This window comes from Oncorhynchus keta, chromosome 21, assembly GCF_023373465.1.
Source record: "Oncorhynchus keta strain PuntledgeMale-10-30-2019 chromosome 21, Oket_V2, whole genome shotgun sequence".
Classification (NCBI taxonomy): Eukaryota; Metazoa; Chordata; class Actinopteri; order Salmoniformes; family Salmonidae; genus Oncorhynchus; species Oncorhynchus keta.
In genome coordinates this window covers 36,802,618-37,055,478 of record NC_068441.1, presented here as the reverse complement: position 1 = coordinate 37,055,478, position 252,861 = coordinate 36,802,618, and the positions used below count along the sequence as shown (strand labels likewise).

Here is a 252,861-nt window from a genome sequence, read left to right as displayed (position 1 = left end):
CTCTTTCCTCGACATCATGGGAAAATCTAAAGAAGTCATCCAAGACCTCATAAAAAAAACTGTAGACCTCCACGTGTCCTGTTCATCCTTGGGAGAAATTTCCAAATGCCTGAAAGTACCACGTTCATCTGTACAAACAACAGTACGCAAGTATAAACACCATGGGACCACGCAGCTGTCATATCGCTCAGGAAGGAGATGAGTTCTGTCTCCTAGAGATGAACGTACCTTGGTGCGAAAAGTGCAAATCAATCCCAGAACAACAGCATGGGACCTTGTGAAGATGCTGGAGGAAACAGGTACAAAATTATCTATATCCACAGTACTATGTCAACATAACCTGAAAGGCCGCTCAGCACGGAAGAAACCACTGCTCCAAAACCGCCATAAAAAAGCCAGACTACGGTTTACAACTGCACATAGGGACAAAGATCATACTTTTTGGAGAAATGTCCTCTGGTCTGATGAAACACAAATAGAACTGTTTGGCCATAATGACCATCGTTATGTTTGGAGGAAAAAGGGGGAGGCTTGCAAGCCGAAGAACACCATCCCAACCGTGAAGAACGAGGGTGGCAGCATCATGTTGTGGGGGTGCTTTGCTGCAGGAGGGACCGGTGCACTTCACAAAATAGATGGCATCATGAGGTAGGAAAATTCTGTGGATATATTTAAGCAACATCTCAAGACATCAGTCAGGAAGTTAAAGCTTGGTCGCAAGTGGGTCTTCCAAATGGACAATGACCCAACCATATTTCCAAAGTTGTGGCAAAATGGCTTAAGGACAACAAAGTCAAGGTATTGGAGTGGCCATCACAAAACCCTGACCTCAATCCTATAGAAATGTTGTGGGCAGAACTGAAAAAGCATGTGCGAGCAAGGAGGCCTACAAAACTGACCCAGTTGCACCAGCTCTGTCAGGAGGAATGGGCTAAAATTCACCCAACATATTGTGGGAAGTTTGTGGAAGGCTACCTGAAACGTTTGACCCAAGTTAATAAATGTCAGGAATTGTGAAAAACTGAGTTCAAATGTATTTGGCTAAGGTGTATGAAAACTTCCGACTTCAACTGTATGAACAGGTGCATTATGAGTGTCTGATTAGAATGTCATGACCTGTAACATGTAACACCTGAGTAAATTATTATGCTTGTATTTGACCAAACTCTCCGACGTGAGTTATTCACATATACATAATTACATGGTGTCAGAGAAATGAACCCAAAGCCAAGCACTACAGAAAAGAGGACAAGGTATGTGGACAATATAATCGCTGTGGGATAAATGCGAACAAGTGAAACAAATAAGCAAGGACGATGAGCCTCCAATGTTTCTCAGACAAATTCCGGAGCATAGTGTCATGGACATGAAAGGCCATTTGTATCAAAAACTGATGGTTTTTTAGTGATCCGTGGGAGAGTTATGAAATCGCTACGATCTTAGATAAAAGTTGCCTGCAGTGGCAACACTGCTTAGTTTCTTTGGAAGAGAGTACCATATGCTTCCTATATCTGGGTAGTGTTGCCAACTCCTCAGTAAGGAAAGTAGCTATTGGCTGTCCTAAAAGTGGCTAGAAGTCACTAAACGACGTCATCGCCTAATTTGCATAATTGGCCATGTGCATGTAATTGTGATGGACACTGTAGGAGAGAACACCCTAAAAAATGTTTAGAACTACAAATGATCTTTCTTCTGTCGATTCTTGTTTTTTTAATGTCACAATTCCAACCCTCCTCCTTTATCCGGGCTTGGGACCGGTAAGTGAGAGTTACTTGTTTTTTGTTTTTTTTTTGTTTATTTTTCTTAATTTGGTTTGGTTTTTAACCTTATGGTCCACTTAGGAGCCTACAACAAGTCACAGTAAAACACAAACATTTTATAACCATAACATTATTTACATTTTTTGTATACAATCTACATTAACAATCTAAATGGACCAAAAAGAGACAATAGAAAAAACTGTCAATGGCAATGTGAGAAAATTATGGTAACTAGTCTGGCCCTAAATCAGGTTAATAGTTGTTTTTTTCCAGACCCCCCTCCACACAAACACAGGCTGTGCTGGCTCACAGAAAGAGTGGGTCATCGTCATTTTTGGTCAAGGCTCTCTATGGCAGGTTCAGCAACTGGGGGAGCTGACTTACATGAATAAGCAGCTGATGTGCCAAAAAGCTGCAAAACATTGTCGAATGTACAGGATGGATTTAAGGGTCTGCAAGGACATCTGATTTCGAAGTTTGCTTTTTACCACACTCATCTGTCTGAATACTCTCTCAACTTCAGCATTCGGGTGTGGCAAGAACAACACAGACACAGCAAACATGGCAAGTTCTTGAAACGGGTTGATATCAGCTGCATCCCTGAAGTTCCAAATCTCACTCCAGAAGCCCAGTGTGTTTTTTGTCTCATTCCATTTACTAAGATGGATGGCACACCATTGCTGGACCATCTTGTCTATCTCTGCAGGGGAGTAGCCAAGGAGCTTGGCTATTTTTTCTATTTCTCCAGGGCTCTTATTGTGCTTTAGACTTTCCTCCACATTGAAAACTGACATGTACTGCAATGCTTCGATGTTGTCCGGCAGTCTCACCCTCAACTCATTAGTGAGGGAGATGGTGAAGACTACACACCACTTTCGGACATTGTTTTCATCCTCAGGCGCAAGGTGGAGCTCAGCTGCCTTTGACCCAAAAAGGTAACCAAGGTACAGTTTGGAACTGATCTATCCATCTATTGGCACTTCGAGTACATCAACATTTGCCAGTGGATTCAGCACCCTGCTGCTCACAGACTTGATCAGGCTAACCAAGCTGTCAAGTAGCTTAAGAGGATCTACTTGCTCTCCCTCAAAAGCCTTGATGGCCAACTGTACTTCACCCAGCACTGACTTCAAAAGAGTCAGATACAATATGTTTTGAGGATCACTGTACATGGAGTATAAAACCTCAGCCATGTAGCAGTGTTCACTGGACTTGGTGACTGCGAAATGCAGCCTAAGCTCCTCCCACTGGTCCAAAATGCATGAAACCGCAGGTTCAATGGAGAGCCAACGTGTGGCACACACCTTGGTTATCTGTAAAGGTTTCTCCCCACTGTCACGAACCGGCTCAAAGCCCGTAACAAAAGGGAGACAACGTGGAGATAAGGAGTAACAAAACATATATTTATTAAATAAAGTAAACTAAGTACAATATACAATGGTGTGTGTAATCAGTAATCAGGAGTGTAAGTGAGTGTTTTGCATGCATGCATGTGATAATGCAGAGTGTTGAAAGGTGCCAAAGCAAACAACCAAAAACCACCAAGATACACAACAAAAACTATAAAGGTGTCTGCATGGAGAGAGTCTCTTCCATGAATGTGGAAGAGGTCTATTTATCCTGGGACACACCGGGCCCAGGTGTTTCCCATGTAGCTGACGACCCTCCCAACTCCGCCCACCGACATCCTAATAAGGAAACAAGAACAAAGAGAGAATACGGCAGACAGAGTGGGAGGGTCGTCACACCACAGTTGATGGTGTCATATATGGCCTTGTAGGCCTCCCTGCACTTTGGAGACACTGAAAACCAGTTATAAGTCTCTCATACCAGGTACTCCACACCATGGGGGATGGTGTCATTGGAAGCATGACTTACAGCAAGCTGCAGAGAGTGGCACACACAGCGAATAAGAACCAGATATTTGAGGCCATACTCCTCCAGCACTTTATGGACCCCATTTGTTAATCCCCATCATAACAGAGGCATTGTCAGTCCCTATCCCCAGGAGTTTTTATTTTTTAAGACAACACTTCTCGAGGAAAGCCACAACAGCATGGGCTATAGATTTGGCATCTCCTCCCTCCAACTCAACAAGCCCCAGAAATGTTGATACAATTGTCTGCTTGGTGTAACTAAAGTACCTTATCACAACCCCCAGGTACTCAGAAACACTTACATCCGTGGACTCATCGAGGAGGAGGCTGAAACGCTGGTCACTCACATCTGCGACCAACTTTTTCAGAAAGTATGGTGCTTGAACACCATTAATTATTTCTGTGCACTTTGTCCTGTGCATGTTGAAGTGGGTAGCAGCAGTGGAGTCTGAGAAAGCAGCAGCTCTACATGCTTCTCCAATGTGATCACATGGCAGCATAGAACAGTGTTCAACATTAGCTAATGCCATGGTGGCCTCAGCATGTTTTGCAGAGTCCATTTTTTTTACCTTAAATGGCAGCTTGTTTTGGGTGGAACTGTTATAAGGCTTTGCCGTTTGAGTATGTTTTTGAGTTGTCATGTGTTTTTTTACATCACTAAGTTTGCCGTAGGAATCAGCCTTACAGTACAGGCTGGATGCCTGTGTATCATCTCCAATAAACAGCTTCAACCAGCCTCTGAATTCAGGGTTTGATTCCCACTCTTTACTGTATTTTTGAGTGTACAGTTCAGACTGAGACATGATGAGCTAGCCAGCTAGATGTTCAGCTTATGTCACAGAGAGTCACACACACAGTGGACAAGGTAAGTGACTTACAAGGTAAGTGACTGTCGATTTTTTGAAAATGTGTTGCTAGAAGGGTCTGAATACTTACTAATTATAGCGACAAAGTCGCTAAGTTGGCAACACTGTATCTGGGGGAAGAGGATAGGAACAATTCAAAGAAAATCCTTGACGTTTTACAAAGACATTTTGATCCCAATCGTAATGTGATTTATGAAAGATTCATTTTTAACACGTGAACAAACTCAAGCAGAGACGTCTGATCAATATGTTGTGAGGCTGCGTCAATTGTCTGATTCATGTGATTTCGGGGTCAATGAGAAACGAAATGGTCAGACAGACTTGTGATTGTCTGTAAAGATAACAGAGTAAGAGCAAGTATGCTGCGCAAACCGCAATTTACCCTGACTAAGAGCCATAGATATATGCAGAGCAAGCGAACAGACGAAGATCCAATTTAAAAAGATGAACACTGTCCCTGAACAGGCAAAATCTGTCAATTATGCCACTCAGAACAAATACTGAGACCATGTCGCTAAAAATGGAAACATTCATCGGACAGTGATGCAAGGTGGAAAAATACTAAAGATGGGTGCATGCACTGAGGATCAACACACGCAAGAGCCAAATGCCCAGCATATGGGGTGGGGCAAAAAAGTATGTAGTCAGCCACCAATTGTGCAAGTTCTCCCACTTAAAAAGATGAGAGAGTCCTGTAATTTTCATCATAGGCACACTTACTTCAACTATGACAGACAAAATTAGGAAAAAAATCCAGAAAATCACATTGTAGGATTTTTAATGAATTTATTTGCAAATGATGGTGGAAAATAAGTATTTGGTCAATAACAAAAGTTTATCTCAATACTTTGTTATATACCCTTTGTTGGCAATGACAGAGGTCAAACGTTTTATGTAAATCTTCACAAGGTTTTCACACACTGTTGCTGGTATTTTGGCCCATTCCTCCATGCACATCTCCTCTAGAGCAGTGATGTTTTGGGGCTGTTGCTGGGCAACACAGACTTTCAACTCCCTCCAAAGATTTTCTATAGGGTTGAGATCTGGAGACGGGCTAGGCCACTCCAGGACCTTGAAATGCTTCTTACGAAGCAATTCCTTCATTGCCCGGGCGGTGTGTTTGGGATCATTGTCATGCTGAAAGACCCAGCCACGTTTCATCTTCAATGCCCTTGCTGATGGTAGGCTTTGTTACTTTGGTCCCAGCTCTCTGCAGGTCATTCACTAGGTCCCCCCGTGTGGTTCTGGGATTTTTGCTCACCGTTCTTTTGATCATTTTGACCCCACGGGGTGAGATCTTGCGTGGAGCCCCAGATCGAGGGAGATTATCAGTGGTCTTGTATGTCTTCCATTTCCTAATAATTGCTCCCACAGTTGATTTCTTCAAACCAAGCTGCTTACCTATTGCAGATTCAGTCTTCCCAGTCTGGCGCAGGTCTACAATTTTGTTTCTGGTGTCCTTTGACAGCTCTTTGGTCTTGGCCATAGTGGAGTTTGGAGTGTGACTGTTTGAGGTTGTGGACAGGTGTCTTTTATACTGATAACAAGTTCAAACAGGTGCCATTAATACAGGTAATGAGTGGAGGACAGAGGAGCCTCTTAAAGAAGAAGTTACAGGTCTGTGAGAGCCAGAAATCTTGCTTGTTTGTAGGTGACCAAATGCTTATTTTCCACCATAATTTGCAAATAAATTCATTAAAAATCGTACAATGTGATTTTCTGGATTTTTCTTCTCATTTTGTCTGTCATAGTTGAAGTGTACCTATGATGAAAATTACAGGCATCTCTCATCAAGTGGGAGAACTTGCACAATTGGTGGCTGACTACATACTTTTTTGCCCCACTGTATATGCAAATTATGTGGAAAAAAATAAAAAAAAATTGCTAAAGCTTGCCTAGTTAAATAAATCAAATTTTATTTGTCACATACACATGGTTAGCAGATGTTAATGCGAGTGTAGCGAAATGCTTGTGCTTCTAGTTCCGACAATGCAGTAATAACCAACAAGTAATCTAGCTAAGAATTCCAAAACTACTACCTTATAGACACAAGTGTAAGGGGATAAAGAATATGTACATAAAGATATATGAATGAGTGATGGTACAGAGCGGCATAGGCAAGATACAGTAGATGGTATTGAGTACAGTATATACATATGAGATGAGTATGTAAACAAAGTGGCATAGTTAAAGTGGCTAGTGATACATGTATTACATAAAGATGCAGTAGATGATATAGAGTACAGTATATACGTATACATATGAGATGAATAATATAGGGTATGTAAACATTATATTAGGTAGCATTGTTTAAAGTGGCTAGTGATATATTTTACATAATTTCCCATCAATTCCCATTATTAAAGTGGCTGGAGTTGAGTCAGTGTGTTGGCAGCAGCCACTCAATGTTAGTGGTGGCTGTTTAACAGTCTGATGGCCTTGAGATAGAAGCTGTTTTTCAGTCTCTCGGTCCCAGCTTTGATGCACCTGTACTGACCTCGCCTTCTGGATGATAGCAGGGTGAACAGGCAGTGGCTCAGGTGGTTGTTGTCCTTGATGATCTTTATGGCCTTCCTGTGACATCGGGTGGTGTAGGTGTCCTGGAGGGCAGGTAGTTTGCCCCCGGTGATGCGTTGTGCAGACCTCACTACCCTCTCGAGAGCCTTACGGTTGTGGGCGGAGCAGTTGCCGTACCAGGCGGTGATACAGCCCGACAGGATGCTCTCGATTGTGCATCTGTAGAAATGTGTGAGTGCTTTTGGTGAGAAGCCGAATTTCTTCAGCCTCCTGAGGTTGAAGAGGCGCTGCTGCGCCTTCTTCACAATGCTGTCTTTGTGGGTGGACCAATTCAGTTTGTCTGTGATGTGTACGCCGAGGAACTTAAAACTTACTACCCTCTCCACTATTGTTCCATCGATGTGGATAGGGGGGTGTTCCCTCTGCTGTTTCCTGAAGTCCACAATCATCTCCTTAGTTTTGTTGACATTGAGTGTTAGGTTATTTTCCTGACACCACACTCCGAGGACCCTCACCTCCTCCCTGTAGGCCGTCTCGTCGTTGTTGGTAATCAAGCCTACCGCTGTTGTGTCATCTGCAAACTTGATGATTGAGTTGGAGATGGGTTAGGGCAGTATGCAGATGGGTTAGGGCAGTGTGCAGTGTGGTTGAGATTGCATCGTCTGTGGACCTATTTGGGCGGTAAGCAAATTGGACTGGGTCTATGGTGTCAGGTAGGGTGGAGGTGATATGGTCCTTGACTAGTCTCTCAAAGCACTTCATGATGACGGAAGTGAGTGCTACGGGGCGGTAGTCGTTTAGCTCAGTTACCTTAGCTTTCTTGGGAACAGGAACAATGGTGGCCCTCTTGAAGCATGTGGGAACAACAGACTGGGATAAGGATTGATTGAATATGTCCGTAAACACACCAGCCAGCTGTGTCAGCTGACCAATGAAGATGTGCTGTGGGAATGGCTTCCTCAGGGGGAGGCTGCATTGGAGCTAATCAATAAATTGGTAAGCAACCAACCAATACTGAGGTAGTGTGACCCTACAATGTGATGCAAGTGACAAAGACCTAGGGGCAGCGCTCGTGCAGAAGGGGAAGCCCATTGCAATTTGCTTCAAGGACATTGACAGCCACAGAGCAAGGATATGCCCAAATTGAAAAGGAGTGCCTAGCCATAGTGTTTGCCTGTGACCGTTCTGATCAGTACCTTCATGGTAGGGACATTATCACGGTGCACACTGACCACAAGTTGCTTGAGGTTATCTTTAAAAACCTCTTCTGTCTGCCCCGAAGCGACTTCAACTACAGGTAGAATACAGGCTAAGTTTGAAGATGTGAACCATGCTACTGATCAAAACATCTCCCCGCAGACACGGGATGCTATCAAAGCTCATTCAGCAGAGGACAAGACTTCTTGAATGCTTCAGTCTTTTATCCTAAGAGGCTGGCCGGACACAAGAAAGAGTACGCCCATCCTGGTGAGTGACTACTGGACATACAGAGAAATACTCCCACAGAGGGCTTCGGCAGCAGTCCTGTACAGCGCTTAATGTCTAGATGCACCCGCTCTCTGTTGCCAACAGCTCCCAAGCTCCTTGCACCATAGGTCATTGGGGATGTTCAGGCTCACAAACGTGCACGTCAGGACAAGTCAAAACATTACTATGACCAGCATGCAAAAAAATCAAGGCCAAGCTGTCAGAGTGCTCCTGTCACCTCACGCCAGGGATGCCACATGGAGTCTTGGCACATGCATAGGGCACATCAGCGCAAGGTCATATGAAGTGGAAATAAAGGGCCGAAAGTATGGAAGGAACCGGAAGGACATACCCCCAGTTCAGGAAAGCATGTGGAACAGGAGGGACACATGGGAAGACTGGGAATATCCTCTGGGTGGTGCAGGCAGGACACTTAATGAGGAGACGGCAAGAACCCACCGGGGCAGTTCTCTGCTGGCTGTGTCACGTTCTAGTAGAAAGACGTACCAAGGCGCAACGTGATTTGAGTTCCACATATTTATTTAAAGTGAAACTTCGAAACAAAACAATAAACAAACACAGACCGTGAACAAACGTAGTGCTACATGCACTCACTCAAAACAATTTCCCACAAAGCAGCTGGGAGAAAGGGCTTCCTAAATATGATACCCAATTAGAGGCAACAATTACCAGCTGCCTCTAATTGGGAACCATACAAACCAGCCACATAGAAAATAAATTACTAGAACACCCCCCCTAGAACACCCCCCTAGTCACGCTCTGACCTAAACACTCTGACCTAAACAGAACCGAGGGCTCTCTATGGTCAGGGCGTGACAGTCTGTGCCTCCACAATTTGAGGCTCCCAAGCTGCACAGCAGTCTAAGGCACTGCATCTAGAGGTGTCACTACACTCTGGTTCGATTCCAGGCTGTCTCATAACCGGCCATGATTGGTAGTCCCATAGGGCGGCGCGCAATTGGCCCAGCGTTGTCCAGGTTTGGTCGGGATAGGCCGTCATTGTAAATAAGAATTTGTTCTTAACTGATTTGCCTAGCTAAATAAAGGTAAAATAAAAATAAAATAAAGAAACATTTCAGGAGGCTGTGGAAGAGGAAGGAGAGGCCCTGAGGATCCTAGAGGTTCCCAACGTCCCAGAGGTGCCCAACGTCCCAGAGGTACCCAACGTCCCAGAGGTACCCAACGTCCCAGAGGGACCCAACGTCCCAGAGGTACCCAACGTCCTAGAGGTGCCCAACGTCCCAGAGGTACCCAACGTCCTTAGGTACCCAACGTCCCAGAGGTACCCAACGTCCCAGAGGTACCCAACGTCCCAGAGGTACCCAACGTCCTAGAGGTGCCCAACGTCCCAGAGGTACCCAACGTCCTAGAGGTGCCCAACGTCCCAGAGGTACCCAACGTCCCAGAGGTACCCAACGTCCCAGAGGTACCCAACGTCCCAGAGGTACCCAACGTCCTAGAGGTGCCCAACGTCCCAGAGGTACCCAACGTCCCAGAGGTACCCAACGTCCTAGAGGTGCCCAACGTCCCAGAGGTACCCAACGTCCCAGAGGTACCCAACGTCCTAGAGGAGGTGCCCAACGTCCCAGAGATGCCCAATATGCTACCAGTGTGACACACTAGGACAAGGGCTAACATAATTCTGCCCCTGTGTTATGGGGACTATGTCCCTTATGAGGTGGATAATGACATTTTTTATTTTATAAAAATTCAAAATATTTTTACAAAATCATAATGTACTGGTATTAAAATGGTATGAAGTGATCGAGCTAATTATATATGAAAAGGAAGATGTTAAGATAATGGGTATAATGCCAATCCAACACCTTTCTAGGATGTATGAACAGGTGCATTACGAGTGTCTGATTAGAATGTGGTAACCTGTAACATGTAACACCTGAGTTAAGGATTATGCTTCTATTTTACCAAACTCTCCGACGGAAGTTATTCACATACATATTATAACAGTTGGGTCTAATAGTGTTGCTGTCCTGGTATGTGTTTGTGAACAGAGCCCCAGGACCAGCTTGCTTTGGGGCTCTTCTCCAGGTTAATTTCTCTGTAGGTGATGGCTTTGTAATGGAAGGTTTGGGAATCGCTTCCTTTTACATGGTTGTAGAATCTCTCTCTCTCTCTCTCTCTCTCTCTCTCTCTCTCTCTCTCTCTCTCTCTCTCTCTGCCCTCTGGTGGTGAGCGGTTTGTGCCCATATTCATAGGTCAACGCTCTCTTTCAGCACGCGGGTCCCTTCAGGAGTGACAACTGGATGCGGGACTGGCGCAGGGGGGGAAACTGATAAATATGTGCCGGTAACAGGGGCTGCCGCTTTTCGCGCTGAGTGCGTTTTCGGGACTAGAGAGGTACTAGCCATTGTGCCAGGATCCGTGGTCGGGAATGCTCGTGAAGATGCTGTGGAATTGGAAGATCCTCGTTTCGCACGTGTACTGCGCCAGCTTCCTCCTGTTCTGGATTATACTGGGCACGGCAGTAGCGGAAGTGAAAGGGTCCCCGCAAGGGATTCCTCTCTCAGTGTGAGTGGAGGATGTCATATCTTAACATTTTAGGTACTCAATAGTTACACCACATGTTGTTGAGTTTTTCAGTTATATTTCCTGAAGTGTGTAAGCAGTAGATTTGTAATAGTAAAAATGATAAACAAGCCGAAAACATCATCATGTAATAACAACTGCACCACAACTGCACAATACTAATACTACATCGTTTTTGTTATTTACTTATTTATTAGTGTTGGTGTCTAATAAATAATGACCAACTATAGACTTCTCTACCCTAACCCCAAGTCTATTGCTGCTATAGATAGATCATATCTGGCATAAGAACAACAAATGAATCATATATCATCATATATGAAATGTACACACTATTTAAATGTACAGATGTCTTTATTTTAAACTGATTGTATACAAAACCATGTTCATTTGTCGATGTTAACCCAGAGTGCTGTACTTTGGTCTGCATAGAGACACCACAGTCTACAATGTACAGTTTAAGGAAGGCTTTAGACAAAAGTTTGCATCAACTTTAGCTTCATAAACTATCAATGTATAACACATCATAAACACCAAACAAACATGAATAAACCGCTACATTGAATTATATCACTTATCTACAATGTAGGTCTAGTGTATTTGGCATATTGTTGATGGAGGCAAATTCAACACACCTCAAAACAATGTATTTCTTATATGAGAGTCTTGTGTTTTTTAAGAACAGGAGTATCTTCAAGAAAATAGTTTATACTCAAACCAGCCATATAACACACAAACAACTTCTAGATATCCATGGATCTATGATTTAATTTTTAGAAATTTGTTTAGAAATTTCTGGTGCAGTTTGTGTTTTCTTGTTATCTCAGCTGTACGTTATTAAAATGTTTGTGTAATGTCACAGAATGTCCGGTGTTCACCTGAACTGGTATAATAACAATATAGAAATGTTCTGTTGGTTTCCAGGGTGAAGTTATGGGCCTCAGCGTTTGGTGGAGAAATTAAATCAATTTCTGCAAAATACTCTGGATCCCAGCTGCTGCAGAAGGTATCTCTTTCTTTCCTCAATCTTAATCTCATTCCTATACACGCACACAGACACACACACAGTGTATGGTGTAATGCTGCATTTCCATTTAATGTCTGCTGACACATTTCTGTGTCCCAGCTGAATACTGATGTGTTGTGTATGAAAGGACTCAGGTGTGTGGATCAGAGCCCCATCTCTCCATCTGTGTGTGTGTGGGGGGGAGTGTACTGGATACAGCCCATTAACCACAGCACGGTTTCTTCTCTCATCTCATCTCCAGTTCACTCTCTGGAGTAAAGAGTTTCAACCCCGGGATATCAATATGACAAGGAGACAAATTGAATAAGAGTGTGTTGAGTGTGATGGGCTGTGATGGGTTGGGATGGGGTGGGATGGGCTGGAGGCAATGGGTGGGGTAGAGAGAGAGTGGGGAGAAGAGAGAGAGAAAGAGAGATGGGTTTGCAGAGAAAAGCCCCTAAGTGGAAGTAAATGACCACTTGGCAGCAGCCATGTGCTCCCCAGTGTGTACAGAGGTTATGGTTTGAACACTACAGCACCTGTCATCCAAGTGGAGACAATGTACTATACTGTATGTTGGAAGATTCGCAGAATCAGAAGGGAATAAGCAGAAAATTGTGAATCCTCCAACCAGGATTTCTGGAATCTTGCACACCGAATATGCTGGACCCAGAGCACTGGCTGCAGTACTGTAAAAGTACAGAGTTTGTGTTATCTTGGCAATGTGGGCATTTTGAAGTTTAAGCACTATTTGTACTGTAATGAACTCACAGCATCAGAACTGAGCACTAATGTGCATACGTTATGGGAAAGTCTGAGTTAAGCAGATGGATTGATTTAAAACTTGGCCATATGGCCCTATGTTCTTACACCTGAATGTTGACAGTCATTTTATTCCAACAGATTTTATGCTCCTTTTCCTTCAATTGAGCTTTAATTAAACGCTGCATTTAAATAGAAACATGATTGCAGACTTGCAGCATTTTTTAAATAAGTTTGATGGAAAACATGGGTCATAATCATTAGTGCACACTGTAATAAACTGTAGCAAAACATTTTGCAACAAAAAATATTTGGCTAGGAAAATAGAGTTTCTTATTTGGACAAGTTCAGGTAGTCCCTCCCTGTTTCAGTCCGTTTGGTTCCTAGTGAATACGACCCGGATATGTTACATTCACACAGTACATACTGTACTGTATGTAAGTGGTCGGTTGTGTAATGTGATTGAGTGTGAAGTCAGTGGTGATGAGGAGATACATATCCCCATTTAGCTCTGTTCATCAGTCTCTCATTTTCTGATAATGTGGAGCTTAGCTCAGCACCAGGCTGCTGCTGCAATACTCTAACATCCAACACTGTAGCAGTATACAGGTAGTGTGTGTGCTTGTGTTTATGTGTTGGATGGGAGTGTCTGCCTACCTTTTGACTGTATTAACATCCCCAGCTGATCTTGTGTGAGAACAGAACACTCAGAGGTAAAATGTCCCCAGCAGTTGTTTTTCTTTCTGTGTATGTAAGCACTTTCCTCATGTTCCCGTTCACAGATGCATGACTGGTGTAGGACACCTTTCATCCAATCAGCAGGCCTCTAGACCTGCAGGGGCCAGTGAGGCGAGGTGTAGAGAGAGAGGCACGGCTGGATGGTTTTAGGGCTGATCATTAGGTGCTTTATTATGGGGAATTAGTAGATTTCCACACAGAGCTGAGCTGCTGTATGGACAACAGAACAGGAATACGGATACAGACAGGAGGCTGTGTGTGTGTGTCTGTGTGACTGCTCCTCAGGCTTGGGTTCGGTCAGGCCTCATCTACACATCAGTCATTACCTTAATCAATAAATATAATCAGTTCTGTTGATGGATGGGGTTTAACCTCTCCCTGATGACTGGGGTGGGAGCAGGGGGAGGAAGGGAGGACAGGCGTGAAATGAACTGTTCCGAGCCACTGCCGGCCCACACTCTTCCCTTCCCTGGGTCAATTTCACCCCATGTACTGGGATTTGTGTATGTATGTGTGTGTTCTGCTCATACATTCTCATTTCGACGCTAAACCCACCAATGGTGTGCGTGGCCAAAGAGCTCTATTTTCATGTAAACTGACCAAGGCACCGGTTCCAATCCAAGTGCAAATGCCATTTCGCAAAGACATTTATATCTGTTGGATGACATGAAAATAGAGGTCTTTGGCCACGCACACCAGTGGTGGGTTTGGTGTCGAAATGAGAATGAATGAGCAGAAAAGAACCCCAAACCTACTGTAAAATATGGTCGTGGATCTTTGATGTTATGGGGCTATTTTGCTTCCACTGGTCCTGGGGACCTTGTTAAGGTCAACAGCATCATGAACTTTACCCAGTGGCCAAAACGCTGGTTGCCTCTGTCAGGAGGTTGAAACTTGGCTGCAAATGGATCTTCCACCAAGACAATAACCCCAAGCATACATCAGAATCCACAAATCAACTCTCCGAGTAGTCTCGTCAGGTATCCCACACGTCGGCTTCTATAGCGCCGTCTGCTCCTCCTTCAGAGATTTGGGCCTGGTCCAGGATAATCAATATGTCTTTCGCCTCTGACTTATTGAAGTATAAGTCCTTGTCCAAATCAAGGTTAGTGATAGATGTTCTGATTTCAAGAAGCTATTTTTGTCATAGGAAACGATGGCGGAAAAATGATGTACGAAACAAGTTAGGATCAGCACAAATAAATACACAAAATAGCACCATCCCTCCAGCCCCATTCTCTCACACAGGATGGTGCCAACTGCCAGTGACCATAGCAACAAAATACACAAAAATTATTGACATGCAAAAAAATGATCACTTTCACACCATATGCATGCATAAAAATGTATTTAAATGCAACATAAATTATTTATAAAAAAATCTATTAGAAAATATTTATTTTTAATCGTTAGACGACTCTGTAAACTGCCAGCTAGCTAGCTGGAGTGGGCAAATTGGACATTCTTTCTGAAGTACCACCACGCAGGCCACATTTTCAACTGTGATTGGTCAACAACTACAGCGCTGCTTGAATAATAGAGCAGAATGATATTTTCTATGGCTCGGTTTAACAGCTTCCACAGGCACGAACACCGCCGAAGGGAACAAGTAGTAGAGGTTAATGGTTCACTGTCTCAGGCAAAACCAATGAGTTGTGGCGTTCCGCAGGGGAGCGTGCTTGGGCCTCTGCTGTTTTTATTGTATATTAACGTTATGAAAGGTGCTTGTTCTTGCCATCTTTTATGCGGATGACTCTACACTTCTGGTGTCTCACAAAGTAAAACTATGTTGGAGAGCATAGCTTAGCACAGAGCTTACTAACATTAGAAAATGGTTTGGAGATAATAAGCTATATCTGCACTTAGGGAAAACTGAAGCAATTATTTCTAGATCCAGACCTAAGATCGAAGATGGCGCCAGAGGAGATGGGCGCCGTTTTAAGGTCTCCTAACCAATTGTGCTATTATGTGTTTTTTTCCGCGATATTTATAAATTATTTTGTACGTAATGTTTCTGCAACCGTATCTTACGTCAGAAAAGAGCTTCTAGATATCAGGACAGCGATCACTCACCTCGGATTAGACAAAGATTTCTTCAACAACAACAACAGCAGCAAGCAGGACTCACATGATATTCTCCAAACAACCCACAGGGCAGACACAATTATTTGCGAGAGGGAGCGATGCAGAGGAAGTAGAGCTGGATGCCTCAACTGGACCCGCAGAAGACAACTAGGAAAGCTGCCGTTACCTTCAATATTACTCGCCAACGTGCAATCATTGGACAATAAACTAGACGAGGTAAGATCACGAATATCCTACCAACGGGACATCAAAAACTGTAACATCCTATGTTTCACGGAATCATGGCTGAATGGCGACATGGATATTCAGCTAGCGGGATACACGCTGCACCGGCAGGATAGAACAGCACACTCCGGTAAGACGAGGAGGGGGGGAGCAGTCTGTGCATATTTGTAAACAACAGCTGGTGCACGAAATCTAAGGAAGTCTCTAGATTTTACTCGCCTGAAGTTGAGTATATTGTGATAAACTGCAGGCCACACTACTTGCCTAGAGAGTTCTCAACTATACTTTTCGTGGCTGTTTATTTACCACCACAGACAGATGCTGGCACTAAGACCGCACTCAGTCAACTGTATAAGGAAATAAGCAAACAGGAAACCACTTAACCCAGAGGCAGCGCTCCTAGTGGTCGGAGACTTTAATGCAGGGAGACTTAAATCAGTTCTACCAAATCTCTATCGACATGTTAAATGTTCAACCAGAGGGAAAAAAATTCTAGATCACCTGTACTCCACACACTGAGACGCGTACAAAGCTCTCCCTCGCCCTCCATTTGGTAAATCCGACCACAACTCTATCCTCCTGATTCCTGCTTACAAGCAAAAATTAAAGCAGGAAGCACCAGTGACTCGGTCTATAAAAAAATGGTCAGATGAAGCAGATGCTAAACTACAGGACTGCTTTGCTATCACAGACTGGAACATGTTCCGGTATTCTTCCGATGACATTAAGGAATACATCACATCAGTCACTGGCTTTATCAATAAGTGCATTGAGGACGTCGTCCCCACAGTGACTGTACGTACATAACCCAACCAGAAGCCGTGGATTACAGGCAACATTCGCACTGAGCTAAAGGGTAGAGCTGCCGCTTTCAATGTGCGGGTCTCTAACCCGGAAGCTTACAAGAAATCCCGCTATGCCCTGAGACGAACCATCAAACAGGCAAAGCGTCAATACAGGGCCAAGATTGAATCACACTACACCGGCTCCGATGCTCGTCGGATGTGGCAGGGCTTGCAAACTATTACAGACAACAAAGGGAAGCACAGCCGCGAGCTGCCCAGTGACACGGGCCTACCAGACGAGCTAAATCACTTCTATGCTCGCTTCAAGGCAAGCAACACTGAGGCATGCATGAGGGCATCAGCTGTTCTGGACAACTGTGTGATCACGCTCTCCGTAGCCGACGTGAGTAAGACCTTTAAACAGGTCAACATACAGAAGGATGGTAATGGCTCACATCAACACCATTATCCCAGAAACCCTAGACCCACTCCAATTTGCATACCGTCCAAACAGATCCACAGATGACGCAATCTCTATTGCACTTCACACTGCCCTTTCCCACCTGGACAAAAGGAACACCTATGTGAGAATGCTGTTCATTGACTACAGCTCAGCGTTCAACACCACCCTCAAAGCTCATCACCAAGCTAAGGATCCTGGGACTAAACACCTCCCTCTGCAACTGGATCCTGGACTTCCTGACAGGCCGCTCCCAGGTGGTGAGGGTAGGTAGCAACACATCTGCCACGCTGATCCTCAACACTGGAGCTCCACAGGGGTGTGTGCTCAGTCCCCTCCTGTACTCCCTGTTCACCCACGACTGCATGGCCAGGCATGACTCCAACACCATCATTAAGTTTGCTGACGACACAACAGTGGTAGGCCTGATCACCGACAACGACGAGACAGCCTATAGGGAGGAGGTCAGAGACCTGGCCGGGTGGTGCCAGAATAACAACCTATCCCTCAATGTAACCAAGACTAAGGAGATGATTGTGGACTACAGGAAAAGGAACACCGAGCACGTCCCCATTCTCATCGACGGGGCTGTATTGGAGCAGGTTGAGAGCTTCAAATTCCTTGGTGTCCACATCAACAACAAACTAGATTGGTCCAAACACACCAAGACAGTCGTGAAGAGGGCACGACAAAGCCTATTCCCCCTCAGGAAACTAAAAAGATTTAGCATGGGTCCTGAGATCCTCAAAAGGTTCTACAGCTGCAATATCGAGAGCATCCTGACCGGTTGCATCACTGCCTGGTAAGGCAATTGCTCGGCCTCCGACCACAAGGCACTTCAGAGGGTTGTCCTTACAGCCCAGTACATCACTGGGGCAAAGATGCCAGGATCCAGGACCTCTACACCAGGAAGGCCCTAAAAATTGTCAAAGACCCCAGCCACCCCAGTTATAGACTGTTCTCTCTACTACCGCATGGCAAGCGGTACCGGAGTGCCAAGTCTAGGACAAAAAGGCTTCTCAACAGTTTTTACCCCCAAGCCATAAGACTCCTGAACAGGTAACCAATGATTACCCGGATTATTTGCATTGTGTGCCCCCCAACCCCTCTATTACGCTGCTGCTACTCTCTGTTTATCTTATATGCATAGTCACTTTAACTATACATTCATGCACATACTACCTCAATTGGCCCGACCAACCAGTGCTCCCGCACATTGGCTAACCGGGCTATCTGCATTGTGTCCCACCACCCACCAACCCCTCTTTTTACGCTTCTGCTACTCTCTGTTCACGATATATGCACAGTCACTTTAACGATACCTACATGTACATACTACCTCAATAGACCTGACTAACGGATGTCATAAGGTGAATGCACCAATTTGTAAGTCGCTCTGGATAAGAGCGTCTGCTAAATGACTTAAATGTAAATGTAACAGAATATAGCCTTGCTACTCTTTTTTCAAATGTATTTCTACTGTTGTTTTATTTCTTTACTTACCTACACACACACACATGCACGCACGCACACACACACACACACGCACGCACACACGCACGCACGCACACACACACACACACCCACACACATACCTTTTTTGGCACCATTGGTTAAGTAAGCATTTCACTGTAAGGTTTACACCTGTTGTATTAAGCGCATGTGACAAATAAACTTTGATTTGATTTGAAATTGTGTAGGGGAAGCTCCAGATAGGCCAGAATAAGCTGATCAGGGTAGAATTGAAGGTGAGTCCACATACTCACATAGGCAGGAGCTGCTTTCAGGAACTAAACTGGCTGCCTGTTGAGACTAGGGTGTCCCAGATTAGACTAGGTTTGGTTTACAGGAGTATTTTTGGTCCTGCACCCAGATATCTAAGTGATTTACTTTCCTTGTGTTAGGGATACACACAGTCACAGCACCAGATCAGGTGTTGCTGATGTGTGCTTATACAGGTTCAGGAGTAATGCTGGGAAAGGTACTTCCTTGTATACTGGAGCCTCAGAATGGAATGAGTTGCCTCTGCCTATAAAAACAACGTCCTCTCTGGGCAGCTTTAAACATAAAGTAAAAATATGTTTGATGTCCTCTGTGCCCATATGAATAACCCCTATGATGTAACTGGAATGATGAGATAGATGTTCTTCTTCTATGTTTTTGTTTTAATATTTCACTGCCATACTGTGTTCCATCTTGTCTAGCCATCTTGTGTCAAGAGGACCACAATGGAAATAAGTCCCAGACTTTATTGTGTGTTATCCTAGATTATTTTATTCATGATGATTTTATTCATATTCATGTATGGCTTTTACGTTTTATGTGTGCTTGTTTTTTTAAATGGTCGAATGAATAAACTAAACTAAAGACCCCTCCATCTGAATAGAATTTCACCCCCGCCTAGGCTTCATCGAAACTTAATCGGTCGCCCCATGCAGTCTGTTGGTGCCTTTATCCTCAAGGTGAGGTTTTGAAAAGTATTTAAAACAGGGCTGTCAATACTTTTTCACCAATACCTTTTTGAGAAAAACAATTGTTATTTGTTAACCAAAACTCTCTCTGAGCAATTGTATTAGTATGAAATAATATATTTGCCCTATTTTTTAGCATACATTTATTTAGCATACATTGCTCAGTATTTGAATTATTTATTTTATATAGTCATTTTTGCTCATCTTTATCAAGGGGAACCCCAGTGCGTGTGTGTGTGTGTGTGTGTGTGTGTGTGTGTGTGTGTGTGTGTGTGTGTGTGTGTGTGTGTGTGTGTGTGTGTGTGTGTGTGTGTGTGTGTGTGTGTGTGTGTGTGTGTGTGTGTGTGTGTGTGTGTGTGTGTGTGTGTGTGTGTGTGTGTGACGTGAGAGACATGCAGGTTATATTCAGATTATTATTTTGTGTGACTCTGTGTGTTTTTTGCTGTTGTGTATGTTATGTTCTATTCTCTTTGTGTGTTCTGTTGGGCTTTGTTCTGTCAGTGCAGGTGCAGTGTATCCTGCAGGCTCAGCATTATGTGAAGTGTAGTTCATTATCCAGAAGCGCCCAAGCCTGACACATTATTATCTTTCTCCCATGCTTTGACTGCATTTCAATTACCCTCTAACCATGCGTGGCCTTCACTTCCAGGCCCGCCCACAGCCCACCCAGCAGCCAACCAGAGCCAGAGCCACATCTTGTCAGCCAAGATAAAGCCTATCAATCATATAATAAAACAGGATACGTTTTATCATCCAATCATCTGAGGGTTGCCAGCCCTCCTCAGATACACGGGAGGGAGTGTTACACTCTGCTGGTTCCAGAGGTGCAGGGCTATGAAAGCTAAGGGATTTTTCTGTGTGTGTGTGGAATTAACAGATAGAACAAAGGTTCACCTTCTCTGTTACTAAAACACAGTTCTCATTGACTTAACCCACCCAATAAAACCCATTGACATGAGATGTGTATTCGAAGTATTCGTGTGGATCCTTTGTGACACACACTCACTCTGAATTTCTCAAACACCAGCTGATGATTAATTCAGTATCAAAGTATCAGAGAGTTAAAACGTATTTTCTCTTTCATTTACAGAAATATAAAGAATTGGAAAAGTCTGTCCGAGTGGAAGAAATTGATGGCATGAAAGTGGTCAAAAATCTATCGAAGAAGATGGAGGAGATGTTCCGGAAGAAAAAGGAGGCCATTCGGGTACAAATATCGTCGTATCTTTCCTTTTGTCTCCCCTTCATTAGGCTGTGATTTCTGGAAGTAGGCCTAATTTAGACTACTGACAAGAGGAGACTTTAAATATCTAAAAAAATATCAACAAAATATCTATATGTAGTATTATAATTAGTATTATCACATTTAGGAGCATATTTTGCATTTCCTTAGGCCTATCCATGACCATGAATGAAACTGTTATAACCAATTGTAAGCTGGTGGCCATATATATCATCGGTCAGAAATGTATATTTCGTTTATATTCCTCAAGCTTTCTGCTTGGTGTGCATTTCTATTCATAGCACAGGTTTACATTTAAATGTTGTTATGGATGACAATTACACTGTCGCATTTTATCCAGCAGCGGTATGCTATTTACTACGATCCCTCTCCTGCGATAGCATTCTCAAGAGACAAATATAGCCGTTGGACATTTGTATTTGGCCCGAGAGGAGAGGTGCAAGTAGCCTATTTTAATAGTTAAGCTGGTGTGAGATGATAGCGTTTATCTCGCACGGCCAGATCTCACTGCGCCGTACGGTATTACCTGCATGGTTGTAATTCTACCGTGTGGGCCCATTTGCTTGTATCATTCTCTATTTATTAGGCAGTATTTCAATGTATATTATTACAGTGCTGTAAATTGGAAAAAATGGTTTCGGTGTGAACAAATTAAAATGATTTGAAAGCACTGCATTTCCTAGGCTTATTTCGTCAGATGCAAATGATAAAAATCCCATTCGTTGACTTATTTTGTTATTGCTTAGCCTAAAGAAAATAACTGATGTCACTCAATTGGCAACAATCAAATTGTCATATCCAATTAACGAAATTCCGATGGTCACCAATTGACAATAGGCTATAGGCTACCATTGCCGTGGCGAAAGCCTATTGGAAATGAAAATGAATATAAAACAATTACAATGTAGCCCAATTCGTGTTTATGATATTGATCTAGTCCTTCTGAGCCTGGCATATTTTTAGAGTGGTATGGCTACCTGTTTTGAAATTCACTTTCGTTAATAATACTTGATATGGTTTGAAATACCTTCCCATCAAAAATAGCCCTAGAGAAAAATCTGTTTACATTTAGCACCTTAGAGGTTTTATCATCATTACAATTGCCTATGTCTATTGTTAACGACAGCATCTAGGTATGAGAAATAAATTAAGTTTAACTGTCACACAAGCGTTTGCTTCATGCCATAGCCTACAGCTGTTTACTGTTTGAGTTGACATGCTCGACAGTTATTAATGACCTGTTCCAGAACGGCGATGACGACTGTAGAAGCCTAAGGCAGCATTTCTTCCAAAACACGTAGGCAAGCACCTTTGAAAGAGGGGAATGTTGTATAGGTTATTGCGTGTGGTGGGTTACAGTTCTACACTGGGCCATGCTAATCAATAAGTTCACTCACTGCACTGCATATTTCTGTGAGTGGCCTTGCTAGGCAGAAACATAGGCCTACAGTAACCTAGGTGATGAGACATTTTACCACATCATTGTTGTATGCCTATTGGTATGATTTTCATGTTGTTTTCAGAGGCAAGAGCATCCTTTGTTGGAGGCAGGTAATTGATAGGCTGAGCACAGTGCTTAGGGCTATCATTTGAAGTGGATTAGAAGAATGACCTGAACATCACTAAATAACATCAAATCCTTTAACAGTTGATGTATAACTCTATCATTATTCGTTTTGTGAAATATCATTGAAGTGTGGAAACATTGATTGAATACTGTAAGATGTCAAGATGACATTCTGTCCATCCCAGCTACCATTTACATTATAATAATAATTGGCTTGGGCTGTTCCGTGGCCAGAGCACCAGGAGTAGAGCAAACTCATGTCTCTGTGCTCCAAACAGATATGCAGGTAGGCAGGCAGGGCCATTCCTCAGCCCTCATTTCTCTGGCCCTCTGTTACTGCAGATCCACTGCCTCGCTGCAGCAGGCTAGCTAGAACTATAGGAGCCACTGAGATGCTCTGACATTGTGTCTGGTCTTAAAAAACTCTTGATCATGGGGGATGGGTTGGAGTTGAGCTGGTGTGTTGATGCTTCCCCTCTGTCATTCTCCCTCCCTATCTCATCCCCTCTCCATATCTCTCTCTTCCCCCCCTTATGCCCCCCTCCTTCAGAGGCTGGTGGAGGCAGCAGAAGAGGCACATCTACAGCACGAGGAAAACCCAGAGCTGCAGGTGAGAGGGGCAGGGGGGATAAGATGGCGCGTAGAAGACAGAGACAGTAAGAAGCATGATGTCCAGAAGAGAAAGTGAGAGATATAAAATAAGGGGTAGTCTATGACAAGGTGATAGAAGGGATAGTCTATGACAAGGTGATAGAAGGTATAGTCTATGACAAGGTGATAGAAGGGGTAGTCTATGACAAGGTGATAGAAGGGCTAGTCTATGACAAGGTGATAGACGGGATAGTCTATGACAAGGTGATAGAAGGGCTAGTCTATGACAAGGTGATAGAAGGGCTAGTCTATGACAAGGTGATAGAAAGGGTAGTCTATGACAAGGTGATAGAAGGGCTAGTCTATGACAAGGTGATAGACGGGATAGTCTATGACAAGGTGATAGAAGGGCTAGTCTATGACAAGGTGATAGAAGGGGTAGTCTATGACAAGGTGATAGAAGGGCTAGTCTATGACAAGGTGATAGAAGGGGTAGTCTATGACAAGGTGATAGAAGGGCTAGTCTATGACAAGGTGATAGAAGGGGTAGTCTATGACAAGGTGATAGAAGGGCTAGTCTATGACAAGGTGATAGAAGGGATAGTCTATGACAAGATGATAGAAGGGCTAGTCTATGACAAGGTGATAGAAGGGGTAGTCTATGACAAGGTGATAGAAGGGCTAGTCTATGACAAGGTGATAGAAGGGGTAGTCTATGACAAGGTGATAGAAGGGCTAGTCTATGACAAGGTGATAGAAGGGCTAGTCTATGACAAGGTGATAGAAGGGATAGTCTATGACAAGGTGATAGAAGGGCTAGTCTATGACAAGGTGATAGAAGGGGTAGTCTATGACAAGGTGATAGAAGGGCTAGTCTATGACAAGGTGATAGAAGGGATAGTCTATGACAAGGTGATAGAAGGGCTAGTCTATGACAAGGTGATAGAAGGGATAGTCTATGACAAGGTGATAGAAGGGGTAGTCTATGACAAGGTGATAGAAGGGCTAGTCTATGACAAGGTGATAGAAGGGGTAGTCTATGACAAGGTGATAGAAGGGCTAGTCTATGACAAGGTGATAGAAGGGATAGTCTATGACAAGGTGATAGAAGGGCTAGTCTATGACAAGGTGATAGAAGGGGTAGTCTATGACAAGGTGATAGAAGGGCTAGTCTATGACAAGGTGATAGAAGGGATAGTCTATGACAAGGTGATAGAAGGGCTAGTCTATGACAAGGTGATAGAAGGGCTAGTCTATGACAAGGTGATAGAAGGGCTAGTCTATGACAAGGTGATAGAAGGGCTAGTCTATGACAAGGTGATAGAAGGGCTAGTCTATGACAAAGTGATAGAAGGGCTAGTCTATGACAAGGTGATAGAAGGGCTAGTCTATGACAAGGTGATAGAAGGGCTAGTCTATGACAAGGTGATAGAAGGGCTAGTCTATGACAAAGTGATAGAAGGGCTAGTCTATGACAAGGTGATAGAAGGGCTAGTCTATGACAAGGTGATAGAAGGGCTAGTCTATGACAAGGTGATAGAAGGGCTAGTCTATGACAAGGTGATAGAAGGGCTAGTCTATGACAAGGTGATAGAAGGGCTAGTCTATGACAAAGTGATAGAAGGGCTAGTCTATGACAAGGTGATAGAAGGGCTAGTCTATGACAAGGTGATAGAAGGGCTAGTCTATGACAAGGTGATAGAAGGGCTAGTCTATGACAAGGTGATAGAAGGGGTTACGGACAGTATAGTGGCTGTTGGCATTGACAGTGTCCTTCATGTTAATAGCCTGTCACAGTGATGATACATAATTCCTCTTTAATAAGCAACGCTGCATAGAACGCCATATCATGCTGCGGCTGGTAACTCACACTGATTGTTTTTTTTTTTTAAGCGTAAGCATCATTCACAAGTAGCCTGTGAACCTGACACTGTTGAAGAGGGAGTGGCTTCAATTTCAGTAAACTGACATTGGAAAGAACAAGATCCAAGTGTAAATTCAGCACCATAGTCAGCGCCCACTGACAACCACACTGGAATCAGATTATATTACAATGCATTTATACCATTACATATCTGCACCATTAACAATAATGAGGTACCTTTTCTTTTTCTGAATGCAATCTCGCACCCAAGGAATGCTGATGTTGTCTTCTAACACATCACGAAGCATAGTGCTATAAATAGTACGCTGATATGAAGAGTAATGCAACACAGCAGAATTATTGGATGTCATGCAACAACAATCAGCTGTGTCTTTGGTTTATTTCAACATCATACATTAAATATTCATAAATTCATCCATCCTCATACTTTATAAAATATAAGAGAATATAATATTCCCATTGTGTGTGCTGCGGTATGTGTTCAGGTGTGGTTCTCATGCCCGTGTGTGTTACAACCCAGCCCAGTGCACAGCCATTGTGCTCAGTAAAGGACATTATACAGCTGTTATTGCTGGATTCTTTTTCATTTTCTTTGGTGCAGTAAGCCTTCTCTTCCTATGCAGTGGAATTGCAGTAATTCTGTCACACAGAATATACAGGACCCTCTCCCCTCCCTCCTTCCTTCTTTCATTCCTTCTCTCCCTTTTTCCCTCTTTCTCTTCCTTCTTTCCTCCCTCCCTCACTCATTGCTCTCTCATTGCTCTCTCTCTCTCTCTCTCTCTCTCTCTCTCTCTCTCTCTCTCTCTCTCTCTCTCTCTCTCTCTCTTGGGCAACAAATCACTTGTCGCCACCCAGTTAATAGCTGCACTTACATCATATGAATACATTGTGATCACCCCATAGTTTGCAGGTTTCTCTGGTGATTATATTAACACATTGGAAGAATTTGGATAAGGTCATTATTACCTTTATAGAACAGAATTTTGGTAGTTTATAGTTTGAGGATAACAATCAACTACAGATTCAATGTGACCAGATGATTATGTATGTTCATTGCTGTGGTGATATTCATCTTCTTTATAACAATGCAGTTATGTAGCCCACAACACATTATTCTATTGTTTTATGATTTAAGAGCATATTGTCATTGAGCAAAAGGTTTCCTGTTTTTTGGGAGTGTTATATTTAGATCTACTGTAAGCTACACATTTACAGTATAGGCCTACACGTTTACACTATATGCTAAACATGCATAATAAGCTTTATAACTCATTTTCACAGTTTTGAAGGCTATTACTGTGATTGTTAGATATTTTAGTGCATACATAACAGGGTTAGTATTTTAGATAATAATGATTTACTATTATTTAAAATGGTAACCAAATTCACCCATTTTGAATCGCTATACAGTAGCTTAAGCCGAATAATGTGCATCGATTTTTTTTACATGGTAATGTAAAACATATTTCGTTCCTTCCTTTAGGCTCTATACAGACTAGTTATTTTACAGTGAACTTGCTCAAACTTAATGCCCGCATTTTCATTGTAAAATCCTAACGCCTATTCTTTATTGTAAAAATGTAGGGTAGGCCTACTCCGCCGCCCCCCGTCTCTCTAGAAAACTGTTAAAATATTTTCAGAATTGCTCATCTTTAATACAACAATTCTACAGTATACCAGATTTTTTTATTCGATGCTCAATGTTGTCACTATGACTTGCAAAAATGGACTCTCATATAGGCTGTGCTTATCAGCAAATGTAGCCAGACTTTTAAATAGTAAACTATTCTGCTGCTTACAAAACACGGTTCTCCTCTTTAACAATAAAACGTCAATTGCGGAAACCCATCGAATATACAATAAACTACAATACAACAGTGAAAATGCATTATTATTTGAACATATTTTGCGGGATCTGTTATCGATAGCATATGAGTGGATATAGAGAGAGTTCACCTTGCGGTATACCATGCTGTCACACACATCACCTGCACGCCCTTGAACCCTGGTTGTATAGCCTAACACTGGTTAATGTAAAACACAGCACCGTCTTAAAATGAGACAGAGAGTAGATAAGAGAGAACCCACCGTATCACGTCTTGGTGCGTGAAAAATGCATGGTGTCAAAACGGCAAGCTGTTATTAAATGATGCGTCAGAGTTTGATGTTAAAAAATGATCTGATATCCTCAGGTAGAACTCTAAAGTAGCCGAATTGTTTTAATTTTTAATTTCCACTCGATACCGTGTATATAGTTTTATGTGTATATAGTTTTATGTTGGTTTCAACATAAAAAAATACCTAAAGAGAATCTAATTAAAGTCAAATGACGTACAACTGGAAAATAATATTATAACATGTGCCTGTATAAGTAGTGTAAATACTTGTATTAATCTACAGTAGCTCTCAACAGCTTTCTGTACTTTCTTTTTTAGCACCAGTATTTGTTCAACATTTGTGTTAAGTACGTTACTATGCAGAGTAGTCTCAGTGATGTCTACAATGAGTCGGCAGGGTAGGGGCGGCAGGGTAGCCTCATGGTTAGAGCGTTGGACTAGTAACCGGAAGGTTGCAAGTTCAAATCCCCGAGCTGACAAGGTACAAATCTGTCGTTCTGCCCCTGAACAGGCAGTTAACCCAGGCCGTCATTGGAAATAAGAATTTGTTCTTAACTGACTTGCCTAGTAAAATAAAGGTAAAATAAAAAATAAAAAAATGCTGGCTACCTGAAGGTCAGTCTGAGGATCAAATGGAGAAATTGGGCTGGACTACTCTGTCATATGTGGTACATTGACCTCCAAAGAGGTCCAGTAAGACCCACTGCAGTTCCAATTTCAGCTATCTTTGTTACAGGTGCATGGAAACAGTTGAATAAGATGAGAAAAAAGAAGAAACTCGCACACTGCCCTTTAATTAGCTTTAAGCTAAGTCAGCCCGTGTTTAAAGCTCAGTCAGCCCGTGTTTAAACCAGTTATACCCATTTCACACTACTGAAACAAATGCCAAACTGCCTTGTCTTGCTATGCATCCATCCCATAGTTGCTGCATGGAACCGTGCTTGCAAGGACATTGTGAAAAATTCAGGGTATTAGACCCACAAGCAACTACCTATACAGCCAGCCCTGGTACGGTAGGCAGCGTCTCGCTGCAGCAGTGGTGTACAGTAACCTACAGTAAGAGCCAATGGAGCGTCACGGCCGTGGAGCCGCAGTGTCCCCTGTCTGGCCTGGCCTGCTCTACACTACAGTAATAACCCTGCTGATGGTTAACGGGCCTCTCTCTCTACAGTCCTATCACTTCTGCTGAGCATGCACGTTCCTCTCCTCCCCCCTTCCTCCCCTCCTACCTTGCTCGGCCCGTCAGAGGGGCGCCCAGGCGTGGTATGAGCTGTCAGGCCCTGCTTTATGGTGATGCCCCTGTGGCCTCCCCCAAGTACGCCACAGAGTCCATCACACCCCCCTACTCCTCTCCCTCCCTCCCTGCCTCTCCCCAAGACCTTCACTGGCAAACAGCGCCAGTCAGTTCAGAGCTAGGCTGCTTAGACAGAATGAAAGAGTCTCTCCTCTAATAAGCTGGTCCAGGGGTTCAGCACTGTGAAGAACAGGCCAATCCCAAAGCAGAGTTACACTTCAGAGAAGTCTGATTGTTCTCTTAATTAACCCCATCATCCAAACAGAGAGCTGAGCAGCACAGCTCACCTCCACTGCTAGAATGCTGCGCTGTAACCTCCACTTCATTTTAAAAATGTTTAGCTTGACTCTAGTTCCCGAGTGGCGCAGCGGTCTAAGGCACCTCATCGCCATGCAAGAAGTGTCACTACAGACACCCTGGTTCAGCGGTCTAAGGCACTGCATCTCAGTGCAAGAGGTGTCACTACAGTCCCTGGTTCAAATCCAGGCTGTATCACATCTGGCCGTAATTGGGAGTCCCATAGGGCGAAGCACAATTGGTCCAGGTTTGGCTGGAGTAGGCCGTCATTGTAAATAAGAATTTGTTCTCAACTGACTTGCCTAATTAAGTAAATAAAAAATAGTTACTGTATAAATATAGTGTCAAAGTGCAGTTGTAATGTATTTTGACCTCATTACTAAGGATATCCCTTTATGTAACACTTTGTGTTTTTCTCAACAGGGTCTGGGTTGTCAAGACAAATACAGTACCACTCCATAGCCACGAGGCTATTGAAACTGATGGTGGAGATGGACGTTAAACTCTCTGTTGTTTTCCTCCCCAGTATGAGTACTTCAACGCAGTGCTGATCTGATTGTTGAGTTGGATTGTAACTCTATATACAGTATCTGCACTGTGTCTATTCCTCCTAAGTATGAGAACTTCACCGCGGTGCTGATTAACAATGTGGATGTTAACTCTGTTAACTCTATGTGTACCATGTCTGTTCCCCAGTATGAGTACTTTAACGCGGTGCTGATCAACGAGGTGGATGAGGAGGGCAACAACGTGGAGCTGGGAGGAGAGTTTGTTCTGGAACCCAACGACCACTTCAACAACCTGTCAGTCAACCTCAGCCTCAGTGTGGTGCAGGTGCCCACCAACATGTATAACAAAGGTAGGGACACTCAGAAATCACTGCCAATATAGTGCATAATAGTTGAAGTGTGCAGATATGGATATGGAAAAGTAGGAAATCTCCCACGTGAGGTGTCATAAGAGTTCATGGTGGCAAATAAATTGTCCTTTTGGGACAATAAAAATCTATTGAATTGTGTGAAAAGCAGGTTTGGGGTACATTTCATGTCAATTCAAGAAAATAATTGAATTTCCAATTTTAGAAAGTGAAACGCAGTGGTGGAAAAAGTATCCAATTGTCATACTTGAGTTTAGATACCTGAATAGAAAATGACTCAAGTAAAAGTGAAAGTCACCCAGTAAAATACTACTTGAGTAAAAGTAGTAGAGGGCGGGGGTAGAGGGAGGTGGGTAGAGGGCGGGGGTAGAGGGCGGGGGTAGAGGGCGGAGGTAGAGGGCGGAGGTAGAGGGCGGAGGTAGAGGGAGATTGGTAGAGGGTGGGGGTAGAGGACGGGGGTAGAGGGAGGTGGGTAGAGAGCGGGGGTAGAGAGCGGGGGTAGAGGGCGGAGGTAGAGGGCGGGGTAGAGGGCGGGGGTAGAGGGAGGTGGGTAGAGGGCGGGGGTAGAGGGCGGGGGTAGAGGGCGGAGGTAGAGGGCGGGGGTAGAGGGCGGGGGTAGAGGGAGGTGGGTAGAGGGCGGGGGTAGAGGGCGGAGGTAGAGGGCGGGGGTAGAGGGGCGGGGGTAGAGGGGCGGGGGTAGAGGGCGGGGGTAGAGGGCGGGGGTAGAGGGAGGGGGTAGAGGGCGGGGGTAGAGGGCGGAGGTAGAGGGGCGGGGGTAGAGGGCGGGGGTAGAGGGAGGTGGGTAGAGGGCGGGGGTAGAGGGGCGGAGGTAGAGGGCGGGGGTAGAGGGGCGGGGGTAGAGGGAGGTGGGTAGAGGGCGGGGGTAGAGGGCGGAGGTAGAGAGCAGGGGTAGAGGGAGGTGGGTAGAGGGCGGGGTAGAGGGCGGAGGTAGAGGGCGGGGGTAGAGGGCGGGGGTAGAGGGAGGGGGGTAGAGGGCGGAGGTAGAGGGCGGGGGTAGAGGGAGGTGGGTAGAGAGCGGGGGTAGAGGGCGGGGGTAGAGGGCGGGGGTAGAGGGCGGGGGTAGAGGGAGGTGGGTAGAGAGCGGGGTAGAGGGAGGTGGGTAGAGGGAGGTGGGTAGTGGGAGGTGGGTAGAGGGCGGGGGTAGAGGGCGGAGGTAGAGGGCGGGGGTAGAGGGAGGTGGGTAGAGAGTGGGGGTAGAGAGCGGGGGTAGAGGGAGGTGGGTAGAGGGAGGTGGGTAGAGGGCGGGGGTAGAGGGCGGAGGTAGAGGGCGGGGGTAGAGGGTGGTGGGTAGAGATCGGGGGTAGAGGGAGGTGGGTAGAGGGCGGGGGTAGAGGGCGGAGGTAGAGGGCGGGGTTAGAGGGAGGTGGGTAGAGGGCGGAGGTAGAGGGCGGGGGTAGAGGGAGGTGGGTAGAGGGCGGAGGTAGAGGGCGGGGGTAGAGGGAGGTGGGTAGAGAGCGGGGGTAGAGGGCAGAGGGCGGGGGTAGAGGGCGGGGGTGGAGGGCGGGGGTAGAGGGAGGTGGATAGAGAGCGGGGGTAGAGAGCAGGGGTAGAGGGAGGTGGGTAGAGGGAGGTGGGTAGAGGGCGGAGGTAGAGGGTGGGGGTAGAGAGAGGTGGGTAGAGGGCGGGGGTAGAGGGCTGGAGTAGAGGGAGGTGGGTAGAGAGTGGGGGTAGAGAGCGGGGGTAGAGGGAGGTGGGTAGAGAGCAGGGGTAGAGGGCAGAGGTAGAGGGCGGTGGGTAGAGAGCGGGGGTCGAGGGCGGAGGTAGAGGGCGGGAGTAGAAGGAGGTGGGTAGAATTAGAGAACGCACACTTAGATTCACACAGGACACCGAATAGGACAGGAGCAGTACTCCAGATATAACAAACTGACCCTAGCCCCCCGATACATAAACTACTGCAGCATAAATACTGGAGGCTGAGACAGGAGGGGTCAGGAGACACTGTGGCCCCATCTGAGGACACCCCCGGACAGGGCCAAACAGGAAGGATATAACCCCACCGACTTTGCCAGGTAGAGGGCGGAGGTAGAGGGAGGGGTTAGAGGGAGGGGGTAGAGAGCGGGGGTAGAGGGCGGAGGTAGAGGGCGGGGGTAGAGGGCGGGGGTAGAGGGCGGAGGTAGAGGGCGGAGGTAGAGGGCGGGGGTGGAGGGCGGAGGTACAGGGCGGAGGTAGAGGGTGGGGGTAGAGGGCGGGGGTAGAGGGCGGAGGTAGAGGGAGGGGTAGAGGGTGGAAGGGGGTGGAGATAGGAGTAGAAAATGGACAAAGGATCCATAATGGCCCAAAGATAGAGAGAGCAGTCACACTTCAGGCCTTTCAAAGACAATGGAGTGAGTGAGGAGAAGAGGGAAGGGTGAGGAGAGGAGAAAAGAAGGGATGGGGTTGTGTCTCTTGCAGTGACTTAATGTTCAGCTGTTATTTGTTTTATAGCTCATCGTGTCACCTGTCTCTGTGTAGCCCTGGGTCTCTTTTGTCTGTCTATAATGGCCTCCTCAGTGCACCCCACCCCTCTCTGTTCTCTGCACAATGGAAGGCTATCTGAGAGCCTCAGTGTGTGTGTGTGCGTGTACGCGTGTGTGTGGAGACCATGCAGCAGAAGGATGGGAGGGCATTATTTAGTCACACTGTTTGTCCCTCCACCAGAGGGGTCAATAAAGGCCAAAGGTCAACGGTCCAGCACTCCTGTGTTCAGTGTTAATGGAGATTATGACCATTATTACCTTTGTTATTACACTCTTAGAAAAATGGTGTTATCTAGAACCTTAAAGGGTTCTTCTGCTGTCCCCATATGGGAATCCTTTGAAGAACCCTTTTTAATTGCAGGTAGAACACTTTTGGGTTCTATGTAGAACCCTCTGTAGAAAGGGTTCTATCTAGAACCAAAAAGGGTTTTCCTATGGGGACAGCCCGAAGAACCCTTTTGGAATCTCAATTTCAATTTCAATTTAAGGGGCTTTATTGTGAAATAAACAAAACAATTAACAATAAACATTACACTCACAAAAGATCCAAAACAAAAAATACATTTCAAATGTCCTATTATGTCTATATACAGTGTTGTAACGATGTACAAATGGTTAAAGTACATAAGGGAAAATGAACAAATATACTTTGTATTTACAATGGTGTTTGTTCTTCACTGGTTGCTCTTTTCTTGTGGCAACAGGTCACAAATCATGCTGTGATGGCACACTGTGGTATTCAATAGATATGGGAGTTGTTTTCAAATTCTTTATGGGTCTATGTAATCTGAGAGAAATATGTGTCTCTAATTTGGCAGGAGGTTAGGAAGAGCAGCTCAGTTTCCACTTCCATTTTGTGGGGAGTGGGCACATAGCCTGTCTTCTCTTTAGAGCCATGTCTGCCTTTGGCGGCCTTTGTCAATAGCAAGGCTTTGCTCACTGAGTCTGTAAATAGTCAAATATTTCATTTTTTTTGGTTCAGTCACAGTGGTCAGGTATTCTGCTGTTTTTTTTGTTGTGTCAATTCTTTCCAACGGTTCAAGTAATGATCTTTTTGTTTTCTCATGATTTGGTTGGGTCTAATTGTGTTGCTGTCCTGGGGCACTGTGGGGGTGTGTTTGTGTTTGTGAACAGAGCCCGAGGACCAGCTTGCTTAGGGGACTCTTCTCCAGGTTCATTTCTCTGTACATGATGTCTTTGTTATGGAAGGTTTGGGAATCGCTTCCTTTTAGGTGGTTGTAGAATTTAGAGGATCTTTTCTGGATTTTGATATTTTCTGGATTTTGATAATTACCAGGTATCTGCCTAAAAGCTCTGCGTGCATTATTTGGTGTTTTACGTTGTACACAGAGGATATTTTTTGCAGAATTCTGCTGCAGAGTCTAAATTTGGTGTTCTCTCTCTCACATGGTCCCTCTCTCTGTCTCTCTCCCCTCCCTCCTCCCCCTCTATTCAATTCAATTCAGTGGGCTTTATTGGCATGGGAAACATGTGTTAACATTGCCAAAACAATGTCCTCTCTATTTCTCTGTCTGTCTGTCTCTATCTCTCTCTCTCTCTCAATTCAATTCAATTTAAGGGGATTTATTGGCATGGGAAACATATGTTTACATTGCCAAAGCAAGTGAAATAAACAATAAAAAATGAACAGTCTCTCTCTCTCTCTCTCTCTCTCTCTCTCTCTCTCTCAGATCCTGCCATAGTGAATGGGGTGTATTGGTCAGAGGCCTTGAATAAAGTGTTTGTGGATAACTTTGAAAAAGATCCGTCCCTGATATGGCAGTACTTTGGCAGTGCCAAGGGCTTCTTTAGGCAGTATCCCGGTGAGTTGTGTGTGTGTGTGTGTGTGTGTGTGTGTGTGTGTGTGTGTGTGTGTGTGTGTGTGTGTGTGTGTGTGTGTGTGTGTGTGTGTGTGTGTGTGTGTGTGTGTGTGTGTGTGTGTGTGTGTGTGTGTGTGTGTGTGTGCATGCTTGTGTGGGGAGAGTGGGGGAGGGGCAAAACGCAGGAAGCAGTCACTGTAAGAAATGGGAGAAAATGAAATGGAATCACTCAAAGGGTGATTTAGCTAATGTTGTAATTTTACAGACCATCAGAGAGGATGCCAGCAGCCCACTGCAACACAGTCCAGAGCTAAGGCAGAGCTAAGGGTTCATTAGAGCACCGACAGTGATCGTCAGACAGTGACCGTGCTGACTACAGTGCTATAACACCACAGATACATATATGGGAAATTAGAGGTGATACAGAAAGTGTTATTTCATATATAATGCCCTTCATCGAATTCCCTTCACATTGCAGTCATATCATTTAAAGTCACCCACCACCAATGTGCCCTGCCTGACTGTGTGTGGTTAATGTTATGCATTAGTTCCAATGAGACTAGTGTATTGTTAGTGTGTAGGACATGTAACGTAGCACTGTGCCCTTCACGATGTGGCATCATTAGACTCCACTCTCCTCTCAATTTATATTGAGACACATATAGCAAGGAAAGACAGACCTGCGTATTGAACTCCCATTTCTAAAGACATTTTGTAGTCTGTAGTTGGCTTCGGAATGTCTTTACACTCTGTATGACTCTGTAACGTAATGCGCTGTGTATCTAGCTAAGTGTCTTTCTCCTCATGGTTCCAGGGGTCAAATGGCATCCAGACGAACACGGAGTCATCGCCTTTGACTGCAGGAACAGGAAATGGTATGCTTTTTCACAGTAGGTCAGCGTTAGCCAATGAGGAAACTATTTTTCCTCTTGCTGTGTAGCCTACAATATCATGCTTTACTTGTTTGTGCAGCGTACATTATGGCAAAATCTTGATCCCTGTCGTGAATTTTGTTCATGTGTTGTGTGTTGCTTTAGCGCTGCATTGATTCCAGTCAGTGTTTGCTGCATTGCAGTCCAAGGTTGGGCAGCATGTTTTGTGTTGTTATGCCACACTATATACCCCCAGTAAATAGATAGATAGATAGATAGATAGATAGATAGATAGATAGATAGATAGATAGATAGATAGATAGATAGATAGATAGATAGATAGATAGATAGAACTGACATTCTGATTAGTGTGTGTATACTTGTGTCATCCTTTCATGGTCAGGTACATCCAGGCAGCGACATCTCCTAAAGACGTGGTGATTCTAGTAGATGTGAGTGGCAGTATGAAGGGCCTGAGACTGACCATCGCCAGACAGACAGTCTCCTCTATACTGGACACACTGGGAGACGACGACTTCTTCAACATCATCGCTGTCAGTCTGATTGAACTGACCTCTGTGTGTGTGTATGTGTGTGTGTGTGTGCTGGAGTGGGTTGTGTGTGTTGAGGGGGGGTCTGCTTAATATATCACCCTTAGCATTTTAGCTTCTCTGTTTACATGGGGTTTCTGCTGCTAGTTTTTCTATACCGTGTTTATGATTATCCTACCTCATATCTAAAAACATATCTAGAAAATGAATAGGTATGTCTAGAATGTGTGTGTGTGTCCACTCTTATCGTGATATTCCACTCAGAGCTAACCCTCTCCATATGTCTGTTCACAGTACAATCAAGAGATTCACTATGTGGAGCCTTGTCTGAATGGTACACTGGTACGAGCAGACAGAAACAATAAAGCTGTAAGTTCCTCACTAACACACACATAATTGTATGTAGATCATATCAGAGGGAATGTGTTTGATTATCACTCAAATCACTCAAATCAATGAATGTTTACCTCTTTCCTGTTAGCATTTTAGAGAACATCTGGACAAGCTGTTTGCCAAAGGGATTGGTCTGCTGGGTGATGCTCTTACCGAAGCATTCACCATTCTAAGTGATGTAAGTTCAGCCTCTGGCTTTAAACCCCCTGAATTCATCCATTCATCCGTTCAACACAGATATTGCACAGACTAATATACAGTAATTACATGTACTGCGCCTGTGTATCCATATCACATACTAGAGCAGAGACCAAATGAAACACACAACTTTAAACAAAAATTGGTTCTCATATGTGTCTCAGACTTTGGTTTAATTCCAGAATTACTTTTTACATGATTGAACAACAAATACGTAAACAACACTTGGATCCATGCCAGAGAAGTTAGAGTAGAAAGGCAATTAGTTCAGGCACAGTAGTTTTCACTTCCCAACCTAATTGAGTGATTTAAACGGAGCAGCATCAGTAAGGTGTACATCCTTATTCTCAAGCTCTGAATATAGCACTTCTCTTCCCTGTCTACCGTTCGAAACTCTTCTCCGCAATCCCTGCTGTCCCCCATTCCGCCCTGCAAGCACAGGCACATCTATTCTGAAGGATGATTAATGGTTGTAATTAACAGTACTGATTAATAAGGAGGATGATCGGAACACAACGCCGGTGGAGATAAAAGGTAGAGGCTCCTGGTCTTATCTCTCTGTTTTCAGGCTAGCGGTCTGTCGCACCGCTCTGCACCGGGCCCTGGGAGCACGGCTTCAACGTCTGCATTTGTCTGATTAATTCAATCTAGTGCAATGAATATGGTAATCAGGCGGCCAATAGGCTGAGTGTGAAATACATTGCTACTCTAGGCTAGGCTACCACCTTGGTGAATGGACGGGATGGATTCTAACTGGGCTATGGCCATTTTATTTTCTATACTATCCCTTAGCAGAGCAGATCGAAGGTAGAAAGCAATTGACTAGTGGTTTATCAAGACTAGGGTTGCCTGGAGGTGTTTGTGTTTCTCTGCTAGAAGCAGCACTGTGGTCTGATCAAAAACACACCTTGACCATAATACTGATCACCACATGTTCCCATCATCTCCACATTTGTCAAAACTCAAATGCTACCATGGTATCATGTATTCTACCCTGAATCTGTTTTAAACATTATTTCATTTTCTGTGTAGTTCACTGTGGTGGACAGGCTTTCAATGCTGTTAGTTTGATCCAATGCTGCCTTATTTACAGTTCTCTGCCTCCGACAAACCTGCCTAGCTCTAAACCTGCTCTTAGCATTGACCATATTGTTGACAAAATACATTTAAATAATTTGCTCCATATGCTGTGTTTATATTGGTCTCTTTGACATATCTACAGTAACTCTTTAGCTTTAAGGGATGCTCTGAGCAAGGTCAACTTGTGGTAATCTGCAGTGTGTGTGGAGACCACTGTGCATGCATGTGTGAGGGATGAGTGTGTGTCAAGAGAGACAGTCCGTGCGGTATTGTAATCCTGTGTGTGTATGTATGTCTGTCTCCACACACATTCTTACAAAACGCTGCTGTTTTGGGAGCAGAGCCATGCTCAGCTCAGCGGCTTTTAGACGGCAATAATGGTGCTCACTCCACAAAGCTCCATTTCTCCACATTCCCTCTGTCACGGGTCAATAAGCTATTTAATTACCACCATACATCTTCTGCCATCAGATTAATGTGGGCTGCACTTCCCAGTTTATTTACAAAGAGATTATCTGTGTTTTAGTCCCTGATGGGACGCCAGTATCGGACATCATCAGACATCAGAAACGAAAACAGACATTACAGGCATGGCCAAGGGCAGAGGTGACAGGCAGCTGAGTTTCAAAGCAGACCTGGGTTCAAATACTATTTGAAATCTTTAGCATTTGCTTTAGCCTGCCTGGAGTGCCAAATGGGCAGGGTTTTTATTTCGTATGACTATTATATTGCTTCCATTGTCTCATGCAAACTCAAGCCCAGGATTTGAAATTATTTCAAATTGTATATGAACCCAGGTCTGTCTCAGAGTTAGCCCAGGCCTCAAAGACAGAGATGGGATAGGATTAGAGGACAGATGAACATGCCCCGTGGATAAATGGTGCTCGTTTTTGAAGACAGTCAGCTGGCTGTCGTGAAGACCATGTGGTCCAAGGCCATCCACAAAAAAAAAGGCTTCTGAAAAGGCATTCCGTGACCCAGTAAACAAAACTGCAAAATTTAACATCTTAATAGATGATTTTATGAATATAAACACTGTGTCATTCAAAACTCAAGCTGCACATGAGTTAAATATTATAAATCAAAGGTACGATTTGAAATCATAGCACATTTTTGATCATTTCTCCTCTCAACATTATGAGGTTGCCATGTTACATCTCGGTTACAATTTTTACACAAGTTCCGTTGTACATCCTTGCAGAAACATGCAAAATATATTTTTCTCAGATGGCAGAACAGCGCTTTATTTAGGTGTCGGGACCATTCTTGTTTTGAGAGCTGTGTTAGCTAGCAAACGTTATGCTGTCTTTAGTTTCGCTAGTAGGCAAGAGCAACAATGGCCCCTCTAAGCTTAATAGAGCTCGCCAGCTTGTAGTCCTAAAACCCTTGTAGTCCTAAATTAGTTAAGTCTGGTTCGTACAGTCATCCCCAGGGGGGATATAAAATGGGGAAAGAATAGGGATTATGGATAAACGGCAAAAATAAGGTCCGATGTTAATACACACTTAGGAGATCTGATACGTTTTGTTCTATGGAGGTAATACCAGTCAGTTAAAATGACCTTCATGAATTATGAAGCCTTAGTGTTTTTTTATGACAAATGCTTCAAAATTCACAAAAATGCACGTTAGCTGATAATCTTTATCTCATAGAACATAACGTATACGATCTCCTAAACCTGTGTTTACCGCAGACCTTGTTTTCAGCATTTATCCAAAAACACCATTCATTTCCCCATCATTTGGCCAATGAACCATGGTGGTGTAACGATGTACGCTGAGAGTCGGGAAGCAAGTTCAGGGAGTGAATACATTTAATGAATAAATGACCAAAACAGGAAAACACAAACAGCGCACCGACCTGAAACAATGACAACTGGAGAAGAAACCAAAGGGACTGACATAAAGGACAGGAAATCAAGGAGGTGATGGAGTCCAGGCAAATGCGTGTATCGCTGGTGACAGGTGTGCGCCATATCCGAGCAGCCTGGTGACCTAGAGGCCGAGACGGAGCACACATGACAGGTGATGTCAGTGCCTACAAAAAGACGACATTACTATTGCTCTCTATACAGCTGCCAAAAAATGTCTTCACACTGTACTGTACCTGGTTAAAACATTCTCATTTCAGGGTTCATCTGGATCAATGACAGTAACATGTGTTGCTTGAGCTGATGCATGGACGAACACACAAATAGTTCTGTGCGCCAGTGTGCAAAAAAAGTAACAAAGGTGAAACAACGTCGGAACGTTGCTAGGGAAATTTCCAAGATGCTCTGTGATTTCAAAGATAAATAATGTGCCACTTCAAGTTTTTAATCACACCGTATTCATGTTCATAACATTATCTACAAACTATTGCTGAAATTTTACACTGCTGTTTTTGGGTCACGGAACAAGACATTTTTGGTGGGTGGCCCTCTGAATAATGGTGCAAAAGTGGTCATCATTTTCTCCTGATGATGGAGATCTTGTTCAATTCAATGAGTTTCCTTATTAGAAATGTTTTAAATAATCTAGTCGATAATTGTCTGTATATTTATATAAATTAATCATCTGAACTTCAATTAACCAAAATATGCCTATAACTATAGTCAAGTCACGAGCCTGTATTTTTGCAACGGAAGTGCAACACAGTCCCAGACAAATCTCAACTGTTTTCCTGAATGTGTGTGTATCTGTAGTTTAACCAGACTGGGCATGGCAGTGTGTGTAGCCAGGCCATCATGCTTGTGACTGACGGGGCCACACAGATGTACGACGATGTTTTCGCCAAGTTCAACTGGCCAGACAGAAAGGTGAGAAATTGATCTCTCTCTCTCTCTCGTAAACATTCCAAAAGAATAAAGACAGTTCAAATATTATATATACAGTGTTGTAATGATGTGCAAATAGTTAAAGTACAAAAGGGAAAATAAATATATGTTGTATTTACAATGGTGTTTGTTCTTCACTGGTTGCCCTTTTCTTGTGGCAACAGGTCACAAATCTTGCTGGTGGGGTGGCACACTGTGGTATTTCACCCAGTAGATATGGGAGTTTATCCAAATTGGATCTGGGGAAATAGGTCTCTCTAATATGCTCATATATTTGGCAAGAGGTTATGAACTGCAGCTCAGTTGTCACCATTTTATAGGCAGTGTGCAAATCAAACTTTATTTGTCACATGTGCTGAATACAACAGGTTTAGACATTTCTGCAAAATGTTTACTTACAAGTCCTTAACCAACAATGTAGTTCAAGAAAGAGTTAATAAAATATTTACCAAATAAACTTAAGTAAACATAATAATAAAAGTAACACAAAATAATAACGAGGCTATATACAGGAGGAACCGGTACCGAGTCAATGTGAGGGGGGTATTTGTTCATGTAGGTAGGGGTAAAGTGACTATGCATTGATAATAAACAGCAAGTAGCAGTGTACAATACAAATGGAGGGGAGGGGGTGTCAATGTAAATAGTCCGTGTGGCCATTTTATTAATTGTTCAGCATTCTTATGGCTTGGGGGTAGAAGCTGTTAAGGAGCCTTTTGGTCCGAGACTTGGTGCTCCGGTACCGCTTACCTTGCGGTAGCAGAGAGAACAGTCTGTGACTTGGGTGACTGGAGTCTGACAATTTTATGAGTTTCCTTTGACAGCGCCTATTATATTGGTCCTGAATGGCAAGAAGCTTGGCCCCAGTGATGTACTGGGCCGTACACACTACCCACTGTAGCGCCTTACGGTCAGATGAGCAGTTGCCATATCAGGCGATGTAGGATGCTCTCGATGGTGCAGCTGTAGAACTTTGAGGAATTGGGGACCCATGGCAAAGCTTTTCAGTCTCCTGGGGGGAAAAAGGTGTTGTCGTGCCCTCTTCACGGCTGTGTTGGTTTGATGGGGCCATGATAGTTTGTTGGTGATGTGGACACCAAGGAACTTGAAACTCTCAACCCGCTCCACTACAGCCCAGTCAATGTTATTGGGAGCCTGTTCCCGCCTTTTTCTGTAGTCCACGATCAGCTCCTTTGTCTTACTCACATTGAGGGAGAGGTTGTTGTCCTGGCACAACCCTGCCAGGTCTCTGACCTCCTCCCTATAGGCAGTCTCATCATTGTCGGTAATCAGGCCTACCACTGTTGGGTCATCAGCAAACTTGATGGTGTTGGAGTCATGTTTGGCCATGCAGTCGTGGGTGAACAGGGAGTACAGGAGGGGACTAAGCATAGACCCCTGAGGAGCCCCTATGTTGAGGATTAGTGTGGCAAATGTTGTTACCTACCCTGGGGGTGGCCCGTCAGGAAGTCCAGGATCCAGTTGAAGGGGAGGTGTTTAGTCCCAGGGTCCTTAGCTTAGTTATGAGCTTTGTGGACTATGCAGAGCTGTAGTCAATGAACAGCATTCTCACATAGGTGTTCCTTTTGTTCAGGTGGGAAAGGGCAGTGTGGAATGTGATTGAGATTGAGTCATCTGTGGATCTGTTGGGGCGGTATGCGAATTGGAGTGGATCTAGGATATCCAGGATGATGTTGTTGTTGTGAGCCATGACCACTCTTTCCAAGCACTTCATGGCTACCAACGTGAATGCTACAGGCGGTAATCATTTTAGGCAGGTTATCTTCACTTCCTTGGGCACTATGGTGTTCTGCTTAAAACATGTAGGTATTACAGACTCGGTCAGGGAGAGGTTGAAAATGTCAGTGAAGACACTTGCCGGACATTTTCCACCATAATTTGCAAATAAATTCATTAAAAATCCTACAATGTGATTTTCTGGATTTTTTTTCTAATTTTGTCTGTCATTGTTGAAGTGTACCTATGATGAAAATTACAGGCCTCTCTCATCTTTTTAAGTGGGAGAACTTGCACAATTGGTGGCTGACTAAATACCTTTTTGCCCCACTGTATGTCTTTGCTAGGTAAAGCCCCACCTTATTTCAGCTCACTGGTCACAATAACAACACCCACCCGTAGCATGCGCTCCAGCAGGTATATCTCACTGGTCATCCCCAAAGACAACAACTCCTTTGGCCATCTTTCCTTCCAGTTCTCTGCTGTCAATGACTGGAATGAATTGCGGAGAAAAAAAACATTTATTTAAAAAAAAATAATAATAATAATTAATGTTATTTTTTATAGCAGACGTTGGAGACTTATACCTCCCTCACTAACTTTAAGAATCAGCCATCTGAGCAGCTAACCGATCGCTGCAGCTGTACATAGTCCATCTGTAAATAGCCCACCAAATCTACCTACCTCATCCCCATATTGTTTTTATTTACTTTTCTGCTCTTTTGCACACCAGTATTTCTACTTGCACATCACCATCTGCTCATCTATCACTCCAGTGTTCATTTGCTAAATTGTAATTACTTCGCTACTATGGCCTATTCATTGCCTTACCTCCTCACGCCATTTACACTCACTGTATATAGACTGTTTTTTTCCTATTGTGTTATTGACCGCGTGTTTATTCCATGTGTAAATCTGTGTTGTTGTTTGTGTCTCACTGCTTTGCTTTATCTTGGCCAGGTCACAGTTGTAAATGAGAACTTGTTCTCAACTAGCTTACCTGGTTAAATAAAGGTGAAAAAAATCAAAAATATAAAATCGTTCTCCATTCATTTTGTAGTTATCGTTGTGTGAACGCTCCTGTTCACTTGAATATAAAAATAATATTTTTATCATTATTGTCCTTCGTATGGACGGCCCTTTGGAGCTAAAATTATCTCCTAACCTGCTATGAAAAGGCACTTCCGGTCGTAGCTGCACTTCCTCTCGTCACAACCATGTGATTTGTTGAGTCACCTCAACTGACATTACAAAAAATGTATTTCATTGTATAAGCCACATTAGTTAGTATCATTTGAATGAATATTCTACATTACCATGGCAGTCCACCATCAGTTGAAAGAACTTTCCAAAATACCATGAAAATGATTGCATCACAATACCAGGCAGTCATTGCAAGTGTACCATTTTAAAATCATGGATATTATATGGCTGTTTGATTTTCCTTTTTGATGTTTGGAGAAAGATGTAGTTGTTATTATTCAGTTACAGCTTTTAGCACAGTAAATCTACAATTAACTGCAACATACAGATTTCATAAAGCCTACATTGATGACGTAAACTGTCATAATGGAGGGACTTTCCAGCTTCCTTTAGAGGAAAGTGAGGAGAGGAATCTCATCAGGTGTTCAGTGGCATCTGTCTGTCTGACCTCCATCCACCTTAACAGATTGGTCTGGCTCAATCAGCCACTCATGCAGACAGTGAACTCTGCTCCTGCATGTGCTTTGCTAGAGGAAGAGGACTGGATGTACTCTAGAGCCTCTCTCCTCCTGTCTTCTCTGCTTATACTGCCCCAGGCTGGTTATTTGTGCTCTAGAGCCCCCTCCCTCCTTCCGTATCCACAGCCTTCTCCCTGCCTCTACTACAATCAAAATGGTTAAATGTTTTTTTTTAAACAATTCTAATAAACGCAACAGTTGAATTTTTGTAATCCATCAGATATTGACTGAATTGTAGCACATAAAACATTTTACTGGCACGGCCAAATAATGAATGGAGTTCAGGGCTTTTGATGGGAATTCAGGTATTACATTTATTGTAAAAAAATATATATATATTCTTAAAATCCACTCATATTCTTATTGTCACAGGTATTTTTAAAATATTTTGTTAAAATGAAGAAACGTATGTGCCTCATTTGCATGATTACACCTGCACTGCCTAGACGGCTTTATTATTTACTGTTGTCACGTTCTCTTGCATAATTCAACAAGTGTCAATAGCAGAATACCCTCGGATTTAAAAAATCAACACCTTTGGTTCTAGATTACACCTACCTACACATACTTTACATTGTTTGTGAGATCAAAGTTTCACTATAATCAGTGTTCATTTTCGGAAGTTGCTTTCATTTCAGCGCATCTAATGTGTAAACATTTGAACTTTATTAAATGATGACTTTTCTCAATTCCACAAAAACACCCATCAAAATAAAGTTGTCTTTCTTCTCTTACATGTGTCGAGGCGGTGCGTTAAATCCCCAACAAAGCTTTAGCGTTCATAGATTCAATGGAAAGATATTAGCTGTGTTTGAATACTCATACTAACCTCACTGTTTTTGACATAAATTGTGTATAGAGTATGCTTATTGGTCATTGTATGGATAGAGTTAGTATGCCAAAAGTTCCCAGATGTTGTACTACATTCGCCAAAATACGAAGTATACACAGTGGACATCATTTCCGTACTTATAGAGCCCATAATGCAATTCTTCAGGAAATGGGCGTGGCTTCACAACGTTTTCAGATTTGAAGAAAATGGCGGAAAATATGCAATGAGAGCGGATACAAATTCATTGCTTTAACTAATTATGACAAATGTTAAGAAAATGTTGACCAATGTAATAAAGTAAACTTCGGCAAAAATGCATAATTAAATTGATGCAAGCAGCACATATACAATCACCACTGCTCTGGATAAAATTAAAACTTTTTAACCAGCTCTGCTAGGGCGAGTAAAATGGTCAGAGTGAGGTGTTCTCTCATTTGTGTCTGGAAGTAGCTAGCCAGTTACCTTGGGTGCTTGACTGCTGTTGTACGGTCAGAATGCTCAAGTCACCCTACTCCTTGGCCAGAGCATCCAGTGTGCACTCTGAACACTCCCAGAGCGAAATGCTCTGAGTTTACAAACGGACAATCTGACAATGATCTGAATTTACAAATGCCCAGAGTGCACTTTCACTTGGCTTCCCTGGCTAAAGCAACAGACTCCCCACATGCAAAAATACTACAGTTTACAATAGAAGACTAATGTACTTCTAGAATTCTGTACTATACTCCACACTGTAGTATCCCTTGATCATGTGTAGTGCTTACTATATCATTTCATAGTGTACTGTAGAATACTACAGTATTATCTGCAAAAATCTATACTAAATACTACACTAGTCAGCAAAAACACTACAGTGTCCACTGTCTGCAAAAACACTATAGTTTAACTATAGTAATACTACAGTATTTAAGTTATATACCCCATCCATTCCCCTCCCCATATCCCCATTTGTGTGCCACCCATGATCAACTTACATATCAAGTACATACCTGTGTTCCTCACAGGCCTACAGGTTATAGAACATCTATCCGTTTAGACTCCAGTTCCTACCTACAGGTTATGAAAAATGTTATATTTTTGTAATTGTCCCGTAGGTTTTGTCAAGGAGAAAGCTCCCACTTCTAAAGATAAAACAAAAACACTGCAGTAATGTCCACAAAACACTACAGTAAATACTATAATATAGTACTATAATATAGTATTTATATATATGGTTTAGCTATAGTAATACTACAGTATTTATACTAAACAGTTCATTTATATTTTCCATACATTTGGGTGAGGTTTCCCTTGCCTGGTTAGCCTCGTTTCACTGCCAAAAATACAATTAAACCAGCTAGTGTTCAGTGAAATAACTATGTCAAATACAGGTAGTGTCACGACTCCCACCGAAGGTGTCTCCTCTCCCTGTTCGGGCGGTGCTCGGCGGTCGTTATCACCGGTCTACTAGCTGCCACCGATCCCTTTTCCCTTTTCTGTTGGTTTTGTCTTATTGGTTACACCTGTTTCTTGTTTAGGTTTTAGTTGGGCTATTTAAGCCGGTAAGGCCCGCCTGCTCTTTGTGCGGGCTTATTTTTCCTCTGTTCATGTTTGTGGTTGTGCGATTTCCTTTGTTTTTCTCCGGACTGGTTGGGTCCTGGTTTTGGGCCGGTCTTGTTCTTTCGCCTGGTGTTTGGCGTGACCATTTTCCTTGCGTCGGAATAAAACATTGTTTTTTACCCTCTGCTTCCTGCGCCTGACTCCGCACCCACTACGCATAGAGTGCATTACAGGTAGCCTAGTAAAATAATTAACATCCAATCACATTAACCGTTACTCTCGTGGGAATTCCACTAACGGTCCATATGTAGCCAAACGTAGCTGCTGCTCATGTTGGTAGCTGTACTGATGGCGCAAAAGCCATGACAGGGAGACATAGCGGCGTGGTAACGCGTGTGCAAGAAGTTGCTCCCAACGCCATTTGGGTACACTGCAGCATTCACTGTGAGGCTCTTGCTGCCAAGGGAATGCCTGACAGCTTAAAAGACGTTTTGGACACCACAGTGAAAATGGTTAACTTTGTTAAAGCAAGGACCCTGAACTCTTGTGTATTTTCTGCGCTATGCAATGATATGGGCAGCGACCACGTAACGCATTTACAACATACAGAAAGAAGTGCGCTGGTTATCAAGAGACAAAGTATTGACATGTTTTTTTTTTAATTGAGAGACAAGCTTAAAGTTGTCTTTACTGACCATAATTTTCACTTGTCTGACCGCTTGCATGATGACGAGTTTCTCACACGACTGGCCTATCTGGGTGTTGTTTTTCCTCACCAAAATCTAGTCTAGGACCAAAAGGCTCTACAACAGCTTCTACCCCCAAGCCATAAGACTGCTGAACAATTACATTGTTTTGTACACTGCTGCTACTCACTGTTTGTTATCAATGCATAGTCACTTCCCCCCTACCTACATGTACAAATTACCTCAACTAACCTGTACCCCCGCACACTGACTCGGCACCGGTACCCCCTGTATATAGCCTCGTTATTGTTATTTTATTGTGTTACTTTTTATAATTTTTTACTTTCGTTTTTCTGGTAAATATTTTCTTAACTCTTCTTGAACTGCACTGTTGGTTAAGGGCATGTAAGTACGCATTTCACGGTAAGGTCTACACATGTTGTATTCGGCGCATGTGACAAATACAGTTTGATTTGATTTGATTTCCGCGGTCGAAAAAGGACAGGCACAAGAGTTTGAAACAGTTGCATTAGTAAAATGAAAGCAATCAATCCAATGAGATTTAAGTGACAGGTGGATTTGGCACTATTCAGACACAGAAAGTAGATGGCTGAAAAAGACAGATCCAAGGTGGGGCATGCGCGTTGCTAATCTATACTGCCCGATGCCGTCTCTCCATATGGTAGATCTCCTCTCTCCTCATGTAACTATCCTCAGCCTTTCCTCTGCCTCTGCCCCAGACTGACTACATACGGACGAGAGTCCCTCTCCTCCTCATAGCACCAACATACTCTTCTCCCTGCTTCTGCCTCTCAGTCTCTGCCTCTGTCGCCCCAGGCTGGCTCTCTATTGGAGGGTCCTTCTGGCAGGATGCCACACTGTGACAAACGACTTGGTGAAAACGTTAAACAAATGCAATTGAAATTAAATGGGCTGCTGTACTATTCACAGTGCAATAAAAACAACACCTTGGGGCCCTTTTGTCCAGTCCTATCAAGCATGTGTGTGTCGGTAGACTCGGCACAAAGGAGCAGTATCTGGCAGTGTAACCTCCATCCCCCCACATACCCGGAGGGGCAGTATTTGGCAGCCGTTCACTCTGAGCCGTGGCTGGCGGATGCCACAGAGAAAATTCTAACTGTCTCTTGTTTCTCCGTGCTGTCAACCTTGGTTTATACACACAGATCTAATTAAGCGCAGACATGCAGATCATGTGGATGAGCAAGAAAGAGAGCAAGAGGAAGGAAACATAATGAAAATGGGAAGAGGATGCAGGAGAGGAGAGAGAAGAGCAGAGATGAAGGGAAGGGAAAGGAAAAGCAAGGAAAAGAAGAAAGACAGAGAGCTATACTGAGTGCTGGGTCTTTCATTGTGAGGCACAAACAGTACTGTAGTAGTCCATACATCCACCCTCTCCTCTCCTCTCTTCAGTGGTAGACTATACATCCCCCTTCTCTCCTCTACTTTCCTCTCCTCTACCTTCCTTTTTCCTCATCTCCACCTCTCCTCTCTTTGGTGGTAGACGATACATCATCCCCTCCTCTCCACTCCTCTAATTTCCGTTCAGTAGTAGATTATACATCCACCCTCCTCTCATCTCCTCTCCTCTCCTCTCTTCGGTAGTAGATTATACATCCACCCCCCTCTCCTCTCATCTCCTCTCCTCTCCTCTCTTCGGTAGTAGATTATACATCCACCCCCCTCTCATCTCCTCTCATCTCCTCTCCTCTCTTCGGTAGTAGATTATACATCCACCCACCTCTCCTCTCATCTCATCTCCTCTCCTCTATTCGGTAGTAGATTATACATCCACCCTCCTCTCCTCTCATCTCCCCTCCTCTCTTCGGTAGTAGATTATACATCCACCCTCCTCTCCTCTCATCTCCTCTCCTCTCTTCGGTAGTAGATTATACATCCACCCTCCTCTCCTCTCATCTCCTCTCATCTCCTCTCCTCTCTTCGGTAGTAGATTATACATCCACCCTCCTCTCCTCTCCGCTCCTCTAATTTCCGTTCAGTAGTAGATTATACATCCACCCTCCTCTCCTCTCATCTCCTCTCCTCTCTTCGGTAGTAGATTATACATCCACCCTCCTCTCCTCTCCTCTCCTCTGCTCTCTTCAGTAGTAGACTATACAGTCGTGGCCAAAAGTTTTGAGAATGAGACAAATATTAATTTGCTGCTTCAGTGTCTTTAGATATTTTTGTCAGATGTTACTATGGAATACTGAAGTATAATTGCAAGCATTTCATAAGTGTCTAATGCTTTTATTGACAATTACATGAAGTTGATGCAAAGAGTCAATATTTGCAGTGTTGACCCTTGTTTTTCAAGACCTTTGCCGTCTGCCCTGGCATGCAGTCAATGAACTTCTGGGCCACATCCTGACTGATGGCAGCCCATTCTTGCATAATCAATGCTGGGAGTTTATCAGAATGTGTGGGTTTTTGTTTGTCCACCAGCTTCTTGAGGATTGAACACAAGTTCTCAATGGGATTAAGGTCTGGGGAGTTGGCCATGGACCCAAAATATCGATGTTTTAGTTATCACTTTTGCCTTATGGCAAGGTGCTCCATCATGCTGGAAAAGGCATTGTTCATCACCAAACTGTTCCTGGATGGTTGGGAGAAGTTGCTCCCGGAGGATATGTTGGTACCATTCTTTATTCATGGCTGTGTTCTTAGGCAAAATTGTGAGTGAGTCCACTCACTTGGCTGAGAAGCAACCCCACACATGAATGGTCTCAGGATGCTTTACTGTTGGCATGACACAAGACTGATGGTAGTGCTCACCTTGTCTTCTCCGGACAAGCTTTTTTCCAGATGCCCCAAACAATCGGAAAGGGGATTCATCAGAGAAAATGACTTTACCCCAGTCCTCAGCAGTCCAATCCCTGCACCTTTTGCAGAATATCAGTTTGTCCCTGATGTTTTTCCTGGAGAGAAGTGGCTTCTTTGCTGCCATTCTTGACACCAGGCCATCCTCCAAAAGTCTTCCCCTCACTGTGCGTGCAGATGCACTCACACCTGCCTGCTGCCATTCCTGAGCGAGCTCTGTACTGGTGGTGCCCCAATCACAACGCTGAATCAACTTTAAGAGATGGTCCTGGTGATTGCTGGACTTTCTTGGGCACCCTGAAGCCTTCTTCACAACAATTGAACCGCTTTCCTTGAAGTTCTTGATGATCCGATAGATGATTGATTTAGGTGCAATCTTACTGGCAGCAATTTCCTTGCCTGTGAAGCCCTTTTTGTGCAAAGCAATGATGACGGCACATGTTTCCTTGCAGGTAACCATGGTTGACAGAGGAAGAACAATGATTCCAAGCACCACCCTCCTTTTGAAGCTTCCAGTCTGTTATTCAAACTCAATCAGCATGACTGAGTGATCTCCAGCCTTGTCCTCGTCAACACTCACACCTGTGTTAACGAGAGAATCACTGACATGATGGCAGCTGGTCCTTTTGTTGCAAGGCTGAAATGCAGTGGCTCACTTTTGGGGATTCAGTTAATTTGCATGGTAAAGAGGGACTTTGCAATTAATTGCGATTCATCTGATCACGCTTCATAACATTCTGCACTATACGCAAATTGCCATCATACAAACTGAGGTAGCTGACTACGTGAACATTTATATTTGTGTCATTCTCAAAACTTTTGGCCACGACAGAGGAAGTAGACTATACATCCATCCTCTCCTCTCATATCCACTCCTCTCCTCTTTGGTAGTAGTCTATACATCTATCCACCCCCCTCTTATCTCATCTCATCTCCACTCCTCTCCTCTCTTCAGTAGTAGACTATACATCTATCCACCCTCCTGTCATCTCCACTCCTCTCCTCTCTTCGGTAGTAGACTATACTTTCATCCTCCTCTCATCTCATCTCCACTCCTCTCCTGTCAGGAAAATGGAGCACCATGTGATTCCATCACTGCACATGTTTATGTATTCTCTATTTAAATCACCACACTGTAAATGGCTGATGTCCCTTTCTTCTTCAAATAGGTGCGCATATTCCCTTACCTGATTGGCCGAGAGTCTGCCTTTGCTGATAACATGAAATGGATGGCCTGTGCTAATAAAGGTTTGTCTTTTCTTAAAAATGGTATAATAACCACATACACTATGTACCAAACACACTACACAGCACATGTATACTATTACTGTGATGGTATGTTGAATGTGCGGGTATGAGTGTGTGTTGGGTAGATTGTCTGTGTGTGAATGTGTGGGCGTGGTTGGTAGATTGGCTGTGTGTGAATGTGTGAGTGTGTGTTGGGTAGATTGGCTGTGTGTGAATATCAAATCAAATTTATTTATATAGCCCTTCGTACATCAGCTGATATCTCAAAGTGCTGTACAGAAACCCAACCTAAAACCCCAAACAGCAAGCAGTGCAGGTGTAGAAGCACGGTGGCTAGGAAAGACTCCCTAGAAAGGCCAAAACCTAGGAAGAAACCTAGAGAGGAACCAGTCTATGTGGGGCGGCCAGTCCTCTTCTGGCTGTGCCGGGTGGAGATTGTAACAGAACATGGCCAAGATGTTCAAATGTTCATAAATGACCAGCATGGTCAAATAATAATAATCACAGGCAGAACAGTTGAAACTGGAGCAGCAGCACGGCCGGGACTGGGGACAGCAAGGAGTCATCATGTCAGGTAGTCCTGGGGCATGGTCCTAGGGCTCAGGTCCTCCAAGAGAGAGAAAGAAAGAGAGAAAGAGAGAATTAGAGAGAGCATACTTAAATTCACACAGGACACCGGATAGGACAGGAGAAGTACTCCAGATATAACAAACTAACCCTAGCCCCGCGACACATTAACTACTGCAGCATAAATACTGGAGGCTGAGACAGGAGGGGTCAGGAGACACTGTGGCTCCATCCGAGGACACCCCCGGACAGGGCCAAACAGGAAGGATATAATATGTGGGCGTGAGTGTGTGTTGGGTAGATTGGCTGTGCTGATGTGTGCAGAATGGAGTGTTAGTGGAGACACAGGACTCAGGAGCCATACCTGCCTAATCCCTCTTTCTGTCAGAGACTTTCCCCCTGGCCACCTGCCGCTTATGGCTACAAAGTCACAGTCAGGAAAAGTGATCACTGTGGGATTACACAGCCCAGCTACTCTAACTTTATTCTGACACTCACAGTAACACACACTTACTGGGAAATACCCCTAGTGTGATACATTGTGTGTGCATTTGCACGTGCGTGCGTGTGTGTTTGTGTGTGTGTCTGTGTGTGCGTGCGTGCGTGCTTGTGTGTGTTGCCACAGGGTATTTCAGTCAGATCTCCACACTGGCTGATGTACAGGAAAATGTGATGAGGTATCTTCATGTTATGAGTCGTCCTAAAGTCATCGATCATGAACATGACACGGTCTGGACAGAGGCCTACATGGACAGCACTGGGAGTATCATAGTGAGTAGAAAAGGGCATGAGTGTACATGTGTGTACATAATGTACTGAATGTGTGCGCATATGTGTATGTGCGTGTGTGTGTGTGTGTGTGTGTGTGTGTGTGTGTGTGTGTGTGTGTGTGTGTGTGTGTGTGTGTGTGTGTGTGTCCTCTCTGATCAGTCCTCTTCATGCTACACGAGGGATTCCTCATTATGAGCTTCATTCATTTGACTGGATTTTCCAGTTTGACTTGTTCTGCTCTTCTGTGTGCAGAATGATGATATGCTGTCTGTCTGGATGACTGTCTGTTGAGTGTCTGTCTGTCTGTCTGTCTGTCTGTCTGTCTGTCTGTCTGTCTGTCTGTCTGTCTGTCTGTCTGTCTGTCTGTCTGTCTGTCTTTGTCTATCTGACTTACTGACTGTCTGTCTGACTGAGTGTCTGTCTGTCAATCCTCATATGTAATTTTTCTGTCTCCTGCAGCTCTCCCAGGCACACAAGGTAAAGCCTTTCTCTCTCTCAGTTAAATTTCAATGTAAAGGCTTTATTGGCATGGGAAACATATTGCCACGGCTAGTGAAATACAGTGGGGCAAAAAAGTATTTAGTCAGCCACCAATTGTGCAAGTTCTTCCACTTAAAAAGATGGGAGACGCCTGTAATTTTCATCATAGGTACACTTCAACTATGACAAACAAAATGAGAAAAAAAATCCAGAAAAACACATTATAGGATTTCTAATGAATTTATTTGCAAATTATGGTGGAAAATAAATATTTGGTCACCTACAAACAAGCAAGATTTATGGCTCTCACAGACCTGGAACTTCTTATTTTAAGAGGCTCCTCTGTCCTTCACTCGTTACCTGTATTAATGGCACCTGTTTGAACTTGTTATCAGTATAAAAGACACCCTGTCCACAACCTCAAACAGTCACACTCCAAACTCCACTATGGCCAAGACCAAAGAGCTGTCAAAGGAAACCAGAAACAAAATTGTAGACCTGCACCAGGCTGGGAAGACTGCATCTGCAATAGGTAAGCAGCTTTGTTTGAAGAAATCAACTGTGGGAGCAATTATTAGGAAATGGAAGACATACAAGACCACTGATAATCTCCCTCGATCTGGGGCTCCACGCAAGATCTCACCCCGTGGGGTCAAAATGATCACAAGAACAGTGAGCAAAAATCCCAGAACCACACAGTGGGACCTAGTGAATGACCTGCAGATAGCTGGGACCAAAGTAACAAGCCTACCATCAGTAACACACTACGCCGCCAGGGACTCAAATCCTGCAGTGCCAGACGTGTCCCCCTGCTTAAGCCAGTACATGTCCAGGCCCGTCTGAAGTTTGCTAGAGAGCATTTGGATGATCCAGAAGAAGATTGGGAGAGTGTCATATGGTCAGATGAAACCAAAATATAACTTTTTGGTAAAAACTCAACTTGTCGTGTTTGGAGGACAAAGAATGCTGAGTTGCATCCAAAGAACACCATACCTACTGTGAAGCATGGGGGTGGAAACATCATGCTTTGGGGCTGTTTTTCTGCAAAGGGACCAGGACGACTGATCCGTGCAAAGGAAAGAATGAATGGGGCCATGTATCGTGAGATTTTGAGTGAAAACCTCCTTCCATCAGCAAGGGCGTTGAAGATGAAATGTGGCTGCATCTTTCAGCATGACAATGATCCCAAACACACCGCCCGGGCAACGAAGGAGTGGCTTCGTAAGAAGCATTTCAAGGTCCTGGAGTGGCCTAACCAGTCTCCATATCTCAACCCCATAGAAACATTTTGGAGGGGGTTGAAAGTCCGTGTTGCCCAGCAACAGCCCCAAAACATCACTGCTCTAGAGGAGATCTCCATGGAGGAATGGGCCAAAATACCAGCAACAGTGTGTGAAAATCTTGTGAAGACTTACAGAAAACGTTTGACCTCTGTCATTGCCAACAAAGGGTATATAATTATTATTATTATTATTATATAACAAAGTATTGAGATAAACTTTTGTTATTGACCAACAAAAAAAAAATTCCACCATAATTTGCAAATAAATCCATAAAAAATCCTACAATGTGATTTTCTGGATTTTTTTTCTCATTTTGTCTGTCATAGTAGAAGTGTACCTATGATGAAAATTACAGGCCGCTCTCATCTTTTTAAGTGGGAGAACTTGCACAATTGGTGGCTGACGAAATACTTTTTTGCCCCACTGTAGATAATCAACAAAAGTGAAATAAACAATAAAAATTAACAGTAAACACTACACTTCCAAAAGTTCCAAAACAATAAAGACATTACAAATGTCCTATTATGTCTATATACAGTGTTGTAATGATGTGCAAATAGTTCAAGTACAAAAGGGAAAATAAATATATGTTGTATTTACAATGGTGTTTGTTCTTCACTGGTCGCCCTTTTCTTGTGGCAACAGGTCATAAATCTTGCTGTTGTGATTGCACACTGTAGTATTTCACCCAATATATATGGGAGTTTATATGGGAGTTTTTGAATTCTTTGTGGGTCTGTGTAATCTGAGGGAAATATGTGTCTCTAAAATCGTCATACATTTGGCAGGAGGTTAGGAAGTGCACTCATTTTCCACCTCATTTTGTGGGCAGTATGTACATAGCCTGTCTTCTCTTGAAAGTCTTTGGCGGCCTTTCTCAATAGCTTGCTTAGGGGCTCTTCTCCAGGTTAATTTCTCTGTAGGTGATGGCTTTGTTATGGAGGGTTTGGGAATCGCTTCCTTTTAAGTGGTTGTAGAATTTATCAGCTCTTTTCTGGGTTTTGATAATTAACGGGTATCGGCCTAATTCTGCTCTGCATGCATTATTTGGTGTTTTACATTGTACAAAGAGGATATTTTTGCAAAATTCTGCATACAGTCTCAATTTGATTTTTGTACCATTTTGTGAATTCTTGGTTGGTGAGCGGACCCCAAACCTCACAACCATACCGGTTCATGGGTTCAATAACTGATTCAAGTATTTCAAATTTTATGTATGTCAAATTTTATGTTCCTTTTGGTGGCATGGAAGGCCCTTCTTGCCTTGTCTCTCAGACTATTCACAGCTTTGTGGAAGTTACCTGTGGTGCTGATGTTTAGCCCGAGTTATGTATACATTTTCGTGTGCTCTAGGGCAACGGTGTCTAGATGAAATTTGTATTCGGTGTCCCAGCAACTGGCCCTTTTTTGGAACACATTTTTTTTGTCTTACTGAGATTTACAGTCAGGGCCCAAGTCTGACAGAATCTGTGCAGAAGATCCAGTGGCTGCTGCAGGCCCTCCTTGGTTGGGGACAGAAGCACCAGATCATCAGGAAACAGTAGACATAAGACTTCAGATTGTAGTAGGGTGCTGCAGACTGTTCTAGTGCCCTTGCCAATTTGTTGGTATTGTCATGTCCTGACCATAGAAAGCCTTAATTTTCTATGGTGGAGTAGGTCAGGGCGTGACTGGGGGGTGTTCTAGTTTATTATTTCTATGTGTATTCTATGTTTTCTATTTCTTTGTTGGCCAGGTATGGTTCCCAATCAGAGGGAGCTGTTTATCGTTGTCTCTGATTGGGGATCATACTTAGGCAGCCTTTTCCATTTGTTGTTTGTTGGATCTTGTTTTTGTATTGTTGCTTTTGAGCCCTACAAGGCTGTACGTTCGTTTGTTTGGTTCCCTTTCTTGTTTTTGTTGCTGGTTCACATTCTAATAAATTATGATGAACCCAAATCACCCTGCGCCTTGGTCTACCCATTTTGACGAGCATTACAGAAGATCCCACCAACAACGGACCAAGCAGCGTGCATTGGAGGAAAGCCAGGAATGGAGGACATCCTGGACATGGGATGAGATTGTGGCATGGAAGCAGGCGACGGCAGTGAAGGAGGAACAACGACAACACCGGGGTTCACGACCACAACAGGAGCCCGAGAGGCACACGGGTTGGTCGGCAAAGCCTGAGCGAGGAGTATTGTGAGATAGTTGAGGGGAGTGATGAGGTAGAGTGGATGGTTTGGTGTCTGGAGCAAGACAGTCGCCGTGAGGAGCGTGGGACCAGTCAGGCACCATGTTTTGCGGAGATACGCAATGGATAAGAGCGTCTGCTAAATGACTTAAATGTAAATGTAAATGTGTGTCCAGTGCACATCCACAGCCCGGTGCGTTCTGTGCTAGCTTCTCAAACTTACCGTGCAAAAGTGAGCATCCAGCCAGGACGGGTTGTGCCGGCTCAGCACTCCTGGTCTCCAGTATACCTCCTCGCCCTGAGGTACGTGTCATCAGCCCCGTGCCACCTGTACTGGTCCCACGCATATGGCCTCCGGAGCTTCCGGCGACAGTTCCCAGTCCAGAGCTTCCGGTGACAGATCCCAGTCCAGAGCTCCCAATCAGAGGCAGCTGTCTATCGTCTCTGATTGGGGATCATACTTAGGCAGCCTTTTTCCACTTGTTGTATCTTCTTTTGTATTGTTGCTTTTGAGCCCTACAAGGCTGTACGTTTGTTTGTTTGTTTGTTTGTCTTTATTGTTTTTGTTACTGGTTCACATTCTAATAAATTATGATGAACCCAAATCACGCTGCGCCTTGGTCTACCCAATTCGACGAGCGTTACAGGTTATATGTTGAAGAGTGTGAGGCTTAAGCTGCATCCCTGTGTCACCCCCTGGCACTGTGGAAAGAAATGTGTGTTTTTTTTTGCCAATTTTAACTGCACACTTGTTAATGTACATGGATTTTACAATGTATGTTTTCCCCCAGAACCACTTTCCATCAATTTGTATAGCAGTCCCCCATGCCAAATTGAGTCTAAAGCTTTTTTGAAATCAACAAAGAATGAGAAGACTTTTGATTTGTTTGTTCGTCAATTAGGGGGTGTGCAGGGTGAATACGTGGTCTGTCATACCGTAATTTGGTTAAAAGCCAATTTGACATTTTCTCAGTACATTGTTTTCGCTGGGGTAAAATCTGCTGTTAATGATAATGCAGAGGGTTTTCCTAAGGTTGCTGTTGACGCATGAACCCCGGTAGTTATTGGGGTCAAATTTGTCTACACTTTTTTGGATTGTGGTGATCAGTCATTGGTTCCAAAAACCAGGCAAGATGCCAGAGTTGAGGATTATGTTAAAGAGTTTAAGTATAACCAATTGGTCTGTATATTTTGTCATTAAATTTAGGATACCATCAACCCCACAGACCTTTTTGGGTTGGAGGGTTTGTATTTTGTCCTGTAGTTCATTCAATGTAATTGGAGAATCCAATGGGTTCTGGTAGTCTTTAATAGTTGATTCTACGATTTGTATCTGATCGTGTATATATTTTTGCTGTTTGTTCTTTGTTATAGAGCCAAAAAGATTGGATAAGTGGTTTATCCATACATCCAGTGCCTTGCGAAAGTATTCGGCCCCCTTGAACTTTGCGACCTTTTGCCACATTTCAGGCTTCAAACATAAAGATATAAAACTGTATTTTTTTGTGAAGAATCAACAACAAGTGGGACACAATCATGAAGTGGAACGACATTTATTGGATATTTCAAACTTTTTTAACAAATCAAAAACTGAAAAATTGGGCGTGCAAAATTATTCAGCCCCCTTAAGTTAATACTTTGTAGCGCCACCTTTTGCTGCGATTACAGCTGTAAGTCGCTTGGGGTATATCTCTATCAGTTTTGCACATCGAGAGACTGACATTTTTTCCCATTCCTCCTTGCAAAACAGCTCGAGCTCAGTGAGGTTGGATGGAGAGCATTTGTGAACAGCAGTTTTCAGTTCTTTCCACAGATTCTCGATTGGATTCAGGTCTGGACTTTGACTTGGCCATTCTAACACCTGGATATGTTTATTTTTTAACCATTCCATTGTAGATTTTGCTTTATGTTTTGGATCATTGTCTTGTTGGAAGACAAATCTCCGTCCCAGTCTCAGGTCTTTTGCAGACTCAATCAGGTTTTCTTCCAGAATGGTCCTGTATTTGGCTCCATCCATCTTCCCATCAATTTTAACCATCTTCCCTGTCCCTGCTGAAGAAAAGCAGGCCCAAACCATGATGCTGCCACCACCATGTTTGACAGTGGGGATGTTGTATTCAGGGTGATGAGATGTGTTGCTTTTACGCCAAACATAACGTTTTGCATTGTTGCCAAAAAGTTCAATTTTGGTTTCATCTGACCAGAGCACCTTCTTCCACGTGTGTGGTGTGTCTCCCAGGTGGCTTGTGGCAAACTTTAAACGACACTTTTTATGGATATCTTTAAGAAATGGCTTTCTTCTTGCCACTCTTCCATAAAGGCCAGATTTGTGCAATATACGACTGATTGTTGTCCTATGGACAGAGTCTCCCACCTCAGCTGTAGATCTCTGCAGTTCATCCAGAGTGATCATGGGTCTCTTGGCTGCATCTCTGATCAGTCTTCTCCTTGTATGAGCTGAAAGTTTAGAGGGACGGCCAGGTCTTGGTAGATTTGCAGTGGTCTGATACTCCTTCCATTTCAATATTATCGCTTGCACAGTGCTCCTTGGGATGTTTAAAGCTTGGGAAATCTTTTTGTATCCAAATCCGGCTTTAAACTTCTTCACAACAGTATCTCGGACCTGCCTGGTGTGTTCCTTGTTCTTCATGATGCTCTCTGCGCTCTTAACGGACCTCTGAGACTATCACAGTGCAGGTGCATTTATACGGAGACTTGATTACACACAGGTGGATTGTATTTATCATCATTAGTCATTTAGGTCAACATTGGATCATTCAGAGATCCTCACTGAACTTCTGGAGAGAGTTTGCTGCACTGAAAGTAAAGGGGCTGAATAATTTTGCACGCCCATTTCTTCAGTTTTTGATTTGTTAAAAAAGTTTGAAATATCCAATAAATGTCGTTCCACTTCATGATTGTGTCCCACTTGTTGTTGATTCTTCACAAAAAAATACAGTTTTATATCTTTATGTTTGAAGCCTGAAATGTGGCAAAAGGTCGCAAAGTTCAAGGGGGCCGAATACTTTCGCAAGGCACTGTCTCTGTTTTGGATAGATAACTCTTCATGCCGTTGTTTGTTTAGAGTTTTCCAATTTTCTCAGAAGTGGTTAGATTCTATGGACTCTTCAATTACATTGAGCTGATTTCTGATGTGCTACAACTTATTTTTCCGTAGTGTACAGTATTTCTGTTTTGTTTTAGTGCTTCACCATAGTGAAAGCGTAGGCTCAGGTTTTCTGGGTCTCTATGTTTTTGGTTGGATAAGTTTCTCAATTTCTTTCTTAGGTTTTTGCATTCTTTATAATCGGTCTGTGTGTAGCTGGTAAGGAGGAGTCAGGTGCAGGACAGCAGATATGAGTAATGAACGTACTTTACTCAAGAATACAAATATATACAACACAATAAACTATCCCACAATAACGGACCATAAACATACAAACAATCACTCACAAAAACAATGGGGGAACAGAGGGTTAAATAATGAACAAGTAATTGGGGGATTGAAACCAGGTGTTTAAAACAAAGACAAAACAAATGGAAAATGAAAAGTGGATGGGCGATGGCTAGAAGGCCGGTGACGTCGACCGCCGAAAAACCACCCGAACAAGGAGAGGGACCGACTTCGGCGGAAGTCGTGACATTCTTCATCAAAACATTTGTCATTGTTGTCCATTTTCTTAGGTTGTCTGTTTGACATTTTTAGATTTGATAGGGAAGCTGAGAGGTCAAATATACTGTTTAGGTTTTCTACTGCTGTCGTGTCTTTACTATCATTAAATGAAGACTTGTAGTTTTTATCAAAGATTGTCTGTAATTATTATTACGCGATTAGACTGAGTAATCATGTAACTGTAATTAACTAGGAAGTCGGGGGCGTCAAGGAAAATATTCAGATAATTTTCCTAATATAACTTTTCAGATATTTTCATATCTGATCAATAGTTTTCTGAATTGATGAATTATTTATTTTACCTCACGTTAGTCTTATTCCAAACGTTGTAAATTATTGGTTACGAACCCCGTCTTTATTATGAGTCATCCATACATCAATTGTCTTAAATAATTTATTTACTAACTAAATAATTCACAGAAATGCATAAACAAACAGTAGATAGTTACAAGGAAATGATAACGGAGTTTCCCTAATGGGATAAACTGGCATCGCGGCTTGGTGTACAAAAGGGAAGTGGGGGTCGACTGAGATAAGACAACACACAGTTGATAATTATAACAATTGAAATGCTAATCCTTTGCACATGAACGCTCACTCATTTGTGAACAATTGCAATCAACATACTGTATATATTTACGCTCAGTGTGTCGTCGGGGTCTCTGTTGAAAAGTTTGTTTCTGTTGGAGAGTTTGCCCTCTCTGTCGCGGTTAGAATGGATAGTTCAGAGTGACATTCATTCATGTCATTATGGATAGATGTTTTGGCAGTTGTCGGTCTTCACATTCAAAGATACCGAATTCCTAGCTGCAGACTAGTAATTAATATCAAAGACTTGTTCTTATTCTGTCGGTATCGATAGTCTAAGAGTTTAACCACGTGGGATGGTTAAAAGATTCAGCAGTCTGGTCTCAAACCTTGGCCCTCTCGTTATCGAGGTAAGCTGGTCTGCAACCTTTGTCTTCTCATAATTGTGGGAAACATGTCTGTTGAGAAATTCTCAACGTGGGGGTTTTATTCGGGAGAGCAGAAAAAGGCTGTCTCACCAGGTCCGAACTGGGCTCATGGGCGGTCCTCTGATTTAGTTAAACTCATTAAGGGAATTGGAGTTTCCTTCATTAAACAGTCCAAAATCACATTAGACAATTTTACAAACAGTATCATCTTCACTCATTCATCTTATACAACAATTAGATGTAAACCTTATATCTGAGGCTATTATATAAACAGGGTTATGGTAATGTGGCCATATTGTCTTCCATGAGTTTCACCAAATTGTACTAAACGGACCAGTTCGTAGCTGGATTCTTCACCAAACTTTTATACCTTCTCCAGAACATAAATGATGTTCGGTTCTACAGTCCTATGAGGTGGAAGAAATTCCTTTGTTCTCTATGAAAATTCACTCTATCTCTATACTGTGGCCATGAGGAGATAATCTCCTCCAGGAATTTACGACCTCTCTCTGACCACAGCAGCCTGGGTGTAGGAGACAGGGAGAGGGGGACGGGCTTGCTGTACCCAAAGAGGGCAACGTCATGACACTGCCAAATTTACACCTTCACTATTACAGTGAAACCTTTTGTCTAGAAGGGATTGAATTTGTTGTTGCCTAATTGTTTTTTGGTAGATTTCCACACAATTTTCCTTCCATCTAAAGCACTTCTTAATATTTTTCAGTTCCTTTGGGTTTGATGCCTCATGATTGAGCATAGCTCTGTTCAAGTAGAGTGTGATTTTGCTGTGATCTGATAGGGGTGTCAGTGGACTGACTGTGAATGCTCTAAGAGACTCTGGGTTGAGGTCAGTGATAAAGTAATCTACAGTACTACTGCCAAGTGATGAGTTATAGTTATACCTACCATAGGAGTCCCCTCGAAGCCTACCATTGACTATGTACGTACCCAGCACCTGACAGAGCTGCAGGAGTTGTGACCCGTTTTTGTTGGTTATGTTGTCATAGTTGTGTCTAGGGAGGCATATGGGGAAGGGAATGCTGTCACCTCCAGGTAGGTGTTTGTCCCCCTGTGTGCTGAGAGGGTTGGATTCTTGTCCAGTTTTGGCATTTAGGTTGCCACAGATTAGTACATGTCCCTGGGCCTGGAAATTGTTGATCTCACCCACTAGGATGGAGAAGCTGTCATTGTTAAAGTATGGGGATTCCATTGGGGGGATATAGGTAGCACACATGAGGACATTTTTCTCTGTTGAGATCATTTCCTTATTAATTTCTCGACAGATGTAAAATGTCCCTGTTTTGACTCATTTAATAGAGTGGGTTAGGTCTGCTCTATACCAAATTAGTGGAGATGACCACTCGTGTGTTAGGTAAAGTGGAAGAAACTTTTTCAATCACTCCTTTGAGTGCTGTTGCCTTCATCTACTGCTGTGGGACCTGGGTGTGTTCAGCACTAGGGGGGGGGGGGTGACTATCCTCGTCTGCAGGATAGTTTGAAGAGGTGTGATCAGACTCACTCAGGATGGGGGATATAGCACTGTGCCAGGCCAGGGGATGGTCTGGTTAATATAGCACTGTGCCAGGCCAGGGAATGGTGTGTGTTAATATAGCACTGTGCCAGGCCAGGGGATGGTCTGGTTAATATAGCACTGTGCCAGGCCAGGGGATGGTCTGTGTTAATATAGCACTGTGCCGGGCCAGGATGGTGTGTGTTAATATAGCACTGTGCCAGGCCAGGGGATGGTGTGTGTTAATATAGCACTGTGCCAGGCCAGGATGGTGTGTGTTAATATAGCACTGTGCCAGGCCAGGGGATGGTGTGTGTTAATATAGCACTGTGCCAGGCCAGGGGATGGTGTGTGTTAATATAGCACTGTGCCATGCCAGGGGATGGTGTGTGTTAATATAGCACTGTGCCAGGCCAGGGGATGGTGTGTGTTAATATAGCACTGTGCCAGGCCAGGATGGTGTGTGTTAATATAGCACTGTGCCAGGCCAGGGGATGGTGTGTGTTAATATAGCACTGTGCCAGGCCAGGGGATGGTGTGTGTTAATATAGCACTGTGCCAGGCCAGGGGATGGTCTGTGATAATATAGCACTGTGCCAGGCCAGGTGAGGCCAGGGATGGTGTGTGTTAATATAGCACTGTGCCAGGCCAGGGGATGGTCTGTGTTAATATAGCACTGTGCCAGGCCAGGGAATGGTGTGTGTTAATATAGCACTGTGCCAGGCCAGGGGATGGTCTGGTTAATATAGCACTGTGCCAGGCCAGGGGATGGTCTGTGTTAATATAGCACTGTGCCAGGCCAGGGGATGGTCTGTGTTAATATAGCACTGTGCCAGGCCAGGGGATGGTGTGTGTTAATATAGCACTGTGCCAGGCCAGGGGATGGTCTGTGATAATATAGCACTGTGCCAGGCCAGGTGATGGTGTGTGTTAATATAGCACTGTGCCAGGCCAGGGGATGGTCTGTGTTAATATAGCACTGTGCCAGGCCAGGGGATGGTCTGGTTAATATAGCACTGTGCCAGGCCAGGGGATGGTCTGTGTTAATATAGCACTGTGCCAGGCCAGGGAATGGTGTGTGTTAATATAGCACTGTGCCAGGCCAGGGGATGGTCTGGTTAATATAGCACTGTGCCAGGCCAGGGGATGGTCTGTGTTAATATAGCACTGTGCCAGGCCAGGATGGTGTGTGTTAATATAGCACTGTGCCAGGCCAGGGGATGGTCTGGTTAATATAGCACTGTGCCAGGCCAGGGGATGGTCTGTGTTAATATAGCACTGTGCCAGGCCAGGGAATGGTGTGTGTTAATATAGCACTGTGTCAGGCCAGGGGATGGTCTGGTTAATATAGCACTGTGCCAGGCCAGGGGATGGTCTGTGTTAATATAGCACTGTGCCAGGCCAGGGGATGGTCTGTGTTAATATAGCACTGTGCCAGGCCAGGGGATGGTCTGTGTTAATATAGCACTGTGCCAGGCCAGGGGATGGTGTGTGTTAATATAGCACTGTGCCAGGCCAGGATGGTGTGTGTTAATATAGCACTGTGCCAGGCCAGGGGATGGTGTGTGTTAATATAGCACTGTGCCAGGCCAGGGGATGGTCTGTGTTAATATAGCACTGTGCCAGGCCAGGGGATGGTGTGTGTTAATATAGCACTGTGCCAGGCCAGGGAATGGTCTGTGTTAATATAGCACTGTGCCAGGCCAGGGGATGGTGTGTGTTAATATAGCACTGTGCCAGGCCAGGGGATGGTGTGTGTTAATATAGCACTGTGCCAGGCCAGGGGATGGTGTGTGTTAATATAGCACTGTGCCAGGCCAGGGGATGGTGTGTGTTAATATAGCACTGTGCCAGGCCAGGGGATGGTGTGTGTTAATATAGCACTGTGCCAGGCCAGGGGATGGTGTGTGTTAATATAGCACTGTGCCAGGCCAGGGGATGGTGTGTGTTAATATAGCACTGTGCCAGGCCAGGGGATGGTGTGTGTTAATATAGCACTGTGCCATGCCAGGGGATGGTGTGTGTTAATATAGCACTGTGCCATGCCAGGGGATGGTGTGTGTTAATATAGCACTGTGCCAGGCCAGGGAATGGTCTGTGTTAATATAGCACTGTGCCAGGCCAGGGGATGGTGTGTGTTAATATAGCACTGTGCCAGGCCAGGGGATGGTCTGTGATAATATAGCACTGTGCCAGGCCAGGTGATGGTGTGTGTTAATATAGCACTGTGCCAGGCCAGGGGATGGTCTGTGTTAATATAGCACTGTGCCAGGCCAGGGGATGGTCTGTGTTAATATAGCACTGTGCCAGGCCAGGGGATGGTCTGTGTTAATATAGCACTGTGCCAGGCCAGGGAATGGTGTGTGTTAATATAGCACTGTGCCAGGCCAGGGGATGGTCTGGTTAATATAGCACTGTGCCAGGCCAGGGGATGGTCTGTGTTAATATAGCACTGTGCCAGGCCAGGGGATGGTGTGTGTTAATATAGCACTGTGCCAGGCCAGGGGATGGTCTGTGTTAATATAGCACTGTGCCAGGCCAGGGGATGGTCTGGTTAATATAGCACTGTGCCAGGCCAGGGGATGGTCTGTGTTAATATAGCACTGTGCCAGGCCAGGGGATGGTCTGTGTTAATATAACACTGTGCCAGGCCAGGGGATGGTCTGTGTTAATATAGCACTGTGCCAGGCCAGGGGATGGTGTGTGTTAATATAGCACTGTGCCAGGCCAGGGGATGGTCTGTGTTAATATAGCACTGTGCCAGGCCAGGGGATGGTCTGGTTAATATAGCACTGTGCCAGGCCAGGGGATGGTCTGTGTTAATATAGCACTGTGCCAGGCCAGGGGATGGTCTGTGTTAATATAGCACTGTGCCAGGCCAGGGGATGGTCTGGTTAATATAGCACTGTGCCAGGCCAGGGGATGGTCTGTGTTAATATAGCACTGTGCCAGGCCAGGGGATGGTCTGTGTTAATATAGCACTGTGCCAGGCCAGGGGATGGTCTGTGTTAATATAGCACTGTGCCAGGCCAGGGGATGGTCTGTGTTAATATAGCACTGTGCCAGGCCAGGGGATGGTCTGTGTTAATATAGCACTGTGCCAGGCCAGGGGATGGTGTGTGTTAATATAGCACTGTGCCAGGCCAGGGGATGGTCTGTGTTAATATAGCACTGTGCCAGGCCAGGGGATGGTGTGTGTTAATATAGCACTGTGCCAGGCCAGGGGATGGTCTGTGTTAATATAGCACTGTGCCAGGCCAGGGGATGGTGTGTGTTAATATAGCACTGTGCCAGGCCAGGGGATGGTCTGGTTAATATAGCACTGTGCCAGGCCAGGGGATGGTCTGTGTTAATATAGCACTGTGCCAGGCCAGGGGATGGTCTGTGTTAATATAGCACTGTGCCAGGCCAGGGGATGGTCTGTGTTAATATAGCACTGTGCCAGGCCAGGGGATGGTCTGGTTAATATAGCACTGTGCCAGGCCAGGGGATGGTCTGTGTTAATATAGCACTGTGCCAGGCCAGGGGATGGTGTGTGTTAATATAGCACTGTGCCAGGCCAGGGGATGGTCTGTGTTAATATAGCACTGTGCCAGGCCAGGGGATGGTCTGGTTAATATAGCACTGTGCCAGGCCAGGGAATGGTGTGTGTTAATATAGCACTGTGCCAGGCCAGGGGATGGTCTGTGTTAATATAGCACTGTGCCAGGCCAGGGGATGGCCTGGTTAATATAGCACTGTGCCAGGCCAGGGGATGGTCTGTGTTAATATAGCACTGTGCCAGGCCAGGGGATGGTCTGTGTTAATATAGCACTGTGCCAGGCCAGGGGATGGTCTGGTTAATATAGCACTGTGCCAGGCCAGGGGATGGTCTGTGTTAATATAGCACTGTGCCAGGCCAGGGGATGGTCTGTGCTAATATAGCACTGTGTCAGGCCAGGGGATGGTGTGTGTTAATATAGCACTGTGCCAGGCCAGGGGATGGTGTGTGTTAATATAGCACTGTGCCAGGCCAGGGGATGGTCTGTGTTAATATAGCACTGTGCCAGGCCAGGGGATGGTGTGTGTTAATATAGCACTGTGCCAGGCCAGGGGATGGTCTGTGTTAATATAGCACTGTGCCAGGCCGGGATGGTGTGTGTTAATATAGCACTGTGCCAGGCCAGGGGATGGTCTTGTTAATATAGCACTGTGCCAGGCCAGGGGATGGTCTGTGTTAATATAGCACTGTGCCAGGCCAGGGGATGGTCTGTGTTAATATAGCACTGTGCCAGGCCAGGGGATGGTGTGTGTTAATATAGCACTGTGCCAGGCCAGGGGATGGTCTGTGTTAATATAGCACTGTGCCAGGCCAGGAGGATGGTCTGTGTTAATATAGCACTGTGCCAGGCCAGGGGATGGTCTGTGTTAATATAGCACTGTGCCAGGCCAGGGGATGGTCTGTGTTAATATAGCACTGTGCCAGGCCAGGGGATGGTGTGTGTTAATATAGCACTGTGCCAGGCCAGGGGATGGTCTGTGTTAATATAGCACTGTGTCAGGCCAGGGGATGGTGTGTGTTAATATAGCACTGTGCCAGGCCAGGGGATGGTCTGTGTTAATATAGCACTGTGCCAGGCCAGGGGATGGTGTGTGTTAATATAGCACTGTGCCAGGCCAGGGGATGGTCTGGTTAATATAGCACTGTGCCAGGCCAGGGGATGGTCTGTGTTAATATAGCACTGTGCCAGGCCAGGGGATGGTGTGTGTTAATATAGCACTGTGCCAGGCCAGGGGATGGTCTCGTTAATATAGCACTGTGCCAGGGGATGGTGTGTGTTAATATAGCACTGTGCCAGGCCAGGGGATGGTCTGTGTTAATATAGCACTGTGCCAGGGGATGGTCTGGTTAATATAGCACTGTGCCAGGGGATGGTCTGTGTTAATATAGCACTGTGCCAGGCCAGGGATGGTGTGTGTTAATATAGCACTGTGCCAGGCCAGGGGATGGTGTGTGTTAATATAGCACTGTGCCAGGCCAGGGGATGGTCTGGTTAATATAGCAGGTTTTACTGCTGTTACTATATATATATATCCTGTATGTCCTTCCGAAAAAATTCAAGTTTATCTACATTTATCTCTATTTCTTTCTCTTCTTTCTCTCTCTCTCTCTGCTCTCTTTCTCTCTCTGATAAAAATCAGTCTCTCTGAGGCTAGAACTGCTTGAAACTAATTTCCTTGACATTTAGAGATTGAATGTGATGGTTGTGTAAGTACATGCACACACACACATAAACTCATGTACACAAACAAACACACAGCGCATGGTCTGTGCAAAAATAGATCACTGTGCCACGCCACGGACGCACACACAGTGGTGACAGAGGTGAGGGTTGGGTTAGTAGGGGCATTGTCCCTAGAGTGTATTCTGCTATATCTCAGCCACAGAGACACACCATTGATCATTCTGTGGATCATTGCCTTTTATCTCCTAAAGCCTGTAATAAAACTGACATTGGAGCGGAGGCCAGGGGATGGTGTGTGTTAATATAGCACTGTGCCAGGCCAGGGGATGGTCTGGTTAATATAGCACTGTGCCAGGGGATGGTGTGTGTTAATATAGCACTGTGCCAGGCCAGGGGATGGTCTGTGTTAATATAGCACTGTGCCAGGGGATGGTCTGGTTAATATAGCACTGTGCCAGGGGATGGTCTGGTTAATATAGCACTGTGCCAGGGGATGGTCTGGTTAATATAGCACTGTGCCAGGCCAGGGGATGGTGTGTGTTAATATAGCACTGTGCCAGGGGATGGTCTGGTTAATATAGCAGGTTTTACTGCTGTTACTATCCTGTATGTCCTTCCGAAAAAATTCAAGTTTATCTACATTTATCTCTATTTCTTTCTCTTCTTTCTCTCTCTCTCTCTCGCTCTCTTTCTCTCTCTGATAAAAATCAGTCTCTCTGACTAGAACTGCTTGAAACTAATTTCCTTGTCATTTAGAGATTGAATGTGTATTGTGTAAGTACATGCACACACACACATAAACTCATGTACACAAACAAACACACAGCGCACTCGTGCAAAAACTAGATCACACCGCACGCACGCACGCACACACAGTGGTGACAGAGGTGAGGGTTGGGTTAGTAGGGGGATTGTCCTCTAGAGTGTATTCTGCTATATCTCAGCCACAGAGACACACCATTGATCATTCTGTGGATCATTGCCTTTTATCTCCTAAAGCCTGTAATAAAACTGACATTGGAGCGGAGAGAGACAGAGAAAGAAGGAGAGGGGACAGGGGAGCAGGGGGACGGGGAACAGGGGGACGGGGGACGGGGGGCAGGGGGACGGGGAACAGGGGGAAGGGGGGGGGGACGGGGGGAACAGGGGGACGGGAACAGGGGGCGGGGGACGGGGAACAGGGGACGGGGAACAGGGGACGGGGACCAGGGGGACGGGGACCAGGGGGACGGGGGACAGGGGAACAGGGGGACGGGGAACGGCGGACGGGGGGCAGAAGGATATCACAAGGTCATTTCCCAGAAAGATCTTGTGTCTAGCTTCTGCTGACTGCTGCAGAATATTCCCAGTGTGTCTGTACTGAACCCTTTTATTCCCAGTGTGTCTGTACTGAACCCTTCTATTCCCTGTGTGTCTGTACTGAACCCTTCTATTCCCTGTGTGTCTGTACTGAACCCTTCTATTCCCTGTGTGTCTGTACTGAACCCTTCTATTCCCTGTGTGTCTGTACTGAACCCTTCTATTCCTAGTGTGTCTGTACTAAACCTTTCTATTCCCTGTGTGTCTGTACTGAACCCTTCTATTCCCTGTGAGTCTGTACTGAACCCTTCTATTCCCTGTGTGTCTGTACTGAACCCTTCTATTCCCTTTGTGTCTGTACTGAACCCTTCTATTCCCTGTGTGTCTGTACTGAACCCTTCTATTCCAAGTGTGTCTGTATTAAGCTCTTCTATTCCTATTGTGTCTGTACTGAACCCTTCTATTCCAAGTGTGTCTGTATTAAGCTCTTCTATTCCTAGTGTGTCTGTACTGAACATTTATATTCCCGGTGTGTCTGTACTGAACCCTTCTATTCCCTGTGTGTCTGCACTGAACCCTTCTATTCCAAGTGTGTCTGTACTGAACCCTTCTATTCCAAGTATGTCTGTATTAAGCTCTTCTATTCCTAGTGTGTCTGTACTGAACATTTATATTCCCTGTGTGTCTGTACTAAACCTTTCTATTCCCTGTGTGTCTGTACTGAACCCTTCTATTCCAAGTGTGTCTGTACTAAACCCTTTTATTCCCTGTGTGTCTGTACTGAACATTTATATTCCCGGTGTGTCTGTACTAAACCTTTCTATTCCCTATGTGTCTGTACTGAACCCTTCTATTCCAAGTGTGTCTGTACTAAACCCTTCTATTCCTAGTGTGTCTGTACTGAACTTTTATATTCCCGGTGTGTCTGTACTGAATCCATCTATTCCTAGTGTGTCTGTATTAAACCTTTCTATTCCCATTGTGTCTATACTAAAACCTTCTATTCCCTATGTATCTGTACTGAACCCTTCTATTCCCAGGGTGTCTGTATTAAGCCCTTCTAGTCCCTGTGTGTCTGTACTGCACCCTTCTATTCACAGGGTGTCTGTACTGAACCCTTCTATTCCTAGTGTGTCTGACATGAACCCTTCTATTCCCAGTTGGTCTATGCTAAACCCTTCTATTCCCAGTGTGTCTGTACTGCACCCTTCTATTCCCAGTGTGTCTGTACTGCACCCTTCTATTCCTAGTGTGTCTGTACTGCACCCTTCTATTCCTAGTGTGTCTGTACTGAACCCTTCTATTCCCAGTGTGGGCTGCTGCTCTGGGAGGGAGAGGGTGGTCGATGGTGAAACCGTCCATTAATAATTTTGTTGAGTCAACAAGGAAACATTCTCCCACCTTACTACCTTAGTCCCCTAGTCCCCTAGTACCATACAGAGACTACCTTAGTACCCTAGTACCCTAGTACTTTAGCCTCTGTATGGTACTGGGGTTCTAAAGTACTAGGGTACAAAGGTACCAAGGTGCTAGGGTACTAAGATAGCCTCTGTTTGGTACTGGGGTACTATCTTAGTACCCTGGCACCTTGGTACCTTCGTACCCTAGTACCCTAGTACCATACAGAGACTACCTTAGTACCCTAGTACCTTAGTACCTAATACCCTATTACCTTTGTACCCTAGTACTCTAGTACCTTAGTACCCTAGTACCATACAGAGACTACCTTAGTACCCTAATACCCTAGCACCTTTGTAGCCTAGTACCCTAGTACCTTAGTAATCCAGTACCTTAGTACCCTACACAGTTCACTACCTCTTTCCAACACATGTTCTGTACTATACATGGACACACTCTTTTTTGCAATACACACAAACAGCCACATACATATATATACACAGTACACGCACACTCACACACACTCCTTCTCTTTTAGGCAAACTCCCACACACAAATAGCCACACAATCACACACAGTCACAGCTGTGTCCATGAGCCTGTGAGGGAATAGCAGACCTAGTTTCAGTGAGCTCATGTCACGGATGCCTCCGGAACTTTCATTGCGCACACCTGTCCCCTATTCCCACTGATTAGTACTTGTATAAGTGTGCCCTTTGGTATCCATTGGACTGTCCATTATTGTTACAATGTCCGTTGTCGCGTGTGAGTACCTGTGCTGTGTGTTTTGGCTTTCGTGCCCTTGTGGATTGCGCAGATGATTACGGGTCTCGTCCTGTGAGTTAATCATTGTGCGCGTGTGTTATTTATTCGAGGTACTCCTCGCTCTTTTGTTTTGGGTTTCTACCCTGTGTTTTGTTACGGATTTGTTTTGTCTTCGTCCCCGTGCCTTTACACGGCACGCCGTAATTTGGGTTTAATTTAAAAAACGATTATGCATTCTTGCATCTGTCTCCCAATCCTTCATGCCAACGTGACAGCTCATGTGTTTAGTCAAGTCACTTCTCATTCTGCTGAGCATAGCCCCACTCTCAGCCAAACAAGAAATGCTGGGGATTGCTCTAAACCGGAGCTTCACTATAAATGTACTGTAAAGCCACAAACTACGAGCAACATTAACCATAGTGTTATAGTCCAGACTTCAGTGCTTCCAACTTTTGAAGAAAACTTGGAGTGAGATGTAATATGATAATTTCATTGCTCCCTGGCACAACCCCTAGATGGGGGGGGGTTGTAAAATGGTACTGTTTTAAAGCTAATTTCCCACAATTCTATGCATTTTGACATGGATTTAGTTAGGGCTATGGCCAGGGTGGAACATTAAAAACAAATACACCACAGGTCAGGTGTATTCAGGATACTTTGAACATTAAATGGACACTCAAAATGTGATGACTTTGTTACTTTTTAGGTGGTTTGACACTTCCTTCAGACAGTAATGAGATGGGAAGGGTAGGAAGCAGGGATTGATCCCTGTTCTCAGGTTGAAAGTTATATGCAATATGTGTGGGGAGTTTTACCACCACACCAAGGCTCTGTACAGGAAATGTTTATATTAATGGTTGATGGCAGTGGGTAAGCAAATCATAGATCGCAGTCTCCTTGTCCATAGATTGTTTTCAAGGTAAGCACACAAAGATTTTGTAAGTTGGGTGAGCTTTTTAAAATAGGACTGGAAGAAAGTACTGGGTGTTATTGTTATAATGTATTTGTTATAACAATTAATTTCTCAATCATCCAATCTTCAAGAAAAATCTAATGAATATCAATATTCAGGTGGTTTATGTCTACTGGTTGAAGATCATTGTCATTCTCTTACTCTACATAGACATTATGTGATGTGTTTATGAGTTGTGAGTCCATCTACCATCTCTGCCTAGCTTGTGCACAATAATAACATTTCCAAAATTATACTTGAGGCTTGGAGCATTTAATATCCAATGCTTATTTGTATGACTTATTCAAAACTGTCCATGAATGGCTGCAAAAATACATAGCCCCATATTATCAATTTTCAAAGAACACAAGTAGGCTAATCAGATTACACTGGCAAAATGTACAAGAAGTGGAATAATAAAGTAAGTGTTGGGAATAACAGTAGTGCTTCTACTGGCAAGCACACTAATTACCCTAGATGTTAGCCCATTGTTAAGAATGAAAATTGTTCCACTGATCAGACTAAATAAAGTAAATATATAATAAAATCTCCTGAAGACAAATTTAAATTAATCTGCCTCTACGCCATAACCAAATGACTGTAATATTTATTGTCCCTCCTCTAGAATCAAACGTACACTTTGGGGTTCACAATATGTTTGACAAAATTATTTTCATAGTTACAAATCAGGTCACCCTACTAAAGTTCCCTGCTAAAACATATTGTAATTTTGTTGACAACAGTGTAAATAAAACAGCTACCATGCTGCTCTTTTTACAGTTTGATAAACTCAGCTGAGAACGTTCTCTCTCTCCATTCAGCTCAACTCTCCTAATCTTGAGGGGTGTTTCTTTGAAATGCTCATCCAATTCCCTTGATCCCTTACATAAATAGACCAATCATATGCTTCAATGTGCCGCGGTTCACAGTGCTGTGGTAAAACAGGACAATGATAGAGGTTCTGCTCATGATGTTAAGTTGTAGGCGCAAATGCTACGATTTCAAAAATATTTGGAGTATAGTTGAAAAGGTAACACACTGACTATACAATGGACTAATTAGAAAAATAAATACAGTACTTTTCACTGCGTGAGATATAAGAGGTGTGGCGTGTGAGTGTGACAAGAGGGTCAAATACGTGTCTCACAGCCAATGCACGAGAGTTCGGAGCTCTGAGACTGTCTTCTATTTTATTTATTTTTTATTTTACCTTTATTTAACTAGGCAAGTCAGTTAAGAACAAATTATTATTTTCAATGAGGGCCTAGGAACAGTGGGTTAACTGCCTTGTTCAGGGGCAGAACGACTGATTTTTTACCTCAGGGATTTGTTCCTGCAACCATTCATTTACTCGTCCAACGCTCTAACCACTAGGCTACCTGTCTCTAACCACTAGGCTACCTGTCTCTAACCACTAGGCTACCTGTCTCTAACCACTACGCTACCTGTCTCTAACCACTAGGCTACCTGTCTCTAACCACTAGGCTACCTGTCTCTAACCACTAGGCTACCTGTCTCTAACCACTAGGCTACCTGTCTCTAACCACTAGGCTACCTGTCTCTAACCACTAGGCTACCTGTCTCTAACCACTAGGCTACCTGCCGCCCGCCAGACATGTTTATTTTGTATAAACATGTCTGTTTGGTGAAATCTATTTTGGTGAAAACTTGGCACGGATGGATATTGTTGCTTATATTCCTCTGTTGACTCAGATTAGCATTTAGCATCAGTCAGAAAGAGAATACTGTAGCAACAGCCTATGATAGTTAAAACATAAGGAATCTCAGTAGACATGGTCTCTGACACTGTGTTCTGTCTTAGTCCAGAAACAAGAAGGGCCCCAGCCTGATGACCACTGTGGCCATGCCTGTGTTCAGCACCAAGAACGAGACGGTAAGTGTGTGTGTCTTTGTGGGTGTCTGTCTGTCAGTCTGTATTTTTCTTTCTTTCTGTCCATCTGATTGTCTGTGTGATACTCATTGAGTCTGTCTCTCTCTCTGTCATTGAGTCTGGTCTGTTTCTCCTCTCTGTACAGAAGAACCAGGGTATTCTCCTAGGGGTAGTGGGCACGGACATTCCCCTACAGGAACTTATGAAGATCATCCCTAAACACCTGGTACAGTGTCTAATAACCCAAAGTTATGATGCATTGTCATTTACTGTTCTCATACACTCTACTTCATGTAATCAATTATCTCTATATTATTTGTGTGCCTTCAGCTGGGTATCCACGGTTACGCGTTTGCCATCACTAACAACGGCTACATCCTGACCCATCCAGACCTGAGGCCACTGGTAATACACTGTCTCCTAAACACACTTGTCCCCTAACCTTAACTGTAACCTTGCCACAACATTGCATTAGCCCTAACCTGCACCTGCACCTACACCTTGGACTATATAGAAAGCAGGAGAGCGGTTCATTGAATTGTTAATACATATAATGCCACCAATGAATATGAGTGTTTTTAAAAACAGAACCAGTTTGAGTGAGTGAGCCTCCCAACTTGCTCGGTAGCAATCTATAATCCTCACCTTTTCCTTTGATATAGGGAGGGATACAGACCATTGATAGTACTGTAGGTCTGGCTGGCCCTGGCTAACTGAGCTAACAGTAACCCTGAGGTAACCCTCCTGTCCTGTAACTGTCCTATGCATAGACTGCACCATAGACACTCACCTGTAACTGTAGACTAGACCATAGACACTTTACTCTCTGGGATCCTGCTTGGGTTCCCACTGGAAACATGTTCTAGTGGATTTGTGTGTAACAGTGTCTGTGTAATATTAGCGCCCCCGTGTGGGTTTTTCTGTGTCGTAGACTGTGATGTGACTGTGGGTGGTGTATTCTGATCTTGAACCAGACTCGATTGGACTGGATGTTTTTATGTTATTGGTTGTTGAATGAACTGATCAATTAGGCGTTATTGAACTGGGGACTTCTAACCTGGTGGAACCAGCCTGATGACACTATAGCTCAACATTCTGTTTGAGCGGTCAACATTCTGTTTGAGCAGTCAACATTCTGTTTGAGCGGTCAACATTCTGTTTGAGCGGTCAACATTCTGTTTGAGCGGTCAACATTCTGTTTGAGCGGTCAACATTCTGTTTGAGCGGTCAACATTCTGTTTGAGCGGTCAACATTCTGTTTGAGCGGTCAACATTCTGTGCAGTGAGTCAGTCTGCTTTATCAGGCTAGGAGTGTTCTGGTTTTAAGCAAAACAGTGTTAGTGAGGCCTTATAAAAGGTTCACTCTGAAATGTGTTTAATTTTATTAGAATTTTTTAAAACTTGTACCCCTTTTTCTCCCCAATTTCGTGGTATCCAATTGGTAGTTACAGTCTTGTCTCGTCCCTGCAACTCCCGTACGGACTCGGCAGAGGCGAAGGTAGAGAGCCATGCGTCCTCCAAAATACAACTCAACCAAGCCGCACTGCTTCTTGACACAATGCCCACTTAACCCGGAAGCCAGCCACACCAATGTGTCGGAGGAAACATTGTACACCTGGCGACCGTGTCAGCGTGCATGTGCCCGGCCCGCCACAGGAGTCGTTAGAGCGTGAAGTGACAAGGACATCCCTGCCGGCCAAACTCTCCCCTAACCCAGACGACGTTGGGACAATTGTGCGCCGCCCCTTCGGTCTCCCGGTCACAGCCGGCTGCGACAGAGCCTGGACTCGAATCAGGATCTCTAGTGGCACAGCTTGCAACTACGATTCAGTGTGTTAGACCACTGCACCACTTGGGAGGCCTGAAACGTGCTGTTTACACAGAACATCCACAGTGCAACCAAAATCTGAAACTGTTTCCCTCAAATGTGTGTTCCTCTGTGCCTCAGTACCAGAAGGGCCAGAAGAGGAGGAAACCCAACTACAGCAGTGTGGACCTGTCTGAGGTGGAGTGGGAGGACAAGGATGACTTTGTACGTCTAAACCCTGACATAACCCATACGTAGAATGTATGCACACATGACTGTAAGTCGCTTTGGATAAAAGCGTCTGATAAATGGCATATATATATATATATATATATATAACAAACTTTATACACACATCTGATTCCTAATACAGACAGACTGGTTTCATTTTAAATAATAATACTATTGACAGTATTCAATCCAAGGCGTGTTATATAGTAGCACACTGGACAGCCAACAAGGTGCCTTTTAAAAGCAATGTCCCAGACATTCGTGGAAATCACATTCATGGTAAACGCTGCGGATGTCGGCTCAAGCGTAAATTACCTTTAAAAGGGGCATTATCGGCTGTCCAGTGTGTTACTCTGTAACGCGCCTCTCATTGAATGCTGGTCTGATCAAACTGAACAAATATAACACCTCCTGGTGTCTAGTAATGATGACACCAGAACTGCACAGTCCCCTTACAGCTTGTTTTTCTGTTTCAGCTGCGTAATGCCATGGTCAACAGGAAGACAGGGACTTTCTCCATGGAAGTGAAGAAGACAGTGGACAAAGGGGTGAGACAGGAGGAGGAGGATGACCCTTACAGTTACTGTATATCAAAGACTGTGGACTGTAATGAAATCAGTGGATGAGTCCTCATGCTTCGTGCTTTCCTCTGTGCTATCAGAAACGTCTGCTGAAGATGCACAATGACTACTACTACACTGAGGTCAAGGGAACTCCCTTCAGGTTTGCGCAGTTTCCTATTTATCTTGATACATTCTCTAATGTTTAATGTACAGTGCATTCGGCAAGTATTCAGACCCCTTGACTTTTTCCACATTCAGACCCTTTGCTATGAGACTCGAAATTGAGCTCAGGTGCATCCTGTTTCCATTGATCATCCTTTAGATCAGTGATTCCCAAACTTTTTTTTGAAAGGATGCACATAACTCTGCAATGTTAGGTTGTATTGGAGAGAGTCTGTCTTAAATCATTTTCCACACAGTCTGTGCCTGTATTTAGTTTTCATGCTAGTGAGGGTCGAGAATCCACTCTCACACAGGTACGTGATTGCAAAGGGCATCAGTGTCTTAGCTGCGTGATTTGCCAAGGCAAGAAACTCTGAGTGCAGCTCAATCCAGAAATCTGTCAGTGGCTTCTGATTAAATTCCATTTTCACAGAACCGCTTGTTGCAATTTCGATGAGGTTCTCTTGTTCAGATATCGTTAAATGGACTGGAGGCAGGGCATGAAAGGGATAACGAATCCAGTTGTTTGTGTAGTCCGTTACGAGAAAGTACCTGCGTAATTGCGCACCCAGCTTACTAGGGCGGCAGGGTAGCCTAGTGGTTAGAGTGTTGGACTAGTAACCAGAAGGTTGAGAATTCAAACCCCCGAGCTGACAAGGTACAAATCTGTCGTTCTGCCCCTGAACAGGCAGTTAACCCACTGTTCCTAGGCTGTCATTGAAAATAAGAATTTGTTCTTAACTGACTTGCCTAGTTAAATAAAGGTAAAATATATATATATATTTTTAAACTCAAGTGCTTCGCTATATCACATTTGAGTTCATTTGCACACAAAAAATCATACAATGATGGAAAGACCTGTGTGTTGTCCTTGTTAATGCTGACAGAAAAGAGCTCCAACTTCTTAATCATAGCCTCAATTTTGTCCCGCACATGGAATATAGTTGCGGAGAGTCTCTGTAATCCTAGATTCAGATCATTCAGGCGAGAAAAAACACCACCCAGATAGGCCAGTCGTGTGAGAAACTCTTCATCATGCAAATGGTTAGACAAGTGAAAATCATGGTCAGCAAAGAAAACATTAAGCTCGTCTCTCAATTTAAAAAAAAACATGTCAATACTTTGCCCCTTGATAACCAGCAAACTTCTGTATGTTGTAAATGCGTTACGTGGTCGCTGCCCATGTCATTGCATAATGCTGAAAATACACGAGAGTTCAGGGGTCTTGCTTTAACAAAGTTAACCAATTTCACTGTAGTGTCCAAAACGTCTTTCAAGCTGTCAGGCATTCCCTTGGCTGCAAAAGCCTCTCGGTGGATGCTGCAGTGTACCCAAGTGGCGTTGGGAGCAACTACTTGCAGGCGCGTTACCACTCCACTACGTCTCCCTGTCATGGCTTTTGCACCATCAGTACAGATACCAACACATCTTGACCACCAAAGTCCATTTGATGTCACAAAGATGTTGTCACGCCCTGGTCGAAGTATTTTGTGTTTTTCTTTATGTATTTGGTCAGGCCAGGGTGTGACATGGGTTTTTGTATGTGGTGTGTAGCTTAGTGGGATTGTAGCTTAGTGGGGTGTTCTAGGAGAGTCTATGGCTGTCTGAAGTGGTTCTCAATCAGAGGCAGGTGTTTTTCGTTGTCTCTGATTGGGAGCCATATTTAGGCAGCCATATTCTTTGGTTGTATTGTGGGTGATTGTCCTGAGTGTCTTGATGTCCTTAGTCTGTGTTAGTTTGCACCAGTTAAGGCTGTTTCGGTTTTCACTACGTTTATTGTTTTGTAGAGTTTGTGTTTTGGATTCGTGTTACGTTGTGTAAATAAACATGGATCTCTCCTTCACCATTAGAAAACCGTGACAGATGTCCAATACTTTAAACATATCCTCTCATGTTGTCCTGGTTTCCAGTGGTTTGCAGAAGAGGATGTCTTCCTTAATTAACCCCCATAAACCTTAACGGACATATACCAGGAGCTGTGCCAGGCCCGCCACATCTGTTGAATCATCCAGCTGTAACAGACATATACCAGGAGCTGTGCCAGGCCCGTCACATCTGTTGAATCATCCAGCTGTAACAGACATATACCAGGAGCTGTGCCAGGCCCGTCACATCTGTTGAATCATCCAGCTGTAACAGACATATACCAGGAGCTGTGCCAGGCCCGTCACATCTGTTGAATCATCCAGCTGTAACAGACATATACCAGGAGCTGTGCCAGGCCCGTCACATCTGTTGAATCATCCAGCTGTAACAGACATATACCAGGAGCTGTGCCAGGCCCGTCACATCTGTTGAATCATCCAGCTGTAACAGACATATACCAGGAGCTGTGCCAGGCCCGTCACATCTGTTGAATCATCCAGCTGTACCAGGACAGATCTGTTGAATCATCCAGCTGTAACAGACATATACCAGGAGCTGTGCCAGGCCCGTCACATCTGTTGAATCATCCAGCTGTAACAGACATATACCAGGAGCTGTGCCAGGCCCGCCACATCTGTTGAATCATCCAGCTGTAACAGACATATACCAGGAGCTGTGCCAGGCCCGTCACATCTGTTGAATCATCCAGCTGTAACAGACATATACCAGGAGCTGTGCCAGGCCCGCCACATCTGTTGAATCATCCAGCTGTAACAGACATATACCAGGAGCTGTGCCAGGCCCGTCACATCTGTTGAATCATCCAGCTGTAACAGACATATACCAGGAGCTGTGCCAGGCCTGCCACATCTGTTGAATCATCCAGCTGTAACAGACATATACCAGGAGCTGTGCCAGGCCCGCCACATCTGTTGAATCATCCAGCTGTAACAGACATATACCAGGAGCTGTGCCAGGCCCGCCACATCTGTTGACTCATCCAGCTGTAACAGACATATACCAGGAGCTGTGCCAGGCCCGTCACATCTGTTGAATCATCCAGCTGTAACGCATATAATTCATTGGCTTGTATGCAAAGCAGAAATTGTTTAAAAACATCTCTTGCCATGTCACTGATGCATCATGAAACAGTGTTGTTTGATGAAGGCATTGTCTGTATTGTTATTTTGGGCCTTTTCCCCCAGCATTGTCCCAGCCATATCCGTGGCAGCAGGAAGAATTAAGTCCTCCACAATAGTATGGGGCTTGCCTGTCCTAGCCACTCGGTAGCTCGGTAGCTCACCGTATAAGACGCTTCTCAAAAAACTCTTGTGGTTTATTTTTCAAATGGTTGTTAAGTTTCTAAATGTCTTTACAGGAGTGAAGGTTTCCTGTGAGAGTGATGGTTAATGTGATGGATGTTAATTATTTGACTAGGCCCCCTGTATTTGACATTGTGTTGTTATTTCTCTGAACACTAGATGGTTTAATTTTATTTTGGCAGTGAAACGAGGCTACTCAGGTGAGAAAACAAACCTCACCCAAATGTTTAGCCCTGTTGGAAAATATAAAGATACTGCTTGAAAATGATTATTTATTTATGTGAATCACATTTTTATTTGGCATACCCCTGACGGCATTGGGAATACCTGCTTTAGATAGTTATACAACTTGAATGGAGTCCACCTGTGGAAAATTCATTTGATTGGACATTATTTGGAAAAGCACACCTGTCTATATAAAGTCCCACAGTTGACAGTGCATGTCAGAGCTAAAACCAAGACATGAGCTTGAAGGAATTGTCTGTAGAGCTCCGAGACAAGTTTGTGTCGAGGCACGGATCTGGGGAAGGGTACCAAAAAATGTCTGCAGCATTGAAGGTCCCCAAGAAAACAGTGGCTACCATCATTCTTAATCATTCTTAAATGGAAGAAGTTTGGAACCACCAAGACTTTTCCTAGAGCTGGTGACGCATGGTGGTGGCAGCATCATGCTGTGGGGATGTTTTTCAGCGGCAGGGATGGGGAGACTAGTCAGGAAAGATGAACGGAGCAAAGTACTGCAAGATCCTTGATGAAAACCTGTTCCAGAGCACTCAGAACCTCAGACTGTGGCCACGGTTCAGCTTCCAACAGAACAACGACCCTAAGAACACAGCCAAGACAACGCAGGAGTGGCTTTGGGACAAGTCTCTGAATGTCTTTGAGTGGCCCAGCCAGAGCCTGGACTTGAACCCAATCAAACATCTCTGGAGAGAACTGAAAATAGCTGTGCAGCGACTCTCCCCATCCAACCTGACAGAGCTTGAGAGGATCTGCAGAGAAGAATGTGAGAAACTCTCCAAATACAGGTGTGCTAAGCTTGTAGCATCATACCCAAGAAGACTGAAGGCTGTAGTCGCTGCCAAAGCTGCTTCAACAAAGTACTGAATAAGGGTCTGAATATTTATGTAAATGTGATATTTCAGTTTTTTTTTAAATACATTTGCAATCGTTTCTAAATAAAACAGTTTTTTCTTTGTTATTACTTGGTATTGTGTGTAGATTGATGAGGGAAAAAAATGTCATCCATTTCAGAATAAGGTTGTAACGTAACAAAATGTGGAAAAAGTCAAGGTGTCTGAATACTTTCCCGAATGCACTGTAGTCCGTCACTACTGGGTTCAGGTGAGTGGAGATATCATTCACGTTGAGCAGAGGAGAGTAGGGTGCACTATGCTTCTTTAGCTTTTCAGTACATTTATTGATTTATCCATTTATCTTGATCAATTCTCTTGATGTTCTTCTGTGACTTGACATGATGGGCTGGTTCAGTGAGTGAATGACATGTGAATGTAACTGTTGACTATCTCTGCGGTTCACCCTACTGTGTGTGTGTGTGTGTGTGTGTGTGTGTGTGTGTGTGTGTGTGTGTGTGTGTGTGTGTGTGTGTGTGTGTGTGTGTGTGTGTGTGTGTGTTTATATTATTCCTGTGTTCAGTGTCGGTGTGGCTTTGTCCAGAGGCCATGGCAAATTCTTCTTCAGAGGAAACGTCTCCGTAGAAGCAGGTAAGTGTCACTCTACTCTTGTCATTCACTCTCCCACTCCTTCTATCCTACACTCACTCAACAAACTACCAGTGCGTCATCATTTCACATAGGATCTGTGTATTCTGTACCTGTAGTCTGCCTTTTCATAAGGCCATGTATCAGCCCACTGAGCCTGGCCCTGCTGGAGCGTCACTGATCTCATGTGTTTTTCAGGGCTTCATGACCTGGAACAGCCAGATGTTGCGCTGGCAGATGAATGGTAATGCAGGAGGTTATGGGTAATGTTGAGTTAAAGGCTTGAGCTTGGTCAGACAAGCATTATATACAGTGGGTGTCATAAGTATTCACCCGCCTTGGATTTCTTCACATTATATTGTGTTACAAAGTGGGATTAAAATTGATTTATTTCTAATTTTTTTGTCAATGATCAACACATCATTCTCTGTAAGGGTAAGAATTTGTATTTATTTTTATATGAATTAAAAATAAAACACTGATATATCTTGATTTGATAACATTTCATCCCCTGAGTCAATGCATGTTAGAAACACCTTTGGCAGAGATTACAGCTGTGAGTCTTCTTGAGTAAGTCTCCAAGAGCTTTTCACACCTGGATTGTGCAATATTCGCCCATTGTTCTTTTCAAAATTCTTCAAGCTTCGTCATGGTGTTGGCGCTCATAATGAGACAGCAATTTTCAAGTCTTGCTATAGATTTTCAAGCAGATTTCAGTCAAAACTTGTAACCCTTCCACTTAGGAACATTCACTGTCTTCTTGGTAAGCAACTTCAGTGTAGATTTGGCCTGCTGCTACAGGTTATTGCTGAAAGGTGAATTCCTTTTTATCCTGAAAACTCCCCAGTCTTTGTCGATGTCAAGCATACCCATACCATGATGCAGCCACCACCATGCTTGACATTTATGCCAGAAAGTGTATTCTTTGCCATGTTTTCTTCTCTCCAGGATGACTTTAGTGGCTTGTCACATACAGGATGAATATTTTGGAATGCTTCTATTCTTCTTTTCACTCTGTCTTTAGGTCATTATTGTTGAGTCACTAAAATGTTGTTGCCTCAGTTTTCTCCCATCACAGCCTTTGAGCCATTGTTTTAAAATCGCTAATGACCTTATTGGGGACATCCCTGAGCTGTTTCCTTCCTGTCCTGCAGCTCAGTTCATTTCAGGAGAACTACTCTATATGTGTCTGTTTTTTTTATACATCATCCACAGGCTCGGCATAATTATTAACTTGACCATGAATAAAGAGATATTAAATGTCTTGTGCCCCATCTACCGATCACTGCCCTTCTTTGTGAGGATTTTGAACAGCTCCCTGGTCTTTGTAGTTGAATCTGTGCTTGAAATGCAATACTTGACTGAGGGACCTTACAGATGGATGTATGGGGGATAGAGGAAGGGTTAGTCATTCTGAAATCATGTCAACTCACATTTACATTTACATTTAAGTCATTTAGCAGACGCTCTTATCCAGAGCGACTTACAAATTGGTGCATTCACCTTATGACATCCAGTGGAACAGCCACTTTACAATAGTGCATCTAAATCTTTTAAGGGGGGGGTGAGAAGGATTACTTTATCCTATCCTAGGTATTCCTTAAAGAGGTGGGGTTTCAGGTGTCTCCGGAAGGTGGTGATTGACTCCGCTGTCCTGGCGTCGTGAGGGAGTTGGTTCCACCATTGGGGGGCCAGAGCAGCGAACAGTTTTGACTGGGCTGAGCGGGAACTGTACTTCCTCAGTGGTAGGGAGGCGAGCAGGCCAGAGGTGGATGAACGCAGTGCCCTTGTTTGGGTGTAGGGCCTGATCAGAGCCTGGAGGTACTGAGGTGCCGTTCCCCTCACAGCTCCGTAGGCAAGCACCATGGTCTTGTAGCGGATGCGAGCTTCAACTGGAAGCCAGTGGAGAGAGCGGAGGAGCGGGGTGACGTGAGAGAACTTAACTCCTATTATTTCAGTCCATGTCACTTATTATGTGATTTGTTAAGTCAAATTTGACACCTGAACTAATTTAGGCTTGCTTAAACAAAGGGAGTGAATACTTATTAAATTACTATATTATTTATTACATTTTTCATTTGTAAAAATGTGTAGAATTTTTATTTTCACTTTCACATTATGGAGTATCTATGACCAAAAAAAATTACAATTAAATACATTTCCATCCCACTTTGTAACACAACAAAATTTGAAAAAATCAGAGGGCTACTGCTCTCTGTAAATCTCAGAAGGCATGTTATGTTGAGTCATGTGACATAACAGCACATGTGTCTGGTATGTTATGGCCAAAATGTTGGTACTTTTCATTAAGTGTTTGGTAGTATTTAGACAGTGTATGACTTTCTTCAGTATATATTTTTGGGGTGTGTTTCTACCTGTTCATTTGACAGGACGTACTGCAACACAGACGAGTACTATGAGCACCGTTCTCTCTCCCAGATCCAGGCTATTAAACTCTACCTGACCGGACGCAAACCACTCATCAAATGTGAGCCCCACCTCACTGGGATCTATAGGCCTACTAACTATAACCCTAACCCTCAGCCTTAACCCTGTACCCTGACCCTCAGCCGTAACCTTATACTCTAACCCTCAGCCTTAGCCCTATACCCTAACCCTCAGCCTTAACCCTGTACCCTGACCCTCAGCCTTAACCCTGTACCCTGACCCTCAGCCTTAGCCCTATACCCTATCCCTCAGCCTTAACCCTATAATAATAATAATAATACCCTAACCCTCAGCCTTAACCCTGTACCCTGACCCTCAGCCTTAACCCTGTACCCTGACCCTCAGCCTTAGCCCTATACCCTAACCCTCAGCCTTAACCCTGTACCCTGACCCTCAGCCTTAACCCTATACCCTAACCCTCAGCCTTAACCCTGTACCCTGACCCTCAGCCTTAACCCTATACCCTGACCCTCAGCATTAACCCTGTACCCTGACCCTCAGCCTTAACCCTGTACCCTGACCCTCAGCCTTAGCCCTATACCCTAACCCTCAGCCTTAACCCTGTACCCTGACCCTCAGCATTAACCCTATACCCTGACCCTCAACTATACCCTAACCCTCAGCCTTAACACTATACCCTAACCCTTAGGCTTAACCCTAGCCTCACCCTTAACCCTAACCCTATACCCTGTCTGTAGAGGACTTGGCCATGTGTTTCCTGGACTGAATATCCCATCTGCTTCAGAAGACAGGAATTAATTATAATGATGTGGTTAGTCAAAATAGAATGTACTGTTATCTAGTCATGATTGATAGTGAGGGATGACTCAGTCCTGTCTGTATAGGTTCCTGTAGTGAACCAGAACAACTCCTTTCTGTTGCAGGTGACAGGGAGCTGATCCAGGAGGTTCTGTTTGATGCTGTGGTCACAGCCCCACTGGAGGCCTACTGGACAGGCCTGGCCCTCAACAAGTCAGAGTGAGTCTTACTGACTAACTCCTAAACTGAACTAACTTCTTCTCAACTGACGTTGCCACTGTCCTACACCTGTTGTATTACCACAGGTACTGTATGTAGCAAAGTGTCTCCTGTCATCGCCAGCGTACTGTCCTCTGTACTCTGTGATGTCATAACAAATATGCAGATTATCTCCCCTTATTATATTCTTACTTTACACTTGTTTGCTTCCATCATGTCTACAGGAATTCAGATAAAGGTGTGGAGATTGCTTACCTGGGCACACGCACTGGCCTCTCTAGAACCAACCTGTTTGTTGTGCAAGAGGATCTATCCAATCAGTGAGCACTATACTGAGCATCTGATGAATTAGTGAAATTAACACTAAGACAAAGCATTACAGCAATGACTTGTAGTTTCAGCAGTCACTTGTAGTTTCTCCTTTGACTCCTTCATGACTTCCTGTGTTCCATCAGAGACTTCCTGACAGCGGAGGATAAGGAGGGGGTGTTTAACGCTGACCACTTCCCTCTGTGGTATAAGAGAGCAGCAGAGCAGGTCCCTGGCACCTTTGTCTACTCCATCCCCTTTGGAGGTAAGGAGACACTGACACTATATGTACCTTTGCTACATCCAGAAATCACACACCCACTATATACATCTTTACTCGACCTCAAAGTTTAACAAACGTTTTTATACGGCCATACATCCATCGCTCGTTCTGTGTTTCCATTGTGTGGTTGTTGTTGCCTTTAAAATACTATTTTGTGTGTTGTGTCGTTTTTTTAAGTTGACTTTTTAATCATTCTTCAGTTTCTCTAATATACAGTAGCTCACTCTCCCAACACTCTAATGCAATACCATCTGTAGTGCATTCTCACACTCAATGGTTCTTTATAGTTTACCTTGTTGTATGTATCTCTGCATTTCTGTGGGGATTCTGTGTCTCTGATAGGTTTGTCATGGAGACTGTGTATCTGTGTCTCTGATAGGTTTGTCATGGAGACTGTGTATCTGTGTCTCTGATAGGGTTGTCATGGAGACTGTGTATCTGTGTCTCTGATAGGTTTGTCATGGAGACTGTGTATCTGTGTCTCTGATAGGGTTGTCATGGAGACTGTGTATCTGTGTCTCTGATAGGTTTGTCATGGAGACTGTGTATCTGTGTCTCTGATAGGGTTGTCATGGAGACTGTGTATCTGTGTCTCTGATAGGTTTGTCATGGAGACTGTGTATCTGTGTCTCTGATAGGGTATACTGTACAGCTCACCTCTCTAACTCCTGTGTGTAATTAATGTACCTCACTTTCCCCCCACTGATAGCAAGAGAGGAGAGGTAGAATCAGATCACAATCATACTGTTCCCTCTTTACCTGCTCTACCTATTTTTATCTGTCTGTCTCTCCTCTCTCCTCTCTCCTCTCTCCTCTCTCCTCTCTCCTCTCTCTCTCCTCTCCTCTCTCCTCTCTCCTCTCTCTCCTCTCCTCTCTCCTCTCTCTCCTCTCCTCTCTCCTCTCTCCCCTCTCCTCTCTCCTCTCTCCTCTTTTCTCTCTCTCTCCTCTCTCTCCTCTCTCCTCTTTTCTCTCTCTCTCCTCTCTCCTCTCTCCTTTCTCCTCTCTCTCTTCTCTCTCTCTCTCTCCTCTCTCTCCTCTCTCTATTGCTCACTCCTCTATCTCTCCTCTCTTCTCTCTATCCCTCTCTATCTCTCTCTTCCCTCTCTCTTCTCTTCTTTCTCCTCTTTCCTTTCTTCTCTCGCTCTTCTCTCTTCTCTCTCTCCTCTCCTCTCTCTCTTCTCTCCTCTCTCTCTTCTCTTCTCTCCTCTCTTCTCTCTCTCTTTATTATCTCTCTCTCTCTCTCTCTCTCTCTCTCTCTCTCTCTCTCTCTCTCTCTCTCTCTCTCTCTCTCTCTCTCCTCTCTCTTCTCTCTTCTCTCTTCTCTCTTCTCTCTTCTCTCTTCTCTCTTCTCTCCTCTCTCTCTCCTCTCTCTCTCCTCTCTCTCTCCTCTCTCTCTCCTCTCTCTCTATCTCTCTCCTGTCTCTCTCTCTCTCTCTCTCTCTTTATTATCTCCCTCTCCTCTCTCTCTCTCTCTCTCTCTCTCTCTCTCTCTCTCTCTCTCTCTCTCTCTCTCTCTCTCTCTCTCTCTCTCTCTCTCTCTCTCTCTCTCTCTCTCTCTCTCTCTCTCCTCTCTCTCCTCTCTCTCTCTCTCTCTCTCTCCTCTCTCTCTCCTCTCTCTCTCCTCTCTCTCTATCTCTCTCCTCTCTCCTCTCTCTCTCTCACCCTCCTCTCTCTCTCTGTCTCTCTCTCTCTCTCTCTCTCTCTCTCTCTCTCTTTCTTCAAGCTAGATAAGGTGTATCACTCAAATGTATGTGATTTGTTCAAGGGTTGATGGACACTGAGTGTACAAAACATTAGGAACACCTGCTTTTTCAATGATATAGACTGACCAGGTGAAAGCTATGAAGAATGGGAGGAGACGGGTTAAAGAAGGATGTTTAAGCCTTGAGACAATATGTTGGTAATAATCATCATATTGAAGAAAACCTGGAGTCACGCTCTGCCATGTTGTGTGGTCCTCCCACTACAACTCATTGGGCTTATTAGGATACTGATGAAATAAATGAGTGGTGAAAGTGCAAGGTGAGGAGCTTGATGCTCATTCCCAATAAATATCTTGGGTCTTATTTAGGTGACATTGTCGTCGATGCTTAGCTGCGAAATAAAACAAATACAAATAATCTTGATCTTTTTGTCCATAATCTCACCATGTAGGTTATATATGAGCTGAGCCCAGTGCCAATACCAGAGTAGGTACATTTGTTTCGTGAGTAAACCATCAGTGGAGTTGAAACTATGATGGAAACCCATTGAACTTGTATTTTGTATTCGGTACATGGGAACTTAACTGGAAAAGGTATTTTTATGTGCACTATGTCATCACGTAAAGCTTTTTATCTGCAACAAGTCAATTTGATAATAACAAAAATATTAACATCTTCCTGATTTATTATAATTACATTTTTTTTCTGAGTGAATACAATTGCACTAGAATTGTCATATGTTTTGTAATGATTTATTTTGGTATATATATATATATATATGCATACACTACTGGTCAAAAGTCAAAAGTCGTCATGAGAGCCAGTTTCATCACAGCGCTTGATAGTTTTTGCGACTGCACTTGAAGAAATTTTCAAAGTTCTTGAAATGTTCCGTATTGACTGACCTTCATGATTTAAAGTAATGATGGACTGTTGTTTCTCTTTGCTTATTGGAGCTGTTCTTACCATAATATGGACTTGGTCTTTTATCAAATAGGGCATCTTCTGTATACCACCCCTACCTTGACACAACACAACTGATTGGCTCAAACACATTAAGAAGGAAATAAATTCCTACACTCCACAGAGCTGGGCTTAATGGAAGAGTGGCCAGAAAAAAAGCCATTGCTTAAAGAAAAAAAATAAGAAAACACGTTTGGTGTTCGCCACAAAGCATGTGGGAGACTCCCCAAACATAGGGAAGAAGGTAATCTGGTCAGATGAGACTCAAATTTAGCTTTTTGTGTCACAGCCGTCGAAAGAAGTGGAGCGTGGTTAGCGTACATGTTTGTTTAATTTAAAATGTCGCCAACAAAACAACAAACAAAGAAACAACCGTGAAGCTTACAGGGCTATAGTGCCACTAACAAAAGTCAACTACCCACACTGAAAGGAGGGAAAAAGGGCTACCTAAGTATGATTCCCAATCAGAGACAACGATAGACAGCTGTCACTGATTGAGAACCATACCCGGCCAAAACATAGAAACATAGAAAACAAAACATAGAATGCCCACCAAAATCACACCCTGACCAACCCAAAATAGAGACATTAAAAGGGTCTCTCAGGTCAGGGAGTGACATTTTGGCCATCAAGGAAAACGTTATGTCTGGCGGCAAACCCAACACCTCCCATCACCCCAAGAACACCATCCATGTTTTTCATCAGCAGGGACTGGGAAACTGGTCAGAATTGAAGGAATGATGGATGCCGCTAAATACAGGGAAATTATTGAGGGAAACCTGTTTCAGTCTTCCAGAGATTTGAGACTGGGACGGAGGTTCACCTTTCAGCAAGACAATGACCCTAAGCATACTGCTAAAGCAACACTTGAGTGGTTTAAGGAGAAAAATGTAAATGTCTTGGAATGTCCTAGTCAAAGCCCAGACCTCAATTAAATTGAGAATCTTTGGTATGACTTAAAGATTACTGTACATCAGCGGAACCCATCCAACTTGATGGAGCTGGAGCAGTTTTGCCTTGAAGAATGGGCACGTTATAGAGACGTACTCCAAGAGACTTGCAATAATTGCTGCAAAAAAGTGGCTCTACAACATATTGACTTTGGGGGGATAAATAGTTATGCACGCTCAAGTTTTCTGTTTTTTTGTCTTATTTCTTGTTTGTTTCACAATAAAAAATATTGTGGATCTTCAAAGTGGTAGGCATGTTGTGTAAATCAAATGATACCAACAAAAAAAAGTATTTTAATTCCAGGTTGTAAGGCGGTAGGAAAATTCCAGGGGGGTGAATACTTTCACAAGCCACTATATATGTGTATATATATATGGTGTGTATTTTCTTGTTTAAACCTGTGTTTTGTTAGACATGTTTGATGTAGGGAAGTAATTTGATGGAAACACATCTCTGGTGAGAAAATGTGCATGTTGTTTTTATGCAGATTTTAGAATATTCACATTAAAATCTGTTGCCAATTGGATGGAACCTAACTACTGATAAATACTTTTTGGTAAATTTTTATGCCATTTTTTCTGTTAAATGTCTGCTAATGTCTGTGTTCTTCTGTGTTCCTGTTTCTCCTCAGGAAATGAGAATAAGAGTGTGGTTTTAGCCAGCACCGCCATACAGCTGCTGGATGACAGGAAGTCACCCATTGTTGCATGTAAATTCACTAATCCCTCATTTAGAGTACTGTAAGGTTTTCCTGTCATAAACTTCTTAACTGTCATATTCTCTATATAAATGCCCATTGAAGACATTTCAAGAGACCCCTTTATCAGAATCACCTTTATTCACCAATTACATGTACACGTACTAGGAATTACACCTGGTGAAATAGTGTTGACCACAATAAACAGAATGTACAGACAGAATATATAGATAAAGAATTGACACAATTCACATAAATTCCTCTACTAGATGTACAGTGTGCTGACAGTTCTGTTTTTCTCAAATCCACTTATAGCCGTTGGGATTCAAATGAACTTGAATTTCTTTCAGAGGAAGTTCTGGACCGCTAGCAGACAGGTAGACACACACACACAAATTCACACACACACATTGACTCATTCAAACTCCAGTGACATGATGTATTTATTATTGAATGAAATGATTCATCATATTGATTTGATACAGTGTGCTGCTCTGGATGGGAAGTGCACAATCAGCTGTGATAATGAGGTAAGAACAGAACAGTCCCTGTCTGAAACTCCCCTCATTCTACTTCTGGTTTCTGGGCCTCTCTCTTTTTGACTTATCTTTCCCACTTCCCATCTGTACCGTTTCTGACCTTTCTCTGTTCCCACACGCTATTGAATTGCTGTATTATGTCCTGTGCTGATGATGTGTATCTTCGTATCTTCTCTATTCTCAGGACATCAAGTGTTACCTCATAGACAACAACGGCTTTATTCTGGTCACAGAAGACTACTCTCAGGTACCACTTACTTGGCCTGTTGCTCTCCTAGGTCTTAGTATCTGCATTTAAATAAACCATATCTTCTTCCTCAGACAGGGGAGTTCTTTGGCGAGGTGGAGGCTGCTGTTATGACCAAGCTGCTCCTCATTGGCTCCTTCAAGAGGTTAGAGAAGCAACAATATTACAATCATCATACATACAATGTCTCTGTCCTACACAGTCGAACACACACCGCCATGGTCTATACACATTGGTGCGCACACATACACACACTAATGTCCTAGTGTCTCGTCCCTGTAGGATCAATCTGTATGACTACCAGGCTCTCTGTAGAGAGTATGCCGGCAGCAGTGACAGTGGACACTGTTTATCACATGTAAGTTCCACCCCTAAATGATTCACTAGCCTTACATCAAGTCAATGTTAAATCCACTTAATGCAAATGTTTAATTGATTCTCTTCCAGCCCTTCTCCATTGTGAAATGGCTCCTGACTGAACTAGTAATGTGAGAATAATACTATCACCATGATATAGTAAAATGATTAAAGATCCACTGATTATCAACCACATAGAAATGGTTTGTTATATAAATGTATATTTTGAATGTGTATGTTTGTGTCTTCCTCGTCAGGTTCCTGCTGGAATTCAACCTGTACAGCTGGTGGCATGTTGACCTCTCTGTCAAAGGTCAGTATGTGTGTGTGTGTGCTCAAGTGTGTGCACATGCATGAATGTGTGTGTGTGTGTGTGTGTGTGTGTGTGTGTGTGTGTGTGTGTGTGTGTGTGTGTGTGTGTGTGTGTGTGTGTGTGTGTGTGTGTGTGTGTGTGTGTGTGTGTGTGTGTGTGTGTGTGTGAGTCATGTGTGTTTTTAGTATGTTAACATTTACATGTCTCATTTGTAGCGCAAAACTCGAGGGGAAAGACCATGTTGGTGCCATGTGATACTGAGTACCCTGCCTTTGTCTCTGAGCGTACCATCAAAGAGACCACGGGCAACATTGACTGTGAGGGCTGTGTCAGGTACTGGGAATACAGTTACCTTTGCGTTAAGCACTTATTAACTCACTTAACCTGTGTTGATAGTGTTTACAGGATCATGCCTTAGTGGGATAATATTACAAGCAGCAACTGAATCGACTCATCTCTCTCTATCTGTCTCGCTCTCTGTCTCGCTCTCTGTCTGTCTCTCTCTCTGTCTGTCTGTCTGTCTGTCTGTCTGTCTGTCTGTCTGTCTGTCTGTCTGTCTGTCTGTCTGTCTGTCTGTCTGTCTGTCTGTCTGTCTGTCTGTCTGTCTTCAGATCTTTTGTTATTCAGCAGATTCCCAGCAGTAACCTATTCATGGTTGTCGTGGACAACAAGTGTGACTGTAGCTCCACCCTTCCAGTTTCCATGGACCCCATTGAGATTATGTATATCCTTGTGAAGTTTGGGAATATTAAGTGTGTTTTTTTTAGTAAAAAAGGTTTTGTGTGTTTTTACTAGGAAGGGTTTTTGAGTGAGCTTTTGTAAGTGAACTCAAACATTTGTCTTCTGAGAACATCAACAGCTTCTGAGTTACTTCATAGTCAGAGGTATTAATACATTTCTCATACATGTAGGTCTTTTTGAAGCGTGCAATATGGTTTGCGTTTCTCATCAAGCTACAATGATGTTGCAGAAACGGACACCACAGTGTCAGTTAAATGCATATCTGAGGTTTGGTTCATCCGTATTTCCATCCTTAACCCCTCTGAACACAACGAATCTCTGAAATGTGATAGGCTGAAGTTTCAGAAGGACAGGAAGCGGCCAGAATCATGTCATCCTTTCCACCCTGAGGTACGTAGTATGTATTTGCTCTGTGATGACATGAAAATGAACATGAACACCTGTTTTTGGTTGAGTAATAATGTGACAGTTAGCACTTATGTGACCATCTGTATATTGTCTGAACCATAGATACATAGTGTATATATTAATTATAGTATCTCTGTTTTGATGCCCCCTGTGTCTGCTGCAGGAGAATGCCATGGAGTGTGGAGGAGCAGCAGGCCTGTCTGCCCCCCTCACAGGAGCACTGCTCCCCCTGCTGGCCACTCTCTTCACCAGATGACCATACCGCCGCCGAAGCCCACCACACTGGACCCAACACTGGACCCAACACTGGAGAGACTGATAGACCGGCTTTAACACACCATCAAATGCTGACAAAGTGCAGGGAGCCTCGCCAACCAGAAGAACTTGCTCATAACTAACTGAGTTGCTTATCGCTAACCAGCAGAGAAATAACGAATAAGAAGGCATTGTTCAAGATAAATAGAACACTGTTCCAAAAGGGAAACCACATGGACATCAGACTGAGAAATAAACTATGAGAAAGCATTGTGATGCAATGATGACATTCTGAGAGCATTACAGAGCAAAGAAACCAATATCCCTGTGTACTTTACCTGCACTGTAGAAAATAAGACCTTTTATGTCAAGGTAGTTATGAAAGAACTAGAAAAAAATGTCACATTTTGTGGTGACATCTTTACAATTGAAAAGAAACTGCTAAAAATGATACCATAGATCCGCAATTGTTTTATTTTTTGAGCTAAATATATGTAGCATTATCTTGGAGAATCTAATTCTGTATTTGGGATATGACAGGGATCATGTGAAGTAAGAGATTACAGGATGGTTGAAGTCAATTTATTTAGCCTGCTTTTCATTTTTACAGCAGTGAACATTTCATACAGAGTAAAAAGATGCATGTGATGGATAAAAACAAACATACTTAAGTTCCATGAAAGGAATCAAGTTCAGAGCTCTGGCTGCAAACTGAAATATGAACATTTGCCTGTTTTAAGAATGTTATTGTTACCTTGACTATAACCCCTAATGCTGACCCCTACCCTTGAACACAAACCCCCTTCCTTTAAGAAGGCTGCTAAAATGTCAAATAAACACAGACCTATTTTCCATCATCTGTCTTTCAGCTTTATTTATTTATTTAACAGTAGCAAATTCTTGTGTTTTTAGAATGTTAACATGTACATGTCCCATTTCCAGCCCGAAGCTTGAGGGGAAAGACCATGGTGGTACAATGTGACCCGGAGTACCTACCCTGCCTTCGTCTCTGAGCGTACCATCAAAGAGACCACAGGCAGCATCGACTGTGAGGGCTGTGTCAGTTACTTGGAACCTCTCTCTCTCTCTCTCTCTCTCTCGACAACAAGTGTGACTAGCCCGATGTGTTTTTTTTTTTGTTTTTTTTTTGTAAAAGGGGTTGGGTGTTTTTTTTTGTGAGTAGATGGGTTTTGTAAGTGAACGTTTGTTTTCTGAGGTACTTCATAGTGTATAAATACACAGTGAGGTAATGGGGACAAATGGGAGACACCTGGTGGGGGGTGGAGACAAGCACAAGACAGGTGAAACATATCAGAGAAAGGGTATGTAGAGAAAGGCTTGTGTTTCTAGCTCCAAGAGTAAAGTCATATCTAACAATTCACAACAATATACCCTCATCTAAAAGTAAAAGAATGTCATTAAGAAATATATAATTATTAGATTGAGCAATGTTGGAGTGGCATTGACTAAAATACAGTAGAATAGAATACAGTATATACATATGAGATGAGTAAAGCAGTATGTAAACATTATTAAAGTGACTAGTGTTCCATTCCACTAATTTCAGAATCTTGTGGTCATTTTTCAAAACTCTAGACACAAAACTGAAAACGATCATCACTTGTTACACAGGCTGTCCAATGTTCAAAACAATGTATTGTGCATTCATATCTTTAAAGAAACCTTGCACTGGTTCAAATAACTATTTCATCATGAAATACCATAGGAACATTCATTTAGATCACCCACACACAATATACCGATAGCTTCACTGTGTAGTTGTTCATACAATCATTAAATACTGTAGTACAAAATATGTGATACGTGTTTCATTATGGTACTACACGTAATACATCACTGTAAAATGACTAGCAAAGAGAATACTACAGACACATTGGAATCATTGAACAAAATCGGAAAGGTATTGATGAAATACAATAAAATCACAACATAGGTCAGGTCTCCTTGAATCAAAGCAAAAATAATTCGCTTCAAAAAAGAAAAACACTACAGTAAAATGTCAGCTGCAGTGTTCCTCACTTGACTTACTGTAAAAAAAACAAAGGGTTGATTACTGTACTTCTATATTTCCATCCAACCTGTGTCTTGTGGATTTGGCCAAAGGTTCTCATCCACATCACAATGGATGTTTTCATTGGCCAAAAATCTTGGGAAGAATCTTCAAGCGAATCCAGGCCTGACACTGGTCTGCCGTGATGTCATTGCATACATCATTCATGACCTGGAGAAGGGCGGCTTGTTCTTGAGGGCGCCTATCATATACCTTTCACCTCCACTTGGAGAAAAATGTCTCAATCGAGTTAAGGAAAGGAGAGTATAGGGGTAAGTACAGGGTGATAAAATGTGGATGGGCCTGAAACCGTGCTTGCACCATTTGAGCATGGTAGAACCTGACATTATCCCACGCAATGACATAGGTCACGACATCAGCTCTACAGACCCGATTTATCTCATCAAGAAGGTTACACGAGGTCTGCGTCCCACCACGACAGCTCTACAGACCTGATTTATCTCATCAAGTAGGTTACACAAGGAGAGCTGCTTTATATGATCCAATACGAGGTCTGCGTCCCACCACGACATCAGCTCTACAGACCTGATTTATCTCATCAAGTAGGTTACACAAGGAGAGCTGCTTTATATGATCCAATACGAGGTCTGCGTCCCACCACGACATCAGCTCTACAGACCTGATTTATCTCATCAAGTAGGTTACACAAGGAGAGCTGCTTTATATGATCCAATACGAGGTCTGCGTCCCACCACACCGTCTTCCGATATAGCCGCACACATGGTGATGTTGGCCCCATGTTGTCCAGGTACTTGGTTGGTTGCCCGCTGGCCAATGAAATTCCAACCTCTCCTCCTTGTCTTGGCCAGGTTGAAGCCTGCTTCATCCAAAAAGAGGAATTTGTGAAAGTTTTCATCAGCATCCAGCTCCATCACCCTCTAGAAATACATTTTGGAAAGATAATTCCAATGATGTAGAATTTTTGGGGAATTTTTCACCTCTGTTGTGACCTGGATTACCTGCCGGCTCCATGTTATTGCTATGTTGTTGTAGGTGAATACCACTCATTTCACTATATATATATATATATATATACTCGTACCACAATGTGAAATCAATCATCAGTAACAAGTTGTCAGTATTGGAAAAGCAATTACAAGGGCCTGCATACATACACTCACTGGCCACTTGCGTGTTAATCCAAATAGCCTGCTCCTTTGAACAGAGAATCATGTGGCAGCCTGCAACTCAACATATAGATTATATAGAGTATAGAGCTTTAGTTGTTGTTCGACCAAACATTAGAATGGGCAAGATGAGTAATCTAAGCAACTTTGACCGTGGTATGATTGTTGATGCCACACATGGTGATTCCAGAATCTCAGAAACAGCTGCCTTCCTGGGATTTTTACGCACTACAGTCTCTAGAGTTTACAGAGAATGGTGCGATAAACAAGACACATTCAGTGAGCGGCAGTTCTGTGGGCAAAAACACCTTGTTAATGAGAGAGGTCAGAGGAGAATGTCCAGACTCATTCAAGCTAACAGAAAGGCCACATGCTCAAATAATATCTGTTTAAAACAGTGGTGTGGAGAAGGGCATCTCTTAACGTACAACACCGTGAATAATTCAGGCTGTTGAGTTAAAAGTGGGTCCTACCCAGTACTAGATAGGTGTACCTAATAAAGTGGCCGGTGAGTGTACAGTAATGTCAAACCTGAAAACATGGTCTGGAAAAGTGTTAAATGGATATTAGAACAGTGTCCGATAAAGAATGATGATGAAACATTACATCCATACATAATGAAGTCCAATTGGTTCATTCATGTTCCACGTTAATTGGTGTCAATGTATCTCGTTATCCGGAAATGTTCATGATCTAAACATGGAATATTGTTCTTCAGTTTCCATAAAACTATGCATTATGAGTAATGCAACAGTTACTTATCATTTTGAGCAGTTGTATCAATTGATAGTTAGATCATTGTAATGAAATTAATAGACAGTCATTTCAGATGTAATGTGTGAATTGCATTTTAAAATGGTAATACTTTGATGTTTTAAGATGTGTCATTCTGAACAGGTGATTTTAGTTCAATGAACAAATGATCTTAGCTTTATGTGTATTGTATCCAAGCAATTGGAAAACGTGTTAAGAGTTTTGAAAAATTTGCATTTTGATCATCGGATGTGAGTTTTGTGTCTAGAGTTTTGAAAAATGACATCAAGGTTCTGAAATTAGTGCCAAAGTGATTGATGGCCTTGAGATAGAAGCTGATTTTCAGCCCCAGCTTTGATGCACCTGTACTGACCTCGCCTTCTGGATGGTAGCGGGGTGTATAGGCCTTGGCTCGTGTGGTTGATGTCCTTGATGATATTTGGTCTTCCTGTGACATTGGGTGCTGTAGGTGTCCTGGAGGGCTGGTAGTTTGCCCCCGGTGATGTTATGGTTAAACAAAGGACATCATGTGGACATCATGTGTGAGGGTATTTGTGAGACGTGTGAGACAAAGCTACAGATTATGAATTTACGTTGTTTTCAGGTGACTGTCGATTGGCTTTAACAAGGCCTGAACAACACAGAGGGAGCCTGAGTGAGTGAGTGAGTGAGTGAGTGAGTGAGTGAGTGAGTGAGTGAGTGAGTGAGTGACAGTGCATTACATCAGAACAGAAGTGAAAGTAAGGTCTGATGTCATGTCACTTCACTCTTCTCCTCATGACATCAAACCACTGGCGTGTACAGCTCGGTTCTCACACTCCCAAGATGTTCTGACATATTCCTTCCTGTTTTAAGTACAACTTGAGCTATATGAATTCAATATATTATTATTAATAATGTATAAGCAGTCAGAATTACCTCACCTGTGAGCATGAATGTAATTGGTACAGAGAGAGAGAGACCTTTTATCCTCCTCGGCTGTCTGTTCGCAAACAATTATTTAGACAAAGTAATATAATTATATTTGTTGTACTTATATCTTAATTTGCAGATCCCTGTGTATCCACACCAACAGGTCCTATACATCACAGAGAGACAATGCCATGATTAAGAGGTTGTGACTGCTGGTCGGGTCATGTGTGTGTTACTTTACCAAGTTTTGCCCCAGTGCATTGATAACAGCAGAACAGAAGAAGTGAAAGCATGATGTGATAATGTCACTTCTCCTCCTCAAACCACCCTGTAGACTTACAGTTCTGTTCTCACGCTACCCAGATGCTCTGACTAACACATCATTTTCTGTTAAAAGTTAGTACTGTTGATATTGAGTGACAAAGTTTTGTTGTGCTGAGGGTCTCAAATTCACATTCCAGGTCGGGAAGACATGGACAGAAGACGTTTATTTAGAAACAGAATGGACTTACCTAAGGCCAAAAATGTGGACGGTACAGAGATGCTCAGAGAATACATCCCAGCATCCCTAGAATCCACCATGCCTCCACTGTTCACAGCTCCAATCACCAAGTTATCTACAACAGAAACACAATGAAAAGATAATTACAAAATGTGTTTGTACATGTGTGTAGTTGTGTTAGTAGTGTGGTGGTGTTGACAAGAACTTACTGGCTGTAGGTCTATGAAAAGAGAACAAAAGGGTTCTGGTAAGAGAAAAAGGTTCTGGTAAGACCTTGTCATGATGCATCATAAAATATCCACATGGGGAATTTTTACCTTTGAGAAATGTTTTTCTCCGAAAAACAAAATAGGCTAAATTAATTATATTGAATATAGCCTGGTGTATATAATATGACCAAAAGGAGTTGATAGATTATCCCATGTCAAAGACACATTAATATGAGAAAAGTAAATGTTTGCAAATTATCAGGAACACGCCCACTCCAGAAGCCACACCCACTGCTGCCTGCCAAGCCTGCCCCAGGGTCTAGGGTTTCCATCATCCCAGAAACCTTAAACCCCCTTCAATTCACATACACAATGTGATCAGGGTAAACTACATTTACATTTACATTTAAGTCATTTAGCAGACGCTCTTATCCAGAGCGAACTAGCCCCCCAATGGCAAACGCAGCCTTTTGTCATTCTAGGACACCTTCGGCCTGGACTGCCAGTCCTTCATGTCTGACCAGAGGGAAGGGGACCAATAGTGACAATTCATAGGAACCATGTGCGGCCTTGCCCCTACCCAACCATCAGGCCGCACCCAGATTCAACTCTCCCCCCAACTAGCCAATCAAACAATGTTCAGCTGAGCCAGGTCCCTAGGCCGGACTGGCACAACTACACATGGTACCCAGTCAGGCGCACTGCCGTTCCTCTGGACAGAGAAGAGGCTGCTGCTCCCCCAGCGGTTCAGGATGCTAGAGGTAAGGTGGTTGGGCCCCTAGATGGGTAGACACGTACTGGGCACAGTTGGCTAGTTCAGGATAGTCAGGACGACTGTAGAGAAAGGGGGGGAGAGGGTGGCGGGGCTGGTGTGATCAGACCCACCTGCAGCGGATTAGCTAATCAGACAGGTAGCTGAGGATTGTCTGTAATTTCCTTTAAAAGCCTTGTGTTTTGTGGTGTTCGGGGCTGAGAGTTGAGCAGAGAATGTCTCTCTGTGGGGATCAGTCTCCCATGCAAGTGTCCATGTCTTGTTTGTGGTGATCGCACTGGACCAGTATATGTGGGACGAGAAGTCTTACTGGCGAATTTGAGTGAGGAAGTGGGCGTCTGAGTTGACGACGAACTGGGGCTGTGGAGCTGCGTGGTGATTGGAGAGCAATGGACCGAGAGAGGCATTGGTATAAAGGACATCTAGGAGCTTTAGCTCCACCAAGTAAGGGATGTGATTCTTCCTGTGGTCCCCTCACACTACTCTCTCTGGGCTGTTTTGCCAATCCACTAGAAGCCACTATTGTCGGCAGGTTTCCCTGCCATCTGTCTTCCTCTCGTTTAGCACCGGAGGCGGGGCTATCGGTGACATCGGCAAGCAGTCTCAGACCGGGCACGTTCCAGAACAAGGAGACGTTTATTTGATTTTGTGGGGAAATGGTTCTCATCGGACCCTAGAAATCTAGAACCTTTCCCCACCCTTTCTATATGTTCTCTTGTGTGTCTTTCCCCCTCTCTATTTGTCCCATAGCAGTAGTCCTTTAGAGGGGTTGGCAGAGTAGAGCAGGGTCAAGGATGGGTCTCATATTGTGTGCAGCACCAGAGCGAGATTGTAGTGCCTTTCACCATATTGTTTGCAGTGCCTTCCCTTAGAATTATCAGTGGTGGTTTTAGCATGTAAATCTTGGTGGGGCAAACCCCAAAACATGTTTTTTAGATGCATGCCAGCAAAGCCACTACACAACACAACACTAAACAATACATTATAAAATACACTATAAAAGTGAAAAACGGTGCCCACAAACTGTTAGGGCCTAAATAAAGCTGTCCCAACAGCAGAGTCCCAACAGCAAACCCAACACCTTACCACTGCTACACCTGGCTATCAGCAATACAGTTTATTCAGCCTCATTTACTGCCTTTAAAAAAAAACATAGCTGACATGGCTGACTTGCTTAAACAAATGTGGTTTCTACTGACAATTGAGATGTACAAACTATGGCATAAGAGGATGACGAGCGGATAAGAGGCAATCTGTAATTCCGATTAAGACAATGAGCGAGCTAGGATGGACGAAGTCAATATAACTATTTGTTCAGCACTTTTGAAATGTACAGCGACAGAATTCAGAACATGGACCGTTCTTACAGTGTTCTCCCTGTACACCAAGTCAGAACCATAGGATGAATTATCATTCCTTTTTTATTTACCTATGCAAGTCAGTTAAGAACAAATTCTTATTTACAATGATGGCCTATCGGGGAACAGTGAGTTGACTGCCTTGTTCATGGGCAGAACGACAAATTTTTACCTTGTCAGCTTGGGGATTCAATCCAGCAACCTTTCAGTTAATTGGGCATATAAGCAGACAATGAAAGCGCTTACCATGGTCAATGATTACATTTATCTAAAACAGGCTATAGGCTACATGTGCACCACCAAGTCAGAAAAGTAGGTGAAATTAAGTGTGGAAAAGGGACTAAATTATTAGGGTGAGGCACATGGGCTGCTAACAGCTTACCTGCCATCTTGCTTAATACACTTAATATTACTTTCTTGGCTACAGTATACATATCTCCTGGCATATTACATAATTTATGCAGCAGCATACAAAACATGTTTGGACTCACCTTGTTTTGCTGTGCTCACTTAAACAGAAAGGTGGTGCGGTGGTCCGTCATGAGAAAATGTTGTCATTAATGTCTGGCATTCTCTGGATCGTTGTTTATCCAAGACAACTGAGAACTCAGAAAAGAACAAGGTCGAATCTTGATGATTTTCAGGTCAGAGCTCTAGAAAGAGGCCCGAGTTCCCGACTTGCAACTCCGAGTTGGATGACCATTCAAAAGGTATTTTCCCAGTTGGAGTGGCCAATGTTGAATGATTATCCTTTTAATCTTGGAAAAGAGACCATTAAACCCAGATTTGGGACCACACACCCACTCAACTGACAAGCAGGCTAGTGATGGCTTTGCAATGCTTGCAGTTAGCCTCTGATTCCTTCCAAACCACTCATTGTTGAATTTGCGATTTCCAACTTGCTGTGTAATGTTAATATCCAACGGCCGATGAGCACCAATACGTTTTATCTATAACTTCTCTTTATTATTTATCTTCATATAACAAGGATTGAAAAGGATTTGCCAGTAGATTGTCGACTTGATTCATGATGATGACTGCTAGCTTTCTAGCTAAGATTTTGCAAGTACGAGGTTGAGATGCTCGGTCCAATCAAAGCTACTGTAGATATAACATGAATTGACATCGTTTTATTTGTGGCCAATGACCTTGAGCCTTCTTGGACAGGCACTTCTAATGTAACTCTATGGCAGCAACCAAGGGCCTTGAATTTAGGGTGACTAGTGTCCCCATGAGTGACAGAACACAGAGCCAATCACGGCACAACTAGAGAGCATTACCAATTTATACGGTCTGTATTTTCCACTGGCTGCCCCACAACCACAGAAAGCACCGAGCAAGGCAGAAACACCCACATTTTGGAGCTGCCTTACTCAAGAAATTAAAAAAGACCTTGTTTGTATGCGGCTTTATTAAGTAAATTATTATTTATTGATTTTGTACATTGTTTGCAAACTGATATGTGACACGTATTAATGCCAAGATAACATGCAAAACAGGCAATGACAGGTTGCCACTGACAATAACTATCTTGATTCAGTGCCATATCAGAACAATTCAGTGTGCAGTGTGTTGCAGTGTTACGATTGCATGCCCACTATTTACCTGAGGGAGTCAGGGAGAGTGTAACCTACCTGAGGGAGTCAGGGGGAGGGTAACCTACCTGAGGGAGTCAGGGGGAGGGTAACCTACCTGAGGGAGTCAGGGGGAGGGTAACCTACCTGAGGGAGTCAGGGGGAGGGTAACCTACCTGAGGGAGTCAGGGGGAGGGTAACCTACCTGAGGGAGTCAGGGGGAGGGTAACCTACCTGAGGGAGTCAGGGGGAGGGTAACCTACCTGAGGGAGTCAGGGGGAGGGTAACCTACCTGAGGGAGTCAGGGGGAGGGTAACCTACCTGAGGGTGTCAGGGGAGGGTAACCTACCTGAGGGTGTCAGGGGGAGGGTAACCTACCTGAGGGAGTCAGGGGGAGGGTAACCTACCTGAGGGAGTCAGGGGGAGGGTAACCTACCTGAGGGAGTCAGGGGGAGGGTAACCTACCTGAGGGAGCCAGGGAGAGTGTAACCTACCTGAGGGAGTCAGGGGGAGGGTAACCTACCTGAGGGAGCCAGGGGAGTGTAACCTACCTGAGGGAGCCAGGGGGACACAGTCTGGTAAAATTGTGCAGTCTGCCATTGGGGGTAGGGAAACAGGGCCCGATACATGGTAACCCATGAATTTAAAATAAAAACGTACCCTGGGCATACTTACCTGTCCTGGTCTGTGTTGGGGGTGTGCTGAAAACAGTCATGTGTTGGTGGAGTATCAAGGGGCTCACCCTAAACTGTGACAATTACAGTAATTGTCAGATGCCTTAATACATTGCTCATATTAGTATTTTTGGAGGGTGAATTGGGTTTTGCTCAAATCTGGTAAATATTGTATGTGATTGAATGTATCTGAATTTTGGTTAATCTGCATTTCCATCCTTAACCCCTCTGAACACAACGAGTGTCTGAAATGTGATAGGCTGAAGTATCATATGGACAGGAAGCGACCTGACTCATGTCATCCTCTCCATCCTGCTGTGTGTGCACATCTACACTGGTGCACCTGTTTGTGTGGATAAGTGGCAGCATACAGTCCATGTACCGGTATGTGACCTGTAGACTGTCTGACTGCTGTTGGAGAATGCAGGCCTCTCTGCCCCCCTCACAGTAGCACTGACTACAACACAGAACCTGGATACAAGAGCAAAATATCAATGTCTGTGACTACTTGTAGTCAATAACACCCAGTGTTGCCAAAGGTTGAAGTCCATTTATTCTGTTTGGTTTTTCTTTTTACAGAAGAGAGCATTTCATACAGAGCAACAAAAAAAAGCATAGGACGTTGTATTTACTGTACCACAAAGGTTTTATAGAGGAGGGGCTTATAAAAGAAGGGGAGCCACCCCTTTTTCCTAAAAGCCACCCCCTATCACGCCCTGACCTTAGATATCTCTGTTTTCTATATATTTTGGTTTGGTCAGGGTGTGACTAGGGTGGGTACTCTAGGTTTTTGTATGTCTAGGGGTTTATGTACAGTGGGGAGAACAAGTATTTGATACACTGTCGATTTTGCAGGTTTTCCTACTCACAAAGCATGTGGAGGTCTATCATTTTTTATCATAGGTACACTTCAACTGTGAGAGACGGAATCTAAAACAAAAGTCCAGAAAATCACATTGTATGATTTTTAAGTAATTAATTTGCATTTTATTGCATGACATAAGTATTTGATACATCAGAAAAGCAGAACTTCATATTTGGTACAGAAACCTTTGTTTGCAAACACAGAGATCATACGTTTCCTGGAGTTCTTGACCAGGTTCGCACTCACTGCAGCAGGGATTTTGGCCCACTCCTCCATACAGACCATCTCCAGATCCTTCAGGTTTCGGGGCTGTCGCTGGGCAATACGGACTTTCAGCTCCCTCCAAAGATTTTCTATTGAGTTCAGGTCTGGAGACTGGCTAGGCCACTCCAGGACCTTGAGATGCTTCTTACGGAGCCACTCCTTAGTGGCTGTGTGTTTCGGGTCGTTGTCATGCTGGAAGCCACCACCCATCTTCAATGCTCTTACTGAGGGAAGGAGGTTGTTGGCCAAGATCTCGCGATACATGGCCCCATCCATCATCCTCTAAATACGGTGCAGTCATCCTGTCCCCTTTGCAGAAAAGCATCCCCAAATACTAATGTTTCCACCTCCATGCTTCATGGTTGGGATGGTGTTCTTGGGGTTGTACTCATCCTTCTTCTTCCTCCAAACACTGCGAGTGGAGTTTAGACCATAAAGCTCTATTTTTGTCTCATCAGACCACACAACCTTCTCCCATTCCTCCTCTGGATCATCCAGATGGTCATTGGCAAACTTCAGACGGGCCTGGACATGCGCTGGCTTGAGCAGGGGGACCTTGCGTGCGCTGCAGGATTTTAATCCATGACGGCGTAGTGTGTTACTAATGGTTTTCTTTGAGACTGTGGTCCCAGCTCTCTTCAGGTCATTGACCAGGTCCTGCCGTGTAGTTCTGGGCTGATCCCTCACCTTCCTCATGAGCATTGATGCCCCACGAGGTGAGATCTTGCTTGGAGCCCCAGACCGAGGGTGATTGACCATCATCTTGAACTTCTTCCATTTTCTAATAATTGCACCAACAGTTGTTGCCTTCTCACCAAGCTGCTTGCCTATTGTCCTGTAGCCCATCCCAGCCATGTGCAGGCCTACAATTTTATCCCTGATGTCCTTACACAGCTCTCTGGTCTTGGCCATTGTGGAGAGGTTGGAGTCTGTTTGATTGAGTGTGTGGACAGATGTCTTTTATACAGGTAACGAGTTCAAACAGGTGCAGTTAATACAGGTAATGAGTGGAGAACAGGAGGGCTTCTTAAAGAAAAACTAACAGGTCTGTGAGAGCCGGAATTCTTACTGGTTGGTAGGTGATCAAATACTTAAGTCACGCAATAAAATGCAAATTAATTACTTAAAAATCATACAATGTGATTTTAGGGATTTTTGTTTTAGATTCCGTCTCTCACAGTTGAAGTGTACCTATGATAAAAATTACAGACATCTACATGCTTTGTAAGTAGGAAAACCTGCCAAATCAGCAGTGTATCAAATACTTGTTCTCCCCACTGTATGTCTAGAGATTATGTATGTCTATATTGGCCTGATATGGTTCCCAATCAGAGACAGCTGTTTATCATAGTCTCTGATTGGGTATCATATTTAGACAGGCCTTTTTTCACACTTTCTAGTGTGGGATCTTGACTATGTGCAGTTGCCTTTCAGCACTCTATTGTATAGCTTCACGTTTCATTTGTTAGTTTGTTCGGTGTTCATTCTTCTAATAAAGAGAATGTACGTATACCACGCTGCACCTTGGTCTCCTTCATACGACGATCGTGACCCCCCCTCTGAACTCTCGTGTGCAGCGAAATAGAATGTAAACTAGAGATAAGAAGATAAGAATGGTCGAATGAGGCTAATCCCCCTCCCCATTTTAGTTTGAAAATAAATTGTCATCAAAGTTATGGCACCAACACCATTTACATCTTAACTGCTCAGAGGTCATTGAACTAAAAAGCTAGAATGTATCTACAACACTGCACATTGAAGGGGAGGCAGAGTAAGTTGAATTTAAACTGGGAAATTAAATAACAGGTACATGTGGGCAGATGGGTATATTTGAGTAGCATTTAGGAAATCTATATTTTCCATTTTTATGATCTGTTGCCAACAACGTAAACATTTTAAAGTTGAAATATAATTTGTAGCTGGAAGCAACATGTATGTAGCACAGTTGGTAGAGCATGGCGCTTGTAACGCCAGGGTAGTGGGTTCGATTCCCGGGACCACCCATACGTAGAATGTATGCACACATGACTGTAAGTCGCTTTGGATAAAAGCGTCTGCTAAATGGCATATAAATATAAAAGGAAAAGTCTATTACTTTTCCCAAGCTTTTTTGGTGCATCTAGCATCTAGCTAATAAGCATATTTTAATGTTAGTGGCAAGATTCATTTCACAAAGGAAAATGTAAGATTGTTGTATATTGGGGAATTTGTGTTATTTTTCTTTAAGATACTACTCTTTTGTTCTTAATTTCAATGAATGTCACTTCATTTACTATTTGCGTTGTTGCATGGTAGCATTGTGTTAATATGCTACACATTTATTGATATCATTTTGAAATGTCCGTATTTGTTGATTTTGATCTGACCGTTATGGAAGGACACAGCTGAAAGAATAGATACACAGTAGATTTTGTGTTTACTACGAGAACAAAATCAGACAAATACTCAGGAGTATGCCACCAGACCCCTCCAAAATAAAACTACTAACACAGTAACAGATGTTATGGATACGCTCAGTAACTTGATATGTAATAAACAAAGCACATCATGGGACAAAGAGGATATTTGTGTGAGACATAGCTACAGACAGCCAGTGGTGTAGTTTCAGTGTGCCTGTAGAAGACTGTACAACCCATCCGGATGGGCTGAGTTTGCTAGTTTGTCAGGGATTGAGCAGTACATGTGGTACGTATCAGTCTAGAGAAAAGAAACAGTTTCACTTTAGACCTTTAAATCTACAGTGCTGTAAAACTAATCCTCTGGGAATATGCATATTTTATGGATGTAACACATATCTGAAACTGAAAGTCACACACATAACACAGTTGGTGATTCTACTTACTGTGTAGTTTTCAAATTGTCCATTCTCTTCGATAGGGCCTGTACAACACAGAGAGAGCCTGAGTGAGAATGTGTGTGCGTGCCTCCAGTTGTTGTTGTGGCTGTGTTTCTTTGCTGTGCTTGATGTCACTTTACACTTTTCCTCCAGAGTCAAACCACCCTGAAGACTTACAGCTCTGTTTCAAACACTTTCAAGATGCTCAGACTAACACATGTTCTGATGTATGTATAACTTATAATACATGCTTGCTGATATGACTACATTCAGAACTAAATCCAGGCATAAACAACTTTATGTCCTATAAAAAAACAATATATACAGTGGGGCAAAAAAGTATTTAGTCAGCCACCAATTGTGCAAGTTCTCCCACCTAAAAAGATGAGAGAGGCCTGTAATTTTCATCATAGGTACACTTCAACTATGACAGACAAAATTAGAAAAAAAATCCAGAAAATCACATTGTAGGATTTTTAATTAATTTATTTGCCAATTATGGTGGAGTTTGGAGTGTGACTGTTTGAGGTTGTGGACAGGTGTCTTTTATACTGATAACAAGTTCAAACAGGTGCCATTAATACAGGTAACGAGTGGAGGACAGATCCTACAATGTGATTTTCTGGATTTTTTTTCCTCATTTTGTCTGTAATAGTTGAAGTGTACCTATGATGAAAATTACAGGCCTCTCTCATCTTTTTAAGTGGGAGAACTTGCACAATTGGTGGCTGACTAAATACTTTTTTGCCAAACTGTATTATGAATCCAATGATTTGGTATTGGGACAACCTGAAGGTATAGATGTGCGTGGTGCAGTGATCAGCCTATAGATCCCTGTATTCCCTGAATCGACCTGGAGGACAGAGATCCATATTATCCCTCTCTGTCTGTCTGTGTAAACAAGTATGTATCTATATCCAATGTGATTATCTGTGCTGTACTTACATCTTCATGTGCACAGGACCTTCACATCAGAGACAGATAAAGCCACAAGTAAAAGGTTGTGTGTATGCGCAAAAGGGTGAGGAGAGGAGCATGGGTTTATATACGGGTGGGGAGAGGAGCATGGGTTTATATACGGGTGGGGAGAAGAGCATGGGTTTATATACGGGTGGGGAGAAGAGCATGGGTTTATATACGGGTGGGGAGAAGAGCATGGGTTTATATACAGGTGGGGAGAGGAGCATGGGTTTATATACGGGTGGGGAGAGGAGCATGGGTTTATATACGGGTGGGGAGAGGAGCATGGGTTTATATACGGGTGGGGAGAGGAGCATGGGTTTATATACGGGTGGGGAGAAGAGCATGGGTTTATATACGGGTGGGGAGAAGAGCATGGGTTTATATACGAGTGGGGAGAAGAGCATGGGTTTATATACGGGTGGGGAGAGGAGCATGGGTTTATATACGGGTGGGGAGAAGAGCATGGGTTTATATACGGGTGGGGAGAAGAGCATGGGTTTATATACGGGTGGGGAGAGGAGCATGGGTTTATATACGGGTGGGGAGAAGAGCATGGGTTTATATACGGGTGGGGAGAAGAGCATGGGTTTATATACGGGTGGGGAGAGGAGCATGGGTTTATATACGGGTGGGGAGAAGAGCATGGGTTTATATACGGGTGGGGAGAGGAGCATGGGTTTATATACGGGTGGGGAGAAGAGCATGGGTTTATATACGGGTGGGGAGAAGAGCATGGGTTTATATACGGGTGGGGAGAAGAGCATGGGTTTATATACGGGTGGGGAGAGGAGCATGGGTTTATATACGGGTGGGGAGAGGAGCATGGGTTTATATACGGGTGGGGAGAGGAGCATGGGTTTATATACGGGTGGGGAGAAGAGCATGGGTTTATATACGGGTGGGGAGAAGAGCATGGGTTTATATACGGGTGGGGAGAAGAGCATGGGTTTATATACGGGTGGGGAGAAGAGCATGGGTTTATATACGGGTGGGGAGAGGAGCATGGGTTTATATACGGGTGGGGAGAAGAGCATGGGTTTATATATGGGTGGGGAGAAGAGCATGGGTTTATATACGGGTGGGGAGAGGAGCATGGGTTTATATACGGGTGGGGAGAGGAGCATGGGTCTATGTACGGGTGGGGAGAGGAGCATGGGTTTATATACGGGTAGGGAGAAGAGCATGGGTTTATATACGGGTGGGGAGAAGAGCATGGGTTTATATACGGGTGGGGAGAAGAGCATGGGTTTATATACGGGTGGGGAGAGGAGCATGGGTCTATATACGGGTGGGGAGAGGAGCATGGGTTTATATACGGGTGGGGAGAGGAGCATGGGTTTATATACGGGTGGGGAGAAGAGCATGGGTTTATATACGGGTGGGGAGAGGAGCATGGACTTATACATGTGTGCGTGGGGGGTATTGGGTTCATGTGTACAATACTTTGCCAAATTTGCCCCAGTGCATTAGTAACAGCAGAACAGAAGTGAAAGTAACATGTAATAATGTCACTTCACACTTCTCCTCCTTACTCAAACCATCCTGTAGACCAGGGGTTTCAAACTCACTCCATGGAGGGCCTAGTGTCTGAGGATTTTTGTTTTTGCCTTTAAATTAAGACCTAAACAACCAGGTGAGGGGACTTCCTTACTAATTAGTGACCTTAATTCATCAATTATGTGAAGGGAAAAGCGAAAACCTGCAGACACCCAGTCCTCCGTGGAATAAGTTTGAGACTCGTGGAATGAGTTTAACTTACAGCTCTTTTCTCATGCTACCCAGATGCTCTGACTGGCACATTCTTTTCTGCTTTAAGTTAATACAGTTGACATTGAGTGTGGTTACTCTGCGGATGCCGAAATCACATCTAAGGTCGGGAAGATAGGGACAGAAGACATTTTGTTATGAACAGAATGGACTCACCTGAGGGCAAAAACGTGGCCGAAACAGAGGTGATCAGACTGTATATCCCAGCTTCCCCAGAATCCACCATGGCTGCCCTGCTCATGGCTCCCAACACCAAATCATCTACAACAGAAACCAAATGTAAATGTAATTACAATGTGTTTGTACATGCATGTGTGTCGTTGTGTTAGTAGTGTAGTGGTGTTTTATGTATTGTGTTTGGAACATACATTGGTTGTCATCATCCTGTCTGGCTGTAGGTCTAGAGGAAAAGAAAAGGACAACAAAACGGTTGTGGTAAGACCTCGTCATGACAACACACAACTAAAGGTTGATAGAAACAGCATCATACTGTCAAATATCAAAAATAAGGGGAATACTTACCTCTGAGAATTGTTTTTCTCTGAAAAAAATGTACGCTTAATTCATTATATTGAATATAGCCTGATCTATACAATATGACCAAAAGGAGTTGATAGATGACCAATGTCAAATGCACTTACATTAATGTGAGGAAGGTAAATGTGTTAATTATTTGTTATTTAGAATCAGGAGTACTTACTGGTGCTCCTGCAGAGACAGAAAGCGGTCAATCCCACCAGGAACACACACACTCCAGAAACCACAGCCACTGCTGCCTGCCAAACCTGCCCCGCTGTTTGGGAACAGTAGGAGGGGTTATTACCCAGGATCAGTACATCAAGACTAGGTTTTAAAGACCACATTATTATTTGTCTGATACATTTGTTTGTTTTCATATGTATTTTAAAAGAAAGGTAGTCAGCTCGAGAAGGATACATACACAGAATACTTTCTGTGGAGCTTTTTCCTGTGCACATGCAAGAGAGAGAGAGCAGTCAAAGATATGATTTTCCTGGGTTGTATATACATATACAGTTTTTTCACACTGAGGTTGGAATAATACTGTGAAATTGTGAAAAATGTGGATAATGCACTTTTAGTGTAGGAGCTGTTTGAAAAGACTGCCTCAAATTTCAGCTTGTTTAGCTAGGTGGTTTTTTGGACTACCTAGTGACATCACCAGGCGGTGTAAGTTTAATAGACTAATAAAAAGGAGAGTTTGCCCTCTCCCTGCCAATAAGAGCTCCTCTCAGACCACTCCCAGACAGTCCTAGCAAAATTATTGCTTGAGAAATTATGCTAAGAAGCTATTTTGGTTTATTTCTGACAATTTTAATATAAAAAAAATCAGTAAGGTACTTAATTGTTACCCAGAAATTATTTGAGATTGAGATTTTTTTTTTAACTGCTGCATTGGACCTTTAATGCTTAACACTCAACACAAATCAGTATAGAGTGATAACATGTTCACATCTTCTATAATGTGACAAATTGTTTGAGAAAAGTTAAACCACTAAACAAAAATATAGTGGCCATACTCACCTTCCGTTGGACTCAGTGTGGTGTCAGTAGTCAAAGTTGAACGAACAGTCGAACCTGGTGCAATGCAAAGTCATTGGATCTGATTATACAAGAATAAAGGTATCTAACTGGGATGATTTAATCAATCAAATCAATCTCTTTTTGTAATGACGCAAATTTGTGATGGAAAAAAGCTAGTCTATTTGTTTCAGTTGTATCTACTAACTGGATAAAGATGTCCAACACACCTGATGTAGGAGTCACTGCTGTGCTGGGGGTCAAAGGAGAGGTCAAACCTGGGGAGAAGAGAGAAGTCATATTACACAAGCAGCTATTAATATATCTATTACTCTAGTAAACCAGTTGGAGTTTTATTGAATTAATGTGTACAAAAGTATTGTAATTGCAAACTAAGCTAAACTTAGGACCTACTTACTGGTAGTTGGTCTCACTGTGATGTCAAGGGTCAAAGTAGAAGCAACAGTTGAACATGCTGGGAAGCAATATGATTACACAATAATAAATGTATTAATTATTTATTTCAATACACACCACAACTCAGTCAGTAGAGAGGAACCGTGGATAGATGGCAGCTTTCGCGCAAAACTCAAAGCACATGACCCGATGTCACAGGAAAGCCAAAAAGATCATCAAGGACAACAACCACCTGAGCCATATCAAGAATCTGATTAAACAGCATGGTCATTACACAGGTGCACGTTGTGCTGGGGACAATAAAAAGCCACACTAAAATGTGCAGTTTTGTCACACAGCACAATGCCACAAATGTCTCTAAGTTTTGAGGGAGCTTGCAGAGAATCTAATGTAAATTTCTCTACTTTAAGCCAACTCCACTGTCGTTTTAGAGAATGTGACAGTACGTCCAACCGGTCTCACAACCGCAGACCACGTGTATGGCGTTCTGTGGGTGAGCGGTTTGCTGATGTCAATGTTGTGAACAGAGTGCCCCATGGTGGCGGTCGGGTTATGGTATTTTTTAAGGCATCTGTGACCAACAGACACATATCTTTATTCCCAGTCATGTGAAATCCATAGATTAGGGCCTAATGAATGTATGTATTTAAATTGACTGATGTCCTTATATGAACTCTAATGGTTGCATATTGCACATATATTTTTGTTGAGTATAAAATCGGGAAATGAGGACTATTATTTGCACGCCCCCTCTAGAAGCCACAACTACTGCTGCCTGCCACAGTTACTCAGCTGTTTGGTGACATTGGGAGAGGTCATTAGCTTCTATTCCCAGGGTCAATACTTCATCTCATGATGTGATCTCAGAAAATGTGGCATTACATGTCTCGATTGTCTCGTTTGTGTGAGAAAAAACAGTTAGGTACCTAGAGAAGGATGCATACCTGTGACGCTTTCTTGACTGTTTGAAAAAACCTCACTTTCTGTGTAGCTTTGACCTCCTGTGCACATGCCAGAGAGAGACAGCTTACTAACAGTTAACACACAACACAACTTAGAATACTATGCAAAATCTAGCGGCCATACTTACCTTCAGTTGAAATCTTTGCGGTGTCACTGGTCAAAGTAGAAAGAACAGTCCAACCTGGTGCACAGAAAAGTAATTAGATCTAATTATACAAGAATAAAGGTTTCTAAATGGGATCTCAATGATTAGTTGATTAATTTAATTATCTGTGTAGTGCTATGGCAAATAAACATAACGTGCACCCAGGGGGGGGCCCAGGACTGAGTTTGGGAAACCATGATCTAGATAAAGATGTCCAACACACCTGACGTAGGATTCACTGCTGTGCTGGGGGTCAAAGGAGAGGTCAATCCTTGTGAGAAGAGAGAACTCATATTATACAAGAGCAAATGTACATGTGTTAATGTCTAAGGTTATCCATTACGCAGAAAGAGATAATTACACTATACATTCCCTACAAATCAGATGTAAAAGTTTAAAAAATCTGAAATAAAATGACAAGCATCTATGAATAGGTATATTACTGCAAAGCCAGTCCGAGCATTAGTAAATAAATATGAGAAAAATATTTTAATTGCAAACAAAGTCAAACGTTTTGGAGGGTCAAAGTAGAACTATCAGTCAAACCTGCTGGGAAGCAATAAAAGTTGATTCTGTATCTGATTACCAAAGAATAAAGGTATTAACAACACAACTCAGTCAGTAGAAAGATGGCATGTTATTGTTAAAACCTAAATCCTTGAATGAATGTATAATTGGAAACTATTTGAAAAGGTAGTCTGTTGTAGGACTCACTGTTCTGCTCAGAAGCAAAGTAGGATCTTTTTTAATGCTGAAATGTGTTTTGCTACAAAATAACATCAGCTATTATACTGTATCTTGCTACTGAAACCCACTCTGCTATAAAATAACATCAGCTATTATACTGTATCTTGCTACTGAAACCCACTCTGCTATAAAATAACATCAGCTATTATACTGTATCTTGCTACTGAAACCCACTCTGCTATAAAATAACATCAGCTATTATACTGTATCTTGCTACTGAAACCCACTCTGCTATAAAATAACATCAGCTATTATACTGTATCTTGCTACTGAAACCCACTCTGCTATAAAATAACAGCAGCGCCTCAATCATTTTTTTGTTGTTAAAATAAACAAAACAATATTTTTAGGCCTACCTGCTGTAATAGTTGTTGGATCACTGATGTGAACTTCCACCAGATCTTAAAGTATTTGGGATTTACAGTAAATACGGTTTTTAGTTTGTGGGTCAGAATGAATACAGTAATACTAAGAAGATTGTAAAATCAAAGGGAAGTCAGATCATGAAGACCTGCAGCACTGATAGATTTGTATAAATCATGACTCACCTGTAAAGCTGTACCCATCACTACGTGGAGAGAGAGAGTTTGGTCCTGAGCTCACTCTGTAGTCACAGCTCACCTCCTTACTCCTCACTGACTGTAGATGTCTGATCAGATCGTCTTCGGTCACAGAGAATGTACAGTACCATTGCTTGGTTTTTTGGGTTTTCTTTTTCCATATCTGTGTTTTCAAGAATGGCTTATTCTTCTCTCCAATATACAGGTTACAGGTGGTGTCTCTACCAGCAGGTCCAGGAATCAAACAGGTGATGATGAAATCCTCCTCATTATGACTGGTACTAATCATTGGTTTCTGAACTGTGAAGTAGAACACACTTCTATGCATATCATTCTGTTTACTATTTTATAAGTTCCATTTTCACAACAAAACATAAAATGCAGATTTTCATAAAACATTATGGATATATGGTTTCTATAAAAATCTGAAAAAATATAAAAGTATTTTAAACCTCAGAAAAAGCTATTTTTTTCAATATAATGTACATTAGCTCAACATTAAATGACTTCACCAATCAGTGTGGTTAGAGGAGCTTGCTATGGTGAGGGCAAGCTATAGATGTTTACATGTGCGATGGTCAGACAAGTGTAGGGAACGAGATGTGACTGAAATTTTGCAGGTGGGGAGAGAACAGGAGAGGGTGGCTTGAAGCGCTGGGCGTCTTGTTATGACATGCATTATCTGGTCAACTTAATTATACCTACCGATGAGCGGCTTATATTGAGGAACTGAATGTCTTTGAACTTCTGAGTTGACTTAATGTTGGACCAGCGCTAGCGAGCTAACAAGCATGTGTGTGCAGAGCGGCACCAGAATTAAAAACACATCTAACCTTTTTGTAGTTAATAAATCCGATGTGAACCGTGATAACTATAGTATCCTTAATTAGCATTGAAAAAGTTAGGGCTTTTTTATTTTTTAAATGTTTTATTTCACCTTTATTTAACCAGGTAAGCAAGTTCTCATTTACAATAAGCGCCTTGTTGCGTTTTTTTGCGTGACTGAAAAAAATGCCTGGAACGTAAAATAATGTTATTAACCGGTTCCATTGCTTTCAGCGTAACATTTCTGTTCCGGAACAGTAAAGATCATTTTCATTCCCAGTTCTGATTCTGTTCCTCAAAATTTTTTGTTATTTCCCAGTTTTCTGTTCTGTTCACTGAACCAGTTCTAACCCCTGATACATACCCATTAATGTGTTGTGGCTAAAATGTCAAATTTGTATTCAATCTTAGTCACATTGAAGCTACAGAGTAATCTTATGGTTGACTTCCACATCATCCTCGCGGCCTGAGCCTCTTTGTAAGGCTGAGCCAGTCTCCAGTGTACAGGTTACAGCTGCTACCATCACTGACAGACTCAGGAAGTACACAGATGACGGTGATGTCATGTCATTGACACCAATCTCTGGTTTCTTTAGTTCACTTGAGAGGAGAAAGCAGCAATATTCTGTCTATCCAGTAGCATAAAAATAATAATACACACCTCTTTATAAATTATTGAAATAATGATAAATGTATTGTTTTATGGTGCCAGCTGAAGATGTTTAAAAAGTAATTCTGGTTACAATTAGCCAATCAGATCAGTGTATTCATTTAAATAATAATCTCGTACCCAGACTCGTAAGAGACAGGTTCAATGTATGTCGATGGAAAGTGTGTCTCTTCTGGGATCTCTTCAGCAGGTGAACTTTGACCTGCCTACTATAAACCACCTGCTTACCTTGAAAAGTGTCACTGAGAGGAGATCGCACTGACAATGTCACTGAGAGGAGATGGGTTAGACCTCCCTGCTGCATAGTAGATACAGCTCACTTTGAGCTCAGTGGCAGATCATGACCTGCCCCATATTTGTACAATAATTGCACAATCCAGGTTTAAAAAAAGCTGTTATAGACTTACCCAGAGAGACTCACAGCTGTAATCGCTGCCGAAGGTGATTCTAACATGTATTGTTGACTCATGAGGTTGAATACTTATCTAATCAAGTTAGTGTTTTAAATTTCATTAATTGTTTGCAAATATTCACATTTTTATTCCACTTTAACATTAGAGTATTTTGTGTAGATTGTTGCCAAAAAATGGCAATTAAATCCATTTTAATCCCACTTTGTAAAAAAAATAAATGTGGAATTGGTTAAGAAGAGGGAATACTTTCTGAAAGCACTGTATATCAGTTTGAAAGAAAAAAACTATAAAGTTCTATTCAAAATCAAATCAAATCAGAAAAAATAACTATTCAGTCACTGTTATCTGTTAGTAACAGAGCTTCTAAAATATGTATTTGAGGTTAACATGATAATTAGAGATACAAAGTTGCATTTGATTTACATTGGAAAAATATCATTTAGATTGATGGTACTGTGTAATATTATTTCGTTAAAATAGTTAACTAAATTGGAAAAACTGAAAATAGTAGCAGTTTAAATCATAATAATGATACTGACCTTGGGCTTTGATGTATTGATAGGTATCTATAAATAATCAAATTAGTCATTATCATGCACATTTTGCCATTCTAAAAAATGAGAAGACATGAGACTGGCACAAGTCGGTAAAGTTGAAAAGCCTGAAATAAACATGTAAAACTCATTCCATGGAGGGCAGAGTGTCTGCAGGGTTTTTGCTCCACCGTTGTACTTGATTGATGAATTACGGTCACTAATTAGTAGGAACTCCTGGTTGACTAGGTTGACTAGGTCTTAATTGAAAGGAAAAAACAAAAGACCAGTAGACACTCGGTCCTCTGTGGAATGAGTTTGACACCCCTGCTGTAAATGCATTCATGGCTATGTTATCAAGCAGTGGTTATTCTTATCTGAACAAAACGTACAATACTGATCTAGAAAAATAAATCAGTAGGATAATCAATGAAATAAGACACACTTATTATAGCCATGAAATTCAGAAATGTCAAGCGTTCCTAAAGTAAAAGATTCAAATAAAGTAAAAGATGAAAAGAGAGAAACCTGTAGCAAAAACAGATCATGTCATTTGGATCAAAGGAATTACTCACATAGAAGGACGATGGCCAAAAACAGACGACCAGCTGCCATATCAGGGATGAACATTGTGATTATACAGAGTGTTTCAGACTGTAAGTATGATTTCACAAGGTAGGGTGTATGTGACTGAGACAGTGGGAGTGTTTGAATGGAGAAGTAGATGTGGAGCATGTGCACAGGAAACCCACAGAGAGCAAAAACCAGGCTCATGCAGCAAGTGTGGGCAAATGTTGCGGAGGACATGGCATCTGAACAATCAGAATAATGTCTCAGTCATATACACTGTGAAGAAAACATTAAGAACACCTGCTCTTTCCATGACATAGACTGACCAGGTGAATGCTTTGATCCCTTATTGATGTCACTTGTTAAATACAGTACAATTCAATCAGTGCAAATGAAAGGGAGGAAAAATGATTTTTTTTAAGGCAATTGAGACAAGGATTGTGTATGTGTGCAAATCCGAGGGTGAATGGGCAAGACAAAATATTTAAGTGCATTTGAACAGGATATGGCTCACATCAACATCATCATCCCGGAAACCCTAGACCCACTACAATTCACATACCGCCCCAACAAATCCACAGATGACGCAATCTCAATCACACTCCACACTGCCCTTTCCCACTTGGACAAAAGGAACACCTATGTGAGAATGGTGTTCATTGACTACAGCTCAGTGTTCAACACCATAGTTCCCACAAAGCTCATCACTAAGCTAAGAACCCTGGGACTAAACACCTCCCTCTGCAACTGAATCCTGGACTTCCTGATGGACTGCCCCTAGGTGGTAAGGGTAGGCAACAACACATCTGCCAACAACACATCTGCCAACACATCTGCCACGCTGATCCTCAACAGTGGGGCCCCTAAGGGGTGTGTGCTTAAACTTTTCCTGTACACCCTGTTCACCCATGACTGCTTGGCCAAGCACGACCAACATCATCATTAAGTTTGCTGATGAAACAACAACCTGATCACCGACAGCGATGAGACAGCCTTTCGGGAAGGAGGTCAGAGACCTGGAGGTGTGGTGCCAGGACAACAACCTCTCCCTCAATGTGAGCAAGACAAAGGAGATGATCGTGGACGACAAGAAAATGAGGGCCGAACAGGCCCCCATTAACATCGACAGGGCAGTAGTGGAGCGGGTCGAGAGTTTCAAGTTCGTTGGTATCACCAACAAGTCTAGGTCTAGGTCCAAAAGGCTCCTTAACAGATATACCCCCAAGCCATAAGACTGCTGAACAATTAATAAAATTGCCACCCAGTGTATTTACATTGACCCCCCCCCCCCCAAAAAACAGTCTCTAAAGTGTAACGCCTTGATCACACCGACAGCGTCTTTGCATCAATGCTGCATAACATTTTGTGCAGCAATGCAACTATACTGACTGCATGTACCTACACAGGTGTTGCAGACGGTCGCATGCGGTTGTTGGACACATTGAGGGAATAATCATTTTCGCAGTATCCTCAAAACAGTGCCTTTTTGACATAACTGCTGACAGCTACAGGGACATAAACACAAAAAATGCTGCTTGGAGACAAGTATCCACGATAGTAGGATTGCCAGGTCAGTATAGTAGTAAGCTTGTTCTCCAGTACCTTCGGAAAATATTCAGGCCCCTTGACTTTTCCCACATTTTGTTACAGCCTTATTCTAAAAGTGATTAAATTGTTTTTTCCCCCCTCATCAATCTACACACAATACCTCATAATGATAAAGCAAAACATAAAAAAAAAAAACAGAACTATGACATTTACATATAGTTGAAGTTTGCATACTCCTTAGCCAAATACATTTAAACTCAGTTTTTCACAATTCCTGACATTTGATCCTAGTAAAAATCCCCTGTCTTATGTCAGTTAGGATCACCACTTTATTTTAAGAATGTGAAATGTCAGATAAATAGCAGAGAGAATGATTTCAGCTTTCATTTCTTTCATCACATTCCCAGTGGGTCAGAAGTTTACATACACTCGATTAGTATTTGGTAGCATTGCCTTTAAATTGTTTGACTTGGGTCAAACATTTTTGGTAGCCTTCCACAAACTTCCCACAATAGGTTTGGTGAATTTTGGCCGATTCCTCCTGACAGAGCTGGGGTAACCAGGGTAGCCTATTGGTTATAGCGTTGGACTAGTAACCGAAAGGTTACAAATCCCTGAGCTGACAAGATACAAATCTGTTGTTCTGCCCCTGTTCCTAGGCTGTCATTGAAAATAAGAATTTGTTCTTAACTGACTTGCCTAGTTAAATAAAGGTTAAAAAAAACTGAGTCAGGTTTGTAGGCTTCCTTGCTCGCACACACGTGATCAATTCTGTCCACAAATTTTCAATATGATTGAGGTCAGGGCTTTGTGATGGCCACTTCCAATACCTTGACTTTGTTGTCCATAAGCCATTGTGCCACAACTTAGAACGCTTGGGGTCATTGTGCATTTGGAAGACCCATTTGGAACCAAGCTTTACCTTCGTAACTGATGTCTTGAGATGTTGCTTCAATATATCCACCAAATTTTCCTCACTCATGATGCCATCTATTTTGTGAAGTGCACCAGTCCCTCCAGCAGTAAAGCACCCCCACAACATGATGCTGCCACCCCCGTTCTTCGCGGTTGGGATGGGGTTCTTCTGCTTGCAAGCCTCCCCCTTTTTCCTCCAAACATAACGATGGTCATTATGGCCAACAATTCTATTTTTGTTTCATCAGACCAGAGGACATTTCTCCAAAAAGTACAATCTTTGTCCCCATGTGCAGTTAAAAACCAAAGTCTGGCTTTTTTATGGCGGTTTTGGAGCAGTGGCTTCTTCCTTGCTGAGCGGCCTTTCAGGTTATGTCAATATAGGACTCGTTTTATTGTGGATATAGATACTTTTGTACCTGTTTCTTCCAGCATCTTCACAAGGTCCTTTGCTGTTCTGGGATTGATTTGCACTTTCCGCACCAAAGTACGTTCATCTCTAGGAGACAGAACACGTCTCCTTCTTGAGCGATATGACAGCTGCGTGGTCCCATGGTGTTTATACTTGCGTACTGTTGTTTGTACAGATGAATGTGGTGCCTTCAGGCATTTGGAAATTGCTCCCAAGGATGAACCAGACTTGTGGAGGTCTACAATTTATTTACGAGGTCTTGGCTGATTTCTTTTGATTTTCCCATGATGTCAAGCAAAGAGACACTGAGTTTGAAGGTAGGCATTGAAATACATCCACAGGTACACGTCCAATTGACTCAAATGATGTCAATTAGCCTATCAGAAGCTTCTAAAGCCATGACATAATTTTCTGGAATTTTCCAAGCTGTTTAAAGGCACAGCCAACTTAGTGTATGTAATCTTCTGACCCACTGGAATTGTGATACAGTGAATTATAAGAGAATCTGTCTTTAAACAATAGTTGGAAAAATTACCTGTGTCATTCACAAACTACATTTCCTAACCGACTTGCCAAAACTATAGTTTGTGAACAAGAAATTATTGGAGGGGTTGAAAAACAAATTTCAATGACTCCAACCTAAGTGTATGTAAACTTCAGACTTAAACTGTAAGTATTCAGACCCTTTACTTCTTGGGTATGACGCTAAAAGCTTGGTACACCTCTATTTGAAGAGTTTATCCCCTTCTTTTCTGCAGATCCTCTAAAGCTTTGTCAGGTTGGATGGGGAACATTGCTGCACATCTATTTTCAGGTCTCTCAAGAGATGTTCGATTGGGTTCAAGTCCGTGCTCTGGCTGTGCCACTCAAAGACATTCAGAGACTTGTCCCAAAGCTCACTCCTGTGTTGTCTTGGCTGTGTGCTTAGGGTCGTTGTCTGGTTGGAAGATGGACCATCGCCCCAGTCTAAGCGCTCTGGAGCAGGTTTTCATCAGGAATCTCTCTATACTTTGCTCCTTTCATCTTTGCCTTGATCCTGACTAGTCTCCCAGTCCCTGCCGCTGATAAACATCCCCACAGCATGATGCTGCCATCACCATGCCTCACCTTAGGGATGGTTCCATGTTTCCTTCAAATGCTAGGCATTCAGGCCATAGAATTTAATCTTGGTTTCATCAGACCAGAGGGATCTTGTTTCTCATGGTCTGAGAGTGTTTAGGAGCCTTTTGGCAAACTCCAAGCGGGCTGTCATGTGCCTTTTACTAAGGAGTGGCTTCCGTCTGGCCACTCTACCATAAAGGCCTGATTGGTGGAGTGCTGCAGAGATGGTTGTCCTTCTGAAAGGTTCTCCCATCTCTACAGATGGGAGAAGTGTCAGAGTGACCATCGGATTCTTGGTCACTTCCCTGACCAAGGCCCTTCTCCCCTGATTGCTCAATTTGGCCCGGCGGCCAGCTCTAGGAAGAGTCTTGGTGATTCCAAACTTCTTCCATTTAAGAATGATGGAGGTCATTGTGTTCTTGGGGACATTCAATGCTGCAGACATTTTTTGGTACACTTCCCCAGATCTGTGCCGACACAATCCTATCTCGGAGCTCTACAGACAATTCATTCAACCTCATAGCTTGGTTTTTGATGTGACATGCAATGTCAACGGTTTTATTGAATTTATTTCACCTTTATTAAACGAGGTAGGCCAGTTGAGAACAAGTTCTCATTTACAACTGCGACCTGGTCAAGAAAAAGTTAAGCAGTGCGACAAAAACAACAACACAGAGTTACACATAAACAAACGTACAGTCAATAGCACAATAGAAAAATCTACAGTGTGTGAAAATGTAGAAAAATAGGGAGGTAAGGCAATAAATAGGCCATAGAGCCACAATAATTACAATTTAGCATTAACACTGGGGTGATAGATGTGCAGATGATAATGTGCAAGTAGAGATACTGGTGTACAAAAGAGCAAGAGGATAAATAACAACATGGGGATGAGGTAGTTGGGTCTGCTATTTACAGATTGGCTGTGTACAGGTACAGTGATCTGTAAGCTGCTCTGACAGCTGATTTTAGAAAGGCAGGGCAGGACGGATATACATGTAGGTCTATAACAGTTTGGGTAACAAGGATCTCAGCAGTGATGTCCCTCCAGTCTTCCTCCTTGGGGACAGGCATGGAAGCCAAAACAGTTCTACCTGGAACCAAAAAGGGGTATCTTACGGGAACAGCCGAAGAACCCTTTTGGAACCCTTTTTTCTAAAAGTGTACATGATTCCAATAAGAATGCAATGAATGACTGTAACTGTCTTGAACAAGTGGTCCTGGAGAAGACTAGCCTACCTTCATCAGGGCAGAAGGCACCCCAACATTATTTTCATTTAATCATTAAAAGGGGATTTTAAACTAACTTTGGGAAAAGTAATAGACCTAATGAACATTCTGTAAAAGTACATCTGATATCACATAGGGGCTATTAACTAGAGAGCCCTTTAGCTAGCTGATAGAGGAATTCTAAATTCCTATATGTTTTGTAGCCAAAACCAAATTCACACTCTATCTATTTCATAATAAGTTGTAAATGTATCATTTGCATGAAATAGAAAGGTACCAGTCTTAAGAACAAGTTCAGCATATATTCTTGATGAGTACTGACCCAAAATACAAAGAACATTACATTTTAAAGTGAGAACATAAAATATAAAATGACGTCATCAGTTTCACACACTCTCTCCGATCCCCACAATAGCGCAGTGTCTTCAGGTCTGGAGATCTTCTTCTACTCCCCTCATAAAACTACATTCCAAACTGTCTAAAAGATATACTTTTCTCCACTAATGGAACACAAAACAAACATTCTTATCTGTCTGAAAAGATACATCATCCTTCTCCCTTAAACCCGCAAGGTACAGACAATTAATTCGTTTTACTTACATTTTCAGTAACAGCTTAACCAAGAACCCATACATTTCATACCATAACATAATAGTATTAGAATAAATGGTTCTAATTAAAAATGTATACATAATTAATCATTTCAACTATAATTTCCTCCAACACTAGCATAAAATACAGTGCATTCAGAAACTATTCAGACCCCCTGACTTTTTCCACATTTTGTTACGTTACAGCCCTATTCTAAAATTGAGTAAATCTTTTTTTCCATCATCAATCTACACACAATACCCTATAATGACAAAGCAAAAAACAGATTTTTAGAAATGTTTGCACATTAATAAAATAAACCTTACTTACGTAAGTATTTTGAGCCTTGCTATGAGACTCGAAAATGAGCTCAGGGGCATCCTGTCTCCATTGATCATCCTTGAGATGTTTCTACAACTTGATTGGAGTCCACCTGTGGTAAATTCAATTGATTGGACATGATTTGGAAAGGCACACGCCTGTCTATACAAGGCCCCACAGTTGACAGTACATGTCAGAGAAAAAACCAAGCCATAAGGTCGAAGGAATTGTTCGTAGAGCTCCGGGACAGGATTGTGTAAAGGCACAGATCTGGGGAAGGGTCCAAGAACACAGTGGCCTCCATCATTCTTAAATGGAAGACGTTTGGAACCACTGAGACTCTTCCTACAACTGTCCACCTGGCCAAACTGAGCAATTAAGTGAGAATGGACTTGGGCAGGGAGGTGACCAAAAACCCGATGGTCGCTCTGACAGAGCTCGAGAGTTCATCTGTGGAAATGGGAGAACCATCCAGAAGGACAACCATCTCCGCAGCACTCCACCAATCAGGCCTTTATGGTAGAGTGGTCAGACGGAAGCCACTCCTCAGGAAAAGGCACATGACAGCCGGCTTGGAGTTTGCCAAAAGGCATCTAAAGGACTCTCAGACCATGACAAACAAGATTCTCTGAACCAAGATGGAACTCTTTGGCCTGAATGCCAAGCGTCACGTCCGGAGGAAATCTGGCATCATCCCTATGGTGAAGCATGGTGGGGACAGCATCATGCTGTGGGGATGTTTTTTAGCGGCGGGGTCTGGGAGACTAGTCAGGATTGATGGAAAGATGAACGGGGCAAAGTACAGAGAGATCCTTGATGAAAACCTGCTCCAGAGCGCTCAGGACCTCAGACTGGGGCGACGGTTCACCTTTCAACAGGACAATGACCCTAAACACACAGCCAAGACAACACAGAAGTGGTTTCGGGACAAGTCTCTGAATGTCCTTGAGTGGCCCAGCCAGAACCTGGACTTGATCCCAGTAGAACATCTCTGGAGAGATCTAAAATTAGCTGAGCAACGACGCTCCCCATCCAACCTGACAGAGCTTCAGAGGATTTTTAGAGAAAAATGGGAGAAACTCCCAATATACAGGTATGCCAAGCTTGTAGCGTCATATCCAAGAAGACTCGATGCTGTAATCACTGCCAAAGGTGCTTCAACAAAGTACTGAGTAAAGGATCTGAATACTTATGTAAATGTGATATTGCAGTTTTTTATTTTGTATAAATTTGCCAAAAATTCTAAACCTGTTTTTGTGTTTAATACATTTTAAAATAAGGCTGTAAGGTAACAAAATGTGAAGGGGTCTGAATACTTTCCGAATGCACTGTATATCTAATATAATTACGGTATCAAAGGCTTTAAAAGTCATTTGAATTTTCCTTACTCTAGACAAATTGCCAGGCGTTCAATTGGGCTGATGGACTCCCGGTAGATGGTATCCATCCGGGCGATCCTGTCTCCAACCATCTGGAGCAGGTGATCGAACTGGCTTCGGTCCAGACAAAAGTAGCTTTGGAATTTCTTTGCAAACAGTCAAAACTCTTGAATGAGACGGTGGAACTCCCCTGCCTGCTTTTGGGACTTCAACCATCCCTGGACCCACACAGACCAGCGCTTTCGGGGGGGCTGGTCCCAGTCCAACAGCACAATCAAGACCAGCTTGCACAACATTGGTCTCACTGTTGAAAGAGCCTACTCTCTACTATCTTGACTATTTATTATTGTAATTTCCTCCAACTATGCATTTTTAAGGTAAATTATATTGTAGGCTGTCACAAATGTGTAGATATCATCGAATAAATAATGTTTTTTACTTTGTAAATCATTTTTATAAAAAATTCAAGTCACACTTTTTTTAAATGATGTAATCCCACAATATTTTTTACTAGATATGTGTGAAGTTCAACATTCACAGTTTGCTACTTTCTGTCAAGTCTAGGCATACAATTTGATGCATTCGTTCGATACATATGTTTGATAAATCCAACATATGGACCACACAGAATGCATTGCAACTGCCGCTGCAAGGCAAACACAACATTCCATTGGAAATTAATGTACTTCTGGTGTAACCAAAACGCAATGACTCAGTCCGTGTGATCTAGGTGTAACGTCTTAATCACACCTATCGTGTTATTATGCAAAATGGTATGCAACATCCTCTGGATATTTGTGCAACAAAAGTTCAACATTCACCTTCTGCTACCATTTCCTTCAAACCGTCTAAGCATACAGTTCGATAAATCCAACATATGCACCACACAGAACACACAGCAACTGCCTCCGCAACACAATGCTGCAAGGCAAATGCAATGTTTCATTGGAAATGAATGTACTTCTGGTGTACCAAAATGCAATAACAGTCAGTATGATCGAAGCATAAATGTTTTCATATTTTATTTATGTTTGTTGAATCGTGTTTAATATGCCAGAACAGTACATGTAAGCAGCTGATCAGAGCAATAAAGGAAAGGATGCAAAGAAGGAACAGAGGCGAGGAAAGGAATCGACTTCACACGAGTGGGATGTGTCCTGAGTGGTAGCCTACCTAATAACTGTGAGCACCTGTTTGATGAACCACGTGGTTTGCGGCTGAGTTGTTTGGAGTGCATAAAATTGGAATCCATTCCGATTTTAAAGGTGAGAAAATAGGCGTTCTGTTTTTAAGTTAATTTAAGATTTATCGTTAAAAAATGGCACCTAAAAAAACGGTAGCCTCCGAAGAAGGAATCGCATCTTCTAAATCATCCAATAAAGATGAGAAAGTGTCGGAAAAAGCTAAATCCGGTTTGTAACCCATGTGTTTTAACCAATAAGGGTATCCTAAAATTACTGATATTTTGTTAGTTTACGGTTATGAATTGTTCTTTTTCATTTTGTTAAGAGTCCAGCAAAGCACCTGATGTGGCAAGGAAAACCCACCTTCATCCACCAACGATGATAATGGTCAAAGAAGCGCTGAAGGAATTGGACTCTCGAAAGGGTGTTTCCTCGCAGGCCATTCGTAGTTATATAACAGAGAAATATCCATCTTTGGACCAGGTGAGGTTGAAGTACATGATGCGCAAGGCCCTGAACAAAGGAATCGAGAGCGGGGTATTAGCGAGGCCACCTAACTCCACTGCAAGCGGCGCACAGGGGAGGTTTCGGGTAAGTGACCCATAACTATATTTTTTTTTTGTTAGGATAATTAACTAGGACTCCAGATATCAACCAATTAAATACGTTCCTGTGTGGTAGCGTACCTGCCAAATGTGCTTATTGGATTTGGTACCACCTTTTGAATGCACATTTTGAGAATCAGTGTTTATTATACAAGTTGTTACATCAAAACATTGCGTTGAATATGGGTTTGCTGTTTCTAAAATGTAGTGCGTCGTCACCCTCCCTTTCCAGCTTGCAGTCAGGGGTAAATTGAAGGAGCCCAAGCTTAAGGCCACTGAGAACACTGATCCCAATGTGGCGAAGGCCTCCAAGGCTGGAGCCAAGAAGACCAAGGAGAAGGAAGCAGGTAAACTGAATCTATTGTGATCATCAGTCCTTAGGGTTATGTCTAAACCCATCTGCCCAATTGGTTGGGATAATTGTTGCTTATTGAGCAACACATTGCAATGGAGGGCTGGGAATTGCCAGGGACCTTGAGGAGTTATCACATACTTAGGTGCTGATGTTCCAAACCCAGATAACGAGCTGACCTATGAAATTGCATGGGGAATGTGTCCTTTGGAGGACGTTTGCACATTGGGAAGATGTTTGTCTAACTGATGTTATAGTGAAGAATTTAGGCATTCTAAATTAATCTGCAGGACTTTGGGCAGATGTATTTGTGCTATCTGGGAGCATATTGCTCACTAATGTCTGCTGTAGAGCATGAGAAATTAGTTTTAATCAGCCATGGAAATGTGCTGAAACCTATTGGTTCGCTAATTAAACAGATGGCGCACAAGCTATAGGATGAACAATGCGCTACCTAGAGAAAATAATTGCTACTTTGAGTCTAGGTATTGGTATAATATCGCAGTAACATTTCTTTGTCAGAACAATGCTCATTCATGACTTTTATTCGTATCTCACTTCTCCTTTTTGTGGTGTCCATGATTGCATGTCGCTCCATTTACATCACTAGTTTCTGAGAGAACTACAGCCAAAAAGGAGAAGACTTCAGAGGCAAGTTTTGTTTCTTATGACTATTGGCATAGTTCAAGTGGTTTTGGTGGGTAAGCAGTTTATGTACCGTGGTCATAATGGGTACTGTTCCGTTTGGGCTTTATCATGGCAAAATGTTAGCTGTAATCAATGGGTGATTGAATGGCAAATCTGACAGTCAATTTCATGTTCAAGGATGCAAAACCCAAGAAGGCTCCTGGTGGCTCCAAGGTGGCCCCTACGAAGAAGCCCAAGGCGACGAGGCCTGCAGTGGAAGGAGGGACTGGGGACCAGCCCAAAGCACTGAAGACTACCAAAGCAGCCAAGAAGGGCGAGGGAGCAGCCAAGAAGGGCGAGGGGGCAGCCAAGAAGGGCGAGGGGGCAGCCAAGAAGGGCGAGGGGGCAGCCAAGAAGGGCGAGGGGGCAGCCAAGAAGGGCGAGGGGGCAGCCAAGAAGGGCGAGGGGGCAGCCAAGAAGGGCGAGGGGGCAGCCAAGAAGGGCGAGGGGGCAGCCAAGAAGGGCGAGGGGGCAGCCAAGAAGGGCGAGGGGGCTCCTGCTGCTAGAACCACAGGGAAACGAGGCAAGAATGGAGCAGCTGAGTGATCTCCTTTCATCCAAATGTGGGTTTTAAAGATTCAGTATGTTTTTGAATAAAGCTTATTTTTTTGAAGTTGTTGCGGTATCCTTTAGTGTAGACCTGCATACTAAACTCGGCAACAAAAATGTCCTCTCACTGTCAAGTGTTTGTTTTCAGGAAACTTAACATGTGTAAATATTTACACGTGGTCTGCCACTGCGAGGACGATCAGCTGTCCGACCTGTAGCGCTGTCTTAGGCGTCTCACAGTACAGACATTGCAATTTATTGCCCTGGCCACATCTGCAGTCCTCAATCCTCCTTGCACCATGCCTAAGGCATATTCATCCAGATGAGCAGGGACCCTGGGCATCTTTTTCTTTCAGTCTGTCAAGGCCTCTTTTTGTTAAGTTCTCATAATTGTGACCTTAATTGCCTACCGTCTGTAAGCTGTGCGTGTCTTAACGACCATTCCACGATCTGTGACAGTATTTGGATTTTTATGAGTTCTTTGAAAGACTACTGAAGAAATGTTTCTTTTTTTGCTGAGTTTTACCTCAGCAAAAAAACAATTGTGGATTTGTCTCCCCTGGGAAATTCAAATCTACCAACGATTGTTGTAGCTGATAATTCAACTTTGACCTGAAACAATGATACAAGGCAACGGTGTGCCATATGAACACCTGAGCAGCAGGGTAGGCTGGAGTGTTTGTGTTAATATATTCCCCCCTGTGATAATTCATTGCACCCACCTGGTGTCCCAGGTCTAAATCGGTCCTTATAGGGCACGGGGGCCCATTTTATATTTTTTTTAAATGCACTGATTCAAGTATGACTCAAACTTAATGCTTGTGGCAGTTAACTCTTGGGGGCTGGAGAAATTAACTACTCAAATTGACTGAGGCTGTCGTTCTACATTTCCAAAGATTGGAGTAAAACAAGCTTTCGGGTAGGAATTTAAATGGCCTTAACAGAGGTACAGTAGTTGAAATAGGGGCATTTAAGTTCTTCATGAGTCCAAAATTGGTATAGCCATTTAGACCTGTTCAGAGGTAGCCTCTTCTGCCAGGTTAATTGCATTATTACATCCTGTTTGACGCCAAAGTGGGTTCTCCCAGCCTTGGATTACCACTAATGAGTGGTTATACAAGGTTGGTGTTCGCTCTAGTCAGGATTAACGATACATTTGCCATGGGTCATAAGTGAACAAAATGCACCTCTTCTCCAAGGGTGTGCAAGGACACATTGAGCTTAAACTGATCATACCAAATGTTCTGTGGGGTACTCCAACCATAGCCTTACCCATTGAGCACCTCGACAGCTCAATCATTTCCAGTCGAATGCTGCATTTCCATTGCATTTATAAAGTATGCATTAAATGGTAAGTGAATGTTGCGCATCCAGATGCTGTGTACCATTTTGGGCAGTGACACTAGGTGATCAAGGCGTTGGGGTGCTGCTGGTTCTTTTTTCCCTGGAAGTTTGATCAAATTCTCAAGTCAGCCAGGAGATCTATAAAACAGTGCTGTGAACCTGGATTTGAGAAAGGAAACAAACATCACCCAGTCATAGTTTGACTCAAGGACCAGTCCATCTTTTTTTTTTTTAAACAAGTCGTATTTTATTTGTCACTAATAGAAACAGTATGGAAGCACAGTCTGAGCATTTTTACAGCTCTTCAAGTATGTTCATATCTGCAGGGGGCAGGACCAATAGGGCTGAGCATATTCCAACTCAGCATCCTTGGCCCATCATTGCGTTCAGCTTGTCCATATAAAACACACTGCTCGAGAACCCATCAATTGCTTGATCCAGATAGATTTAGTCCACAACCGTGTACTGTAGTTAGTCTATAAATCCTCCCAGAAAGACAAGCAGACTGGGGTGATTGAGAAGAGAGACATCAGAGTAAGAAAAAGGGAGAGATTTTAGGCTTAGAAAGAGAAAAGGAATTGAGAAAGACAACACTAGCCATGTAGATCAGCAAAATGCCAGCTGTTCATTATCCAAATCCAGCCACGAGAAAGCCCTCAATCATCTGCATTAATGATAGCAATATCAAGAAACAAATTCAATACCACTTGAATCAATTCTAATGCAATAAACATCTTCCACATGTAAACAAATTCACTCCTTGGAGAGAGAAAGGTATCTTGGCTCCTCCTCCTTTCCATTAAGCCCCACCCACTGGGCTGGCCTGGCACCACTACAGTTGCATCAGAGGCAATGCATGGGTTAGTTAGTCCCCTCTCGTCCCGCCAGGCCCTGCGTCGCCATGAGAGCCCCGCACCTCTGTTGTCGTTCATTGAGGCCCCCCTGCAGATCAACTCGGGGACAACAGGAAGCGGTCCAAGTACTGGGAGATGACCTCCCAGTTCCTCCAGAGGAAGGCGAGGAGGACAACAAGGAGCAGCGTTGAGAAGGTGCGGCTACGCGTCTTCATCAAGGGCACCACGCAGTTGGCCACAGTGGATACGAACACCAGGAGCACGGCCATGACGGCTAGCAGCACGTTGATGAGCTTGCCCAGCAAGGTGCGGGCCGTGGCGTTCTCCAGGCCTTCCAGCTGGACCACCTGCTGCTGCTGCTGCTGCAGCTCCATCTTAGAGATCCGTGTCTGGCATGCCTCCAGTGCCTCCTACAGGGGAAGGGGAGAGACAGGGTTATCAGACGGCCATGGTTCACACAGTGTGGAATGTCAACAACACACTTTGTCACAAACATGGCTCGACATAACTACAGTACCACATACCGGGGGGGTCATTGAGAAGACCATGGATCACCGTGTGAAATACTTTCACAATTCAGCACAAACATCTAGACAACTACTGTACCATGATAATAATACAAAAAATGTCCCAGACTAAGAATACGCCTTGGGTTCACTGGAGACGCACTGTTGAGGCCCTTTGGAGCTAAAAGTCAAATATAAATCATTCCATAATCCTTCTTTCAAGTACTGGAGAAACAACCTACCTGAATGTCTCTAGCTCTCTCGTAGGACTGATAGGCGATCTTCTCCTCCATGCTGGCCAGCTCCTGCTTCAGGTTGAGGATCTCATTCTGGTGGAGCTCTGTTAAGTCGTTGAGCTGCTCCTCCAGACGCTCACACCTAGAGACACACAGAGGTCAGGTACCGATCACAAACGCTTCCTTTCATAAAGGCGGAGGAGATGTTCTGTTGACGAGTGAGAATAATACATTCTTTTGAACGTAAAAAAAGTGTTTAATAACAAGACCGATTTGCAATTATGAGCAAGTTCAGGGAGGGGTGGTAAAACATGCAGATTTCAGGTTATCACATAAGTATTAGTGACAGTCCGTGTAAATTAGGACTCCGTAAAGTGTATATAGTACCTGCGAGGTTGTGTGTGGCAGTGACTGGTTACCTGTATCTCTCCTCCTGCAGGGCCTGTATGATCATGGTGTAGTCTCTCTGGTAGTGACTCTTCAGGCTGTTGAACGACTCATCCAGCCGACCCTGGTTGTCCCGGAGCTCCTGAACCTCGTGGAGCAGCGTGTCCAAGCCCAATGATTGGCCGGGCTCCAGGGTGTTAAGACCCTTAGAGCTGGGCGGGCCCCCGGGGACGCTGTTGACCCCTGCCGAGCCGGAGCTGGCACTAGAGCAGTCATCCTCACTGCCGTACTTTGGGCTGGAAGCCCTCCCCAGACCGTGACCATCCTCCTGGGGTTCGTCGAGGGAGTCCCTCAGGGACGAAATGTTGTCGGCGCTGCCAAACTTGTTGCGGATGAGGGAGGCGATCTCTCGGGGTTTGGACACCACGGCCCCAGCTGCAGAGTGAGTGGCATGAGAGAAGCTGGAGAGGCCACCGGTCACCTGTAGGGAAGGACAGATAGATACTAACTGGGGTGGGACTAAAGTGTGAATTAAAGGAGATTGTGACCACAGCATTGTTGAATACTTGTTCGTGATTGGCTAGAAGGGCTCTAGAATGGACATTAAAACCAGATAAGAGGTCAGTTTGAAAATATAAAGTCAGGACACCTTGCAATGATGAATTTCTCTAGTCCTTACGCAAGTGGCACTATGCTGTCAAATCCTCCCATGTTTCTAGTTTTACCATCTGTTTTCAGCATCAGGTATTTTTTTATTTGAATATATGCCAGAAATTAACATTTCTAGCTATGCCAAGCAAAATCTTGCACCATCAGCTCATTGTTATCTTAATGGATGTTGATAGAAAACAGCTTAAATAAATGCAAATGCAGCTACTTTCTTGTTATTCTGGCTGCAGAGGTCATGCCTGTGTTAGCCAGCGAGCATGGCAACAGACCATATAGAATGAACAACTGGGTCGAGTCCCTAGCATTTAAAAGATAAGTAAATAAACAAAAAAAGTCATTTCTACCGGTAAATATGCATTGGATAAATTTACTCTGCAAAGTCATCCATTATTTCCAAGATAATCTACAGAATGTCTGTTTATCCCTTACTTAATGGACAGGGACATAGATATACTAGATCTGGGTTCAAATATTTTTAGCTATTCCTTTAGTCTGCCTGGAGTGCCAGATAAGCCAGGTATGATGTTTTGCAACTATTCTAATGGTTCCATTGTGCCAATCAAGCCCAGCTAAAGTATTATAAATGATTTCAAATAGTAATTTTGAACCCAGGTCTGAGAGATACTTATTCTACATGTGTTGTATAGGACTCTGTTAGAAGCTGTGTACTGCTAACCACTCTGCAAAGAAGTCAAGGACAGGTGGCTAAGACCAGACAAATTGTACATTTGTGGTGGTACTACTCACATTAGCAGATGCAGCGGCGCACTACACTGGCAGGAATTAGTATGACAGTGGTGAAAAATACATGAGATGCCTAACAAAACAGCTCACAGGGAAAGTAAATGTGATTAAAAATGTTCATAACAGCCCTGACCTTGGCGCCCACGTCCTTGAGGCCTTGGTGCATGTCTCGGAGCACGTCTTTGGGCTGACGGGGGATCCCGTTGTGCTCCACCTCTTTCAGCTTGCGCTGATAGCGCTCCAACTTCCTCTGCAGCTGCTGGATGGTCTGGGCTGATTTCTGGTTCTTCTTCTCAAACACCTGTTTAATGCGGGCACTCTGCTGCTTGTCTGCGTTGTTAGCTAGCTTCAGGTACTCTGCCACATTGTCGTCTCTGGCCCTCTGCTCGAGTTTGATTTGCTCTGTGAGCTTGAGTATCTTCTGCTGCAGCTGGGCGATGGCCTGTTTTGTGCGCTGGGGGTCTGGGGTGCTGTCCACCGAGTCCAGCCCGTAGCTGTCGGCTCCATAGGAAATAGCGTTGGGCGATATGGCCGGGCCAGAGCCGTCCAGACGATCCAGCTGACCAAGGAAAGGGAGAGTGTAATGAGGAAGAGAAGATAAATGGAAGATGGAAATAAGAGATCAGACTGACATGTGAGATTGAGGGAGAATGTAAAAATAACTAAATTGAACTGGAAGGGGAAGGCCTATTATATCAACAGGGGCAATATTGAGTTTCATCATTTCATAAACTATCATGATCATTCAGCTGCAAAACAGTTACCACAAGCTTCCTCCAGTTGCTATGGTCACTATTTGATGTGGTGAAGAAACATGTCTTCATCCTACATCAGACCTTTATGTATATGAAACTATAGCACTAACATAATAAACCAGCCAATACCAACACCCTATAATCATAAGGCTACCTGTTACCTATCATTATACTCAGACTGTTTTCCTATAATGTGTAAAACAGCTGGGCCATACCTTTCATATATTAACACAGAGGAATCCATGTGTATAATCTGAGCAGTAATCCATCAGACAGGGATGCCATAAAGACTGTGTGCCACCTCATTCATAACTCTGAAGAAGCTTAAGGCTCAACCAGAAAAATAAAATGTTAGTGCCTTAAAGTATTCACACACCGACAACTTATTCCACATTTTGTGTTACAGCCTACATTCAGAATGTATTAAATACAAACAAATGTCTCGCATGTTTACACACAATACCCCATTATTACAATGTGAAAACATAATTCATTTTTTGTAGAAGCACCTTTGGCGGAGATTACAGCTGAGAGTCTTTAAGAGCTGGGTAAATCTAAGAGCTTTACACACCTGGATTGTACAATATTTGCCAATTATGATTTTTTAAAAATTATTTAAGCTCTCAAATTGATTGTTGCTAGACAGCCATTTTAAAGTCTTGTTATAGATTTTCAAGATAAATTATGTCAAAACTGTAACTAGGCCACTCAGGAACATTTAATGTATTGGTAAGCAACTCCAGTGTAGATTTGGTTATTGTCCTGCTGAAAGGTGAATTGTGTCTGTTGGAAAGCAGACTGAACAAAGTTTCTAGAATTTTGCCTGTGCTTATAGCTGTATTCCGTTTATTTATATCCTAAATACCTCCCTAGTTCTTACCGATAACAAGCATACCAATAACATGATTGCAGCCACCACAAGGCTTGAAAATATGACGAGTGGTACTCAGTGATGTGTTTTCCCCAAACATAACGCTTTGTACTCATGACAAAAAGTTAATTTCTTAGCCACATCTTTTGCAATATTACTTAAGTGCTTTGTTGCAAACAGGATACTTGTTTTGGCTTCCTTTTCACACTGTCATTTGGGTTAGTATTGTGGAGTAACTACAATGCTGTTGATCCATCCTCAGTTCTCAAATCACAACCATTAAAAACTCTGTTTTAAAATCACAATTGGCCTCATGGTGAAATCCCTGAGCAGTTCCCTTCCTCTCCGGCAACCGAGTTAGGAAGTAGTAGTAACACCACCCAAAGCCTAATTAATAACTTCACCATGCTCAAAGGGATATTCAGCATCTGTTTGTTTTTTTAACACATCTTCATTGACATTTTTAGTGAGGCATTGAAAAACCTGGTGTTTGTGGTTGAATCTGTGCTTGAAATTCACTAATTGATTAAGATAATTATATGTATAGGGTACACCGATGTGGTTGTTATGAAAACAATAATGTTAACCACTTTTATTAAACACTGAATGAGTCCATGCAACTTATGTGACTTGTTAAGCACATTTGTATTCCTAAACTTATTTAGGCTTGGCATAAAGGGTTTGAATACTTATTGACAAGACATTTCAACTTTACATTTTTTATTAATTTCTAAAATGTTATACAAACAAAATTCCACTTTGACATTATGGGGTATTGTGTGTAGATCAGGGACACATTTAAATGTAATCATTTTTAAATGCAGGCTGTAACAAAATGTGGGAAAAGTAAAGGGGTGTGAATACTTTCTGAAGGCACTAGGTTCTGAAATCAATTTGCTATAAACAGATTCTGGAACGGAAGTGTTAGAGGTCAGAAGAGAATTAACTTTGTGCAGAGAGGGATTCTGTGCTGTTCTTGGGAGTTGGGAAAGACGTAGGCCACCACAGTGGGGTTGCGGGTACATCCCCCTTTCCATCACTGTCAGCTCAGACAGCTTGTGTAAAAGAGGCAGTGGACAGGACAGTTGTTGCTCTTTCTAAGAATGACAGACTGTCAACTGAGTCCCTCAACCACAGCCATGTCTCGATGCTAGTTAGACCCTAGTCCGATAGCTGCTCTTGTAAGGACAGTTCATTGCAGTACACACAGGGTGATCACTGTCTGTTGGTGCAACAGACAGCTTAGCCTTATCCATCTAACAGTCAGATTCATACAGTACTTCTCAAAAGGCTTGGTGGTGTCATCAAGCATTGTGAGATAACTGCCAAGGATATGCACTGTGCTTGATTGGTATACATCAGACACAATGAAGCGCCAGCTTTACTAGTTGTCTAGGAGTTCAACGCTCAATTTTAACAATGTAAAGGATTTTATCATTTACCTGCTACAAGCCAGTATTCAAACAGTGTACTACACATTTCAATGGATGTGAGAAATTCCAGTGAGGAACATTTTAGATCTTGGGGGCTATAGAACAGTGTCAATGATGTAAAGTTTGAGCTCGTTTTGGCCTGCAAGGCAAGCGTTCTCTGGCTGACCTGAAGTACACTTAGAGGCAGCCACAGGCCACAGCTAAATATAGAAAAGCTTAGAGCACACCTACGCACACACACAATATTTCTCTCTGACCTATCAGCACTGACAGTTCCTTTCACTCCTTCATCAAAGAACATCGAGAGGCCGGCAAACCAGTTGGCTGAAATCTGACCAATTTAATCTAACAGCACAAGAAGTCATGAATCTTCTGTTTCTCTAGTAGTAGCAGCTTCTTAAATTTACACTACCATTCAAAAGTTCGGGGTCACTTAGAAATGTCCTTGTTTTTGAAAGAAAAGCTATTTCTTTTGTCCATTTAAAATATCAAATTGATCAGAAATACTACGTAGACATTCTGCATGACTATTGTAGCTGGAAACGGCTGATTTTTTATGGAATATCAGTCGTACAGAGGCCCATTATCAGCAACCATTACTCCTGTGTTCCAATGGCATATTGTGTTAGCTAATCCAAGTTTATCATTGATCATTAGAAAACCCTTTTGCATTGATGTTATTAGCACAGCTGAAAACTGTTGTTCTGATTAAAGTAATAAAACTGGCCTTCTTTAGACTAGTTGAATATCTGGCCAGAAACAAATAACTTTCTTCTGAAACACAGTCAATTCTTGTTCTGAGAAATGAAGGCTATTCCATGCAAGAAATTGCCAAGAAACTTCACAGAACAGCGCAAACTGTCTCTAACCAGAATATAAAGAGTGTACATTAGTGTCTAGTTAGAGAAACAGTTACCTCACAAGTCCTCAACTGGCAGCTTCATTAAATAGTACCCGCAAAACACCAGTCTCAACGTCAACAGTGAAGAGGCGACTCCGGGATGCTGGCCTTCTAGTGACCCCAAACTTTTGAACTAGTGTAGGACAAAAAGCTTTGCAGTGGCTTGTCTGTCCCAGTGAGTAGGTCCCCTAGTTTAATCTTACACAGTCAGTCTACTCAGTGGAATGGTACCCGGATGTGAGCAGCATGTCGGTTGGGGTTAAACTCACCTGGTCTGTCTACTCAGTGGAATGGTACCCCGATGTGAGCAGCATGTCGGTTGGGGTTAAACTCACCTGGTCAGGCTCCTCAGTGGAGTGGTATCCGGATGTGAGCAGCATGTCGGCCAGGGTGGGGCTGGTGAGCGTGTCCGTGGTGGAGGAGGAGCGCGGGCGGCCATCCTGCAGCAGCATCACCTCCTGGGTACTCCTCCGGTGGATCTGGGGGCTGCCTTTCTGGGGGGGGTCCCCAGTCCCCCCAGTCTTGCTGCGGCGGCTCTGCAGGCTGGTCCCTCGCTTTATCATCGGGGGTGCGCTTCTGATCTGCTGCAGAACACGGCTCAGAGCTGCAGGGGGAGCGGAGGAAGTAGCGTGGGGGTCAGAATCCGGACCGGGGGCGGGAGAGTCCCCAACCTCTGTACCCCCACCGTCCGGGGGCTCAGGGGCGGGCCCACCCATAGAGAAGGAGGTGGCGGCGTCGTGCGGGGAGACAGACGAGCGGCGGCGCTGCGGCTGGAAGAGCTGCTTCAGGCCGTGACCCAGCGCGCCCATGTTTTCCAGTGCATTGTGGGTGATTTTGGACATGCCGTGCTCTGACTCAGACGCCCTTCGGCCCACCTCCGGCTCCTCAGGACTCTGCTCACTGCTAGCCTGATCCATCAGGGGGCGCCAGGCTGACACTCAGCCACAGGGCCAACACTGGGGGTGCGAGGGTCTAGCTATGTCCCGACACCACACCCCCTCTCAGAGGCAGCTTCAAAGCCGGGAAGCAGGGGGGATGGCACTGGGCCCTGTGCACATGCATGCATCTGCGGATTGGCTCAAAGTCATGCTCGTCTAACACAAGAAGGAAAATAAAATGGATTATGACATGCAGCAGTGAGTGGACGGGACAAAAAAAGTAGCAGAATTCAAACTGATTACACAAAGGAGCATACAGTCGTACTAGGGTCGGCTTTGAGACTTGAGTTATTAGTTGAGTCAAAATGTTGTTTTTTTTTATGTCCAAATATTCTTAATGGCAATTAATAGTAAATGTTCTCAGAGAAATCCATATAAGCAAAATAATGTCTGATATGTCTAAACCCACTTACAAAATAAATCTACTGCACAAACCTAATCTACATGGGTGTCATGCTAAACATTTTTTTATTTAAAAAAAAATGTGTATATTACATTTCTGAAATGGGGTTCATTGTAGTTTCCATAGATACACTAAAGTGCCACAGTGACCATATCAAATTGTAAATTCACTTTTAGAGGACGGAAGTGTGTCACAGGACCTGGGTTAACTAGCCTAATCTTTGTGGTTCCCTAGTCAGGCAGAGCCAAACAAACATTGCCTTAATTATTCACTCAGACAGTAGGCCTAAGTGACACTCAGACAGTAGGCCTAAGTGACACTCAGACAGTAGGCCTAAGTGACACTCAGACAGTAGGCCTAAGTGACACTCAGACAGTAGGCCTAAGTGACACTCAGACAGTAGGCCTAAGTGACACTCAGACAGTAGGCCTAAGTGACACTCAGACAGTAGGCCTAAGTGACACTCAGACAGTAGGCCTAAGTGACACTCAGACAGTAGGCCTAAGTGACACACAGACAGTAGGCCTAAGTGACACTCAGACAGTAGGTCCTTTTACTGTCCTTTTACATTGTCGTCTAAATACAAGACACAGCATTTCAGGAACAATTTCTTTACCAAATGGGTGAAAGAAACCATATATCCTTTTAGGATTTCAAATTATTGTAGCTAAATAATATGAAAAGGATGGTGAGTGAGCACTAAAATATTAATTAATATAGTTTTATCAGGTGGTCTTATCTGCCAGAGGCACCCAGAGTTGCACCATGTTCTCCCTGTAGAGAACTTTGGCCTCAGAATCAAACATGGAGTTGTTAGCGGGGCCGTCTATGGCTAATCTACAGCATCTGAGAGTTCATGGAGAGCACATTATATAAAGACTATCTTTCACTTATCAACAGCATATAAAGATTGAAAGAGAGAGGGACATAAAGGGAGGGAGAGAGATATGGAGGATGAAAGCGAGAGGGAAAAGGAGAAACAGTTGGCAAGAAATTGAGGAGAAATGGAGCGAGAAAAAAAGCTTACCATCCGTCCAGCTTCTCTTCTGACTCACAGCTCAGGGTTGGCTGCTGCGGAGGAGGTGGTCAACATGAGAGGAAAATCACTATCAAATTGGAACAAACGAAGAGATTCAAATAAATTATGCTGGTATGGCAGCACACTGACTCACACTCAATCAGCCATGTATAAACTGCACAGAATCAAAGAGACCTGTATGTGCACAAACACACACTGAGGCTATTCAGTTACTTCTAAAAATGTATTCTAGAAGGAGGAGCAGTCCTTATCATCACTGCCCAGTGCACACTCAAAATGTGAAACTATGACATGAAGATGTGTGGAACACAGTGATGACTCCATCCAGATTACTCAGAGAGCAGAGCAGTAGAGGTCTCTGATACATTGATGCATCATGAGTGGTACTGTAAATAATGTAAGTAAATGAGGGACACAAAGCTTGAGAGACACTGACTAGCAGACAATGTCAATAACCTAATAGTGTCTTTCATGTAGTGAGCTAAGAGCCTGTTGCTTAGTCACTGGCAGCATCCCAAATGACACCCTGTTCCGTACAATAGTGCACTACCCTTTCCAGCATTTGGGCTCTGGTCAAAAGTAGTGCACTATAGGAAATTAGGCTGCTGTTTGGCACGTACACACAGTGCCCGTCAGTGCCTCTCAACCCCACCAATTACTGGCCTGTGGGGCAGCATTTGCCTAATCAGCACAAAACTAAAAAAGGTGAAAAATTCAGTCACCACCAGTTTACTGGCACCACTGACAACCCCCTACCCACACAAGCCCCCCTACCGCCCCTACTCACTCTGAAATTATGATACATCACCTGTATTTCCCTCACATTATGAGGTTGTGCTATGCAGGAACAGCATAGAGAAAACACTACTAGCATGGAGGGAAAGTATCCCAAATGGATAGGAGATTCTCAAATGAAGCAAAGTCCCTTCCTCATAACTATAACACTAACCCTGTAACATTAACCCAACACTGGTGTACCACCATGGCTAATCTCACCAGAGCAAACCCTTGCTCTAACTAACAACTGACCTGAAACAAAGTGTCAACAACAGTCATATCAGCATCCTCCTCGTCTGTCACTGAAAGTCCCCTAATGCGTTTGTCCATTCCCCTCCTCATTTCACCCCACGTTCGACTTATTGCAATCCAGACTGAAAGGTATGGCCATCTATAGGCAGGCCCGATTTCAATGAGGGGACGCTGTGGCCAACATTTGAGCAGATACACAGCGACGTGCATGTTCCACCCACACAGAGACGTGCATGTTCCACCCACACAGAGACGTGCATGTTCCACCCACACAGCGACGTGCATGTTCCACACACACAGCGACGTGCATGTTCCACACACACAGAGACGTGCATGTTCCACACACACAGAGACGTGCATGTTCCACACACACAGAGACGTGCATGTTCCACACACACAGAGACGTGCATGTTCCACACACAGAGACGTGTATGTTCCATTGTGTCCTGAAGGTAATACAGAGTGATAAGTGAGTAACGGTATTGTTCATACATTATTAAGCAGACAAACATAGGAGTGGCTCAGCACAGATATTGTGTGTCACTGTCAACAAGCAGGCACATCCAACATATCCAAAAACACTATAGATAAAACACCTGTGCCACAAGCAGAAAGGCTAATGGAACACAAGGCCTAATGCTATAATATCAGACTACCTACCACCACAGATGCAGTCCAACATGCATCCACAGCTAAGTACATAGATGAGCATAGTAGCAAGCATTCACAGTGACACACACACACCATGACACTATTACACATCATTACACACCATGACACCCAGTCTCTCTTCCTCCTCTAGTCCGCTACATTTTCTGACTTAAGAGGGTTGGCCAACACTCGCTTATCACTCTCCCCCGCCGCCTCGAGCATTCAGACTTCCAAGGTCACACCAGTGTGCGTATGTCTACAGTCTATACTGCCTGTGCCTACAGAGATAAGATGCTGCATGCAAATGTATCTACCACATTTGTACTTGTGTCCATTCACTGTAACAGTCTACTTTCACACGGCATCTACAGCAAGGCCCAGCAAGATGACAACATCTTAAAGATTGAATCCGCAATAGGGGGGAAAGCGCCCCTGTCCGCCCCAGCAACTCTTATTATTTTGTGGACCTAATGGAGGCGAGATGCTTCGAGCAACACAGTACATATTCTGCTGTTCTATCGCGTATGCAATGTCGTCAGAGGGTAAAAAACAGAGTTTGCTGTTTGCAGTAACTTCTTTGTTGTTGTAATATCCCAAAAGGACATGGCAGTTTCACCATTAATGTTTCCAGCTTTAAAGGGGAAGGGAAACACTAGGCTTTACACCTGTTTAGTGTTAGTGGATTGAATACAACTTGTTGCATTGCTATATGTCCTAAAAAGTGTTTCCATTCCCCTTCAATGTGCTGTGTCAGCCTGCTGATCATTGATCTTCTGATCTATTTTTTTCCACTGTTCATCTACCATAAGCTATTCTTCATTCTGATGTCCTTTCCTCTTCAGTCAACGGTATCCAGTGATGTTGAGGAATATCACATGCTGCAATGGAAAGAGTGGAGAAATGTCAGGGCAGGTTTCCAAAATCACCAGGGGTATAAAGATAAACATTTACCATTAAGACCATTAAGACCATGGTTTGTCCATTGACTTTAGATGAGCTGACTGGTAAATGTGATCTTTATGCTTTTGACAAACTCACCGCAGTTCAACACTGTACTTTCAGACTCAACCCAAATACATGCGATTCGCTCATTTAATGTGTGGTTTATCAAGACTCAATACAGTATGCGCTCCAGATTCAATAAGCTATTGCACTGTATATCATTCTGGCTAATCCAGTGAGCTGTCATGAATACTAGGACCAAACAGGTGCAAACTCTGCCCTGGGACAGGCAAACCATTGCCAACTGTCTCATCTGAGTAGCTAACAGAGCCTTCAGAAAGTATTCATACTCAATACTTATTGATTAAAGACATTTCAGCTTTTGATTTGTAATTAAAGTGTACACATTTTGAAAAACAATTCCACTTTGACATTATGGGGTATTGTGTGTAGGCCAGTGACACAAAATCTAAATTGAATCCATTTTTAAAAATCAGGCTGTAACAACAAAAATGTGGAATAAGTCAAGGTGTGAATATTTTCTAAAGGCACTGTATGTATGGGAGCGTGATATTTCTTAGCTAATCAAGATCACTTTATTGGTCAATTGCGCATAAGGTAAACAAAATGTGACTTCCGCTTTTAACCCAACCCCTGTGAAAGACACACATACACTGGTTTCGGGAGATGCAGGGAGCTGCCGCGCCCGGGGAGGAATTGTTGTGTAACTAGCTAACGTTAGTTGGAGTGATGTGACTGATAGATTTTCCAAAATGGAATGTGTGTGGTACGTTTGTTTTTACAATAGGAGGCAGTTGACTTCGAGCTAAACAGAGCTGTTAGCTCAATTAATCTGATAAACGTTAATCAGACATACATGTCTATATAAATGACAACAATACTGAATAGACACTTATTTTAACTTAATACATCAATAAAATCTATTTAGTCTCAAATAAATAATGAAACATTTTCAATTTGGTTTATTTAATGCAAAAACAAAGTGTTGGAGAAGAAAGTAAAAGTGCAATATGTGCCATGTAAAAACACCTAACGTTTAAGTTCCTTGCTCAGAACATGAGAACATATGAAAGCTGGTGGTTCCTTTTAAAATGAGTCTTCAATATTCACAGGTAAGAAGTTTTAGGTTGAAGTTATTATAGGACTCTCTATACCATTAGTATTTCATATACCTTTGACTGTTGGATATTCTTATAGGCACTATAGTATTGCCAGCCTAATCTCGGGAGTTGATAGGCTTGAAGTCATAAACAGCGCAATGCTTGAAGCACATCAAAGAGCTGCTGGCAAATGCAGGAAAGTGCTGTTTGAGTGAATGCTTACGAGCCTGCTGCTGCCTACCACCGCTCAGTCAGACTGCTCTATCAAATATCAAATCATAGACTTAATTATAATATAACACACAGAAATACGAGCCCTAGGTCATTAATATGGTCAACTCCAGAAACTATTATTTCGAAAACAAAATGTTTATTCTTTCAGTGAAATACGGAACCGTTCCATATTTTATCTAACGGGTGGCATCCATAAGTCTAAATAGTGCTGTTACATTGCACAACCTTCAATGTTATGTCATAATTATGTACAATTCCAGCAAATGAATTACGGTCTTTGTTAGGATGAAATGGTCTTCACATAGTTCGCTAGGAGCCAGGCGGCCCAAACTGCTGCATATACCCTGACTGTGCTTGCACAGCACGCAAGAGAAAACACAATTTCCCTAACTGAAAGAAATTAATGTAAGCAGGCAATATTAACTAAATATGCAGGTTTAAAAATATATACTTGTGTATTGATTTTTTAAAAAGGCGTTATTGTTTATGGTTAGGTACACATTGGTGCAACGACAGTGCTTTTTTCATGAATGCGCTTGTTAAATCATCACCCGTTTGCCGAAGTAGGCTGTGATTTGATGATAAATTAACGGGTACCGCATCGATTATATGCAACGCAGGACAAGCTAGATAAACTAGTAACTTCCTCAACCATGTGTAGTTAACTAGTGATTATGTTCAGATTGTTTTTTTTAGAATATAAGTTTAATGCTAGCTAGCAACTTACCTTGGCTCTTGCTGCACACGTGTAAAAGGTAGTCAGCCTACCACGCAGTCTCCTCGTGGAGTGCAATGTAATCGGCTATAATCGGTGTCCAAAAATGCAGATTGTTATGAAAACTTGAAATCGGCCATTCCGATTATTTGGTCTACCTCTAGACAGATTCACATACCTTCGTATTGACGAAAACCTATACATTCGTTATGTTGCAAATGTTTAATATAATTATATTTGAACTTACTCATTTGTAACATGTGTCAATTAATCCCGTAAGGGAAGTGTTGCCAATTAGCGATTTGACAAAAATATAATTTCATTCATTCACACTACCCGATTGTCCTTGTGGGTTGAAATTTGAGACAAAATATCCACAGGGAATATTATTAAACAGACTTCAAAATGAGGTCTCTATGTTGCTCTTTTCCTGAAGCATACACAGTGCATTTACTTCTATCTTGTGCGCAATACAAGACGGAAGTACATGCACGCAATGCATGCATACCAGGTGTTTACATGGTTTTGCGCATGTGCCAAATCTCAGTGGTACCAGTGTTTGGGAAAGTTGGTTTAATACCGCACAGACAACAGGTACAGTAAGTTCAAATGGAATTTGATTCAACATTCTGGCTTGTGGGGATGGTACTTTTGTAGCCTATGCTTTTTAGCCAGGAGTTTTGAAAGTAGTGCTCACGAGCCAAAAGTGGTTCCCTGAAAATTGCGTAATACATCACATATGTGCAAATGTGTGCACCACGTCATTGCCCTCTCTTGCTCTGCTGTGTGTGCATGATGTGCCTCTTATTAGATGTTACTCAAATGGCAAGGGGCTGAACCTCATTGATTGAACTCAAATTGCTAGGGGGCTGGCCCATGTGGGGGAAAATGTAGGGGATATGGAGCTGCACAGCTTCCAGGAAACTTTTAAACTAGGGATTTCTTGGTTAAGATAGCAATTTTGCTCATAGATTACGTGTGCATAAACTACACATTGACATATCCAGCCCAAAAGTGAAGGTTTAAAAAAAAAAAACACTTAAGTCACCAAAGTTCCAGAGCATGTCTTTAACCACAGACTGTGTAACCAGAAGCATCAGTCTGATGTATTACTTGCCAAAAAGACACAAGTTAATTGCAATCACACTTCAATCTAATGTTAAGCTACCCGCTAAGAAATTGACTACATATTTATCCTATCCCATTTGTTTCAGCCAGAACATACGGACCCTACCGTTACTCGTGTACACTGAGCTGCACTGGGGTCAGAACTCAATCATGCTTACATTAAGACACGGAAGAGCAGACTCAAGATATGGGTTGGAAATCGTACCTCAATGCAGGAATGGGATATGCCACTTTGCCTTTATCCACACTGCTCCATAGAGAAGATCTAAATACTGCTCATTTTCCCAGAAAACTGCCCTTTTTGTTAGCTAGCAGTAGCCACGGCAGCAGAAAACTGCCCTTTTCTAGAAGTAGCCACAGCAGCCATTTTGGAACGGCAGTGTCAGCCAATCATCATGAAGTGCTTTAAGAGGACCATATCACCTACATCAAACAAACACCCTAGACCCCGCTACAATTCACATATCTACAGATGATGCAATCACCATTGCACTGCACACTGACTTATCCCATCTGGAAGAGAGAAATGTAAGAATTAGAGGTCGACCGATTATGATTTTTCAACGCCGATACAGATTGGAGGACCAAAAAAAAGCCGATACCGATTCAAATCGGCCAATTTAAAAACTTTTTTTAAAAATGTATTTGTAATAATGACAATTACAACAATACTAAATGAACATTTTAGTTTAACTTAATACATCAATAAAATTAATTTAGCCTCAAATAAATAATGCAAAAACAAAGTGTTGGAGAAGAAAGTAAAAATCCAATATGTGCCATGTAAAAAAGCTAGCGTTTAAGTTCCTTGCTCAGAACATGAGAACATATGAAAGATGGTGGTTCCTTTTAACATGAGTCTTCAATATTCCCAGGTAATACGTTTTAGGTTGTAGTTATTATAGGACCATTTCTCTCTATACCATTTGTATTTCATACACCTTTGACTATTGGATATTCTTATAGGCACTCGCCCCTACCTGGGCTCGAACCAGGAACACATCGACAACAGCTACCCTCGAAGCATCGTTACCCATCGCTCCACAAAAGCTGCGGCCCTTGCAGAGCAAGTGGAACAACTACTTCAAAGGTCTCAGAGCGAGTGACGTCACTGATTGAAACGCTATTAGCGCACACCCCGCTAACTAGCTCGAGAGTTGATAGGCTTGAAGTCATAAACAGCTCAATGCTTGAACCACAGCGAAGAGCTGCTGGCAAACGCACAAGTGCTGTTTGAATGAATGCTTACGAGCCTGCTGCTGCCTACCATCGCTCAGTCAGACTGCTCTATCAAATCATGTACTTAATGATAACATAACACACAGAAATACGAGCCGTAGGTCATTAATATGGTCAAATCCGTTTATGCTTTCTGTGAAATACGGAACCGTACCATATTTTATCTAATGGGTGGCATCCATAAGTCTCAATATTCCTGTTACATTGCACAACCTTCAATGTTATGTCATAATTATGTCAAATTCTGACAAATTAGTTTGCAACGATCCAGGAGGCCCAAACTGCTGCATATACCCTGACTGTGCAATGAACGCAAGAGAAGTGACAATTTCCCTAGTTTTATATGGCCTGCTAACCTGGATTTAACTAAATATGCAGGTTTAAAAATATATACTTGTGTATTCATTTTAAGAAAGGCGTTGATGTTTATGGTTAGGTACACATTGGTGCAAAGATTTTGCTTTTTTCACGAATGCGCTTGTTAAATCACCCGTTTGGCGAAGTAGACTATGATTCAATTATAAATTAACAGGCACCGCATCGATTGTATGCAACGCAGGACAAGCTAGATAAACTCGTAATTTCCTCAACCATGTGTAGTTAAAAAAAAATTAAGGCTAGGGGGCAGTATTTTGCCATCCGGATGAAAAGCGTTCTCAAAGTAAAGTGCCTGCTACTCAAGCCCAGAAGCTAGGATTTGCATATTATTAGTAGATTTGGATAGAAAACACTGACGTTTCTAAAAAACTGTTTGAATAATGTCTGAGCATAACAGAACTGATTTGGCAGGCGAAAACCCGAGCACAATCCATCCAGGGAATTTTGTTGTTGTTGAGGTCAATGTGTTTTCTATTTGATTTCTATGGGAAGCTCTTTTTAATAGGAATTTGCTTGCAGTTCCTATGGCTTCCACTAGATATCAACAGTCTTTAGAGTGGAAAAGGAGGGCATAGAGGCACTTCAGGCTGACATCAAAACCCGTTTGGCATCCCTCCGTAGAGCAGAGAACCTACGGAAACGCAGAAGGAAGAAAGAACAAACTAGAACTCGATTCTATAAAGATCCCTTCAAGTTCCTTAAAAGTCTCTTCACAAAGGAAAAAAGTGGAGCTCTAAAAACAACAAAGAAAGACCTAGAGGAGCACCTGAGAACAACAAACTTTGACTCAAAGCGACATGAACATCTGGCCATCCCATCAGATATCCCACCTATTGAACCCCCGGAACATCATATTGAGACCAGCCCTCCGACATGGAAAGAGGTGGAAAACACAGTTCGACGGGCAAGAACAGCATCAGCCCCGGGGCCAAATGGAGTCCCGTACAAAGTGTATAAGAACGCACCAGACGTCCTGAGGTTCCTCTGGGGGCTTATGAGAACAGCTTGGCAGAAGAAGATAATACCCAAAGTGTGGCGTAGGGCAGGCGGGGTCCTGATCCCTAAGGAGAAGGATGCAGTGAACATCAGCCAATTCCGCCCAATCTCCTTACTGAATGTCGAGGGTAAAATCTTCTTTAGGGTCATTGCCCAGAGGATGGCCGAGTACCTGCAAAGGAATGTGTACGTCGATACATCTGTACAAAAGGCAGGAATATCAGGGTTCTCTGGCTGCTTGGAACATTCCAGCATGATCTGGCACCAGATCCACATAGCCAAGGTGGAGAAAAGGGACCTCCATGTAGTCTTCCTCGACCTCGCCAATGCATTTGGCTCTGTGCCCCATGAACTCCTGTGGTCTGCCTTCAGATTTTTCCACATACCGGACACCATCACAAACCTGGTGAAGTCGTACTTCCAGGATCTGCAGTTCTGCTTCACCACCTCAGAGTTCACCACCTCATGGCAGTGCCTGAATGTAGGTATAATGGCGGGATGTACCATTTCTCCGTTGGCATTCACAATGGCAATGGAGGTTATCATCAGATCCTCAAAATGGGTTGTTGGTGGACAGCGAGTCGACTCTGGTTTCCGCCTCCCTCCACTCAGAGCCTACATGGACGACATTACAACATTGACCACCACTGTCCCATGCACCAGGAGACTGCTCAGAAAACTCGAGGAGAACATCAGCTGGGCCCGTATGAAGATTAAACCATCCAAGTCACGCAGCATCTCGATTGTGAAGGGAGTACTCTCTGACCTGAAATTCTTCATCGGAGATGACCAAATCCCAACAGTGTCTGAGCAGCCGGTAAAAAGCCTTGGAAGGTGGTATGATGCAAGCCTGAAGGATAAAGACCAGGTGCAACAGCTGCACAAAGACATCAGTAGTAGCCTACAGTCCATCGACAACACCCAGCTACCTGGAAAGTTAAAGGCCTGGTGTCTGCAGTTTGGTCTCCTACCCCGGGTGTTGTGGCCCTTAGCACTGTATGAGGTTCCAATCTCAACAGTGGAGAAGATGGAAAGAGGAGTCACAGGCTACTTAAAGAAGTGGCTCGGAGTTCCACGATGCCTTACCACCATAGGCCTCTATGGAGATGGTGTCCTCAAGCTGCCCCTCACCAGTCTAACAGAGGAATTCAAGTGTGCAAAAACCAGGCTCCAGATGACACTGAATGAATCTCAAGACCCAGTGGTGAGCAACAACGCGCCGACCTTGGCAACTGGGCGCAAATGGAGGCCAGGAAAAGCAGTCCAGGAGGCAACAGCAGCCCTCAGACATGCTGACATTGTGGGTCATGTTCAGCAAGGGAGAGGAGGCCTTGGGCTAACTAGCCGTGCTGCTTGGAGTAAGGCCACTGCACCAGAGCGGCGGAAGATGGTAGTGCAGGAAGTACGCCATCAGGAGGAGGCTGCAAGGTGGGCCAAGGCAGTCTCTCTTGCCAAACAGGGACAGTGGACTCGATGGGACAGTGTGGAGAAGAGGAAGATCAGCTGGAAGGATCTGTGGGCCATGGAAGCAAGGCGGTTGAGCTTTTCCATCAGAGCAACATATGACGTCCTTCCAACACCAGTTAATCTTCACCAATGGTATGGTGAAGATCCGGACTGTGCCCTCTGTTCCATGCCAGCCAACCTCAGGCACATTCTCACAGGGTGTAAAACAAGCCTCACCCAAGGACGCTACACTTGGCGTCACAACCAAGTCCTTAAAAACCTTGCATCCGCCCTGGAGGACAAGCGAGCTGCCACCAACTCCCTACCACCCACAGCAGCATCACACTCCTTACGGACAAACTTTGTCCGCGAAGGGGCTAAACCACCGAAGAGCGGCTCTACACCATTAGAGCGAGACCAGCTGCGCTTGGCCCGCGACTGGAAAATGCTAGCTGACATTGGCCGGCAACTTGTGTTTCCTCCGGAGATCGCAACCACCACCCTAAAACCTGACATGGTGCTCTGGTCCCGTTCACTCAATAAGGTCTTCATCATTGAGCTCACAGTACCCTGGGAAAACTCAGTAGATGAGGCTTATGAGCGAAAACATCTGCGCTATGCTGATCTAGCTGCCGAAGCACGGCATCATGGCTGGAACACAGAAGTCCGACCAGTGGAGGTGGGCTGCAGAGGTTTTGTGGCAACATCTACAACCAGACTGCTTAGAGACCTGGGAATTAAGGGCCAGAGCCAGCGTTCGGCAATCAAAGCTGTATCAGAGGCGGCAGAAGGCAGCAGTCAGTGGCTCTGGATGAAGAGGAAAGACCCCAGCTGGGCCCCGAAGTGAGAGGGCCAGGAGGTATGCGGTCAACAATGCTTGACTCAGGGAGGAGGACGCCCCTGCCATGCATAGTCCCATGGGATGTTGGCTATCAACAACAAGGCAACTCCTATGACTAATTGGGAATGGGACGCAAGCGTAGGATTGATCACCCTGTCGCTGGCCGCCTTTGGGGAGGGTGTATAGTGTGAAAGGCCGAAACACCCTAGGAACCAAAGGTACACTACTGACGATGCGCTCCCCAAATTTCACCACGCTCACTGTTCATTAACTCTTGGAAGTGCTTGCACAAAGGATAGTAACATCTCATCCTGTGTTCTTGGAATCTAGAAATTGGTTGATGTTTTTCTTTTGAGAAATGAAGAAGTAGCCCTGTTATTTACATTTACATGTGTCACTCAGAGGGACTCAAGTCTTTTGGTGCGGGCCTGGAACGTGCTTCACTTAGTTTTTGTCCAGTATTGAACACAGTTTATACCGTCTTAAAAATTGTATTGATTATTTACATTTTAGGATACCTAAGGTTGGAATAGGAAAGATGTTTGAAATGTTTGGACCAAGTTTACAGGTAACTTAGATACTTTGTAGGCATGTTTGGCGAGTTGAAACCGAGTTGGGAGAGTTGACGAGTTGGGAGAGTTGAAATGCTTGCTAGCACCTTACCATGGCTCCTTGCTGCACTCGCATAACAGGTAGTCAGCCTGCTTCGCAGTCTCCTCGTGGAGTGCAATATAATCGGCCATGATCGGTGTTATGAAAACTTGAAGTCGGCCCTAATTAAATCGGTCGACCTCTAGTAAGAATGCTATTCATCGACTACAGCTCAGCCTTCAACACCCTAGTGTCCTCCAAGCTCGTCACTAAGCTCAGGGCCTCGGGTATGAACCCCTCCCCGTGCAACTGGATCCTGAACTCCCAACCCCAAATGGTGAAGGTAGGCAACAAGACCTCCCCCACGCTGACCCTCAACACGGGGGCCCACAGGGGTGTGCTCAGCCCGCTCCTGTACTCCCTGTTCACCCATGACTGTATGGCCATGCACGTCTCCAACTCAAATTATCACGTTTGCTGACGACAGTGGTAGGCCTGATTACCAACAACGATGAGACTAGAAGGCGGAGACAGTACAGGTGCATCCAAGCTGGGACCGAGAGACTGAGAAACAGCTTTCATCTCCAAGCCATCAGACTGTTAAACAGTCACCACTAGCCGGCCTCCGCTCAGTACCTTAGAGACTGCTGCTCTATATACATAGTCATTGAACACTGGACAATAAATGTTTAGATACTCTTTAACCAACTTTAAAATGTACAGTGCCTTCGGAAAGTATCAGGCCCCTTGACTTTTTCCACATATTGTTAGTTTACTGTTTTATTCTAGAATGGATTAAATAAATAAATTCTCAATCTACACACAATACCCCACAATGACAAAGCGAAAAGAGATTTAGACATTTTTGCTAATTTTTTACAAAATAAAAAACAGAAATACCTTATTTACATTCAGACCCTTTGTTATGAGACCCGAAATTGAGCTCAGGTGCATCCTGTTTCCATTGATCATCCTTGATGTTTCTACAACTTGATTGGGGTCCACCTGTGGTAAATTCAATTGATTGGACATGATTTGGAAAGGCACACCGATATTTTCTGGGATCTGACATTGCTCTTTCTGATATTCTGGATTATATGTGTTTATTTTATTATTGCTAGGTATTACTGCACTGTTGGATCTAGAAACAAGTATTTTGCTGCACCTGCAATAACATAAACAAAACTGTGTATGCAACCAATAACTTTCATTTGATTTGAGCTCCTTTATTGTTCAATGCAGACATGCCATTCCATAATGGCTGCTGTGGCTACTGATAGCTAGCATGATGACAAAAATACCAGTTTTCTGGGAAAACAAGCAGTACTTCAATATTTTTGATGGAGCAGGGTGGATAAAGGTCATTTTTGGAGTAGTGGCATATCCCATCCATGCATTGAGGTATGTTTTCAGACCCATATCTCGCACCGGCTCCATGGTGTCTTAAAGTAACCACGATTGCGTTCTGAACCCAGTGTAACTCAGCGTAAAGGTAAGCTCGCTATCTTTTGGCAAGCATTGAAAATAAGTTGTGCAGCTATCAGTGGCCAAACAAAACCACCATCAATATCAGAATGAGCCCGCTAACGTAAACTCTTACATCGCCTTGGTCCGTACAATTGCCATTATTTTAGCACCCCCAAAACGTAATACTTCCAGATCAACTGTAATGTCAATACCATTGTAAAGTACAATTTCTCCCCTTTCCAACAGAATCAATTACATGACCTAAACACTGCCCGTTTTGGCATAATTCAAGCAGGCAATGAGCCCAGTCAGGCCTTTTTAAAAATGGCGGGTGGGGAAGCGAAACTAATGCGTGATAGTGAGACTGAGAGATGTGGGAAAATTGCTTTTTTTCTCCACTCGATCTGTCCAACTTATCGCCTCTAAAATGTAAATAAAACACTATAAAGAGTTTATATAATGTGTCATTACATACCTATTTGAAGGTTTGTCGAATTTGAAATCAGGTTTTTAGGACAGTGCTAAAGTGATCTTAGAAATAAACAGCAGCTTTGAGAATGATGATTGCGTGCAATGATGAAAAAAAATTACTAGATATCCCCCCTTACCCAGTCACTGTCCATTTCTTGTTTTTAAAGGATGAGAGTAGTGCTACACCAGGTGGAGAGAGATTGTAAGACAGAAATAGTTGCTTTATGAGTGCTGAACGTTAGGACATGACACATCCAGATGTAACCGAGGGTCCGTTTTTTTAAATGTTCTCCAATACTATAGAGCCATTACCATGTCGATCAACACTTGAATAGAAACCTAGTTCACACCCCCGATTGACGTCAACATAGTCCCATTAGTTTTCTTTGTAGCCTCGTTTGAATGTTGCAGTTGAGCACATTTGTACGGAATGGGGTTAGTTTACGTTAGCCGGCTGGTTAGTTAGCATGTGTGGATTTGAATCGCCAATGTTACATCCACTAGTACTACTGCGCACAGGCCAAGTTAAAATGAAAACCCGACAATTGACAAATACCATGAAAAAATGCACAACTCCTTTTTGTCTGTTGCATGTTGTGTATGGCTAATGATCTCACAGACATGCTGAACACATTGACCCATCTGGTGTGTGTGTACGCTGTAGTTTTTGACAGTGGATTTAAACCGCAGCACATCCCGACGATGCGCCACCGGCTGAGTGGCTTTCGTGTTACTCCCTACCTGGCAGACCCTCACACTACACATAATAACTTCAACATTAATTAGCTAGCTAATTACTTAGCCAAGATTAATAGATAACTCGTTAGTTTAATGACAATGAAGGTAACATCTGCTCACTGGAAATGTGATAACGGAGGGGTTGATCACATTTGAATGCTGTATGACACACCCAAGCAAGCCGTGTAGCTAGCTAGCTATTCCATGCCCAGACAGTAAAGTAATCGTAAATTGCTTGCACCCAGACAGCAACACTAACAAGCTACAGGCTATCTGGCTTAGCTAATGCTAGCGAGATAGAACAGGTTGGTTGGGGGTAACGTTAGCCAGCTAACATTAGCTAGCTACCACATCGAGCTAGCATCAGGTTGAACACAAGTTCATAAACAATACCTCTTGAGGAAATTTACTACAAACATAGACGTTCTTCACACCACAATGACACTATAGTTCGTAAATCAAACTATATGATATATTATGCATTTACAGGCTTCAACTTACATAGGCGCTGAGAGGATTGTGCTGATGATGCCAGTTCATTTCTCCGGATGGAACAGCATTGCCACGATGACGTCAAAGAGCGTGTTCAAGAAATCTTCTTCGGACAACAACCCCAAAAAGTGGATTTGCCGGCCAAACTCGACCGACGCTGGGCCAATTGTGCCCCGCCCTATGGGACTACCAATCACGGCCAGTCGTGATACAGCCTGGAATCAAACCAGAGTGTCTGTAGTGACGCCTCGAGCACTGAGATGCAATTTTAGACCGCTGCGCCACTCGAGAGCCTGACAAGTCTGTCTCGCGATCTTCACAGCGTTCACTTGACACAGCACTCTACATTAGTTTGGATATTTCAAATGGATTCTTCAAGATTGGTAATGCATCAACTGCTTCTCATTAACAAACTGTACTCCCACAAGGTAAAAAAAAAGGACATTGTCAACACTGAACACTACTTTCCTCCAGTTAAAATAATGGTCATAATGCCAACCCAGAGATTGTGATAGTGGGGCACTTATCTACAGTAGGATATATAAACAAGTGCATTATAAGTGTCTAATTAGGATGTCGTGACCTGTAACACCTGAGTAAATTATTATGCTTGAATTTTTACCAAACTCTCCGACGTGAGTTATTCACATATACATAATTACATGGTGTCAGAGAAATGAACCCAAAGAGGATAAAGTATATGGACAATGTAATCACTGCCGGGATAAATGCAAACAAGTAGAACAAATGAGCGAGGATGAAGAGCCTGCAATGTCTCAGTCAAATTCAGGTGCCTATCTTCTCGGGGGACTGTGGTCTAAATACCTAACAACACTTTCTGCTCCACCCATTTCATTGGTCCCAAGAAAAAAACTGTAAGCCTATACATGACTTTTTATTATAATAGAGGGAACTACTCTAGGCCAGCATCCCAGAGTTGCCTCTTCACTGTTGACGTTGAGACTGGTGTTTTGCGGATACTATTTAATGATGCTGCCAGTTGAGGACTTGTGAGGTCTAGTTTGAGAAACAGACACACTCTAATGTACTTGTTCTCTTGCTCAGTTGTGCATCGGGGCCTCCCACTCTTTCTTTTCTGGTTAGAGACAGTTTGCGCTGTAATGTGAAGGGAGTAGTACACGGCGTTGTACCAGATGGCAATTTCTCGCATGGAATAGCCTTCATTTCTCAAAACAAGAATAGACTGACGAGTTTATGAAGAAAGTTCTTAATTTATTATATATACACTGCTCAAAAAAATTAAGGGAACACTAAAATAACATCTTAGATCTGAATGAATGAAATATTCTCAAATACTTTTTTCTTTACATCGTTGAATGTGCTGACAACAAAATCACACAAAAATGATCAATGGAAATCAAATTTATCAACCCATGGAGGTCTGGATTTGGAGTCACACTCAAAATTAAAGTGGAAAACCACACTACAGGCTGATCCAACTGATGTAATGTCCTTAAAACAAGTCAAAAATGAGGCTCAGTAGTGTGTATGGCCTCCACGTGCCTGTATGACCTCCCTACAACACCTGGGCATGCTCCTGATGAGGTGGCGGATGGTCTCCTGAGGGATCTCCTCCCAGACCTGGACTAAAGCATCCGCCAACTCCTGGACAGTCTGTGGTGCAACATGTCGTTGGTGGATGGAGCGAGACATGATGTCCCAGATGTGCTCAATTGGATTCAGGTCTGGGGAACGGGCGGGCCAGTCCATAGCATCAATGCCTTCCTCTTGCAGGAACTGCTGACACACTCCAGCCACATGAGGTCTAGCATTGTCTTGCATTAGGAGGAACACAGGGCCACCCGCACCAGCATATGGTCTCACAAATGGTCTGAGGATCTCATCTCGGTACCCAATGGCAGTCAGGCTACCTCTGGCGAGCACATGGAGGGCTGTGCGGCCCCCCAAAGAAATGCCACCCCCCACCATGACTGACCCACCGCCAAACCGGTCATGCTGGAGGATGTTGCAGGCAGCAGAATGTTCTCCACGGTGTCTCCAGACTGTCACATGTGCTCAGTGTGTACCTGCATTCATCTGTGAAGAGTGCAGGGCGCCAGTGATGAATTTGCCAATCTTGGTGTTCTCTGGCAAATGCCAAACATCCTGCACGGTGTTGGTCTGTAAGCACAACCCCCACCTATGGACGTCAGGCCCTCATACCACCTTCATGAAGTCTGTTTCTGACCGTTTGAGCAGACACATGCACATTTGTGGCCTGCTGGAGGTCATTTTGCAGGGCTCTGGCAGTGCTCCTCCTGCTCCTCCTTGCAAAAAGGCGGAGGTAGCGGTCCTGCTGCTGGGCTGTTGCCCTCCTACGTCCTCCTCCACGTCTCCTGATGTACTGGCCTGTCTCCTGGTAGCACCTCCATGCTCTGGACACTACACGGACAGACACAGCAAACCTTCTTGCCACAACTCGCATTGATGTGCCATCCTGGATGAGCTGCACTACCTGAGCCACTTGTGTGGGTTGTAGACTCCGTCTCATGCTATCACTAGAGTGAACGCACCTCCAGCATTCAAAAGTGACCAAAACATCAGCCAGGAAGCATAGGAACTGAGAAGTGGTCTGTGGTCACCACCTGCAGAACAACTCCTTTATTGGGGGTGTCTTGCTAATTGCCTATAATTTCCACCTGTTGTCTATTCCATTTGCATAACAGCATGTGACATTTCTCAATCAGTGTTGCTTCCTAAGTGGACAGTTTGATTTCACAGAAGTGTGATTGACTTGGAGTTACATTGTGTTGTTTAAGTGTTCCCTTTATTTTTTTGAGCAGTGTATATATAGGAACTAGTAGATATATGGAGGCTTAAATATCCTGACCAAGTGAGATATACATGGCGGAGGCTTAATCAAGCTAGTCATCTTGATTACTTTGTCATTCTCTGTGGCACCAAAAGCAAAACAAGGGGGACAGAATGATAGGGGACAGAATGCGGTCAGACCATGAGATAATTGGCATATACAAGGACTTACACTTACTGACTTTCCATGTGGGTGGGGATTTTGTTCATTTAAATCACAACTAATTTTTTCTATTAATAATGTATAATTTAATAGCTATACAGAAATACTAGGCAAGTCAGTTAAGAACAAATTCTTATTGTCAATGACGGCCTAGGAACAGCGGGTTAACGCCAGATTTTTTATCTTGTCAGCTCGACGATTCGATCATGCAACCTTTCGGATACTAGTCCAACGCTCTAACCACTAGGCTACCTGCTGCCCCTAGAAGGCCAAATTACAGAGGAGGAGTGGCACATCGGTCTAAGATACTGCATTACTGTGCAAGAGGCGTCACTGCAGTACCTGGTTCGAATCCAGGCTGCATCACATCCAGCCGTGATTGGGAGTCCCATAGGGCGGTGCGCAATTGGCCCAGCATCGGTACAGGCTTTTTGTAAATAAGATTGTTTTTTTAAACTGACTTGCCTAGTTAACGGCATTAATTGCATCAATTACATTTAAGTCCTGGAAAACTCCAGGGCTGGATGGCTTACCAGTTAGGTAAACTTTTTTTTTTTTTTCACATGGACAATAACTTGGAGATAAGATATGTACTGGAAACAATCGAAGACTGAAAAATCTGGGAAACCAGGCTTGCGATTCATAGCTGATTTTGAAAAGGCTTTTGATTAAGTATATACATATCTGGAACAATGAGAATCTCTTATAAAAATGGGTTGAAGTCATGTATAGTAAACCTAGGTGTACAATAGTAAATAACGGCTACTTCAGTTAACTGTCGAGGAGTAAAAGTTTGTCCACTATCGGCATATTTATTATGGCCATGTGAAATGTTCCAACAATAAAGGGGTTAAAAATCCAGGGCTTAAAAACAAAGATGTCATTGTACGCTGATGATTCATTTTCTTTTAAATCCACAATAAGATACTTTTTCTATCCTCTGGTTGTAATGCAAATGATATTACGTATTGATCACAAAAAAAGTACACCATTTACATTACTGTGTAGTATACCAATAAAATGATCTGATGTCAAATGAAGAAACGCAGTATATATATACACACACTGAAATAAATATCACGCTAATGCATTTTCATAGAAAGTTAGCAAAAATAGAGAATATCTTGCTACCATGGAAAGGAACTGTCTATTTGTGGAAAAGCATCCTGATTAACTTAGTCATATCCCAGTTTACCTATTTGCTTATGGTCTTTCCTACACCTAGTGAAGTTCTTTAAATTATATGAGGAAAAAACATTTTATTTGGAACGGCAAGCCAGACAATTCAGTCCTATTTATATAATGAATATGAATTGAGGGCAGAAATGATTAAATATTAAAGCATTAGACCTCACTAAATGCAGTCACACAAAAGTTATACTTAAAGCCGAACTGGTTCTCCAGCAAATTAGTAAGAATTTCTCACCCCATGTTTAAGAATGGCCTTTTAACCTTTATTCAAATTACAACCTCACACTCAGTTATTTGAAACTGAAATTCTCCCATTTTTCACTATTTTTAAAACAAGCCATAGAAAGTGTTGCAATTTAAATTTAATCCACCCGAAAAAAAGGAACATTAATACAAATATGGTGGTTATACTATTTATATTATATAAATATATGAAAATGTCTGCTCTACCCAAAATAACAACCAACTAATTGCAGCATTGCCGCAAAAAGATGGAGGGAAAATGTAAGGAACTTATGTCAGCCCTGCATTGAAGACCAGAAGGGGTGACACCACCCCTGATCTTACTGGATTCTGCTAGTCTATCCTGCTACTTCCCTGGCCAACAGTACCACTGTTCCAACTGTCAAGTAAAAACAAACTCAAGCAGTACATTTAGTGAATTTATTTTACACTTCACAAGTAATGGCTGGAAACTGTAGATTCCACCTGTTGAAAGTAATGTGATTAAACTTCAATTGCAAATAGTACATTATATATTTAAACTTAATTACATTTGTGATAATTATGCCTTACCATAAGTTACTCCCTAGGCCCTTGATAATGATACGGCGCCGTTCCATAATGGGGTGGGAACAGAGCAGAAGCATACGGATTCCAGCTGCGAACCATCGGGTACTGGTCATATTGCATGAAGGGCTGCTTGGGTTGGGCCTGGGGTGTGGTGCCAGGGATAGTGCTAGCAGTTACTGAAGGAGTGGCTGACTTTTGACGGTAGGAGGAATCTGAGTAATGATATTTCTGGGGGTTATTCAGTTGCCTGGCTATGGGGGGTGCTCTTGGGACAGAGCGTTGAGGGAAAAACCCTGGGAAATTGTATTGGGGGAACTGGTAACTCAGTGGGACCTGAGGGTATCCTTTAGGTGGCATATGCAGGGCCTGATTTGTTTGTTTTGGTGTGGTTGTAGAGGCTGATGGGAAATAAGGTTGAGGGAGATGTGTAGTAAAATGGTACGGGTAAAACATTTTGAAGTCAGGCATTTGTGGGACCTGGGGGTATCCTTTAGGTGGCATATGCAGGGCTTGGGTGGCAGGTTGAGGGAAATGTGTGTGTTTAGGTGAGGTAGTGGGGGCTGATGTTGGGAAATAGTGTTGCTGAGGGGGATACGGAGGGAAATGGTACGGGTGAAACGGGTGGAATTCAGGTGTTTGTGGGACCTGGGGGTCTCCTTTAGGTGGCATATGCAGGACCTGGGTGACAGGTTGAGGGGATTGTGTGTGTTTAGGTGAGGTAGTGTGGGTTGATGTTGGGAAATAGTGTTGTTGAGGGGGATATGGAGGTTGAGGGGATTGTGTGTGTTTAGGTGAGGTAGTGGGGGCTGATGTTGGGAAATAGTGTTGTTGAGGGGGATATGGAGGAAAATAGTATGGGTGAAACGGGTGGAATTCAGGCATTTGTGGGACCTGGGGGTCTCCTTTAGGTGGCATATGCAGGACCTGGGTGACAGGTTGAGGGGAATGTGTGTGTTTAGGTGAGGTAGTGGGGGCTGATGTTGGGAAATAGCGTCGAGGGGGATACGGAGGAAAATGGTACGGGTGAAATGGGTGGAATTCAGGTGTTTGTGGGACCTGGGGGTCTCCTTTAGGTGGCATATGCAGGACCTGGGTGACAGGTTGAGGGGATTGTGTGTGTTTAGGTGAGGTAGTGGGGGCTGATGTTGGGAAATAGTGTTGTTGAGGGGGATATGGAGGTTGAGGGGATTGTGTGTGTTTAGGTGAGGTAGTGGGGGCTGATGTTGGGAAATAGTGTTGCTGAGGGGGATATGGAGGAAAATAGTATGGGTGAAACGGGTGGAATTCAGGCATTTGTGGGACCTGGGGGTCTCCTTTAGGTGGCATATGCAGGACCTGGGTGACAGGTTGAGGGGAATGTGTGTGTTTAGGTGAGGTAGTGGGGGCTGATGTTGGGAAATAGCGTCGAGGGGGATACGGAGGAAAATGGTACGGGTGAAACGGGTGGAATTCAGGCATTTGTGGGACCTGGGGGTCTCCTTTAGGTGGCATATGCAGGACCTGGGTGACAGGTTGAGGAGATTGTGTGTGTTTAGGTGAGGTAGTTGGGGCTGATGTTGGGAAATAGTGTTGTTGAGGGGGATATGGAGGAAAATGGTATGGGTGAAACGGGTGGAATTCAGGTGTTTGTGGGACCTGGGGGTCTCCTTGAGGTGGCATATGCAGGACCTGGGTGACAGGTTGAGGGGATTGTGTGTGTTTAGGTGAGGTAGTGGGGGCTGATGTTGGGAAATAGTGTTGTTGAGGGGGATATGGAGGAAAATGGTATGGGTGAAACGGGTGGAATTCAGGTGTTTGTGGGACCTGGGGGTCTCCTTTACGTGGCATATGCATGGCCTGGCTAGAAGGTTTAGGGGAATGTGTTTGTTTAGACATGGTAGTGGCTACTGTTGGGGACGAGGGTGGTTGGGGGGGATACGGAGGGAAATGGTACTGGGACCACTGGTGGAACAGAGGGTATCCAGACGTAACAGGTTCAGTTTGAGGGAGGCCTGCAGGACAGGAGAGGGTGAGCTCCCCAGCAACCGAGAGCATAAAAAGCAAACGCTCATCATCCTGAATTTAAAAAAAGGTATACAAAAGTCAGGAAATAACCAAACCAAAAAAAAAAAAAAAAAAAGCGACCATTTGATCACTTTCATGACCACAAGATGACATTAAGAACTACCTCCAATGCCACACAGGGTCCTGTATATGGTGCAGTGATCACCACCCCTCCAAAGAATGGCTCAATAGTTAAGCCACATTGCTGGGTGATTGCGAGAAGTGGCTCCCACACACCAGACACTGAAAAACAATTTCAGTGTGAGCAACAGAATAGGCTGTAGGCATACATCAGTCTACTGTCAACCATTCATAGAAATTAATTCCTTTTGGATCAGCATTCATCCACCATAGGTTCAAATGAATACATTTCATATGACCAAATATACCATTTGCACTGAAACAATGTCAAAGAATTACCCACCTTTGACTTGAAGAGCATTCGCTGCCATGGAAAGCTTCACCACCATGCCAGATAAATAGCAAGAGACAGAGGGAGGGGGGGGTGGTGCAACAGGACAAGACATGGTCATGGGAGCCCCCCACAGACGGAGTGGTAGAACATAGTTACCCCCCTGTATGAAGGAAAACAGTATCATGATGCAACCCATGTAATTGTGCTTTAATAGCCAACATGTGAATAGAGGCTCAAATCAACATTTAGCAGTACAAGATTATTCAAGAGTTAATTTTAACATTTTTTATTAAGGGAAAGCCTCCATGGAGGAAATATCACCTCTTGAGTGACATGGCAGCCTTGGTATGGTGCGACAAAGAACACATCCCTGCGTGACCGCTTCACAGAGAAGCCACAGTGAGTTGGCATTCGGGACAGGGGAAGAACAGGAGACCCATCACCTGCACAAGACAGAAATACCTCAGGCTAAACAAACTCATATAGGACTACGCAACTTACATGCATAAGCAGCATCAGTGTTTAATATTTTTAGCTTACTTAGTAGGCACATTCTACTTACCGCCGTCGACCAGAAAATGTGGAGCTCTTCCCCCTTTGACCCGAAGAGTCATTGTTTCATTGCTACACTGTACTGATGGCCCCATGTGCTGGAGTTTAGCATCCAACTTGTGCCATTCTGGGAGAGGGAATGAATTAACAGGATTTGCAAAGGCTCAAACATGTGCCACCTTTAAGGGGAAATCTGGGATTCAAAACAAAGGCCTCTAACATTTTAGTCCTCCATTCAGCAAAACAGCAGTCTAAAGTCTAGGCAGTTGCAGGGGGTCCATCTGAATTTAGAAAACACAGCCTTTAAGCTAAATGTTGTGGTCCATGAAGTAGTCCAACAGTGAACACAGGCATCTTACCCATTTCAAATCACCAATTAAGACACCTTGGGGAGAACCACCAGCCACATTTAAAGGCATACACCCATTTCAATCAATGAGAAGACAAGATGAGGTGTACACATCATTGGATTAATTAAAAATACATTTTTTGCAGAAACCTACAATTCAAAACAGACACCCTGCAACTGGAGACATTTGAGAACATTAACACAGAGGAACGTGTTGTATAGCCACACATGTAACTACTAGTATAAAATGGTCAAATGTGTTGGTTAAATCACATTAGCTGGTGTTACTATCTGTAGCTAGAATTGGGCTAAACCAATGTATCCACTAAGTCAGAATTCAGCTGTGGATGCAAAGACTGACCAACGATGCGTTGAAGCAATATAGCATTTCACTATTAGGTTACCGCTACATGATTTAACAACTGGAAAAAAAGGGAGGCCTGGTGGCTTACCTTGTGATGCAGGCTGTCCAGCCCGATTACCAGCCTCAAATGCAAGAGATCCGTTTTGAGTCTTGATGCGGTCAGAAGCGGCGGATTCATCATTGGTTACTTCGAAACCCACCCTTCTCAGTTGGACCAATTTATTCCCAACTACAAGCCTCCCGGATCGGACAATCGTCGGATGAATTTTGGCATTTGGCATTGAAATGCTTGCGTCTGGAATCTGGCCATAGCAAGGGGTTAACACAGAGATAATCGTTGCCATCACCGTAAAATACAATATAGGATGTTTACACGACATCACATCTCTAATCGTTTTTCGCATGGTGATACACACAAAAGTCTGTGCAATTGCGCCTATACGCGAGTTCACTGAGGTCTCTGGTAGAAGTTGCACCAAATTTAAACGGCTTGCCTAATTGAAAGACCAATCAGAATTTAGCTCGGCTGGTGACATTTTTTTACACGACTTATTAGCGTTCCCGGTTAAGTTGAAGATAGAAATGCAGGCCAATTGAGGTGCCCGTGCCAAACATCACCCCTGTACTTGACAGCAGTCGCGACCCGTCATTCAGGGCAGGTGGGGCTGAGCCCCACATATTGTTTTTTGGAGAGGGCTTGCCTGTTTTGAATGTTATTTTGGCATTAATACGTGTCACATAACAGTTTGCAAACATTTAAAAAATATAATTTAGTTAATAAAGACGCATACAAATATGGTCTCTTCTTTCTTTTCTTGAGAAAGGCAACTCCAAAATGCAGGTTTTCAGCCTAGCTCAGTGCTTTCTGTGGTGGTGGGGCAAGCCAGTAGAAAATACAGAGCGTTGTGCCGTGATTGCCTCAGAGTTCTGTCCCTCATGGGGACTTCAAATCAAATCAAATCTAATTTTATTTGACATCACTGCGAAGTGTAAGAGAGACATTGAACATTCTAGCCCTTCGGCTGCTGCCATAGAAGTGCCCATCCAAGATGGCTCAAGGTCATTGACCACAGATAAAATGAAGTCAAATCATGTTATATGTACATTAGCTTAAATTGAGCTGATCATGTCAACATCATACTTTCAAAATCTTAGCTAGCAGTCATCATCATGAATCAAGTTGACAATCTACTGGCAAATCCTTTTTAATCCTTGTCATATGAAGATAAATAATGAAGAGAAATTATAGATAAGAAGTATTGGTGCTCATCGGCCATTGGACATTACACAACAAGTTGGAAATTGCCAATTCAATGAGTGTGATCACAAACCTGGAATTAAGGGGCTCTTTTCCAAGTTTAAAATGATAAACATTCAACATTGGCCATGCTGTCAATGAAGCATGATTTGTGCCTCACTCAAAACAACTGTTAACTTGGAGGCCCGCTAATATTTTAAGAGCTTTCATTGTCTGCTTTAAAGAACCCTTTATTTATCCTAGGCTGCTAACTTGATGTTACAGAGAGAACACTGTAAGAATGGCCCGTGTTCTGAATTCTGTCGCTATACATTTCAAAAGTGCTAAACAAATAGTCATTGACTATAAAGTATGTCTGTTCACAGTGCATTTCTCTACCGTTCTCGACTCACAGAACCTCCTGAAGCACTGTTAGCTGGTCTAAATCAATCAGAGGCTAGTTAATCAATTAGTATGGCACATCAACTTTTGATTTTTAACTATAATTGTTATTGTGTCCTCTTTATGTAGGCTATCTTTCCAGTTATAGACTGTACAAACTGTTAATCTCTGCTCTTATTAGAGCAGGGATATAAACTAGCCTTTATAATAAACCACAATAATTGCAATAACACTCAGGAGTCAGGATTTAATTTTTATTTATTTAATCAGAAACATAACATGATATATACAGTGGGGCAAAAAATTATTTAAACATTTGACCTCTGTCATTGCCAACAAAGGGTATATAACAAAGTATTGAGATAAACTTTTGTTATTGACCAATTACCTATTTTCCACCATAATTTGCAAATAAATTCATTAAAAATCCTACAATGTGATTTTCTGGATTTTTTTTCTCATTTTGTCTGTCATAGTTGAAGTGTACCTATGATGAAAATTACAGGCCTCTCATCTTTTTAAGTGGGAGAACTTGCACAATTGGTGCCTGACTAAATACTTTTTTGCCCCACTGTATGGTCAACTTAGTTTTATTAATCATTGTGTCATATTGTCCACTGAAATTAATAAAATTGTAAAATCATCCCAATGAACATTACTCCATACCGGAAAAAAACAAAAAAACATTTGATCTTGATCATGTATTTCTATTTCATGAAAATAATGTGAGCGGACCAAGTAATTGGGCATCACTCTAAAGCGGGAAGGTGGAATAAACGAGTCAGGAGTAGGTTTTCTTGATTGAACACAGTTCTCTATTGAGGGCATTTAGTCAACACAAACACTCCAACATAATCAATGAAAATCTTCCAAGGAACAACATACATCTTCTCCAGATGAAACAGGAACACAATAGGCTTATCTTTAAACTACACCAAAAAGTCACGGGATTGTCACCATCTTAGTGGTTCTTCCTGATAGCTATATCCCCCCCCCCCCCCCCACTTCTCTGCTGGTTCCATTCTCTCTCTTATAGGGGAAGGTGAGTATGTCATTAGTACCGTCAGCTGTGCTTAATTGCCTCTGGTTACCTTGTCTCCCATGCCTTGTTGGGCTACTATCCATGAGCCCAGCCTGCCCTCTGGTGGTCCTTCCACAATAATGAAGAGAGAATTGTTGAAGTAAAGTCAGTGTATATAACAAAAATATCTAAAAAAGAATACAGAATATTTTTGTATCTTTCAAATAACCTAGCGAATCGCCAATCATCTACTACACTAGTTGTCCCATGGGGATTCTAACATAGCATATTATGACTTTATTCAAAGCAAACAAGTGGAGAACTTGTGTGGAGCAGTTCCCTTGTCAACAGTGTGGATTGGAAGTACTGATGTGAAGTGACATGGGCATTGGCTGAGGTGATGAGGTGAAGATGTCAGCTTATAGGTCTGTAACGTCTATGGGGTGGCAGATAGCCTAGTGGTTAGAGTGTTGGGCCAGTAACTGAAAGGCAGCCCCTGAACAAGGCAGTTAACCCACTTCTCCTTGGTAGGCCATCATTGTAAATACGAATTTGTTCTTAAAAGACTTGCCTAGTTAAATAAAAAAATGTAAAAAGTCACTGCTGCCCATACTGGACCCTCCTGAGTGACCCCTGGCTCATTCACCTTGTCTGGAACCATAGACATGTGTACATCATTGGAAATTCCTCCTCTTGGTGCTCAGGGGTTGAAGATGGCTGAAGGATCTGATCAGACGCCTGCAATGACTGAATGAGCCTCTGGCTTTGGCTGTGGTTGCTCCTTGGCTCTGAAATTGTCAGGAGTTGCAGCATCCAGCCATAGCCACCAGAGGTGTGAGAGATGGTTGTGATCTCACTGTCCTGCAGTGAGAGGTCAGCTCCAGCTTGGTGTGTCCAGGAAGAAGGGGGTGGGGCTGTGAAGTGGCTGCCCACCCCTAGCAGGTGTCCATGGTCACGGTGGAGCACGTTGTCGATGCGGAGGTTGATTGTGACAGAGGACACATGTCGAACTCTATGAAGGAGAGGATGCTCACTGCCACAGTAGGGGAGAGATGCTGCTGGCAGTGAGTCCTCCTCCACCCTTATGATGACATGGTTTCTCAGACTGTCTGTTGTGGTGGAGGGGGGTCATCATAGACACGGCATATGGAGCTGCTTTTGAGTGATGCTGCCCAACCCAGTTGTTTGGCATGAGCTCCACCCAGGGGCCCAGGCCCAGCACACAGGGGCCTCCATTCAGGTTCTGATGTGTTATGGTGCCAAACACACCATAGCGGACAGGGAGCGCAGGCCAGAGCTTACCCTTTTCTGACAGAGTCAGAGAGAGCAAGAGAGTGTGAAATTATTCTCTCAGTTAATGATACAGTAGGCCTAAGCATCGTTACACTAAGATATATTAATAGACACTAAAAGCACTACAAAAATTGTTATTTACCATTTTTTTACGTGTTGATCGATTGTTTTGTTCATGTCAGGGGATGATGCTGCCAACGACTCAGTTGTTTGCATGTCAGGAATGGATTGAGTTTGTTCCCTGTCTGAAGAAAAAAGAGCAAGCACATGGAAGAGGAAATGCTTAGATGTTTTGTGAACAATTATAATAAAACAAAATAAGATTGTGTTGTTAACTGCTTTACTCTCAGTTACCTGTTTGAAACTGTTCTGTCACAATGGCAGATGACAAGGAGGAGGAGTGGGACTGTTTTGCACGTATGTTGCTTCTTAAAGGAACCATTGAGTCAATCACAAAAAGGTCTTCCTCATTCTCCTCCAGTACTCTGAGCCCTTCTTCGGCAGTGGCCTCTGTAATTGTGGGTTTAGGAGATTGGTGGAAGCTGTGAATGAGTTTGGATAAATAAAAATAGCAAGTGTCGAGTTCACAGTTAGCTCCATTTGTTCAGAGATCTCTACAGTAGAATACTCAGGTTCAAGTTTGAGTCCACTGTCTTCGTTACCTATGGGAGACAATCTATTCTAGATCTGTTACCTACAGGATACAAATCTATTCTAGATCTTGCTATAAGTGTGATCTTGGCTTGTGAACGTACATCCTCTCACATTTGTGAGCCAACTGGTTCTGCTGTGCTGACACTTTATTGGGTCTTTTTTTGGGGCAAAGGAGGGAGTGGGGGAGAAGTTGGGGCGGAGGAGTGCACATCAAGTTCCCCTGCTTTATTCTCCTCTTTTCCAGGCACAGAAATTAAGTGTGCTGGCAGGTGGCTTGGTCTCTTGTTTACCTTCTATTATATACACGTCTCCAGGTTCACTGCCATCCATACACTCTTCACTGCCATATGATGTGCCAATCAATGCCCTAGCTACATTTACATTACATTTAAGTCATTTAGCAGACGCTCTTATCCAGAGCGACTTACAAATTGGTGCATACACCTTATGACATCCAGTGGAACAGCCACTTGCATCTAAATCTTTTTTTTGGGGGGTGAGAAGGATTACTTACCCTTACTTACCCTATCCTAGGTATTCCTTGAAGAGGTGGGGTTTCAGGTGTCTCCGGAAGGTGGTGATTGACTCCGCTGTCCTGGCGTCGTGAGGGAGTTTGTTCCACCATTGGGGGGCCAGAGCAGCGAACAGTTTTGACTGGGCTGAGCGGGAACTGTACTTCCTCAGTGGTACGGAGGCGAGCAGGCCAGAGGTGGATGAACGCAGTGCCCTTGTTTGGGTGTAGGGCCTGATCAGAGCCTGGAGGTACTGAGGTGCCGTTCCCCTCACAGCTCCGTAGGCAAGCACCATGGTCTTGTAGCGGATGCGAGCTTCAACTGGAAGCCAGTGGAGAGAGCGGAGGAGCGGGGTGACGTGAGAGAACTTGGGAAGGTTGAACACCAGACGGGCTGCGGCGTTCTGGATGAGTTGTAGGGGTTTAATGGCACAGGCAGGGAGCCCAGCCAACAGCGAGTTGCAGTAATCAAGACGGGAGATGACAAGTGCCTGGATTAGGACCTGCGCCGCTTCCTGTGTGAGGCAGGGTCGTACTCTGCGGATGTTGTAGAGCATGAACCTACAGGAACGGGACACCGCCTTGATGTTAGTTGAGAACGTCAGGGTGTTGTCCAGGATCACGCCAAGGTTCTTAGCGCTCTGGGAGGAGGACACAATGGAGTTGTCAACCGTGATGGCGAGATCATGGAACGGGCAGTCCTTCCCGGGAGGAAGAGGAGCTCCGTCTTGCTGAGGTTCAGCTTGAGGTGGTGATCCGTCATCCACACTGATATGTCTGCCAGACATGCAGAGATGCGATTCGCCACCTGGTCATCAGAAGGGGGAAAGGAGAAGATTAATTGTGTGTCGTCTGCATAGCAATGATAGGAGAGACCATGTGAGGTTATGACAGAGCCAAGTGACTTGGTGTATAGCGAGAATAAGAGAGGGCCTAGAACAGAGCCCTGGGGGACACCAGTGGTGAGAGCGCGTGGTGAGGAGACAGATTCTCGCCACGCCACCTGGTAGGAGCGACCTGTCAGGTAGGACGCAATCCAAGCGTGGGCCGCGCCGGAGATGCCCAACTCGGAGAGGGTGGAGAGGAGGATCTGATGGTTCACAGTATCGAAGGCAGCCGACAGGTCTAGAAGGATGAGAGCAGAGGAGAGAGAGTTAGCTTTAGCAGTGCGGAGCGCCTCCGTGATACAGAGAAGAGCAGTCTCAGTTGAATGACTAGTCTTGAAACCTGACTGATTTGGATCAAGAAGGTCATTCTGAGAGAGATAGCGGTAGAGCTGGCCAAGGACGGCACGCTCAAGAGTTTTGGAGAGAAAAGAGAGAAGGGATACTGGTCTGTAGTTGTTGACATCGGAGGGATCGAGTGTAGGTTTTTTCAGAAGGGGTGCAACTCTCGCTCTCTTGAAGACGGGAGGGACGTAGCCAGCGGTCAGGGATGAGTTGATGAGCGAGGTGAGGTAAGGGAGAAGGTCTCCGGAAATGGTCTGGAGAAGAGAGGAGGGGATAGGGTCAAGCGGGCAGGTTGTTGGGCGGCCGGCCGTCACAAGACGCGAGATTTCATCTGGAGAGAGGGGAGAAAGAGGTCAGAGCATAGGGTAGGGCAGTGTGAGCAGAACCAGCGGTGTCGTTTGACTTAGCAAACGAGGATCGGATGTCGTCGACCTTCTTTTCAAAATGGTTGACGAAGTCATCTGCAGAGAGGGAGGAGGGGGGGGAGGATTCAGGAGGGAGGAGAAGGTGGCAAAGAGCTTCCTAGGGTTAGAGGCAGATGCTTGGAATTTAGAATGGTAGAAAGTGGCTTTAGCAGCAGAGACAGAGGAGGAAAATGTAGAGAGGAGGGAGTGAAAGGATGCCAGGTCCGCAGGGAGGCGAGTTTTCCTCCATTTCCGCTCGGCTGCCCTTAGCCCGGAGCTAAGTCTTCTATACTGGTCCTCTTGTTTCCTGCCACCTGCATCCTGCATCCTGCCGGTGGGCAGAAGGATGTCTGTCCCTGGCTGTTGTATTGTGGTGAGCTTAGGGGCTGACCCTGGGAGAGTGGTGCCAGGAAAAATAACCTCTCACTCAACGTCAACAAACAAAGGAGCTGATCATGGACTTCAGGAAACAGGAGGTTGAAGAAATTTGTCTTGGCCCCTTAAACCCTCACAAAACACTCACAAACTTTTAGAGGTGCATAATTGAGAGCATCCTGTTGGGCTGTATCACCACCTGGTACATAAACAGCACCGCCCACAACTGCAGGGCTCTCCAGAGGGTGGTGTGGTCTGCCCAACGCATCACCGGGGGCAAACTACCTGCCCTCCAGGACACCTACAGCACCCGATGTCACGGGAAGGCCAAAAACATCATCAAGGATATTAACCACCCAAGCCATAGCCTATTTACCCCGCTATCATCGAGAAGGCGAGGTCAGTACAGGTGTATCAAAGCTGGGACCGAGAGACTGAAAAACAGCTTCTATCTCAAGGCCATCAGACTGTTAAATAGCCATCACTAGCTGGCTTCCATCCGATTACGTAAAGATAGTTACCGGAGTTGTAACTCCAGTTTCATGAGTGGAGTGGAGCCCCATAGGGGAGCTCTGTTCCTAGTGGTTCACCCTGCTGCCAAAGCAGCAACTAACCTGATAGAAAATTATGCACACACCTGTAGCCAATGGACGCTTCCCCTCAATTAGTCTCCCCAAAAAATATATTCAGCCGGACTGGGGATTGGCAGGGCTTTAAGTCCTATGGGGCTTCGCATCACTCAAAGAACTGGAGCTACAACTCCGGTAATTATCGTTCTATATCGTGGAGCTCCGCCCCATAGGGGAGCTCTGCTCCTAGTGGTTTAAGGCGGAGTGCAACTCTCCAAAATGTACTCCCTGCCAAGCCTAACACTTCCCACCAAGTGAAAAGGTCAGCCCAGCCATGGCTGCTACCAAGTCCCACAGTACTTTGACACACTGTGTCACAATATATTGTGTCCTCAGTACAATCCACCCCACTCAGTTCAGAGACATAGTCAATGGCTAGTGGGCAGATAAAGAGAATATGAGCCATACTAATCTGAACCAGCAGATAGATGATGCTTCAATATCCTGTCAATATTCAATGATTGGTCTCATAGCATTGTAATACTAGTTACAGAAACTATTTCCTTCATCCTTCCGCCCAAACATAGTCATAGACTTGTGGGCAGGTTAGAATACATGACCTCTACTGTTCTGATCCCTCAGTGAGGAGTCATGTCACGTAGAGTGGCTAACAGTAAAAAGCGGACCTGAAGGAAACTAGTCCATAGGTCCTGCATTTTTTCCACTTAGTTCAAGTCTTCCCATCAGCTATGCTGAGTACAGACTGAACCATGGTCATACTGATTTCTCAGTAAATCCGCCACACTCAATCTAGAGGACAAGCCAATGATTTGTGGGCAGATAGACAGAACATGGGCCTAGCAGATAGATGATACCTCAATATCCCATCAATATTCAATGACCGGTCTAATAGTTACATAACTATTTCCTTACGCCCCAACTCAGTGATACACTGGTGGGCGTGTCAAAAAACACATATTCTCTACTGTACTGAATATCAGTCAGTCAGTCTCAATAGAAAAGAGTGATTAAAAAGAGAAGATTATATTATTATATATTATTATATTATTATATTATAAAAGAGTGGGTCTAATCGGAACCATATCCAATGGCCCTTCATCTTTTCCTCCCGCCGTAGTGGCGGTTCGTCCTGGGCTCAAAGAGAGAACCAGACTCGCATTGCCAGTCCATGCGTAATGTGAAAAGGTCCACCTCGGCTCTCCCAAACCGTTCCCATATTTGGAGAACAATGTAAGGGTGCAGATGACATTCGTCATCTCGGGGACCCCCTCGAGATATGAGGTCTGCTCCGACGTTCTGATAGCCTGGAATGTGTGCTGCACTCAATGAACTAAGGTGCTTGGTAGCCCACAGCCACAATTCCTCTGCCAGCCGGTGGAGTACAGGAGACCTGACTCCTCCTTGGCAATTTATGTAGGCTACTGTGGTTCGGTTGTTTCCGACCAGACCAGAACATCGTGACCCTGCAGGGAAGGCGTGAAGTGGGTCAGAACCAGTAGAACTGTCTCCAACTCTAGTAGGTTGATGTGACGTCCCGAGGGAGGCCACACAACTCCGATCGCCCAAGTCTGACATGTCCTTCCCCATCCAGTCAGACAAGCGTCTGTAAATACTGGAGTGTAGGAGGACACTCTGCCTATTGGGACCCCTTGCGTCAGAACGCACGGGCCCCTCCAATAGTTCAGGTCTGCTCTGAGTGAAAGGGGAATCACCAACAACTGACGACAATGCCGCACTGGGTCTGGTCGTAGTTGGGCGAACCATCGCTGTGTTTTGTGCATGTGCAGAAGTCCCATCGGAACCACGGAGTTGGCAGACAACATGAGACCCAAGAGTGTCATGACCGAATGCGCCCGTCATTATGTTATTCGGAAGAAACCTTCGTAGGGCAAGCAACAGGGCAGCCTGCCGAGGATACGAAATTTGAGCCTTCATAGTCACAGTATCTAGCTGCAATCCCAGGTAGACAATCCGATGACTGGGCCAAGGTGTGCTCTTTTCCAAATTCACAGCAAACCCCAGAATCGTGAGATGAATCACTGTCTGTGTCGTGTGTTATCGCCAGCTCTACTGATGGGGTGAGAACCTGTAGGTCATCTAGGTGGGCCAAGACCCTTATCCACTGACGACTCAATGGTTCATTTGCCGCCTCCACACATTTGGAAAAGGTGTGAGGTGCCAGGGCGAACCCAAATAGCATCGTCACATACTCGTACGTCACCCCTTGGAAGGCGAAACGCAGAAACGGATGCACCGGATCCGTACCGGATTTAGGGGACACAGTGAACAGTTGGCAGTTGGGGCCAATTTCATCGTAAAATGTTTCCTTGGTGTAAAATTAAGTATAAACTGATGGTTCAGATTACAGGATGCCAAGGTCATATTTTTCCATATTCTGTTCCAGTTAAAAGGTTGTTTATATATATTTACATCTGTGGACTATATTTTTTTAATGGCTAGCTCAGAATATAAGCTTTCCAAAAGTTGTTTATATATTATAAAGATCAGTCCTTCTTGATTTTTAAAAACTACCCATCTACACACAGTACCCCATAATGATAAAGTGAAGACAACTTCTTAGACATTTTTACTCATTTATTAAAAAAGAAATACAGAAATATCTCATTTACATAAGTATTCACACCCCTGAATCAATACTTTGTAGAAGCACCATTGGCAGCAATTACAGCTGTGAGTCTTTCTGGAAAAATCTCGCCTGGATTGTGCAACATTTGCCTATTATTCTTTTAAAAATTCTTCAAGCTCTGTCAAATCGGTGGTTGTGTCACACACTGATCTGTTTCACCTGTCTTTGTGATTGTCTACACCCCCTCCAGGTGTTGCCCATCTTCCCAATTATGCCCAGTATAAATATACTGGGCATATACCTGAGTTTTCTGTTTGTCTGTTGCCAGTTTTGCAACGTTTGTTCCCCTGGGTCTGTCTGGTCTTGCGCCTGTTTTCTAGTCCTTTTCTTTTTTTTCACCGTTCTGCCTGCCGTTCTATACCTCTGCCCCACCTCACTGGATTATTGACCCCTGCCTTCCCTGACCCTGCCTGTTGTTCTGGACCTTTTGCACCCTCTCTGGATTACTGACCCCTTTCTGCCCTGACCCTGCCTGCTGTTCTGGACCTTTTGCACCCTCTCTGGATTACTGACCCCTTTCTGCCCTGACCCTGCCTGCTGTTCTGGACCTTTTGCACCCTCTCTGGATTACTGACCCCTGCCTGCCCTGACCCTGCCTGCTGTTCTGGACCTTTTGCACCCTCTCTGGATTACTGACCCCTTTCTGCCCTGACCCTGCCTGCTGTTCTGGACCTTTTGCACCCTCTCTGGATTATTGACCCCTGCCTGCCCTGACCCTGCCTGCTGTTCTGGACCTTTTGCACCCTCTCTGGATTACTGACCTCTGCCTGCCTTTGCTCTGTAGTTTGCCTGCGCTGTACTAGAAATATATTATTATAAACATTTGTTGTCACGTTCTGATCTTAGTTCCTTTGTTTTGTCTTTGTTTTAGTATGGTCAGGGTGTGACTTGGGGTGGGCAGTGTAGGTGCGTTTTCTATGATTTGGTATTTCTGTTTGGCCTAGTATGGTTCTCAGAGGCAGGTGTCCTTAGTTGTCTCTGATTGAGAATCATACTTAGGTAGGCTTTTACCAACTGTTTCGTGGGTGATTATATTCTGTTGTGTATGTCACCTTTCAGAACTTTAGTATCTCCATTATTTTGTTTAGTGTTCTTGGATTAATAAATACATATGATGAACACTTACCACGCTGCACTTTGGTCCTCACGTCATTCCAACGACGATCGTGACATTTTTTTCATCGGCACTGTCTGCATCTGGGTCATACCTGAAACCTGATATATTGACCATTGCTAGACAACCATTTTCAGGTCTTGCCATAGATTTTCAAGCAGATTTTAGTCAAAACTGTAACTCAGCCACTCCGGAACATTCACTGTCTTCTTGGTAAGCAACTTCAGTGTAGATTTGGCCTTGTGTTTTGGGTTATTGTCCTGCTGAAAAGTGAAGTCATCTCCCAGTTTCTGGTGGAAAGCAGACAAACAGGTTTTCCTCTAAGATTTTGCCTGTGCTTAGCTCTATTCTGTTTCTTTTTATCTGGGAAAAACTCCAGTCCTTAACAATTGCAAGCATACCCATAACGCGATGCATCCACCATTATACTTAAATATGGAGTGGTACTCTGTTGTATTGGATTTTCCACAAATGTAACGGATGTGAAATAGCTAGTTAGCGGTTAGCGCCCGGGTATGGGTGAGGGGGTGGTCTAAAGTTTGTGTAACAGTATAACACTTTGTATTCAGGACAAAAAGGGAATTGCTTTGACACATTTTTGTATAGAATTACTTTAGTGCCTTGCAAACAGAATGCATATTTTGTAATCATTTTATTCTGCACAGGCTTCCTCCTTTTCACTCTGTCAATTAGGTCAGTATTATCAACTAACTACAAGGTTGTTGATCCACCCTCAGTTACCTTCTATCACAGCCATTAAACTAACTGTTTGAAAGTACTATTGGCCTCATGGTGAAATCTCTGAGCGGTTTCCTTCCTCTCTGGCAACTGGATTAGGAATGACGCCTGTATCTTTGTAGTGACTGGGTGTAATTTAACTTCACCATGCAAAGGGATATTCAATGTCTGCTTTTTTTTACCCATCTACCAATAGGTGCCTTTCTTTGCGAGGCATTGGAAAACCTCCCTGGTCTTTGGTTGAATCTCTGTCTGAAATTCACTGCTCAACTGAGGGACCTTTAATTGTATGTTTGGGGTACAGAGATGAGGTAGTCATTCAAAAATCATGTTAATAAACACTCACACAGTGAGTACATGCACCTTACTTTGACTTGTTGCATATCTTGCACATCTTTACTCCTGAACTTATTTAGGCTTGCCATAGCAAAGGGTTTGAATACTTATTGGCTCAAAACATTCATTTGTAAACATTTTGAAAAACTTAATTCCACTTTGACATTGAGATATTGTGTATAGGCCAGTGACAATAAATTCAGGCTGTAACAGAACCAAATGTGGAAAAAGTAAGAGTGAATACTTTCTGAAGGCACTGTAGGTAATATGGTTTCCAGAGTTTAATAACACTTTGTCAGGGTGAACAGCTGCTGATGATTAAGTATCAGCTTGTAAAGATGTGAGCTGGGGGTAATGTGTCAAACAGCTTCCCTGCTGATCATTAATCTGCATTTTCAAGTGTGTCTGTGTGTGTGAGTGAGAGACATGTGACATGCAAGCATGCTTACACCTGTGGGTGAACTAGGCAAAATACAACATCCTACTGCTGCAAGCAGTCTTATCTCTGAGAGTTTGGAGGTGTGCCCTTTTTGTCACATGCCTGTCTGTTTCCTTAACTTTGTCCCCAAGCTATTGCACACAGCTTGCGTAGGAAGTGTCTGGTGCACAAGATTAGTGTTTCCTTGATACAATCAGACACCATCATACAATATGATACCTAATTTCATTGTGATTGGTATCAGGCATATGCAGAGTGTGTGTATACACACACACTACAGCACATTATAATTATATTTCCAAGCAAATATTTTCCTGTCTTATGTATCTTCATATAATTTACTATGGTCTATCTGTTATCAAATTAAAAGTTGAAAACATTACCTTTTAAATTGGCAAAAATTAGCAAAACGTACACCATTTTATTAAGATACTTCACACACTCTTTTCCTCTCTGCACTTGCAGCATCTCTACCTCAATGCATGGTATGCCTGTTCTGTTCTCTGAGAACATTTAGACATAATTCCTCTTTCAGTAACTTTAAGGCAAAGTAACAGATGCTTCAATAAACCAATTGAATTTCCATCAAAAGCAATAAAAAAGGCTGCTCTTTCAATATATACCTCTGATCGTTTAGACTTCTGCTTCACATTTGTCGTGTTGTTGAGTAACACACTGGCTTTCCATTTTCTCCCGTTGGTCTCATGGGTCAAGTGTAGCCATTTTGTAGTTGTCCTGTTTTCACTGAGTGGATCTGTTATAGTGATGCTCAGTCTCTCCTCTACATACCTTATCACACTGTGTTCTGTAATCTCATCAGTCAAGGATTACTTTAAGATCATTAGAGTGGCGCAAAGATACCAGCAGTGCACGAGGACAGTAGAGAAAGAACACACACACAGACACACCTCACAGAGACAAAGATTTACAAATGCATAAAGGAAATTAGTTAGAATAGGAATAGGTGGATGTGTGTATTCTGGTAGATGTGTGTATTGTGTAAGTGTGTGTATTGTGTAGGTGTGTACAACATACCTATTGTTTTGACGCCAAGTTCATGGATTATTGCCAGTATGCTGGGACTAACCTCAGGCAGACACTGAGCTAAGGAGGACAGGTGGTACTGTCAACAGACAAACACAGACTAGCCTACAAAAAACTTAAGATACATTTTTATACAGTGACATACACAAAACACATTCATGTAGCTAACATGATACAGTAAGTGATGAGGATTACTATAATATGTAAATAGGTTTAGGTCAATCGTAATATACACCGGACAAAATCTTCTGTGAAGTAGAAACGTAGTGTATTTGGGTGCAAGAATAAAGCACTTGGAGCAGCAATAGCCTATGTGAGGGCCTCTCATTCATTCCACAATTGTAACATAGAGCCATGTGTTGTGTATGCTGTCAACAAGTCATAACAGGTTGTCATGTATTGTACAGCTTGGGATCAGTCCCACCTCTCATCATACACACCTCATATGAATTTACCTTTGTATGAGGGGTGTTGGAGGGGTGTTGTGTGTGTGTGTGTACCCTATTATTAGATGAGATGCGGTGTATAAGAAGTGTTCTGGGGAAGAGAGTGATCCTCATATCCACTGGACAGCCTTCCATGAGATCACAAAGAGGCTAGAGGAGAGACCGTGGGAATTAACTCTTTCCCGTCCATTGTTACTGCAAGGTACTAGACACACACAACACATCTCTTCTGGTCCACCTTAAGAGAGCAGAGAGGCAGCCTGTTGTGGGGAGAGCCTCACCAGCACATGCCTGGCTCTTTAAGGCAGACTGGGGCAGTTGTATTCCTGTTTAAAGGCACATACACACACAAAAGTGTATACATTCAGACGGACCTTGAATATTAACTTCTGAACAAAATTAACCTTTACTTAGAAAACAGGGTGCAAGGGTCAAAATGAGGTTTCCTTAAACGTAACAGTCAGTTTAACACTCACTTTTATATTAAAACATTAGGAATTAATATATGGATGTTTTTTTGCCCAACAATAGGCCAACTGAGAAAATGTTATTGTAGCCTGTGTTTATTTTTTAATTATAACTTTTTTCTTTTTTTCCCATTTCAAACAGTGCTTTAGGAACCAGTGTTGTATTCGATCCTTGAAAGGTATTTGGTAAGTTTCAGAATGTACAGTGAAAAAAACAAAGATAGATGTGATTCATATCAAATATTTCATTGCCATTCCACAACTTCCTGATTCTTTGAATATAATAAAATAGTCCTATAATTTAATAATTGTATTTAACCTCAAAGACAAGTATCCTTTCTGCTACTAGCATGCATGCCTTAATCGTGACACTTTCCAAGCGAGTACTCGCGAGAATACGTGCCCATTTGAACTGAATGTAAAATGGCGCCTTCCAACAACTGTGTAGGAAGTATTGAAAGAAAAGTGCTAATTATTAATAGAATATACAAAAGCTGGGCCTAAGAGGACCTTCAAGACACATCATAATTTAAATAGTAACAGAAAAGACCGTTAGATCAGAATACAAGGGATATGGGGTGGGAGTTCTTATTATATCTCAGCGTCTGTACCACAACACTATCGCCCGTGCAATGCACATCGGAGTCCTGTTCGCGTACATGCGCAAGATACATGTGGACGCGGGGGCGAGCTGGCCTCGAAATCAGGTGCTGCGGGGGTATCACCGTCCAAATCTACAGAAAATGCAGATAATTAATAGTTTGAATAATTACAAGGCATGTCCAAACATATTTACAATGCATTATCACAACACACTCATTGACTGTATAGACACAAACAGTTTAATCGTATCAGTGTCTGTTGACATATTTATTTAATTGAAATACGAACCTTTACAGTCAAATGTATTTCTTGCAATAAGAAAATAGTTCGCTGGACTGGCACCAATTTAGGGTCCCCTGGTCTATCGGGTGCACGCCATGCTCGTTCCCGTAAAAATGAAATGTGTTGTTGCCAATGACTGTATATGGTTGTTGCCTCGCCTTTACAAGTGGAATTTGCTGTAAAGGATCTCCGACTCCTCGCCATGTCTGATGCGGCCGTTGCTTGTCAGCAGTCCGGGATTCACGTTGTTCCACCGGGCTTACTTCCGTAGTTTTCTATGTATCGATTAAATAATGTTCTCTTAATAGTAACATTTTACAGTTAGACAAATATTTTCCACAAACGCTCGGAATTGTATTGGATAAACTTGTACGCGAGCCAAATTCTTCGTGTGGATTTCCCACATTGTTCTATTCGAAACGAGGGTAAATATCTCAGAAATAAGCACACGTCACGTAGCTGGCTAGCAAGCTAGTTAGCTAATTGTGATATTGTTTAGTTGGCTAGCTAACTGTTACATTTAAATTATTGTAATTCATTGCACGCTATACAATGAATACTAAGAAATGGCATGTGGAAAACAAATGTCTTGGGGTTTATCGAATTACTTTTGAACGCCGTGCCTTGGCTGAACCGAGGGGTTTTGGTTTTTATTTAAGGTAGCATGGGAAGATGTACTGCTAGCTAGTTAGTTAGCTAGCCAGACAACGTTAGCAACTAGTTAGCTAGGTATTGTTGTAGAATGCTTTGCAGAAGTTGCACGTATGTTTATCACTCAAGTACACTATTATTTTTCAAATGTTAACTTCATTCAGATTGTGGGATTTTAGTAGTTAAACTAGGCAGCATGAATATAATTAATAAGAAAAAGCCATCATGTGATAAATGGCTAAGGATGCACAGAGGCTGGTGGCTCTTTACACTGCCCCTGTAGTAAATGTAGCTAGCAAGCAAATCTTAGCATCATGATAATAATACTACCATATTTTTTCAAAGACAAATAATGAATACCACAACGGCCTAATGCAGTATACAGAACATAGTGTCAAGTGTTCAGATGGCGGAATAATTGGTTCAAAGTTCATCATAGAAAGGGGTTTGCCAGTGCACTTTGCCCTAATTGGCTTTACTTTCCCCTCCAATACAGCTCGCCAAAACCCGGAAATTAGTCACCTCTGGTTCGTTTATCAATCCCTATGGGGAAAATGAATTGGGAATTAATAGGGTTTTGGAATAAACCCCGAAAATAAGGTCTGAGGTTAACGCAGGCTTAGGGGATTTTATACGCTTTGTTCTATGAGATAATCAGTCAGTTATGAGCTTAAAAAAAAAAAATGTATTACATAAATGCATCAGAATCCACAAAGTGGCGTTAGCTGATTTAAGATGATCTCATAGAATAAAACGCCTCTATTTACCAGAACTTATTTTCAGCATTTATCTCCATAGGCTATGAACCATGGTGGAGTTAGTGCCTACAAAAATATACTATTACTATTTCTCTCTATGCAAACCATTGTGTACCTGGGCCTTTAAATGTCTAATAGACACTGGGGCTCATTCAGCCATGACATTTGTCTGCAATGTTCGAGGCTACTGAATGTGGCACTGAAGTGTGTGAGGTTGTATTGGTGACCGTGGCTGCAGTCTATTGACACCAGAGTTAAAGGATGTGATATTGCTGCCCAGTTCTTGACCTGTGATGCTGGACATGTGTGTTAACTATGTCCTTTCTTTCCCCACCAGGTGCTGTGGAGGGCAGAGTGAATTGTCATGAACGAGCCCGTAGAGAGTGGTGTGGTCTCATTTGACGAATACGTGCGTCAGAAGGCCCGCAGTGTGCCCCAGCACCGTATGAAGGAGTTCCTGGAGTCCCTGGCCAACAAAGGCCCTGAGACGCTGCAGGACTTCAGACAGCAGGGCGACGCCGCCACTACCACCACCATGGTTTACCAGCAGGGGGGCAACTGTGTATACACAGACAGCACAGAGGTAGCTGGCTCACTGCTGGAGCTGGCCTGTCCGGTAAGAGGAGAGACCTCCTTACGTGGTTCCTTCAGTTGTTCCGTTCTTTTGAATACACCTCAGGCTGCCGAGTGCCCTTTGCCCTTATCTAGTCTATATATGTAAAAAAAAATAATAATAATAATAATAAAAAAAACTGATCCAATTGACCAAATTGAGAGTAAAGCCCAACTCATCCTTCAACACTGGCAGCACCTGTCTTATTGTCACTATCATTGCTACTTTTACTCTGCGATTGATTCATTCTCTTGTGGTTCAACAGGTGCAGGTGACCTCTGCACAGATCTCACCCCAGATGGCTTCTGGTGTGCACCAGGGGTCTGAACAGCTGATACAAGTACAGGTGAGACCTTCCCTCACTCACCCTACCTATTACACTATAAGCAGTGTTTACACTCAATTATTCTCCAGACTGGACCGATAAGCCTCTTTATTGACATCCAGGGCCTGTAACCAAAATGTTCAAATGAAAATACAGTGGTCAGGGAAACACAGAACCCCACCACCCTCAGACATGTGGCATGTGATGTATGGTGGTGCACTGTGCATTCTCATTCTCTGTGATCAGGTGCAGATCCAGGGGCAGCAGGACCAGACGGTGGACCTCCAGGGCATTCCCACAGCAGCGCAGCTGGTCCAGCAAGGAGAGCTCACAGAGGAGCAGCACCAACAGGTGCACACACACACACCATGCTGCATTATTAAATACACACCCACCCCATCCATGTACTCTCCTCACCCAGTAAGTGGATACACCATGCTCAGGTGTTTGTTCTGTCTCATTCAGATCCAGGCCCAGTTGGTGGCAGCAGTGTCAGGCGGTCAACAAATCCAGCATATTCAACTACAAGGGGGTCAGCAAATTCAGCTCCAAGGAGGTCAACACATCCAGCTTCAAGGGGACTTACAGGGTGGTCAACAAATCCAGCTGCCGGGCGGACAACAAATCCAGCTGCCGGGCGGACAACAAATCCAGCTGCCGGGCGGTCAACAAATCCAGCTACCTTGCGGTCAACAAATCCAACTGCCGGGCGGTCAACAAATCCAACTGCAAGGTGGGCAACAAATCCAGCACATTCAGCTACCAGGCGGTCAACATATTCAACTACAGGGAGGCCAGCAGATCCAGATACAGACGGTGGAGGCCATGTCTCCTCAGCAGCAGCAGGGCTCTCCCCGAGAGCCAGAGAGGAGAGCTGGCGTCCTCCAACCTGCCAAGAAGCGCAAGATGGATGTCCCCATCCAGGTGTCCTATGCCCTCCCTCAGAGCCAGCAGGGCCAGCAGGTGGTTCTGGCCCTCCCCCAAGGGCAGGGGCAGCAGCAGCAGTACTTGTCCATCCGGCCAGACCTGCTCACTGTGGACAGCACCCACCTGTACAGCACCACGGGTACCATCACAGGCCCTGCCGGGGAGACCTGGACCATCCCTGTGTACTCTGGGGGGCAGCAAGGGGGCGTGCATCATATTGCCATTCCCCAGGAGGCATACAGCACGATGCAGGTGTCCTCCAATCACCACGACAACAAGGACAATGGAGTGGCCCACTCCTCATCGTCTGGTGCCTTGTCCGTCCAGTCGGGGGGCACCGTGTCGGTGTCCGGGACGACGAATGAGGAAGTTGTGCAGACGCTGTTCCCAACACAGTTCATGAACGGGAACATACACTGCCCAGTGGTGGTGCAGACAGTGGGCGGGGCTTACAATAGCACGCAGCAGCTTCACATCTGGGACCCCCAGCAGCAGCAGGAACACCAGGAGCACCAGCTCCACCTACAGGTCAGAACAGGACCATCACCTCTTGGGTGACCCTGACTTTGTCCTTGCCTCCAATTTCAAGGTTTTCCACAACATTAATATAGATTTGTGCTTTATGACATATGTTGGATTAATCAATAATTAACATGTTGGACTGTTAGATTATGTTGTAGATTAAGTCAGTACTCTCCCCCAGTTAAGCAGGATATGATTATTTCAATTAATGAACACCTATTCCCTGTCTCCAGTTTTATGTCCCCTGTGCTGTCTTTCTCCCCTTGAAGGCATTTTAGGAAATATTTAATTCCCTGCACCACAAATGACCAAAGCATGTAGTGTGCATGTTTCTCTTCTAACGTTTCACTTCTAATGTGTCCCCCTGCAGGGTCACGTGGAGTCAGAGTCCCAGGTGGAAGCCCCCCAGGAGCTACTGATGCCCATCTCCCTGAAGCCTGAGGAGGGCCTGGATGTGTGGCGCCTCTGGGTCCAGCGCAAGAACGCAGAGCTGGACAAGGACGAGCAGAACAAGCTGGCACCCATTGGACGTGAGTGTCAACAAACTCATTAAATTGCCTTCGCCAAGTATGTGAACTTCTCGTCCACTCTCACCTCCCTTCCTGTCTCTCTCTCTCCTGCATCTGTCTTTCTCTTGTAGGTTTGTAGGTTCTTAATTCTGAATATGTCAATGAATGTCAATGAATGTTCTATTAGTCAGAGTTTGGATAAAAGTGTCTTCTAAATTACCATATTTATTTTCTCTCTTTGTGCAGGTCGGCAGGCCCTGCGCTTCCAGGAGGACCTGGTGTCGAGTGCGGTGGCTGAGCTCAACGTGGCTCTGGCTCTCATGACCCGGGAGGCCCAGGGGCTGGAGGGAGAAAGTTTTGAGCCTGATGCCCTCTACTACATCTTCCTGTGTATACAGAAGGTATGCATACCACATGACCAGTGGCGTGTAAATCTTGGTGGGGCAAACACTTTTCTGTTGTTGTTGATGAATGCCAACAAAGCCACTAGACAATACATTAATTGCACTATAACAGTGACAAACGCTGCGCACAAACTGTTAGGGCCTGCTGTCCCAACAGCAGTCCTAACAGCAGTCCCAAAAAAACAGTTACCGTAATTGCTGGACTATTAAGCGCACCTGAATATAAACCGCACCCACTGAATTATTAAAAAATATGTATTTTGTACATAAATAAGCTGCACATGTCTATAAGCCGCAGGTGCCTACCGGTACATTGAAACAAATGAACTTTACACAGCCTTTAAACGAAACACTGCTTGTAACAAAAATAAATAGGCTTTAACGAAACACGGCTTGTAACAAAAATAAATGGGCATTCACAGGTAGTATCACATTTTCATTTCATTACAGTACAACGGTTTGATTTGTTTGATCGTAGCTAGCTACATAGCCGTCTTTGTATCAAAGATAATTGTGTAGTCTAGAGCGATTTTCTAGGTTAGCTAGCCAGCTATTGTCGTTCTTTTAACGCAACGTAACGTAAACAACACTGCTAGCTAGCCCCCGAATAGCAGCACTGCAGAAACTATTACACTCAACGGAACGACTTGATTAGTGTAGTGTCAACAACGCAGCCACTGCCAGCTAGCCTACTTCAGCAGTACTGTATCATTTTAATCATTTTAGTCAATAAGATTCTTGCTACGTAAGCTTAACTTTCTGAACATTCGAGACGTGTAGTCCACTTGTCATTCCAATCTCCTTTGCATTAGCGTAGCCTCTTCTGTAGCCTGTCAACTATGTGTCTGTCTATCCCTGTTCTCTCCTCTCTGCACAGACCATACAAACGCTCCACACCGCGTGGCCGCGGCCACCCTAATCTGGTGGTCCCAGCGCGCACGACCCACGTGGAGTTCCAGGTCTCCGGTAGCCTCTGGAACTGCCGTCCTTGGCCAGCTCTCCCGCTATCTCTCTCTGAATGACCTTCTCGATCCAAATCAGTCAGGTTTCAAGACTAGTCATTCAACTGAGACTGCTCTTCTCTGTATCACGGAGGCGCTCCGTACCGCTAAAGCTAACTCTCTCTCCTCTGCTCTCATCCTTCTAGACCTATCGGCTGCCTTCGATACTGTGAACCATCAGATCCTCCTCTCCACCCTCTCCGAGTTGGGCATCTCCGGCGCGGCCCACGCTTGGATTGCGTCCTACCTGACAGGTCGCTCCTACCAGGTGGCGTGGCGAGAATCTGTCTCCTCACCACGCGCTCTCACCACTGGTGTCCCCAGGGCTCTGTTCTAGGCCCTCTCCTATTCTCGCTATACACCAAGTCACTTGGCTCTGTCATAACCTCACATGGTCTCTCCTATCATTGCTATGCAGACGACACACAATTAATCTTCTCCTTTCCCCCTTCTGATGACCAGGTGGCGAATCGCATCTCTGCATGTCTGGCAGACATATCAGTGTGGATGACGGATCACCACCTCAAGCTGAACCTCGGCAAGACGGAGCTGCTCTTCCTCCCGGGGAAGGACTGCCCGTTCCATGATCTCGCCATCACGGTTGACAACTCCATTGTGTCCTCCTCCCAGAGCGCTAAGAACCTTGGCGTGATCCTGGACAACACCCTGTCGTTCTCAACTAACATCAAGGCGGTGGCCCGTTCCTGTAGGTTCATGCTCTACAACATCCGCAGAGTACGACCCTGCCTCACACAGGAAGCGGCGCAGGTCCTAATCCAGGCACTTGTCATCTCCCGTCTGGATTACTGCAACTCGCTGTTGGCTGGGCTCCCTGCCTGTGCCATTAAACCCCTACAACTCATCCAGAACGCCGCAGCCCGTCTGGTGTTCAACCTTCCCAAGTTCTCTCACGTCACCCCGCTCCTCCGCTCTCTCCACTGGCTTCCAGTTGAAGCTCGCATCCGCTACAAGACCATGGTGCTTGCCTACGGAGCTGTGAGGGGAACGGCACCTCAGTACCTCCAGGCTCTGATCAGGCCCTACACCCAAACAAGGGCACTGCGTTCATCCACCTCTGGCCTGCTCGCCTCCCTACCACTGAGGAAGTACAGTTCCCGCTCAGCCCAGTCAAAACTGTTCGCTGCTCTGGCCCCCCAATGGTGGAACAAACTCCCTCACGACGCCAGGACAGCGGAGTCAATCACCACCTTCCGGAGACACCTGAAACCCCACCTCTTTAAGGAATACCTAGGATAGGATAAGTAATCCTTCTCACCCCCCCCTTTAAGATTTAGATGCACTATTGTAAAGTGACTGTTCTACTGGATGTCATAAGGTGAATGCACCAATTTGTAAGTCGCTCTGGATAAGAGCGTCTGCTAAATGACTTAAATGTAAATGTAAATGGCTTTAACGAAACACTGCTTGTAACAAAAATTAAAACTGTAGCCTACCAAGAAAGTCATTGGTCACTTCCTCCTCCTGTGCACTGAAACCACTGAAGCCATCTCCTTCGGTGTCGGAGTTGAATAGCCTCAGAATTGCTTCATCCGATGTTGGATCGTTTTCATTGTCGCTCTCGTCACTTTCATCCAGAGGCAAATACCCCACTGAGCTCATGCTGCCCCTTCAACACGCAGCAGTCCAGCCTTTCGAAACCTGTTGATGATAGTGGATTTTTTGACAATGCTCCACGCTGTCAGGACCCACTGGCAGACTTGACCATAAGTTGCTCTTCGCATGCAGCCCGTTTTAGTGAAGGATTTCTCCCCACTTGTCATTCAAGCCTCCCATTGAACACGGAGCGCCACCTTAAATGCACGATTTACACGGATGTCGAGTGGCTGCAAATACTTTGGGCCATCTGCTTTTACACCTGCATTGTTTGCTGTTTGGGGTTTTAGGCTGGGTTTCTGTACAGCACTTTGAGATATCAGCTGATGTACGAAGGGCTATATAAATACATTTGATTTGATTTTGATTTGATTTGATCTGCTTTTCTTCCCTCTGAAAGGTTTGTCTTTTTGCACTGAGTCAGTTCCTCACGCTGCTGTTTACAAAGTCTTATAATCGACTCATGAATCTTGCGAAAGCGGGAAAAATCCATAAATTAGCCGCGTCATTGTATAAACCGCGAGGTTCAAAGTGTGGGAATAAAGTAGCGGCTTATAGTCCGGAAATTACAGTAATTCAGCCTCATTTACTGCCTTTTTAAAAAACATAGCTGATGGGGGGGGACAAGGTTGTATCATGACGTCTGTTCTAGAAAGAGGCTTGAGTTCCCATGTTTGACAAACGTTCAAAACTTATTTTCCCAGTCAGAGCTTGTTTCTTTCAGAGTCCCCAGTTGTCTTGAACTCCCTGAAGTCTGAGATTTCCGAGTTTCCAGTTGTTTCGAACGCGGTAGAAGTCATGCTGGATTGACCGCATAGCCAATGTTTAATGCTTATCTTTTTTAAGCTTGGAAAACAAACCCTTAAACCCAGACTTGGACCACACACCCACTCTACTGAATAACAGGCTAGTGATTGCTTTGCAATGCTTACAGTAGGCCATTGATTCCTTCCAAACCACTCATTGTTGAATTTGTGACATGTAATGTTTGTCTAATGGCTGATGAGCACCAATATGTTTTGTCTATAATTTCTCTTCAGATGACAAGGATTGAACAGGATTTGCCAGTAGACTTGATTAATGATGATGCTTTCTAGCTAAGATTCTGAAAGTATAACGTGATCAGTCAAATTAAAGCTATGGTACATATAACGTGATTTGATGTCATTTTATCTGTAGCCATTGACCTTGAGCCTTCTTGGATGGGCACTTCTAATGTAACTCTATGGCAGCACCCAAGGGGTTTGAATTTTTGAGCTCTCCCGTAGATTTTGCGGTGACGTAGTGTTCCCATGAGTGACAGAACACTCCATATTTTCCACTGGCTGCCCCACCACCAGTGAAAGCACTGAGCTAGGCTGAAACGCCTGCATTTTGGAACTGCCTTCCGCAAAAAAATAGACAGTGTTTGTATGCGGCTTTATTAACTCCATGATTATTATAATTTTTTACATTGTTTGCAAACTGATGTGACACGTATTAATGCCAAAATAACAGTGGGTCTTTGCCCCACCTGCCCTGTCACTGACATAGCATCATACCACAAACACACATGGTACAAGATACTGACTGAAATGTATTACATTTGATAGAGGTTGTCACAATGGCAACACCCACCCGTAGCACGCGCTCCAGCAGGTGTATCTCACTGATCATCCCTAAAGCCAACACCTCATTTGGCCGCCTTTCGTTCCAGTTCTCTGCTGCCTGTGACTGGAATGAATTGCAAAAATCTCTGAAGTTGGAGACTTATCTCCCTCACCAACTTTAAACATCTGCTATCTGAGCAGCTAACCGATCGCTGCAGCTGTACATAGTCTATCGGTAAATAGCCCACCCAATTTTACCTACCTCTTCCCCATACTGTTTATATTTATTTACTTTTCTGCTCTTTTGCACACCAATATCTCTACCTGTACATGACCATCTGATCATTTATCACTCCAGTGTTAATCTGCAAAATTGTAATTATTCGCCTACCTCATGCCTTTTGCACACAATGTATATAGACTCTTTTTTTTTTTCTTCTTTTTTCTACTGTGTTATTGACTTGTTAATTGTTTACTCCATGTGTAACTCTGTTGTTGTCTGTTCACACTGCTATGCTTTATCTTGGCCAGGTCGCAGTTGCAAATGAGAACTTGTTCTCAACTAGCCTATCTGGTTAAATAAAGGTGAAATTAAAAAATGGTATTTCTGCTTGCAGTACCTCTTTGAAAACGGACGGGTGGATGATATCTTCTCTGACCAGTACTACACACGCTTCTCCCAGTGGTTACACAAAGCCCTGGATGAGTGGAGGCCCAGCATCCATCCACTAGGTAAGAGCCACAGTGTTTGTCTTTTGTGTTTCTGTGTGTAAGTGCAAGAGAGAGTACAGGTAAAAGCCTGCTGAAGGCCTGAGGGTGGAACTGTAAAAGCACTTTGGAACATTGATTGTTCTGTGCACAGTCTGATATATTTTTGTTAAGTGCAAGAGAAACTCACAATTCTGTTGTGTATTTTCGCTACTTCCATACCTGAGTAAATTTCTGTGCAGAATGCAGTGGTCTCATTAGAGGAGAGTGTGTTGTGATTGGCTGCTCTCTCCTCCTAGGGTACATCATTCCCAGTCACGTGACAGAGGAGATGCTGTGGGAGTGTAAACAACTAGGAGCCCATTCACCAGCCACACTGCTTACCACACTCATGTTCTTCAACACTAAGTGAGTCTAACACACTTACATTTTAGTCATCAACCAGAAGCTCTGGGCGATTTACAGTTAGTGCATTCATCTTAAGATTGCTAGGTCGGACAACTACATATCACAGTCATAGTAAGTACATTTGACCTCAGAAGCTATCAGCAAAGTCAGAGGTAGTAGGGGTAAGAAAGTAAAGTGCAAGTGTTAGTTCAAGACAGGTCAAGAGGGGGTGCGAGGGTTGGTTCCACCATTAGTGTGTCAGGACAGAGACGAGCTTGGAGAGCCAGGAGACCAGAGGTGGCAGAACTGAGTACTTGGGTTGGGGATGTAGGGTTTTAGCATAGCCTTGAGGTAGGGAGGGGCAGTTCCTCTTGCTGCTCTATAGGCAAGTACCATGGACTTGTGCGGAGGAGCGGGGTAACATGGGAGAACTTGGGAAGGTTGAACACCACGCGGAATGCAGCATTCTGGATAAGTTGGATGGGTTTGATGGCACAAGTGGGGAGGTCAGCCATCAACAAGTTGCAGTAGACCAGACGGGAGATGACAAGTGCCTTGATTAGGACCTGCGCCACTTCCTGTGTGAGGTAGGGTTTTACTCTATAGATGTTGTAGAATATGCAGGAGTGGGTCAATGCTTTGATGTTTGCAGAGAATGGCAGAGTGTTTAGGCTCATGCCAAGGTTCTTTGCACTCTGGAAGGGGGACACGTAGCGTTGTCAACTGTGATGGAGAGGTATTGGCCTTCCCTGTGGGAAAGAGCATCTCCGTCTTATCGAGGTTGACCTTGAGGTGGTGGGCCGACATCCAAGCTGAGATATCTCAGGCACGCAGAAATGCGTGTCGCCACCTGGGTGTCAGAAGGGGGGAAGGAGAAATGTAGTGTCATCCGCATAACAATGATAGGAGAGACCATTTGAGAATATGACAGAGCCGAGTGACTTGGTGTATAGAGAGGGTGTAGAACTGAGTCCTGTGGGACACCAGTAGTGAGAGTATGTGGTGCAGACACAGTTCCTTTCCATGTCACCTGGTAGGAGCGGCGTGCCAGGTAGGATGCAATCCAAGTGTGTGCAGAGCCTGAGACACCCAGCCCTGAGAGGGTGGAGAGGAGGATCTGCTGGTTCACTGTGTCAAAGGCAGCAGAAAAGATCTAGGAGGATGCTGACAGAGGAGAGAGAGTCAGCTTTGGCAGGGCAGAAAGCCTCTGTGACACAGAAGAGTAATCTCGGTTGATAGACCTGTCTTGAAGCCTGATTGGTTAGGGTCAATAAGATCATTCTGAGAGAGGTTGGTCAGAGGCAACATGCGTTTTGGAAAGAAACAAAGAAGGGATGCCGCAGGGTTGCAAACTAGTCACCTTAAGGCGAAATTTGCCATTTTGAAACCAAAATGAAAAGCATGACGGGTGAGAAGGTGATGAAGCGTACTTCATGAGCTGTAACCGAAAAACGGTCATTTGGAAAGTTTGAGGTAAGGGAGAAAGTGTGGTGGAACAAGTACTAGTATTGTTAACGTTACTTAACAATGCTATCTTTCTAGCTGGATCGAATTCTCCATTATCTAACCAGCGAAATGTTGAGCAACATTGGTCAAGTAACTGAGTTTATGGTGTGACAATTTGTTGGCTAATAAAGTCGGACAGCTAACGTTAGCTAGCTAACGTTACAGCTAGTGTTGCACCGATATGACATTTTTGGCCGATACCAATATTTCCTTAGAAAAAAAAGATACCGATAACCAATATTTAACATTTTAGCGGACTTTTAGCATTCTAGTACATTTAAATAGGTAACACATGGACGCAGCGGTCTAAGGCACGGCATCTCAGTGCAAGAGGCGCCACTACAGACACTCTGGTTCGAATCCAGGCTGTTTCACATGCAGATGTGATTGGGAGTCCCATAGGTTGGTGCACAATTGGCCCAATGTCGTCTGGGTTTGGCCGGGCTAGGCCGTCATTGTAAATAAGAATTTGTTCTTAACTGACTTGCCAAGTTAAAGGTAAAAAAACAAACATGTAAAGTGTAGCTAGGCCAGGCTTAAGCTTGATGACAGAGGTGAAAGGAACACCACACACTTTCCCTCTTTCTCACTTTTCCAATACAGTGGATAAAAGGGGTTTGCCAGGTGTACTCTGCCTGAGAGATCAATTATGCCAGCAAAGGGTCTCATGCTCTGCTACTGGCACATTGTAAAACAGATGCCAACAGGCAGGACGTGTACAATGTAATAACCTGCACTGTAGCCCAAAGATATTGCTTTTGTGTTGAACTTGACAGTACAATTTGTGTGTGTGAGTGAGGGGGGATAATTAAACGTTTTACTCGTTGAACATTATTTTTGCACACATGTAGCCTTGTGCACTTGATCGATGTCTACTATAGTCGACACTATAATAGAGCAAAAATAGAATGCCTGTTTGTTTCATTCTGTTTCTACTTAAAGATGTTTTTTTTTTCCCCAAGTGCAATTTTTAAATGTGTGTGTGGTCACCAGCGTTCTATTATAAAGGCTGTCATGGCTAACTGCAATATTAGTGTATTGTTTTTTTTCCTCAAGACTTGAGTGTCGTTTGCAGTAAAGTCTAGGCAACAAATAATATTGGATTTGCAGATGCCTCACCAGTCCTCAACTGGCAGCTTCATTAAATAGTACCTGCAAAACACCAGTCTCAACAGTGAAGAGGTGACTCCGGGATGCTGGCCTTCAGGGCAGTTCTTTTGGATGTCTTAAACTTTTATTTTTATTGGCCAGTGTGAGATGTATTTTTCTTTGCAACTCTTCCTTGAAGGCCAGCATCCTGGAGTCTGTTTTTTTCCTGACACCACACTACGAGTGCCCTCACCTCCTCCCTGTAGTCTCGTCGTTGTTGGTGATCAAGCCTACTACTGTTGTATCGTCTGCAAACTTGATGATTGAGTTGGAGGCATGCATGGCCAGGCGGTCATGGGTGAACAGGAGGGGGCTGAGCACGCACCCTTGTGGGGCCCCAGTGTTGAGGATCATCGAAGTGGAAATGTTGTTTCCTACCTTCACCACCTGGGGACGGCCCGTCAGGAAGTCCAGGACCCAATTTCACAGGGTGGAGTTGAGACCCAGGGCCTCAAGCTTAATGGTGAGCTTGGAGGGGACTAGGGTGTTGAATGCTGAGCTGTAGTCTAAACAGTATTCTTGTCTAGATGGGCTAGGGCAGTGTGCATTATGATGGCGATTGCATCGTCTGTGGACTTATTGGGGCAGTACGTAAATTGGAGTGGGTCTAGGGTGTAAGGTAGAGGTGATATGATCCTTGACTAGTCTCTCAAAGCACTTCATGATGACAGAAGTCATTGCTACGGGGCGATAGACATTTAGTTCAATTACCAAAGCCTTCTTGTGACGAGACCACTGCTGAGAAAACAAGGGAGACTGAAGTACTAATTGCCTTGCAAAGGTGACGAGCACAACTCCTGATACTAATTTCTGACTGAAAGCACTCCCCCCTCCAATACAACCACTGATTACAAAAATGACAACAGTCATGAATTGCCCTGCCCCTTAATCCTTGTTGATGTGTCAACAATCATCTGCAAGTTATGATCAGTCAGCAGTTCACAGACCAAGTAGGCTACTGGGAAGACATGCAGCACTTAAAGTAGATGGCCCTAGCTAGCAAAAAGACAGTAGTAAACAACAACCAATTAAGACGAATGATACTTATCACTCCTGGAGATTTATCCTGGAGATATCAGGAGTCCTCTAGCTATAGAATGAAGCACATGCACACAATCATCTGGACACATGATTTTGAAACCAATATTCCTGGTTGCTCACTACCCCAACATATGCTCACATGTTTTTTTCTCTCTGGTGCTGTCATTGTACTTTCTTAGCCACAAGGTAATTGAAATGTATATAGGTTAGTGGCTGTTTTTTATTTCTGCAGGTTAATTGAGGTGATTGTGTGTGTGAGAAGGGGGGTTGGTATGTTTCCAGATGTTCATACCGTTCCTGTACCATACAGGGTATATGGTATTACCATCGGTGTTCACAAGGGGTGCTATTTCTTTCCAAACGTTGGGGGCCCAACAAATGCTAATAATTACTAGCGAAATCCCATAGCGGACACCTATCTAAAAGCTAGCAAGTGCAAGTGAACATAAACTAATTGCAAAGACAGACAACCCAGCTCATATACAATGATCTTTAAAGGCTACGAACAGTTTGCTGCACACACAAACATTAGACAGTATGGATCTTGATCTGTGATGAATTGATTCTCTGCTGTGACCAAGAAGCTTGATCTTCCCATCGAGCCACAGCTAGCAAGTTAGCAAAATGCATAGCTGGAGCCCTGAGCTTGAGAGAATTTATTTATTTATAGTTAATAGCAGTGGCGTAGCACACATCCACACAAGGCTGTGTCGGGGACATAGCTTCGGGGGTTTGAAAGTCATACTATTCTGTATTTGAAAAAACCTTGGTATATACGATATATTGCTCAACCCTAGTGTTTGTGTTTTGGTATTAAACAAACCTATCTGCGTTAGGTATTTCCATCTGACGACAGTAGAGCAGCACTTAAAGGTGGCCTTCTCCAAGGTGCTGAGACACACCAAGAAGAACCCGTCCAACCCCAAGGACAAGAGCACCAGTATCCGCTATCTGAAGGGCCATGGCCCTTTGGGGACACACCATGCTGGGCAGAAAGGTGAGATCTTCTCTTACTTCATGTCAAGGAAAATTCATCTTCTTATATTGTAGTCAGACCTGATTTCCATATACCCAGTCACTGAGTAACTTGTATTAGTCAGCTTTGTGTTTCATACATTCCCCCGAGTTTGGTAACATTATGAATTCCATATGCCCCATCACTTCTGGCTGGTTCTAACCTCTTTGTTACTTGATTTGCAGTGACTGATGACATGTATGAGGAGCAGGCTGAGGATCCTGAGAACCCGCTGCGATGCCCCATTAAACTGTATGACTTTTACCTCTTCAAATGGTGAGTAATGCCCCCCATTCTCAGTACATTTCTAGTAGCTAAGAGAATGTAATTGCACAGGTGATGTTTTCCTTGGTGTTAAAAGGATAAAAAAAATACACAACACATTTATCTTCTACTGGAATGCCCTTTTCTATGCATTTCTAATGATCAAATCAACTGTTTATTTTTGTACTCCTACATTTTTCAACTTAGGAGCACATCTACTACTTGAAAAAAATGTTAGCATATAGCCCAGCAACAACTAATCACCTGTCTCTCTCAGTCCCCAGAGTGCTAAGGGGCGTAACGACGCGTACTACCTGACGCCAGAGCCTGTCGTGGCGCCAAACAGTCCCATATGGTACTCCACTCAGCCAATTACAAGTGAGCAGGTGGAGCACATGCTCACACGCATCATCATGGTGCGAGAGATCCAGGAGACCATCGCAATGTCGTCGGTCAACATGCACTGAGCCAGGAGGGGAGGAGGAACTGAAGCACACTCTTCACTCCGAAATCATCTCTTCTCTAGTGTTCCTCTTTGTTGTACCTCCTTCACTCAGTGTCTAACTCTAAGGACCTCCAGTGGCCTCAGTCTCTACCCATCACACCTTTCAACCACGGGAGTGACAGTGTTTACAGAGTGGATTTATGGGCCTTTAAGTACAGTACCATGTGTTTATTCATCCAATGACAATTATGTCACCCTCAATGCCCAGTCCAGAATGACTGATGTTGTTTTTCACACGTCACCCACCACTTCACATAAACCCCTCCTCACTTCACCATAATGTTTTTCCCTGGACTGACGAGACCAATGGATTTTGACAAACTCAGCAAATCGGAGCTCCTCGTCTACTCTTGTAGGCCACTGCAGCCCCCCAATAAAACTGAAGTAGGCAGAAATGGATGGTGAAATATTGGGACTAATTCAGTCTTAAATACATTATACACATGTAACTCTTACCACACGGACCTCTTTCCTCCAAGCTCTCAGGTCCCAGACATCGCAGGATAACCTACAGACATTTAATAGGACCTCTGCTCACTTTCTTTTTTATATATATATTGGCATTTATGATCTCCTGTATGTATTGATATTATGGTGTTGGAGGCTAAAGAAAGCCCGTGTTTTCAAATATGCCTTTTGTACTGTGATTTGAGATGCATTATGTATGTCAAGCCTTGGCTCTGATGTTGAACAGTTCACAATACAGTAGGTTATATGTTGCCGTCTTCACACATGACTGGGATGTAATGGTAATAAACCGGGCTACTAATTAGTGATTTGAAATAGTAGTGAGATCTAAACCCTATTTTCTCTCATACGAGAGCCTCTGGTAGAAAAAAAAAAAGTCCACAGAATAACAGAAGGGACAAATGTAGGATCTGGTTTAGTCAATGTACACCATGAAGTGATGTCACTTGCCTTGCCAGAACTATTTGTTTATCAGAATTGGTACTGCGCAATGTCTCTCAGGTGGGTAGAGTTTGCACTGATATTTCAATGAATACCACTTCACCATTTTACAGGTCTGTATGACAGTAAATGTATTTACTGTTTAAACAAATCTGCATAGATGCTCTGTTAGGTCATCCTAACCTCCAGTCTGCTGTCCCAAGGTGGGGCATGTTATGAAGAAATGGTCCTAGCATGTGAAATTAGGGGAAAAATGGTTTATTTTATTTGCCACACACACAGTTAATTCCCAGTCCAGGTACAAACTTAAACCATTAGGCCAAGGGTCCCTTGAAGTGATGCTGCACCATATTTCATAAGCAAGAAGCAAGTCTTCTGTATCCTGTCTGCACTGCGCTGAAGCATCATTCATCTGGAATCGGGATCTGCAGTCGTCGCAAAGTGCTGGTGAAATACTTTGGCAGGGGGCAAGACACCGTAATGTCACTCTGACCTTTGAACTCTGGCAGTGTCAGCTGACGGGCATGCAGGTGGAGAGGCAGATAACGCGCCTTGCTCTGTTCAAGTCCCAGCCTCCGCAACACTCCATCTGGCAGTTTCTAAAGTAAAAAAAGTGTTAAAAAAAATAATGCCCATCAATCATTGGCACCAAAGAGGTCTAAATGCTAGGCTACCTTGTTGTAAAGCTTCTACATTGTGAAGTCTGGAGATGTTCGTTTGCCTTACCTGAGGTGCCAGTTTGGTCCAGTGGGAGTATTTGTGGTCTCCGAGGATAGGAGATCCCAGAGCGTATGCCATATGGACCCTCAACTGGTGCTTCACCCCTAGAAGCACAAGAGGGTGGATGGGGCAAGAGAGAGGGAACAGCTTTCTATGAAGGTTCAAAGTTATTGGTGCTACTGTAACATGGTGCATAGTATCCTCTAGGACCTAGGTTAATCTGTGTTATTAGCATGTGGTAGACCCCCTCAACAACATGACTGAAATCAATTCTAAATGCTTGAGTAAAATATTGTGTTTAATCTGAAAACAGCATAACATTTTGCAGTCATGTTATATAGCAATCTTTTGGGATGTGCAGGGTGACTGCAAAAACCAACAACTTGGAACGACCCCAGAGTCAGCTTCAGTAGTGTCTCTACCTGTGATAGGCTGGAGCTCGACCAGGCTGCAGCCGTTGCTGCTGTCCAGGACACGGTACTGAGTCACGGCACCCTGGGCCTGCCGATTGGCCCGCACTTTGGTCACTCCCTCACCCCCGTCACTCACCCTGTACACAGGACTCAGGCCCATCTGAGAAGGGTTATGGGTAGTTAGGTTAGGTGTATATAAGACTGTCAAGCTAAAAACCTCAACGACAGCACAGTATACTGAAAGCCACCAATACAAATGAGAGTAAAGACTGACTGGATGACAATACTGGTCATAATGACTAGAATTTAACAGAACTATTGGCAGCACTGGTTAAGAAGTTTGAGAGATATTATTACAAAATATTACGTTACCTTGAAGTGCGGCTGAGCCCCTGTGACCTCTTTCTCTATGACGGGAATGTCAATCACTCCCTCAGAGGGAACAGGCACGCCCACAGCAACAACCCTGCATGGGGAATAGGGAGAAAGTAACATGATGTTGCAAGGCGTGAATCAAGCTCAATAACCCTTGCGTCCAGGTTAAGACATTACCGCTGCTCCAATGGGAAGTTCCATTGAAGGAGCAGTCATGTCTTATTAATGGCAGGGTCATTGCAATAGCTTTATGGCATATTTTATGTTCATTTGCTGCCTTCAATTGATGGTTTTGAAATGTGAATGATGTGCTGCCTGGATCCTTATTTGAAACTAAATCCACACCAATATTTCCTCTCCACTTGGTGGTTTTTGTGAAGATTTTGTACATAGTCCAGTGCTTCCTCAGTCCTTGCCAGCAGTAGGGTCCCTGTCGTCTCCTTGTCTAATCCAAGGCAGACGTGCAGCCGAGACCCAGCCCTTATTCCATCCACCATCTTGGCAAGGATTGGAAGCACGTCTGAGATGTTGTTTTTGTTGCTTGACCCATCTAAGAGGAAGAATATGGGATTTAAATCAATGTGGATTTGACCACTGCTCTAGCACAGATGTGTGTTATTGAAGGGACATTAAAAAGAACAGACTTATTCCTCACGTTATCTTTAATTGTGTGTTTGACTCAATAAAGCACTTCATACACCTTACCTTGAACAGAAACTCCATAGGGTTTATTAACGACGGCGAGCTCTGGATGTGGGAGGATCAGACCTCTGTGAAGGTGCTTTGCAAGAACGTTGGGGTGAACATTCTGTAGCTGCTGAGTGAACTGTCGCAGCTCGATGACCCTCTTTTGCAGTTGGGACACTGGCACCGACGGATTAAGGACAGCCGCGTCTGACCCACCACCAGTTGCATTTCCTTTCTGTTTCTCCTGGCGAATTTTGCGTGCAAGGTCGATGGCTCTCAGATTCGGTCTCTTGTCAGAGTCAGACACTGGTGGTGGTTCCTCTCGTCTCGGGACAGAAGCATGTGCTCGCGTGAGCAAGGATGCTACTCCCCTTGATATGTGACAAATACTGCCTGTTTTCCCTGAGCGAATTGCCGCTTTACTACATGTCCTTATAAAATCATTATTACAAGCCAATGTAACCGTCCTATAGCTATTCATGATAACTAGCTACTTTGAAGATTGTTAAATCTCATGTCGTTCTGAAGCTGAAAACACTGGAGTGCTCCATTAGGGTTACCGTCACCGGAAATGATGTAAATTTACTTCCTTTTTTTCAGATTCGCTACCACAGAGTTTCTAAACCAGAGACCCAACATCTCAAGACTTCCGGGAATGCTTGTGAAGCAGACCAGTCCGCGGTTTGAGAAGTCAGCAAGAAGTGAACAATTATTCCTTAGTTGTTCATTTTCTCGAAATCTAAAGGTATAACCTAGATTCGAGCCAAGGTCTTGAGTATTTAAACATGTTATTACTCTAACCTCGTGAAAGTGACAGGGGGGGATTTCTAGCTTTCTCCAATAGAAAGCAAACACAAGTGTTGTCCCCGCCTCCCGTATACGGAGAAAACCCTGCCCGACACATGTGGGTGCAAAGGACACTGTCTACCGGTTGTCCCTGCCTCCTGTTGATAAAAGGATATGTAGAAGGAGGGTGAGCCGGTTAAGGATCGATTCAGACAAGGTGGTAAAATTTGTACGACAAGCGACAGTTTATTCAGAGTGAGAATATCTGGTACACGTAAATACGGGCTCATTCATTTGGCTCACAAGGAACCAGCAGAAAGAAGCCCCGATAACAGATTGCAAGCATGTTATGTACAGTACAGAAAGTAGGTTGAGTCTGGAAGTCACGGTCTTTTGGTTGGCCACAGTTGAGGTGTTGTCTTCTTGGATTGGTCCTGTTGAGCCGTCCGTCGTTCCTCCGGGTCTCGTCGGGCTGTTCTCAGTCACACAATGTTCGGCTAGGAAGGAGATTGTGTGTGTGTGCTTGTGTCTGCAAGTCAAGGCTGTGTCTCTTCCTCCCAATGTGTGGGTGTATGTCTTATCTGTGTGTCCTCGGCAGTTATGTGTGTACTGTATGTGCGTCGTCCCTGTCTTCTGGGGTCAGTGTGTAAGAGCGTATGCGTCCCTGTCCTGTCCTCAAGAGTCCGTGTGTAATGTGTGTGCGTCCCTATCTTCAGGGGAGTTGTGGCCTGTATGGGGCCCAACCTGTTTTACTATGAAAATACGTTGTCCCAGCTATAGTAGTGTAATGTCACCTACATAAGAATTAGCACTCCTCTACACTCCCCCTGGGACAGCAGACTGGAGGTTAGGATGACACAGTTTGCAAGCGAACTAGCTAGTTAGCGACACGGTGTACATACAATGGGATGGGGAGTGATTCAGGCTTGAATTCAGTTTAGACAACAGTACCACCGTGTGGCTGTCAACTACCATTGAACGTGTTACCAACGCCGTACTAACGTCTGCGTGTTACTGTAATGAAAGTCATAGTCATAGTTTATATTCAATTCAAGGGGCTTTATTGGCATGGGAAACATATGTTAACATTGCCAAAGCAAGTGAGGTAGATAATATACAAAAGTGAAATAAACAGTAAACATTACACTCACATAAGTTCCAAAAGAATAAAGACATTACAAATGTCATATTATGTATGTATACAGTGTTGTAACGATGTACAAATGGTTAAAGTACAAAAGGGAAAATAAATAAGCACAAATATTGGTTATATTTACAATGGTGTTTGTTCTTCACTGGTTGACCTTTTCTTGTGGCAACAGGTCACAAATCTTGCTGCTGTGATGGCACACTGTTATTTCACTCAGTAGATATGTGATATATCTAATTGGGTTTGTTTTCTAATTCTTTGTGGATCTATGAAATCTGAGGGAAATATGTGCCTCTAATATAGTCATACATTGTGCAGGAGGTTAGGAAGTGCAGCTCAGTTTCTACCTAATTTTGTGGGCAGTGTCTTCTCTTCTCTTGAGAGCCAGGTCTGCCTACGGCGGCCTTTCTCAATAGCAAGGCTATGCTCACTGAGTCTGTACATAGTCATAGCTTTCCTTAAATTTGGGTTAGTCACAGTGGTCAGGTATTCTGCCACTATGTACTCTCTGTTTAGGGCCAAATAGCATTCTAGTTTGCTCTGTTTTTTGGTTAATTCTTTCCAATGTGTCAAGTAATTATCTTTTTGTTTTCTCATGATTTGGTTGGGTCTAGTTGTGTTGCTGTCCTGGGGCTCTGTGGGGTGTGTTTGTGAACAGAGCCCCAGGACCAGCTTGCTTAGGGAACACTTCTCCAGGTTCATCTCTGTAGGTGATGGCTTTGTTATGGAAGGTTTGGGAATTGCTTTTACATGGTTGTAGAATTTAACGTCTCTTAACGTCTCTTTTCTGGATTTTGATCATTAGCGGGTATCGGCCTAATTCTGCTCTGCATGCATTATTTGGTGTTCTACGTTGTACATGGAGAAAAGTTTTTCAGAATTCTGCATGCAGAGTCTCAATTTGGTGTTTGTCCCATTTTGTGAATTCATGGTTGGTGATTGGACCCCAGACCTCACAACCATAAAGGGCAATGGGTTCTATGACTGATTCAAGTATTTTTTAGCCAGATCCTAATTGGTATGTTGAATTTTATGTTCCTTTTGATGGCATAGAATGCCCTTCTTGCCTTGTCTCTCAGATCGTTCACAGCTTTGTGGAAGTTACCTGTGGGGCTGATGTTTAGGCCAAGGTATGTATAGTTTTTTGTGTGCTCTAGGGCAACGGTGTCTAGATGGAATATATTTATATTAATTAGAGGTGCATAATTTATATTTATATTAATTAAATCTCAACCATAAATGTTATCATTTACAGTTTTTCACGTGCAAGCCGATATTCCGATGTAGACCACATTGAGCTATAGTGTGTAGCCTATGGCTTGTGTATTTCCTGTTATCACAGTCTAGAAAATATAATACCCAATAGGTAATGTGGCTTCCCTCAATGCCTCATTTTCTTCTTCTTCTTCTTCTTCTTCTTCTTCTTCTTCTTCTTCTGTGGGTTTTATGGCAGACTACACCCAAAAATATGTATTACTGCTACCAACTGGATGGGGTTGGAAAAAAACAAGGTAAAAGTAAAACCCATACGTGATAGGGAAACTAACTTAATCCACCCAAAATAAAACAATAAAAAAACACATTGAAAAAACCAAAACACCAAAACTCCCACTTCTTCCTTCAAATCTCACTATCTCCCTTCTCAGGTTCTATGACCTGAGAAGATGGTACAGCTTGTGACAATACTCCATGCATCTTCTCCGCTGAGAAGTCTTTCAGTCCCAGGAACCATTCCGCCGCATCCACAATGATATCTATTTTCCTGGACTTCCTCTCCACCTTGGCAGTGCCATCAATCACCATAGCTATAAAGGCCACATTTTTAACCTTTATTTAACTAGGCAAGTCATTTAAGAACAAATTCTTATTTTCAATGACAGCGGGTTAACTGCCTAGGAACAGTGGGTTAACAGCCTTGTTCAGGGGCAGAACGACAGATTTTCACCTTGTCAGCTCGGGGATTCAATCTTGTAACCTTACGGTTACTAGTCCAACGCTCTAACCACTAGGCGACCTGCCGCCCCCACGTATCTGTGTCCTGCTGTTGAATGGCAACCCCTGCAGCCTTCAGTGAAGGCCTATCCACCACCATGGACTCTTCAAAAGCACAATTCGAACCCTCAACCCTTTTAACAGTTGCTGCATATGAAATTCTCTGGACAGCCCTGACTTTGGCCACCTTATTCTCAAACACCCTTGTTGGGCATTCCCACCACTATTGCAATATGTCATATTTGTATCACTTTTAAAACACATCCTCAACACCTCATGGGATGGTATGTTATCTTATCTCGCTGTATGCAGATCTAAACGTTAGCCAATCACAGACTGTTGTTTCCAGTTCCCAGTACACCAGAAAATCCATATGAGTTGTGTCCATTACTTTCAGTCGTAGAGACAAGTTCATAGGATTTCCCAGAGGGTGCGTACTATTCGGAATCCTTGGGATGAAATATTTAGGCCTATTGTGTGAAGGAACATGTGGATTATTTGAAAACATTTGCTGAGTTGATAACGTATTGTCAAAGGCAAGTAGGCAATATTATGTACTGTGTTGATAGTGTAGTAGGCTAGTGTACAAAATTAACTACTATTCCCTGAGGGAAGGAAACAAGGTACAACATACAACTTTGATTGAAGACCTAAAATAATGCCTGACAACCAATTAAATCATAACGGTATCCTATTATAGTGTGGCTACAGGGGTAGCCTATTCTACAATAATGTAACTATGTGCTAGTATTATTTATTTAATTTATCAATTAAATTGTGAATGGGTATGCTACTTCATTCAATGATTATGGTATTGTACAAGGTAGATACAGGAGTAGCCAATAGTCAACAATAATAACATAATTGAATGTGCTATAGTTAAACAATAAGGCACGGGGGGGTGTGGTATAAGGCCAATATACCATGGCTAAGGGCTGTTTTTATGCACGACGCATCGCAGAGTGCCTGGATACAGCACTCTGCTGTATCCATTGGCCATATATCACAAACGCCCGAGGTGCCTTATTGCTATTATAAACTGGTTACCAATTTAATTAGGGCATTAAAAATACATGTTTTATTATGCCTGTGGTATACGGTCTGATATACCACGGCTGTCAGCCAGTCAGCATTCAGGGCTCGAACCACCCAGTTTATAATATGATTTATTTAATTGATGAATGAAATTGTAAGTAGAGATGGGTTGGCTACTTCATTCAGTGAATACTGAATGTCTTGCTATCTCTGGGAGTATGTTAATGCAAGCTTTTCAGCTGTTGAACTATGGCAATGTCAAACTAATTTCTAAATCTCTTTCTTCTAGTCAAGAAGATATGATGAGCCAGATCAACCACTCAGCTTCAATTCAGCTGTTCAACCCACCACCCTCCCACTGCTCTCCCTCCACAAGTAACCCCATCCTCTTCTCCTGTTCAACTAAGTTGCCACCACACTGAAAAGGACTGTATTTACATACCCTTGTGCCCATCTCAGTGCAGCATCCATCCAAGGCCCCAGCTGGATGCCTAAAATGTGAAAAATGTCATCAAGATGCTACAATACTGTGTGTGTGTGTGTGTGTGTGTGTGAGAGCAAAGGTTGGCAAAAACCTTCAAAGGTGGTGGTGCTATGTTGTGGGTTATCTTGAATACTAGGCAGATGTTTGAGTACAGAATGAAATGGTGTAAACTGAACAGGTTGAACTTGTTGAGTACACTCTTCGAAAAAGGGGTTCCAACAGAGGTGTTTGGCTGTCACCAAAGGAGAGCCCTTTTTGGTTCCATCAAGAACCCTTTTGAGTTGCATGTAGAACCAACCCTCTGTGGAATGGAACCCAAAAGGGTTCTACCTAGACACCAAAGGGGTTCTACCTGGAACCAAAAAGTGTTCTTCAAAGGGTTATCATATGGGGATAGAGGAATAATCCTTTTAGGTTCTAGATAGCACCTTTTTTTGTAAGAGTGTAGGCATATATTGAAGTGGTGGTTCTACGGTTTTCTGTAAAAAAAATGTAATGGTTAATTGGTGATGGTGGTAAGTTAAGATAATCAGAAATACCATAAAATATCCCCACTTTTAGCACACATTTGCAAGCAGGCAAAGTAGACTATTTCTACAGTATATACAGTTAATGGGTGTTTGGATACTAACGTTGATTTTGCACTGTGTGGATGGATGTTGTCAGTGTTGTTGCTCTCTCTATGTCACTGGTGGATGAAACGTTTATCTCGGGATCATTGGATATGACCATACGACTCTGGGACCTGCACTCTCCCAACTGTCAGGTGAGTAAGAGAAGCTTTAGAAGCCACATGTCACGAGTGGCGCTCGTCACCGGCCTATTAGCTGCCACTGATTGTCTTTCCTCCCCCTCCTTGTATGTTTATTGGTAGCACCTGTTTATGTATGATTCGTTTGTCTTTATTAGACAGCCTGGTTGTTGTGCGGGATTATTTCAGTGTAACCTTCGGCTCTGTTGTAGAGGTACGTGTTAGTGCCTGGTCGTGACTTTTCCGTTGTACATTTTCATTCCCTGTGTTTGGGGCCGTTACTATTGTGAGCACCCTGTGGTGCGTTGGTGCTATTAAAGACGCACAGCATTGCACTCTCTGTCTCCTGCGTTTGACTCCACACCCACGACACCCGGAGCATTACACCACAGTCCTGTCATCTTGCTCTTCAGATGAGCATAGGAAAAAAGACAAATCAAATCAAATAAATGTTTATTTGTCACATGCGCCAAATACAAGAGGTGAAGACCTTGCCGTGAAATGCTTACTTACAAGCCCTTAACCAACAATGCGGTAAAGAAATAAGAGTTAATAAAATATTGACCAAATAAAATAACAAATAAAATATGAAGTAATCAGGCTATATACAGGGGGTACCGGTACCGTTCAATGTCCGGGGGTACAGGTTATTCGAGGTCATTTGTACATGTAGGTAGGGATAAAGTGACTATGCATAGATAATAAACAGCAAGTAGCAGCAGTGTAAAAACAATGGGGGGTTGTCAATGTAAATAGTCCAGGTGGCCATTTGATTAATTGTTCAGCAGTCTTATGGCTTGGAGACATAACCTGTTAAGGAGCCCTTTGGACCTAGACTTGACACTCTGGTACCGCTTGCCGTGTGGTACCAGAGAGAACAGTCTATGACTTCAGTGACTGGATTCTTTGATAATTTTTGGGCCTTCCTCTGACACCTCCTAGTATATAGGTCCTGGATGACAGGAAGCTTGGCCCCAGTGATGTACTGGGCCGTACGCACTACCCTCTGTAGCGCCTTACGGTCGAATGCCAAGCAGATGCCATACCAGGTGGTGATGCAACCGGTCAGGATGCTCTCGATGGTGCAGCTGTATAACTTTTTGAGGATCTGGGAAACATGTTGTCGTGCCGTGCCCTCTTCACGACTGTCTTAGTGTGTTTGGACCATGATAGTTTGTTGGTGATGTGGACACCAAGTTACTTGAAACTCTCCACCCGCTCCACTACTGCCACGTCGATGTGAATGGGGGCCTATTCGACCCTCCTTTTCCTGTAGTACACGATTAGCTCCTTTGTCTTGCTCACGTTGAGGGAGAGGTGTTTGTCCTGGCACCACACTGGTCTCTGACCTCTTCCCTATAGGCTGTCTCAATGTTGTCAGTGATCAGGCCTACCTACCAATGTTGTGTCGTCAACAAACTTAATGGTGTTGGAGTCGTGCCTGGCCGTGCAGTCATGAGTGAACAGGGAGTACAGGAGGGGACTGAGCACGCACCCCTGAGGGGCCCCTGTACTGAGGATCAGTGTGGCAGATGTGTTGTTGCCTACCCTTACCACCTGGGGGCCCGTCAGGAAGTCCAGGATCCAGTTGCAGAGGGAGGTGTTTAGTCCCAGGGTCCTTAGCTTAGTGATGAGCTTTGAGGGCACTATGGTGTTGATGTAGTCAATGAACAGCATTCTCACATAGGTGTTCCTTTTGTCCATGTGGGAAAGTGTGGAGTGCGATTGATATTGGGTCATCTGTGGATCTGTTGGGGCGGTATGCGAATTGGATTGGGTGTAGGGTTTTCGGGATGATGGTGTTGATATGAGCCATGACCAGCCTTTCAAAGGACTTCATGGCTACTGACGTGAGTGCTACAGAGCGGTAGTCATTTAAATCAAATCAAATCAAATCACATTTATTTATATAGCCCTTCGTACATCAGCTGATATCTCAAAGTGCTGTACAGAAACCCAGCCTAAAACCCCAAACAGCAAACAATGCAGGTGTAAAAGCACGGTGGCTAGGAAAAACTCCCTAGAAAGGCCAAAACCTAGGAAGAAACCTAGAGAGGAACCGGGCTATGTGGGGTGGCCAGTCCTCTTCTGGCTGTGCCGGGTAGAGATTATAACAGAACATGACCAAGATGTTCAAATGTTCATAAATGACCAGCATGGTCGAATAATAATAAGGCAGAACAGTTGAAACTGGAGCAGCAGCACAGTCAGGTGGACTGGGGACAGCAAGGAGCCATCATGTCAGGTAGTCCTGGGGCACGGTCCTAGGGCTCAGGTCCTCCGAGAGAGAGAAAGAAAGAGAGAATTAGAGAGAGCATATGTGGGGTGGCCAGTCCTCTTCTGGCTGTGCCAGGTGGAGATTATAACAGAACGTGGCCAAGATGTTCAAATGTTCATAAATGACCAGCATGGTTGAATAATAGTAAGGCAGAACAGTTGAAACTGGAGCAGGAGCATGGCCAGGTGGACTGGGGACAGCAAGGAGTCCTCATGTCAGGTAGTCCTGGGACATGGTCCTAGGGCCCAGGCCAGTTGAAACTGGAGCAGCAGCATGGCCAGGTGGACTGGGGACAGCAAGGAGTCATCATGTCAGGTAGTCCTGGGGCATGGTCCTAGGGCTCAGGTCCTCCGAGAGAGAGAAAGAAAGAGAGAAGGAGAGAATTAGAGAACGCACACTTAGATTCACACAGGACACCGAATAGGACAGGAGAAGTACTCCAGATATAACAAACTGACCCTAGCCCCCCGACACATAAACTACTGCAGCATAAATACTGGAGGCTGAGACAGGAGGGGTCAGGAGACACTGTGGCCCCATCCGAGGACACCCCCGGACAGGGCCAAACAGGAAGGAGGCAGGATACCTTTGCTTTCTTGGGCACAGGGACTATGGTGGTCTGCTCTACCAATGGGGGCGCTGTTCACATCCAAGATGCATTCAATGGAGCTTTGCTGCACATTTTCTAAGTGAGAGAACTGTTATCACACTGCACTGATGGACCTAATGTACATATTCACACACGGATCTACTAATATTCAAATAGCTCACACCATGTATTATCTCTAGTAAATACATAGTTATTTTCTGACTGGCTGCATCTTGACATGTGTCTCTCCTGTGTGTTATGTAGGGCTACAACAACATTTCACTCGAGGCCTGCTGCTTCACCCCAGACTCAAAGTTTGTCATGATTGGTGAGCCCAGTACCTCCAAGTCCCAACATTAGAACTTGGCAAACTAGGCTGTCTTACCCAGCCCTCCCTGATCCACGGAAATCTAATATCAGAACAACTCAACACAATTTCAAGTCTGACGCTCAAGACAATTCTTGGGTCACCCAAATCAATTTGCCATTTGACCCAATTAGCTGATATTATTACTATCTGAACTCCAATAAGTCCAGAAGTTTGTATAACTATTTCCCCCAATCCATCATCAATAACCACCTAACTAACCCTCAGAGAGTGCGATGAAAATAGCTGTTCTGGATGGGAAGCATTCTTTACTAATCAACACACTGCAGTTTAATTTAAATACATGATGTTTGCCAGCACCTGCTCCAATATGGTGAGACACACACACAAACACTTTCATCAGCCAAACACTCACTCACTCAGACACGCGTACATTGTCTTTCACTGGCCCCTGCCAACCTCTACCCCCACGCTCTCTGTTTCTCTCTTTGCAGGCATCTTGGCTTCCCAGTGTAGGAGACTGATAAAGGAGTGGGGCCACAGAGAAACTGTCATCATCATTACCCAGCATGGCTTTCTCCTTTCATGTTGCTCTGAGTATGCAAATGCTTAACACTGTGAACTCTTAATGGCTCCAGATAAAATTGTATGCACACTAAGGCATTGGTTAAAGGGATTCCAATGTCGATTATCCCTGAGGAGAGCTGTCACTCTATACACTGATTGATTTGCCAAATAGGGAAGGTTACATAAGGGGAGCACTAGAGCTGTGGTTAGTTATTACAGTAGTTATTGTCCACCTGTGCCCTGCAGATCAATTGAGATACATTTTTATAAGAGTAGAGAAGACCTGAGGTATACTACTGCCAAAAACTTGTTTAGATATCTTTTTTTTTTACTGTGATTCTGAGGAAACTGCCACATAATGTTAATAAGTAGAGAGTTATGTATGAACTTGTAACTTTTTGATACAATGACAAACTTCAATCAAGTGTTAATTTGACCCACTGATACATGTTTTATTGGGAATTCAATGTTAGTGTTTTTTGTATGGTTTATTCTGAAAGTATTCAAATGTTTTAATGTCTACCATTTATGTCCTTAAACTCTGGTGTTTTTCATGTGTGTGCATTCATGTGTGCGTGCACATAAAGTGTATCTGTGTGTATAGTAGAGAGGGGGCCTCTGTTGAATAATGTATAGAACCTTGGAGCTTACTGAATTATGGATGATCCCATCACAGGTAACCTCACAGGTACACACTCATCTTTCTCTCACCACCTCTGTGTGTGTGTGTGTGTGTGTGTGTGTGTGTGTGTGTGTGTGTGTGTGTGTGTGTGTGTGTGTGTGTGTGTGTGTGTGTGTGTGTGTGTGTGTCTTTCTGTCTCTATCTTTCTTTCATACACACAGTCACAATCAGACATATTGCTAATGAAAGAGCTTTGTTGTAGTTTTTGTACCTGGCCATTGTTTCGGTCCTTAAGTACTGACCAAAAAACCCACCATTCCTGCCCCTATGACATAATGCTTTGTAGACCTAAGCCTGTGTGTAATATCATAAGCCTATAGTCTACCTATAGCCTACTTTACCATTTAATGTTTAGTTAACAATTAGGCTGGGATATGGAAATAGATCGCTTTTACATCAAAAGGTATCTGAGATTTATCAGTCAAGGGGAACAATGCTTATCTCTCACATATTAAACGGGGTCTAATTACATTAAAGTCTGTAGCCTACCAAAGGTGCAGTGTCGAAACTTCGGGATTAGCTTCATGCGGGGTGTCGCATTTCTGTGACCAGGTGGCTGGAATTTGAGATCTCTGCTGCGTCCGTGTGTGTTGAACCGATCCGGTTCACGATGTGCATGAGTGATAGATAATATGTCATTGCTGATGACACAGGGACAGACATCCAACAAAAGATAGAGACCCAAGGACAATATATTTCACCTGCGGAGTTCTGAAAGATAGCGTGTCTACTGCGCCTGCGTTGCCACTTGACGCGGTGTATAGAAGCGCGTCGTTGGAGAGGTCCCACTCCCGTCAAGCGCTGTAAAGTGGTTGTCATTGATACACGAATAATTTTAGAGCAGTCGTTAAGGTGGCATATCCACTGACAGCCGCTTTATTACTCACCTGCCACAGTGCCACAGATCAGGTTTCACGCGTTAGGAATCCCCCAAGTCAACGGTGGGGCTTTTATGTCACTTACGCTGAAGTTGGTATAAGGCCGAACTGCCTGCTGCCAGTACGGAGGATCTAACTGAGCAGCAACAGAGAGAGATAGAGGACACGTAGAGACTCACACTAGAAGGCTACCTTGGAGGAGAGGATTTTGAAGCAGAAATCTTACTGCCAAAGGATGTCGCACCAGACTGGAATCCATGGTAAATGTCGTCTTGGGTAGGCCTATACGCGCATGATATCATTGGAACGAACGATAGCTAGTGTTGTATTGTATAGAGGGGGAAAGTGATTCTTATCAATTACCAGTGCTCTCTCTTTGCCCTGTGCCATTGTGCGTAAAAGCTCTCCAATCGTGTAGGCCTACCGATCCGTTCTGAGTTTTAAGAATTTGGTGTTGCAAAAAAATTCGGGACATTCTGCGACACAACACTGTAATTTGATGTGATGGTAATTCATTCTTACTTTAATGGGAATGTTATGCTAGCTCGTGGTATTCAGATGGTGAGTGACACCTCGGGGCGCAGTCTGTGTGAATACGCGTATGGAGCCTCTAACCTTATTCACATAATCATCTTCATTGGAGTCTATATAATACCACACGTGTAAACATTTAGTCCCATATAGAACCATTATTTTTTCTCCCATATGAGAGATATAATGTGAAACATTATTTGTCACTTCCCGAAAAGCAGTTGGGATATTTCAAACCCTATGAGATGTACTGTATCTATGGGAATGTGTGTTTAGTTTCTGGCTATGTGCGTATGTTTCAGCATGTGAGTAACTGGAGCTAGAGGCGGAAGCATATACATCTCCTCTCTCTCACTTATCTCACCTGATCCTACATCATTTATGAGACTGCTGCTGTGTTTGGTAACCATGGTGAGAGAGGTGAGGCTACAGAAAATCTTATTAAAGAGTGGGAAACTCACTTCGTGTAATAACCCAAATTATGGGCTCAGTCCATTCGAAAGAGAACGACTTTCCCCAACCGGTATCAATTGTTCTGGGATCAGCTTGTTGTGTGTAGACTCTATTCACTCTGTGTCAGCTGTACAGTATCTCTGTGACCCCTGTCTGGCAAGGGATCAGATTTTCTCCCCGGTGTCTCAAGTTCTTACTGCCCCATCTCTCTCTCTCGCTCTCTTTCTTTCTCTCTCTCTCCATCTTCCTCTCCTCTCTCTCCCCGTCTCCCTCTCTCTCTTTCGCTTCCTTTCTCTTGATCTATCTCTGTTTGTACACCTCCCTTTCTCTTTCTCTGTCTCCCTCTCCAACCCCACCCCTCTCTCTCCCTCTCTTTCTCCCTTTCTCTATATCTCTCCACCTCCCTGTCTCTTTCTCTCTGCCTCCCTATACCTCTCTCTGTCTCCCTCTCTCTCTGCCCCCCTTGTATCTCTCTCTTGTCTACCAAACCATTGAAGCATCGGATGAACTGAAGGACTTCCTGGCCAGGGTGAGGGGAGGGACCATCAGAATAGCAAAGATTGTCATCAGAGATGGTAAGTATGGGTGATGCATGTACACAGTATGTGAAGTCTAGAACCAAAACTGAGTAAAGAGTACCTGTTTATCTACCAATTGGCGGATCTTCTAAACCTGATCCACTGGGGACTGGAAACTATTGAAATGTGAGGACTGTGCTCAAAGATGAGAGTTTGATATGAGTATTTCTCTGTCCGTCTTCCAGAGGAACTGGTGCTAGGCGCATACAGAGAACCTGCAAAGAGCTGGGACAAGGACTATGATCACTTCCTCCTTCCTCTGCTGGTGGCTCAGGAGCCCTGCTACATCCTGTACCGCCTCGACACCCAGAATGCACAGGGCTATGAATGGATCTTCATCGCTTGGTCACCTGATCAATCACCAGTACGTAAATACTAAGACCAAACATCTCTATTTACAGTCAACATTGAATAACATTATGCAAGCTTGCAATACTATACAAATCACCAGAACAAAATGACAGTTGTGTTTTATTGTCACATACACCGGAGAGGTGCAGTGAAATGTGTTGTTTTACAAGGTCAGCCATCGTATTACAGCTCCCATAGAACAAATTAGTGTTAAGTGCCTTGCTCAAAATCAACAGATTTTTCATCTCGTCTGCTCAAGTATTCAACAGCAACCTTTCATTTACTGGCCCAACGCTCTAACCGCTAGGCTACCTACAATGCTCTAACCGCTAGGCTACCTGCAACGCTCTAACCGCTAGGCTACCTGCCATGCTCTAACCGCTAGGCTACCTGCCTCGATCATGCATACAGTTTATACACATTTTCTGTAAAACATGCACATGCAATGCACTACCCAGTGTTCTTTCCTCATCCGCTATGCCCCCTGTAGGTGAGGGAGAAGATGGTCTACGCTGCCACCCGTGCCACATTAAAGAAGGAGTTTGGCGGAGGCCACATCAAGGATGAGATGTTTGGCACAGTTGAGGTCTGTGGTCTGGAATCATCAAATTCAAAACACTTTTATTTGACTTTGGTTTACCTGACTTGTGGGTTAACCCTATCAATCCCTGGCCTTTGAAATAACTCCCTTCTCCCCCCTTTATTTTCTGCATATTGGAACATTTGACTCACTCCACAGCATACAAATGTTTCTACTCTGTTCAGGAGGTCCAGGGCTAGGGGTTAAGATGCTTACTAGACAACACCCACTCCAGAGTCCACAAAGTAGAGCAAAGTTCCACATTCTATTTGGGTAGACTAGACACAAGAGGACAGTTGATGAAGGAGGGGTTAAATTAGGTCTTGACCTCATTAGGTCAGAAGATTATCATGTGAAGACACTACAGTCAGTGACTGATGTCACCCAGTTGCCTTTTCTGTCTATATATCAGCCTCCAATCAGTCGAATCACTATGTGATTGACAGCTCATGGTAACAGCTGATCACAACCCTTCCTCAGTGGTCTCATCTACCTCCTTACATATGTAGGATCTTAATCTGTTGCAGGACAACGTTCCGGCAATCCAGGAAATGTAAAACTTATTGTGTATTTGCATTTTAAAAGGCTTCTGAAGTTTATCATTTCCACTTTGAAATTCCCCCTACGAAACATGTATCAACCCCTACAAAAATCTCCATTATTATAATCCACATAATAATTCACATTTTCTGTTGCTGTGAGATTATTTTCATGCTGTCGGAAACTGGCTCAAATTAAGAGTTAAGATGATGTATGATAAATTGGATAGGAGCCCTCTTTTTGTGAATAAAGTATGTTGGGCTTGTTCAGCGAATCACTTCCTGGTTCCTATGTCCACAGGAAGACCTGTGTTTCCAGGGGTACCTGCGTCACATGTCTTCCTGCTCCTCCCCTGCACCTCTCACAGTAGCGGAGCAGGAGCTGCAGCGAATAAAAATCACAGAGGTAAAGCAAAGGGGAGTGACTGTGCTATATATCCACCAATTAGTATATTATTTTCAGTGTATATTACAAACATATATGATGAAGGCTACTAGTGTGAGATAATGTGTATTGTTATACCTTTGTATGATGTGTACTACATATTGTCATCCATATGTGTTTGTGTCTCTATAATGTGCCATCAAGGACAAGGTTGTATGGGTAAGCTAGGGTTCTTCTCTCAGTATTCTCACGTGTGTATTTTGTATCTGTGTGTGTATGTGTGTGTGTGTGTGTGTGTGAGCATCTGGTTCAGGTTCAGGTGTATGTAGGCAATGAGTGCATGAATGTGTGCAAACTGTGTGTGCATGTGTGTGAGAGAAAAAAGAGAGAAAGAGATCAAACATTGTTTGTCCATTATATGCCCACAGGATGAACGTAGAAGGTTAAGCAACACTCCTAGAGGACGAGCAAAGGTTTGTCCCGCCCTCTCATCTTCAACTCTGTACTAAAGACCTTTAAAAGTGGCACTCCAGTCTCCTTTTCAACTCATTTAACAAAAGGCACATCTCAATGGGTGGTCCAGGTAAGTCATGACATTGCACATGTGGGGGATGGGCCTTTCCTTTTTTGTTCTCTGTTGCTCCTCTATTGTTCCTGAAGCAAGGGGGAGGCCGATGACATCACGACTTCCCATCAGACCAGCTCTTTGAATGCCCTACTCCTTGAACTTTGCAGTTATGTCGAAAAAACACTATTTAGCTCAAAACATATTTTTCTATCCTTTAGTGTGCCTACTTTATTGTATTTTCAACAGTAAAAGTACATAATCCTCTGGAGGATGTCTTTAAAAAGACTCTTGCTCCTCATCTTTAAGCTACATTTTATAACTATGTTTTCTAAAGGTCTACCAATTCTGATTTTTCAACGCCAATACCGATACAGATTATTGGAGGACCAAAAAAGCCGATACCGATTAATCGTCTGATTTATATATATATATATTTGTAATAATGACAATTACAACAATACTGAATGAACAATGAACACTTTTATTTTAAATAAATGTCTCAAATAAATAATGAAATATGTTCAGTTTGGTTTAAATAATACCAAAACATAGTGTTGGAGAAGAATGTAAAAGTGCAATATGTGCCATGTAAAAAAGCTAACGTTTAAGTTCCTTGCTCAGAACATGAGAACATATGAAAGCTGGTGGTTCCTTTTAACATGAGTCTTCAATATTCCCAGTTAAGAAGTTTTAGGTTGTAGTTATTATAGGAATTATAGGACTATTTCCCTATACCATTTGTATTTCATATACCTTGACTATTGGATGTTCTTATAGGCACTATAGTATTGCCAGCCTAATCTCGGGAGTTGATAGGCTTGAAGTCATAAACAGCGCAGTGCTTCAAGCATTGCGAAGAGCTGCTGGCAAACGCAGGAAAGTGCTGTTTGAATGAATGCTTATGAGCCTGCTGCTGCCTACCACCACTCAGTCAGAATGCTCTATCAAATATCAAATCATAGACTTAATTATAATATAATAAACACACAGAAATACGAGCCTTAGGTCATTAATATGGTCAAATCCGGAAACAATCATTTTGAAAACAAAACGTTTATTCTTTCAGTGAAATACGGAACTGTACCGTATTTTATCGAACGGGTGGCATCCCTAAGTCTAAATAGTGCTGTTACGTTGCAGAACCTTCAATGTTATGAAATAATTATGTAAAATTCTGGCAAATTAATTACGGTCATTGTTAGGAAGAAATGGTCTTCACACAGTTCGCAACGAGCCAGGCGGCCCAAACTGCTGCATATTCCCTGACTCTGCTTGCACAGAACGCAAGAGAAGTGTCACAATTTCCCAAGTTAATATTGCCTGCTAACACGCATTTATTTTAACTAGATATGCAGGTTTAAAAACATATACTCCTGTTTATTGATTTTAAGAAAGGCATTGATGTTCATGGTTAGGTACATTTGTGCAAAGATTGTGCTTTTTTCATGAACGTGCTTTTGTTAATTCATCACCTGTTTGGCGAGGTTGAAGCAGGCTGCGATTAGATGGTAAATTAACAGGCACCGCTTTGATTATATGCAACGCAGGACAAGCTAGTTATGGTTGATGATATTACTAGGTTAACTAGTGATTATGTTAAGATTGATTGTTTTTTATAAGTTTAATGTTAGCTAGCAAATTACCGTGGCTCCTTGCAGCCACAAGGTCCTTTTGATGCTGCACTCGCGTAACAGGTGGTCAGCCTGCAACGCAGTCTCCTCGTGGATTGCAATGTAATCGGCCATATTCATATCCCGTCCCAAAATGCTGATTACTGATTGTTATGAAAACTTGAAATCGGACATAATTGGTCAGCCTCTACTGTTTTCACCTGCATCACTTTATTGATTTGTGTAGTTGATAACAACTTTTCCATCTGCAGTACCTTGTTCTACCAGTACCAATACATTATTGATGTGTGTTATGCAGAGACTGTGGTTTTATGGCTATATGTCGGCCCCTACAGGTGACAATGGAGTTTGGTTTGGACAAAAGGCACCAGGCTCTTACAGGCCTGGTGTTCCCTCTACAGGAGGAGGCCAAACGCGCTCTGCAGCAACTCAAGCAGAAACGTATCAACTACATACAGCTGGTGAGCAGGCCTCACGTAACAAGCATACAAAACAAAGTCAAACAAAACATGCAACAAACATTCTCTATCTCTTGCTCACACACAGGTACGCACAAGCACACACACACACACACACACACACACACACACACACACACACACACACACACACACACACACACACACACACACACACACACACACACACACACACACCCTCAGTATACACACACTCAGTATTGTGATTTTTTGTGTGTCTCAGAAGTTGGACACAGAGAAAGAGACAGTTGAGCTGGTCCACACCAACCCCACAGAGACTTGTGAGCTTCCCTACAGAATCCCTACTGACACACCCAGATACCACTTCTTCATCTTCAAACACTCCCACCAAGGACAGCAACAGGAGGCTCTGGGTCAGTATCACACACACGAACACACATATACACACATGCACAGGCACTCACGTGCACACACACACACACACACATTATACTCAATTAAAGGTTATAGAATCTTTCATAATCCTAATAATCCTAATAATCCATAATCTCTCTCTCTCTCTCTCTCTCTCTCTCTCTCTCTCTCTCTCTCTCTCTCTCTCTCTCTCTCTCTCTCTCTCTCTCTCTCTCTCTCTCTCTCTCTCTCTCTCTCTCTCTCTCTCTCTCTCTCTCTCTCTCTCTCTCTCTCTCTCTCTCTCTCTCTCTCTCTCTCTCTCTCTCTCTCTCTCTCTCTCTCTCTCTCTCTCTCTCTCAGTGTTCATCTACTCCATGCCAGGGTATAGCTGTAGCATTAAGGAGCGGATGTTGTACTCTAGCTGTAAGAACCCCCTACTGGATGAGGTGGAGAGAGACTACCGTCTAGATATCGCCAAAAAGGTTAAACAATTACACAACCTCCAAGTTACCCATCATTAATGTACATATCACAATGTGCTTGTATACTGACCTTGATCTTTTCCAACCATGCTCCTTCTTTCTCCCTCTTCCCTTTTTCTCTTGCATGTGGTGTGTGTGTGTGTGTGTGTGTGTGTGTGTGTGTGTGTGTGTGTGTGTGTGTGTGTGTGTGTGTGTGTGTGTGTGTGTGTGTGTGTGTGTGTGTGTGTGTGTGTGTGTGTGTGTGTGTGTGTGTGTATTTGTGTTATTTGTGTATGTGTGTGTGTGTGTGTGTGTGTGTGTGTGTGTGTGTGTGTGTGTGTGTGTGTGTGTGTGTGTGTGTGTGTGTGTGTGTGTGTGTGTGTGTGTGCGTGCGTGCGTGTGTGTGGGTGTGTGGGTGTGGGTGTGTACAGATTGAGATTGACGGTGGGGATGGGCTGACGGAGGAGTTTCTGTATGAGGAGGTCCATCCCATTGAACACACTCTGAAGCAGGTGTTCGCCAAGCCACGTGGGCCAGGGGGGAAGAGGGGTAACAAGCGCCTCGTCAAGGGGGCCGGAGAGAACGGGGAAGAGAGCTAGAGAGTGACAGGAACAGACTCACACCCAAACCTCCACGTATAACCTGGCCTCTTTCTCCTCAACTGTCTTATTCTTACCTTGTGGATCTGATAGTGCTTATTTTAAGATAAAGCAACCTCTCAAGGTCTATTTTTTATGTTATGCAACATTACTTGTATGTTCCCTTTTTCCACTCTGTCCATCGTTTCACCATCAGTGCCCTGGTGCCCATAGTAAAAGACACATCACCTTGCCCTTCCCCGAAAGGACTGATCACAGTCAGATGAAGGTTCAATCAGATACAGGTTGAATCATGTCAGGATGCTCATTATTTTACATCATCTTCCAATAAATAAAAAATGATGTATATTTAATTTGTCTTCTGTTTTTACTAAATGTTTTGGTAATAGGGGATACAAGGGACGATCGAGTGTTAAATAAAATAATGTGTGTGAATGTGTGTTTGTACATACCACAGTGATAATCTGAATGAGGTCAAATTATGTCTGAGAAATATTTTTTTTAATGGCACCCGGCCTCTACCTGGAAAATATATGCTTGAATATCGTTGATTGTTTGCCCTGTAAAACAGAACATATACATTAAAGAAGTAAAATTGGAGATGTATTTGTTTGTAAACCCTCATTTAAAAATGTAATAGGTTTACAAACGGTAATCACAAGGTTAAAGAATCAACAGTAGCCTATGAAACATGAGGGAAGGCGGAGCATTATAAGGGGGAGGCTCAGTCAGCTAAGGTCAATTTCAGTCAGCTTTCCTGGAAAGTGTTCTACTAAGAAGTCATCCGCTGCGCATTAGGCGGCGCTGGTGATGCCAGCTGAGCCTCTTCCATACCCCTGGCGTGAGGCTGAAAAGGAAACTCAAGCACACGCCGGAGCAAATCGAAACGCAGCGCAGTTCCGCGAAACAGGGTGCGCACTGGGCAGACGCGGCCCCTGCCGCATGCTGCGCTGAAGTACAAAGCCATTCTTGGAATTAGATTCCTAGAACTTCCGTCAACCCGCAACACTGAATTTACCAGAGAGTGGTTTTCTCACCGTCTTTCCTTAGAATCGAATAAGAACAGTGTCTGGTGAGCGGATTACTCCGCTGGACTTCACCCTCTATTTTTTCGGAGGTTGAAATTGACACGTTTGAGATTTTATAGTTATGACCAAAATAAATTAGGATTATTTTACATTTTGAAAAAAATCTGAAAAGTCTATTTAGTTATTGAGAAAAACTTTTGTTTTTCGGATTATTGGCGCCATGACAACGTCAACTCAGTGACTGTTCCTACAATATATAATAATCACTGGCTTTATTGGATAATTGTATAAGCATACATGCCAAAATGTTTAAACTGGATTCATATTCATTATGATTTATTGTGTTCAAAGGTAAGTTGAATTTGTTGTTGGCACAATTAGGCTTCATGCACTCATTTTAATTTCACAATTTGGCTGTGCTGAAAAAATCAAATGTAGCCACGTTTTGACATCACATGTTGGAAATTAAGGAACATTCAGCACAGAGTTTATTCGTTGTGTACCAGACAGTGTCGAACAAAGTCAGGAGAATGAAGTGTTTAGGATTTATATGAGTTCATATTCGAAGAATATAATTTAGGCCTATAGAAAATGTCTGCCTGTGACAGTTGTAGCCTAGGCTGAAAGTTTGAATGTGGATGGTCTTTTTCTCCATGCAAAATGGAAGGTATTTCTTGTAAAGCATTCATCATGGGATTTGACCTTGTTACCTACATTATATATTGTTTGTATAATATATAGGTAATAATAATAGGTTAGCAATAATCCTTGATCCTAAACGTTTTGTTAAACGTTATTTTATGTTATTTTAGTTGTGTAGCCCCTTTGGAGACGCTATAATTATGATTTATTTTATTAGGTGTTGCCACGTGCTTCACTAAGGCAGTAATTTATCTTATAACTTGTCCTTGTTGTAAAAAGTATATGGGTAAAACGAAGCGCGAACTAAAAGTAAGAATCTCTTAGCATTGTAGCACCTATTAGGTGCAAAAACTCGACGTATCCAGTTGCGGGCTATTTTTTGGAAGCAAACCACTCTCTATTTTGTGCCTTCGCTATATCGGTAACCCTAGGAGAGGGGGTGACCTTGGATCTTTAATTTAAAGACCCATTCGGTCTCAACGTAGAGTTTGATCTGAAGCCATTCTTGGGATTCTTATGTTTTTGCTATCCATTGTAAATCATGTTTGTAGGCCTATGTTACCAAATTGTATCTATGATCATATGTTATCCATCCATGCTTTTTTATGTTCTATTTATATGTGTAAATCAACCAATGAAATTAAGCCACAGCCGACCATGATTACAGACCCTTTCAAACTCTATCAACAGTGTTTGTCATTACAACCTGATGAAGACATCAAGGCTGTCATTGGTTATTACTTTGGTTATTAAATGATTGCATCTGAGTGCCTAGAGTGTGGTGCTTTCCTTTTCTTTTTCACTACACATGGTTAACATAAAGGCACATGGTTAAGTCAAAGTTGATAAAGAAAGGAGGAAAATCATCTTCTTTACACATTCCTCACATATGTTATTTATGTTATAGCAGCATCAGTGCCTTCAGGCCTCTGCTGACAGTTTAACAAAGTGCCTCCTAAGGGTTCATATACCACCATTTGCCAAGTTATTGAAGACTATTTATGTAGTATGATATTCACGATTTTCCCTAAACATTAAACACAAAGCATGAGCACTTTTTCCGCCCTCCCCTTTACCTTATATGACAACATTGTGGGGTGGAAATCACAATCCTTTTGCCACCCCTGGATGTGACATATGTTTCTGTCTCCATAGCAACTACTGTGCTATAGCCTATCCAATCCAGGCACAAAATTATAGATTCTTTCCTCCTACCTCAGGGCTCTGTTGCGAGGGCCACCTTCAGATATGATTGCCAGTATGATGAGCAGCATGCAGCAGAATGATGGTGAGAGAGGAGATTTGTGTTGTCAGAACCCGACTGCCCCTCTCTGTGACCCTACAGAGGACCTCTGCTGCATCACCACCACCTTCCAGAACCTACAGAACTCAGGTATGCCTACTAGCACCCCCGCCACCCCACCCCCCTTATGTGTATGTGTGTATGTTTATATGGGTAAGCATGTGTGTGTGTTTATATGTGTGTATGTGCGTATGTTTATATGTGTAAGCATGTGTGTGTGTTTCAGCGTTAAAGTCAGCATGTAATGGAGATAATATGGGACACAATAGTAACATGCGGGTCTGTTTCTGGCTCCAGGTTGGTACTGGGGGTCCATTTCAGCCAGAGAGGCTCGAGACGCTCTACTGAAGGTGTCAGTGGGAACCTTCCTGGTACGCGACAGCAGCCACCCTCTCTACATGCTGACCCTGTCAGTGAAGACGGCCTGTGGCCCCACCAACGTACGCATAGAGTACAGTGGGGGTCGCTTCCGGCTGGATTCCAGCTCCCCAGGCCCCCCTCACTTGCTGTCCTTCCCTGATGTCTGCAGCCTGGTGCAACACTACGTTGGCTCAGGTCAGACACAACAGGGCAAGAGAGTGGAGTCAGAGGGCCCTTCAAAACCTAATGCCAAACCCAGCCCTTCCCAGCCCTCAGCGAAGGACAATGCAGTACTGCTCAAGCTGATGCGTCCCCTGCCACAGGCCTTCCCCTCTCTCCAGCACCTCACACGCCTCACCATCAACTGCCAAATCGACTGCATTGACCAGCTGCCCCTGCCACGCCCACTGGTGCACTACCTGCAGGACTACCCTTTCCAGGTATGAGGGTCCTCTGGCAGCCATCCTTACCCAAAGAAGGGCACACAGCAGGCCCAGGGACCTCCCAGTGAGGGTTAAAGGTTAGGACGTTATGCTTATAGGGTCAGAGATAGCCTCTGACTCAGCTCAGCTGAACAGTAGAGCGTGGAAACAAAGTGCAGTGTTGCCTTTGGAAGAGTAGGACTTTAAAGTCTCACTGGGACTTGGGCTGCTCGTACAGACATCCATGAACCGGACACCTGAACCGGACACCATTTATACTGTTTACTTTAATATTAATATAATTACATTATATGGATTTTGTGTCTATTGTTTCAAATAAATCTCTTTTATAGTAAAACAAATAATGTCGCTTCTACGTCTTTTGTCTGACCCATAATCTATTGTAAACCATCACTAACAGACTATTACAGAGTAGCAGTAGCCAGGAAAAAAAGAGACATTTCCTCAGCAGGAATGAACAGGAATTTTAGGTATAATAATAAAACTGTTCTTACACTTTGCTGCTGTACTCCCTGTCATCTTTCACAGATGAAAGGATGCTGGTGAAAAAAACGGAGTGATCTTGATATTGTACGATTTTAATTATTTATCAAAAATCTGTGTTTTGTGTAAACAGGTTTTGTAAACAGTCACATGGGAAAATGATTAGCACTAAGGCTATTGCTGGGAGCATTTCCATGGAACATTATGCCTGAGTTGGTTTCCAAGAGGGGCATTTGACTAGTGCTAAGAAAGCCTCTTATCAGGATTAGAGCCAGAGCAATGGTCATTAATACACGAACAGAGGACAGTGTACACACACACACACACACACACACACACACACACACACACACACACACACACACACACACACACACACACACACACACACACACACACACACACACACACACACACACACACACACACACACACACACACACACACACAGGGAGAGGGGCATATAAACACACACACACACACACACACACACACACACACACACACACACACACACACACACACACACACACACACACACACACACACACACACACACACAAAGAGGGGCATACAAACACACACACACATACAAACAGACACACATACAAACACAGACACATATGTGCATAACATACACATGTACACACACACATAGCATTGTGAAGCATTACAGACAGGCTGAACATATTGTTAACCATTGTTTAGCGAGCGGGTTTCCAATAATTCAAAATTAGTTTATCACATCTTTTGTATGTATGCTATGGTACCAATGATGTACGGTACATTCGGAAAGTATTCAGACCCTTTCACTTTTTCCACGTTACAGCCTTGTTCTAAAATGTATTTTAAAAAATTATCATCAATCTTCACACAATACCCCATAATGACAAAGTGAAAACAGGTTTTTAGAAATGTTTGCAAATGTATAAATAATAAAAACAGAAATACCTTATTTACATAGGTATTTAAACTCCTTGCTATGAGACTCGAAATGTGTAGGTGTATTTGTATTCATTATGGATCCCCATTTGCTGTTGCCAAGGCAGCAGCAACTCTTCCTGGGGTCCAAACACATTAAAGCACCCATTCCAATTTGCAAAACGCCCCAACAGATCCACAGATGATGCAATCTTCCTTGCACTCCACACTGCCATTTCACACCTGGACAAAAGGAACACCTATGTGAGAATGCTATTCATTGACTACAGCTCAGCGTACCATGGTGCCCTCAAAGCTCATCAATAAGCTGGGACTAAACACCTCCCTCTGCAACTGGATCCTGGACTTCCTAGGGTAGGTAACAACAAAACCACCACGCTGATCCTCAACACGGGGGCCCCTCAGCGGTGTGTGCTCAGTCCCCTCCTGTACTCTCTGTTCACTCATGACTGCACGGCCAGGCACGACTCCAACACCATAACTCCATTAAGTTTGCCGATGACACAACAGTGGAAGGTCTGATCACCGACAACAATGCGACAGCCTATAAGGAAGAGGTCAGAGACCTGGCAGTGGTTCAAGGACAACAACCTCTCCCTCAATGTCATCAAGACAAAGGAGATGATTGTGGACTACGGGAAAAAGAGGACCGAGCACTCCCCCATTCTCATCGATGGGGCTGTAGGGAAGCAGGTTGAGAGCTTCAAGTTCCTTGCCGTCCTCATCAATAACCAACTAACATGGTCGAAGCACAATAAGACAGTTGTGAAGAGGGCATGGCAAAGATTATTCTCCCTCAGGAGACTGAAAATATTTGGCATGGGTCCTCAGATCCTCAAAAGGTTTTTTCAGCTGCACCATTGCGAGCATCCTGATGGGTTGCATCACTGCCTGGTACGGCAACTGCTCCGTCTCCGACCGCAAGGCACTACAGAGGGTAGTGCGTGAACGGCCCAGCACATCACCGGAGCCAAACTTCCTGCCATTCAGGACCTCTATACCAGGCAGTGTCAGGTCCTAAAAATTGTCAAAGACTCCAGCCACCCTAGTCATAGACTGTTCTCTCTGCTACTGCACAACAAGCGGTACCAGAGTGCCAAGTCTAGGTCCAAGAGGCGAGGTCCAAGAGGCTCCTAAAAAGCTTCTTCCCCCAAGCCATAAGATTCCTGAACAGCTAATCAAATGGCCAGATTATTTGCATTGCCCTCTTCTTCTACACTGCTGCTACTCTCTGTTATTATCTATTCAAAGTCATTAATAACTCTACCTACCTGTGCATATTACTTCAAGTACCTCAATGCCACCGGTGCACACACATGGGGTGGCAGGTAGCTGAGTGGTTAGAGCATTGGGTCAGTAACCAAAAGGTTACTAGATCGAATCCCTGACCTGACAAGGTAAACATCTGTCATTCTGCTCCTGAACAAGGCAATTGACCCACTGTTCCTAGGCTGTCATTATAAATAAGAATGTGTTCTTTAACTGACTTGCCTAGTGTAATAAAGGTCAAATAAAAATTGACTCTGTACTTGTACCCTCTGTATATAGCCCTGCTATTGTTTTTACTGCTGCTTTTTAATTATTTGTTATTCTTATCTCTTACTTTTGTTTATGTATTTTCTTAAAACTGCATTATTGGTTATGTGTAACCATGTGAAATGGCTAGCTTGTTAGCAGTGGTGCGCGCTAATAGGGTTCAATCGGGTATCATATATTATCGGGTGACGTCACTCACTCTGAGACCTGAAGTAGTTGTTCTGCAAGGGCAGTGGCTTTTGTGGAGCGATGGGTAAACCATGCTTTGAGGGTGGCTGTTGTCGATGTGTGCAGAGGGTCCCTGGTTCAAGCCCAGGTAGGGGTGAGGAGAGGGACGGAAGCTATACTGTAACACATGTACTCTTATAATCTCCACCCAACACAGCCAGAAAAGGGCTTGACACTCCTCAGAGCCTGCCTTCCTAAGTATTTTTTCCTAGCCACCTTGCTGTTTGGGGTTTTAGGCTGGTTTTCTGTATTAGAACTTTGTGACACCTGCCGATGTAAAAAGGGCTTTATAAAAAAAGGTGATTGATAGAAGGTCTTTTACTCTAGCCAAATATTGGAGTAAAGGAGCCTAACATTAAGCTTTAGTCCAAGGAATTTATGTAACAGTATCATTTTAAACCATCCCCTCGCCCATACCCGGGCGCGAACCAGGGACCTTCTGCACACATCAACAACAGTCACCCACGAAGCATCGTTACCCATAGCTCCACAAAAGCCGGGGCTCTTGCAGAGCAAGGGGAACTACTACTTCAAGGTCTCAGGGCAAGTCACGTAACAGATTGAAACGCCATTTAGCGCGCATCGCTAACTAAACTAGCCGTTTCACATCCGTTACACTTACTTACATGTTCTGTTTAAAGGGAGGGGGGTTCACAGGACTAATAAAATAATAACCTCTCGTACAGTAGGTGGCGGTGTACACACCTTAAACGTTGGATGCGATCCGCCAACCCAATCTCAAAGAAGAAGAAGCCTTTGTCCACTGATTGAGGTGTAATGTAATGGAACTGAGAGTCATGATCAAGGGCTTTTTTATGTTATTTAACTAGGCAAGTCAGTTAAGAACAAATTATTATTTACAATGACGGCTAACCCCAGCCAAACCTTTACTCATTTCTTAGGAGGGACTTTTAGCAGGGGCATTTATACTCGATCAGTGCAATTATCATTCATCATAATGATCAACGAACTATGATCATTATTATTAATAATTATAATTATCATAATGGAAATGGATTATTTGAGAATCAATTCATTTGTTGGTGTTTTTGCCAAGGTCCATCTGGAGATATATCTTTCTTGTGACAAATAAACACACCGTTGCAGTCTGAACGATGGGGCATCTCTGTTGAAGCCATGTTCGGAATGTGTGGCTTCAGTCAGTGTCCATAAAGAGGGAGGAAACCCTGACTGTACACAGACTTTGCTGTCCGGGTCATCAAAGATTTTTCAGTTACCACCCATCCTACGCAGTCCGAGTCAAGCACCTCCTCCTCGCGGTCTGTTTCAGAGCGCCCCCTCAAACACGGCTGGGAGCTACTAGCCTAACACAAGCTAACTAGTCAAGCGTGAGACCGAGACATTATCAAGAAAACATCAAACTAGCTAGCTACCTATTGGCCAGGTAAGCCTAATTGGATTACAGGAATGTTGCCAATATAACTCAGAAACCAAATAATGCAGTAGTATAGCTAACTAACATAGTTATTTTACGCGCATTAAAAGCTAACCAGGTCTAAATGTATTTTCCTCTTCAACCTTGCCAGTTAGAGAGCTAGCCACCTATCACTTCCGCATCTGATAGGCTAATCTAATACGCTAGCAAGCTATCGTTGGAAAATTAGTTATTTTCACAAAGATAACGTTAACTAGTTAGTTAGGGCTGTTTATGTGGTATTCGTGCCCTGCAATATCAGACATCTCCGGATCAATTAGTAACACGTGTTGATTAGCTACGAGCTAGCAACTTTTATTTCGTGTTGAGCTAGCTAGCTAGAACTAGCTATCTAACGTTATTTGTTAGTAAAGTTAGTTTGCTGGGTAACAACCCTTCTGTTAGTTGCCTAGCTAGTTGCTACCATGCAGTGTTGTCATGGGTTGCTGCCATGCTATGTTGTGGTCTTAGGTTTTTCTTTATTTAGTGTTTTTTTTCTCCTATATTTGTACTTTTAATCCCCGTCCCCGCAGGAGGCCTTTTGGTAGACCGTAATTGTAAATAATAATTTGGTTCTTAACTGACTTGCCTGGTTTAATTCATTAACTTTTTATTTATCTTGTGGCTAATCAAGTAGGTAAGCCAGTAAATTAGCTACGTTTGCTGCACCGTTAGCGAGCAAAAATAGCCTACTGTTGTGAGGAGGGGGATAGATAAAACTAATGAAACAGCAGGGAGCAGGTCTCGACCTGAGGTCCGGCGCGACATCGACTGTGCCGCAAAAGCATGTTCGAACGGCAGAGTCGATTTCCGCGCCTATAAACCCAGGGTCGTTACAATATATTAGCTTGCTCGTTATCTTGTTTTGATATCCCACTCAGTTAGCTAGCTTCCTTAGCTGCGTCAACTACTGTTATTCTGATTGACATTCAAATATGCACAATCGATACATTTTGATCTGAGACTTATGTTCCTGAATGAATTCAAATAATCCTTAACTGAAAAATATCCTTAGTGTATTCATAACATTAGACACAGTCTTACTGTGTTGTTCCAGATCACAAATCCTACGGGAGGCCTATTCGATCATATGAATGAATCAATGATTTTGACAAATTCATATTTTGAAGCGAGAGCTGTCCCTTTATTTCATCCCGTTATTTCATTTAAAAATACAGTTCCACCATTGCTACAAAGATAGCTACGGCTAACATAGACCCTGATCATAACTTATTACATTACATGACCAAAAGTACGTGGACACCTGCTCATCTAACATCTCATTCCAAAATCTTGGGCATTAATATGACGTTGGTCCCCCGCTTCCACTCTTTTTGGAAGGCTTTCCACTAGTTGTTGGAACATTGCTGGAGAGACTTGCTTCCATTCAGTCACAAGATCATTAGTGGGGTTGGGCACTAATCAAATCAAATTTTATTTGTCACATACACATGGTTAGCAGATGTTAATGCGAGTGTAGCGAAATGCTTGTGCTTCTAGTTCCGACAATGCAGTGATAACCAACAAGTAATCTAACTAACAATTCCAAAACTACTGTCTTATATACAGTGTAAGGGGATAAAGAATATGTACATAAGGATATATGAATGAGTGATGGTTAAGAGCAGCATACAGTAGATGGTATCGAGTACAGTATATACATATGAGATTAGTATGTAGACAAAGTAAACAAAGTGGCTAGTGATACATGTATTACATAAGGATGCAGTCGATGATGTAGAGTACAGTATATACGTATGCATATGAGATGAATAATGTAGGGTAAGTAACATTATATAAGGTAGCATTGTTTAAAGTGGCTAGTGATATATTTACATAATTTCCCATTATTAAAGTGGCTGGAGTTGGGTCAGTGTCAATGACAGTGTGTTGGCAGCAGCCACTCAATGTTAGTGGTGGCTGTTTAACAGTCTGATGGCCTTGAGATAGAAGCTGTTTTTCAGTCTCTCGGTCCCAGCTTTGATGCACCTGTACTGACCTCTCTTTCTGGATGATAGCGGGGTGAACACGCAGTGGTTCGGGTGGTTGATGTCCTTGATGATCTTTATGGCCTTCCTGTAACATCGGGTGGTGTAGGTGTCCTGGAGGGCAGGTAGTTTGCCCCCGGTGATGCGTTGTGCAGACCTCACTACCCTCTGGAGAGCCTTACGGTTGAGGGCGGAGCAGTTGCCGTACCAGGCGGTGATACAGCCCGCCAGGATGCTCTCGATTGTGCATCTGTAGAAGTTTGTGAGTGCTTTTGGTGACAAGCCGAATTTCTTCAGCCTCCTGAGGTTGAAGAGGCGCTGCTGCGCCTTCTTCACGATGCTGTCAGTGTGAGTGGACCAATTCAGTTTGTCTGTGATGTGTATGCCGAGGAACTTAAAACTTGCTACCCTCTCCACTACTGTTCTATCGATTTGGATAGGGGGGTGTTCCCTCTGCTGTTTCCTGAAGTCCACAATCATCTCCTTAGTTTTGTTGACGTTGAGTGTGAGGTTATTTTCCTGACACCACACTCCGAGGGCCCTCACCTCCTCCCTGTAGGCCGTCTCGTCGTTGTTGGTAATCAAGCCTACCACTGTTGTGTCGTCCGCAAACTTGATGATTGAGTTGGAGGCGTGCGTGGCCACGCAGTCGTGGGTGAACAGGGAGTACAGGAGAGGGCTCAGAACGCACCCTTGTGGGGCCCCGTGTTGAGATGTTGTTGCCTACCCTCACCACCTGGGGCGGCCCGTCAGGAAGTCCAGTACCCAGTTGCACAGGGCGGGGTCGAGACCCAGGGTCTCGAGCTTGATGACGAGCTTGGAGGGTACTATGGTGTTGAATGCCAAGCTGTAGTCGATGAACAGCATTCTCACATAGGTATTCCTCTTGTCCAGGTGGGTTAGGGCAGTGTGCAGTGTGGTTGAGATTGCATCGTCTGTGGACCTATTTGGGCGGTAAGCAAATTGGAGTGGGTCTAGGGTGTCAGGTAGGGTGGAGGTGATATGGTCCTTGACTAGTCTCTCAAAGCACTTCATGATGACGGAGGTGAGTGCTACGGGGCGGTAGTCGTTTAGCTCAGTTACCTTAGCTTTCTTGGGAACAGGAACAATGGTCGCCCTCTTGAAGCATGTGGGAACAGCAGACTGGTATAGGGATTGATTGAATATGTCCGTAAACACACCGGCCAGCTGGTCTGCGCATGCTCTGAGGGCGCGGCTGGGGATGCCGTCTGGGCCTGCAGCCTTGCGAGGGTTAACACGTTTAAATGTCTTACTCACCTCGGCTGCAGTGAAGGAGAGACCGCATGTTTTCGTTGCAGGCCGTGTCAGTGGCACGGTATTGTCCTCAAAGCGGGCAAAAAAGTTATTTAGTCTGCCTGGGAGCAAGACATCCTGGTCCGTGACTGGGCTGGGTTTCTTCTTGTAGTCCGTGATTGACTGTAGACCCTGCCACATGCCTCTTGTGTCTGAGCCATTGAATTGAGATTCCACTTTGTCTCTGTACTGATGCTTAGCTTGTTTAATAGCCTTGCGGAGGGAATAGCTGCATTGTTTATATTCGGACATGTTACCAGACACCTTGCCCTGATTAAAAGCAGTGGTTCGCGCTTTCAGTTTCACGCGAATGCTGCCATCAATCCACGGTTTCTGGTTAGGGAATGTTTTTATCGTTGCTATGGGAACAACATCTTCGACGCACGTTCTAATGAACTCGCACACCGAATCAGCGTATTCGTCAATATTTTTATCTGACGCAATACGAAACATGTCCCAGTCCACGTGATGGAAGCAGTCTTGGAGTGTGGAGTCAGCTTGGTCTGACCAGCGTTGGACAGACCTCAGCGTGGGAGCCTCTTGTTTTAGTTTCTGCCTGTAGGCAGGGATCAGCAAAATGGAGTCGTGGTCAGCTTTTCCGAAAGGGGGGCGGGGCAGGGCCTTATATGCGTCGCGGAAGTTAGAGTAACAATGATCCAAGGTTTTACCACCCCTGGTTGCGCAATCGATATGCTGATAAAATTTAGGGAGTCTTGTTTTCAGATTAGCTTTGTTAAAATCCCCAGCTACAATGAATGCAGCCTCCGGATAAATGGTTTCCAGTTTGCAAAGAGTTAAATAAAGTTCGTTCAGAGCCATCGATGTGTCTGCTTGGGGGGGGATATATACGGCTGTGATTATAATCGAAGAGAATTCTCTTGGAAGATAATGCGGTCTGCATTTGATTGTGAGGAATTCTAAATCAGGTGAACAGAAGGATTTGAGTTCCTGTATGTTTCCTTCATCACACCATGTCTTGTTAGTCATGAGGCATACGCCCCCGCCACTCTTCTTACCAGAAAGATGTTTGTTTCTGTCGGCGCGATGCGTGGAGAAACCCGTTGGCTGCACAGCATCGGATAGCGTCTCTCCAGTGAGCCATGTTTCCGTGAAGCAGAGAACGTTGCAGTCTCTGATGTCCCTCTGGAATGCCACCCTTGCTCGGATTTCGTCAACCTTGTTGTCAAGAGACTGGACATTGGCAAGAAGAATGCTGGGGAGTGGTGCGCGATGTGCTCGTGTCCTGAGTCTGACCAGAAGACCGCCTCGTTTCCCTCTTTTTCGGAGTCGTTTTCTTGGGTCGCTCCATGCGATCCATTCCGTTGTCCTGTTTGTAAGGCAGAACACAGGATCCGTGTCGCGGAAAACATATTCTTGGTCGTACTGATGGTGAGTTGACGCTGATCTTATATTCAGTAGTTCTTCTCGACTGTATGTAATGAAACCTAAGATGACCTGGGGTACTAATGTAAGAAATAACACGTAAAAAAACAAAAAACTGCATAGTTTCCTAGGAACGCGAAGCGAGGCGGCCATCTCTGTCGGCGCCGGAAGTACATTGGGGTGATTAGGTCTGGCTCGCAGTCAGTGTTCCAGTTTATCCCAAAGGTGTTTGATGGGGTTGAGGTCAGTGCTCTGTGCAGGCCAGTCAAGTTCTTCCACACTGATCTTGACAAACCATTTCTATATTGACCTCACATTGTGCACAGGGGCATTAATGCTGAAACAGGAAAGGGACTTCCCCAAACTGTTACCACATGTGGAAGCACAGAATTGTCTAGAATGTCATTGTATGCTGTGGTGTTTAGATTTCCCTTCACTGGACCTAAGGGGCCTAGCCCAAACCAGGAAAAACAGCCCCAGACCATTATTCCTCCTATGCATTGGGGCAGGTAGTGCTCTCCTGGCATTCGCCAAACCCAGATTCGTCCATTGGACTGCCAGATGTTGAAGCTTGAGTCGTCACTCCAGAGAACACATTCCCACTGCTCCGGAGTCTAATGGCGGCGAGCTTTACACCACTCCAGCTGACGCTTGGCATTGCGCATGGTGATCTTAGTTTTGTGTGTGGCTGCTCGGCCATGGAAACCCATTTCATGAAGTTTCCGACAAACAGGTCTTGTGCTGACGTTGCTTCCAGAGGCCGTTTGGAAGTCGGTAGTGAGTGTTACAACAGAGGACAGACTATTTTTATGTGATTCTGCACTCGGCGGTCCTGTTCTGTGAGCTTGTGTGGCCTACCACTTTGCGTCTATGCCGTTGTTGCTCCTAGAAGTTTCCACTTCACAATAACAGCACTTACAAGGGTAGCTCTAGCAAGGCAGACATTTTTAGAACTGACTTGTTGGAAAGGTGGCATCCTATGACAGTGCCACGTTGAAAGTTGCAGTTCTTCAGTAAGGCCATTCTACTGCCAATGTTTGTCTATGGGTATTGCATGGCCGCGTGCTTGATTTTATACACCTGTCAGCAATGGGTGTGGCTGAAATGGCCAAATCCACTCATTTTAATGGGTGTACACATACTTTTGTGTATATATAGTGTAGCTAAGAGTCACTGGAAGAAGGTGTCATCTGTAGGGGGAGTTTTGTTAAGAGCAATGATGTTCAGTCTGAACAGTAACACACCGCTTGCGGTATGGTTTTGGAAGTATGAGATCCTTTCATATTGGCGAAAATAAATTGATACACACCTTTTTATAGTGTTAGGGTTCCCACATGGCCATATCTCCATGTTATAGCGCTTATTTTGTGCTAATTAGCTATATGCGTCCCTGAACACTTGTGTGTAAACAAAGACAAACTTGTTCTCACTGAAAAATACTGTCTGCTGCAACTTTTTTTTTGCATTTGTGAAATTATTTTGATATGATATGAAAGTAGAGGGGTTTATGTTTCTAGAACTGTGCTGCAATTGAGAATTGTTTCAGTATGGAGTATTTGGCTGTTTTGGCTACTGGAGTCAATTCTCCCTTTTAACAAAACATGTAAGGTCCTTGGACAAAGGAGTAACATTCATCCAACATTGGGCTACCCACTAACATAGCTCTCAAACCCTTCTCTCCATTGGGTTTTCAGCGGTTAGCTATAATTTCAACACTGTGTTAGCAATGTCAATAATGGAGGTCGACCGATTTATGATTTTTTTTCAATACCGATTATTGGAAGACACAAAAAAAAGCAGACCGATTTAATCGGCAGTTGTTTATATATATATTTGTAATAATGACAATTACAACAACACTGAATGAACAATGAACACTTATTTTAACTTAATATAATAACTAAATCGATGTAGTCTCAAATAAATAATGAAACATAAATAATGCAAAAACACCGTTGGAGAAGAAAGTAAAAGTGCAATATGTACCATGTTAAAAAAGCTTAAGTTCCTTGCTCAGAACATGAGAACATGTGAAAGGTGGTGGTTCCTTTTAACACGAGTCTTCACTATTTCCAGTTAAGAAGTTCTAGGTTGTAGTTATTATTTCACTATTTCTCTCGCTACTATTTGTATTTCATATACCTTTGACTATTGGATGTTCTTATAGGCACTATATAGTATAGTCTGCCTAATCTCGGGAGTTGATAGGCTTGTCATAAACAGTGCATCAAGCATTGCAAAGAGCTGCTGGCAAACGCAGGAAAGTGCTGTTTGAATGAATGCCTACGACCACCGCTCAGTCAGAATGCTCTATCAAATATCAAATCATAGACTTAATTATAATATAATAAACACACAGAAGTACGAGCCTTAGGTCATTAATATGGTCAAATCCGGAAACTATCATTTTGAAAACAAAACGTTTATTCTTTCAGTGAAATACGGAACCGTTCCATATTTTATCTAACGGGTGTCATCCATAAGTCTAAATAGTGCTGTTACATTGCACAACCTTCAATGTTATGTCAAAATTGGGTAAAATTCTGGCAAATTAATTACGGTCATTGTTAGGAAGAAATGGTCTTCACACAGTTCGCAACGAGCCAGGCGGCCCAAACTGCTGCATATTCCCTGACTCTGCTTGCACAGAATGCAAGAGAAGTGACACAATTTCCCTAGTTAATATTGCCTGCTAACATTCATTTATTTTAACAAAATATGCAGGTTTAAAAAAATATACTTGTGTATTGATTTTAAGAAAGACATTGATGTTCATGGTTAGGTACATTGGTGCCATGATTGTGCTATTTTTACGAATGTGCTTTTGTTAAATCATCACCTGTTTGGCGAAGTTGAAGCAGGCTGTGATTAGATGGTAAATTAACAGGCACCGCTTTGATTATATGCAACGCAGGACAAGCTAGTTATGGTTGATGATATTACTAGGTTAACTAGTGATTATGTTAAGATTGATTGTTTTTTTGTTATAAGCTAAGTTTTTAATGCTAGCTAGCAACTTACCGTGGCTCCTTGCAGCCACAGGGCCCTTTTGATGCTGCACTCGCATAACAGGTGGTCAGCCTGCAACGCAGTCTCCTTGTGGATTGACATGTAATCGGCCAAATTCGGTGTCCAAAAATGCAGATTACCGATTGTTGAAAACATGAAATCGTCCCTAATTAATTGGCCATGCCGAATCGGTCGACCTCTAGTCAATAACCATCGCTTGGAAAACACTTCTGAAAACATTTTCCCAATTTAAAAAAAGTACCACATAAAATTTAGGCGCACCAGAAAATACTTTTTTTGATTGAGATACAGGCTAAAGGAATTCTTGCTACTTTTGAAGCACATGTTGTGCCCTAGAAACTAATATACTGTAAATAAGTCAGTTGTGGAATATTAGGTTTCTATATTATGTAAAAGCTCTTGTCCTATTTTTAAAATGTATTGTTTAACTAGGCAAGTCGATTAAGAACAAATTGTTATTTACAATGACGGCCTACACCAGCCAAACCCGGACATGACGCTGGGCCAATTGTGCGCCACCATATCGGACTCTCAATCACGGCCGGTTGTGATACAGCCTGGATTCGAACCAGGGACTGTAGTGATGCCTCAAGCACTGAGATGCAGTGCTTTAGACTGCTGCGCCACTCGGGAGCCCCCTATGCATTACATTGAAAAATGTACACTGTCTCTTTAGAAACGTCAGGTTTGGGATGATTAAATGCAAGAGATCTGTCATTCATTCATTGCTTTTACCATTGATCTCCTGAAGAAGCTATCCCATTTCCTTTGTTTATGTGCCCCCAAATGTTTGGATAAACTGATAAAGTTACCAGGTTCTTAGCTAGCTAGACAACGAGTTAACATGACTGAACAAAGTCTCAACAAATGGTTAACGACGTCGAAGCTCGAGTGGTTTTAGAATGGTCCACGACATTGTTTCTGAATGTAAAATGCGGTTCTGGCGATCAGCTTTCGGAAGATGAAAATGGTGCGCCAGTAATATGGGTCAATCTTTTGACCTGGTAGAGCTAGAAGCAAACCGTTTTCGCTTTAGTGGTGGTGCAACAATGGATCTGCACTCGCTCGTTTCTCTAGGGAACTCGGAAACAACAGCACAGCGAAGCCTTATCATTATTACAACTATCTGGGAGATTTTTTTCATAGTTGCACAGTGATCCCAAAATAAAACTCTTGGTTGCACAGAAACATATTTAGTTGCATCTGAGACCAAATTGGGCGCACTTCAGAGCCCTGCATTTGGCCCTTATCTTTCATGTCAGCGAGGGGGGGAAATATTTCAAGTAAAAAAAGATGCACTTACTATAGTGTTAGCAGATTGGCACAGATCCATACACTGTGTGTGCTTCCAGTTGAAGGACTACACTTCCTCATGCTTACACACAGGAGCACGGGTGGTCTGGTCTCTTCTGTCTGTTTTCAGTAAACAAGTTATGTAACATGGAGATATGATCACGTGGGAACACTAACCCTATCAAGGTGTGTAATAATTTAACCTTTTTATTTATTTTTTGTCCTGATTATAAAAGATATGTTCATTATGTTTCCAAAACCGTACCGCAAGCGATGCGTGTTAACATTTTGAGCAAGTGTCCAGGCTCTTAACAAGTCCCCCAGGAAGAAGATCCCTTCATCTATATGCACACTAAGGGTGTTGGTGCCTATGAATGGGCTACAGCTAACATACTGTAACTATTAACTATGTAATATGAGGCCCATGCAGGACTTGAAAACATCTGTTGCCAGTACCATCCATGCTCCAACTCTTTGATCTGTAATGTATTTATGTCTGTCTCAACATTCTCTCTCGTTTGTTCAGTCATGGCAGCAATCCGAAAGAAACTGGTCATAGTGGGAGACGGAGCGTGCGGGAAGACCTGTCTGCTCATCGTATTCAGTAAAGACCAGTTCCCAGAGGTCTACGTGCCCACTGTCTTCGAGAACTATGTCGCTGACATTGAGGTCGACAGCAAACAGGTAATGTCTTCTCCCTTTCTTTTTTTCAACCTGTATTTCTCTTGCTGTAAATTACATTTATCATACAAAGCAGGACGATCAATGAGAATTAACAGAATTCAAATCTGCCAACAGTCACCACTGGCTCCTCCCAATTTGCAACCTCACTCGAGGCTTGCCCAAGTTGGTAAGCGCCAATAGTGGCAGACAATGTTGGCAGATATCACATTTTGTTTCAATTGATTTTTCTAAGCAGTAAGTTGCCCAGCTGTGTGTAATTATGTCGTATTGCTGACTTTTCCTATGATTAAATGTGGATTGGCCATTCTGCATCATGCCTCTTCATTGTTTCATAATAGGTCAGATACACAGTATTTATCTGGGAAGTTGGGCACAGTTGGTTGATGTCTCTTGAAATCCTTTGTCAGGTTGAGTTGGCACTATGGGATACAGCAGGCCAGGAGGACTATGATAGGCTCCGTCCCCTCTCTTACCCAGATACTGATGTCATCCTCATGTGCTTCTCCATTGATAGCCCCGACAGTTTGGGTGAGTATTTATGTCGCTACGCGTACAGACACCCACACATACCAATTCTGTCAGACATCAATACAACTGTGCAGACTTACACATTCACTTTTGTGACACCGGGTCTTGTTTTTGTGACACCGGGACTTGTTTTTGTGACACCGGGTCTTGTTTTTGTGACACCGGGTCTTGTTTTTGTGACACCGGGTCTTGTTTTTGTGACAGAGCTTTGACAGAATCGCAAAGCACACTTACACCCACAATAAGAGGACTTTTACCTGGACAGTAGGGCTGGGTGATATGGCCAAAATCTCATATCCCGATAACGGGATATGAGAGGCCTATTTCTTATTACATTTTTAATTATACTCAACAAATAAAAAGGTACTTACTCATATTTGATTCTTTTATTTAGAACTTGGGCAAATTTTAAATGAAGCATGTAATAAAAAATTAATGTATAAAATCTCAAAGTAAATAGAAAACAATTAAACTGTAGTTGCAAACAAAATAAATATAGGCCTAAAAGAATATATATATATATATATATATATATATATATATATATATATATTTTTTTTTTTTTTTTGGGGGCTTGCCTGTTTTGCATGTTATTTTGGCATTAAGACGTGTCACATATCAATTTGCATTTGGTACCTTGGGTCAGATGTAATTTGGAAAGGCAGCTGTTATCTCCTTCCATCTTCGTGATTCTTTGCTATATGGTGTGCCGCGGGCAAAAGCCTCTTGTAACGTCTGAGACTGAGGTTTGTTTTGAGCACTCAACTGTACCTTTTTGGGTCTCATCCATAGACTTTCTCCATACTGTTTCACATGATTCTTGCGTAGGTGGTAAAAGAGGTTAGTGGCGTTTGAGCCTGTTGTCGAGACCGACCTGCGCCATATTTTGCAGAGGATGGTTTTCTGGTCTGTCAGACTTTTCATACTCAAACCACGTCCATGCGACCTAAGTTGCCCCTCTTTTAGGTACGAGCTCCGTGTCTCTGTGCCACGTTCACAGTGTGATTTGCGACACAATGAAATAAACGATAGAAAAACATATATCGTTTCATATTATGCTCTATCGTCACACGATATATATCGCCCAGCCCTACTGGACAGCCTTGATTAGTATGCTGAAGAAGTTTGCTCTCGCTAACTCCTACTGGCCTTGACTCCTGCCCTTCCCCCTTGTTTAGAAAACATCCCGGAGAAGTGGACTCCAGAAGTCAAACACTTCTGCCCTAACGTTCCCATTATCCTAGTGGGCAACAAAAGGACCTGCGTAACGACGAGCACACCCGCAGAGAGCTAGCCAAGATGAAGCAGGTACAGTCAGTCTCTCTCTCTCAATCTCTCTCACACACACACAATTTTCAGAAGATCAATATGTGGCTTTCCTGACTCCACATTCTGACCCCCCCCCCACCCCTCTCAGGAGCCTGTGAAGCCAGAGGAGGGGCGTGACATGGCGAACCGGATCAGTGCCTTCGGCTACATGGAGTGCTCCGCAAAGAGCAAGGATGGGGTGAGGGAAGTGTTTGAGATGGCCACGAGGGCGGCGCTACAGGCCCGGCGGGGGAAGCAGAGACATAAATGCCTCCTACTGTAAAAGGAGGGAAGGCGTGAGGGACACGGCCTCCCACTGGGTACAAGGGGAAAGATGGAAGATAAGAAATTAGGTCTATTCCCCCCTTCGCTCCAAAAAAGACTGTGCTCACCAGTTTTTACTAAAGGTGTAATGCTTTTAATTTTCTGTCTTAAAGCAAAACAAGTTAAATAGTCATGGTTTTGTCAGTATTCAATGTTGATGATGGGGGTTATGGAAATGCTTTTTGTACTTGTACATGAGTGAATCTGCCATATCAACATTTCCCTTGTGAACCTGTACGGCCATGTAACTGATGTAGTCAGCCAGAGGTGTGTGTAATCATTAGTCCAAAACGTTTTGCAATGGAAACTTAATTTCTAATGGACAAATTCAGGTCGGTCCCTCCCTGTTTTTGATCTGTTTGGTTCTTAGTGAATACACCCCAGGGGATCTATTGTTGTCATACCTGCCAATTAAGTGCTTGAGCCCTGCCCACTGAACTGAGGATCATTTCCACAGCCAATCAGGGAGGGGTACCTATACACTGTGACCCATAGTCTTTATGATTCTTTTGTAATTTTTGATTTATGCACAGGCATAAAATTGTTGAAATAAATGTGCTTCATATAAAACCCCATGTGCATCTATTCATAAAAACCCACATGGACAATTTTTTAACACTTAGTTTAACATGTATGGAAATGTTGTATATGTGTGTAATAACTAACTTTAAGATTCTTGAGACAGTTAATGGGAACTGGATGATGGCAGATGTTAATACAGATACAAGCAAAATACATATGGTAAATGTTTGTTTTAAGTTATTTGTAAAAGATAATTTGCTATTGCAAAGAACAAAAACGAGTTCCCAGCACTCAAGACAAATGGGTCTTAGATTCTAGGTCTTTGGTGTGATTGCCGGACTTGGTAAACACTACTGTTACAACGTGCAAATCTAGCTTTTTGTAACGTACTGTGTGCTTTACTTTTTACATCGTTGGATCGTACCTCGCCTCACATTATGCCCATTTTCACTATATTTACATTCCTGGGGGGTCTGTCATTAGGCTATGGCACAGTCTACTAGGAGTGTTTGGTAAAATGAGGTGACAAGACAATGGATTTCACATGATTATCATGCAAGAGCTGGGGCTGTATTTATGAAGTATCTCTGAGTAGGAGTGCTGATCTACTATCACAGCCATTGCAATCAGCCCCACAGCCACCAGGGAGCGATAGAAGATCCCGCCAGAGGTGATGGTGAGCAGGAAGACACACAGGATGAAGAGCTGACCGGTTGTCAGAATAGGGACCCAATCCACTGTGGATAAATTAACAAAAGACATGATTGTAACTCTTCATTGTAAGGGGTCCTTATTACAGTGTAATTACACTAACAAGTGTTGTAGTTAACTGTGACAACCTCATAGTTACATTGTAATAATATGTAACTGCTTGAAATTGTGATGTGTAACTACATGGTAATTTTACAAGTAAAGTTGTGGGGTTTGCTCTTCAAAAGTTTAAAATGTACTTTGATTATATTAAAATTGTGAAATCATTTTTAATTCCCATTGATAGTCAGTAGATTTGGTCAGTAGTTATGTGGTTGTGGTCTGTAGTTGTGTTTTTGTGCTCACTAGATGTGGTTAGCAGTAGTGTGGTTGTGGACAGTAGCTGTTTGGTTGTGGACACTAGTTGTGTGGTTGTGGTTAGAAATTGTGTGGTCAAAAGTTGAGTGCTTCTGGTCACTAGATGTGTAGTTGGGGTCAGATGAGTGGTCAGAATTTGTGTGGTTGTGGTCAGTAGTTGTGTGCTTCTGGTCAGCAGTTGTGGTCAGAATTTGTGTGGTTGTGGTCACTAGATATGGTAAGCAGTTTTGTTTTTGCGGTCAGTTGTGTAGTGTGGCTCTAGTCTGTAGTTATGGTTCAGTTGTTGAATGGTCAATATTTGTGTTGTTGGGGTCTGTAATTGTGGTTATTCTCTTCACTCATGTTTGCTCTCTGTGTCTGAATATCCTAGCAATATTTTTTTCTAACTTGTTGGGTTAGTGGTCCAAATGGCTGTTGTGTGGAAAATAATGTATCTGCTGGCTTCTGACATGATTTACAGCAGCTAGAAAGAGAAGGCGATTGGTTACTAAAACGGATCTTAGTTATAGATTGGTACACACGATTTCTTATCCGATTTCGGATTTGACAAGCAGAGAAGTAGGGGAAGATTTCATACCTTGTAACATTTTTCTCTAACTTGTTGCGTAAGTGGTGAAAACTTGGAAGATGTGGTAATGCAGTTATTAAAACAGCTGTAGCGTAAGATCCCTAGTGAATATTTTGATTCCGTGACCAGATATGAATAGCAGAGAAGTAGATGGATATTCCATCTAACTTAAATGGTGTCGGAGGAATAGAGTGCTAAAGAACATCTAAGATGGGGCTCTTGCTTTGCAAGCCCCACAATTAAAGCAGGGTAACAATGAATGCTTGTTACCATGCTTGTTACAAATGAGCAGGTTTCCACTAAATTCACTGACTTAGTGTTTCACTTCTAATTATCATAATACAAAATCCCCATCGAAATACAGCAATTTATAATAGAGATGTATTTTTTTGCGTGGGCTACGTCTCAATCCACTGCATCCTCCTATGTCGCCCTTCTGTATCTGCAGGGAAAGGAGGCACAGCTAGAGTGGTGTTTGTCAGACCATGAGACCATAAAATGGGTCTTCTCATGAAAACGTCTGTAGCATCCAAACAGCCTACAAACTATTATGGAAAGATGGAGACTCACGTTTTGTTCTAAGACCCCCACAAGCATCACGGGACAGTACAGCCGATCTGCCAACTTCTGTCTGTAGCATCCAAACAGTTTGGGCTACACACTAATATGATCCATCTATGGAAAAGTGAGCCTGTAATGTACATGTCAGTTGTTTTGTTCTATGAGCACAATAATCACAAAACTAATCTTTAAAAAATGAATGGAAGTATGGAGACAGTTTAGCGCCTAAAATAAGGGGTAAAATACCAAAAACACACAAAGGTTTCCTGATCTTATAACACTCAGATATAGGACAGACACCTCAGAACGAACTTAACTGTGAGTCAGGGTCATTCTGTTTCAGATTCATCAAAGGATTTCCACATAGCAGTCAAAGTAAACTCAAATTGATTATCTTGATTTTAAATACATAATGTCATTCAAAGTCTCATGCCGTGGATGTAACATGGTGTGTGTTACAGATCTGATGGGGCTGTTTGACAAGCACAGGTTCAGGAAGCTGCTCCTGTTCATCCTGAACTTTGAGGAGGGCGACCTGCGTACCCACCAGGACATGGACCCCAACAGGACCAGCATGAGAGAGTTGATCCGCCGGTTCCACCTGGGACCAGACATGGAATTCCCTGGCCATGTCTTGGCCCTGTACCGCAGTGGCGAGTCAGTACAAATGTTAAACAGACAGGAACGCGCACACACACACACATATTCTCTAAAGTATATGCCTCAACAGAATATAAATTGAAGCCAAGATACAAACTTTTCGAATCTTCATGGTCGTGTGCCTGCCTTCACAGCTACTTTGACCAGCCGTGCATCCAGACCATAAGACGGCTCAAGCTGTATTCTGAGTTTATGGCTCGCTAAAACTGCAGTCCCTACCTCTTTCCATTGTGTGGGCTAGGGTAACTACCCAAGGGCTTTGCCAGGTAATACACACACACATGCAGGCACTCAATAATGCATTAATACATTAACATCAAGTGTTTTTATGATGGTGTTGTGTATGTCCCCAAAGTAACCTCACTATTCCTGTATGTCTCATGTTAAGTGCATGGAGGGACCTACATGTTAAACAGAAAGGTGGAAGAGATTGTGATGGACAAGGGCAAAGGGGTAGCAGTGAAATCTGAAGGAGCAGTGAGTGGTTGGTGAGGTAGAGAGTGGATAAGAGAGAAAGAGTGTTGAAGAGGGAATTAATGGATGAATGAAGTGAGAAATGGTAGTGCATGAATTACAGGAAAGTGGGCTGAATGTCAGTAGGGTAAATTAGTAGAAGTAGAATCTAATATTTCTCTCTATCAAGCTGTTTTGCTGTAAACAGCTGATCTAGGCTGGGTTTCTGTACAGCACTTTGAGATATCAGCTGATGTAAGAAGGGCTATATAAATACATTTGATCTCTCACCCCAGCTACGTGCTGGGTGAAGAAGGTGGGCCAGGTTACACAGGTCATCTGTTCACTGAATCATCTAATCAAATACACCCATGATGCCAACTCCTGCCAAATCATCATCCCTCAAGCAAAGTCCACAGGAAATCAGGTATGGCACAAGAAATACACTAGAAGTTAGACAAAGGAATACCCCAAATATCAAACAGGTTAAATGTGAATACAATATGTTAGACTTCGGATTAATCATAACTTGACCCTATTTGTTTTTCAGACATCTATGTATGGTGTACTACGCTCACAACATGGCATCATCGGGGATGTATATCGCCATGGTGAGCACCACTGTAGAGACCAGTAACCCAGAGAAGTAAGTGCAGCCTGGGATGGAACTGCTGGAGCCCATTCATCAGAGGTAAGTTTTACACAACCATGGCCTAAGGTGGTCTAGCAGTCTTAGCCACAGCCCCCGGCACAAATGTTTGCAGTGTTGGCATACGTTTGAATCCGGCTACTGCCCTTTGACACAACCTCTCTATAGCTTTCTCCACTGTCATCCTCTATCTGTTCAATAGAGTCAGCAAATATCCTTAAAAGTATATATTTTTTTTAAAGACAAAAGTTTCACACAACCTACTGTTACATCCAGAGTCATATGTACAGTATATTGTAATGACACACAATTTATTTTATTTCACCTTTATTTAACCAGGTAGGCAAGTTGAGAACAAGTTCTCATTTACAATTGCGACCTGGCCAAGATAAAGCAAAGCAGTTCGACAGATACAACGACACAGAGTTACACATGGAGTAAAACAAACATACAGTCAATAATACAGTATAAACAAGTCTATATACAATGTGAGCAAATTAGGTGAGAAGGGAGGTAAAGGCAAAAAAGGCCATGGTGGCAAAGTAAATACAATATAGCAAGTAAAACACTGGAATGGTAGTTTTGCAATGGAAGAATGTGCAAAGTAGAAATAAAAATAATGGGGTGCAAAGGAGCAAAATAAATAAATAAATTAAATACAGTTGGGAAAGAGGTAGTTGTTTGGGCTAAATTATAGGTGGGCTATGTACAGGTGCAGTAATCTGTAAGATGCTCTGACAGTTGGTGCTTAAAGCTAGTGAGGGAGATAAGTGTTTCCAGTTTCAGAGATTTTTGTAGTTCGTTCCAGTCATTGGCAGCAGAGAACTGGAAGGAGAGGCGGCCAAAGAAAGAATTGGTTTTGGGGGTGACTAGAGAGATATACCTGCTGGAGCGTGTGCTACAGGTGGGAGATGGTATGGTGACCAGCGAGCTGAGATAAGGGGGGACTTTACCTAGCAGGGTCTTGTAGATGACATGGAGCCAGTGGGTTTGGCGACGAGTATGAAGCGAGGGCCAACCAATTTCACACACAAAAAAATACACTAAAGAATTCATGTGATTGGTTTACAGATGTGTTTCTGTCAGCAACATGATGGTCCCTATTGATGATGGAAGGAAAAGCCAGGTAAGGGGCTACCTTCAATATATTGTATTGTCCTTAACCCCACACCTAGTGACCTAGCCAAGAGGTTCAGATCTTTTGGTGTTCGAGTCAGGTTTCAGGTCCTGGTTGGGGATCCTCCCTTAATTCGATACATGTTAAGGACTTGGAATAGAGAAGCATGGGAACACGCTCTCCTGAAAGAAAGGGGGTAGTGTATCGACCTTAAGCCAACACCTAGCAACCTTGTTGAGAGGCTTGGATCTCTTGGTGTAACTGCTAAGGGGTTGACAGTCGCTGGACCTGGGTTCAAGCCCCGGTCGAGGATACCCACTGAATTCACTATAATATATCAAAATTGTTTCATTATTCTAGGCCATTGAGTTGTACCAGGATTACAAATTGTGGAGACTCCGGTGTTGTTTATTTTGATCCCATCTCCCTTGTTCAGATCTTTGTGTCTCGCTCCTATGACACCACAACACACTTTGAGACTGAGTGTGAGGACATCAGGGATTTGCAACACAGGATGAGAATTCATCTTTGGTAACTGTGATGATGGTGACGTGATGAGGACAAAAGGGCGTTCCTCCCATTTTGAACGTTGGTTCGATTCCCACTTGGGTCTCCTATACAAAAATGTATGCACATGCTTGGATAAAAGTGTCTGCTAAATGGCAAATATGACAAAAACTTTACATTGCAGGGTTTTTAAAAATATATTTGGTTTACCTTTATTTAACTAGGCAAGTTAGTTAAGAACAAATTCTTATTTTCAATGAGGGCCTAGGAACAGTGGGTTGACTGCCTGTTCAGGTGCAGAACGACAGATTTGTACCTTGTCAGCTTGGGGGTTTGAACTTGCAACCTTCCGGTTACTAGTCCAAAGCTCTAACCACGAGGCTACCCTGCCTGTCATGTGTTTTTTAAGCAGCACTTAGATTGACCTTGTGTATCTCCCAGAATTCCCTGCTTGACAGCTACTGTATGTCATTGTAAATGTTCCATTTATCATGTGGTAGATGCTCTTCTACTCTCTTTGATGGTATCGAGACTGGAGAGTGGCACGCTAAATAATTTCCTGTTGATTTAATACTCTGTCTAATAAACACCACACTTAATTTGACTGTGGCCTGTGCATCATTCTAGAGTATAGATTCAAAGTGGAGTCGTAATTCAACAGCTCAGACACAAGATGAATATGGCAGGGTCTACAGACAATCATGGACTACAAAGGGAAAACCAGCCACTTTGTGGACACCGACATCTTGCTTCCGGACAAGCTAAACACGTTCTTCGCTTGCTATGAGGACAACACAGTACCACCAATGCGGCCCGCTACCAAGGACTGTGGGCTCTCCTTCTCCGTGGCTGACCGTGGCCGACATTTAAGCGTGTTAACCCTCGCAAGGCTGCCGCCCAGACGGCATCCCTAGCTGCGTCCTCAGAGCGTCCGCAGAGCAGCTGGCTGGAGTGTTTACGGACATATTCAATCTCTCACTATACCAGGCTGATGTTCCCACTCGCTTTAAGATGTCCACCATTGTTCCTGTACGCAAGAAGGCAAAGGTAACTGAACTAAATAACTATCGCCCAGTAGCACTCACTTCTGTCATCATGAAGTGCTTTGAGAGGCTAGTTAAGGATCATATCACCTCTACCTTACCTGTCACCCTAGACCCGCTTCCTCTCCAGAGGGTGGTGCGGTCTGCCCAACGCATCACTGGAGGCAAACTACCTGCCCTCAACAACACCTACATCACCCAATGTCATAGGAAGGCCAAAAATATAATCAAGGACAACAACCACCCGAGCCACAGCCTCTTCACTCTGCTATCATCCAGAAGGCTGAGGTCAGTACAAGTGCATCAAAGCTGGGACCGAGAGACAGAAAAACAGCTTCTATCTCAAGGCCATCAGACTGTTAAATAGCATTCACTAGGCGGCTTCCACCCGGCTTCCACCCATATTTAACCCTGCACCTTACAGGCTGCTGCTCCATATACATAGACTTGAAATCATTGGCCACTTAATCCATCTACCCTTCTACCCAATTTGTAAATCGCTCTGGATAAGAGCGTCTGCTAAATGACTTAAATGTAAATGTTAATAATGGAACACTATTCACTTAAATGTTGACATGTTTTTGCTTTACTCATCTCATATGTATATACTGTATTTTAGTCTAAGCCACTCCAACATTGCTCTTCTTAATTCCATTCTTTTACTTTTTGGTTGTGTGTATTGTTGTGAATGGTTAGATATTACTGCACTGTTGGAGCTAGAAACGCAGGCATTCCGCGACACCCGCAATAACGTCTGCTTAACATGTGTTTGTGACAAATCAAATCAAAGGAGAGTATGTGATTACGTGTGAATGAATGTCCATGTGTTTGTGTGGTGAAGCAAAACTAAATTGATGATTAGTTGATACATGTATCCTGCAGATTATCTCTGAGAAGAACAAAGCCAGTGGAATTGCGTTGTATTGTGAGACAGATAGAGAAATGGGTGGTTCGGAGAGGTAAGGGTAGAAGATAGACTGACATTAAAGAGGTTCACTAATCCAAATGAAGGACAATCACCTTGGGTATATCCCATATGCTCTCACTCACTGAATTATTGATATGAATCAATGTCTTTCTGTTCCATTTAGTAAATTTCTCCTGATAATCAGCAAACGGTGCTCAATGATGTGATGATCTTCAACACATGCAATTAAATAAATACAAAATAACTATTTGTTGTAGTTATTGTTTATTGCTTCAATGGTAACATGCCATATGTATTTACAATGATACAGATAAAAACCACTATAAAACCCCCCAATCATATCCTCCAATGCTCAGAAATACATAATTGCCAACACATTCCACTTCTCGTTTTCATTTTCATCTTCCCGTACACACATACACACACACACACACACACACACACACATAAACTTCTAGAAATGTCTCACCCTGTTCACATAAAACCATGATACAACCTTTGAGCAAGGAGACTGCAATTGCAAAAAAACATACAGCAATTCAGCACCTGAATAAGGACAGATTGATCCAGATCATGCATCCTAGAGTGGTGAACAAACATCCTGTTTTCCATCAAATCCCTCTATTCCAAAAATACCTCAGGATGTTGTTGTTGCTAGGCTACTCTAGCTCTGTGCTGATTGGAGGAAGAATCAGACCAGCCGCCACCACTCACCTTTCACTGCTCAGGAAGTTACACAAGTGTTTGGCTGAGGAAGGAGAAGCGATGAGTGTCAGAGAGAAGAAAAATGCAAATTATAGCTGCCCTACACATTCTATAGGCAGGGCCTGCCCATGTCTGTGTATGGATGGAGAGCTTTCCAGAGCTGTGGTGGCACACAGTAACTTACTGTGAGAGAAATCTCTTAAGAGGATATTCCAAACCAGGCTTGGGTAAACCTGTCTATAAATGCTCATGTACTGAAATATATTGCACAACCACACATCCCTAATACTGTATACAGATGTCAGGTGTCCCTACTGTGTCCTGCACCTCCACAGTGATGCCTTTGCTCCTGAGAAGGGCCAGGAGTATGGGATCAATCAACTCTGACCCCCTGTATCCAGGACCATAACCTCTGTGGACACATATCATTCATGAGACAAATCATGACCATACAGACATACACTATAGCCATAACTCTGAAGTGGAATTCACAAAAAGTTTTGAAGTATGAACTTTCAACTATTTATAACAAATGACCTATAATTCACTGTGTTTATTTTGTCGGTATATGCCAGGGAAATGTACTTCTGTCTTTGCATCATGCATGAGGTTGTGTATTTATACATTTGAGTATCACATTTTTTGTCTTTTGTCTATCAGAATTTGTGTCATCTTGACTGAAGTATAATTCAATTACAGTACCAGTCAAAAGTTTGGACACCTACTCATTCAAGGGTTTTTCTTTATTTGTACTATTTTCAACATTGTGGAATAATAGTGAAGACAACAAAATGATAAAATAACACATATGGAATCATGTAGTAACCAAAAAAATGTGTTAAACAAATCAAAATATATTTGAGATTCTTCAAGGTAGCCACCCTTTGCCTTGATGACAGCTTTGCATACTCTTGGCATTCTCTCAACCAGATTCACCTGGAATGCTTTTCCAACAGTGTTGAAGGAGTTCCCACATGCTGAGCACTTGTTGGCTGTTTTTCCTTCACTCTGAGGTCCAACTCATTCCAAACCATCTCAATTGGGTTGAGGTCAGGTGATTGTGGAGGTCAGGTCATCTGATGCAGCACTCCATCATTCTCCTTCTTGATCAAATAGCCCTTACACAACCTGGAGGTGTGTTTTGGGTCATTGTCCTGGTGAAAAATAAATGATAGCCCCACTAAGCGCAAACCAGATGGGATGGCATATCTCTGCAGAATGCTGTGGTAGAGAAAAACCCTGGAATGAGTAGGTGTGTCCAAACTTTTGACTAGTACTGTGTCGCACCAATTCGAGGTTCCAGCACGTGAAGAAGGGCCATGCCCTCGACACTGATGTCTTTATAGCTGCCAACCTGCAGGGGGCGACATATGGAAAGCTAAAAGGACATTCAACATAAATACACTGTTAAATCTCATATTCAACTCATCACTACTCATCTCTCTCACACACAGAACTCAACAGTATTACAGGAAGCAGGTAAACTAAAGCTGAAGAAAGATTTTTTTTTTAAATAGAACAACAGTCATAAAGGTTGACTTCTGGTGGGGATTAGAGCAAATAATATAATAATAATAATATATGCCATTTAGCAGACGCTTTTATCCAAAGCGACTTACAGTCAGTCATGTGTGCATACATTCTACGTATGGGTGGTCCCGGGAATCGAACCCAAGGTCGAACACAACATGGGGACCAGTACTGAAAAAGTATGGAAATGTATCCACTCACTACTGTAAGTCGCTCTGGATAAGAGCGTCTGCTAAATTATTTAAATGTAAAAATCTAAGTGTATATTTAGCATTTGTGAAATTATTTTGATGTGATATGAAAGTAAAGGGCTTTATGTTTCTAGAACCATATCGCAATTCAGAATCGATTCATATTTAGATGGAGAATTGGCTGTTTTGGCTGCCAGAGCAAGTCTACTTCTGAAAATAACATATAAGGTCCTTTGACCTCAAGGAATAATGGTAGACTGCTTAAGAGTACACCTTGGGCTAGTCCGTCCCCAGTGCAGCTGTAAGCAAGCATAGGGTTGGAATCTACTCCGGCTAGGATGATCGGCTGATGTGGGATAAGGACATCAGACCTGTATACAGGGCTCAACTGTAAAAAGTTGGTCTCAGCATGACCCTCTGTCAAAATAAAGGTTCAAATATATATATTTTTTTACTTAACCTTTATTTAACCAGGTAGACCAGTTGAGAACAAGTTAAATTGAGAACCAGTTGAAAACAAGTTCTCATAATAATAAAGATGTCTAAAAAAAGACGTGGCAAACTTTGATATTAGGATTGACTTTGAATTTTGGACAGATTATATTAAATGGGGATCTCACATGTAGTAAGACGTAATAACAATATATCTGGCATTGGCAATAGCCTTGTCTGGCTGAAATGTCTCAAGTAGCAAGACAGTTTGAAACTAGCATTTTTGCTAACTAGCTTGCTTCCAGGGGGCAGAGATGTCAAGTTGTGCAGCTAACGTTAGTTAGCACTAAACCTTAGTGTATTTTCTGAATAGTCAGTGCTGTACCTTGTGAACGCAGGGGGTGTGAAAATCTCTGGGGATACAGTCTCGCATACATCGCGACAGACATATTGTTGACAGTTACTTACCTAATGTCGATGGGAACTCGTTTTGTGTTGCACAAAGTGTGATACTTCCGTTTGAGTACTTCCGGTTATTTTATTACGGACACGATCTTATGTAAATACATTGTAGCAATCAGTGATTAATTATATTAAAAGATAGTAGGTTTCCATCCAATTGGCGACAGATTTTAATGTAAATGTTCTCAAATCCGCATAAAGAAAATATGGGCATTTTCCCTCCAGCGGTTTGTTTCCACCAAACTGACTTATTGCAGAGAAAAAACAGTGCGTGGTAGTGCACACAAATTGTAATTTTTCTGCTAAACGTACATGTACCTAATGCAATCTATAGTTGAATGTGTTTCCATCGCATATTCAACTCTACGGATAGTTTTGTCACAACAACTTGAGGAAGCAAAAAAAAATGTATTTTGGAAAAGTTTTATTGGCACAATTCCTTTAAAAACAGCTCATACATTTTTTACATCATTTACACACATAAAAACGGCAACAAAGCATAAAACACAGCATTTGAACGTTACATTTAAATTTGTTAAAAAGTACATGTTGTTAAAACCAATGAAAACAACCATGAATAAAAGTACTTTCCTTGTAAAAACATCAAATCTGTAAAAGCCATTTAAAATGTGTACTAATGATCTAACAAAGGTAAAACATTTTTAACACATGAAAAACATGTTAAGAAGCCACTTTGTTAAAAAGCTGTCTTCAGTCCCTTGTACAGAAGCGGGGTGAGTCTTTATCAAGCTTACCTCATCCTGCTCTTCTGAATAGATCATCGTCCCGTCCTTCGGGGCCCAGAGGAGATCCCTCCCCTAGACGCTTCGCCCTAGGCGCCGCAGCCCTGTCAGGCCGTGGCCGCCGGGACCTAGGGTGTTGTGGGGGACCCTTCGCCTGGGGTCGAGCCCCCCTTCCTTTCGTACCACCCCAGGGCTTCCGTGGCTACCATGGCCACTGCCTGGGGGGTGGTCTCTACGTTTTTCGCTACCAGCAGGTTACAGGAGGACCACAGTGCTTCCTTCAGGCACGTGAGGGTGGGCCAGAGCTTGGTGAAGGTCTTCGATGGAATGGGCCTTCGGCCCACCCCATACAGCACGAGCTGAGGTGTTAGGTCCTCCCCTGCTGGCAGACACGAGGTGATCAGGGGGCCTGCTTCCTTCCACAGGTCCCTGGCGGCTCTGCACTCCCAGAGCATGTGCCTCACCGACTCTTCTTGGCCGCAGCCTGGTCGGGGGCATGCGGATGTCCTCGCCATGCCCCGTGAGTGCATAACGGCCCTGACCGGGAGGATCTCGTGGGCGACCATCCAGGACAGGTCCCGATGCCGATTCAGGAGAGCAGGATGGGCCACGTTGCGCCAAACCGTTGTGGGCTCACCTATAGCGAGCCCGCGCACTGGACATACTGGTTCCTGCTCCTGCACAAGAGAGAGAAGAGAGCGGTGTTTTGTTAATACAGTGACTGTTTCTTTTTCCAGTTTAAAATCTCTTAAAAAATTCTGGAGCTGGACGTATGGCCCCAAAAGTCAGCTGTCGTAGTCCCCAAAAACCCAGTCTCTGTCTTACAGTCCCCAGGATTCCACTCCAGTTACCGCTCCCTCCTCCCCCCTGGTCAAACTTTACCCCCAGTACCCTTATGTCCGACCGTTTAACTGTCAGAGGTAATCTGGTCAAGTCTGGGTCTGCCCACGGTCCGAAGAATTGGGCCTCTGTCTTGTCTCTGTTCAGTCTCGCCCCAGAGGCTCGTCCGTACCAGTCAGTCCTATCCAGAGTCCTGTCGACGGATAAAAGGTTGGTACATAAAATGTTGACGTCATCCATGTAAAAGACGCACTTGGCAGTCATCCCCCCACTCCCCGGGATACCCACCCCACTGATCCCTTGGTCCCTTCTCAAGACCTGTGCCAGTGGTTCAATACAGGCCACGAACAGAAGAGGAGATAACGGACAGCCCTGACGGACGCCGCAGTGTACTCCCACTGCTTTTGACAGATGCCCATTTACAAGGATTTTGCTGGTGATGTCCCCGTACAGCAGTCCCACCCAAGCTAAGAACCTGTCCGGGAAACCCATTTTTTGCAGTGTCTTAAAGAGGTACTGTTGCGAGACTCGATCAAAGGCTTTTTCAAAATCTAAATTTAAGACTACAAGCCGAAATGTTTCTGTCTCTCGCATAACAGATGGCATCTCGGATCAGTATCAGGCTGTCCGTGATCTTCCTTCCGGGCACGGCACAGGTTTGGTCCGGGTGGATCACCTCCCCTAAAACAGAAGACATTCTGAGTGTTAAAACCTTGGTAAAAAGTTTACAATCAAAGTTTAAAAGGGTTATCGGTCTCCAGTTCTTCAGGTCCGTCCTGTCGTTTTTCTTATATAAAAGAGTCACAATCCCCACTCTAAAACTGTCAGGTAGTCTGTCAAGATGTTCAAAATCGGTAAAAACAGTCAGAAGTTTGTCGGCTAAAACATCCCAAAAGGTCAAATAAAACTCCAAAGGGAGACCGTCCTCCCCCGGTGATTTACCCCTCTTAAAATGTTTCAGTCCTTGTTCGATTTCGGTCCTCGTCAGGTCTTTTGTCAGGTCGTCTGTATTGGGTAGGGTCTTGTCGATGTATGTTAAAAGGTCCCCCATTGTTTCTTCGCACACATCTTTTACCCCAAACAGTTCCCCATAAAAATCCTCAACTACTTCTTTTATTCCTTCTGTATCTGTTTTTAAAACCCCATCTTTATTTTTTAAACAAGTCATTAACCTACCCTTACTAACTATTTTATTTAAAAAGTACCTTGTGCACTTCTCCCCCTCTTCTAATTCCCTTTCCTTGCTTCTTAAAATAACCCCCTTGCTTCTCTGTTCTGCTAAAAGTGCCATTTCCTTTTTTACTTCTTTAATTTCTTGGTTAAAATCAAGGCCCTGTTGGCATGGGTTAAAATACCTTTCCAGTCGCTTTTGCAGTCCCACCATGCGTCTATCTTTTTCTTTGCTTTTTTTCTTTCCTATCTCTCTAAAGAAGGTCCTCGTCCTTCCCTTCACCATTTCCCACCACTGTGCTCGCGTGTCAAAGAAGTCCTGTAGCGTCTGCCACTGGCTGAACTTGTGGTCCTTCTGTAGCTCAGTTGGTAGAGCATGGCGCTTGTAACGCCAGGGTAGTGGGTTCGATTCCCGGGACCACCCATACGTAGAATGTATGCACACATGACTGTAAGTCGCTTTGGATAAAAGCGTCTGCCAAATGGCATATATTATTATTATATTAACTGCTCTCTGTACTGACTAACTATTCTATTATCTTCTAAAAGGGAGCAGTTCAATTTCCAGGACCCTCTTCCCACAGTCACACCCAAAGATAGTGACAGGGTGCACGTCAGCATTGCGTGATCTGAGAAGAAAGCAGGGGTTATTCTAGCATCAGTTGGGGGACAGTCCCGAGTAAACAGATAATCAATGCGAGAGGCTCTGGTGCCATCACCACTGGTCCAGGTGAAGCCCTCCTCTCTTGGATGCAGGGTTTTAAAACAGTCAGTCAGTTTAAAATCCCTGCACAGCCCTTGCAATAAAACACTTGACCTGTCTACCTTAAAATCCCCTCCTGCCCCTCTCCTGTCTGCTCTACTTAAAACACAGTTAAAATCCCCACCCACCACTAGAGGATCCCTCCCTAGCATGTGGGAATGCAGGTCCTCTAAAAGTGTGCACCGGTCATGTTTATCATTAAAACCATACACATTTAGCACGTTAAAATCCCTCCCCATAAAAGTACAATTGGCTAAAAGAGCACGCCCACCTACCACCACCGTGCTCCCCTTCACCACCACCTGTGGGGTCTTGATTAAAATAGCAACACCGTCGTTCTTGTTAAAATTGGAACCACTCCAAATGGAGGGCCCGTGCTGCCACTTATCCTCCCATTTCCTGTAAGAGGATAAAAAGGGTAGACCACACTCCTGTAGTAAAAACACATCAGAGTTAAACCTTTCTAAAAAGGATAAAACCGACTGTGCTCTTGTTGCTGTTCTTACACTCCTCACATTTATTGTGGTGATTTTAAAAGCCATAAAAGGGGTGAGTAAAAACAGTGATAAAAGAAAAGGCATTGAACAGTTAAAAGGGGGTTAGTTCTCAGGGACTTTCTCTCTCTCCCTCTGGGGTAAAGGGGTTTGGAAGGGAGAGGAGGTTAAAACAGGACTTAAAAAGGAGACTTGATTGGGGGAGTTGGAGGGGAAGGTTCTGGGTTCTTCCTCCCCCTGGGAGCTCTCCCACTCCACCTTTCCCTTTTTCTCCTCACCCTGTTCGGGGTCAGAGAGCTCCTCAACATTTCTTTTACGTGGGGGGAGGTGAACCTCCAGAATCTTCCCCTCCTCCCCCGTACCTTCTGACACCGTCTCCATGGTGCTTTCCGACACCGACCCTATAATATCTGACCCACTTGGGGAGCTTTCGCTGAACATCTCTCCGGAGCCGTCTTTCTCGGCCCTTTCTCCTTCAGGGGTCATATTAGTCTGGGGCAGGGGGATTGGGGTGGGGAGGGTTTTGTCCTGTCCTCCCGCTTCTTCCACCACTACACCTTCCGCGCCCTCCACTACAGCCACCACCACCGGCTCCACAACTGTCTCCTCCACCACCACTACCGGCTCCACTACTGCCTCCTCCTCCACCACCACCTCGGCAACTGCCGTTCCAGCCCTCTGGCGCTCGAAAGCCCGGTCCGCGGCCGCCCACTCCCTCCTTCCAGCCTTGGCCCTGTTGGCCCAGGAGGAGGGGCAGTCGCGGATGAGGTGGGACCGCTCGCCACAGAGGTTGCACGACCTTCCGCGCTGACTCTGGTCTTGATTTGCGCTCAAGCCAACAGCTCGCAGATACATTGTGGGTAGGATATTCGACTCTATATGTTGACCTTATTATGGATATGAACAATAATATTTGTATTTGTCAAACGGCAGTAAAGCATCGATCATCATGTCACCAGAAGAAGACCCTCGATATATTGGAAAGGAGTATCAAGCTCATTGGGTGCACTTTCAAGACCTTGTGAAACTCTTCATAATTTACTTAATCTGTTGCCTCATAAACTGCGTAAATTTCCCGAGTCATAGTGGGTGGACCACACCGAATCGCGTGACTCCCAAATTTGCTTCGATATTATGGTTATTATATCAATATTTGCGCATAAAGGCATATCCACCGCCATTTCTCGCATAATACATTTTACAGACAAAAAAATATCTCACCATGTCCGATGAACTAATTATCTTTTGGCATTTATACAATTGTACCGAAACTTTCTGTTTTTATCAAAGCTGTCCTGATTTTCTAAAACAGTATAACTTTTACTGGCATCAAACTGTGGATGGAAACGTGGTTAAGGCAGAATTTTGGGGGATGATCATTTACAAGTGGTAAAATTAAGCAGTTAGGCCGGAGGATGTGTGGTATAAATTAAATCAAATCAAATTTTATTTGTCACATACACATGGTTAGCAGATGTTAATGTGAGTGTAGCGAAATGCTTGTGCTTCTAGTTCCGACAATGCAGTAATAACCAACAAGTAATCTAGCTAACAACTCCAAAACTACTACCTTATAGACACAAGTGTAAGGGGATAAAGAATATGTACATAAAGATATATGAATGACTGATGGTACAGAGCGGCATAGGCAAGATACAGTAGATGGTATTGAGTGCAGTATATATATATGAGATGAGTATGTAAACAAAGTGGCATAGTTAAAGTGGCTAGTGATACATGTATTACATATTGCAATATACAATAAAGGAAGTTCTTAAGCACCACACAACGCGGAGTGCCTGCATCCAGCCCTAAAATGCTCTACATGGTCAACCCGGCTTCTGCATTAGCCATGCAGCATTTACAGTGATATGGCCTCTGTGAATGTATTGTAGTGTTTTAAAATAGTTAAAACTGCCTTAATTTTGCTGGACCCCATGAAGAGTAGCTGCTGCCAAGGCAATGGGGACAAATAAAAAATACAAATACCTACTTTCAACCAATCATGTCAATGAGGAGCTGTATGAAGCCCTCCACAGGCAGTTAGGAAAGCTAAGGCTAGCTTTTTCAAACAAAAATTCTGTAGTACAAACTCAAAAAGTTCTGGGACACTGTAAAGTCCATGGAGAATAAGAGCACCTCCTCCCAGCTGCCCACTGCTCTGAGGCTAGGAAACACTGTTACCACCGATAAATCCACTGTAATTGAGAATTTCATTAAGCACGGCTGGCCATGCTTTCCACCTGGCTACCCCTACCCCGGTCAACTGCCAGTAACCCTCAACAGCAACCCGCCAAAGCCCCCACCATTTCTCCTTCACCCAAATCCAGACAAATCGGATGCAGTCTATCACAGTGCCATCCGTTTTGTCACCAAAGCCTCATACACTACCCACCACTGCGACCTGTACGCTCTCGTTGGTTGGCCCTCGCTTCATACTCATCACCAAACCCACTGGCTACAGGTTATCTACAAGTCTCTGCTAGCTAAAGCCC

General features: G+C 43.6%; 9 protein-coding genes, 1 long non-coding RNA gene and 1 pseudogene across 22 annotated transcripts; 6 read left to right on the top strand and 5 right to left on the bottom strand.

Annotated features, from left to right (window-relative positions):
- Positions 1-10,751: 10,751 nt before the first annotated feature.
- On the top strand, positions 10,752-93,099 carry LOC118374132 (voltage-dependent calcium channel subunit alpha-2/delta-3-like). The gene is made up of 38 exons (XM_052474571.1): positions 10,752-11,037; positions 11,980-12,061; positions 20,678-20,794; positions 22,948-23,007; positions 29,278-29,440; positions 33,627-33,758; positions 34,570-34,630; positions 35,031-35,181; positions 35,473-35,547; positions 35,660-35,749; positions 39,533-39,646; positions 50,187-50,265; positions 51,458-51,603; positions 52,063-52,080; positions 73,139-73,210; positions 73,353-73,433; positions 73,538-73,612; positions 75,156-75,239; positions 75,722-75,793; positions 75,907-75,968; positions 80,815-80,882; positions 81,078-81,123; positions 83,270-83,367; positions 84,212-84,305; positions 84,530-84,625; positions 84,761-84,879; positions 89,146-89,223; positions 89,527-89,588; positions 89,697-89,741; positions 89,935-89,997; positions 90,072-90,142; positions 90,280-90,355; positions 90,445-90,485; positions 90,612-90,667; positions 90,883-91,000; positions 91,279-91,392; positions 91,717-91,798; positions 91,980-93,099. The coding sequence occupies exons 1-38, from the start codon at positions 10,901-10,903 to the stop codon at positions 92,070-92,072; spliced, it is 3,291 nt and encodes a 1,096-aa protein (XP_052330531.1). The 5' UTR covers positions 10,752-10,900; the 3' UTR covers positions 92,073-93,099.
- Positions 93,100-105,570: 12,471 nt separating this feature from the next.
- On the bottom strand, positions 105,571-116,217 carry LOC118374142 (uncharacterized). 3 transcript variants are annotated; one of them, XR_008074533.1, is made up of 18 exons: positions 116,127-116,217; positions 115,558-115,584; positions 113,099-113,410; positions 112,907-112,951; positions 112,027-112,074; positions 111,786-111,839; positions 111,640-111,696; positions 110,697-110,753; positions 110,509-110,556; positions 110,282-110,335; positions 109,680-109,706; positions 109,440-109,532; positions 109,262-109,280; positions 109,108-109,139; positions 108,896-109,000; positions 106,799-106,862; positions 106,016-106,053; positions 105,771-105,870 (listed from the first exon to the last, which is right to left on the bottom strand). XR_008074533.1 is itself a non-coding variant. In XM_035760514.2 (17 exons), exons 1-17 carry the CDS (start codon positions 116,179-116,181, stop codon positions 105,778-105,780), a joined length of 1,164 nt encoding a protein of 387 aa, XP_035616407.1. In that variant the 5' UTR covers positions 116,182-116,217; the 3' UTR covers positions 105,571-105,777. The 3 variants fall into 3 exon arrangements, 2 of the variants coding, with proteins under 2 accessions (XP_035616407.1, XP_035616409.1); XM_035760514.2 differs by lacking the exon at positions 106,799-106,862 and having other exon boundaries at positions 105,571-105,870; XM_035760516.2 differs by lacking the exons at positions 106,799-106,862; positions 109,680-109,706 and having other exon boundaries at positions 105,571-105,870.
- Positions 116,218-124,728: 8,511 nt separating this feature from the next.
- On the top strand, positions 124,729-127,780 carry LOC118374140 (ribosome-binding protein 1). Of its 3 annotated transcripts, XM_052473810.1 has the most exons (6): positions 124,883-125,030; positions 125,128-125,393; positions 125,640-125,754; positions 126,370-126,410; positions 126,585-127,009; positions 127,144-127,780. In XM_052473810.1, exons 1-5 carry the CDS (start codon positions 124,937-124,939, stop codon positions 126,990-126,992), a joined length of 924 nt encoding a protein of 307 aa, XP_052329770.1. In that variant the 5' UTR covers positions 124,883-124,936; the 3' UTR covers positions 126,993-127,009; positions 127,144-127,780. The 3 variants fall into 3 exon arrangements, with proteins under 3 accessions (XP_035616406.2, XP_052329770.1, XP_035616405.2); XM_035760513.2 differs by lacking the exon at positions 127,144-127,780 and having other exon boundaries at positions 124,729-124,883; positions 126,585-127,059; XM_035760512.2 differs by lacking the exon at positions 127,144-127,780 and having other exon boundaries at positions 126,585-127,059.
- Positions 127,781-128,560: 780 nt separating this feature from the next.
- LOC118374139 (transmembrane and coiled-coil domains protein 1-like) lies at positions 128,561-152,830 on the bottom strand. 6 transcript variants are annotated; one of them, XM_052473808.1, is made up of 9 exons: positions 152,564-152,830; positions 150,287-150,391; positions 140,559-140,633; positions 138,064-138,142; positions 136,031-136,789; positions 131,869-132,294; positions 130,355-130,803; positions 129,942-130,077; positions 128,561-129,603 (listed from the first exon to the last, which is right to left on the bottom strand). In XM_052473808.1, the coding sequence occupies exons 5-9, from the start codon at positions 136,610-136,612 to the stop codon at positions 129,289-129,291; spliced, it is 1,908 nt and encodes a 635-aa protein (XP_052329768.1). In that variant the 5' UTR covers positions 136,613-136,789; positions 138,064-138,142; positions 140,559-140,633; positions 150,287-150,391; positions 152,564-152,830; the 3' UTR covers positions 128,561-129,288. The 6 variants fall into 6 exon arrangements, with proteins under 6 accessions (XP_052329768.1, XP_052329769.1, XP_035616400.1 ...); XM_052473809.1 differs by having other exon boundaries at positions 138,064-138,107; XM_035760507.2 differs by lacking the exon at positions 150,287-150,391.
- A 4,559-nt stretch (positions 152,831-157,389) lies between these two features.
- On the bottom strand, positions 157,390-161,724 carry LOC118374138 (adhesive plaque matrix protein-like). The gene is made up of 7 exons (XM_052473807.1): positions 161,344-161,724; positions 160,553-160,669; positions 160,312-160,433; positions 160,000-160,150; positions 159,700-159,818; positions 157,536-159,587; positions 157,390-157,448 (listed from the first exon to the last, which is right to left on the bottom strand). Exons 1-6 carry the CDS (start codon positions 161,657-161,659, stop codon positions 157,542-157,544), a joined length of 2,871 nt encoding a protein of 956 aa, XP_052329767.1. The 5' UTR covers positions 161,660-161,724; the 3' UTR covers positions 157,390-157,448; positions 157,536-157,541.
- A 15,109-nt stretch (positions 161,725-176,833) lies between these two features.
- On the top strand, positions 176,834-193,207 carry LOC118374133 (transcriptional regulator QRICH1-like). 2 transcript variants are annotated; one of them, XM_035760496.2, is made up of 12 exons: positions 176,834-176,978; positions 178,834-179,112; positions 179,375-179,455; positions 179,681-179,785; positions 179,900-180,889; positions 181,254-181,413; positions 181,639-181,793; positions 186,618-186,732; positions 187,008-187,116; positions 191,628-191,788; positions 191,992-192,082; positions 192,348-193,207. In XM_035760496.2, exons 2-12 carry the CDS (start codon positions 178,861-178,863, stop codon positions 192,535-192,537), a joined length of 2,409 nt encoding a protein of 802 aa, XP_035616389.1. In that variant the 5' UTR covers positions 176,834-176,978; positions 178,834-178,860; the 3' UTR covers positions 192,538-193,207. The 2 variants fall into 2 exon arrangements, with proteins under 2 accessions (XP_035616389.1, XP_035616388.1); XM_035760495.2 differs by lacking the exon at positions 176,834-176,978 and adding an exon at positions 177,364-177,512.
- Positions 193,208-193,726: 519 nt separating this feature from the next.
- On the bottom strand, positions 193,727-196,309 carry LOC118374134 (pseudouridylate synthase RPUSD4, mitochondrial-like). The gene is made up of 6 exons (XM_035760498.2): positions 195,698-196,309; positions 195,338-195,542; positions 194,990-195,083; positions 194,627-194,777; positions 194,211-194,308; positions 193,727-194,083 (listed from the first exon to the last, which is right to left on the bottom strand). Exons 1-6 carry the CDS (start codon positions 196,158-196,160, stop codon positions 193,889-193,891), a joined length of 1,206 nt encoding a protein of 401 aa, XP_035616391.1. The 5' UTR covers positions 196,161-196,309; the 3' UTR covers positions 193,727-193,888.
- A 10,553-nt stretch (positions 196,310-206,862) lies between these two features.
- LOC118374136 (twinfilin-2-like) lies at positions 206,863-215,061 on the top strand. 2 transcript variants are annotated; one of them, XM_052473805.1, is made up of 11 exons: positions 206,863-207,459; positions 208,681-208,758; positions 208,947-209,125; positions 209,603-209,698; positions 210,533-210,637; positions 210,821-210,835; positions 211,045-211,089; positions 213,151-213,276; positions 213,518-213,668; positions 214,009-214,130; positions 214,541-215,061. In XM_052473805.1, exons 1-11 carry the CDS (start codon positions 207,435-207,437, stop codon positions 214,706-214,708), a joined length of 1,110 nt encoding a protein of 369 aa, XP_052329765.1. In that variant the 5' UTR covers positions 206,863-207,434; the 3' UTR covers positions 214,709-215,061. The 2 variants fall into 2 exon arrangements, with proteins under 2 accessions (XP_052329765.1, XP_052329766.1); XM_052473806.1 differs by lacking the exon at positions 210,821-210,835.
- A 424-nt stretch (positions 215,062-215,485) lies between these two features.
- On the top strand, positions 215,486-218,821 carry LOC118374135 (cytokine-inducible SH2-containing protein-like). Its single transcript, XM_035760499.1, has 3 exons — positions 215,486-216,087; positions 217,599-217,771; positions 217,979-218,821. The coding sequence occupies exons 1-3, from the start codon at positions 216,068-216,070 to the stop codon at positions 218,485-218,487; spliced, it is 702 nt and encodes a 233-aa protein (XP_035616392.1). The 5' UTR covers positions 215,486-216,067; the 3' UTR covers positions 218,488-218,821.
- Positions 218,822-222,858: 4,037 nt separating this feature from the next.
- On the top strand, positions 222,859-235,530 carry LOC118374143 (transforming protein RhoA-like; annotated as a pseudogene). Its single transcript, XR_008074532.1, has 5 exons — positions 222,859-223,078; positions 232,643-232,800; positions 233,208-233,328; positions 234,507-234,636; positions 234,746-235,530. The product of XR_008074532.1 is annotated as a transforming protein RhoA-like (transcript).
- Positions 235,531-244,469: 8,939 nt separating this feature from the next.
- On the bottom strand, positions 244,470-246,418 carry LOC127910358 (uncharacterized). The gene is made up of 2 exons (XR_008074531.1): positions 246,363-246,418; positions 244,470-245,095 (listed from the first exon to the last, which is right to left on the bottom strand). It is a non-coding gene; the product is annotated as an uncharacterized LOC127910358 (long non-coding RNA).
- Positions 246,419-252,861: the final 6,443 nt, after the last annotated feature.

What these genes read in the sequence shown, in the direction of transcription:
- LOC118374132 (XM_052474571.1), top strand. Translation starts at nt 10,901, where the DNA reads ATGCTCGTGAAGATGCTGTGGAATTGGAAGATCCTCGTTTCGCACGTG. An exon ending in GACTGCAGGAACAGGAAATG is followed by an intron (nt 34,631 to 35,030) that starts GTATGCTTTTTC and finishes TTTCATGGTCAG; the next exon opens with GTACATCCAGGCAGCGACAT. An exon ending in CTCCTGACTGAACTAGTAAT is followed by an intron (nt 90,486 to 90,611) that starts GTGAGAATAATA and finishes CTTCCTCGTCAG; the next exon opens with GTTCCTGCTGGAATTCAACC.
- LOC118374140 (XM_052473810.1), top strand. Translation starts at nt 124,937, where the DNA reads ATGGCACCTAAAAAAACGGTAGCCTCCGAAGAAGGAATCGCATCTTCT. An exon ending in GTCGGAAAAAGCTAAATCCG is followed by an intron (nt 125,031 to 125,127) that starts GTTTGTAACCCA and finishes CATTTTGTTAAG; the next exon opens with AGTCCAGCAAAGCACCTGAT. An exon ending in AAAAGGAGAAGACTTCAGAG is followed by an intron (nt 126,411 to 126,584) that starts GCAAGTTTTGTT and finishes TTCATGTTCAAG; the next exon opens with GATGCAAAACCCAAGAAGGC.
- LOC118374133 (XM_035760496.2), top strand. Translation starts at nt 178,861, where the DNA reads ATGAACGAGCCCGTAGAGAGTGGTGTGGTCTCATTTGACGAATACGTG. An exon ending in TGCTGGAGCTGGCCTGTCCG is followed by an intron (nt 179,113 to 179,374) that starts GTAAGAGGAGAG and finishes GTGGTTCAACAG; the next exon opens with GTGCAGGTGACCTCTGCACA. An exon ending in TCTTCCTGTGTATACAGAAG is followed by an intron (nt 181,794 to 186,617) that starts GTATGCATACCA and finishes TTCTGCTTGCAG; the next exon opens with TACCTCTTTGAAAACGGACG.
- LOC118374142 (XM_035760514.2), bottom strand. Translation starts at nt 116,181, where the DNA reads ATGTTCATCCCTGATATGGCAGCTGGTCGTCTGTTTTTGGCCATCGTC. An exon ending in AGCAGTGAATCCTACGTCAG is followed by an intron (nt 111,840 to 112,026) that starts GTGTGTTGGACA and finishes TCTGTGCACCAG; the next exon opens with GTTGGACTGTTCTTTCTACT. An exon ending in CACACTGAGTCCAACGGAAG is followed by an intron (nt 109,707 to 110,281) that starts GTGAGTATGGCC and finishes GCATGTGCACAG; the next exon opens with GAAAAAGCTCCACAGAAAGT.
- LOC118374138 (XM_052473807.1), bottom strand. Translation starts at nt 161,659, where the DNA reads ATGCGAAAAACGATTAGAGATGTGATGTCGTGTAAACATCCTATATTG. An exon ending in GAATGCTCTTCAAGTCAAAG is followed by an intron (nt 159,819 to 159,999) that starts GTGGGTAATTCT and finishes ATTGTTTTTCAG; the next exon opens with TGTCTGGTGTGTGGGAGCCA. An exon ending in GACCCTGTGTGGCATTGGAG is followed by an intron (nt 159,588 to 159,699) that starts GTAGTTCTTAAT and finishes TTTTAAATTCAG; the next exon opens with GATGATGAGCGTTTGCTTTT.
- LOC118374135 (XM_035760499.1), top strand. Translation starts at nt 216,068, where the DNA reads ATGATTTATTGTGTTCAAAG. An exon ending in ATGATTTATTGTGTTCAAAG is followed by an intron (nt 216,088 to 217,598) that starts GTAAGTTGAATT and finishes CTCCTACCTCAG; the next exon opens with GGCTCTGTTGCGAGGGCCAC. An exon ending in CCAGAACCTACAGAACTCAG is followed by an intron (nt 217,772 to 217,978) that starts GTATGCCTACTA and finishes TTCTGGCTCCAG; the next exon opens with GTTGGTACTGGGGGTCCATT.
- LOC118374134 (XM_035760498.2), bottom strand. Translation starts at nt 196,160, where the DNA reads ATGAATAGCTATAGGACGGTTACATTGGCTTGTAATAATGATTTTATA. An exon ending in CTATGGAGTTTCTGTTCAAG is followed by an intron (nt 195,543 to 195,697) that starts GTAAGGTGTATG and finishes TCTTCCTCTTAG; the next exon opens with ATGGGTCAAGCAACAAAAAC. An exon ending in CAAGTGGAGAGGAAATATTG is followed by an intron (nt 195,084 to 195,337) that starts GTGTGGATTTAG and finishes TTCCCCATGCAG; the next exon opens with GGTTGTTGCTGTGGGCGTGC.
- LOC118374139 (XM_052473808.1), bottom strand. Translation starts at nt 136,612, where the DNA reads ATGGATCAGGCTAGCAGTGAGCAGAGTCCTGAGGAGCCGGAGGTGGGC. An exon ending in CCACTGAGGAGCCTGACCAG is followed by an intron (nt 132,295 to 136,030) that starts GTGAGTTTAACC and finishes TTCCTTGGTCAG; the next exon opens with CTGGATCGTCTGGACGGCTC. An exon ending in AGAGAGCTAGAGACATTCAG is followed by an intron (nt 129,604 to 129,941) that starts GTAGGTTGTTTC and finishes CTTCCCCTGTAG; the next exon opens with GAGGCACTGGAGGCATGCCA.
- LOC118374136 (XM_052473805.1), top strand. Translation starts at nt 207,435, where the DNA reads ATGTCGCACCAGACTGGAATCCATG. An exon ending in CTCCTAGAGGACGAGCAAAG is followed by an intron (nt 211,090 to 213,150) that starts GTTTGTCCCGCC and finishes CGGCCCCTACAG; the next exon opens with GTGACAATGGAGTTTGGTTT. An exon ending in ACAGCAACAGGAGGCTCTGG is followed by an intron (nt 213,669 to 214,008) that starts GTCAGTATCACA and finishes TCTCTCTCTCAG; the next exon opens with TGTTCATCTACTCCATGCCA.